Source organism: Maylandia zebra, linkage group LG14 (genome assembly GCF_041146795.1).
Source record: "Maylandia zebra isolate NMK-2024a linkage group LG14, Mzebra_GT3a, whole genome shotgun sequence".
NCBI classification, from domain to species: Eukaryota; Metazoa; Chordata; class Actinopteri; order Cichliformes; family Cichlidae; genus Maylandia; species Maylandia zebra.
In genome coordinates, this window is record NC_135180.1 from 18,215,903 (window position 1) to 18,465,267 (window position 249,365).

Genomic DNA, 249,365 nt, shown 5'->3' on the forward strand with positions numbered 1-249,365 from the left:
AACAATATATGCATTTTTTTTGACCAGAGTAAACACAAAAACTTGGTCTTCTCCCTTTTTTTCACTCTCTCAGCATAAATCTATGTGTCACAGTGAGGAGGCTCTGTGGAATGTGTTGTATATGCTTTATAGAGCAGCGTTTCCTGGAATTAATTGGCAACGTTTTTAGAGGAGCATAACGCAGGTGCAGAGGAATTTTGGCTGAACTGGTAAAAATTTGTCAGAATAAATTGACGGAATTACAAGTGGAGTAAAACAAACTATGTGAGCAAATGGTGCGCAATAATTCATGCAGGATTTAGAAAGAGCTCAAATCCACTGGCTTTACATGACCGTTAAAGCTCTGAAATATCAACCACCGTTTTTTGGGGATAAATTATAATGAAGTTTCATAACAGCATAGCAAGGCATGTCAGCTCCCTGCCAGACACTTCCTTAGTTTCATATGTTAATGTCATGTGTTTTAAATATCAGTCATAAAGCTTTCTTTCCCCAAAAACTCCTTTCCTTCTCTTCTCTCCGTTTTCCTGTTTTTTTTCCTCGGGGTTTCCGACCCCTGACCCTCGTGAGGTCACTCATGGCAAATCATCAGATTGTTTTCCTGGCTGCTGTCAGCATCTCCCATGAATTTATTTTTTCCACTTCCCCCCCTTCAAGGTTTTAAAAAAAACAACTATATACATTTCAGGATGTGAAGTCTTTACTTTTGAAACTGTCAGTCGACAGTTGAGGATGAAAGGGTGAATCTGTACGCGTGTGTGCATGCAGTGTGTGTTGCTGCGTGTGCAAAAGTCCAGGGGGATTTTTGGCCGCAGATGTAAAAGTCATTTCTGGGCTATTTCTCTCTGGATTCTTTGTCTTTCCTCCATCGCTTTCAGACTTTATTCCCTTCCTACCAAGTTTGCTCTCATTTTGTTCTGTGTCAATTTGTCCCTGTTTGTCACTCATATTTCCATTAGCATCTCCACCTAACTTACTTTCTCTCTTTTCATAAATCCTCATTTAATTATTATTGGCTTACTTTCCCTTTTTCCCTTCGTTCTTTTAATGGCCGACTAACCCCCCCTCATCTCTGTTTTTTCTTCTTTTTCCCCCTCCTCTACTCTACTCTCCCTCTCCAAGGCCTAGTATAAGTGTATATATCTGGCAGAGTGTTTTATTGCACTGTCAGGGGGCTGGGGAGGACTAATTTCACCCATAAAAGCAGCTCGGAACAAGAAAAAAGGGGCGGCAAACGGGGATTGGGGGCAAATTTATTGGAACAGTTTGTTTTTTTAAACTGTGAACAGCTATTATTTTCCTTCTCCTCTTTCCCTTTTCTTTCCATCCTGGCAGCGGAGCGTAGTTTTCGCTCTCGCTCGCTCTCGCTTCTGCGCACACAATGAAACACTGAGACATGCTTGTGAACTAATACTGTACAATCAAAAGGTGTCTGGGAACACGAAGAAATACAAAGATTTGATTATACATTAAGATAACCACACACACACATGCACAGACTCTTTGGTGTGGTTTGGGGATGATGTGTTTGTTTGTCTTACTGAGTGCTACCGCTACCACAGACCACAGTGTATTTTGTGAGGGCAAGCCATTTTGTCTCACTGCAATTTGGCAGACAGCCTGCAATTGTCAGCTCAATGCACACAGATGTGTGTGAATATGTGTGTTTATGTGTGTATTCCCTTAGTCTGGTTCCCATAACTTAGCCCAGCCATAAGTTAAGCTTCCAAAGGAAACCCACACCCACTGAACCAGCTAAAGAACTAAAGAAAGCCATTATTAGTTGCGACAATACATCATATATGCAATATCTTGATATATATGGAAGTTAAAGGGGAACTACTATGCACGTTTCCAGCTCTATATTTTTCCACTGGACTGGCTCTCCATGGCTCACAGTTTAAAAAATGTCACACTTATCTTACACTTGGCCTTGGGGCAGCTCGTAAGTTCAACCAATGTCTGAAACAGTTTGAGCTCCATTTCCTCCATGGCACGCCTCCCTGAAAGCCCACATTGTTCTGATTGACTTATAATATTCTGTAAACATAGCCTGCATTACCTCATTACATGTTTGTGTGAAACAATGGGGGAAATGTGCTAAAATGACAACTTAATTAAGAAACTTTCAGTGTTTGGATTAACCAAAGGTAGCACGATGGGTAAAAAGTTCCTGCCGTCACTAAATAACTGCACAGTATCTCCCCGCAATGCAGATCAGCTGCACAATCCTGCACTGGGTGGGTTTTGGGGGGAAAATTTGATTTAGATGCTTGAAGATTTTGTCATCATGATTCATGTTCGATCTCCTTAGTTAAGATGTTAAACTATAACATTACACAGCCTCAGCCCACTGGCCAAGAGTCATGACTTTTCTGGCCTCAGGAGGACTCAAACAAAACATCTGTTGTCTTTGTGCTGAAACAGTAAATTCTGTCATTTTTGTTATTGGTTGTTATGTTGACTTGTGTTTTTCAGCTTGTAGATGTGGATAAAAGTATTTGGCCACAGCTCTTAATCTTTAAATTCAGGTCTTTCCAGTCCCATTGCTATAGGTGAATAACATCAAGCAACCATCCATGCTGTGTGCCTTTACAAACATTTGTCAAAGGAGTCGTTAAGAAGAGCTCACTGAATTCAAGCATGGTACTGTAATAAGACGCCATCATTCCAACGAATCAGTTTGAGAAATTTCTTCCCTTCCAGATATTCCACCATCAAGTGTAAGGGGTGTTATTGCAAAGTGGAAGTGTTTAGAAACCACAGCAGCTCAGCCATGAAGTGTCAAACCACATTAAGTTACATAGCAGCGTTGCCAAGTGCCGAGGCACAAAGTGTGTGAATAGTCACCATCGCTGTGCTGACTCAGTAATTGCAGGGTTAAAAACCTCCTCTGGCATTAACATCTGCACAAAAACTGTTCACCGGGAACTTCTTGGTTTGAACTTTCATGAATGAGCAGCTCCTGTAAGTATAATGGACAGGAGTACATCCTGGTACATTTGTCCATAAAATAGGGGAAATAATTACTTGAGCCACTGCTGAAGAAACAAACAGTCTCTAATTTTTTAAGGCAGTTTCATTATAATAGTGAAATCTCCAGATCTCAGATGGTTATGTGTGTAAAGCACACCTGCCCACAGAATCAGTGTCTTTTATCCAACCTCTCCATGGGAAAGACCAAAGAGCTGTTAAGGGATGGCAAGGACAAGGTTGTAGACCTGCACCTGGTGTGAGACTGGTCATGTGAAAGGTTGCAGATGATTCCCAAACTAATCATGTGGATTGTTAAAGAACTGAAGGCCATTAGGACCACAGTCCCCATGCACACCATTGATAACACACTACACTATACTGAACAGAAATCTTGCGAGGGTCCCCTTGCTCAATAATGAACATCTACAGGCCTGTCTCAAGTTTGCCAGTGAACATCTAAATGTTTCAGAGAAGGTTTGGGACAAAGTGCAATCATAAACAAACTCCCACCATCTTTGGAGGAAGAGAAATACTAAATATGACTAAAAGAACACCATCCTCGAAGCAAAGCGTGGAAGTGGAACCACTATCAGTACAAGATGACTTCACCACATTGAGGGCCCGATGGACGGGGCCATATACCATATAATCTTGGACGTGAGCCTCGTTCCCTCAGCCAGAACACTGAAGATGGATCATGAATGGGTTTTCCAGGAGAATGACCCAAAATACTGTATACTGCTGAGGTAACAGAGGGGTGCCTAAAGAAGAAGGACATTGAGGTCATGGAGTGGCCTAACCTGATCTCAGCACTATAGAAAATCTGTGGAGGGAGCTGAAACTGTGATTTACTGTTGGATATGGGAGATGAGTGGGCCAAAATCCCTCCTGAGATGTGTGCAAACCTGGTGGCCAGATACCAAGTCTAATAGTAATGCTTTGCTTGAGGAACAAATACTCATTTCATTCACTTTCATGCAAAAAAAATATTACTTTTATGTTTTTTGTGAGTTACAGTTGGTCAAAGAGCCAGAGAGTTTCACTTGCCTCAACCAAGCGACAACCTCCAGCGCCAGAAAAAAAAAAGCTGACTTGTAAGTGCCAAAGTTTAAATTTCCTGTACTGAACCTGGCTCCAAAAGTGCGTCAGTCCCTGCAGACTATAACTTTGAAGTGCCCAACTTTACAACATTGAAAAAACATGTCTACATCATGGAACAAAAATTTGTTTGGTCCTGTTTGAATCCCCACCCCTATAAAAACTCTCCTAGGCATGCAGGGGGAGATCTTCAAGACTTATTTTTTATAACTCATCAACTTTCATACTGGACTTAGGGAGCACTGATTGACAGGCGTTCTATCTGCAAGGCTTCATCTCTGCTAATTGGATCCACTGAATTGGATTTGAATGCATTTGAATGGAACTGCCTGAGAAATATTACAGCCTTCTGTGTGGTGCTCTGTGCAATGAGCCTGTACAGTGCAATGCTGACATGTCCTGAGATCACATAGCTTATAGATAACTGATAACTCACAACGCGAGTCCAAAACGAATGGATGACGTCACTGTTTCTGTGTCCATGTTTTATATCGTCTATGGAATCGAGCAGACATCCTTTACCATGTTTTATAGTTTTGCCATTACCTAATTAAAGGGCATTGCCAAAGCAGCTCTTGTTGACTGCTATAAAATGATGAAGTGCTTTAAAAATGTTTATTGTTGTGAACATTTAAGTATTCTGTAAGAATCTCATAGTTTATTGTTCTGTAGTAAAAAGAATTTGCTTAAAAAAATTGAGAAATGGGTTTCAGTATATTAGTTATTGGATCAGATATGAAAATAATACCACCCAACCATTATATGACTTTCTGAGGGTGTTTATATTTACCTGGAGGCCTGTTTGGAAGAAACACAGCTCTGTGTACCTTGTAGTATTGGTAACAATAAAATTGCATGCTGAAGTGATTAGTGAGCAAGAGAAAGAAAGCTGTACTGCTTCTCTGCATGTGCCCACTTATGCTGCCACCCAGAAGCATGAGTGCTGTTCTCAATATGCGTGTGTGAGCGTGTGTTTGGGTGGGTAGGAGTTTGGTTCAGTATAAATTGAATTCCTTGTTTCTAACTATATAAACAAGCACATGCAGTTACATTTGCAGTATTTTGTCCTTGGTTTTCCTGATTAGCTAACAGCTAAGTTACAAGGGACTTTATAATGCTGTGGTTTTCAGGCTCGTGTATTACTGAGTGTATAATGCTGGACCAAAGAAATGCAGTGCCTGAATGTGTCTGTGCGTGTTAATGAAGGCAGATTCCTGTTTGAAAGTGTGTAGATTGGGGCTTCATTTGCTATATGTACCATGTTTGTATGTTAATGGTGTCCAGCTTTAAATGCACTTTTTTTTTATCTCATTCAGTTCAGGTATGTAAACAGATTCATGCTTGACCCTGATCACGGTGTCTTTGTTTTCCCTCAATGCCAGTTTTACAGTTTCATCATGATTCATCCATCCATCCATACATCCATATATACATATATACATTTGTCTGTCCATCCTTTTTCTGCCACACCAAATTGTTCCTGTAGGACATGTCCAAAACACCTCACCTGGTTCATGTCAAAGTAGAAGAAAGAAGATCATCAAGATTTTAGAACAATTTTTATTTTCCTCCCCACTTTCTTTATGTGAAAGTCTTTAGGGAAAAGGTCCTTTTTCTACTTGTGGAAACCCCCACAAAGCACAATGACACACTTTTGTACTGTGTGTATAATTCTTTGAAATATGAAGAATCAAGCTTAATTTTATCCTACAGCAAATTACCTCAAAGCCCGTGCTAAGCCTGCAGTCTACGGACCCACTCATTTTGTATTTCTGAATGTGTGTGTGTGTGTGTGTGTGTGTGTGTGTGTGTGTGTGTTTGGGAATGGGAGTGAAAGAGGATATCTTTTGCTGAATAGAGGTTTCAGGAAATGCCGCTATAGGAGCCCGATGTAGCTGGACTGTATAACTTGGTGTTCTCACACACACACCTACGGACACACACACACACACACACACAGTTTGACAGGCCGGTGTTTTATGGTCACCAGTTGGCTCAACTTAACTTTCCTTTACATGTGCCACTTGTGAACGTGTGTGTGTGCAACGTTTCCCTCTAACACAGGTCCGTGCACAAGTTGTGAGTGTGTGTGCGTGGGTGTGTGCACATGTGTGGCTATGAGGTCATTAGAAGCAATTAGCTGTGGCACTGCAGGGCTAGTTAGGAGGTTGCTGATGGATTGGAAACATCCACAAAGCAAACTCACACTTCTTCAGTTACATCCTCTCTTCTCCGCTCTCCTCTCTCACACAGTCCACACAACAATCACTTGCTGTGCTCTCAGACAAGTTTGTGTGCGTGTGTATGCCTCAGTTCAGGTAAAACTGTGTGTATAGCTGTTGATGTGTGTGTGTGTTTTTGTGTAGCTGTAAGTGGATTTGATTTCAAAGGTATGTCTTAGGCCCATTTGAATCATTAAGTATGATTAGTGGAGAGGGAAGGAGGCCTCCTACTTGCTCTTTACCCACAGAGAGAAAATGTACTACACTGTACTACCAGGTGTGCTTGTGCCAAAAAAATGAAAACAACTCTCTCTCTTTCTCTTTCTCCCTCTCGCTCTCCTGTTTTATGTCTAATGTTTTCCTCTTTCTTACCTCACTTTGTTTTTCATTTTCTCTCCACTTATTTGAAATATGTCAGCTAAAGCTGGTACACTTGATATTTTCGTATGCACACTTCAACCTTTTTTCCATCTACAGTCTACTTAAATTTCTATAAAGTGGTATGTGTGTATAACACACAGATTTGATTAAGGGTCATAAAGGCTACTAACCAAGGCTTACAAGGTTAATCCCCAGGCTCTGAGCGCTAAGAGCTCCAATCACATGAGTAATTTATACTTGCAGAAATATGGACACATTATATGCCCAAACCACTGCATTAGGACCAGTTATATACATAGAAAGAGTTAGTTTTAAGGTAAGGTAGAAAGTTAGCCTTTTGCATATTAACGATTCTTTAAAATCATTAGTCTACTGCCAAGTTCAACTTATTTGATGTCGTACAGTCTGGTTGGCAGAGGAAGAGGAAGTGGAAGAATAACATATGCGTTTACAGTGTCATCTGATACGCTGAAGTGAAAAGGGGTATCTACATCTGGATTCTTCTTATTTTCCCCAGCAATCTTCAGCTGTCTCCAGAATATTTTGGTATTTTCTCTGTGCGATCGACAATCTGAAGCTTACCTATAAGCTTCTGTGATGGAAGGGAGACATCCAGGATGGATGATTTATTTGTTGAAGTTATAAGGACTTTCTGCTCTCAATCCACATCAGTACACTGCTGTAAATAAACAGGCTGGGAACCTGTCCAGCTTGCTCTCCTTTTTCTTGTTTTGATGGAGGTTAGTGTCAGGCTTTCTTCTCTGTCTCTTTTTATTTTTGGTGTAAGTGTCACACACTTCTGGGGGATTTGGTAGGAGCCTCTCAAAGCTGCATGTCAGACAATATTGAGAACCCGCTACACCCCTTTCAAAACTTCAACTCGAATGCTCATCTGCCCGTTTGCTGTGATTGGCCAGCTGTTTGGTGATGACAGAAGATCCTGGCTGTGCCTTTCTGCAGATTACACAAGGGACAACACACACATGTGTGAACTTTGCCGTGCACTGTACACCCACATAGACTAACCACAGCATCCCGTCCTAAGGGGAAAAAAAGAAAAACACGATGATAATAAAGTAAACATGACTGCTGTTCTGCTGTGTAGGTACATTTACATTTATGCACACAGGTGCTTCTGTATAATGGCTTGTTGCCACAAATGATACAGCAGTAACTCATTGCTTTTAGGCATGTGGACGTGGTCAAGACCAACAGTTAAAGTTCAAACTGAGCATCAGAATGAGGAAGAAAGGTGATTTGAGTAACTTTGAATGGGACATGGTCGTTAATACCAGACGAGCTGGTCTGAGTATTTCAGAAATGCTGACCTACTGGGATTTTCTTGCTCAACAGTCTCTAGGGTTTACAGAGAATGGCCCAAAAAGAGAAAATTTCCAGTGAACAGCAGTTTTCTAGGCCAGAGGTCAGAGGAGTATGGCCAGACTCTTTTGAGCTGATAGAAAGTCAACAGTAACACAAATAACCATTTGGTACAACTGACCTATGCAGACTTACTTAGACTTAGATCCTCCCGCGCCGATCGGCGCATCGGGCGACAAGAGAACGCCATCGAACTCGGTCTATCGCGGCAGACCGAGTTTGATAGCGTCCTCTTGTCGCCCGATGTGCCGATCGGCGCGGGAGGATATTTCTCTCTTGTCGTTTCTGTAGCGGTAAAAAAATTTTATGGGGTCGGGTTGCTAGCCCAACGCCCGACCCTCCTCCTCTCTCATCCTGTCTTGGGACCAGCCATGGCGGAGTTATGCAGAAGAGAATCTTTACATGAAGCAGATGGACAACAGCGGCAGAAGATCACACAAGGTGACACTTCTGTTAGCTAAGGTTGGGAAACTGAGGCTGTAGTTCACTCAGGTTTATCAAAACTGGACAATGGAAGATTGAAATATGCTGCCTGGTCTGATGAGTCTTAACTTTTGCTGTGACATTTGGATGGCAGAAATAGCAAATGATAAATGAATGAATATAGTTGGACCTTATCTCACCTCCAAACAGGGTTTTGTAGAGCCCCACAGGTGTTTGCCTATATATATATATATATATATATATATATATATATATATTTCTCCTAACTGACCGTCAGCCTGGCAAAGCAGTTCATTTCACATTCAAAATGCACTACAACTACCAAAACACTTCATTCAGGTCTCAAATAAACACATTCCTCCAGAACACTAGCAAAGGTTGACAGCCGACAAACACACTTTGTCACCCACAAAACAATGACCTAAAAAACACTAACAACATGTAGCATTACACAGTGTTTTCCTGTGTAAAACAAGGACACATCTCTGTTTATAATTTCAATATATGTTACTGGAATGAATCAGACATCATGTATTTATGTTTATGTATTTTTATTTTTTTGCACTAAGTAATCCCAAAATACAAGAATTTGTATACACACCATCCACTGATACACATACAATAGTAATGCTAATCTACTCGGTCTCCTCCATTTGGCCACAGGTTCTCATCCACATCACATCTTATGTCATCTTGGGTAATACACCTAGGAAAGAATCTTCTGGCTGCCAGAATTGAAGGAGTTGAAAAATTGAAGGAGTAACAATTGTGTAGATGTTCATCCACAATGAGAATCAGCTGTGGCTGGTTAAACTGCATTTTTAGATTTGAAATATGTTTCAATAAAATATTGCTGTTGGATTTTGCTGTCTTTTCAAGTTTTGCATTGTGTTATTGTTTTGACCATGAGTTTAACAGTTTTGAAAACAGTATGTAAGCACATGCAAAATGTCCTGTCCGTACAAAGCTTTTTGGCAGTTGTTGTGTCTGAGTGAGAAGATGATTCATGAAATTTGAGAGATGTAGTCATTGAATGCATTTTGAGCCAAGACAATGATAACTGGTCCTCAGTTTAGCCCACATAGACTTCTGTTGTGCTCACTGTGTGAGGAGTTTTGCAAACGTGACCTAAGTATTGAGAAATGTGTCCTAGCGTCTGTAAAAAACTGTAAGCTTAGTATGATTTTTTTCTTTGTTGCTCCCAGGTCACTGTTACCTTCATTCCCTCAGCTATTGGATCACTTAACACCACTTAGACAAATCCTTATGTGGTTGTACATTTTTAGACATTTCACCTTGTTATTCTATTTCTTATTTCACTTTTAATGTATTTATTTATTTATTACCTCATTGTTGTTGACATGTAACAGTTTTTGATTAGTGGTTGTGTGAGTTTGACTGTGAGATTAGGATGTGTGGGTAAGCTGTGAACAAATTCCCATTTTAGGGGGATTTGTAAAGTTAATCTCAATCTGTTTTATGTCTATTGTCACTGTTGTTGTCTTTCTACATTTCTCCCCTTGGAAAATAAAATATTTACTGTTCAAAATGTATTTAAGTAAGTTTCCTGTTGGCTGTTACATGCATTTGGTGCCTTTTCCCCACCCTTTTAACAATTAGCATCATTACACCTAATATACTCCATTCTTTATAATCATCTTCCCACTTTTGTGCTACAGTCCGCTCCACTTCTGCTCTTGCCTGTTCTCCTCGGCTGCGTGTTGTTTCAGTGCCTGGAATTTGTTTTAGGTAAAAAGCCATCGCTTCTCAGCACCACACCACACACCACAAGTAATAGTTGTTTTAAGATGTAATCTGGGGGCACTTAGGCTTGTGTATTTCTGCAGCGAGAATGTTCATGCATGTATGTTTTTTCTGCTGTGGAAGTGTGTGTGTGTTTATGTGTCAACAGCCACAGAACTGTATTCTCAAATTAGTCTGTGGTTTGTCAAAGCTTCAGAAAACAGCTTTTTTTTTCAGGCAGCTGAAAGATGTGTGTTTGTGTGTGTCACTGTGTGTGTACGTGTGTGTGGTGTGCGCCTCTCTGTTGGCTCTATGTGTAAGCCTGATCTGAGCTCGTGTAAAACTGTGAATGCTGAGAAATCAGGCAAGCGCTGAGGTCATATTGTGCTTTTGGCCAATTTCTCCTATCAGTAACAAACCCACACTCACACACACACCTACACACACACGCACACACACACACACACACACACACACACACACACACACACACACACACACACACACACACACACACACACACGCAGACTCCTTTACCTGAGCTCTCTCTTTGTTTCTCTACCTTTTTGCTTTACCTTTGATCTTCAGACATTTTAGTTTTAAATCTAATCCTTACTCTTTGCATAAATGCACCATTATCAGTAGTTTACAGTAAACCCAATCCCACTGCTGTGGCCAGTTTACAGTCGTCTCTTTTTACTCCCTCCTTTTCTTTCTTCTCAGATGACTTTTTAAAAAATACAAAAAATATTACACAAATAACAAGTCCTAATTTGCTTATTTTATGCCTCTTTTTAGAGACGGTGTGTGGCTTTTTATTGTGGTGTGTGGGTGATTTTGTCTTGCAACTTTGTTTGTTTACTCACAAAAAGAAAGAAGGAGGAGGAAAAGGTGGAGGAGGGAATGGAAAAACTTCAGTTTTATTGCATGTTAACAAACAGATCTGCGTAGTTTACGACTCTTTAATGAAGGAGCGGTGCTGCTGCTCCTGCTGTGTCTCCTCAAGTGACTGTTTTCAGGAGAAGATGAGGGTTTGAGAGAATATAAAAAATAAATAAATAAAAGACCCGGAGCTGTGATTGCAGCGGTGGATGAAGCATGGATATGAAACGAAAGAATTGTGAACGTGTGTGTGTTTATATGTGTGAACATGTGTTTCAGCAGTATCTAATAGCTGCTTCATCTGGTCTTCATTTGGTAATAAATGTTTGGCTGCTTCTGTACTGCTTGCACATGTGTGTTTGTGTGAGAGTGTTTGTCACAGAGAAACCATAAGAAATGTCTGTATTGGATTCTGATGTGTCAGATGTGTCACCAGGTATGAAGATTTGTCTACTTCCCACATTGCTGTCTGGCTTTTTCTTTCGTTATGTGATCGTAAATAAAGCTAGTTAGAATGAGAAGCTTTTTATTTACTCTGTACAGTTGCTTCCCCCAACTGGAACTCTAAAATCCCCCATCAATGAGCAAAGCATGCCAAATGTTTTGTTGCAGGATGCGAGCAAAGACACGATTCTTTATTTACTTCTGCCAGCTGAGAAGCTGACGAACCAGTGGATTAGTTATACCAGCATCAGTGCATCAGTATACTGGCTCAACATTCAGATTTTAAAATTACAGGAGTTTTTCCACCCTAGAGCATCAAATACTGTCACAAAGTTATAAATGAGGTGGGGGGGGGGGGGGGTTTCACATCAGTGCCTTTATGCATAAGCTATGGCAATATTGGACATCAATAACCAGTGGTGCTGTTTTATAGTGTCAAACATATGCATAAGGAAGTTGGAAGGACACCAGTGGTTTGTTTTGTGGGGCTTTCTGTTTTGAAAAAGTTGCTTCAAGACACTAAAGCAGCTTGTTATGTGATACCGAAGAATGTAACAGCACTGAATAACCCAGGTAAATATTTAAATGGTGCCTGCTTATATTCATTTTCCTTTTTAGATTCTTATAAAGAAGTATTCTAAAATTATGTCACTGAATATTTTGAGGTCTCTCAGAGGTTTGAGCATGGGTATAAACTGTGCAATCTCCTCTACACAGATGCCCACCAGCACAGATGCTTGCAGAGCACAGGACTGGTTCTCAGGCTCTGCAGTAATTTGGGGTCAGAGTTTGGGCCTCTTGTCAATCAGCAGGTCATTAGAGCTCTTTAATGACCCCCTCCTTCGTCTTCTCTTCCTCCTCCTTCTACTGCTCCATTTACTGCTCTCCCTTCGTCTCTGTCCCTCCTACCCCTTCATCCCTGTCCCCTAACTGCACTATATTCTAATGCTTCTTGTTTATTTCTTCTCTTTCCTATATCCTCTTGTGCCATGTTTGATTTACCTCACTCTTGATTCTCTGTCTCTTTTTAGAAATCCAGCAGGTTATTTTCTAACGCTTTACCTTTGCCACTCTGTTTCATTCACTACTTCTTTTCCTCCTCTTCTTATTTTGATATCTCCTCCAGGGGCAAGTGAACTGGCTGACATGGTGCAGGCCTGCACTATTTCACGTCTTGGGGTCGATTCCTTGCATTCCCTCAGATAACAAAACAGTCCGAGTCTGTTTTTCTTCTTTTTTATTTGTCATTCCCTGATTTGTCTTCCTCGCTCATTCCCTTCTCCCTGCTCACTTTTTGAACCCACTCTGTTGTCTTTCTTTACATTCCTGCATGCCTCACTCTTATGTCTCTATGACAGTGAATAATTCGGCAGCATCTATCTATTAACTGTGTGTCAGCCTAAGGGCGCTTTATCATTTGTCAAATGACATCACCCAGCAACTGACACTCAAAAAAACAAACAAAAAAAAATGTGCACAAACAAAAACTGTGTTTGGCTTTTTGTGGGGTTTTTTTTTTTAATTAATTGATTTTGGATGGAGGCTGAGGACTGTAGTGCCTGGAAAATGTGTTCTTTAGACTGTTTTTGATCTGTGTATTTGATCTTTGTCTGGCTTTCCATCTTTAAAATGCTACATTTGTTTTAGGTTTTTTTAAACTATCTTTTCCAACTTCCACCTGAAAGTATCAAACCATTAAGAATGGTATTCATTGTAACTGATTGTGCAGTTCATTGGTTGCATTCAGAAGATCTCACCCACTCAAGACAAGGGTTGTGATTCTACCAAATACGCCATAGTTTGTTTCAGAAGCATCCCAGAGGCAGCTTCCTGCTCCAAATCCCTAAAACTAGGTTTATATTTTATGGAAGTCAAGCTGCTCAGAGCAGATGAGGAGGGCAGGTAATACGGTCAATTATCCCAGGAAAACACCACGTACGCAACAAGAGCGCCACTTCTGCACCTGGTAAGAAACCGAGCAAACGAAGAAACACAACTGCATTTGAGTCTCGGCGTCATGGACATGCACTGGGAGTATTACCAGGGATATCCTCATCTCAAGTGTTTCCTGACTAGCCCTGACAGTGTATGGCTATAGTTTACTTGATGTACCTACAGTCTTTTCCTAACCCTAACCGCACTGTATTTTCTGCAAATATTATAGAGCTCTGAACGTAAAAAAAAAATCTTTGACCATAATCTGGGGTTTTTCCACAACCATCTATTATCAACACTCGTATCGGATGTCAGGGCTTGCTGGAAAAGTATGATAATGATCTCTCAAATCTGATTTGCAATCAGATTTTACACCGATCTCTTCCTCCATGAAGTGTAGCTTTAGTTTACCCCAAATGAGCTCCACTAGTTGAAAGATTTTTATTAAAGGCAGAATCAGAGCTGTTGGAGAAGTTGACGGGATCCTCAAAGAAGCCAGGAGAAACGCCTGCTTGAAAACTGCACTTTTTAGCTCAATTTCAACAACTAACCCAATCCAAGTTTCTCACCTTCAGTACTGAGTGAGGCGGTCTAGACGTTACAAAATGCTAAAACATATTTAGCATTTTGTACTTTGAAGGAGACATCCAATTATCTCTGTAACAATGGGAACATTTATTTTTTAAAAATGAGCACAATTAGAAAAGGGTCAAAGGGACCAGCTTGAGTGTGTGCTGAACAAGCTGTTTGTATTCTAAGAGCCCCGCCTCCTATCTCGACAACATGTGGAAGTAATATCAGCACAAATGTGTTTCTCATTAAAGCAGCATCAGCAGCGCGTATGAACATGGTCAGGATACACAGACAAATTAGCCCATTTCCCCCAACATGCACATGCATGCCTAAACACACACACAGCACACACACAACAGCACATGCACCCATGCATTGACACCTAAACACATGCAAGCACATACACTTTTTTATGAGCACATGCCTGCCTAATAAGCACTCAGCAAAAAAGCAACATAATGACTTTAGCTGTGTGTTGCTTAGTGTTCTGTGTTTCCTTGTAGAAGACAAACTAATTAAGCCAGGCTGCTGAAAAAGTGTAGGAATGTGCTTACAGTTTTTTACAGACGCTAGGACACATTTCTCAATACTTAGGTCACGTTTGCAAAACTCCTCACACAGTGAGCACAACAGAAGTCTATGTGGGCTAAACTGAGGACCAGTTATCATTGTTTTGGCACAAAATGCATTCAATGACTACATCTCTCAAATTTCATGAATCATCTTCTCACTCAGACACAACAACTGCCAAAAATCTTTGTACGTACAGGACACTTTGCATGTGCTTACATACTGTTGTCAAAACTGTTAAACTCATGGTCAAAACAATAACACAATGCAAAACTTGAAAAGACAGCAAAATCCAACAGCAATATTTTAGTGAAACATATTTCAAATCTAAAAATGCAGTTTAACCAGCCACAGCTGATTCTCATTGTAGATGAACATCTACACAGGTGTTACTCCTTCAATTTTCCAACTCCTTCAATTCTGGCAGCCAGAAGATTCTTTCCTAGGTGTATTGCCCTAGATGACATAAGATGTGATGTGGATGACAACCTGTGGCCAAATGGAGGAGACCGAGTAGATTAGCATTACTATTGTATGTGTATCAGTGGATGGTGTGTATACAAATTCTTGTATTTTGGGATTACTTAGTGCAAAAAAATAAAAATACATAAACAAATATTAACGAACTCTGCATGATGTCTGATTCATTCCAGTAACATATATTGAAATTATAAACAGAGATGTGTCCTTGGTTTACACAAGAAAACACTGTGTAATGCTACATGTTGTTAGTGTTTTTTAGGTCATTGTTTTGTGGGTGACAAAGTGTGTTTGTCGGCTGTCAACCTTTGCTAGTGTTCTGGAAGAATGAGTTTATTTGAGACCTGAATAAAGTGTTTTGGTAGTTGTAGTGCATTTTGAATGTGAAATGAACTGCTTTGCCAAGCTGACGGTCAGTTAGGAGGATTGTGTGAAGTGTTTTGCAAAAGTGACCTAAGTATTGAGACATGTGTCCTAGCGTCTGTAAAAAACTGTAATTATGTGCTGTTTGTCTACGTGTGTCTGTCAGTGGGGTCATGTAGAACCAGGCATAGCAAGCTTGGTATAAGAAAGATTATGAAAATCAGACTGTTTCAGCTCCACTTATTTCCCCATTGGGTGTGTGGATGAATCTACAGTATGTGTGTGTTGCATTTAAACGGAAGGGATTGGCTTCCTGTGTTCTGATTGGACAAAGTCTGAGGAAAGCCCCCTCTGGTCTCAGTCTCATTCACTGTTGTCACACTTTTCCTCCATAAAAGTGGCTATAAATATTACATGATTTATACTTGTACGTGGACAGAAAGTGCAGTGTGTGTGTGTGCGTGTGTGTGTGTGTGTGTGTGTGTGGGTGAGCGAGAGAGAGAGAGAGGGTGTGTTTAGATTCATAACTTTTATTACCTGTTCTTAAAACCTGGAATCTCAGTATAGTAACATTTTATGGTTTTCACATAAAATATGTATATGTTGATACATTTGGTGAAATAATCAGACATATACCATATATGTGTTTATCTATAATTGAACTTGGCTCACTCACTCACTCACTCACTCACTGTGGGCCCTGTCAGAGTCATTGTTGATCCTGGTCCTGCTCTGGGTGAGGGATGTTTGGATATCCTCTGAATAATAGCGAGAGACGAAAGCTTGGGCGGACACTGTAAGTATGTCTGGCGTGGTATTTTTTTGGAAGTACATTTGTACTCTTGCTGAGATGAAATCTTGGCCAGAGCTGCGAAAACAGAAAGACAAAAAAGATTAATGACTGACTAAATGTCCATTTTAGGTAGTGAGACTTTTGAAATCTTAGAGGGGGAAAAAGAAAATAGGCAGACCTGCAAATTGATTCATTTTTTCATATTGTCTTTCCTGGGAGACATTCAAGAAGAATGGAATGAATTCTCATTTTTATACCCAAATTTGATCCGACACATTGAACATAAAACCACTAAAAACTCATTTTTCTTTTTAGGAATGCCTGAAAATTTCAGCATTTTTTGTAGAATAGTATGGAGTGTGTACGGATAGCAAAAAAGCTTGCACATACTGGTGGATTATCAGGGCAACATAAAAAAAATGATTTTGGTAATTTCAAAAAATGCTAAATCAGGGTGTAAAACTTTACATTTATAGGTGGTTTTATGAATTTGTTAAGCTCAATTGTTCCATAAAGCATATGTGAATGTCAGAGGATTGGATGTTCGGTGTCAGATATGTGTGGGGGAAAAAAGAGGTTTCTGAAAGTATTTCACAATCACAGCATCCTAAGAATGAAAGTAAGGCTACAAATCACATAGAAATACCGACTGGAACAGTGTGATCAAAAGGCTTAAGGAGCCTGCCTGTAAAGATCAACAACAGAGACAACCTTTCCCGTTAGAGGTCATCTTCTAGGGTACGTCCAGATCGGCCTTAGCACTGCTGCAAAAATATATTACCACTTGGAAGATTCATTAAGAGCACTCCCACTTAGCCTCTCCAATGGACTCCTTCCTCGAAGGGAAGACCGTGAATTTTGTTTATTCAGACAGCACTGCAGAACTCTTACACTGAAATTTGTATACATATGAATGTATACAGGATCAAAAAAACCGAGACAAACAAGAAAACTCTGCAGTAATTTTGAAAGTTATCTGAGTGCTCACTATAATGCCATTGTAGTTGCTCAGTGAAGCTTGGGGAGGAAACCGGTTGAACCTGCTGCAGACGGACTCTGAGAAAGATGAGAGTGTGAAAGAAAAGTGAATATAGAGAGAAAGTTTAAAATGGCCAAATGTTACCCAGCTAGGTGCCTTTTCATAGCATCTAGTAATAGCTAGAAATAGTTTGAAAGTGACCGCCATGCCAACGTTATGATGTTCTTGTTAAACTCAACACAGCAAATGGGACCAACTAAGCTAACCCCAAACCCTCGGCCCCTCAACACTCAGGGTATAAAATGATGACATCACGATGAGCTGTATGGTGGCTTTCCAACATGCTAAGTTTGGCGTGCAACAAACGAGAGAGAATTTAAACATACAGAAACATTTGCAGCTTTAAATACTAGTCTATGTATTTGATGCTCTATTCACAGCCATGTAGTGACCAAATTAGCCCTATTTTTTTCAAAAAACAAAAAAACAGCTGCATTTAATTCTTTCAATCTGATATTTCTCTCTTTGGCTGTCTTCATTCTACATTGTGTACGATTCAATTTTTTTTGCTGTGGTGTTTCTGCCGTGTACTGATGAAGTAAAACTTTTTCGCTGGTGTATAAATCCTGAGGCTGTTGTTTGCTGCACTTTTTTTTCTCCATGTTTAATTACCTGTGGACCAGCATGAAAAAATGAGGTGTTCAGGGCTTAACAGAAGCTTAAATTAGAAGAAAATACAAAATGTCACAGCCATCTTTCATCCAATTATTTTGTACTTACTGGGGCAATAAAATTATTTCAGGTTTGTTCACAAGTCAAGATGTTGATACTAAGCCAGGGAAAACAGTTGTGCAATACCTGCTGTGGCTCTCACTTTTTCCAAGTCTGATCGAAGGATCCCGCTGATGTCATTCGGGCTTGGAGGCAGTTTAATAGAAAACCTATGCTGCAAATGGGAGTTGTGGAGTTCATGTCAACAAGAAGACAGCACTGGTTCCATTATCCAAAATACAAATATGATTCATTTCTTTGATCGGTACATGCAACTACAAGAGAGGATACTGACCTAGCATTATTTCACTGGAGCTTCTTATAGTGTCTGCTTATGAAAGAAACCGTCAAGTACAATCAAATGCAAAGTCCTCCATTGCAGCACCATCCTCTGCAGATGTGTTTTGCAGATATTGTCTACAAGGTTGACCTTTACTCTGGAAAACCTCCCAGTTTTCCTTCTCAGAGTTGACTTTACAAATCAAAAAAAGTAGAATTAATCATTTGACCAGTGACGGGAAATGCATGTGAGCAGTTTGACAAAACACAAATGCACACATGCAAATACACACGTGCACACACTTAGCAGGGGCTTTATGGTTGGAGCAGGGGCGCTGGCTTATATATTCAGTCTGCCTGTTTTCCTAATCTTTGATAGTCCCCTGACGCAGGTCTAAGCCTCGTCACTGTATTGGTTCAAAAGGGGTATTAATCACATTTGGGAAACGTGCCCAAATCCTCTTTCCTTCCTCTTCTATTGTTTTGGTCTCCTTCTTTATCTGTTGCTTGTCTTCCTCTTCTGGATTTTGTCTTCTCTTGTCTGAAACGCTTCACTATCAGCCTCTACTGCCTCGTCCAGTTTTTCCGTATCCCAGGCCTTCATGTTTGTAAGCGTGTGTTTGCGTGTAATGTGTGAGCACACATAAGTCTACGCCCCCTCCCCTTCGGGCAGTGTCTTGTACTAAATACAATGCTAAACTCGCAACAATGACACCCTGCTTCTCTTATAGCCTTCTTATAGCAGGTGGACGGGTGTGTGTGAACAGAAACCGGAGACTGAATTGTATACCTTATGGTCACATTTGTAGAAGCAGAAGTAGAACAAGATCGACAAGCTCATGAAAAAACAAACTGAAGGAAGTGGCTGATGGATATGACAGAGCTCAATAATTGTAAATGAGTACACCAAAATAGAGGAGGGGAGGTGGGTTTTATAGCCCCATCTGTCTAACTGAGTTAATGATCAAACAGATACTGGAGCTGAGTCTCACTTTAAGTCTCCCCCTCTGTCTAACGAGACAGGGGCACTCAGCCCAGACTAATGCAGCTTTTCTTCTTCCTCTTCCTCAGTCTGTTGCTTAATTAGTGGCCAAAGAGAGAGAGAGTGGGGGTGGACTGAATGAAGAAAGAATAGAGAAAGAGATTAAGAGAGCGATAACCTAACTTGTCACGGCTCCACCATTTCTTTGGCCCTGTCCATCAATTCTCACATCTTGTTTTCCTGTACACGACCACAACTTTCACTCTCTTCCTCTGCAGGAACCAGAAGTTTAGGTGGGAAAAAACAATGAGATAGTTTCTTGTAACCAGGAAAAAGTCTGCTTTCACACACAGCACCATGAATAGGGCTTGGCCAATACACAGTTTTAAAGTAAAATAGACATACATGAATACGTTTGCTCTGACAATGGCATTTCTTATTTACGTATGCACTCATTCAAATCATGTGTGACGTTGTGTCAATTACAGATGAGCCTTCTCTTTTGTTAAAAGAAGGATGCTGTTAAATGCCTCAGACTGCTGGTATAGTTCAGGCTGTACACAACTCCACTCGCCCATCAGCTCCGAGTGACAAAAACCTTGTCTTGCTTACTGCAAAGGAAGCAGATATGATTAGCCATTTCAGTTAAATAGCAGGGGAACTATGGAATTATTGGACATTCAAATCACTTGTTTTCAACCGTTTCCCCATTGTGTTCAGCAGGACGTAGCGATAGCAAAACAGCTGGAAGCACTGACGGTGAAAACCTGTGGGGATGTGATTGTTTCCCACAAAGAAACAAGCGGGAATCATTAGGAAATTGATGAGCAGAATCGATAATCCCTTTGATATCAATAAAAAATCAATTCCCTTTTCTGCTCGAGAGGACTTGGAGAGCTTGGCTTGATGATAATTGGGCTAAAATTACTCCACAGCAAGTCATCTGAGTCGGGTCGATTATGTTGTGAGTGGTGGAGCAGGAGGATAAAATGCGAGTCAGCTTTGACTTGGATGTACCTGGGGTAGGGTTTGAGGATGTGGGATTGCAACAATCTAGGTGGAGAATTGTCTGGATTTGGGTGCAGTCTGGGCATTTTAAGAAATCACAGTGGTGACTCCATGGTAGTTCTAACTGAAAGGCAATCCTGGCTTAGGTTGAAAAACACTTTTGTTATAGAAATATCTGCTGTAAAATGACAAAAATTGTCTTTTTTGTTCATTGAGGGGAATTATCTTAAAGGCACTGATTTCGCTAGTGCAGTTGGGTCCAGTAAGTGTTTAAAAAGAAGAAAAAAGTGATCTTTTCTATGGTGAGAGCCAATAGAAATGGATAAAAGAGTAAATCATTTTGGGTAAACTATGATCTCATGATCCAGTCTGCTCCATTCACCCCTTCTCCATCCTTCATCCTCCGATCTCTTTCTCCCCCTACTTTTCCGCTCTGCAGGATATCAATTGGTCAGACCACCTGTTGCTGTTGGCGACGGGGCCCTGACAGGAGAATGTGATTGGACGGCGAGGTCGTTAACCTCTGTGGTGAACCCTGGCAGGAGGGGGTGACGAGGACACACACTGCCATAATAAACACAAACACGTATACGCAGACGATCCCACTGACATGCACAAATACCCCCACACACCAAAATTATACACACCCCAAGGAAACCCAAACAAACACACACACATTTAAAAGCACTTTCCCCTCTCCCTCCCCCGTTCATCCTCCTCCCTTCCTCTGAAGGAGTATTTAGTAAAACAGCGATTGGCTCTATTGAGGACCAGTCTCTTTTCTCCTCTTCTCTTTGTCCTCAGCTGATTGGCAATTTGTCTGGAGATGAATCAGTTTGCTGGTTTCACAGGAGAGGCTGAATGGAATAAATTCCTAAAAGGCAAAGAATTAGAGAGCTAGTTAAGAGAGAGGGGGTAGGACAGAAAGGAGAGGGGAGTTGGGGAATGAGAGAGACATCGAGTGAACTAGAGGAAAAGTGAAAAGGGTGAATGAGAGTGCTGATTTAAATGGTGTATATAGCACTCCAAAGAATTAGAGCAGAGACAGAGTGCTTCGGGCAATTAAAACGGCTCGCTGCACCTCTGGTCCTGTTGTCATGGGTGGAGGGTCCTTTGTAAACCTCAGTGCTCAAACTATGGCTCCAAGGTCTCTGAAAACAAATGATTTTATCTAAACTCTTGAACGACTGTTGGTGGGACTTTTTTTCTTAACTGTAACATTATGTCAAAGCTAGATGGCTTAAACAGAAAGTTACAGTATTGTGCAAAAATCTTGAGTTACTCCTCATTTATACGATGCTAGGAAACTAGGAAAAAGGTGGGTGAGAAAAAGATCTATTGAAACGAGTGCAAATGTACATGGAAATACAGTATAAAGCAGCTTCTGTACAATTCTAATGAATTCAAAGTCACTATTTCACTTTTATTTTTTTGGCACAGTCCTTGAACTCTTTTAGAAAAGCTTTCTAATTATTTCTCTCAGCAGTCGTCAGGAATAGTTATTCAGGTTTCCTGAAGGACACTCAAAGCTTTTCTTTGGATGCTGGCTGCCTTTCGTTCAGTGTTCTGTCAAGATGATCCCACACTGCTTCAATAATGTTGAAGGCCGGGCTCTGGGGAGGCCAGTCCTTGACTGATACTGTTCCACTGTGTGTTTTTCTATTCAGGTATACTTTTACTTACTTGCCAGCCTGTTTGGGATCATTGTCATGCAAAAACAATGAAGCTGCTGCCAGTCAGGTGCTTTTCAGATGGGATTGCATGGTGGATAATTATCTGACAGTACTTTTCTTCAGTCATATTTACATCAATTTTAACAAGATCCCCGATACCACTTTGCGAAGAAGCATTTTAAAATAGTTTCTTCTCCTGATTTAGTTGCCTTTTTATGTTTAAATGATTCATAGATCAGTGTTAAGTTGCAAACAAACAAAACAAAAATATTCCTTTGAAAATGGTGAGGACAGGACTAAACTGAAAATAAGAAAATGTCTCATAGACCATCAGAAAGCCGGAAGAACTATTGTTCAAGACCACTATAAAAATTACAAAGTCTCCTTAGAAGCAAAACATGAAGAAACAAGGAACTGCACAGGAAGAGTACATTCTGGAAATGTTAAAATTACCAGTACCTTTCCACCACCAAAGGATTTCTGAGGCATTTTGAAGCTGAAAAGCATCAGAGACAGCAAGTAAGAGAAAAAAAAACAAAAACTAATGGCGTATTAGTTAGTGACAATGCTGGATGTGTAAATATAAAACTTCTAACTCTGTTATCACATAACTGATGAAATGAGAAACATGTGCAGTGTAATTTAACATCTAAACAACCTTTCCAGTTGTCCAGTAAATGAATCATCAGCAGATGTCTCATAACTGTGTCTTCATCTTATGTGGAGCCATGGAGCCATGGAGAGGTGGGACACATCCAGGCAGCTATGGTCGTTTTCTTCGTAAAAAAAATGTAACTGGAAAGTAACGTGTAGCCAGCATGTGATTGTAGCTGGAAACAAACCACATGTCAACATGTCAACATCACAAAAGAAAATCCACAATTACACAAGTTATGTTTTTAATTTATAGCCATATTGCAAGGTTCAAATAAAACTTCACAAATGCTTGACTGTCACAATAAGCTACCGACAAATAGTCACACTCATACTCCCATGCACACAGACACAGACACACAAACACTTCCGTTGGGATGTCCCCTATTCTGTTATTTTGGCACAGTTGACAATATAAACCTTCCTAACAGACAAAGGCTCTTCCTGAAAGGCTGTATATGATATCCTCTATCTCTGTTTTACTCACATGCACTCTCACACACACACACACACACACACACACACACACACACACACACACACACACAACAGCATAAATGGACGGAGGCATAGATTTCCGCTGGGATGTCGTCTTCTTCTTTGTTTTGCGACAGTTGACACTGCCAAACTTCCCAAGAGACAGTTGCTTTAAGGCTGGACATTACATCATGACACACAAACACGTACAGCAACATTATACTGTACTCATGCACCCACACGACCATGGGTGTTTGAACAGAGTGTGATGTTCAAACTCTCTGTCACTTTGTTTTAATACTGCACAAATGACGTGATACATTTCCTGAAACCTTTCATATTTTCTCATAAGTGTAAACAGAAAACACGACGTGAAACTGGCCCAACCAGTCTCTTGAAATTTGTTTTATTCATGGACGTGGTTTTCAGATCATACAAACATACAGATGAAATTAAAAAATAAATATTTCTGAGGCTTTCTGACACTCAGCCATGTCTTAAAGAAAAGATTTGCTGTTTATAATTTTTAAAAAGCATTTTAAAATTTAAAAAATACCCAAAAATCTGTTGCAGTCACAAACATCCATCCATCCATTCGCTACCGCTTATCCTTTTCAGGGTCGCGGGAGCCAATCCCAGCTGTCATAGGGCGAGAGGCGGGGTACACCCTGGACAGGTCGCCAGTCTAACACACAAGGACAGACAACCATTCATACTCACATTCACTCACAGATTCACACCTAGTGGCAATTTGGATTATCCAATTAACCTATCCCCACAAACTGCATGTCTTTGGATGGTGGGAGGAAGCCGGAGTACCCGGAGGGAACCCACGCAGACACGGGGAGAACATGCAAACTCCACACAGAAAGACCCCGGCCTGATGGTGGAATTGAACTCAGGACCTTCTTGCTGTGTGGCAACAGTGCTAACCACCGTGCCACCATGCTGCCCCCAGTCACAAACATATTTCAGGCATTTTTCACTATAAAGATAGAATGTGATACAGTAAAAATACAGTACTGCAAAGACACAATGTATATCACAACTGATTCTGCATCACCTCTTGTTGCTACACAGGATCTGACCCCATGTTTGATCCTCCCTTTAAAGAGTAACATTATACAATTTACTTTTGGTAGAGCATAGATGTTAGCCTTTATTTTATCTGAGCCTTCTCATTGTGGGGGCCACAGATAAGTAACAGATGTACTCTGTTTTACTCTAGTTTCTACTGATGTTGATGGCATTCAAGAAATTTTAGATCATTTCTCATCTGCTGCAACTCTGTTTGTGAATGTCTCAAAAACAAACTTGCACCCAACCCTGAGAAGAACCATCCACCTGACATACTGCTCACTGGGGCAGTGCAGTCACCTACACCAACTCATCAAACATTGAAGGTGAGAGGAGAATCCTTTCAGCAGCAAAAAGCTTTAGTACATTACATAAATGACTCATGACATCAGAATGGAAAGAAAAATCAAAGTGTATAGCGTGTTTGTTCTTCCACTGTCAACCAGTAAGCTAGCCAGAACTCAACTCAGACACCTGCAGCATGTACAGCAAATAAAGCGGGAAAAGAAAATGCCACATGTTGAAGTGCTTAAATGAGCCGGGACAGTCAGTGTGTTATCCCTTAACACAGCTTCTCAGCTGCGATGGACTGGCTATGTCAGGCCTGTTCTCTACAGAGAGTTCAGCCATGGACAAAGGAAACCAGAGTAACAGAAACTCCACCTTAAAGATTTCCATCATGTGAAGAATTCTGCGATAAATGACGACACCTGTGAGGAGGATGCCTTAGACTGAAATAAATGGTCAATTCAGGCAACCGAAGAAAAGCCACATACAGAGAATGTCAAAGCACTTCCTACCAGCAAAATCAGCACATAGACGCAACCGCTGTGGAAGATACTATTGATCTGTGGGTCTTGTGGACCACAAAAGTTCCTGCCAAAAAATTATATCTCCACACTGTCATCATCGAAAGTGGACTGCTGACGTGGTTGATTAGGAGACTGTGAATGAGTGTGTGCATTTTTCCAGTGAGATACCAAGAAAACAACTCAATCACTGCAGAAAAAAGATAAATGGACTGATACTTACATGCTTTTCTGCTATGACGGACCACTCAGAGCAATTTTCACTACGAGTGTGTTTCACACACGTAGGTTTTTGTAAGCACCTTGTCTAACATTGACACACACTCTCACGGATTCAGGGTTTAGTATCGTGCCAAAGGACACTTTGACATGCAGCCTAGAGGAGCCAGGAATCAAACCTCCAACTGTCCGATTGTTAAGCAACCCACTCTACCCCCTGAGCCACAGCTGCTTCAAAAAAAAGCAAAGCACTCACTCATCAAATCTTTATGTATGTATGTATGTAACCCCCCATGTGGAGAGATATGTGCATGTTTTAACATTCACACAGAGGATCATCTCAAACCGACAGGTACAGTTCTGTCTCTTTTTGGCAACTCACACAACACCTACTGTCTAACTTTTAGGACACCTGAGAGTTAAGTGTTGAAACTCTAACTACACGTTTCTCCATTGTGGAATTTGATGTTTTTTTTCTGGGGCTCTTTTCTTTGTCTGTGTCTACATAGGAGTGGTAGTAATTGCACAGGTACATTTTTCAGATGTCTGCCAGTAGACCACCTCATTGGGGCTGTCAGCACATACAAGGCATGAAAACATACAGCAAGAATGAGTAAGGATGAGGGAGGAAGGAGAGGACAACAAAATTAGATGGGTACAGTGGCAGGAGAGCAGTACAAAAGGAAAAAGGTCAAGGAAAATACGGAGAAAGATGGAGAGGTGAGATGGACAAGCGACAGACAGCATGGAAGCATAAAAAAGAAGAAAGGGGGAAGAAGAGAGAGAGAAAGGAGAAAGGAAAGACGAGAGAAATAGACAGGGTGATTTAATGGAAACACACTGCTGTCATCAAGGCTAAAGCCCAAGAGATATTATACACATCCCTCATTATATATGGATTAAGCAAAGACAGACACATGGACACACACACACACAGTACCCACACATATAACGCTTATAGCTGCACACAAAAATGTGCTCAAAAAGTCAAGCACACACATGGAAATGTTCTCATGGTCAAATTGTGATAGCCTGTCCCGATTTTGTTAACCTCTACCCTCTCTGCCTCTGAGGCATGTTTCCTAAAATGTTCCCTGGTCAACTGAGCCTATGGAGTTACCCTCCTGTATGGAAAAAAAATCAGCACTTGGAAATCTCATCATTGCTTATCTGTGTTTGTTCAAGACCCTTTAAGGGCCTAGGCTAAGTGATGGTCTTATTATTTTAATTTTGCCTCATGCAGAAAGAAGCACTTCGTAGAGCTTTCAGATTCAAACATGCAAAGTCGTGACTCATTGGTTGCCGAGTACATGAAACCGAAGAATGCATGTACAGACAGTCAAAACAAAGTCAGGCAGACAAATAGTCTGGCAAGCACCCAGCATCCCAAAGAACCAGAGAGCCGACAGCCGACAAAATCCCCGCAGTGAGCTATTCATACTAGACATGCATAACAGTATAGGCTAGGAAGTGTGTCACGTAACTTATTTTTCATTTGAGTATCTTCTTTGGTCTGAAGTTGGGTTTTTGGTGCTGGTTGTTGGACACTGGAACGTTATTTGTAAAAATGGGATCAGTTACTCATTAAAAATCCAGGTCCAAAAAAACAAAAAAACAATGCAGAAGCGCTTTGGTTCTTTGATTCTCCTCAAAGAACATAGATGGTGATAGTTGTGATTGCAAAAAGACTTCCAGTCCTACAACTTGACCTCTGTAAACACTTTCCTGCTAAACTTATGAGCTCAGTAGTTTAAATCAGGGTATATTGAATTAGATTTACAAGATTTTGTAAATCTTGGTCATATTGTGGTTTAAAATGGAGGATTATTCCTGATATGCTCATTGGACAATGACGTATGAGTGACAAGTCTTTAGCCAATAAGCAAGTGGTTTCACAGCCAACCCTCCTTAGTCACATCTGGTTTTGTCGAAACCAAAATAGTGACGGTGAAAAATGCTCAAATCTTTCATGGAAGCTCTGTCCATCTTTTATGGACATCATGTACAGTATATAGACTTGCAGGCAGGCTGATCTTACTATTTCAAAGTGTGGGCTGAGTTGGACTCCTGTGCTGCCGTGCCAGGGTAACACTGGTAGTCTGCCCAGTCCAAACTAAAAATTAGTTATCCACATAACCCCATGATGAGTGAGCTCTGGAGATCTTTATAGATGGATTTTGTTACCTTTTGGCAGAACAAGTTTAGCTGTCCTGTTGTCAGCCTTTCAGCTGCTAAGCAAACTGCACTGGCTGTGGTTTTATATTTGTCTTAAAGAAAGGTGAATAGTTTAAATCTAGGGCCTAAGAAAACATTGATTCATGTTTTTATTGCAGTATTTAAGATTTGTGGACATTATATCCCAAAACAGGGTCCAAAAATCGGTCCTAATTTTGAGGAACATCGCCCGTGCCAAAAATATAGGATTGTGTAACTGAAGTAAAGAACTATTTTCAGCAACAAGAAAAACATCACAGGTCTGTTTTTCAGTAAAAACATGACAACACAGAAATAACTGAGTCTGCCTGAATCCACAGAAAAAGTTCTTCAAGATGTTTGGACCACCTGTCTGCCAAGTTCCTTGAAAACGGTGATCAAGTGGAGAAGAAATAGGGGGGGGGGGGAAAGGAACATTTATAGTCAAATCAGGTTTAGATTTTTGAGTTTGCAGCTCTCTAAATCAGGGGTGTCAAACATAAGGCCCTGGGGCCAGAATTGGCCCGGCAACGACGCCACTTTGGCCCACTGGACAGCTTTGGGAAATATGAAGAATTGCATAAATTTCTGATCTTTTTGCTGTATTTTTATAATTTTTACAGCTTGTCCTGCTGATAAATAAAGATAAAGACCTCCTCCATAGTCATTTAAATACACCAATGTAGTTAAGAAACAGATAAACAGTTAAATGACAGAAAAGTTCCTGTTTTTCATTGCCTGGTATCAGTGTTGGGTAAGTTACTTTAAAATAGTAACTTAGTTACATTACTAGTTACTTCTCTCAAAAGTAACTCAGTTACTTCAAGTTACTCGTTACTTTCAAAGTAACTAGTTACTAGAGAAAGTAACTTTGGTTTTACTCAGAATTCTCTTGTTAATGTGTTTCTTCCATAACTTTGCCAGTCTTCTAGCTTGCTTACTTGCCACAGTGCACTGTGCCACCTACCAACAGAAAGGAAAAGATAATGTGCATATTTCCACGAGAGGAATCCCACGCCTGGACCGTCATTGACTGCTGCCATGATTCTAGCCTACGTCACAGCGTCATGTGCGTCTTTTACATCCAACACAAAAACTGCAGTCGTGGTGCTTTCGATTGTACTCAGAACTCGGAAATTCTGCCTTCTGAATAGGAAGATGTAGGTAACACCAGACTGCAGATGAGCTGCATACAGGGCTGGACTGGGACAGAAAATCGTCCTGGGCATTTTGACTAGAGACCGGCCCACCATTATAGGAAAAATCATAAAGCCTTTGAATGAAAACAAACACTGTTGTGACAGTGATGTGCACTGTTCTGATGGTATATATGCATCAATCTATCAATCGTTTGTTGTAAGATTCAGATAATTATTTAATAAAAGCGAGACATTTTAAATGAGAATAAGAAAGAAAAGTATTTCTTTGTGCCCCCCTTCCCCTGTTAATGCCCTACCTGGCCCCCCTGGCAACACTTTGCTAGACCCGCCCCTGCACAGTTACCAGCTGTCAGCTACTTAGAAAAGGATCCTGGTGTTATTTGTCTCTCAGAAACAGTTCATAACTTCAACTCATCCATGTCACCTAAAAGGTAAACCTGTTTCTCCAGCACCTGTTCAGCTCTGATGACTCAGTAAGGACATCTCCTGGTTTCATCTTCATGTTTCCCTCTCACCAGATAACCAAACCATATCATGACCAGCAGCTTTTTTACAGCTGTGGCTCCAGCAAACATCAGCTGATACTAGAAATTAATATTAAATTCTAACAACAGCTGATCAAGCTTAAACGTGCTGCTGTTGTTTAGCGCGACATCCGCTGGTTTCCTCTTTCTGGCGCAAAGTGGGCGATAAACAAACAAGAGAGACGATCAGCTGATCATTGATCAGTTTCATGATTGAAGTAGAAACAGGAGAGAGAGAGAATGAGAGAAGAAGAGGCAGCTGTGCAGCAAAGACACAGAATAACTCCAGCTTTGTGTCTTTTTCATTGTAGCTGAAGTCCGGGACAAACTGTGTTTCTTTTCACCTCAATAAGAAACGCGTAATATTTTCTCTGAATACCAGGCGGGACGGTTGGCAACTCTAATAACTTATGAACAAAATAAGGTTCAACATCATTAACTTCATAGCACCACCCAGCTGTATAGAAACTCCGTCATGCTAGCTAGCACGCAGTACGGAAAAAGTCAGAATAACGAAAATAAACTCCACCTAAACTTGGTTCATATCTGACCCAGAGAGACTGCAGGTCAGAACTTCTTACCTGAAGTTCAGTTCACACTTGGACCGGCGGCCGCCTCGGGTCTCTTTTCCTTCTACGTCCCCTTTCCTTCATCCACCTGCTGGCCTCCACCACTTGCTAATGTTACTGAATCTGTGGAAGCTCCGCGATGCCACCACACGAAGTAACGAGTAACGACCCTATCTAAATCCCAGTAACGACTAACGCGTTCCTGGTTTTGGCATAATAACTAGTTACCGTGCTCGTTACCACAATAATAACGTAGTTACTGTAACGCGTTACTTAATAACGCGTTAGTCCCAACACTGCCTGGTATGGACATTTTAGTTGAAAAAAAGACAATTTTCATCAACCAACAATAACTTTGTTTTATAAATGAACGACGGTCGGGGCAGTGATGTACCAGAGGTTTTTACTGTAATTTAAAACATTTAACACGTATGCTGTTGAACTTGAACTTCTCTATCTTATGTTAAGATATCTCAGGAATTAAATGTGTAGTTACACGTTTTTTAAGTGGAGTTTCACTTATCCGACACAATTAAGATTCAATGTAAAGTCCCTGCTCTAAATGAACAAATATATAAATATAACCCAGATTATTATGCTTTCTTTTTTAAATCCAGTCTTACTTTTAATGCCTGTACATGCACTGATGTTCCTGACAGTGTGGTGGCAAGAAGTTGGCATCTTACCAACTCAGGTTTAGTGGCACAAAAAGTGAAGCAGTGCTGCAAATAACTGATATTATGTTTAAAAAGTGTTTTGAATTCAAATGTTTCAGAGAAGGAACATGGTATGCAAGCACAGCTCGCTTTTGGCTTAATCTTTATAACTAATAAGAGCCAAAAAGTAAATGTGGGTATAACTCAGCAATTTAAAACTTTAAATGGTCATTAAATGCTGGATGGGTGCAGATGCTAGGTGCAAACAAAGAAACATTTTAAAAGTAAATTGTATATGTGTGGATGTGTCCTGAGTGTTTCCTCTCTCCTCTCATGTTTGCCCTTTGTCGTGTTTCCACCGTGTCTTTGCTGTGTGGGGAGCAGTCAGATCAGATCATCTCTTTCACTGGCTCTTCTCCTGTTTCTCACATTATCATCCATTATCCATCTCTCCTCCGCTCTTTTCATTCCCTTTGTCATGTGTGCCCGACTCCCCCTTTCTGTCTCAGAGAAACTCTCTCAGATTCTGCAGCGCAACAGCATCTCCCATGTGCACAGTTGCTCCATCTCCTTTTTGCATCCACCTTTTTACTGCCTTGCTTTGTTTCTTCCTCCCGCTCACACAGACACACTTAGACGTATGATATCCCTCTCTCTGCCTCTTGCTCCTCTGTAGGAAACAATGCACAGGAATGGGCGTGCAGAGTGTGGAGGGGGGGTAAAGTTGCTTTTCAGAGATGTCAGGGACATCCTGTTACGCACACACACACACACACACACACACACACACACACACACACACACACACACACACACACACACACACACAAAGAGGATGTCGGCCGGACAATGGATAGGTCTCAGGAGTCTTAGTGTGGAACGGAGGCCTTACCATACTTTCCACCCCTTATTCCCTGCTCTGTGTTTAAAGATCTTTTTCCACCATATTCCATCTTAAAGCATACATATTCTCTATGTCTTCAACGCCATATTTAAATGACTTTTACATCCCTTACTGTCTGTCTACCATCAATAAAAGTAACAAAGAAGCAGATTTCTGCTACATGCTCATATGTGAGGGTGTGTGTTTGAATACAGGGCAGGTGTACGAGTGTGTGAATGAGTCTTTGTGCAAGCCAGGTAGGCAAGTAAAGCTGAGACAGAGTCAGAAGTGCAGCCATGGGGTGAAGAGTTCAGACAGAGAGTAAGTAAAAAAGCAAAGGGACAGAAAAAAGAGGAAAAATACAAAAACAGTAGAAATGTTTCTGAAAGGTTCGAATGAACGTGTTTGTCAGACCATGTGAAAGACATCGGTCTGGACTTTCATAACATTCAGAAGTGGAACGAGAGGATGTTTACTCAAGACGTGAAAATCAAAACAACTGCTGCTGCTGCTCAGTGTCTTTTTGTACATTTTTTAAATGAAACTGCTGTTATTGAATTTGCTCTTCCACTAATTACAAAGAATCCTCACCGAGTTTCTGACTGACTTTGCTGCAGATGAAATTCAATCACATGAAAATTTACTGACTGATTGTAAATCAGGGAAAAGTGAATCTGTACATCAATACATAACTTCACATGTCTGTGTGAAGTTGCGTATTGAAACGTTCCTTTCAGTGACTGACTGTCTCACTATAGTTTAATGAAACACTGTATTTGTTCTCACCCCCAACCAGTCGTTGGAGATGAGCCTGGTGCTGTTTAACACAGGGTCTTTACCTTACAATATAAAGCACCTTGAGTTGTGATTTGTAAATAACATTTAATTGAATTGAATGTAACTTTTTGTTCCTTGATATTAACACTATATGCAGAATAGAACATTTTTATTAGCAACAAGAGACATGCCTATTTTTACCGGTTGATCTTGGTTGTAATTTTCAGTGTTTGTTATATTTGGAAAAAACAAACATTTTCCTTCAATACCCCACAAAAATGTTCTTTTAATATGGCTCAAGAATGCACATTAAATATCATGTGGGCATTACTGGTTGGGGAAAGTGTGGGAAATTTCAGGGACATTTTTCCTATTTTTTCTTCCCTAAAATGTATTTTTACTCTCACAGCGCTCCACAGATGCGGTTCTTTTTTTTTTCACCACGTTTCCCATTTTTGTCTTTATGTTTTCCCGGGGCACTGAGATAATGGTGGAAACTTAGTGTGAGAGTCATCTAAGCACATGCTACCAAAACACATGATTATTAGGTTTTGTTGGCTTTTTTTTTTTTTTTTCAGATCTAACGCTATGCGTGACAGTATGAGCCACGGATGAATGGAGCAGAGAGATGGGTGAGGAGAATGCAGAGAAAGAGTGTGGAAGAGCAAAAGAGAGCTCGAGAAGGAGCTGTGCCCAGTGCTATTGTCCTGTCTGTCAGTCGCTGGAGGGAAAGAACAAAGAAAACTGGTCGGCTGTGGCGTATCACATGTCTGCCTCACTCTTTCTGACTCTTTGCTCTGTTATTCACTCGCACTCTCAGTATTCACTCCAGGAGATGTGTGACTTCACTGCATTTGTCCTGTCTTCCAACCTCCCCTCCACAATTCTTCTTCTTTTAGCCTAATCATCTCTCCTGCTGTCTCACTTTGTTTACCCCCTCCGAGATATAAACGTTCTCCTCAGAGGCAGGTGGGGTCAGAGCAGGTGGAAGGCAGGACTATAGGTAGGCACAGGAAGAAAAGAATGAGGAATGGTGGGGGGAGGAGACCCCGGACTACAGCACAGGAAAGGAGGTCGCTGCAAGGCCAGTACATCCCACACCTGTCCCTTGGTGCCAGGGAGGGGCAAATAGGAAGATTGGGGAGATGGAGAGGGACACACCTGTCCCATGAGGAGCTCACCTTTTGGAGAAATGACTGAAAGAGCTGAAAAGAGAAGAAAGGGAAAATGTAGAAAAACACACTCGTCCCCTGACTTTTGATGGGGGATGAGAAAAGCTGTGTGTATGCTATTTGCAACAAAGGAGATAAAAAAACAGAAGAGCATAGATGCTGGACAACAAAATTAGTCACTGGTAGCTCTTCACACACATTTTATTTCTCTGCCTTGGTCCACAGACCATCCTGATGATTCTCCCTGTTGTTTACTTCTACCATCTGGTTCCAAGATGGCATCTATATTCATTGGCCACCCAGCACCGTAACATGGAAAAAGTTAAATAATGAAATGTTTAACCAAATGGATCTATTGTTATGGTAACAAATCGGTGCTTGGAGAGACATGTGCTGGACTACTGCTAATTTCCATGACATAACAAACATTCTGTCTCAGCTTTCGGAAGTATAATGGCAAACTGGCCTCTTCTCTTCTCTTCTCACACTAAAATAAATCTTTGTGGGAGATTTTTTCCCCTGTAAAGTTGAGGGAACATTTGTAGCTTCCAGAAACAGTCCAATAAAAACAGACCTCTGCCTCACTTTCTGTCATCTCTTGCTCCCTTGCTCATTTTCACTCTCTCTCTCTTTCTATTTTCTTTCAGCCCCATATTTCTATCGCAACTTGTCATCCCTTCAAAAAAAAAAAGATCATACCATTCCAGCCTCTCTTATTATGTTGAAACAGGATCACGCTGCTCCAATGTCAAGAAGTTGTACGACTGCTAGTGTGTTCTCATGCCTGGTGTTTATTCACCAAATAAAGATACCTCATAAAGGGAGTTACAAATACAATGAAAATGAAAAAGAATGTGGGACCTTGGCCCACACATTTCCAGTGGCCTTAAAGCTTGATTTGTAGTGCTAGGTTAAATCTACACTGCTGCCATGCCAGAACCATAAACCTTAAACTGCAGTCTACGTCAGCGCCTGATGTGCACCTTTCCAGAAAAGTAACTGTGCATTACACCAATGCAGCCTACAACAAGTGTAACAAGTCCACCTTGTTAGCTATATGCTTTGTAAGCATGTGATCGCAGACAAATGCAGTTAATATGAGAAATATATAACCATCCCCTCAATGATGGTTTGAAAAACATTAAACTGGTTTTCCCTGTGCAGCCCTAAATCACATGCTGGCACCCAGTCATCATGTAGTAACTCCTGTTACAGGCTCTGTTGTCAAGGCAACATGAACGTGAACAACAGCATATTTACAAATAAGTGTCCTTACTATTATTCCTGACTATTCATACTTCTATCATGCTGCTTGATGCTTCACTTGCCCTGTTTGAGGCCATGTGAAGACAAGTCCTCAGCTTCACTGCTTTTTATTGGATATTTTATTACCTGGCAAAGGAACAAGAGCTGAACATTAGCCACTTAGATAACACTGCTGTATTTGCGGTGATGTTATCATCAGTTTGCACCTGCCCTATAAGTACTGTGGAAAAGATAAAGAATAAAAGGTGGTGGTACACAGTTTTGTTGTAGTCATCGACTGCTCAGATGCCCACATTTAAACTCAAAATGCCACAGATGTGATGATAACACAAACATGGCATCACTTAAGAAGCACAGGCTGGTTTAATGTGAGCTGTTTGAGGATTACTACTTTCCTATCTGGTCTTTCTTTGAGGATCACAGCATTTCTTTGTCATGTTAATCCAGTAATTCCCTGCACTCGCTTACTGGGGCTAGATCAGAGGGTACAGCTGGGGACACCTACCTCCGAGTTGATTACTTAGGCCTCTTGTTCAGCTGACATTACACGTGTTTGATGACAAAGGGACCCACATCCCAGAGAGGCTTTAACTGGTTCATGTGTACCTCCCCAGTCATCTCTCACTTTTTCCCTTCATCGTGTCGCGTGCGATTGATAATCAGGCTTCTTCACTCAATGGTTAGAGTCATTCTTCTGAAAACCTGTTAAGATTTCGAAGAATCTTCCTCAGGGACACAAGACAAACAAAAGTGCTAATATGTCACAATGTGTTACATAATGTTTTCTAAATGTGTTTTCATATTGAACTTCTGATGCTTTCTATCAGTGGAAATTAAGATTGATATTCACATTAAGCTTCAGAGGGGAAACCCGTCTAACCTAATTATGTGAGTTTATTATGTCATGCATGACTCCACTTTAATATACAGCATGAGTGTCGAAAATCACTGGCAAACTAGTCATAGCACAATGTACCTTACCTTTTTCTTATTGACCTGCTCATTCCCTCTATCTTTTGTACAGATTACTTAGCTCTGATGAGCGTACACTGCTCTGCTTTAAAAACAAACTGATCTATCAAATAGTTGACTGATCCCAAAGAGGATGAGAGAAGTGAATTTGTTCAAGGAAAAAGAAACTTTTTTTTCATCATCATCATCTCTTTTTTTCTGTTCCTTGTCTTCTCCACACCTTCCTCTTTTCTTTTTCTTTAACCGCTTGTCAGTGAGGCATTTTCTCAGTTTCTTTAGCGTTTCTGTTGAACCGAACTCTTCCTTGTAAGGCCTCACTGGTTGTCTGCCACTTTATTTCAGGGGAATCGGTTTGTTTTCTCATGAGTGAGTGGAAAAAAAGGCAGATCTGGTTACAAACTACTTCAAAAAGCCCCACACACAGTACATGGAACGTAGGACATTTGAGTTTTTGTTCACTTTTCAAAACATGGGATGATTATCACATGCTTAATCCACATGGTTTGGGGGGGGGGGGGGGGGGGGGGGGGGGTTGAGCTCCTGGACAGATATCATGTCATTGTTATTCACAGAGAATCCAGAAGTGTGCTCACTTTGTAATCACTCCTAAACCACTATATGTTACCAAATCTCTATTAAATCTATATGTGGGTTAAGCTACAATATTATTTTCATAACAAATCGGCTGTAACATTATGATTTCTTATTTTGAGACTTTAGGATCTCCTAGCAGATTTTAGCTCTAATGCAGAATACTAAAACTACCCTATTAGGTTACCAACGCTAGTTTCCATTGTTACTGCCCGTATACTCCCTCATACCACAGCTAAGTAGTGCCAGGCCTGTGGTAAACCCCGAGGAGAGAACAGATTTACAGAGAGAGGTTGGGTAAGGATATTGATTACAGTATATCTTTTTATTTTACCCAAATCAGGAACAAAGACGACAACGGTTTGTTGTTTTTGACACTGCAGGTTTTTCTTTTGGTATGTCTATTACTTTTAAGTGTCATACTTTTAAACATAAGGGAAAGCAAGTTATGCATAAATAAATATACATGGTTTTATGCTGGCTGATAACATCGCCCCACTGACTCTTTGTTGACAGGAAGCATTCTAGCTTTAACCTTTCACTCCTGCCACTGACCAGATATAATCTTTTGACCCCTCGCACTTTCTTCTTCCTCTTTCCATTTGTTCTGCCACAAAATAGACAATGTGAAAGAAAATTTCCCAGCTGGTGAGAGAAGAATGTATTTGTGTTTTGTTTTTTCTTCTAAAACATTAAATTTATACCATATTCCTCATCAGTTAATAATTATTTCTCTCTATCTAGACAGACTGATAGCTGCTTTACACACATGTCTGGTAATGGTGTCAACTGCCATAAAACATAAAACAGAGCTTTGTTTAAACAGTGTGTGCCCTTCATGTGTGAGTATAGTTTGTTGTTTGCATACACTCATAACTGGAAGCAAGAAGCTTGGATGATTTGTGGGTAGTCAGTTATTTGTGAGTTTCTTGGTGTGTGTTGTCAAAAACTCTGACAGCACTTAATAGGGGGTTTAAGAGGGATTTGGGTCAGAGACGAGGAGATGCTAAAATCAGGTGTAACAGCGCAGCATGTGGAAAAGACTCACTTAGAATTTAAGTCACATAATAATTTATTTGGTAAGCTCCAGCAGATTTTTCTTTGTGTACAGACTGTTATCAGTTGACTTGTGCTGCTACTCAAATATTCACTGCTCTTAAAAAGAAGGAATGAGCTGATGTTACACAAAATATATGGATGATTTCTAATCTTTAGAGAGTATAAAGCTAGTGTAAAAGGTAAAATGGGTGAAATAACCTTATCATTATAAATACTTTAAAAAAAATGTATGTCTGCTACTCTTAATGTAATCTATCAACAGCACCCTACATGCAACCAGTCTATTATAGTGCATCACTGTAAACTTTACCACAAGACTGCAAACTAACCAGATGAGCCTGCACTGATCTGCCTGGTATTTTCATGCAATGTACTAAATACAAGACATTTCCAAAAACACAATTTAAATAAATGTAAATATATGTGTGTTTACGATGATGTGCAGGGATGATGTTTGACTCCTATTTTGACATCTTAATTTATATGACGGACTGTTCAGAACTCCAAGGCGCTCTCTTTTCAAATATTATTCAAAATGCCTTGATGGTCATGTTTGACCTCGAAAACTCCGATGCATTTCGATGTACAAGTTTTCATCCAGGAGTTAAACACAGTTTCTGAAAACTCTAGATGTTTTCTAGTGGTGTTCCAATAATAACAATCCTCTAGCTAACAGTGGAATATACCACCAGTGGTGCCCACCAAAGGAGGAAACTTTGAAACCTTGACAGGTGAAGGAGTCCAAAGGCATTTTGAATCATATTCAAAATGAGAGCGCTTTGGAGTTCTTTGATTATTAAATCTATATCCATCCAAAGAGCACCTGAAACCAAAACAATTTAAATCCAAGAAGTGCTTCGTCTCTGTTGAGACTGTTCTGCTAGCTTCTGTCTAGTAACTCGGCCCCCACATCCACACACCATCTGCATGGAAACCTTTTCCTCCCAGACAATGGACATAACGTTAGTGCAGATAGGATTGTGGGGAGAGCTTGATTGCTTGACCTATCATGAGATGATGGCCCTTCCATATATCTGACTGACTATTAACACTGTTTTGGCCTGCCTAAAGTTGGTATGGATGTTTGCTACCCACCAGTACCCACCCAGGATTTTAGAGTTAGGGTGTTTTCAAGTGTTTTCAAGCTGTGTTTAACTTAATCAGTGTCACTGATGCCTGATCTGTACAGTTTGTGGAAGAGCAGCCATATAACTAAATATGACTTACTGTCAGTGGAAACAAAAATATAGTAATCCTGGATAAAAATAATATTTTGGAAATATAATTTTAGAAGAAAAATGTTTCCAACCAGTCTGCAGCACAGAGAACCAAATCATTCTTATATACAAAACAACATTCATCTAAGTTTATCAGAGAAATATGATGGAAAATATGGATGTTTCTGCTCTCCCTTCCTTTCTCTCAGTGGATAAAAGCTAAGACTTAGATAGTTAATACAGAAGAGTCCAGGGTCAGTCTGTCTTTATCTAATTCATCCTCTATGTGTGTGAGTTTGTGTGCATGCCCAAATGAGAAACACTTTATCACAGAGTCGAAATAGCTCACTGTGTGCGAGCACACGGGGTGTATTAGTGTTCCAATTATTTCTGCTGGGAGTGATTAGGCTTCGAGTCTACAGGAATCCAGGGGTCATATAGGTTACCACTCCATACTCCCCTATCCCACGCACAAATACGCACGCACACACACACGCTTATACAAACATTCCTTTCCCCATAACTCAAAGTTTTACCTTTCAAACTGCATTTTCAAATAGTCACTGCAACTCTCAAGATCTAAGAAAAACAAAAGCACGAGGATTAGAGTGGCTACTGTTTCCCTAGCAGCTAATCCTCAGCCCACACTGTGGCAACATTCGGGGGAGGTGGTCTGTTGAGGGGTCAGTGGGCAGGTCAGCAGGTCATGGTCCTGTTTGAGGTGAAGCTATGGGAGAGGATGATTGAAGCACTGACATGAAGGGACTTAAATATACAGCAAAGGGAGAGTGGGGGTGGGTGGGGGCTCTTTTTTTTCTTAACAGAAGAAAAAAGCGTGGGGTAACCCTTACAATTTAATGTTCCTCACTGTACCTCCTGGAGAGAAGACAAACTACTTACTTTGAGATAAGTTAGGTGGAGACAGGGCATGGGGGGGGGGGGGGGGGGGGGGGGGTAAAGAAAGACACAAAGACAGATTCAAATGGATGAGAGGAGTGAGAAGGATGTGACGGTGGATAAGGACAAATAAAAGAAGAACAGAATGGCTGACCTTTCGATTACACTGTGGTGCTTTTAAAAAGATCAGAGTGACCAAAACCTGAGATTACAACTTTAACTGCCACTCTGGCCCTGCTTACGTGCCAGCACCTTTTGATTCATAGATTTCTTCTATCTTCTTTCTTGTGTTTCTTTCTCCTTATGCACTCAAACTGACTTGCTTTCAGGTACCTGTGTGTTCACGTGAAGGAGGACAGGTTGTGCAGCAGCTGACTGAGATGACAGCATGCTCTGCATTTATGTGTGGTGAAGATACAGTGGGGAAAAATGATTTGATCTCCTGTTGAATTTGTAAGTTTGCTCACTTACAAAGAAATGACTCTAGTTTTTATAGTAGTTTCATTTTAATGGAGAGAGAGAGAGATGTATCGACCAAGAATTAAAAAAAAAAAAACACTACACATAAAAGTTATGAATTAATTTGCATGTTAGTGAATGAAATAAGCATTTGATCCTAAAGCAAGAAAAACCTTTGTTGCCAAGCACAGCCATAAGACATTTCTTGTAGATGTCACAAGGTTCTCATACACCTCAGGAGGGATTTTGGCCCACTCCTCTTTACCGAAACTCTTTAAATCCTTTAGTTTCTTGGCTTGCAGCTTTAGCTCCTTCCACAAAGTTTTCATAACATTGTGTTTTGGTGACTGGCTAAGCCACTCCATGACTTCATTGTGTGACTTTTCTTTGTATTTTGTATTTTGGGCCGTTGTCATGCTGGAAGACCCATCCACGTCCCATCTTCAGTGTTCTGGCTGAACGAAGTTCGCGTCCAAGATTTTATGGCACACGACCCCCATAATTGGACTTTGTGGTGAAGTCATCCAGTACCCTTAGTAGAAAAACAGTCTCGAAGCATAATGTTTCCACTTCCTTGCTTGACTGTGAGGACGGGATCTTTGGGTCACACTCTGACCCACAGCACTTTCTCCCAAACATTCTCTGAATCATTTAGATGTTTACTGACAAACTTAAGGCGGGTCTGTACATGTGCATGACAAAGTACAACTGCAACAAAAACGTACATTTAATACAGCAGGGTTAAGACCTCTATCAACTTAAAGTTATGTTATTGGTTTGTTTCTTTATAATTTCAAGTATCGATGGTGTTGTGGTAAGAATTAGTACTGTTCGGCTAAGTGAAATGGAGAAAAAAACGGTATATATACACATGCACTAAAGCCTGGGAGCCTCTTAAAAGTAGCGGTGTGATGAGACAGCGATTGAAAATCCAGGTTCTTATGACTACACAATTGTCCTTGGAACATTGCTGAGTGCACACATATATTCATGTCTGTGGAAGCCAAAAACAAGTAAAGTCATGGTTGCCTTGACTGATGTCATGGTTGCAGTGGGAGTGGTGCCTGCTGACTTTAAAAGAGTTTTGTCCTCTAATCTCTGGGCTATCTGGAGCAATTCAGGGCAACGAATGTTAAAAAAAATATTACCTTAGCTTCCATAGAGACGAGTTAAAAATAAAATCAGTGTTGGCTAAGAAGCGAGGCAAAAAATCATCATTCTTGTTCTGTGTTCAAACACAATGTGTCAAGTTATAAATTATAGCCTCCACTTTGAAAAGATCGTCTACTCACGTATCTCATGTCTGTTTGCTTCCACCAGGTGTTGATGATGTACAGCTGTTTTTTTTTTAAAGGCATGAGACAACAATGACTTGTTCGCTGCCTGTTTACTTTAAAGTACACTGCAGGGGTGTTTTAAAAACATGTAAAAACAAAAAATCAGGCTTTTAGTAACAGAAAATGGCCATTAACTAAGCTTTGCTGTATATATATATACACATACTTGATTTTTAAAGCTGAGAAACGTTGCCATACCAAATGTTTAGCATCTTGTATTTCTATGCAACCTTTGGATGAGTTTCCAGCATGAAGTCATAATGATCTGGCCGTGGAGTGAGAGCATTTAAGGGTAGAAGTGTGAACACGTCTCGCCACACACCAGTGGTTAGATTCAAAGACACGGGGTTATAAAATTACAACCTCGTCTGTTTAGCGCATGCAACAACTGTTGCCAGGAAGAACACACACTTAAACTCACACACACGCTCACACAATAAAAACAGTGCAGTTTGATATGTGGTACTAGGTCAGTCCAATCCAAGTTGTATAGTTAGGTCCATGAGTATTTATATAATGATACTACACCACAACAGTAGGTTTTAAATCAGGAATCAAAATGTGATTAAAGTATCAACTGTAAGCTTTAATTGAAGGGAGTTAACAAAAACTTTGCACTAACTTTTTAGGAATTACAGCCATTTTTTTATACCTATATAAAAGAAAAAGGATCAAATTCAACCAATAAACAAATTAGCTGTATAATATTTAAACCCTTATTTAAAGACATGTTCATATAAATGCTTAATGCTTCGCATAGATCATTTTCATAGAAATTCATTACCTCTTGGTAATTTTCACATTTTCTTGCTTGAATCATATTTTTGATATATCTTTGTCCCTCCATCACTCTACTGCCATTTTTTTGTTTCTGAGTAATATTTGTCTCTTCAAAGTAAGAAAAAAGTTTGATATCATGTTTGAATCCAGAATCACATGCAAAACCAAAATGGAATTTGGTTATTTATTTAAAAAGTGTCTCTTTTTTTTAAAACATGATTGCTTTTCCTCTGCCTCCAAAATAAAATCAAATATTCCAAGTATGACAGACAGACTTTTTTTTAAAAATTATGTCTTAACAAAATGCAAGTATTGTCAAGAAAGACTGGAGGAATCTTGTCTGGCCATGGATTCAGCTAAGTGACAGCAGAAGTAAGATGAGGTTGTTTTGGGTGTTGTAATCCAACTTTTGGCTGAGGCCCAGTGCTCACCTAACCAAAGTGCCTGGGAGGTGTGAAAGATCAGATGCTTTTATTGGCTAATATTTCACTTAGATACAGGAAAATGTAAGTAATGACTAATACCTTTATACATAAACAAATTTATATAAAAACAAGCTTAAAATGTTCACACGAAGCACACTATTCAAGCCTGGGTGAGAGTGAGTAGATAAAGGAGATGGAGGAGAAAAGACAGGAGCCTCCCACACATTACCTGGAGGCATATTCCCCCTCCTCCCTTTAATTCATTCTGTCATCCACCCTCTCTCCCTGCCTTGTGGCTTTGAGTAGTTGTCACTTTGCCTGTCACATTAGAAAGACAAGAGGGAGGATAAGTAATATAATACATGAAAGCTAATACTGGTGTAGGTCATAGCAGTTTATCAAGTGTCTGTCATCCTGAACGGCAGCTGCTAAAGAAAAAATCCTGTGATTAAAGCTCTTCATGGTGTTGAAGGGAAAATCCTTCACATTAGAGAAATATGCATGCTATTGCTCCCCATCCCTGTATATACTGTTACTTAAATATAAAACAGCTTACCTCACTCCAGTCTCACTGTCAGATATTTCAAAATTTCACAGGAGATGCATCACAAAATGTTATAATATGTATATTACTGGAATAGCAATCAAAGATAATTCCAGTTTACAAAGTAGGTAAGATGTGGTGTCAAAGTCTGCTATTTTTTAAAATTAATTAATTGTGGTAACTAATCATGGATGTGGTGTCATTGCTAAATCTAGGGACATTTGATGCTAAAATAACACAGGCTGACTATACCCAGCACTTTAGCAAAACATGAAACCCCTTTTTAATACCCAGCAATGCTACTGCACAGCAAAACAGTGTCTGCAAACAACTACCATAAGTTAAAGGAAAGTGCTAATTAGCTTTGCTTAGCAACAAGCAGCACCGATCAGTCAAACTCAGCCTAAAAGTAACAACTCTCCACCAGCCTAGAGCTCTAATGAGAAATCGTGCTTTGGGTCATTTTAATTTTGATGTATAGTGTAATTGTAAAGTTTGAGCTAGATTAAACGTGCTGTTGGTGTTTCAGCTGTTTTGCTTCAAATAAATAATAAAAAGTGATTAATCGAACCCGACTGCATATAGTTCATCACTAGAAATCTTTGAAGTGAACTGCACAGACTGGTTTCATTCAGCAAAGCGATTTGATATTTTGATATTTTGTTGTAGACTGCTCACACTTATCTGCAATAATGCTTCAATTTCAAATCATTGTTCTTAAGTTGATCCAGGACGTTTATATGTAATCTGTTACAACAGTAAGTACTTTATCATTCATTTTCATTTCCTCTTACATTTTTAGTTTTATGATCTTTTCTGTTGCTGTAGGATTCCCGGACCTAAGCAAATAGCTCAGGGATTATTCACATTCATCCTGCTGTGACCCGATAGTTTCTATATTTAACAGTGTTGAAAGAAACTTAAGATTAAAAACAAAAACTTATCAAAAGAAGTAGACTGCGAGCTCTTACAGCTAATAACACAAATGTGGTTTATAAATGGGGCCGATGACTGTGTGTGCAGGATAAAAGCAAAAAGAAAAAAGAGAAAGTGAGGGGAGTGAATAAAGAAAGAAACTGGTAGAGGTAGAGAAAGATGAGAGCAGTGGCAAGTCATCTGTGGTTCCCATGGTCCAGAGAATGAGCTGCTTGTGCTCACATGGTTGAATGTGTGTGTGCCATTAGAGTCCCCCCAGAGCGCTGAGACCAAAGGGGTCTCACTGTGACACCTATTATCCCCCGAAACATGACACACCACCAGGGAGGGAGACAAAAACAGAAAAGGCGCTTGAGCCCACATTTCACTTGTGTTATAGCGACTGCTTGCTTGAGCGCGTGTATGCAACTAAACACGCGTGTGCGTTTAAATGTTTCTGCATTTAGCAGCATCTGCTCCGTGTGTTAATGCGCACACATGCTGGCAGAAACTGTGACTGCACACAGACTGAGTTTATGTCTGTGTATGAACTCCCCGTGTGTATATTTCTGTGGTAGATGGTGAAATGCAGCAGATCACTGAACTGTGCCAGGTGTTTGCCTTGGCCACACTTCTAAGGCCCTGACACACATTTTACATAGTCCACGGGGGGAATGTTGTAAGGCTTTGGGGGGCTGTTGGTTTTGTATGCAGAATGAGCACAGTTTAAAGGAAAGGAATGAATTATTTTCCCTTTCCACTAATTTAACTCACATGATTATACTTAGGTCATGGAACTATTGTAAATGTCTTGATGCATTCTCAATGATCCAGGAAAGTAAATCTCCAAAAGTTGATTCTGTTCATCTGGACATCCAGATGACTTCTTCAGTCTCAGCTGACTGCAGGTTTCCCCAAATCTTATAAATAGTATATTTGCATAATGACTGAAACCAGCCCACTGAGGAACAATGGGCTGGGAGGTCAGTCCCTTAATCTCCCACAAAACGCTACGTCCAGATGAACAGAATCAACTTTTGAAGAACTATTGTAAATGTCTTTTCCTTTCACTTTCAATTAGATTTGGTAATCCTCTTGCATTTAGTTTAAGGTGGATTTTTTTCCATGAGAAGCCTCTGAACAGGACATATTGCACAATGAGACGAGGATAGGAGCAGCAGACACAATGTGAAAATGCTAAAAACAAAAACAACAACAACAAAAAAAAAGAGGCAACTCCTAGAATGGCCACTTGGAACAAGCAAGATATTCATGGTAAAATTCCCAAATTCAGGCTAAAAACATATTTAGAACCAAGTACAACACAATTTGGGTTTTTTTTTTTTTTTTATCTAATGTCCCCCTTTTCATAGCTGTACTCATATGTTTATATATTATCAAAGTTAAAAGTTACAGTTTGGTAGCTGCTTGATAGCTAGTAGCCTGTTTGCTAGTCCTGATGCTTTTTTTGCTATTGGTTGTGCTGTTGTCTGTACAACAAGCCATGTTATTTGTCAGATAATAGCTAGCTGACATTGCTAACATGAATTATTATAGCACCACTGATATAGTACTAATGCTATTATGTACATAGCAGGAATTGTTATTTGTCAGATAACAGTTGTCTAACATTGCTAATGTTAGCTGATGACCTAGCTGTTTCTCCAAACGTGAACAAGTCAAGACTGAAGCACTAATAATGTAAAAATTCATTTCTCAGAGCCCATAAAAGTTATACTTGGCAAATGCATTACTAACCACAAAAATCTGCATACAGCTAAATTATGGCGTGCTATTAACCATGTATGTAATGTTTGCATATGAAAGAACTTATTATTAGACTTAATTAAGTCTATTCAAGCCATGTTTGTGCTTACTTGTGCTCACACCAGTGGGCCTGTCATTAGCTTTGATTGTGTATGTGTTATTTTATGATAGTACTGCAATTTCTGTCTGCAGTGCAAATGAAGTGCAACAAATTGCTTTTTATGGTCACATTATGTTCATTAGCAAAATATCTTACCAAGAAACAGTTTGTCAGTAACTAATAAAAAAATAATAGAGCTTTCTTTGAACAACTTTTACTGCAAAAAATTGCTTCTAAATAAATAGTCACCATAAAAATTGACCCCAAGCTGGCAGAAAATAAGAAAGCATAATACTAATGTTTGACTGAATTGGCCCTTTCACATACATTGTGTAAAATATAGACCATTTTACTTATAACCACATACATGATATCATTAAACCACTACCTGTAGCTGACTTGTCTTCTTCGTGATGCGCAGAGAATCCAGAAAGAAGTAATCAGAGAACACTGCATCCATCACCCAGTTTGTCCAGTTTTGTTATGCTTACTTAACACAAGCAGAATAACGCATTTACAGGACAATATTTATTATACTTATGATCACAAGCAAATTATTGTCTTAGTTCAATTCTCAATACAGAACATGTTAAAGAACAAAATGTGAATTTGCTGTGAATGCATCTGTCTGTCTGCAAACTGCTCTCACTCAATCAGGAAGTGAATGACCAAACTTGGCGCACAGGTACATCTTAGGCCTCTGAAGGTTTTATCTGTGTCACATATGATTTCATCGTGTTACCCAGCAAACCCCTACCAACAAATGGCATTTTGTTAGCAGTTCAACACCTTATAAAAGCATCATTTCGCCTTAATTTAACAACATTAAAATCTAACATTATCTATATAAAATATTATGATGTCATCACATTGCCCAGCATAGCCCGGAGACCAAAGTGACATTTATGAAGCAGAGCAGGACATGGGCATGGATATGTACTATAAATGCTTGAATGTAGATATAGATGAATGTAATGTGGATTAAAAGGAAGATTGGTTTAAGGCGATGCTGAGTATGGAGCAGTGTTTCTTTCATAGCATTTTGGGATGCATATGCAATAACTGTTCCCACCTCCACACTCCAGCCACAAGGCTCTGAAGTTGAAAACACACCCCGTGTTGCTTAAAGGCTTGTGTGTGTGTTTGGGTGGGGTACGGTGGTTGTACAGTAGATATAAGTGGAGGCTGATTGGAGGGGGTCGACTTCAGACATTTTAAACCCTGGCTCCTCTCTTTCTATGGGCCCTATCAGGTTTCCAAAAAAGGCTGCCAGCAACAAAGCAATAGAGAGCCAGAAAAGAGATGGTTCACAAGTCAGAGGGGTGTAGAGTGGTTGCAGGGGTCAGCATAAAGGGGGGTAAAGTAGGTCTGGAGGGAGAGAGAAGAGGAGAAGGGGGGGAGAAAACAAGCAGAAATGGGGCGCAGTAGGAGGCGGGAACATATTTGAAAAAAGTGAGGATGTGTAAAATCCTAACAGCGCATAAAGTTAAACTAGAATAAGGAATCGACAAATGAAAGGTAGAAATAGGTTGAAGAAGGCAGAGAGCTAAAAAAAGAAAAGAAGAAAGGTTAGAAATAAAAGAAATTGTGTCCCTTTTTTGAAAGTCAAAGTGCTGCCTGTTCATCCATTTCTTTCCCCCTCTTATTTTTCCTCTGAAGCCATCAAAATAATGGATTGTCACGCTAAATAGCCGGATACAAGAGGGCACAGGGGTTGCCTGAATGGGGGAGAGTTGGGAAGGAGGGGTAATTGTAGGAGGCCAAGAGAGGAGGGTAGTCTGGATAGACAGGGGGCGGACAGACTGATGCATTGGGAATGCTTCAAAGTCAATTTATTCGCTATTAAGGAGCGCAGCCAAAAACAACATGAAAGACGATAATCATTCTGATTCTGAGATTAGGTTTTCATCAGTTTTGCTTTCCAGCTTTGGTTTTGTGGAAAAAAATGTATCAGGCTATTTTATTTCCTTTTTTTCTGATCGACGATTATGAATTTTTGATAAAGTATTTTTCTCGAGTTTGGCTCAGACATTTGTCATGCAGCACTCTCACTACATTAGAGGCACAAGGTTTTTACAAAACACAGAGACAGTCTTTGGTTTCTATCAGAATTCTACACTTTGTTCTTATGGATACAGCTTGAATAATTTTTCAATATTTTAATCTAAAAATGTGTTTTGACTGTTGCAGATAGTCAGCAGACTTTCTTGGAGCGAATCATTTTTAAAGGATTTATAAACGTTCTGGGTAAGATAGGCTTTGAATGCACAAGATAAAATTTAGTCCATCTGTAGCAACTGAATGTCTGCATATACGAGACAAACCCTCTACCCCACCTTCTTTATTATCTATTATGCGTACATTTCCATTGATTTTCTGCAGGGTGTCCTTATCTATTGTAACACTGCCTGTTATTTGACATTTTGGCTATTTGGGAACTTCTGTTAGCCAAAAATAAATCCCCCGTCCACAAAAAGATCACGTGGTCATAAGAAATTGGTCTCTATTGTCTTCCAGATGTTTCCAAATGCTATCCAGAAACCAAAGACAATATGGTGCTACAAAAAGATATATTTTTCCAGAATAATATTCTGGTGTCAGTTGTGCATTTTTTTTTTCTATATTTTAATTTTATTTATTTATTTAATTATTGGTTCTGCTTTTGCTAGACTTTGTATGGAGTTCTATTCTTTTCACCTTTGATATTACTTGCTTGTGTTTTTTTCCTTCTTTTAAAATCATGAATCACAGGGGTTCTTTGATTTATATTTGATGTATCTCAATATTGCAAAAATCAAGACATCTCAGTTCTGTTTAGTCTCCCCAATACAGTATGGCGTGCATGAGTGTTTTGACATACAGGTTTAGCTGTATAAAGCATAAAGGGAACATGAAAAAGATTGTTTATAAAAATGGTGACATACTGTAAAAGGCTTTAGGTGAGATCGTGTCAATAACACAAAAGATCTAAAGGGGCTATTAAAGTGTGAGATAAGAGAAAAAGTGTTTATTTTGCATCTGGATGGTTTCTGGAGGTTCCTGAAAGTCAATTTGCATTAAATCCATATACGGTGCTGCACCAAAAATTTCATTTTGATTGCTTCAACCGCTAGCAGGTTGCCTCAGTCACCCATAGTTTGCACAGAAGATAGCAACTCGGCTAAAAACAATAGAAGCTAATGGAGACCTTTAAAGTAAAATTTGCACCAACGTTTTCTGTTTCCAATTTACTTTTCACTTTTTAAGTTTTGCTCCAACAGAGTGAAATGGTAAGAGTTTGCAGATAAATTGGGATCTTTCATGCAAACAAAGGGGTGCCTGCAGCAACCTGCTTGTAATCAAAGCAATCACAAGAGTTTTAGTGTAGCACCCTCTTTCCAACTGATTTCACCCAGTGCCAGTGAGCAACCAGTCAAAGTTGGGATCGGGAAACACTCATTTTCCGTCACGACTGGTGGTTTCCAGATGGTCAATAAGTGCTCTTTAGGTCTGTGTCCCGTAGGCTTTAGTTGATTAACTTTTGTTGTTTCGGTTGGTTGTTGGTCAACACAGGAAGGGACGACATTCACGCAGTCAGTCAAAGGCTTTAAGACAGTACTTACATATGTCAGTCATGAGGTTGATGTTCTCCATGTGTCTGTGTGGGTTTCCTCTGGCATATGTAGAGCATGAACATGGATATTAGGTGGGATGCAAAATGAGAATAGTGCTTAAATATTCAGACGAAAGTCCTTTGTGAATTTATTTGAGAAAAAGGCTGACTGTGTCTTACAGTGTAGTGTCTTTTGAGTGGCCAGTATGAATAGAACACCTCTATATAAATGCCAGGCCATTCCATTCTGTAAAAACAGTATATTTAAATTCATATCATAAACATGCAATGACTGATTGAGTAATCAACTTGGAATAACAAATACTCAACTAGGAAAAACTTTGGATTTGCACAGCCCAGCTACTTTATCAGAGCCCTTTGGCACACTCATCTGAGCGTAATGTCTGCCTACAAATTCATCTTACTCCCAGGGTTCTTTTTTTACATTGTGTTCTTCACATTTTATTTTTTCAGCTTGTGAACACTCAATCAACAGAATAAAAGAGCCAACAACAGAATTTCAACTTGTCAGCATCCTAGCCAGAACGTTAATGGTACCATAATGCTGCAAATAAAAAAATGCTGTGTCCTTCCTAAAAAAAAAATAATTGTGGTTTTCTGCTCTTTCATGCAAATACAGCATTTTATTCTATACCTTTAATAACTTACTAACTTGCATGGATGCATCAGGGGGAATTTAGGGTTCAGACACATCCTTGGGCAAGACCAGGGTGCATCGACATGAGCGAGATCGAATCTGCGTAGATGACCCGTTCTCCCTCGTGAGCCATCCTAAATACATGTACTGAGAGCTGAGAACACTTTGGGCTATTCAGTTTCTACCTTTACTTTTGGAGACTTGTTAATGTTCACAGATGTGGGTGGAAAATTCTCACAGGAACAGTTTAAAGAAAAAAAATTGATTTAAAGGAGACACAAATTACCAACGTTCCCCGCTCTCTCGTTATAAATTCTCTCACAATCTTCCTCCTCATCCTCAGGGCTCCTGATTTCCCCTGGTCTGTTTGCATATAACATGCTTTTGATTTACACCCAGTCCCCTGTGAATGTGAGTGCGGGCCTGTGTGCTCGATGTTTGTTTTTCCTCCGGCCTCGCAGTGAATGCTTGCATGTTTGGGTGCATTTATCTCTATGAATGTACATTTCTCAGCTATTCTCTGGGTTGTGAAACAGGAAGGTGAGCCTGACCACGTCCCATGGTGACGTGCTTTAACAATGTGTATTCTGCTTCCAGAAATTTGTCTCATTGGAGCAGTTGGGAGAGTTGGCCGAACATGCAGTGCATCCTCCCCCGATGCTCTGTTCTGCTATGAGAAAGATGAGATGCTGCAATACCTTTATAATGGATTGATGGTGCCTGCGGGTCTTTCAGTGATTTGAACTACAACCAAACATGGTCTCTGTGCAGACTTTCAAATGAAGATACTCCTTTTTTTTCTGGGCATTTATTCAAACGAGCATTGATTTTTCTATGTAAGGCTATGAAGCAGACCGAAGTCCTCATCAAGCAAAGGTTAGCTCTGACAAAGACCATGTGTGGTTAAAACTCAGCGCTGAAGAATCCACAGAAGAAGTATTAATCTACAGAGAATCTAGGGAGAGCGATCTTTCCCTTTGCCCCAAAACTCTTATCAAGTTTAACACCTGGTGACTTGTTGGTTCACAAAATTTATTGTTGTTTTTCACAGATTTGGATCCCGCTGAGCTTCATCTTTTTAGGGCACGCACACTTACACGAAAAAGCGGGATTTTTACGATCACACTTCAAAAGCGTTTTAGTATTTTCAGCTGTCTTCTTGTGTTTGATATCAAAAACATGGTCCACTCAGACTTAAGAATGGCTGAGAGTGATGCTTTTGCTTATTTATTATATTTGTGTTCATTTTTATGTCTCGAGGCAAGAGTTTGAGTATTATTCAAACAAGAGAATTGGCTTGCCCTTCTCGGAAGTCTTTATAGAGCTTGTTCTGAACCAAAAATTGATAGTAAACCATAGTTTTAAAAAAAACTTATAAGCATTCGCTTTAATGTTGCACGTTTACTGTTCCTTGCAGCAGGAAGGAACGGCTGAGTAAAAAGACTAGAGCTGAGAGTTAGATTTTACTGTGCTACTCTGCAACATTAAAAGTGTTTTGTACTTAACTGCAAATGTTGGCGACTTTATTCGCTATGTCAAGTACAATCGTGACATGGAGAATTGAGAGAGAGAGAAAAAAGAAAGGATCGGGGCTGAACTTTGCAAGCACTAAATATAACAAGAGCATGGGGGTTTTAAAGAAGCTGCCTCCAGCCATGCATGCTTCCTCTTCCTCTGCTCTCTCACTCTCTTGAAGATATCATCAGACCACCAAGACTAAACCTATCAGAGCATCTAGTAAATGTGTAAATCCAATAAAGGAGATAAAAAAAAATAACATTTTTACAAGTATGTCCTAAAACTGAGAGAAAAGAGTTCCTCCTGGTGGCTATTTTAGGACAAGCACAGATATAGTGCAGGTGTGTGTGTTAAGAAGGATAAGCACCAGACTGTTTATAGACCAAGCTGTTTAAATTAGGTTCTGGTCTTTTATGGATGAAATCTTCAGGAAACATGTGACTATTTAAAACACTAGCTGTGCCAATCTGACAAACTCTCATGCTGCATAGCATGGCTTAAATGTTGTATAACTAATAGCAAAAAATGTATGTAATTGTCAAGTATATTTAGGTACATAATTCTGTGCTTTTGTGTGAGAAAGCGCAATTTTTACTACCACAAAAAGTGGCAAAAAGACACTTTGATGAGCAATGTTTGGACTTAATTATGCCATGACAATGTCTCCAATTGCACCAATATATGTCTATATGTGTTTATTCAATGTGAAAAACCAAACAAGAAATAGGACTTATTTTCTGAAGATTAGAGCAAGTTGTTTTTGTTACAAGGACACTTGTATGGTGGGATTCTCAGAGTCATCTCCCCCAGACGATGTCCTTGCCTTACAAGGTTTCCCGCATCCACAATTCCATAAACCACATAAAGATCCGAGTATCTCTTTCTACAATCACTGCACCTTCTTGTAAAACTTGTTCTCAAAGTAAAGAAACACCACACTCCATTAAAAACGTCTGATGAGGAAGATTAAAACAACGAATCTGCAGATAAATATTTTATACTATTTACGTCCTCTACTATATGTTATTAGCTCAAATCTAACCAATTCAAACTCCTCATGTTCATTGTTCATAAAAGAAATCCATACATGCACAAATTAGAGCTCAAAGTTCTTTTTGAGCTTGAGAAACCACAATCACCCCTCTCAACACTCACATGAGTGCACACAGACTTCCCCCTTGGGTATTTGCATACATGTGCATGAGCCTTTTCACACGATAAATGCAAGCAGTGGCAAACAAAAGTATGGGTGCAAATGCATTAGGGCAGTCATGCAAACAAAGGCTTGTGCACTGCAAACAAGTGCACATTCCCTGTCAGTCTGTTAGACGAACGTTCTCCCTTGGCCTCCCCCTTGGACATAAGTACACACACAGCAAGGGAGTGTTTGTGCAAACTCTGTCCTCTCTGGTCTATTTCTGAGGCGATGAGAAAATGATCAAAGCTATGTGACCAGACTCCAGGAATGACCTTCTAACTGTCTCAGGTGTCAATTATTGCACACATACTGCACGCACACCTTCGTTCACTAAGACAAACGTACGTGCAAGACAGATGCAAGCTCATGCACAGGGCTTCAATCTGATAAACTCTTCTAACATATGGAAACAAAATTCTCTGGTGGGTGCGTTTTTTTTTTTTTTTTTTCCACATTAGTGTCTGTACACCATGTCCCTCCTCAAATCCCTCAACATGTCTGGGATGTAGAGATAAATTTAAGATGAGGTTGCTGCAGGGACCCTTTGGTGTCAAGTATCCCCTGCTTGCAGAGCATTTTTCTTCGCATCTTTCTTCACTTTCAGTTGCTAATTATGTCCCCTTTAGCCCATGTAACACAAAAGCATACTTTTTTAAAACGGTAAAAGACAGCTTTCTCCCTCCTTAACTTATCACTAAGCAGTAAAAGTTAATTGCATAGTAGCTATAGAACACTGCCATCAACTGTGTTGCCTTCATATAGATTCTTGCTCCCAGAAGAGATGAAACTTCACCCAGCAACAGAAAGGGGAAAACACTTGCTGTGAAAAGAGGGTGAAGGGGGGTATGACTGAAGAAAATATGTTGTTGGCAGAGCACAGCTTAGTCAATATTATGCAGCAACAGCTACTGCCATGGTGCCATGATGAAGTGATGGCATACATCCATGCACTTCACACGCACAAAAACACACACCAAACAGCAATCATCTATGTAAAACTATAACCGACATATTAGGATTTCCCTATAAGTAAATTCGGCTCATCTACTAGCTTCTGGTCAACTGATTTGATAAAAAAAATACTAGCTCTATTTTTTTGTTTTTGTTTTTGTTTGAGGGTTGTTTTTTTGGGGGGGGGGGGGGGTTAGATTTTTCATAATTAAAGACTGGTTAAAAAGTTGAGTATGGAATGCGGTACATTTCTTACCCTCATTGGCTGCCATCTTGGCTATGTAGCTAGTTCATCATTTCAACTTGATAAGGTACCAAGAACAAAACAATAACACACATTTTTCAGGTTGTGCTAGTTTTCGTTTTACTCATATTAATAAAGGCAAGAACAAGCCAATACTCAATACACAGCTTATGGCTGCGCAGTTGTTGTATGCACTACAGAGCAATCCACAACACACATTACTAATACTTCTGGTAGTCTTTGATGTTCAGCTTTTGCAGAAACATGAAGCTGCCAAGTATCTGCAGCCAACTGGGCATCCCACCAGCCATTCCTTGATACTAGTTGCTCACTGGTCTCTCACACTATCTCCCCTCATAGAGTCTTCCCACAAGAGTGATCACCTGTCTGAGTGTTTCAGGCCGCAAACCAGTGTCTACTCCACACCTACCCTAGACAGATAGATGGCTACATAGATAGATAGGTAATATAGTCTTCTCTCTATATGTTTGCATGCATGAGTGTGCGAATGTAAAGGTCAAATCTTAAGCAGTACTATAAATATTCAAAGGAGATGTGACTCTAGTCAATGTCTGCTCAAATTTCGCTTATGCACACACACACACACACTCACACACTCACACACGCTCATACATATACACACACATGCACACTGCTTTAGATATTGGGTTATTGCCTAGTTAAAAAAGCCCTCGCCAAGAGCTCCATTGGTGGATCATCATTACAGAGGGGTGTTAATAGTTCTATTGAGCTAGAAGCCAACTATTTCTCACAATACTTCACGTTCTTTCAAATCTCTGATGATAACTAATGGCTCAACCAAACCAGGCCCACACATTTGCACCAGCAATGCTTTTATCCTCCGACTAAGAAATATCTTCATTAATGCACACTCAAATAGCCCGTACTGGATTCCAGCAGTTTCAGAAACCTGCCACTAGAATTTTCAAAATGCAGAATGAGATTCTTTACTCACAAATATGGACAAAAAAAATATGGACATTCTCATTTAATGAAACACTAAAAAAAAGTTTTTCAGTTTACGAATTTGGCTTAAAAGTGACAGATTGTTGTCCGGGTCACAATTTTCCTCATCTATTTCTCTATCTCCTCCTTGCTTTCTCCTTTTATGTTAGTGTTATTTTCCCTCTCTCAGGCACCAGCCCATGGGTCACAAAGCACAGAGGTGATAAATGCTTCCAGGTCACCTCTCCTGTCTCTGGAGGTCAGAGAGAGAGGGTTTCTGCAGTGACAGCAACATGATCAGTCAGCCTCAGCACCAGAGCTGAACCTCCTGACCTGCTTGGTCCCTCACTGCGACCGCTCCAACAGCCTCGTTATGTTTCTTCTCTGAGCACCATCTACAAAACATATCTAACTTAGGGTTCTCGATGTGGAGCCCATTTCCCTCAGTGGCTCTCAGTAAGGTTGTGTGCAGGCAGCACTGAATGAAAAAGAAACTGCCGTATATTTCCTGTAGCTAGTGTAAAGAAATACAACAGTTGTATCACTATTTATTAAAAAACAATAAACTCCTACAGAAATTACACCGAAATCACAATCATTTGACATTTCCAGTTCCCCAAAACATTTCTATGTGGTTTCAAATGTGAATAAAAACAGACTGATCTGTTGATGATGCAAATCTCATAGACCCATATTTTATTCAGAACAGAAACACAGAAAACATATCTATTGTTCACATGAGAAAATGTATCATTTTAAGAAGTAATCCCTTTGAGTTGGATGGAACAACAAGCATCAGAAACATTGGAACAAGGCCATGTTTTTCACTGTGTAGCAATAGTCTGTAAAGATCTGGGAAATGAGGAGACCAGCTGATGGACTTTTGACAGAGGACTGTTGTCCCACTCCTGTCTGACTTAGGATTCTAGCAGCTCAACAGTCCTGGATCTACTTATCTCATGTTTGCTTCGTGATGCGCCAGATGTTTTTAGTTGGTGGTTTCAGTTTCGTGTGGCTTGTTGAAATATGCAAGGCCTTCCCTTAAAAGGATGTTGTGTGGATGTCAGTATATGTTGCTCTTAAACCTGTATATACCTTTCAGCATTGATGGTGCCTTTCCAGATATGCCAGCTGCTAATTCCATAGGCACTAATGCACCACTGTACCATCAGAGGTGCAGGCGTTTGGACTGTTAACAAACTGGATGGTGCCTCCTCCCTTTAGTTTCCATGTGTTCCAAAAAGAATTTCAGATTTCATTCATCTGACCACAGAACAGTTTTCTACCTTGCCTTAGTCCATTTGAAATTAGCAGAGACGTGGACTGACAGCCTAACCTCAAGAAATGAACAGATTGCCGAACCTCTACCCATGTTGAAAACCTGCCTCTCTAAGATGCTCTTTTTATACCCAATCACGTTAATGACTTGTTGACCATTAACCCGATCAGTTGTGAGATGTTCCTCCAGCTGTTTCTTTTTAGTACCGCTTACCTTTCCAGCCTTGTGTTACTCCAGTTCCAACTATTTTTGTTGAGGTTTGTTATTGGCATCAAATTCAAAATGAGCTCATATTTTTATGAATGTGAAGTGTCATTTTAAACCTTTGAAATGTTTTCCATCTTCTATTGGAACTGGGGTTTAAATTGGCAAGTAAAAATATAAACTAAAAGTAACACTTGTAAACATAAGACAGAAGACCTAAACAGACCACAGACTGAGTGACTAACTAGTAGGTCCTTTATAGGCATGATGGGAAATGAGAGCCATTGGTACAGCCTACAGCCTCAAATGTATGTCGGCTTGTTTATTTAAAAAGCCGACACCAAAAAAAGTGCAAGGCTAGAATGAAACAGCTGGTCTTTTAGTAAAGGGACAGACATTAAGTCACCGACTTATTAGTGTTTTGTGACAGTTTATTTACATCAGCAATATCTGCAAACATACAAACATTTTCTTGTCCAATCAGAATACTCGATTTCTGGTATTACTTGACAATACCTACAAATTGCTGTAGTATTTTGGGCACATTTATGAGCACATTACGATTACTGATACTCCAATGCAATTCTAAAGTACATTTTAAAAGTACAGTTTTGAGCTGAGTTAAGCTGTCTACATTATTCTACGTTGTTTGCCTTGTGTAAAATTATGATATTATTTTATGCCATGTTAGACCCCGAAATAAAGATTGTGAATTATTATGTAGTTTAAGTTGGCATTATTCTCCTGAATTAGAAGAAGGTGATAATTATTGCAGTATTTAAACTGATTTGCATTGCATTAGACTGCTGATTTATTGTGAATGAATGATATTGTTTATGATGCATTATACTGTTGAGTTATAAGGAATACTGTTCGCAGAAAGTCATCGCCTTATTTGTCTGATTAGAAGAGAACAGAACATGCTGGAGTTTTCTGCCCCATCTCAGCACGAGCAGATAAACAGGGAGCCAAGGTCGTAGCTTAGGCGCCGTGTGAGAGAAAGAATGTGAATGTTTAGGCTTTTATGATAAGATGGGAGAACCAGAGGCTATAAGAGTTTGAGCAATGCTCCACCACTTTGAGATTTGAGGCTGTCTGCATCAGTGTCCATCTCCCGCGTGTGTGATCATTAAATCATCGTTTGACTCAACCCGACCGGACCAGTGTTGTTATTGTGGTTTTTCTCTTGTCTCCATCCCCAATATTTTGAACCTTAACATTTTGGGGGCTCGTCCTGTGGTATTGGGGTGGAATTTAAAAGTTTGGACGGTCCGAGGTTGTCGAACGGACAGGCACGAGCCAGTGGTCTGATTTGAGTGGACAAAAGCCGGCTTATCTAAAGGTAAGGCACTACCTGTTGAATTATTTCCAAAATGTGCCAAATTGGATATGACTAAATTAAAGTCTACTCACTGAAATTACTGGTAGAGTGTCTGTTTTGATTTTGATGAGAATCACCGTGTGTTATGCAGTTAAAGTTGCTTAAGAGTATTTAATGAAGTTGAAGAAATATGAAACTGTTCCAGAAGTAACAGAGAATGTTGGGTTTGAGTCCCTGGATAGTGAGCTGAAGGCTCAGGTAGTTTAGTAGGGAAATTAGGACAGAAACTGTTCCAGAAGTAACAGAGACTGGTTAACAGTTTTACAAATTAGGTCAGAAACTGTTCCAGAAGTAACAGAGACTGTTTAATTGGTCGTAAAAAAGTTATCTTTCTTCGGTTGGACCCGTTATGGTAAAATTTCTCAAAATCGGTTAGGTGAAAATTATTATAGGACGGCACCAGAAGTTGCTAAGAAGCACATAGCCCGGGGGTTACGCCCCCTCCTAGTCGTGGACGCGCGGCTTTGACCTGTCGGCGAACAGGGTTAGTTCAGTTTGGCTTATCTGTGGGGTACAGGGCATCCTGAAATAAGCTAGGAGTTACCGAGTCTCCTCACCGTTTTAAACGGTGTCATGTGCTTGTTTGGATACTGTTAAATTGAGTTAGGGATTTTAGAAATTAGGTCAGAAACTGTTCCAGAAGTAACAGATACTGTTTAATTGATTACAAAAAAGTTAACTTTCTTCGGTTGGACCCGTTATGGTTAAATTTGTCGAAATTGTTTAGGTTCTTTAGAAATCAGGCCATAGGCTGTTCTGGAGGAAACAGATACTGGTTAATTGATTACTCGTTATTTTAAATTTGTCGAAATTTCTTAGGTGCTCAATCTGTTAGGCCTGTCAGTGATTGTAAATACAAGACGTCTTTTGTAATATAAAATAATAGAGTTTTGCCTGAGCTTGGTGTGAGACTGTGTGTGACGTGCAGCTGCGGCGCTGAGGGCTATTTTTAGACTGTGTGTGAACATGCAAATGAGCTGTGAACTACACAGAGGACTTTTGCTTCCTGTTTAGTGTGTTTTGTGGGATTTGCAAATAATGATACAAGCTTGTAATAAAAACGCTGATTTTGTTGATTATAATATTATAAATAAGGATTTGAATGACTACGCTGAATGTTTGATGTTCGGCTGGATTTTAATATAGAAGAGATAAATTGTGTTTGAGTAAGACCGGCACTTCAGTCGGCAGAGTGTGATTGTGATGAAAATGATATTAAATAAATCTCTTAGTGTGTTGATACAGGTGGCTACGGGCCTGGACCACCCGGCCCCATGAGCAAACAAAAAGTTAAGTTAACCCACCTACAAACGCACATACACGCAATGAAGAAACAGCTTACACCCATGAACATGTGAAGATTTTCCAGCAAGTTTAAAGCAGTGAAGCTTAACATACACCCGCCGTTACACAATAAAGTTTATCCACTACTAACGAATAAACTCTCTGGGTTGCAGGACAACATCTTAACTTCAAAAAAAAAAAAAAAACACTGGTCTGACAAACCAGTGAAGATATGACAAATTTAGTGGTTAGAAAAGTCAAATTGTGACAAGTTTTCTGCCGATTGATAAATATAGGTGATTACTGAATGAAAGAAAATTCCATTTTGAACTTTAAATACAATCTTAAGAATTTTAAAATGTACCTGTGTCGTCCTGTCAGCTTGGTGGGTTATGAGAGGATTATATGGAGAGAAGAAAAAAAAAAAGGGGGGAGTGAAGGCTGACACAGGGCCTGGCCCCGGTGTTTCTCCCCTCTCTGACTGATATAGCCAATACAACATCATTAGTTTTGTTTTGTTTTGTTTTTGTTTTGTTTTTTTTTTTTGTTTTTTTCTCTTTATGTTTGATTACAGGTAGGGAAGCCGAGGCTGACCTGGACGCCTGCTCTCCCCTCCACCATCGTTGCTCACTCCTCCACCATCTTTGAAGTGACCCTGACCAAATGCTACAGCAGCTGGACCTATAACAACAGCTTGAAAATGTCAACAGTGCTGCAGGAAAACGATATCAGGCTGCGGAGATGGAGAGTGTTAAATCCAAGGCCCGTTTCACTACACGGGGAGATTTCCGTCAGTCTCTCTTCTTAAATGAGAAGATTGAGAAAGGTCCGGCTCCCACCAATGACTTTGACCACCTGCTATAGAGGAACTATCGAGAGCATACTGAGCAGCTGTATCACTGTCTGGTTCGGGAACAGCAACATGCCGGACAGACGAGCTCTACAGAGGGTTATGCGAGCAGCTGAGCGCACCATCCGCTCCGAACACCTTGACCTGCACTCAATCCACAGCAGGCAGTGCCTGATCGGACACACCCCTCTCACACACTCTTCACATTCTTGCCATATGGAAAAAGACAGCTTCAGCGGACAGAGCTGTGACGACACGCCCATTAAGCCCGGAGGAAAAGTGAGGCCGAGCAAAACAATGCTGACCTTAACAACTCTGCATTAAAACTGTGCAGGACAGTGACGGACCAACACTGATGATCGGGCAGCAAAACAGGGCGTGCCACAGACAAAGGAAAACTGAGGACAGGAGGCACCTCAGAATGGAGAAAAACACCAGGAGAAAATAAGCTGAAGGCACAGGGGTCGGGGCTCAGACAGGAGCTGACCTCTGGGAAGAGCCGAACAGCAGAACCACAGAAGGTCCAAGGGAAACATCAATGGACTTTAATCTGATTTCTACGGAAAAGACTCTGAGGTTTCTGCCCTCAATAAGACCTCGAGGCATTAGAGCAGAAACTGAGCATGGCCCAGGAGGAGCTAGCTGAAAATCGAACCCATCAGGCTTGGAGTCCAAGACACCGGACTTGAAATCAGGCCGGAGCATCCTGGAGCTAGATGAGCAGTGTGATTTGTCCGGTCTGCTATGGAGCAAACGTTAGGGGGATGGCTTCCTGTCGCCTCTGCCATCCTCCGATCGCTCAGCGTCCTGGGCTGCCCAGCTCCGGACTGAACGCTTGGGCCGAGACACCCAAACAACCATGGACTCCATTCCCCTGGAATGGGACCACGACTACGACCTGAGCCGTGGGCTTGAAAGTGCAAGCAGGGATCCCAGAGAGCCTTGAGGCCTGTGTTAAACTAACAGAACAAAGATTGAGGTCTTCCACTGGGGAGGTGGAAGCTGCAGACTCTCCTATACACCTTCTGGATGTCAGCCGTTCCACCTGCAAACAAACGGACAGCAGTCGCACTTCTGCAAGCAACAAACGGACATCCAGACAATTGAGCTGCGTATCAAAACCCTGAAGGAAGACCGAAGCAAAAGGGTCAAGTTAAGGAGGAGCGAAATAAGGAGAAGATGCTGGACACTGGAGAAAAGGACTGCCTCAATTGGGGCCAGAACCAGTATGGACAGAACTCTGAGCAGCAGTACCAATGGATGCAAACAGACTGAAAAGGAGGAGGGCAGGACCCAGGGCACGCTTCAGGCCGTGGTTTACCCAGAACACTACAACAGGAAAGTGATGAACACAAACACCCACACAAACACACACATCTACATGCACCGACTCAGAGTGAAAAGAAACATACATATGAACATATGCACTCGTTGATTGAGGGAGAAATGACACACACACACACACAAATTAAAATGTTGATTCAATGAACTGAGAAGTGATCCACACACACACACGCTGATGCAGTGAAGAATGCTTTACTAACAAATGCTGCACACAAACATCCAAATACGGAGTTGGTTACAACAGCAAGAACTGATTGATTATTTATTGCTTAAATGTATTTCATGCCACGCAGAGGGCATTTGTGTAGATTTAGAGGACATGGTCTGAAGCACTTTGATAATGAAAACAATGTCGGTGCGTGATGTCTGTTTATGGCTCAAAGCCTCCACTGAATTGTTTACTGTGCTTCACACAGTCTAACAAGGAGCACTGATACAGAGCGAAAATGATGAATGAATGGTGTGAGTTTTATTTCGAAGAGATTATGAAAAGGTTGTGTTGATTCAACTTAGTTGTTTACGTTTTTGCCAAAGTAAAGAGTTGGTGTGTAACTAGTGTCCACTATTGAGTCAAGTAAATCCAACATGTTTTGTTGGTGCAAAAAGGAGTTTTGGTTGATCTTTGGGTTTTGTTTGATACTAGGTTGATTCTATCAGTGAGGTTTGGATTGTTTTCTTTCTCTGAGAGAGAAAAGGATGGTTTTATGCTTGGGCATGTTTGTAATGGGCCCCAGTATCTGTTATTATATGAGTGTTTAATTGGTTACGTCTGTGTTTGCTTTCGTTACAGTGCACTGAGATAAGAACATCTGAGAGGTGTGATCCACCGGTGGTGATATTTTGGTATTTTGTGAGCTCCTGATTTAACAAATTGGCTCCTTAATCCAGGCCTGAGAGAGTGAATTTTAAAGTGCTATAAAATATTCTTACTGAAAACAGTCGCGAAGTATTTTTCTCCATGATTATAATGGGCTGAGGAGAAATTCACTTGTATGGGACACTGGTCGAATGAAAAGTCCTGATCCTAAAAGGATTGCAGCGAGTCAATCCAGTCCAAGAAAAAGCAATAAATAAGGAATTGTTTCCTTTAAAATGATGACGTCATCTTGCTGGTGAAGGAGCCTCGAATAGGTTGCGCGTGAGACTCCATTATCAGCAATATCTGGTATGAATGTGTGTGGATGTATGCATGTGACTGGACTGTTATGGACTGACGACTAAAAGCTTTAACTGACTTGGTACTGAGACAAAGACGGTACCGACTTTAGGATTAGTAAATGTCCACAGACAGTTCACCCAGCCTGTAAAAGAAGGGTGGATGTTTTGTCTTGCTTTGTTTTGTTTTTGCAAGAGCAGAAGGTTGACAGAGACTGAGGGGGGAGGCTGTAGCTTCACAGCAGTGTGAACTGCGGATTTAACCCTTGGGTTGCCAAGTTGGAGTTACTGATGCTTACATAAAAAATTGTGTTTTAGTAGCTGTGTTTCGATTAGGGTACCATTATAAAATGGTTGGGAATGTTAAATGCTAAAATGAAGAAAAGGTTTGAATTCACTTATGACTGAACATGTTATTAGTATTAATCATAGTGGGTCACTGTAAAGAGTCAAGTAACTTTTATAGAGGAAAGAAAAAAAAAAAAAAAGAAAAAACCCTCTACCGAGGCCTATAAATAACAGGGAATGATAGACTTGCCACACGCAAAATAGAGATAATGTAATGATAAATACTGGTCCCCGCCTTTTGGGTGACATCTTGAAATAGTCAGCAATTTAAAAGTAAGATAGAACCGACAGGGGTGGTGCTGCACAAGAACGAGAGTAAGATAAAGTAAAATATTGTGTTTAGCTTTGAGAAGTTTAAATTAAAATGTACCATTACACTCAGAGGATCAATATGAAGTTTGATATATGCTAATTTTGAGTGAAGTACATGACTGGTGACTGTTCTGTCCTGAGCTTTTGTTTTTACAGCACCCGCTTGACCACACCAACAGTTTTTCGCCACCGAAAAGGAGTACTTGTAGAGAATAGAGAATGGGGAGGAAAATCACCAAAACTGGGAAAGGTAAGCCCCAAAGGGGGTGATAACACCATAACTTTCACTTATGGTCAAATTCTTAAAATTTGACCCCGAACTTGAAAAATTCTTCAAATATTTAGAGACAAAGTAGGTTGAAATAAAATATAAGGTTATAAACCACAAAAGGATGAAGCAAATGAATTGATAAGATGGTGAATCGATACGCAGTAAGCTGTCGATCACGTTGATTATGTTTATTCTAGTGAGCAGAGCAGGATTATTATTACTAAAGAATACAAATGAAATAGCAAAAACTAGAAGTGGAAAAACATTTGTGCTAACGGAAATAAAATCAAAATAAGAAAAAAGGAAAATTGACTAAAATTGTAATGAGTGTTTACAAAACTAATTAAAATCAATTGGATTTATAGCAAAATGTGTGTAGCACCATTGTTGTGTGTATGCCCTACGATAGTCAAGTCATTTAAACTTTACATAGTGCACAAGGGGAGTTCATTGATCACTACTGTGAAACTAATAAGATTTAGGAGCTATGTAAGAAACTTACAGGTTCCACTGAAATTTTATAAGCAGGATATTAAAACTTATTTATATAACAATATCAAAAATGTAGATCAGGGACCAACTTAGAAGTCACTGACACTTGACTAGCTGTAAACCATTGGTTTAGGAATAAGTGATTGCACTGGGCTTTCTATTACACAAAAGTCAACTCATTTATGATATCTGAGGAAGTATTGTGATTTAATTTGGAGACACAAAGGAACATTTGGCACTTCCCACATCTCACATATGTTTACTGTTGCACCCAACCATTCCACAACTGAAATGCCTGTGACTCCTAATTATTTCAGGCAAACGGAGCGAACCATATTCTGTTATAATCCCATCTGATTGGGGCTTTTATTCTTGACGTTTGGAGAGAGCTCTTCATTACTAGTACTAGTCAGGTTTTGTTCACATGTTTGTTCCAGGTCTCTCAGTCAAGAGGAGTTTGAACTCCAAATATGGTGAAGTCTTTTCGCACATTGAGATCACTAATAACTCTTAGCAAAAATGTGATCTTGTAGAAACAATCAGGTGACATGGAGTCAGTTATAAGTGCGACTCTCAGTTTTACTTTATTGGAAAATATTTTTGCATTTTATCCATATTTGTTTTTAACAAAAATCAAAATTCCACATTCTCCTGCATATCAGTTTTGAACCAGATAGGACGACAGATTGTGGCCCTGTGTTTTCCTCCATTACACCTGCCACTGCATTTCGATAATCTTTGTGTTGTTCCTCCTGGGGTGTCACTCTCCCCTATCTGGCTCACATGACTCTTACCTTTTGAAAAATTATGTTTGAATCTCGCTATTCGGTCAAGAATTCTCTATGCCCTTGTTAAAGAGTTGTCTACTAGGAAAAAGTGAAATGAATATAAGTATAAAGTCCCGACGTGCACTACAGTATAAATTAATAGGTTAGGCATGTTCTCCGTGAAATTAAATAAGCTTAAAATAAATAAATAAAAATAATAAAATAAAACTCTGAGTTTAACAAAATGTTTCAAATGAAAATATCAGGTCTATCTCTCTGGCTTTCATAAAATGTAAAAAGGGTGGGAAAAAACAATTGGTAAGACCACCACCCCACACATGTGATATTATTTAAAGGTACGGTTGTCCTCTTTAAGAAACATCAGGACTTAGAAGAGTGGTAAGTAGAGTATGAGAGCTACAAGTGAACACTAAATGTACACTATGGTGTGTTAAAATAAATTAGAGGGCCGTCAGGGGGTTATGAGGGACATTTATAAAGCAAAAATCCCACAAATCTTGAAATGCACTTGAAAAGCTCACACACGAAGGTTAGCTTAGCTGACCTTGAAGAGCTCATCAGGGGGAGCATACTCCCCCTCCTTGAAGAGCTCCCCCATTCAACCCACATCACCGGAAAACAGCTAACACCAGATAAGGCAGCGTGGTGCAGCCCGAGACAACAGGATTGGAACATCTAAATAATTGTGCGAGCACCTTCAAAAGGTTTGTCGATTGACCAAAATTATGAACACGCAGTGCAGCAGGAGTTAATAGTCTTAATACCCAGGGATAAGCAGGGGAGCATGGCTGATGTGTTGAAACTGGAATTTTGTGACACTTAGTTTTGGCAAAATACAACTAAAATTATAACTGGCACTAATCAACATTAACCTGAAACTGAGGATTTTCGGACAATATAAATTAGACTAAACTAGCAAAGACTTGGTAAACATTGATTACACCTGGTACAAACATCAGGACTGATGACTATTGTAAATCTGGAGTCGAAACTAAAATAAAAAATAAGAACTAATGAAAATAGTAAAACGATTTGAACCCTGGTGTGGAGTTTTGCAACTCTGACCAGGAAGCAATATAAAATGGATTGTTGGAACAGTTGGCGTTAAAGTCTCTTTCGGCACTCCAGTCTACGATGGCATTGAACATCTTTAGCCGTTGAACATCTTTAGGGCGGAAAAGGGTTGGTGTGACCAACGGGTGGTTTGGCTTGTTGTAAGTATATTTTGAGATCAGGTGGCTCTGGATAGACCAGTTACCAGGTCTTGGAAAGAGGACAGACTCATTAAATGAGAAGAAGGAAGTTCCTGGGATTGAAGATCCTCTGGGTGAGTGGTTGATTGAAAACATTCATAAAATAAAAGCTATCTGTTGTTATTGATTGGTAATAGATTGATAATTGGCCACATTTACGGCTGTGTTGACTTGTTGTGGACGTAGTCTGCCTCATGTTTGAGCACTCTGACTAAACAGGTTGAAAATAGACACATTAGATGAGAAGAGTATGCAGCGCCACCCTGTCAGACCCCAGTGACGATGGAGCTCAGTGATGAATCAGGTGAGCTGCATTTATGGCTGTATCATGGCAGAGTTTCCCCTGCTGTGGTCAGTGAAGAAAAATCAGGAGAATGTCAAATTTAAGAGAGCCATCTATAAACGTTTATGTGTCAGGTTGAATGGGACAAAAGGGGGTGTTTTACTGTTGTTTTAATATCAGCATTTTATTGTTGTATGAGACTTATGCAACGAGCATTTATAGAAGCTTTTGACCGTATTCTAACATTTGTGTCCCCGTGATTGTTATAACCTCTGATTAGTCTTTTATTTACAGGTGTTAGGATATTGATTTAATTTTTCTTTGCAGGGGTAATCATGATAATTTATATACATATGGCAGTTTGTTGCTCATTATAGAGTTGCGCTCAAGTTAATAAGGGTCAAAAGCTACAGTCAGGCGAGGTCTGACTGATCTATGGTGTGGAGTGACTTCGAGCATGGAGGGCTACACGCGCTTACATAACACTAAGATCATGTTATTCTTTGTGATTTTTATTCAATTATGTCTTTTGCTAGGTATAAGTAGTGGCAGTTAATTAGACGATATTCATTAAAATATTAAAAATACTTGAGTCAGAACATTGCACGCAGATCAACTTAATATTCTGGGTAACGTGGTGCCTGCCTCACCTTTTCTTTTAATGTTCTAGTTCTGTTGATTTGACACATTGGAATGTGTCAAAAAAGGGGGGGGGGGAAGTTGGGTTTCAACATCAAACAAGGATTGTTTGAACATTTTTATAACTTGATTTGTGTCTTTAATAACTTAGGAATGGTAAAGCTTAAGCTAATGGTGGCCCGAGAAGTTTACGGTCTTTTGTAGAGAATCAGTGAGAAGCATAAATCATTATTTATTTATCATTATTTCCATCCACTAGAAGGTCAGTAGATAATAACATTAGATTATTAGGGCTAGGAAGGGGGTGTTTTGGTTTTCTGTCTCTTACAGAGAAAGGAACAGACACCAGACGAGGCCACAGAGATACGAGGGTCCTTCGCAGCAGAGACAGATACAGTGACTGCCGAGACACCAACTGGGTCCAAGGGTCATGGCGTTTGGGCTCCAGCTAGTCACTTCAAAAGGATGAATCCCATAAATACAGCAATAACCATGAAGGGGTTGACGGAAATCCGGAAACACCAGACCAACGAGGTTCGAGAGGCTCTTGGGCAAAAGGGGGACGCCTTCCTGTTCTTTTCTGGAGGATACACGGGAGACACAGGACCCGAGGATACACAGATCGTTGTTTGAAATAGGGGCAGAATAATCCCCTGATCTGTGTCACGACTGAAGGGTTGTCTAACCCCTGAGGTTGAAGTAAGAAGAACAGAGGATCACGCAACTGGACGACACTGGTAGCTGCAGCAATAAAATAAAGGTTAAGAGCTCTTCGGACAGAGGTTCTAGTCTACGTCTGAATGGTATAAGGGAACACCAAATAAAGCTGTGGGAGAACAGGGGAGTGTCATCTGGACCTGCTATCCTTGTAGTAATAGTTTGTCTTGCACCTGACTTGCGCAAACACAGAGGTCATCTTACATATGGTTTGCCCGTCAGGGGGACAAAGGACCTCAGGAGTGAGAAGAGATGAACCCGGCCACACTGGGCTACAGGGTGTTTGTGAGCTCATTAGAATAATGAGCTCATCAGGGGGAATTGTAAAATTATGATATTATTTTATGCCATGTTAGACCCCGAAATAAAGATTGTGAATTATTATGTAGTTTAAGTTGGCATTATTCTCCTGAATTAGAAGAAGGTGATAATTATTGCAGTATTTAAACTGATTTGCATTGCATTAGACTGCTGATTTATTGTGAATGAATGATATTGTTTATGATGCATTATACTGTTGAGTTATAAGGAATACTGTTCGCAGAAAGTCATCGCCTTATTTGTCTGATTAGAAGAGAATAGAACATGCTGGAGTTTTCTGCCCCATCTCAGCACGAGCAGATAAACAGGGAGCCAAGGTCGTAGCTTAGGCGCCGTGTGAGAGAGGCTATAAGAGTTTGAGCAATGCTCCACCACTTTGAGATTTGAGGCTGTCTGCATCAGTGTCCATCTCCCACGTGTGTGATCATTAAATCATCGTTTGACTCAACCCGACCGGACCAGTGTTGTTATTGTGGTTTTTCTCTTGTCTCCATCCCCAATATTTTGAACCTTAACACTTGCTACACTGCACTCTCTGTGTATTTAGCAAACATTACCAATCCTCCTCAAGCTGATCAGCTCCCCTCTCCTGCTGTGAATTGATGCCTTTGTGCTCCAGCTCCCTCCACTAAAACTAATCTAGTTGACTTTCATAACTAGTATAATCTGATTATAGGTCCCACACAGAACAATGTGGCAGAGGTCACAAACCACTTGCTGAGAAATGCCACAGGCCTGTGTTCTGACTGAGAGCATTCTCCATTAAGCAGTAGATTACACGCTCTGCTGCGTCACTGGAAAAACACAAAAGTCTGCTTAGATTCTTTATGATGATCATAACTCCTCTCTTTGCCCTGACTCCTAATGTGTCTATAAAGACTTGTGCTTTATAAACAAAGGGAAAACTGGATAGTTTTGCTTTCCTTGTAGGCTAGCGTGTAGTACTATTAAGTGGTTTTTGTTCATTAAACAGAACAATGGAGAAGGGAATAAACTTTTTCCTATATACACCAAGACATTTTGTTTTCTAATTGTTGTCTATTCGGTGGTTAGTTTTACCATAAAATAGTAATTTCACTTCATGCTGAACTTAAGTACCTCATATTCTTTTTCAGTACTTCAGATTGACTAATGTTTATGTTTAAACCAACTCTGACATGTGGTGTGTTTCTCTTACAATCACCAGAGAGGAAGGTCCTCCCTGGTTTGTTTGGGTTAGGCAGCAGAGGAATGAGAGGAGGGAGGACAGAGATGGGGCGGAGTGGGAGGTGAGGGGATGATGACAGGGGAAAGGGGGTGTGAGTGAGCGGGGACAATGCTCTGAATTTTAAAAAGGGGAAAAGAAAAACATGGGTGAGAAAGGGAGTGGAGGCTTGGCGAAGAGAAAGGAGAAAGGGTTGGTAAAGGAAAGAGAAGAGAAAGGTGGTAGTAGGAGAGAATGGGACAAGTGGGAGGGGGTGAGATGGCAGAGGAAAGGATGTTTCTGGGAGGATGGGAGTAGAAGAGGAAAGACTGGAGAAAGGGAAGGGTTGAGTCTTTGCAAAGAGTGAATAAAAAATGAAGGAATGGAAGGAAAAAATTGGGAAAGTTAGTGGGGAGAAAATGGAAAACAGGAGGAGGAAGGCACGGACCTTGGGGTTACATTCCTGAAGTGCAACGAGCCTGGTGCTGCTCTGCTGCGCAATGTAAACACAGGGCAGAGACGTGGACTGACAGCCTGTCACAGTGACTCATGATGAGAGAAAGTGAGAGAAAATCTGCTTCTGGAGAAATGAGAACGATAATGGGAGCAATAAAATGTAAAAAATACTGCCTGCCACTAGTACTACCCCCCAGCCTCCTGGCAGTAGTATCTTTAGGTGGGACAAATTCAGTGAAAAAAGGAATAAAGCACCTGGTGCTGTAGCAGCAGAAGACCACACCAAATGCCACTCTTATCAACCGATAACAACAAACTGTGGCTCAGCAAAATTGGCCAACAGAAGATTGGTCAAAAATGTTGGCTGGTATGATGAGTCTCAATTTCTGCTGCAACCGTTGGATGGCAGAGTCTGAAACTGTTATAAACAAAATGAAAGCATGGATCCATCCTGCCGTGTACAAACAAAGTGCTGTAATGTTGTGAAGGATAATTTCTTGGCACACTTTGGGCCTGTTAGTACCAACTGAGAATCACTGCTGACCTTCTGTATATATGTGCGAACACAGCGTACCCATCTCCTGACGTCTGCTCCAGCAGGAGAAAATGCACTCACAAAGCTGAATCATCTCAAACTGGTTTCTTTAAGATGACAGTGAGATCACTCTACTCAAATGACTTCAATAGTCAATAGATCACAATCAAATAGAGCATCTTTCAGGCAGTGTGATGATAGATTCACATCATAGATAGCATCTGATAAAGCTACAGAAGCTGTGTGATGCTACCATGTCATAACAGACCAAAAATCTCAGAGGAATGTTTGGAGCACTTTGCTGAAACTTTGCCATCAAAAATTAAGGAATTCCTGAGGGCTCAAGGGGGTCCAATGTGGTACTAGCAAGGTGTAACTTATAAAATGGCCACTAAGTATATAGTACTGTGTAAAGGTTTTAGGCAGGTGAGAAAAAATGATGCAAACAAAGAATGCTTTTAAAACGGCAGTATTAATCATTTATTTTCATCAATCAACAAAATGAAGTGAATGAACCAAAGTGAAATCTAAATTAAATCAGTATTTGGTATGACCAGCATCCATTCTTCTAGGTACACTTGCACACAGTTTTTGAAGAAACTCGGCTGGTGGTTGTTTCAAGCATCTTGGAGAACTAACCACTGATCTTCTGTGGATGTAGGCTTCCTCACATCCTTCTGTCTCTTCATGTAATCCCAGACACACTCGATGATGTGGGGGGCACACGATCACTTCCATTACTTCCTGTTCTTCTTCATGCTGAAGATAGTTCTTAATGACTTTGGCTGTATGATTGGGGTTGTCGTCCTGCTGCAGAATAAATTTGGGGCCAATAAACAATCATTTATATTTCTGAAAGTGTTCTTTGTTTGCAGCGTTTTCTCCCTCCCGCACCTGCCTAAAACTTTTGCACAGCGCTGTAGGTACAAACTTGGTGTATATACAAAAAGACAGTTCAGTGTGACGTGTACACCATATTCACTTGCATCTCCTCTCTCAAAGACTTAATAGTGAGGGAATTACCCTATTTATGGCATGTCCAGTCTACTCTACAACACCTTTCTTGTACTGGGAAGGAAAGTGCAGACACTGATATAATTACACATTAAACACTGTTTCCTTCTTAGGCAGAAGGAAGTTAACTTTGTTTCACAGGCTATCTTAAGACAAGTGTGCTTGGGATCATGAGGTATTTCAGTAACATCCAAATGCACTTGTACACATAAACCTGAAAAAACAATCATATACGTGAGCAAGAGTCAGCTCAATTTTGTGGTGCTCGTACTACATCTAGTGGCAGTTTGACTACATTGCAGCTGAAGGTGAACTTGGAGGTTTAAAGCTGCGTGTGGTGTAGTGAAGTGCGAGTGTAACTCTTCCCACAACTTCAGTTAAATTACATAACTTTTATTGGTTGAAAAGGGACACAGACAGAATTTGAAACTCTAAAAACAAAAAGAAAAGATAAATTAGGCACCGAACAAGAGTGTTTCAAGCAAATTTAGGAAATGAAAACACCCTTTAGAGAATTTTTGGTAATTCCAGGGAATGGGGAATAACAGACAGGCTCCTCTTACCAAAAACTGTAAATAGCACAAACATTTTACCGATAAATATCTTCAAGGAAGTAAAAGTTAGACTGAAATAAATATTATGCTTAATAGCATACAAAAGGTTACATGTGATAACCTGAGAACAGTCACCTGAGAAAACGTCAGAATTGTGGAGAAGACCGCAATATCCCCCATTAGGGAACGTTTAACGGCCATTTAAATAAAATACAGAAAAAACACATTTCCCTTGTATTGAACATTGCACCTTACAAGGAAATCTGAAAATACTGGAACTTACTGCACAATACACAAAATTTGCTTAAAATTACAAGTTAATCTGCACAAAATGTTCTGAATTCCAGCTTTTCTTCATCCACATTTTTTCCAGTACATGTCAGTTATTATTTCTGACCCCAATGTAGTACTATTCTATTAAAAAATAAACAAAAACAAAAAAAATCAACACTAAGATGACTGAACTTTTCTTTTTTGTTTATTAAAATAAAAAAAAATATATAGTATTTACACTGTTGTTTAAAAATCTAGGGAAAAAAACATTAAAAATTGGCTACAGAAGAAATGTACAGGAGGGGATTTTAAAGTGCAGCAATGACAGTATTTTCTTTTTTTTAAATGACTCATAGTCCACAAGTGACCATTGTAGCGAGTGTGCCAGGTTCTTCCCGCAGTGGTTGGTGTAACAACAAAGTACACATATACATAGTATACAAATACAAACATACATATGTATAATTCTTCTAACTTCTTGTTTTTCGTCTATCGTCACACGGCGTCAGGAGGTATTTCTGTCACAGTTTTCCAGTATTCGACAACAACCTAACCGCACACCGCTGATAAAGTCTGTTTTTTTGCTTTTACATAGTGAAGTCAGCCATTCTCACTTTACTGACGCACTTTGCTTCACCAGTAAAAGAACAAGATATGATACTTCCTCAAACGCTAAAAGTCACAAGTGTTGAGTGTGAAATGTTAATAGCATGTAGTTCCTGGTGATGGGTCACTCACTCTTGGCGAGGCCTGGTGAGGTTATTCCTATTTTGCGTGGAACCAGCTGATCACAGTGTGTAATTGACACAGAGGAGACGATATCTGTCCCTCTAGATCCTTGAACGTGGGTTTAATGTTGTCCTTCACTGGTTCACCCCTCAAGCAGCTTCTTTTTCTCCATTTTTTTCACAAAGTGATATTTCCACCCTGGATTAAATAAAACACAGAAGGAAATAATTAGGCAGAAGGAAAAAACAAGGAAAGCGAAAGCACTATCTGTTCTAATCTACAAGCAGAAATCAAAGGTACAATTTTGATTTCTATGAAAAGTTACACAGATTACTGTGTAATCAAAGTATTATGACTACACTATTATAGACAATTAAACACTTACTTACGCCTCATTTGTATTTACTCTCTCTAGCCTCATACTGCCTCCTGAAAAACAACACAGAGCCTGCCATGAGTTTCTGCACATTTTGAGTTATTCATTCTCTTATTTTCATGTCCCTGCAGTTTTACACATGTGTGCAATTTCTGTGCTCACCTGTCCGTCTTCTCCAGCACAAAACACCTGCAATCATGACCACCACCACCACCAGTATACAAATGGCTGTCATAATTACTATATCAGAGCTGCGTTGATCCTGATGAGCACCTATCAATGAGAACAAATGTATCAGAATCAAGATTATTACAAAGAACCCCACATGACAAGTATTATGAAATACAGAAAAAAAGAGTTATTATATTTAATTACCCTGAAGAACTAAAACAAAAAAGTGAACTGAACTAAAAACAAGGCATGTCTGCCTTTTCTTTTCCATGCTGGGGAACTTAAAGGTCAACTTAAACTATTTCATGAAAATGAACTGCCGAATGTTTTAACTGAATCGTTTTCCTTAAATCTGAATTAAACTGAATTCATTTCACAGAACTAACATAAGTACAAACCCCACTGTATGATTAAACTGTATGATTCTTGATTCAGGAAAACGTTTATAGCACACTCTTAGCATATGCAGAAAAGACTCGTTAATCTTTCTTTTTACATTGGGCACAGCAGTAATACTACACTACTACTGCTGTCAGTGCTGATATTGTGATGTTATCAACCCAGCAACCACAATGTATTCACAGTGTCACAGCTTCACTATTTTAACATGAAGGTAAATTAAAAACCACCAAGCAACTGATCAGAAAAGAAAAGGGAACAATCATTATAATTTAATATGTCAAAACATGACATATAGTAAAACTGCAAAGCTCTAAAAAACCTGGAACTTCCCCCACGCACCCACTCTGTTGTTGTATTAATAAACATATAGTAGGCTCAAACAAATTTTACATTTCCATAATACCTCAGTTTAAGAATAAATACAGCACGTAATTTTTATCACGTCAGTCTCAGCAGTAATTTGAGTTTGATTCTGCAGGAAATGCTTTGCTATTCAGTCACTTTCATTCGTCTTGCTGAAAAATGTAATCTAGTAGCCTCACATAAGTTTTAAAAATCTCAAAAATCACAAAAACTCAACCTAAACTGTTCTGTGTCAGCCACACAAATGCTGACAGAATAAGAGGATGTTGCTATGAAATAAAACAATAAAGGGGATATATGCCAAGAGATTTCCACTGGCTTTCAAACTTCCCAAAACTTGTCCAGTAGCTAATTGTGGGAACTACTTTGATAAAGAAATAATTGTCTTTTCTAAGATGAACAGGCTACTCACAGACTGAGAACTCATCCGAAGTGACGTCACCCACGGAGCAGCTGAACTTTATCTCCCCGTTCGAGCAGTTATAACTCACAGCGGTGGTAATGTTATACAGAAATGTACTTGGATTTGGGGAAGAGACAGACTTCACATGTTGCCATATCTGCCTGATGGTCTCATTAGTGCTGGTAACTATAGCCTGAACTATCATGCTGGATTCTGGGTATCCATTATTTGATGTACACGTTGTCTGGCAATTCTGGGTTTCCTCGCTGCAGACTGGAGGACTGAATAAAGGCCTGCTGTACTTTGCTAGAAGAAAGACACAAGGAAAGTGATATCAGCCTGGTGTTTCCAACATGTACAAAGGGACTGGCGTATATATGAATATAAACAAAGAAAACAGCTGTTTTCTTTGTTTATATTTATATTACATGCACATACTTTACACTATTGTAACGCTTCATCTTAAAGGTCTATTCACACTGACAGTCATATAAAAATGAACTTCATGAGATGAATTGAAGACATAAATACCTGTGACACTGAGGGTTATTGAGTCTTCATTAATATGCTGCTCGTCTTTGTACCGAATGTGACATTTGTATTCCCCACTGTGTGAGACCTTTAGGTTATCCATGAACACAGATGAAGTGTTGCGATCAAACTTTGTGTTGTTCCACGTTGCTGGTACTTTTTTAGATTCATAATAACCATTAACAAAGACGTTGTCTCTTTGGAGGTAAAGTAAGTCAATGTTCTTTACTGATTTACCAGAGCAGTGAAAAGTCACATTTCCACCGACCTCCCCTTTGAGAATAGCAGCACCTCCTGTTAAAAAAAAACAAAAAACACAAAAACAAAAAAGGAACAGGGATGAAGTTTTAGGGCATATATCTTTTATTAAAGAAAATATCTAAAGGGAGAAATGAATGCAAACAGTTTCTATTTTAGGGCAGACATGTGTTTCCATGCGGTTTTGTTTAAGCTCCTGCAGAGTTCCGCTGCATGACGCGGTAGGCTAATTTCACTTCTTCATAAGCCCCTTTGTCTTTCCTTTTTGTGCAGAATACACGGAGAGAACTTTTTTGTTTTTCCTGTTTTGAAGTGTGAGTGTTTTTGACTGATTATCTACCAACTCGTAAGAAAACATCTCTGGCTTTAGCTTCCAGATATTCAGATTTTTCTACTAATTGAATTTTCCAGCAGTTCTGGGCTGGACTGGTAGCTGGAAACTGAACAGGGGGCATTAAAGGGACTAAGACAGGAAAGCTATAATATTCTGAAGGAAGACATAGAAAATAGTTTGGAAAATGGGGTTCCTTGCTTTCTTGGTGAGAGTCAGATGAGAAGAAATAGTCAACACTCGTGTTTATACACTAAATTTGAAGCTAAACCCAAAAACCCATTAGCTTAGCTTGTGTTAGCATAGGGTGCTGCTGTAATGGCTGGTCCAGTCATGTGGATGGCAGCTTCCTATTCATTACAAAGATGTGCGAATAGCATTGATCTACATATTCACCTTTTACAAAGAAAGGAAATCTCCTAAAAAGTTTAACTTCTTCATAAGACCACTCCATCAAACTAAGAAAAAATTAAAGTTATGTAAATCTGAGTTGGGGGAGCACACGTTTTGCTTTCTTTCCTTAGCTAGTGATGTGCAACCAAGCATAATACTGTCATATCACACATTCTTATTCATGTAATAAACAACTGGTTTCTATGTTTAACCACAATGAACGAGTGCTGCTGGCAGAACTGCTCACCTGTGACAGTGAAGGGCCAAGTCAGTGTCAGAACAAGAGATAGCAGCAGATCAAGGGAAAACCTTTGAGTTCTAGGAACACAGAAAATGGTGAATCATTAAAGTGGCACGTGGAGATAAAGAATCACACACACTTTTTTTTGCATCAGTGCCTAAAGATGGCTGAGATAGCTGACAGTAACAACAACCAGGAAATAACTGAGACAGTTCAGTAAACAACATCTGTGGCCAAGCAATGATCGTAAAACACAGATAATGAACTTGGGCCAGATTTGCTCTCTTCTGTCACCAACTTCTTGAAGCTAAAATGATCACTTCTCTTTTCAGTTCAAGTAACAACACAAGCGCACACATGAGATCAGTGGGAAGGCTACAAACTCATGTCTGGATCCATAAGCTTTCGCATTAACCTTACGCTGATGCCCATAACTAGCTAATATAAATAATTAATAATATAATATTTAAGTAACAGGAGATATATAGGAGGAAACTGCTTTTAAAATTAGAACACCAGAAAATTACATTCCAAAATTTACTTCCTAGTAATCCTTTTGGGCCTTACTTACTGTAAGTCTTACAAGTCCAGTCACAACAGTGGCACATGGATATGTATCAGAGCAACAGTTAATAACAGGAACATGTGACTGGGTGTTAAAATATCAAAAGTGCCCTAACCACACGCTGCCTTGTGCTGAAATCATGATAGGAATGAATAGAAAATCGGAGCATTACTTACAGGAAATGATACCGGCTCCAGGTGGACGCCTGTTAGAAAGACAAACTGGTTAATCACTGAAATGAAATGTAGTGTGAGATGCCATCAAGTGGCACATGTACACCTGAACACTCAAAAATAACTTGCATGCAGTGATTTCTCACCATTTACATTTGTCAGGAGAATGATAGTTTTGTCTTAAAATATCATTAATGCTACACAAGGGCGATATCAAACACCCAGTCCCGAAACCCACCCAATCCTACCCTTTCAGTGAACTAGAATCTTATTTGAAACATTTGACTGGCTCTTTACAGTCATGTTTTGGGGGAAAACAGGCTGTCTCATCCTGAAAGAACACGCCCAAATGGTTTTCAGTATACAAGAAGCAAAAGGAAAGTCCCAGTCAGTATAAGAGAGGGCTTGTTCTAAAAGGGTGTATTCCTGTACCTGCTAGGAGAAAACAACATTCTAGTTTTCTTTTACTACGCATTTGGTATCATAGGAACCAAATGCTAACCACATAAGCACATAGCTTATTACATATCCTCCCCTGTCTTATATAAATTTGGAAAAATAAAAAATGAAATATAATAAACAAATAGATCAGTTTGTTTCGTCCAACAAGAAGCACAGACTTTATTTGTTTTTGATGAACTAGTTTCACTTGAAATTGTTTCTAAAACTATTCATGAGGAAGTGATCTTTTTTTTATGTGACTTTGCTGGCAGTGATCAGAAATCTCAGGAAATTCCCACTTGGAAAATCAAATCGGGATTGTTTCAGTTGTAGGATATGGTGTAGTAGGATAAAGCACAAAAAAAAAAAAAATCACATATGCTTCTCTCCACATTGTCAGTAAATATCTAAAGTGAAGGTGTTTTAAAGAGGCTGACCAGTGGAAACACCCCTACCCTTCACGAGTGGCCATTTAGCAGCAGTGACTGTCATAAGTTGAAACAAAAACAGAGGGAAATCCCAAAGGTCAAGTAACTGCATGGTGTATTTGGTTTCAGGAATACTGATACAAAATGAACTGTGGAAGTGATACTAATGCAGATGGATTTCTTTTTTTTAAATCAAGGACTCAAATTAAGTGACAATTTTATCCAACTCTGATGTGGCCATTGGGGGAGGGTGGTTACATTTCCCTAATGAGACATGTGAGAGTAAGCTGTGAATAGCATTTTGTTTGATATAATGTTACATAAAATAATTTACAGATCTTTGATGTTAAAACAACAGGGCACACCTCCAAACTCTAATGCAAATTACAGTACTTACAAGTATATTTAAAAATAGAATTTCTGATTCTGTGTTGCAAATCAATCTGTGAATGTATTTTGTTTTCCTTTTTTCATTATTGTATTTGCAACTTCTGCTTTATCACTACACTGCTGTGCAAACTGAACAGCATTAATCAGCAAGGCTTTGCAGTACATGGGAATTCCCCTGACGTAATGATTGGAGAGAACACTCATTCTGCTGAGCTATTCTCATACACACATACTCTCCTCTAAACCCCTTTTGTCTTACAAATTAAAAACCTCACACCTGGTTCACACAATCAGCTGAATTCATCCAAATGGAGTTTCACGACTCATCTTCTTTTTAGATTTTTTAATCTAAATGATACTAAACAACAAGCCAGACTGTAAAGGATTCTGTGGAGTGCCTCTGTTTGTCTTCTAATGCTGACACTTTCTGCATTTGACCTTTGTTTTTCCCAGAGACAGCCAAAACACAAAAGTTACTTTCTCTTTCCTTTCTCATTCTCTTAATTATTTGGGTTCATGCATGGTGGACACACTGTTTCATACTAAAGTCGTTTTCCTAGAAAGGCTGTACAGTCACACAGACATTCAGTCGTGCTGAAAAAATATCTACATATAACAATTTAAGATAAGATAAGATAAGATAACTCTTTATTGTCATTGCACAGTCATACATAGTACAGTAGTACAATGAATTGGATTTCGATATATGTATATGAATGTCTATCTGTTTATCTGTGTTAAACGCTCAGGATTTTTTTCTCTGCTTTCTCTTTGAGAGCACATCTATACTAGTCGTTACCATTACCGTCACAATTTATACTCCAGAGCTTAAACACATTTCCTGAGAAGCATTCATCCCTCTATACAGCCATCCATTTTCTTCCGGTTATCAGCTGGTTACAAAGAGTTGTATTAGCAGTATATTTTTTCTGTCCTTGATGCAGTTTCCACTTTACCATGCCATTTTTGTTCTTTTCCATCCATCCAGCTATCCACCTATCTTTCACTTTTCCGGGGGACAGGTCGCGGGGGCAGCAGCCCTAAGAGGACGCCGAGACCTCCCTCTTTCCCCAGCCACCTCCTCCAGTTTATCCGGGGGAACACCGGGGCGTTCCCAGGCCAGCCGAGAGTTTCTGTCCTGGGTCTACCCTTGAGCCCCTCTCGGACGGCTGAACTCCTCACCGTATCTCTAAGGGAGAAGCCACCCTCCTTTCGAAGAAAGCCTATTTTTGCCATTGTATCCGTGATCTCAGTATTAGTTTCAGTTGAACACTTAAAGTTTTAACTTGTATAAGGATTCAGCTCAAGCTACAACCGAACTGTTAATTTGTTCACTGCTCCTGAGGCAAGCTAGAATAAAGCAATGTAAACACCGAGACCCTGACACACATGCCTGCACACTCCGCTTCTCTGTCACTTTCACATAGCCTCGATTGTTTACACAGCAGCTTACATTATTGAGTGACTCACATTATTATTATCATCTAGCATAAGCATGAACGATGATGGTAGCCCGAATCAATTCAAACACTGTTTAAGTATGTGACATTATCAAACTTCAAATGACGCAAACACTCACCATCATGCCGCCCTGCTCTCTGTGTTAAAATGAATCGCTAAATCCTTCAACTAGTCTGGTATGCTGAGGGGGCGGGGGGAGGAGGAGCCACATCTCAGTTCCTTTTTCATATGCTAGTAACAACTGATAGCAGTTGTTACTAGCATAAAGGCTAAAGGCATGATCACTGACTGTTTTGAAAATGTAGTTAACGATAACTAGAAAATCTAAATCAAATCGTTGCCTCTTTCACTTGGCAAAATCAACAAGCCTTATAAAGAATTACACAGCTGTGAAGATTTTGATTGTTTGTGTGTGGGTGTGTGTGTGTCTGTGCGTGCCTGCTTTTTTATGTGGTAATACAATCAGCCTAAAACACTTCCGTATGCATCAATTTCTGGCTCATCTGAACATGTGACAGAAATTCTTCTGAAGAAATCCCAAATAGTTCTCCTGGTAACAGACTGTATAAATGAGAAATAAAGAAACTAAAGAGCAAAGTTAACCTTAGTTTATTAGCCCTTTTAAGGTATTGTTCTGGCATCGACTTTATCTGCTCCACTACATGCCAGGAACTAGAGATGGCACGATACCACTTTTTTATGTCCGATACCGATACCGATATCATAAATTTGGATATCTGCCGATACCGATATGAATCCGATATAGTGTTTTTTAATCAACAAAACTGTTTTTTAAAATATCTTGCTGCATTTTGCAAGTCTGCAAGTTCATACTCAAGTTTAAAACAACAACTACACTAAAGCTATTCTGTTATACCTGTATACAAAAAAATATTTCATAGTTCAGCAATACTGATCAATCTAATAAACTTAGACCTACACCATCCTCCCTATTCTGGTATTTTAAAGAGTACTTAGCGTAAATATTAAGCAACCTAACTAATAGGGTTCCAACTCCCAGCAACAACAAAAATAAATAAATAAAAAATAGGGAACCACCCCTCACGCGCCACCTCATGATGCTTAATCGACGTAATCAACCTTAATTTGATGCAGTGTGAAAAAAAATGCACAGAAATCAATTATTTTTCAAGAAATATTAAATAGATTCAACATCTTTCTTCAACAAAATTGCAGACTGCACAGATGGTACCTTCCCAAAGGAAAAAGCACTATAGCTTACTAGGGTATATATATTAGACTTAATAGTCACTATATACAGTAATTGACTTCTATTCATTTTACATCAAATTAAAACTTTGTGTGTCAGATAATTATTTATTAAAAGCTAGACATTTTAAATGAGAATAAGAAAGAAAAGTATGTCTTTGTGCCCCCTTTTCCCTGTTAATGCCCTATCGGCCCCCCTGGCTAAACTTTGCTAGATCCGCCCCTGCACAGTTACCAGCGTCAGCTACGTAGAAAAAGATCCTCGAGTAGAAAGAAATATTAAATAAATTCTAACAACAGCTTATCAAGCTTAAACGTGCTGCTGTTGTTCAGCCGCTGGTTTCCTCTTTCTGGTGCAAAGTGGGCCAAAAACAAAGATGGACTCACGACAGAAAAGCCGATCAGCTGATCATTTAAGCAGTTTCACGATTGAAGTAGCAGCCGGAGAGCGAGAGGCAGTCGCTCGTTAAGCTTAACGCAGGAATGCTTTACAAACATTCAGAGATGGACTTACACACTTGCTTTACTTCTCTCGGGGATAACTTTGTCGGAGATGAAAAGCCGGGTTGCTAGCAAAGCTCCAAATGCTATCCAGACCACAGGTCCCCACAGCCGCTCTATCACGTGATGCATACTGCTCCGACATGCTAACGTTCTGAGGTGAGTTACGGCGTGTTGCAAGTTTTGTGAGGTGCTTTCGTGATATTTAATGGATCGGATTACATTTTTTATTTTTCTCCGATATCCGATCCAGTCATTTAGGTCAGTATCGGACCGATACGTAATATCGGATCGGTCCATCTCTACCAGGAACATCAGTGCGCTTCAGTCACATTTCACCAAATGTAGGAAAAGGATATTTTCTTTCAGGTTGCACAGTAACACAGACATAAGCAAGCACCCCAGTTTTATTGTTGTAACACAATAAAAAAAATCACATTTTTAAAAAAGGCTTTAGATGAAACACCATGCGATATTCATTATTCATTATGATTTTCATTTTGAATCTTAGCTAACATGTGTAACTTTGTTTGACAGACTACAGTGAATGTTTCATTGTGCCACCTATGTGACTATGTACTTGGAAACCTATGTACTTGACGTTCGCTAAAACTGGTTAACGCACACAAACACAAAGACTGTGGCTTTCTGTGTGGCCAAGTTATGGACTTTCTCTGTGGCTTTTGACGTTTTATTACAGGCAGTGACCTGTGAGTGTACAGTACACGCCCACCTCTGATTTTTCATATCATCTCTTTGACTAACCACAAAGTGTTTCACATTGACATTATGTTTTTTGAATTCTTGCCAACTTTTCTAGAACTTCTTTTGTTTTTCTTGTTAAATAATTACAATGTGTCTGATGACACAATTATTAGTTGATTATTTCCCCATATATGACATTTCCAGGTGGACAATTTTCTCATTTCTAGTGTATTAGAAAGGTTATTGTTTAATTTAACATGTAAATGATAAAGATTTACACACAAAGCATTTCCCTTCAAGTGACCTTTAGCTCAATAAAAATTTTGTTCATACGAAATTATTTGGGATGTTTCTTGTAAAAGTTCTGTTTTCCTTTGCATTGACCTTTTCAAAACACGTTGGTTAGAGTGGCCTCGGTTAAAAGGGGGAGTGTCTAGCTGCGAGGAATAGGGGGAATACCCAAGATGGGCCGGCAATTTCTCACGAGGCCATGAGGTCACTGACACACCCATTTAGAGAAAAGAATTCTCCACAGCACCTGGCAAATATACTCGGATTTAATAACGAAACAATGTGGAAAAGATTTATCAGATAATGTGGGAATTTTTTAATGTATCCAGGGAAAATTTAAGAAACTGCAGTATTGTTTGTAAATGACTCATCCTTATGCTTTTCATTTAACATTTAGATGACAAACCTTTAATGAAAAGGAATATTATTTAATGCACATAAAATACAAAATACATTTTTCTTACAACTTTCATATCAAGATCTTCTACATACTACCTTGAAACTTTGTCTTACTTGCTTGGTGAAAAAGAAACGTGCTGGCAATGAGCACTATGTGGGAGGAAAGGCTCTAAGATTTGAAACAAGACATTAAACAAATCAGCTCGTACCATGTGTGAAACTCCCCTCACACCAAGCAAAGGCTGAATATCTCTGTTAAAATAATTTTACAGGCGTCCCTGCATAAAGCTGCATGTTTATGGCAACAGTATAAGCCATTTAAATGTGCTTATACTGCCTAAAAAAATGATGACCACGATTTACACATTTCTACCAGTCCAAGTCAGATCATCTAATTCCATCTCACCCCATTTCTAGCATCCTCGTCTGTCACACCAACCTCCATCACTAAATCCATTAATCTTTTATGTGGCATTCTTTTTTTCTTCTCCTGCCTGGCAGCTCAATATTCAGCATCCTTTATCCAATATATCGACTTTCCCTCCTCTGCACCTGTCCAAACCATCTCAGCCTTGCCTCTCTAACCAGACCGCTCAGCCCGAGCTGTCCCACTGATATACTCATTTCTAATCCTGTACATTCAGTTCATTCACAATGAAAATGAAAAACAATTTCAATTCTGCCACCTTCAGCTCTGCCTCTTGTCTTTTTGTAAGTGCCACCTCTCCGAACCAAACGTCACAGCAGGTCTCACTGCCCTCTTGTAAACCTTCTCTTTCACTCTTGCTGCTATCCTTCTGTCACAAATCACCCCTGACACTCATCTCCAGCCACACCCTGTCTGCACTCACTTTTTCACCCGTCTTGTGCACTGGATGGCTGACCCCAGGTATTTAAACTCATCTACTTTTGCTATTTTGATCCACCTTTCCACCTGTCTCTCTCTCATTCACATACATGTAATCAGCCTTGCTTCTACTGACTTTCATTTGTCTTCTCTCCAGCACATGCCTCCCCCTCTCCAGATTCTCTTCCACCTGCTCCCTATTCTCACTACGTATAACGATGTCATCTGCAAACATCATAGTTCACAAAGACCCCTGCTTGATCTCATCTGACCTCATACACTACTAATCAAATGTTTGGACACACCTTCTCATTTAATGTTTTTTTCTTTATTTTTACTACTTTCTACATTGTAGATGCATACTGATGATATCAGATAATGAAGATAATATATGAAGCAAGATATATGGAATTATGCAGCAAAGAAAAAAAAGATAACTCTAAAAATGTCTTATATGTTAGATTCTTGACAGTAACCACCCTTTGCTTTGTTGACGATACTGCAAACCCTTGCCCTTCTCTCAATGAGCTTCATGATGTAGTCATCTAAAATGGTTTTCACTTCACAGGTGGGCCTTGTCAGGGTTCATTTGTGGAATTTCTTGCCTTCTTAATGGGCTTGGGACCATCATTTGTGTTGTGCAGAAGTGATCTAATGAGTCCAAATTTGAGATCTTTGGTTCCATCCACCATGTCTTTGTGCAACGCAGAAAAGATGAACAGATGATCTCTATATGCATGGTTCCCACCATGAAGCATGGAGGAGCAGGTGTGGGGGTTCTTTGCTGGTAGCACTGTTGGAGATTTATTCAAAATTGAGGAACACTGAACCAGCATGGCTAACACAGCATCCTGCAGTAACATGCCATCCCATCCGCTTTGTGTTCAGTTGGACCATCATTTATTTTTCAACAGGACAATGACCCCAAACACACCAGGCTGTGTAAGGGCTATTTGACCAAGAAGGAGAGTGATGGAGTGCTGCGCCAGATAGTCTGACCTCCACATTCACCTGACCTAAACCTGATCGAGATGGTTTGGGATGAGATGGACCACAGAGTGAAGGCAAAAGGGTCAACAAGTGCTCAGCATCTCTGGGAACTCCCTCAAAACTGTTGGAAAACCATTTCAGGTGACTACCTCATGAAGCTCATCGAGAGAATGCCAGTACTCAAAGCTGTAATCAAAGCAAAGGGTGGCGGTTTTGAAGAATCTAAAATATAAAACATGTTTTGAGTTATTTCACACTTTTTTGGTTTACTACAAAATTCAGTATTCATTCATTCATAGTTTTGATGCCTTTAGTGAGAATCTATAATGTAAATAGCCATGAAAATAAAGAAAAAACATTAAATTAGAAGGTGTGTCCAAACTTTTGACTGGTAGTGTATGTCAACCTGTCCATCATTACTACAAACAAGAAAGGGCTCAGAGCTGCCCTTGATGTAGTCCCATCCCCACTTTAAACCAATGTGTCACTTATATTGTGGCACTCACCACTATCTCTCTGTCCTCATATATGTCCTGTACCACACTCACATATTTCTTTGTCATTCTTGACATCCTCATATAGTATCACAGTTCCTCTCTTGCCACCCTGATTCATCAGTCCCACTTTAGGGTCTTTGCACGTGCTGTATTAGTAACTGAGTGATTGAAGACTGAACACAAAATTGACTTGAACTCGTATAACGGAAAAGATTGCTTTAGACAGTGATTTGAGAAATGTGTGACCACAGATTTGATTGTCAGTGTTACTAGCTTCTCAGCATTAAAGATAAGTTTGCAATTTTGTAACATACTTACTTTCATATATAACAATATCTTCATTCATGATGTAAATGCGCAACGCGATATGAGCACAGTGTGTGCCAAATGAATCAACGCAGAGTCAGTGAAAGAAACGAAACTACTTACAGAAGGGAATCCCTATTTGTGAAGTGGTTTTTGCCATGTTTACAAGTATGAGTTCCTTATCCAAGACCGAAAATGGTCAGTCTAGGATGAGTAATTTATGTCTGGCAGGGAATCTTTGTCTTAAAGAAGAAGCTAACCACATTAGATAAAACAATACTGATTCAGTTAACACAGCTTACTTACATTGTTCTTAAATTAAATTGTGTGAAAATGAAAGCACACAGCAAACGTGGAGGGGGGGGCAGCATACACCTAACGTCTACAATGTCCCACTTTCTTTACTAAATAAGATAAACAAACGCGTCATTATTGTTTTGAATCCTTTGCAACATTATTCTTACACAGAAGCATGCTTATTTAAGGTTTCTTACCTCAGCAACTCACACTGGCTCACAGTAGGCTACCTGACCATTTCCTAATGCTAATATAAAACCTACACTTTTTCTGCCCTCGCGGTTTCGCTCAGTTCGCTTCACGGATTGATAAGATCTTTTAGTTTGAAAATCTAAATCTGCTTGCGTAGCTTCCGGAATGTCGCCGTTGAAACAGTAGCCGAATCGCAAGTATATACTACTCTACTATTAAAGTAACAAGGCAATAAATACTATTGCATTCTAACATTTCTATGTGGTAAAACAAAGCAAAACAAACATTTAATTTAATGTGGCCGCATACGTAAATGCCGCATAAAAACTACGTAGGAATAGCTGTGTCACGTGAAACAAAATCTCGTCGTTGTTACCTGGCAACGACACTAGCATTGACGAACTCCCTTACAAACTGAGAGGGGCAATTTTGCTAAAACTTCAAACCATGGATTAAGCATTCAGAAGCTTTCGGAGTTTGGTTTCTTTTCGAGACATAACGGTATGAAACCAGATATTCTGTAGCTTGACTGTGCGCCGAAAGTGAGCCAGCGAACTGATGCACTGCACTTTAATCTACACAGGCAAGGCTAGTGTTAGCTATTAGCTGATGGTTTACTCTGCCCGTGGCCATTCCTTTGCCACAACCTGGTACTGCTGCTTTCCAGGCATAAGTCTGATTTTAAACAAAACGAAAAAAGCTAGTGGTTTGATGTGCTAACGATGTTTCAGCGCAAAAACAGCTACTAATTTAGCAGGGATGTCAGCACTGGGTCAGTTCAGCGACTCTAAATACTACCCAATAACCTCTAGCTGGACACTGAACCAGTGAATGTAAAAGGTTTCGTGGGTTTACCAACGGTAGGCTGTTCAAATAGAAATTTAGTTTGATAGTATTTGATATTAAGGCATATTTCTTGCTGGATAAAACAGCAAAAAGGCGAGATTATCCTGAATAACCATGTATATCAAAGCCGCTCGTTATGGTTACTTTTAATTATTGTTATTTTTTTATTTAGTCTCAAGATCTATGCTTGATAAGCAATACAATTGTGTTTACTCTTTAAAGACGCATTCCTTTACAATTATTTATCCCTACATTTGGATGTCTTTGCTTTCTTGCTGCCAGTATTTTAGTTCCAGCAGAAAGATGCCACATGGTTCAGATGATGTCCGCAAGAAGTTTATTCTGACCACAACTGGAAACTTCTATGGATTAAAGCCATCATCATCACTGACTGACAGCCCAGAGCTCAATAACTTCTTAGATGATGGAAATGAATTTGTCTTATCTGTCAGCAGACATGACAATGACCTTCGCTTATCAAATAAGGTAAGTTTTCTTTAAAAAAAAAAAAGTTATTAAAAGGGTCACATTACACATCGATAGTTGTTGAACTGATGCAGTGTTTAAATCTATAACATCTTTCAATCTAATCCATATTTAAAAATGAATTATCAATAAATATATTAATGCAATTAATATTTATATCTCTAAATATCAACTTAACAAAGAAATTGATTTGGGTTTGTTTTTTTTTATACATGATTCACTTTCTCCAACTTATCTGGGTGTTCATCAAAGAGGCAGCAGAAGTAGAGATGTTAGACATCCCTCTCTAGATGGTTTGATTAGTCTGCCTGTCAGTGTCCTGCTCCACTCTCCCCTCACTTGTGAACAACATCCGATATACTTGAACTTCTCCACTTGAGGCAGAAACTAATTTCCAACCTAGGGTGGGCACCTTTTTCTGGCTCTGAACTGTGGTCTCTCACACAGAGGTGCTAATTGGAGGGGTAAATAACAAAATGTTATTTGACGTTCTGTACAGTTACCTTCCATGTGTTGACTTGACGGTTTAGTGCCTTTTTAATAAAAAACAACAACAACTCCATCCTTTGACACAGATTGAAGCTGTGGGGGAGACTAGAGAGAATGTGCTGGTGTTCTTCAAGCTGCGTCCCACAGTGATCACAGAAGATAACCTTCATCACAGCCTTCTGGTTTCATCCATGCTGGAGTCTCCCATTAACACCCTCTATCAGGCTGTCAGACAGGTTTTCGCACCTGTACTGCTAAAGGTGAGTCTGTCCCTGTGCATTGAGAGGTTCCAGATATGTTACATGAAAAATCATTATCTGTAGTTAGACTAAGAAAGAAAGTTTTTTTTTTTCTTTTTGTTTTTTTTTTTACTTTCCTTTTGTTCTCTCAAGGATGAGCGTTGGCGTTCTGCATTTGACCCTAAACTGGCTGGCCTCCTGAGTGAGCTGGAGCTGGGTCTGGGTTCAGTAGTTCGCCAGTCTGGGACACAACCTTCTGCCAAGAAGGGTTGCACAGAGGAAGATGTCTTGGGTATGCGCACATATTGTTTGCAGAGTATATTTTAGCAGAAAGGGTGTTAATGAATGGTTATGGTAGTTTTTTAAATTGTTGGATTTTGGAGCGATGTAATCATATGCATAATGAGTGGTAAAACGTCTTGCGAGTATGTGTATATCATTTTGTATATCACTGATTACGTTATGACTTTTAGACATTGTACATCATATTTCTTACACTCTGCAGGCATCCTGACTCCCAGCGATGAGTTCCAGTACTGGGCAGATCTCTCAGAGTCTGCAGAGAAGAGTAGTTTGAGAGAAAGATCTCAACATTTCACTGAGCACTTCAAACCAATACAAAAGGTATGAATGCATGTATCAAGACTTACTCATTTAAAAAATGAATACAAATAAAAATGAATACATTTATATGATGCTAAATATAGTTTTTGTACAAAGGGGGGAAGGTAATTAAACTATGAGATGAGAACTGTATTCTGTTACTGTACTAAGCAATAATTCTATAAATAAGCTGGTAAAGCAATGTTATTTACAATATGACAAATTTAGACATTTAAAATCTTTAAAGCTTAGCACTATATACGGTAAGTGCTGTTTTCAACAGTAATTTGTTACTATTACATAGCTGTTAACACACCGGGAGGAAACTAAAAATGATCACTGATCTCTTTGTGTTGCCACCAGGAATACGATGGTCTCGATAGCCTGTCTATGTCTGATGTTATGGATCTGGTGGAACAGAGCAGGGACGCTCTGGATGACATTTGGAGGCAGACTGATTACGACCCTTACCCAGAGACACGCATGGTCCGCCTCATGGATGTCATCGGTAGGACTCTCAGACACACACAAACCAAAAAGGGGAAATGAGAGAAAATATTTGCCAATGACAGTACTTACTTACTCCTTATATTACAAAGTAATAATTGGCCATATTTTGGGAACTGAAACAAATGTCCTTTTTTGTACTTGCTACGCACTGCAATTACGTACTTTATGCTAAAAATAAAATGCTTACATGCTTTAGATTGCAGTGACGTACTATCGAGGTCTCTGGGTTTTGGATAATATGTTGCCAAATATACCTGTTATGTGCCTGTGAAATCTTTTTTAAATTGTTGGGTTTTTTTTAATATGCATATGCATGTAGCAACTGTATTCTTAATCTTCTTTTTGCATTTCTTTATATCTACCTGTACAAGGCGGGGCCCTGGGGAGATTTGTCCAGAGGAAGCTGAGTGGTCTTAAAATCTTTGAGGAACCATTTGTATTAGTGAGAGAGAACCTGAGAACGGGTTTTGCCATCTGTGAACAGTGGGTTGTAGCCTGTGAGCATTTAACTGGACAGGTATGGGAAGCTTCAGAAAATGAGAAAAAATAACAGTGCATTTGGAAAATAATTACAGGGCTTCACTTGTTCTACATTTTGTCACGTTACACATTTTTAATAAATCAGCTAAAATTTCACAGAAACCTTTTTCACTTTGTCATTATGGGGTGTTGTCTGTGAAATCTTCTGGTGAAAACTGAACTTAATCAAGTTTAAAATAATGATGTAACGTGACAAAAAATGGAACAAGTGAAGCGCTGTGAATACTCTCCAAATGTACTGTATGGTGTAAGAAATATATTTTCTTCAAGCTGGAAATAGTGTGTAAAATTTGACAGATACTGTTTCTTCATTTTGTGAATTAAAAGCCAGATGAAGATGATTTGTGTTCAGTCCCGGAAACCTGTTAAATTATTTTTGTTATTTTTTCCTCAGGTGTGGAAGAGACATGCCCCCCACCCCTGGAAGGGAAACAAACACTCCCCGGAAACCCTGCAGTGCCTCGCAAACAGATTGAATGAAGTAAACTGTGGCTCTGTTCCAGAACACTTCTTGTTTACTTTAACGAGAACAGGCAGAATTTTTGTTTTGTTTTGCTTGTTCTTGCACAACCTCTTTGTTGTTTGCTTTGAATACAGCGATTAAATGAAACTTACAGACACACTTTTAATAATCAGTTTCCTTCTTGCTACTTTTTTAGACGTCACATTTAGGTGGAATTTTCCCTCGCATGTTTTCTACTGAAGAACAGAACACAAAAAAGTGTAATATAAGACCAGTAAAAGAGATTGGCCCTTAAAATAAATAGATAAATAGAAAAAAATTGTTTTGGAGCTCTTGTTAAAATACATTCAGGCCTAAGTTTTGTCATTTCATAAGTTGTCAGTCTCTTATAAAGAAGACCTGTTATTAAATAGAGTATTTGATTATTTTTGTTTTTAATTTCAGAAAGGTTTTATTAATTGAAACACATGTAGCCACTATTTCCTCTTCTTTTTTTCTGACAACTATATTTTATCTGCCCTGTTTTCCATGGATGGAACATGGATGTTTGTTACTCTACACTAAGAAGTCACAAGTCATATTGTTGACTCTTGTGAGAATGGATATTGGACACTGATGTGCACACTGTACACTTTTCTGTTTATGTTTTCCAGGTTGTGACTCTACGTGTGGTTCATGAGAAGCTGCTGTGTTTGCTACCAGGAGCGAAGCAACAGGCTCTGACTGTAGAGCGTGTTTTCGAACCATTCTCTGGGCTCAACCCTCTGCATTACAACCCTTATACAGAGGTTCGATATAAAGAACTTCACGTGTCTGTGTATCTTGTTTCTGTCATCTATATGCAACTGTTGTGGATTGTGGTAGACCGAGTGGTAGCAGTTCAAGTGAATCATTGGTATTTATCACTTCTGAAGAATCACAGTTTAAACCACATTTACCACTGAATAGGCTCTGTGTGGCAGAGACGTGCTACCAGATGGCTGGGAAAGTACAGCTGAACTGGTGATAGAAACCAAATTCCAGGAAGATATTTGGTGTGTTCAGAACCAAAGAAGGAAGATAAAGACACTAGGTGGTGGAATGAGGAAGCACAGGAAAGTATTCAAAGAAAGAGGTTGTCCAACAAAAGTCAAGTCAAGTGGCTTTATTGTCATTCCAGCCATGTGCAGTGGTACAATACACAGTGAAACGAGACAACGTTCCTCCAAGACCCTGGTGCTACATATGACATATAACAGACAATCAACAGAGGATTACATAAAGTGCAATGTGCATAAATTGAAAAAACAAAACAAAAAAACAAACAAAGACAGTCCAACACCCAACAGAACAGGATGATACAGACACAAAACAGTGCAGACACAACAGTGCAATAGAAATGTGCAAAAGATTAAGTATTGTGCAAAAAGTCACTTGGTTCATGAAGGTGTGCGTGTGTGTATGAGATTCTGCAGATAAGTGATTGGTAGTGATGTGTATGAAGGTATGTGTGTGTGTCAGTCCAGTCACTGAGTGTTCAGGAGTCTGACGACCTGGCGGAAGAAACGGTTTCGCAGTCTGGCAGTGAGGGCCTGAATGCTACGGTACCTGTTGCCAAAAGGCAGCAGGGTGAAAAGTGTATGTGACGGGTGTGTGGGGTCCTCCACAATGCCGGTGGCGTTGCAGATGCAGCGGTTACGATAAGTGTCTGTGATGGAGGGAAGAGAGGCTCCAATGATCTTTTCAGCTGTTCTCACTATCCGTTGTAGGGTAGTGCGATCCAATTTTGTGCAGTTATCATACTAGACAGTGATGCAGCTGCTCAGGACGCTCTCAATAGTCCCTCTGTAGAAGGTGGTGAGAATGGATGGTGGGAGATGGGCTTTTCTCAGCTTCCACAGGAAGTAGAGATCCTAGAAAAATTGGGATTGTCAAGAAGAAGAAGAATAGTAGACAGATAAATGAAAAAGCTTATAGTGAATTGTATGTAAGGCTGGGTGCTAAGGAAGATTAGATTGGCTTGAAAGGATGTGCAGCAGGTTAGGATGGTTAAAGATGGAGCTGTGAATGTATTTAAAAGTGACAGGAGTGTGTTAAGAAGATGAAAAGAGTACTTTGAGAAGCTGATCAATGAAGGAAATTACAGTGACAGGAATAGATAGAGAAGGAATGATCATCATCAGTGATCATGAAGTGCAGAGGATTAATAATAGCAATCAGTGCTTACTCTGATTTTTTTGTGCTTTTATAGCCTCTTTGGAGAGCAGCAGTGGCTCAGTTTGAGCGTCTAATGGCTCCATCAGAGCAGGAGGTTGCTGGCAGACTGAAGAGCTATATAGCTGATGTACAGGACAACCCACAACAGGTAGTGAAACATCACACTTCAGCTCAGATTGTGAAATATTGTGTGGGTGTGTGCTGATGAGTTAACTTACTGGATTTGCCTGAGTGTGTATTTATTTCCCAGCTATTACAGGTATTTCTGAAACATAAGGAGCTTATAAGACGTCCCACCATCCGCAAAGAACTGCAGTCAGAGAGAGAGACCCTACTGGCGAGATTACTAGACGACAACAAGGGTACATAGTACACACACACACATACATACATACATACATACATATTTTTCTCAGTTTTTGACTTTACAGTGATTTGTCTAAACACTGGAGGATAATACAAACACCTTGAATAAATCCTGTTTATGCATGCTGTATATTTATGTGACAGTGAATGCTGAATTAATGTTGTTTTAACAATGTTATTGTCCATAACAGCTGATTTTATTGTGTAAGGCTGGGAGAAAGAAATTTAGAAATGATTTTGTTTGAATAGAGCAATAAAATTCTATAGATGTTAGAGTGAATGTCCTGAGAGCAGTATGGTGAGTGTCTAGGAATGCTGGTATTAGTTCAGTGTTATATGTTAAATAATATGTCTAATATGTCTTCTCTCTTTTGGGAAACTAGGTGGTAATAAATTGTCACTTCTGATTTCTGACCCCCCCTCTTCTTCTCTTTTGGTTTTCTCAGGTCTGAAAACTGACTTTGAGACACGCTGCCATGGAAGTCCTGGTGACAAGTCTGGCCCTCTTATTGGCCGAAACCTCCCTGAGGTGGTCAACAAAATAGTTTGGGTGCGGCAGCTCCTACACAAGGTGACTGGTTCATTTACAGCTGCCAGAATGGCGATGTAGAGTATGGCACCAACATGTGAGCACACCTCTCCTAACCCTACCTTACTGGCCAAATAGCACCAAACCCAGGCTTCTCCACAGCAACCCAGACTGTCAGTGGCAGCTCATAGATTTACCTGACATTAAAAAAAACTCTCAGTCAACTTTATTGTTATGACACGACATTAATGTCAAAAATTATTGCTACTGGAACTTTTATGGCCCTACACTGTAAATGCCAACAAAATGTAAGATTTACATGAGGTACTGTGTTTAAGCTGGTGATGTACCACTTACTTTTGCTTTAATGATGAACAATTTCTTGTTCATTTACTTTTCTGCATTCATAGTTCAATCAAAATTTTCAACCTCGCTGGATGAAATGCTGCCTCCACTGTTTTTTTTACAGATTACTGTAGACACTTACTGCTATATCTACCTCCTGGCCTCCTCCTTACATACTGATGACAATGAAAAGCAATGTGAAGCAGCATTTTCAAATTTGGATTAATTGCTCCATAAGACCTGCCACTGATTTTCAGTCTAATTTTGTGTAATGAGGCATATTTCGGCTGTTTCTTCCTGTTCCCCTTTTGACAGCCACCCTTTCACTGAAACCGTTTCTGATGAGCCTTCAGAAGTCATTTGGGTCATTTGATAGTCCAGATGCATATCTCAGTTCCTGTGTCAGCTCTTTGCTGGATTTTTTCGTATTTGTTAAAGACAAGGCTTTCAGATACTGTTGATGTGCTGTAGATAATTTTAGGCCTCAACTTCTTGAATTTCCTAAAATATTCAAGTCCTCAAATTGCCCAGTTTCCTCAAAATGCCCAAAGATAGCAAATAAAGTTTTCTCCCATATGTAGACACAATGCTGGCTTATATATTTAGTTAGGTGCCTTTTTTTATGCTGGAATAAGTCATAGGTCAGTGTTAGGAGCTTAAAAACATAAAAAAAACCTTTGAAAATGGTCAGGTACAAGGAGTGGACTGAAAATGAGTGAAAAAGCAGCTAATCTTTAAAGAAAAACTTTGGAAAAACTTCAGAAAGTCTGAAGAACAATTGCTCAAGACCACTTTAAAACATTTTGAGACAGTCTCATTCTTGAAAGCAAGATATAAATAAATGTAGAGTGCTCAAGACTTTTGTACAGTGCTATAAAACAACTGTTACATTTGCAGTTTTTTTTTGTTTCTAATATGTCAAATACAAAATAATTTCTGTGACAGTCAAAAGAAAATGTATTTTATTTTCATGTCTTTCATTCTTACAATAGGTGGAAGACTCTGTCCGCCTAGCTGAGGCTCTGCTTTCAGATCTCTCTGGGTTCAAAGGGTTCCTGCATTTCTGTGATGACCTGCTGGAGATTCTGAGGGCCTATGAACAAGAGCAGTTTGAGGACTGGTCAAGAGATATACTTTCTGAGCTGACTGACCCAAAGTCAGGGATCAGGTCTGTAATATTTTGACCTTAGGTTACAAAATCCTAGAAATGAAAGTGTAAAGAAGAACTTCAGTTGAAGCATCACAGAAGAGTATGTTGGTCATTAATATACAAGTTTGAAAGAGGCATGCAATTCTACAATGTTATTAAATCCTTTTGCAATTGTATGCTGTTTTTTTGTATTTTTTATTTAATCATTTAAAATACCCAGAGTGGAACGAATATTGGCTTGAATGGATGTTACATTTTGCACTTCTCTATTCTCACACCCTGTATAGTCTTCAGGCCAGTAACCGTGTGATGGAGCTGGACCATGATGATGGCAGACTCAAGATTCAGTACTCAGACAGACTAGTCAGTCTGCTCAGGGAGGTCAGGCAGCTCTCTGCCCTGGGCTTTTCCATCCCAGCCAAGATACAACTGGCTGCTAATACTGCAGATAAATTCTACAGACAAGCCATTGTCCTAAAACAGGTGAGAGCGGAAGCTAAGACATGCAATATTTTTTCTTTCCTAATTTATTTATATACATTCAGTTGCCACTTCAGTTGTTACGTGCAGGAAGTCCTGAGTTACATCCTGGGTTTGCCCATTGCCCAAAAAAGGTGCTCTGTTGGATTGAGATCTGGTAATCGTGGAGGCCATTTGAGTACAGTTTATAAAGTGCCTAATCACAACAGCAGTTGCCTCAAGGCACTTTATGTTGTAAGGTAAAAAACCCCCACAACAATCAGGTCAGGTGACCCCAAATGAGCAAGCACTTTGGTGACAGTGGGAAGGAAGAATTCCCTTTTAATAGGAAAAAACCTCCGGCAGAACCGGCTATGGCATTTAAATGATGATCAGTATTTAATATGGAGCCTAAGTGTGGCAAGAACATATCCTTCAGACCATCACACCACTACACCAGCACCACCGGCCTGAACCACTGATATAAAGCAGGATAGAGCCATGTTTTCATGTTGTTTACACCAAATACTGACTCTGTCATCTGGATGTTGTAGCAGAAATTGAGATTCATCAGACCAGGGAATGCTTTTTCTAATCTTCTATTGTCCAGTCTTGTTGAACCCATGAGAATTTTAGTTTCAGTTTCCTGCTACTACCTGACAGGAATGGCATGCAGAATGCTCTTCTGTTAGTAAAGCCCAATATAGCAATAAGGTTTGGTGTGATTTGTGTTCAGAGATACTCTTCTGCATACCTTGGTGGTAACAAATAGTTATTTGAGTTCCTGTTGCCTTCCTGAATTAGTCTGACAAGGTCTTTTTAGTTTGCTTGCTGGTGTTTTCTCTCTTTTAGACCAGTCTCTGTAAACCCTAGAGATGGTTGTGAAGGAAAATCCCAGCAGATCAGCAGTTTCTGAAACGCTCAGATTCAGACTTAGACTAAATTCATTGAGTTGGTGCCATGTGATTGGCTGATTAGATATTTTTGTTAAAGAGCAGTTGAGCATGTATTCCTAACATAGTAGCCAGGGTATATCTGTGGATATCTTTATGAATATCTATTGCTTTTTTTATGCTCGTACTGTTACATATTACCGTTTTCATAGGTTGCTCATTTCTACAACACCATTGACCAGCAGATGATTCCCTCTCAGAGACCTATGATGTTAAATCTTGCCCTGGCCTTTGAGCATGTCATTAAGGTACAGCACACATTTGAAAGTATTGTTTTATAATACTAATTGTACTCATTCTCTTTTCTATGTGTAATGTTATAAGAGTCAAAGTTGATGAGTTGCCAGTACCTTATATATATATATATATATATATATATATATGGTGAACTTTGTTCACCTTGAAAATTTGCCTGCCATCAATTTTGTGTCTTGACGTGGAGATAATCGGTCTGCTTGTCTTTGTAAGAATCCTCGTTCTCAGTCAAAGAAAACAGGAAGTAAGCTGCAGATCACCTGGGACAACCCCAAAGAGTTAGAAGTCTACATTGGCAAGCTGCAGGCTGCTGCTGAAAAACTCTCCACCGAAAACAGGAAGTTACGAAAATGGCACACTGACTTCATTGAGAAGGTGCTAGCAGAGACACAGTATTTAAATTTTTGGCCTTTAGTACAGTTCTTTGCAACAACACTTCCCCACTCAAATTGGAATAAGCAGCAAAAGTCTTACTATTCTCTTTGTTCTTCTCCGTATCTGTGGGTACATTTTTTAGGTCGTGACACTGATGAATGTTGACCTACTGAGACATCAGCAGCGATGGAAGGATGGTCTTCAGGAGCTTCGTGCTGGTTTTGCCACTCTGGAGGCTCAGGTATTGACTGGAGATGTCTTGGATGGAATGTGTCGCAGATGTTTTGCCTAATAGGATTTTTATTTTGTGCATAAAATATTTTTTTACAAATAGTTGCGTTGATTTGGCTATAATAGTAAATAAAAAAAATTAAAATACGGAAGTAAATATGTCTCCATGTTTTCAGCATGAAAACATTCTTATTTCAGGATAAATCATTCTGGATAAATAGTTAAAATATTTTTTGTATAGGAAATAAAAAGTGTGTGTGTGTGCGTTTGTGTCTGTAGGGCTTCAGGTCTGATGACATGCGGGCATGGCGTCAGCACTGGAACCATCAGCTGTACAAAGCTCTTGAACACCAGTATCAGACTGGGCTGGAAGCACTGAACAAGAACTTGCCAGAAATACACATTGATCTCACTTTCAAGTCAGTGCCCAAAATTTCACTTGTCCAGGTTTTGCTTTCTCTCTCTGCCCTCTAACTCTTGTCATCTTTTTTCCCTTCTCTGCATTTTCTCTGCATCTGCATTTTCAACTTCTCTTGTCAATAACAGCAACTACTGACTTTTCCCCACACCTCTCACTTCTCACCCTTGGTCATATCAACAGTTTTCTCTAACTCTCTATCACTTCCTCTTTCTTCTAAAAGGGTATCATCGATTAATGTGGATTTAAGAGTAAACCGTGGAATCGTTTTAATCCTGTTCTTGTTAACAGGCAGGGCCGCTTACAGTTCTCGCCACCATTTGAGGAGGTGCGTGCACGCTATTTTAGAGAAATGAAGCGTTTCATCTCGATCCCAAACCAGTTCCGAGGGGTCAGCACCCAGGGGGAGGAGCTCATCTTCAACATCATGATTGACAGGAATGCGTCTGGGTTCCTCACAATTTTCAGCAAGGCTGAGGACCTCTTTAGTCGCCTGGAAGCTATACAACACAAGTTCAAGGTGTTTTGACTTTTATAATTACTCTGAGAGTGATTTGTTATTAACTTTCCTTTTAGAGAGCCTCTGTATAGTGTTTTATGTACAAAAAAGAAAATTTGCATGTTGTGTAACTCTTTGACACCTGGACCGGATTTGAGGCTGGTCAAATTCGGACTCGAGATTTAATAACTTCCGATCAGTTATTTGGCTCAGCACTTAAATCTTTAGTATTATCATCATCATGGTTCTGACTTGATTTTAGTTTCTTTCAGTAGCGTACCATTTTATATATGTACGTATATTTAAAATAATGAAACACTTGTCACAAGTTTCTCACTGAAGCACTGCACTGAGGAATAACTGTATTGCTGTCTTTGAAAGAATGAAACCTGGATCAGTCATTGTTCTCTTTTTTTTTTTTTTTGTACTGAAGCGCTGTTGTTTCACTGCTGTGTTCCCCTGCATACTACCATGACAGAACAGTTTATTGTCTTTTCCCTTTAGTCTGCGATCATGCATGTATAAATTGCAGGGGGAAGCCCTCCGCCCGCACCAGACTTCTCTTTTATCTCATCTTCTCTTTACTTCTCTTTTTATTTAGTCATCTATGTCTTGATGGATGATATCGTTACTGTCACCTTTAACATAGACACCTTTAAAAATAGGAAATATGCACTGCACCCCGCCTCACTGTGATCCTGTGTGCGTGTGTGTGTGTGCGTGAGTGCAGGAGTGGGTGGTGTTGGGACAGACTGATTTAGAGAAGTTGATCGAGAAGCATTTGAGTTCTGTGCAGGACTGGGAAAGAAATTTCAAAGCCCTGAAAGCCAAGGGAAAAGAGTCAGAACGTTTACCCAGGTACACATCACGTATTAACTAATGTAATTAAACCTGGTGAAATGAAAATGATATTTATGCTTACACATAAGGACAGTAAACATTGCAAAAAGTGTATAGACTGTATTGTTATATACTGTTTATATAACTAGGTCATTCACAGATTGTTTTGATATCTTAAGTGATTTTGTTTGTTACAAGTTAATTGTTAATCGAGTCCTCTGAAGTGTTTTTCTCTGTAACAGCTTGGGAAGGTTTGTTTAATCATACCAGCAAAGATCACACATCAAATTCATAACTTTTAGAAAATGATGCACTCCAGAAAAGCCCAAGGCATTATGTTCTGTTCTCTACTAAGAATTTGTCTCACTGTCTGAGTCAGTGACCTGCTTTATCCATTTATAGTTTTACTTATTATATTTCTTTATTGGGTACAGTTTGTGCAGTTAAAAGTGAACTTACACCACAAATGTAACACTTAACAACTGCATTTCTGTCACTGGCCTCCGTTCTTTGTCAGTCAGGAGAAAGTGGACTGTATCACCGTCAACTGTGAGCCTGTAAAAGCCGCCATAGATGACCTGATTCAGAGGCTGTTTGACATGCTGCTCCTCTCACTTAGGAAATCTATACAAGGTAAACACAGACACCTTGATTTTCCTTGTTTTTTCCAGTATGTAATGTTTGTGGCAGAACGAAAACACTCTAGCCAAGCCCCCACTTTGTTTCTCTCTTTGCATCAATAAATGCTTTTATATAAAAGACATTAAGTGTATCTCACCAATGAAAAAACATTGTTTTATTTCTCTTTCTCAATTTTGTGTCTGTGTTTTGAAAATTTGTTTTCCATTTCTTCAGCTCTAAGATATCCCCTTTGCTCTCACTTTCCCTTTCCTTTTCTGTTTTCCTTTTTTGAAAGTATATTCTCTTCCTTCTTGCTTGCAGGCCACACACAAGCAATAGAAACTTTTGTGACAGAATCAATGGACGCCTTGTCCACTCGACCAGAGAGTATGGAGGAAATTGGTGCGGCTAGTGCCAAATATAACCAGATACTTGCCCGCAAACCTGAAGTAAGACACAAGCACTCCTAAACCCAGCTCGTTAGGGTTTTTTGTAAATTTCTTCCTTCCTTGTTTGTGGGTAATTTTAGAATTCAAGGTTAACTTTCATACACCTAGTAAAACATTTTGCTCCCTGTCAAAGAAATAAAAGCTTTGTCTTCCTTAATGCATTTTACAGTATGTCTCGTCATATTTCTGATTGATTTATAGCATTGGTCCTATAAGTCCACAAGGAACCGTCTAAAATTTAACCATGTCATTTGAAACAAACTGTGCTTCATGTCTATACACAGATTCTACCTCAGTTCCAATTTGCTGAGGAGAAGAACCGCTTGCTACGTGCGGTGGCTGGAGCTGGGCTGGACTCTCTCTCTTCACTCAGGGCCAAGTGGGACAAGCTGGAGCTTGTCATGGAGAGCCACCAGCTAATGGTCAAAGACCAGGTGACATATACTCATACAGACACACTTAGATCAGCTTATTGCTCCAACTGGTTTTTCAGATCCTATTTTCCTCAGAATGACTCCTTCTTTTTCATGCATGGTACTCTCTTAGGTGGAGGTGATGCGAAGTTATGCGGCCAGTCGTATCGATGTTTACAGGGCAGATCTGGAGCGGTTTAAGGCACGCTGGGACCAGCTAAAACCTAAAGATGAGATGCTTGAGACTGGTGATCATGCTGCCCTGCTTGTATGTCTTCAGACAATCAGGGACAAACAGCAAGAGTTTGAGGAGCTAGAGCTTGTGCGCACTAAGCTGCTGTACGTTTATTTTCATTCAGGTTTATTCACTAAGAGATTTAGAATGTTTAAAGTATTTGGGATTTTTATTTCCTTTATCGTGTGCCACATGAAAAACTTGTACAAGATCATTTTCAGTTATGACTCTGGTGTGAAGAGATCGCATTTAGTTCAATTACGGCCAAAAGTCTGACTCTCCTGTGCTCTCCTCAGTGAAGACTGTGCCTATTTCAATCTGGAGACTCCGTCTTTCTCTGTGGCCGAAGAGACAAAAAGAGACATGGAGGAATGCAGCCAAATGTGGGGTCTGTATGAGGAGTGGCACCAAGGGTTCTCAGAGAAGGCCCAGGAAGACTGGATATCATTCAGGTAGAGGGGGGTCATGTTTAGGGCTCATATCTAAACTTTTACGTAGAGTACTGATTATGTTTTTAATCAGTACTATGTGTTTAGTCATGTAATTGTGTGTGTTTTTTCTTTTAATTTACAGGAGTAAAACATATGTATTTGAGGAGTTTTTGTTTACTTGGCAAGAAAGACTAAGAAAACTAGAGCAACCCACTGTGATGTCTGTTAAACTACAAGGGGAAGTCGACAAATACAAGGTATATACTAGTACAGTTCAAGTAATAATATGTCGCTGCCTTCTTTTCGTATTCAATTCAAGTCTTCTTATCTGAAATATGTGTGTATGCTTTGGCTGAGTCAGATATCCAGAAAACTTATTCTGGTTCTTGTTGGAGTTTACTCAGAAAATGTCACAGCAATTAGCTGCTACATTTTCATATACAGTTTGTTTAAGTGGAAACATGACTTAAAAATGTACACAGTTCCATCCTTTCTCCTCGTTTCTCCTTTTTGAGGCAGGGTACACCCTGGACAGGTCGCCAGTCTGTTGCAGGACTAACACATAGACACAGACAACCATTCCCACTCACATTCACACCTATGGGCAGTTTAGAGTTTCCATTTAACCTATCCCCACTAACTGCATGTCTTTGGACTGTGGGAGAAAGCCAGAATACCCGGAGAGAACCCACGCAAATGAGGGGTGAACATGCAAACTCCACACAGAAAGCCCCGGCCTGATGGTGGAATTGAAATCAGGGAACAGTAAGTGCTGCCCTGTCGTACCACCATGCCACCCCCGAGCGGGAATCCCAGCAAAGGTGGGATGTTCCCTCGGGGGCTGTGACGTCTCATTTGAATCTACACGGCTGTGAGGGAAATCTTTAATCTGACTTTATAAGTGATCTAATTACAAATCTTGTTTTGTTTTCTTGTTTTTTGTTTTTGTTTCCTTTTCTTTTTCGTCTCAATATCTCTAGAACATGATTCCAGTGCTGAAGTATGTACGTGGGGACCACCTGTCTCAGGACCACTGGTTGGACATGTTCCGTTTACTAGGCCTCCCAAGAGGGATGACTTTAGAGAGACTTACCTTTAGTGATCTTCTTGCTGTGGCAAATACCATCATAGAGAAAGCAATGGAGCTCAAGGTCTGTACAAACACACTTTTGAAATTGTATATAAATGTCTTTTTTAGCGCCCTAATCTTTAGGGAATCAGAACTCAGTAATTTTCAGTAATGGCATGATAAAGATCGTAACTGATATCTATAAAGCTGCTTTGGCCTGCATTTGTATATTTGGATTGGCCCGAGTTTCGCCTTAATCATGTGTCGTGCAACATGTAGTATACATGGGGTAACGAGAAGCGATTAACACCTCACGACCAGCTCCCGATCAAGAAAATCGCAAGAAAATCAAACCTGTTTGAAATCCTGAGGGTATTAAAGCAACCTCTCACACGGTGCACGCACAAACACAGAAATGGAAGTGAAAAAGTCAGTACATCACGACTCGAAGCTGAGAAATGTTAGTCTTCCAGGTTTTTTAGAAAAAGTTGGCATGTTGGCAGATTTCAGTGATGTGTTGGAAATGTAATGAGGCAAACGGGCGGTCCAGACGCAAAACCCAATATGACTGATGCAGAGGCGTGTGTTTTTTGTGTGTGCATGTGGTGCACATTGATATAGGATCTGAACAGTCGTGCTCAGGCGGAGGTGACGATCAGAGAAGCGCTGAGGGAGCTGGATTTGTGGGGAGCTGCAGCTACCTTCACCCTCACTGAGTACACAGACAGCAGTGGGCGCACTCTCACCCTCATCAAGGACTGGAAGGATATTGTCAACCAGGTAGATGTGGAGCACACATAAAAAAAAGACATCAAGTCAGCTGTTGTGTACAAATATAAAATGCAGATTTGGTTCACAATGCCATACTGAATCTCTGAAGTTTGACTAGGAAAGTAAATTGAGTTTTTTTTTAATTGGTTAGAGTTGACCATAAATCATTTTATGAAAAATAGTCACATCTCCTGGATGGACCTTGCACCCCTCTCTGGTTGTCTGGTTCTCTTTTATGGCCCTCAAAAATCATGTTGTATATGGTGACCCAGAATTGAAAGCAGGTTGTCTGCTATTCAGAAGGTCCATGTTTCGATCCTCAGTTCCTGCAACGCTAAATTTAAGTGCCTTTAGGCAAGATCCTGAATCATCAGTACCATTTGATGCCTCCATCTAGGTTTGCAGGTGTTACATTAAAAATGCGAGTGTAAAAAGGTACTGTATAAATTGCAGTTCATTTATTGTGAACTAAACTAGGAGAAGGTTGAACACAGAGATCTAATGTAGTTAGATCAGGTGCAGTTAGCCTATAAGAAATTGCTGGGCAGCACAGTGCTTGAGATAGTTCAGAGAAATAAGCTAGAAATTAGCTACTTACTTATAGTAAAAAGAATACAAATCGAGATTAAAACCCCTGAAATGTATCCACTTGTTGAAATTCACTAAAGAAGCACTTGTTTGCTAAGATGGAAATGATGGCCAAATAGGAAACTTTAGACATTTTGAACATTCAAGTGGCTAATGAGATTTTTCTGTTTAATGACTCCAGAGGGACAAACAGGCAAATCTTGGCACTTGCATCCCTTTTTGAGAAACAGCTTCAGTTATCTGCTGCGCTCATTCATCCTCATCTTGCTTTACATTTGTCCTGCTGTAGTTAATCTTTTGCCTGTCTAGATTGGATTGTTTTAGATGTTCTATATTGTTGACTATTGAATCTGCGATGGCCTCTAGATATAATTGAGCTTCATTATATCCTTGGATAGGGTGGCACAAGATTGCTGCTTCTTTCCTCTAGTTTAATTTATCAGAGGAAATTGAATAAGAAAAAGAGCCACAAAGGGATTTGCTGCAATTATACACTTTTTTTGTACTAAAGTATTGCTTTTAGTGATTTAGGCTAACGTGGTTTAAGATACTTCGTGAACACAAATGTATCTGAACATGAGCCCTGAATATACCACATATGGACAAAAGTACAAGACTGCCTACACATACAGTACAGGAGCTTCTCAGCTATGGAAACCTCATCTCAGCAAACTCAGTTTTTGTGCTGATCTTAATGCCAGAGGCGGTCTGGTCGACTTACTGAGTCAACAGAGTGAGGGCGACTTTTACGAACTATGCACCTCAGCACTTGGCACTCTGACACTTTGTGGCTGAGTTTCAGTGGTTTCTGGAAACTTCCACTTTGTAGTAATGCCACTTATTGTGAAATATTTACAAGGGTAGAAATTTCACAAGCTGACTTGTTGCATCAGTGCCACACTTGAATCCAATGAACTCTTTAGAACAGGGGTCTCAAACCAAAATGGGCTGTGGGCCACTGCTGGCACTGTCATCTCATTGGAGGTCCACTTTAGTGTTCAAGTAATACAAAAACAAACAAACAAACAAACACAAAAACACCCACAAATATTTCCAGAAATATAGTGTTTTGCTAGTTTTCTTTAAATGTCAAATATTGTATAACAAGACAAATCTGCAAATGTGAACGTAATTTTTTTTCCTCACTCTTAACTGAGGCCTTTCAACTGCTACTACTTTGAACTATCAAATAAACAAATTGTTACTGTCTTTCTGATCAAACGCGTGGCAGCACTTCTACTCTAATTTTGTTTGTATTTAACAAAATAAAAATGCAGACGTAAGTGTACACATTAGTTTTTGACTTCTAGTGAAAATTGTTTTCTTTACAAATAACTCTCTCACTGAACCAACACAGCCAATCCCTCAACATGTTTGTACTCTCTGCTCATATTGTTTTCATATTAAATCATTTTTTGCTTTTTAAAGAACTTATTTCAATATTGCATTCAGCAACAAACAAATCATGCCTACAAAAAAAGTTCAATATGTAATTGCATTACATTTCTTCACGTCAAGTAGGAGTGACGTGGGCCACAAGTGGCCCCCGGGCCGAAAGTTTGAGACCCCTGCTTTAGAATGACCCATACATAAGGTTTGTAGAGGCTTACCAAGATAGAACCCATTGTGTCTGATTGTGAAACAGTGTTATTGTTTTTAAAAAATTTTTTTTTATATAATTAGTACTTGCTTCTTTAAATGTTGCTGTCCATATTTACATGCAAATGTTGTTTCAGTACATCAGTGAAATGTTATGTCAGGCAGTTCAAATAAAAGAGCATACTTGACTCAATTGTTAGGGAGACATAGTTGACACTAAATGCCTAAATGACATCTTATGTATTAGGTATTACGTTTTCACCATTTCTCTGTCTATCTAGGTGGGAGATAATCGCTGTCTGCTGCAGTCGCTAAAAGATTCCCCTTATTACCGCAGCTTCCAGGACAAGGTCAGGTCAAGGTCTTTAAATCTATGAATAAACTTTAAGTGCTTAATTTTTTTTATGTATGGAAAAAGTACTTTTCACATACCTTTCTCAGCTTGTATTGGTACATGCAGTTTTTAAAAAACAAATTTGGTTCATTTATATATTAACATTTAATCCCTGATGAAGAAACTGTGACAAAGGTTTGAGTATTTACTCCACGTATATCCAGGTCAGTCTGTGGGAAGTTCGTCTGTCCGACTTGGATGAGTATCTGCTCAGTCTGAATGCCATCCAGAGGCGCTGGGTTTATTTGGAGCCCATTTTTGGACGAGGAGCATTGCCCCGAGAGGAAGCTCGCTTCAAACGAGTTGATGAGGACTTCAGGTACAGTGTGTGCAGCTCTGTGTAATAACACAAATGAAGCGTTTGCCCATTTAGGCACAATGGTGGCTAACACTGATACTTCACAGCAAGAACGTTCCTGATTTGGACCTTTCCTTCTGGTGTTTGAATGTGCGCACTCACTACGAGTGCATGAGTTTTCTTTGGGTAGTCTAGCTTCCTCTGACAGTTGAAAGACCTCCATGTTTGCAATGTATAGAATAAAACACTATTTGACTGTGTGGTTAAATGTGGCTTGTAGTCTGACGCACTTTGAGTGTTCAGTAAGATTAGAAAACCACTATATACTACATGTGATAATATACCATAAACTACATGTGGCTTCTCTTTTGCTGACAAATAGAAACTGGCATAACTGAACATCTTCTCGCTCCGTGTCTTAGGTCTATAATGTCAGACATCCAGAGAGACAACAGAGTTGTTTCTCTGAGTTCGAGGGCTGGCATCAGAAACTCCCTCGTCACCATACTGGACCAACTACAGCGCTGCCAAAAGTCACTCAATGAGTTCCTGGAGGTGAATACGCACGTGTGAGAAGACATTTGCTTTCTTTCACATGGGTTTCAAATATCACCACTACCTAAATGTGGTTTTGTGTCTGCATCACAGGAGAAACGGTCTGCCTTCCCACGGTTCTATTTCATTGGGGATGATGATCTGTTAGAAATTCTTGGGCAGGCAACCAACCCTAGTGTCATCCAGTCACACCTAAAAAAACTCTTTGCAGGTCAGAGACATGTGTGTTCTTACATTCTGTTGTTGCTGATGATCGTTTGCATTTATCTGCTGTCGCTCTGTCTTCTGCCTGTTTTCCCCCTTTTGTTATATTTGTTCATATTGTTTGAATCATAACGGTTGTATTGGATAGTGAAGGTAGTCTGCATATATATTCCCTTTGCAGGCATCCACAGTGTTGTGTTTGATGAGCAATGCCAGCACATTGTCGCCATGTGTTCTTTGGAGGGAGAAATTGTGCCACTCAGAAATATTGTACACATTTACAGCCTTGTGGAGGTAAAGCTATGAATGTATATAAATGGATAAATAGTATTATCATTGTTGGAGGTCTAAGGAGGTACTTGTAGTATGTTTATCCTTTTTAAAAATGTATTCAAAGCAACACAAATGTGTATTCATTTTAAACGTTTTATATGCTTTTTCTTTGAACCTTCCTTTGTGGTTCTGCATAAACAGTTTTCCTTCGTTTCTAGGTGTGGTTAAGTGAGCTGTCTGTGGAAATGAAGGAGACCCTAAAGCACTTGCTGTATGAATGTGTGTCAGCAGCAAAGAAAGGGGAAGTGGACCCCTCTCGTTATCCATCACAGGTGCACACACTCATTTATACAACTGCTTTTTAAAAATATTCTTTAAAGCTTGTGATGTAAAAGAAAATACGTTTTTTTTCTCCCCAGCATTAAACAATGTTGCATTTTTTCGTGTAGATCCTGTGTCTGGCTGAGCAAATCCAATTTACTGAAGATGTGGAAAGAGCTATAAAAGAACAAAATTTGCATCAGTTGGAGTTGGAGCTTAACAGCAAATTAGAAGTCTATACCACAGTGGACACCAGCTCTGATAACACAGGTAGGGAACACATTTGTGTTTAAGCATCGGGGAAGATAAAGTATGTGTGCCCATTCAGACAGGTGTAACGTTTCCCTGGACGGCATGAAATTCTGCACACGTGATATGGATTTTATTTAACATATACGTTTAGCTTAGTGTGTGCATACAAGGATTAAAAAAACTTACAGTTAAAAGCAATTTATAACCAACATTAATGAATAAACATCAAATCTGTGATTATTACAACCAGCCAGTTTCTTTCTTCTTCTTCTTATTTCCACTCCTCCCTTTAGGGATGGCCATAACAAGTCATCTTACTCTCACTCTATCCGTAGTATCTTCTTCTGTCACACAAACCCTCTGCAGGCCCTCCTTTACTTCATGCCTGAACCTTTTATGTGGACTTCCTCTTTTCTTTTTGCCTGGTAGCTGTCTTCAACGTCCTTTGCCCAACATATCCACTACCTCTCTTTTGCTCATGTCCAAAACAGTCTCAGCCTTGCATCTCTGACTTCATCTCCTATCCCAGCTGACACAGGGCGAGAGGTTGGGTACATGCTGGACAGGTTGCCAGTCTGTCACAGGGCTAACACATAGAGACCGACAACCATTCACACTGTCATTCACATCTGAAGCATATTAAAGCCAATCACCAACTAACCTAACCCTACTAACATGCCTGTCTTTGGAGTGCTTGAGGAAGCCGTAGTATCTGGACAGAACCCACACAGACACGAGGAGAACAAGCAAACTCCACACAGAAAGGCCCTGGCCAGATCCAGGACCATCTTACTGTTCGGCTTTGAGGCAACAGTAATTACCATGTCACTGTGTTCACTAGTGTTTCTACAGTTTTTCTTCCTCTAATCCAAGTATTCAGCTAAACGTAGATGCTAGCTTTAACATTATATATAAAGTGATACAATATAACTGATATATAATAGCAGGGCTACTTGAGTGGAGTCCTATGACCCCTAGTGGCCATATTGGCAATTAGAATTGCCAATATTGACTGGTTACGATCTCTGACATAAGGGTAATGCACAGAAAGACAGAAGAAGTTGTGATAAACAGGAACTACACAATGTTTTTTCCCCAAGAGGTCTTAAAATATTCACGTCTTTGCCCCACACTTGATGTGTGATTTTTCTCTCTCTCTCTGTGGTTATTTCTACAGCAAATTTCACAACCCTTATTTTAGTTTTTGACCTTTCTGTGAGAGTCCAGATAAACAATTGCTACTTAATATGTGTACTTAATCTACATCAGATACTGATCCAAATCTCAGGCTTGGTTGAATCTGTTGGGATTATGAGATGAGTGGGAAATTAATTCCAAATGAGTGTATCACTCATAGTCTCCTAGGAAGCTGCAAAGGGGCAGTAGTACGCTTTAAATCTGTAGGCAACATATCTGACAGGCGAATTTAATGACCCGGGGATGAATATATGGCTGCATAAAGCATAACAGCCGACTTTTGCCTCAGAACTCAAATCTGCTTTACTTTTAGATTTAAACAAGTTACTCATTCATGAGATGAAAGCGCCAACAGTACCGACATTTCACAGGACATTGGCGTTCTGGGAAATGGTCAAATTCCAAATCTCTTCTGTCATTTTCTTCATGCTTAACTTCAGCGTGTGGGCTAAATTTGTAGTTGTAGAATACCTTTTATTTTAGTACAGCACTGGATTATATTATATGGAAATATTATATTCTTACATGCACACCTTTTCCATTTATGCCTGTAGCAGTTATTTCCATGATAATACATTATTAAATTACTGGCTTCTGTGTAAAAAAACAAAATATATGGCAATGTTTCTTAGAGATTTCATTAGATAGGACTGACACGCCTAGGTGGTGATGTACTGTAATATTGCAAGTGCTGTTTCTTTTAGCTGTTAAAGAAAAAAAAGGCGGCTTTGGAGTACGTAATTCACTTCTTGTGTCAGGATGGTGCCGGGGGAAGTTTTCATTTTGTTTTCTACTGAAAATGACAAGCTGTATCAAATTGGGGGCTTTTGATAGCTGAAAAGGTTATTATGACTAAACCAGTGTAAAGGCTGCAAAGGCTCATTTTGGACTATTTTGAGTGGTCGTGTCGCTTATTAGTTTTAACTTAACTAATAATGTCTTACTTTTGCTCGTTTATGATTCATTTTGAGAGGAAATGATGGATGCAGGACACCGTTGTGAAAAGGGGTTAAAAAGGGTAAAATCCCTATGTGATGTGCTTTCTTTTAACACCAGTTTGTCTCAAGTGGTTATAAAGTGCTGGGACTGATTAAAGCAGCAAAAGTAATGGCAAGAAAGACAATCTAATTACCCAGTCTGCCTAAAATGTCCATAAATGGTAAATGGCCTGTATTTGTATAGCGCTTTTCTAGTCCCTAAGGACCCCAAAGTGCTTTACACAACCAGTCATCCACCCATTCACACACACATTCACACACTGGTGATGGCAAGCTACATTGTAGCCACAGCCACCCTGGGGCGTGCTGACAGAGGCGAGGCTGCCGGACACTGGCGCCACCGGGCCCTCTGACCACCACCAGTAGGCAACGGGTGAAGTGTCTTGCCCAAGGACACAGCAACTGAGACTGTCCAAGCCGGGGCTCGAACCGGAAACCTTCCGATTACAAGGTGAACTCCCAACTCTTCAGCCACGATCGCCTCATAAACTCCACAGGAAGTGAGGAGCCATTTGTTGGTGAGGCAAGACAGGATACATTTGGCAGGATACATTTGGCATACATTTGCTGAAGTAATTTGTATGCATCTCTAGCTAGGCTGACACTATTGATGCATACATGTCAACAAGACTATAAAAGATGCCTAAAAGGTGGCTTGAAGTGGTAAAAAGGAGTGTAGCCATAATTGATTTTGGGGGGTTGCTAGGCAAAAAAAATACACATATAAACAGACCCAGAAGCACCAGTGCTCTCTCTGGGCCTTTGTTCGGACTGAGGGAAAGCAGAAAATATTCCTGTGGTCTGACAGGTCAAATTTTAAAACTCTTAGAAATCCTCCAGGCTAAACAGAAAGGCCATCACTCACTTGTTGTAAGCACACAGTACAAAAGCCAGCATCCTCGATGGTATCAATGCGCATTAGTGCACAGGGCACGGGCAACTTGCCCATACTGAGAGGCCCTTTTAATACTGAATGACATGTATGTGGTTTCTTTGGCCTTTAAAAGAACATTTACTGCTTTCCAGCAATGTCTTTTTGGGGAGAAGGCCTTGCTTATTTCTGTTATATAAGCTCAAATGCTATTTTTTAATACAAATTACAATCCCCTGAAGTCAAGAACTGACACCTGTTTGGAATGATCACCGCTTTACCAAAAGAAAGAGAGAGAAATCCCATATCAAGCAAGAATGTAAAATTCAGGGTTACAGCTGCTGGTCTAATCAGTTCCATAAAACTTGAACAGTGATGAACTAAAGAGGTAATGCAGCACTGTTTTTAATGTTTAAATGTGTTGCCTGAGTCATACTGAAAAAAATCATATTGTTCATTTCAGAATTTCTCAGTTCTACACTGTGGTTTATTCAAATTCAATACACTATTGTAACAAATATTAACTATTTCCTGGCCTGGTTAAATCCAGCACCCTGCATTTACAGATACAATGCTCTTTTATGTCAGAAATGTGTTATTTGTGTACTTTTACAGGTTCTGACACCCTGAAATTTATGCATGTCTCCTTGTACAGAGTCTAGTGTCCTGCAATTGAAGCTGAAGGCCTTGATCCTGGATATTATCCACAACATCAGTGTGGTGAAGCAACTTAACCAGGCAGGAGTTACCACTACTGACGCCTGGGCCTGGAAGAAGCAGCTTCGGTTCTATATGGGGCCGGACCAATGCTGCCACATACATATGGTGGATGCACAATTCAGCTATACCTATGAATACCAGGTGTGATATAGTGCAAACGTGTTGTATATGCATTCCTCTTTTCAATTACACAAATGGAACAAACCAAAACATTCAGTGATGTTTCCTGCACTCCAATTAATCTTTACTTGACATTTTGTTTTTCTAATTAAGAATATTAAACCACAGGAAATTAAATCTGCTTTCTTAGCATTCATTTTACAGCACATTGACTTGCAAGGGAGGAAAGCAGCAGACATTTTCAACAGCAAGTTGTGCCATCTGTATTAGTCTATTTTTACAGATGATAAATGACTGACATCATGTCTAATTTTATAACCATAACAAAAATTATTATATTCATGTGTAACAACCAAAAAAAGGAAACCAAATATCTAAATCTAGCCGAGGGTTTAATATTCAGGTGAAGCCCTATAACATTTTGTTCATTCTGTAGCTACTTTCAGTATGACCCAGGTAAGGTAGTATTAGGAGAACATGCATTTTCTTAATCCCAGTTTATATCAGTAATAATTACACTATAGGCAGGAGTTTGGGGGCTGGATCAGCTTTATCACAAGCTATTGTTAAACAGTTTTTGCAGTGTGGCAGGCTGCAGTATCCCGCTTATGGGAGCTGTTGTGTAGGTGTTAATCAATGTATTTGAACCTATTTTTTTTTACCTTTGGGGGGCACTGTTTATGCAGGGATAAGGAGCACGTGTAATACAGTGCCTTCTTGCATTTCCACTCTACAGTTTTTTACAACCACATCCAGACTCCCGTTTACTTTTCTTTTCTTTGCCCGTCCATCATTCATTTGTCACGTCTATCCTTTTCCATTCATTTCCTTTATTTTTTTGACAAGTTTGTTTCAGTCTCCATCGTGTCCCTTCACCCATATCTCTGATGCTGTCTGGCCACCATCACTTTCCTTTGCTGTCTTTATTCCTAATTTTAATCTTTAATCTTATCTCTTACTGCCTCCCAGGGGAATGTGGCTAAGCTGGTGCACACTCCACTGACTGATAAATGCTACCTGACTCTGACCCAGGCAATGAAGATGGGGCTCGGGGGGAATCCTTATGGGCCAGCCGGCACAGGCAAGACTGAGTCCGTCAAAGCCTTAGGAGGGCTGTTTGGACGTCAAGTGCTGGTGTTCAACTGTGACGAGGTGTATAGATGCTTCTGTGAAAAGCAAAAAATATATACAAAGCGAAAGCTACAACTAAAGACGTGGATACAATATATCCATGAATCACATATGTGCAGTAGTAGACACACACATACACTAACCTTTTGATTAGTCCACACACATGCACAAACAAAGTAGGATTGCAAATTGAGTACAAATGACAACGACTGCTTTTTTTTTGGTCTGTTTTCCAGGGTATCGATGTGAAGTCAATGGGACGGATCTTTGTGGGGTTGGTGAAGTGTGGAGCATGGGGCTGCTTTGACGAGTTTAACCGTTTAGAGGAAGCAGTACTGTCTGCAGTTTCCATGCAGATTCAGGCCATTCAAGACTCTCTCAAACACCATAAGAACACATCCGATCTGCTAGGGAAGGAGGTCAGAAAATAAACAAATGCAGACAAAAACAATAATGCTGAACACCAGGTCATTCTGATTTCTCAAGCCCACCTCAGTAATTTATGACACTTTCTCATGATATACAATTATTTTTTCTATTTTTTTTAACTGTCTTTCAGTCAAATCAGTCCCACAGTAAATTATTTATGTTTTCATATATGGCGTAAAAACTGGATTTGTCATAATTCAAGAAGGAACTGCTTAAACTTTACTAATGCCAGTTTTAAAAAATCATACCGGTAATATTGAGAAGAACATGTTCTTCCTTTCTTCATCCTCTAGGTGGAATTGGACCCTAATTCTGGAGTCTTTATCACATTAAATCCGGCAGGAAAAGGCTATGGAGGCAGACAGAAACTTCCAGACAACCTAAAGCAACTGTTCAGGCCTGTGGCCATGAGCAGGCCAGACAATGAGCTCATTGCTGAAGTCATCCTCTACTCCGAGGGCTTCAAAAATGGAGAAATACTGGGATGCAAACTGGTAGCAATCTTCAACCTGGCAAGGTAGAATTAAGTCATTTTTGGTTTGGATTAGGGTCAAATTGACATGCAATGTGCTTCACCTGTGTAGTTTGATGTCTGTGTTGTGTGTGATTTTTGTGTTTCACGTGTTATTATTAGACGGACTTTCCGTTTTAGCATTAATAGTATGCAGTTGCTTGATTTTTGTGGATAAATTACCCTTTCTGCTTCCCACCACTGACTGTTACAGACAATGCTACCGCCAACTGCGAGTGTGTGATGTGTAAAAATGTGCCTTTATTTCTTTCTCCAGAGAGTTGTTGACTCCTCAGCAACACTATGACTGGGGTTTGCGAGCTCTAAAGACAGTGCTGAAGGCCTGCGGCGGTCTCCTGCAGCAACACAGAAGGAATCGCAACAAAGAAAAGAGTAAGACCCCCTCTGGGTGTTTTTCCTTTTTTTAAATATAGATTATTTCTGTGAGGCATTTTTATTTTTTCTTCTCCAATATTGTGTCAAGAAAGTTTTGAGGGGGTGCCAGTATAGCTCACTGGGTTGAGCAGGCAACTCATATGCCACAAGGTTATTCCAGAGACCACGGTTTGATTTTGTACCGGGCCAATTGCTACATCCCTTCCCCCTGCTCTCCCCAACCTTTCTTGTCCACCTTCAGCCTGTCACATCATTACAATGGCTAAAAAGGCCAAAAATGTATTTTAAAAGAAAGTTAGGAGGAAATGGGTTCATTTTTGACTCAAAATCAAACTCTTTGCCAAGTACAAAGGGTCAAAACTTTAACAATGCAAAGTACTAGGATTTTTATAAAATACACTGTGTTTTATTCGGGTTTATAATTACACAACATTAATGGCAGACTTTCATTATATTCAAGCAGCACCTGATGACTTGATTAATGATTTATTTCTGTCTGAAGCAGAGGTTGTGCTAATTTGTGAAATCATTTGGTGGGGTGAGAATGAAATCTATACTTAAGAGGGAGCTGCACATAATCTGATAAATTGTCTTAAGCCACTTTAGTCAACACTGATTGAGACTACAAGTCTGAAAGTTATGGGCTGCATATTTGTTTAGCCAATTTACACATTCTTTATTCTAGTCCTACAGAGGAGTTACAGTGATGTATTGTACTTAACAAAAATAGGCATAATTAGAAAGAACATCCCTCTGGGTAGAGTTTTGAAAGTCTACTGTTGTATTCAAGACATTTCTCATCTGGAGGCTGAATTTAAACAAACAGACACACTTTTTTAGGTGTTCTTGGCTGTTGCTGTTTCTCCAGCTAACGAACTTTTTGCTATGGGCTCCTCTCACTTCCCCTGTGGGCAGCTGCTGCACAGATGCTTCAAAGCTGCCCTGGCTAATGATGACCTTGAGAGCTAAACAAAAGGCCTTAAGTTACCTCGATGCCTCATACTGGGACCACTGGTCTGTTGTTGGCAGAGGGAAACATTATGATGTGTGGTTTTCACACTCCTGACAAGATTTCCAATGAGAAATTAAAGTCAACATTTCATCCCCTGGTGTGTCACTCAGCTGGATCCAAGGGATTAGCAGTGACTTGGGGGTAATTGTGATTGGGTAAAGTTGGGCCATTTAATTAACATAAAAAGCAGCTATGTGTAAAACTTCTGCTCCTTGATGGTGAACACATATAGTATGGGATATCATCGCCTCTGTCAGTGCGCCCCAGGGTGGCTGTGGCTACAATGTAGCTTGCATATCACCAGTGTGTGAATGTGTGTGTGAATGGGTGGATGACTGGATATGTAAAGCGCTTTGGGGTCCTTAGGGACTAGTAAAGCACTATATAAATACAGGCCATTTACCAGGCCAGGCCATCATATCCCCTCATGGTATATGTCAAGAACAGAGTGCAGGTCCTCAGATTATTATTATTATTATTATTATTTTTTAATATCAGTTGTTCACCCTAACTCTGGGGTACACCCAGAACCTATAGGAGAAATTATATTTTCCGTATGGGAATACTTTGGGGTACAAGATCCCTCAGGAGTAACTGAGGGATCTCAAAGTGTCGAGTCTCACTGAGTGAGAGGATGTCTGGTTAGCCTGCTGCCACTGTAACATGACTTCATATAAGCAAAAGAGGATGGATAGATGTTAAAAAATATATAGTTCAATCCATTGTGTTTATTGGAGACCGGACTCTTGTCCTGGTGAAGGATCATTCAACACATCATAAATAAATATATCTCAAAGGCAAAGTAAGCGTAACTGTGCTGTCATGTAACATTGACTTGCAAGGGAGGAAAGCAGCAGACATTTTCAACAGCAAGTTGTGCCATCTGTATTAGTCTATTTTTACAGATGATAAATGACTGACATCATGTCTAATTTTATAACCATAACAAAAATTATTATATTCATGTGTAACAACCAAAAAAAGGAAACCAAATATCTAAATCTAGCCGAGGGTTTAATATTCAGGTGAAGCCCTATAACATTTTGTTCATTCTGTAGCTACTTTCAGTATGACCCAGGTAAGGTAGTATTAGGAGAACATGCATTTTCTTAATCCCAGTTTATATCAGTAATAATTACACTATAGGCAGGAGTTTGGGGGCTGGATCAGCTTTATCACAAGCTATTGTTAAACAGTTTTTGCAGTGTGGCAGGCTGCAGTATCCCGCTTATGGGAGCTGTTGTGTAGGTGTTAATCAATGTATTTGAACCTATTTTTTTTTACCTTTGGGGGGCACTGTTTAGCATCGGAAGATAAGGTTACAGTTAAAAATTTGACTGGTCTGGAGATGCTTATCCTTTGCTCAACAGAGATACAATAAAAGTGCTTGGCTTATCTGTGCCTCTTTGTGTGGATATCTATTGAATGCAGCCGGATAAACACCACGAGTATACTTAAACAGAAAGCTTCAGTGTCCAGCTCTTTTTCTGTGCACATGCTGCGCTTGCCCTCTAAATATTCTAGTACGGACATGCCATGAATTGACATTTAGCTCAAGCACTTTCCCTAAAAACTTTTCTTCCCTCGGGTTTTTCACTTGTCTGTACTTTTGTCCTTCTGCATTCTCTCGTCCTCAAAACACTTTGCCAGAGCGTTGTTGTTTACCTCTTCAGCATTTCTTCCTCAGTTCCTGCTCCCTCCTCTAACCTCTTGTTAGCGCTCTCTTTCTCTGATACCTGGCTGTCGATGTTGCTCTCGTCCCGCTCGTTCGCAATCGGTGCCCTCTTTTTCTCACCCCAAAGGTCCCCTTCATGCCTCTTGTTTTCAATAACCTCCCACACTTCTACCTTGGTTTTACTCACCCTTTCCCAGATTCTATCATTCTTTCCTTTAAATCTTTCTCTTCCTCCAGCACCCACCTTTTATCTGTCCAACACACAAACACACACACACAGATTCACAGACACATTGTGTGAACCTCTTGTCTGTCGATGAGTCCCTGAGGTTTTTCCTTGTGTTTGTCTCTGTATGTAGTCTGGCCAAGTGCGCTTCTCTGCAGAAAGACAAGAGATCAAAAGTATTGACAGTGTCTTAAATCGTGACAAGTTTTGGTAATTAGCACATTTTTCACTGGGGACATTTGCAAGAGCAAACCAATACTAAACTTTCCTCCCCTTGTTTTTATATCATTTTCTATTTTTTTTTCTTTTCATTCAGCATATTGCCTTTTTCATAGTTTATAGCTGTTTTATAGTGTTAACCATACTCTTATTCAAGTATTTTTTATGCTTATCCCTGTTTTGGATTGAAATTAAATTTATATTAATTTCTTTTCTTTCTCTAACTCATTTTCTCTCTCTGTCCATCTACTTGCAGTTGAAGAGAGTAGTATGGTAGTGCAGGCCTTAAGACTGAACACAATGTCCAAGCTGACCTTTGCCGATTGCTCTCGGTTTGATGCTCTGGTGAGAGATGTCTTCTCTGGGGTTGATTTCACTGACGTGGAGGACCAGATACTAACACATGCACTGGAACAAGTTTATAAGGAGGCACAGCTTGAACTTATACCCAGCCAGGTGTGTATATGAAGAATTCTAATAAACACTATGTGAACTGACGTTGTTTGTTAGAAAGATGGTATAAGAAAATCAGAGATAGTTAAATGGAGTAATTGTTGTCATTTATAGCTAAAGAAGGCATTGGAGCTAAATGAACAGCTAAGACAACGTATGGGCGTAGTTGTTGTCGGGCCAAGCGGAGCAGGCAAGTCCACACTGTGGAGGATGCTCAGGGAGGCTCTCGGCAAGACAGGAAAAGTGGTGAGTAGAGGGAGAACCTCCCCTCTTGAATTTAATGCTGTAACTGGAAAAAGTGATGTAATACAAGTCCTCTAAAATTACATTATGCACTGTCTGAGTTCCAGTGTTATTTAGCATATAAAAGAATCTAAAAAGCGACATTTTCAAAATTAAAGAAATTCTGCCTTGAGTTCTTGCCAATTCACTTTTTTTGTTTGGTAGGTGAAGCAGTACACAATGAATCCTAAGGCCATGCCCAGACAACAGTTGTTGGGACATATAGACATGGACACCAGAGAGTGGTCTGATGGCGTCCTCACCCACAGTGCCAGGAACGTGGTCAAAGAATCTCAGGGTAATAAGAGAGGGACACTGCTGGTTTGTGATTAACCAGACGTTTGACATTATTGCCCACTGAAACTGGAAAAGTGTTTGGCCATCACCAGAATCATCCAATTTCAAAGTGCTTTAATTCTGCAATGTTAAGCACTTGTGAACAAGTTTTGTATGTAAAACTTTTGAAATCAGATGATTCTTTCAGACACACCCCGTATCGTGATTAATATCCTGAATGCATGCGTTGTAAACATATGCATGTATATTTGTGTTTTCTAGAGGTGAACTCTTGGATCGTATGTGATGGCGACATTGATCCTGAGTGGATTGAGAGTCTGAATTCTGTCCTTGATGATAATCGACTGTTAACCATGCCCAGTGGCGAACGCATCCAGTTTGGACCTAATGTTAACTTCCTGTTTGAGACTCATGACCTCAGCTGTGCCTCACCAGCTACCATATCCCGCATGGGCATGATCTTTCTCAGGTCAGTCAGCCTATGCAGAAAGAGTTTTAAGCATTTATTTCTACCAAATTCCACCTTTTCAGTACTTGTCTCACTGGCATTTTACTTCCTCATATCTAAAGTGATGAGGACATTGATGTGGGTGCCTTGGTGAAGTCGTGGTTAAAGGGTCAGCCAGAAGAGTGTCACAATAATCTTGAAAACTGGCTGGGCGATTACTTCCAAAGATCTCTGGACTGGGTCCTCAAGCAGGTCAGCGTCCCACTGCTACACAGTGCATGAAAAGCAGTCACATCTTTTCATTGTTCTAAATATTAAACACATCTTTTGTTTGGAACCTGACACAGTGGTGTCATCAGTGCGTATGCACTGAGCAACTTAGAACCTTGATCAGTTAACTTCATTTATAATTACCAGTATTTATTATGATATATTTAATTGGTAACATTATGAAAGTGCAATCAAGTAACTGAAATGACTTGTGACCTTTCAGCTCAATGAACAGATCCATTTATTATTTCCTTCTAATTTACATAATCCTTACAGACTGGATTTTTCTTTTGCTCAACCGGTTTATTTGAAAATCGTAAAAGATCTTTGATCCTTACATCTGTATGCTGTTCTTTCTCTCTCCTCATCAGAATGACTTTGTGGTGGAAACTAGTTTAGTGGGCACAGTGTTCAATTGCCTGTCTCACCTCAATGCTGTGAAGGAGAGGGGCCAGTTCATCGTTGGTCTACTGAGAGGTATGGGAGGAAACCTCAACCTCAAAACACGACAGGAGTTTGCCAAAGAGGTGAGGACCTCATTTTGTTCTCGTTTGGTATCAATAGAGGTTGAATTCAAGAACAGTTTTATGTTTGGATTTAAATTGTATTCATGTCTTAATTATAACTGCTGAAAATTATAAGGATGGATAACTTGCTAATGTTTGTCTTTATGTCTTTTCACTCCTGTAGTTGCTGAGCTGGGCCAGGGAAAGCCCACCAGACCCCAGAAAACCATTGGATACTTACTATAACACTGACAGTGGTCATCTAGCAAGTTACATGTTCCAGCGTCCTGAGGGTCTCACGCTGGAGCAGTTCTCTCATACACACATGCTACCTGTGATTGAGACTCCAGGCATGCAGAGAGGTCTGCAGGGTTTCTCTCCTTGGCTCACCACACAGCACAGGCAGCCCTTCATGGTCGTAGGGCCAGAGGGTTGTGGAAAGGGGTAATTACTTCTGGATCCATATACAAAAACACATTAAAAACCATTTAGCCCTTCACAAAGCCATGATTGCTGAACAACTGTTACATTACCTTCCATTATCCTGACTTAAGATCAAATGGCATTCTGCGGAAGCAATTCACAAAGGGTTTTTTTTTATTCTATCCTCATGTTAGCCTTTAGTACAAAAATCACTGGTGAGGTCAGAGTGTGCAGTGTGGTTTGTGAGACAGAGGCACTCAAATAGGAATACTCAGAATGACACAATCACATAATCAACAGTGAAATCAAAGCTGCTTTTATTCAAGACTTGAACTTTCTTGTAAAGGCACTGAAAGCTCAGAATAAAGATCAAATCTTTGGGTGTGTGTGTGCGTGCTGTTTGTGCTTGGGATTGTGTACGTGTACACATCAAGTTCTGAACTGCCCCACAAGTAATTGTGTCCCTCCCCTGGGTATAAAAGAGCAAGGGTCCCTCAGTTTGCCTTTTACACTCCACTTTTGTATCTCTCAGTCTTTTCTTTTCTCATCCTCATGCCCTGCCTCACTTTGTCTGAAACGTTACGGTGCCAGTAAGGCACGGGATTTGTCAACTTAGTCTTCTGATAAAAGTACAGATTTTCTGATAATGACTGTGCATGCCCATGAACACGTCATATTTACTTTCTTTAATTTGCCTTTGAGTCAAAGGTAAACAATTTTCTTGACGTCCCAAAAATTTATTTTTTTGATTAATGTGGCAGTAACACAGATTTCATCCTCTTATCCTTTCTTGCTGTCCTTAGATCAGCTTAAAAATGGGTGAAGCTGAACTGTTTAAAACATTTAAGCATATGGATGAACTGTTGCCATCCTCTGCGCTCATGTCTCACCTCACGTACTTTGAGTTCTTGTGTGTTTCCTGACCTTATTCTGTTCGTCCTGTTCAGCATGCTCCTGCGCTACGCCTTCTCTCGGCTGCGTTCCACCCAAGTTGCTGTGGTTCACTGCAGCGCCCAGACATCATCACGCCACGTCCTACAGAAACTGAGCCAGACGTGCCTGTTGCTCAGCTCTAACACTGGTCGAGTTTTCAGACCCAAGGACTGCGAGAACTTGGTCCTTTATTTAAAAGACATCAACCTACCCAAACCGGACAAGTGGGGGACCAGCAACCTCACTGCCTTCCTCCAGCAGGTAAAAAGACAGATAAATTAAAAAGTCAGTCAATGGCTGGATGTGTTGGAAACAGTTTTGATACAAGTGCCCACTCTCAGAAACTTAGACTGTTTCATGTCCACCACCAAGCATCACAATATATATTAACCTTTCTTTCAGGTGTTGACCTATAAGGGGTTCTATGATGAAAATCTGGAGTGGGTCAGTCTTGAGAACATACAAGTGGTGGCTTCCATGTCCACAGGAGGTGCTGTTGGGACACATTCACTCACAACCCGCTTCTCTTCTATAGTACGCATCTGCACAATAGAGTAAGTACAAAACAAGCAACATATAAGTAAATACCAGTAAAACAGCACTTTGTCATTGTTCCCATCTCTCTCTGTTTCTCTGCTTGGGCTCCTTCAAACTTGACAGTGATTCATTCTTGTTATCCTACTGTTTACTTTACCTGACTTTAGTTATCCAGACAGGGAGCAGCTGCAGACTATCTACTCAGCTTACCTGCAGCCAGTTCTCCAGCACAGCCTGGGCAGCCAGGCAGCCTGGGCCAGCACAGGGAAAACACACCAGCTGGCTGGGTCTCTTGTGCAGCTCTATGAACAGGTATTGCATTTCACAGGGTGTTCATTCAAGTTTATAACCAGGTTTGTAAAAACACAGTTTTCCTGAGATGCAAAGAGCATAAAAAAGGCACAAAGAAATCTGAGTAATTCCAGATTAAAACAGTCTCTATGTGATGCAAAATCACACTGTCCAAGTCCTTGTATTTTCACAGATATCCATTTTTAACTAATGGGTGTTAGCCAAGTTCTCTCCAGTCTTTTCAAAAGCACATTAGGTTTTCACATAATTCGTGCCGGTTTTATTACAGGTACAGGCATTACATTGTAGAGACTTGTGCATAAGATAACTTGACACTCAGAAATGTGTCCAGATGAATGCTGAGATTTTGCTTTCATGATGTTAGAAAATATCAGTTAAAGAAATCTGTTGTGTTGTTATTCGCCTTCACAGTAGCTTCTTACTGTTTTATTGCAGCCACAAATGTCAGATATTCTCAGCAATTGTGACATTTTCAAGTTATTATGCATTTGTGTACGCACTTAGGGGGGAATGTTTGTTCTGTTGCTATTTTGATATTGCTCTTCACGCCATTGGATTATTAGGATTATAAATGCAGCGTAGTGATAAATGTGGAGATTCAGGTGCTTATTTTTAATCGTGTCATCTTTTTGCATATCTAGTTTGCGGTAGATAGAAATGTGTAATGAAAAGAGGTTTTATCTGTATCTATAGATATTTACTCACAGCCACTTTATTAAGTCAAAGTCAAAGTTTGTTTATATAGCACAATTAAAAGACTAGTGTACATCAAAGTGCTTCACAATAAAACGGCAATGCGGGCAGAACAAAGAACCTTATTAGGAACACAGTTTTATCAAGTGATTGTGATGTTCAAGAAACCAGTTTGAGATGATTTGAGCTTTGTGGCATGGTGCTTTATCCTGCTGGAAGCAGCCATCAGAAGACACATACATTGTGGTAATAAAGCATGTGTACAAGGTCAACAAAGAAAATATCCCCCACATCGTTACACCACTACCATTAATAGAAAAAAACGATGGATCTGTTCTATGTTCAAAATCAATTAAGTCATTTTTCTCCCTGTTCTGATGCTCGGTTTGAAGTTCAGTATATGCCTAAATGCATCAATTTGCTGCCATGTGGTTTTTTGTGTTAACAATCAGTTAATTAAGTTGATTAATAAACTGTCTGCTGAGTGTATAATAATATAATATAATAACCCCTTTCTGTATTTTCTTCTTTCCTGTTAGGTAAAAGCCAAGTTCACAGTGGATGACCACAGCCATTATGTGTTTACACCTTGTATTCTCACAGAATGGGTTCTCAGCCTGCTGCGGTATGACCTCACTGCAGGTAACTAAAATCAAACCAAAAATAGATCGATATAAATATGTATGTGTTTTAGAAAACAGAGTAAGATTTATGAGGTTAAAATTTTTCAAATAACACGGCCCAGCCTTCTCTAAGTTAAAAACTTAGGGGACTATTTTGAGGCACTAGTCACTACACATACAAAAGCAGAAGGTTGAATTTAATGACCCACTACTAATTTCTTAGTTTATTCATATTGCTGAGTAACATTAATAATTCCATTTTAATGCCAGAATAATACAAAAAAATACAGCCCCACAGAGTTAGTTACTCGTCTGTGTTCTTTCAGCTCAGAGCCACCGTTTCTGTCTCTCACCTTTTTCCTTCTTTCTGTCGGCCTCTCTCTGATTCCTCTCTTCTCTTTCCCCAGTCCCTTTCTGCCACTCGTCTGTCTCTCACTCTTTCATCATCCTCTCCCTTTGCTGTCCTTTCATCTCTCCTTCTGTCACTCTTTCTCTCCTTCTGCAATGTGTTCCTGCTGTGATAGTGAGTCCAATCATTTATTTTAATTAAACACGTCAGCAGAGAAACTTCCCTTTTCCTGTCCTCATCAGTTTTTACTTTCTTTTTTTCTTTCTGAATTCTCTGCCCGGTTTGCTGCTTACCTTCTTTTTGGTATGTAAAAAAAAAATCCTTATTCTTTATATTTCTTCTGTGGCTGCGGTGAATTTGAGCTTGAATAAAGTCCTTTAGGCAGTGTTATCTGTGCTTCCTAGTTTTATTTGATGTGTTTTAGAGGTGATGGGTTGATACTGAGACTGGATACTGTCACAGATGCTGACATATCACTTTTACAATTTCACTAAAACATCAGTGTAAAAATGCCAAAAAAATAACATATCTTTGAGGCCATTTAAGAACATCTGTTGCCGTTATGTAGAGTATCCACAAGAGAGCACTGACAAGTTTTAGATGGATGCAGCTCGTGGAGCCCATTCTGTATATACTCAGAAATTTACAAATTATAAATTAGAATTGCTTTTTGTTTGTTTTTGTGGTCATTGCTTTTTTTATTAAACAACCAATATTGTTAATTATTCATATTAACAAATATCAATATCAGTGTTTGCCTTAAAACTCCAAAATAAGCGAGGATTTATTTGCCTTACTGCTGGTGGCGGAATCATTATAAAGTGGATTTTGGAAATCAAAAGTCATGGGAATAAAAAAAAATGCAGGAAAAATTTACATTTATTTTTTTTTCCTGTAATGGTTTTTAGAATTTAAATTGCTAGGAAAACCCCAGAGACAGAACTGTGTCTGTGTTTGTCATGTTTCAGTATTTTCAGGCACCGTTGAAACCAGTGTTCCATAGTATCACAAATCTGGCTTGTCCCTCCAGTTTTCAGCAAGTAGCACTCTGCTGTTTCGTGGGGAAATTTATTACATATGTGTGATCCAGGGAGGTGATTTTGTCATACTGAGCATTGTCAAAAACAGCCCTTTGACTCATATTAAATCCTGAGTAATAGTGTGATTATTATGAAACTAAATGCCAGGTTTAGGCAGACTAAAATTTGGATTGTATATTTAACGTATACATTTAGCTAACACCTGGTATGAGATCACCTAAATATTTAAATTATCGGGGAAGGGGGGGGGGGGGGGTCTAACAAAATGAATAAATCTTAATTTTGTGTAAATGTGTAAAGGTCTTTTTTTAACTATATTCTGTTAAGTCTTAATTCATATATGTGTGTGTGTGTGTGTGTGTGTGTGTGTGTGTGTGTGTGTGTGTGTGTGTGTGTGTGTGTGTGTGTGTGTGTGTGTATCTCACTTGTTCCCTTTAGCTCAATCTAATGTGACAGACAGCGTGTTGGAGGTGGTAGCATACGAGGCCAGGAGGCTCTTCAGAGACCGACTAGTTTCCTCCAAAGACCTTCACACCTTTGATAACATCCTCTCCTCCATCATACGAGGGGACTGGAGCTCTGATGCTCTAGATAACATGACTGGTATGGGATGGCTGTGCTCTTACTTCTAAGTCATAAGCCAAATATTAGGTCTGACCATGAAAGACTATTACTGAACGAGGCTTTTAAGCAGTTAATGTCAATATTACTGGCTGGGCATGTCTGAATGAAAGCAGTATATGATTAGAGCCCTTTTTGACAGCTCTGCATATATATTTACACGTGGCAATATCTCTGTTAATGGTCTGTTTTGAATACTAAACTAGTAATGATTTTAATTATTGATTTTTTTTCCATTTGCTTTGCTTGCTTTCAGTGTGTCAACAGAGCCAACTCTGTGCCTAGTAGTATGTCTTATTCACTGATTGATAAAGTTCTGAGATTTCTTCTGGATAATACCAGAAGGTCATCTAGTGTTGTCCATGTTGTACACAAGCTTTACTTTGGACGCTGTGATATCAAAAAGATTAGAGTAAAAGATAAACCCCGACACTTCTGTTCCCTGAAGGAGAGGAACAAGGTACAGTACAACACATAAGTATGGGATATCACCCCCTTGCGTGTCCTGGCTGAAGAAACCTTTGTTCACGCCTTTAAAGCAGATGACGTGTGATGACATGCGCAAGGCCCTAGTAGATGAGGCCCTAGCGCTCTGAATTGTCGCTATCACACTAGGTGGCAAACCCTTAGCAATCAAGGCAAGGCAAGGCAAGGCAAGTTTATTTGTATAGCACAATTCAACAACAAGGTGATTCAAAGTGCTTTACAGAGACATTAGAAACAAGAACAAATAAAAAGCATGATTTAAAATTGATTAAAACAAGCAAATAAACTAACTAACTAATTAACAAACAAACAAACAAACAACAGTATATAAAATCAAAACAGATAAAATCAGAACAGTAGATAAAATCAGTAGTTAAATGTAAGTTTTGAAATTTAAGCTTAAAGTGTGGATTTGGTGCTTTATTCAAATGCAGCTGAGAACAGGTGAGTCTTCAACCTGGATTTAAATAAACTGAGTGTTTCAGCTGATCTGAGGCTTTCTGGGAGTTTGTTCCAGATATAAGGAGCATAAAAGCTGAATGCAGCTTCTCCGTGTCTGGTTCTGACTCTGGGAACTGATAAAAGACCGGATCCAGATGACCTGAGGGATCTGGATGGTTCATACTGGGTCAGGAGGTCATTGATGTATTTTGGTCCTAAACCATTCAGAGCTTTATAGGCCAGCATCAGAACTTTAAAGTCTATCCTCTGACGGACAGGCAGCCAGTGTAAAGACCTCAGAGCTGGACTGATGTGGTCCACTTTTTTGGTCTTAGTGAGGACTCGAGCAGCAGAGTTCTGAATGAGCTGTAGTTGTCTGACTGATTTTTTAGGTAGACCTGTAAAGATGCTGTTACAGTAATCAAGCCTACTAAAGATGAATGCATGGACTAGTTTTTCCAGGTCCTGTTGAGACATCAGATCTTTTATCCTTGATATATTCTTGAGGTGATAGTAAGCTGACTTTGTTATTGTCTTAATGTGTTTTTCTAAGTTTAGGTCTGCATCCATCACTACACCCAAATTTCTCGCCTGGTTTGTGGTTTTTAGATGTATAGATTGAAGTTCTCTGGTGACCTGTAATCGTTTTTCTTTGGCGCCAAAGACTATTACCTCAGTTTTGTTTTTGTTTAGCTGGAGAAAATTGTGGCACAACCAGTCATTGATTTCCTCAATGCATTTACCAAGAGCCTGTACAGGGCCTCGGTCTCCTGGTGACATTGTGATATATATTTGTGTGTCATCTGCATAGCTGTGATAGTTTATTTTGTTGTTGTTTATAATCTGTGCCAGTGGGAGCATGTAGATGTTAAACAGAAGGGGTCCCAAGATGGAACCTTGGGGAACTCCACATGTGATACTTGTCTGCTCAGATGTGAAGTTACCTATTGATACAAAGTATTTCCTGTTTTCTACGTATGTTTTGAACCAGTTTAGTACAGTTCCTGAAAGACCTGTCCAGTTCTCCAGTCGTTTGAGTAATATGTTGTGGTCAACTGTATCAAATGCTGCACTGAGATCCAGTAAAACTAGGACTGACATTTTTCCACTGTCTGTATTCAGACATATGTCATTAAACACTTTGGTCAGAGCGGTTTCAGTGCTGTGGTTCTGTCTAAAACCTGACTGGAAGGCATCGTAGCAATTATTCTGTTTTAAGAAGTAACTGAGCTGTTGAGAAACTGCTTTTTCAATGATCTTACTTAAAAACGGGAGATTTGAGATCAGCCTGTAGTTGTTCATTTGTGTCTTGTCAAGATTGTCCTTTTTCAGTATAGGTTTGATTACAGCAGTTTTTAGTGATTCTGGAAACACACCTGATAATAAAGAAAAGTTGACGATCTGTAACAGGTCTGACTCTAAAGTCTTTGAGACCTTTTTGAAAAAACTTGTTGGCAGGACATCTAAACAGCAGGAGGAGGAGTTCAGTTGACCTAAGATGTCCTCCAGGTCTTTGCTGTTAATAGGTTGAAACTGTTTCATGGTGTTTAAACAGTTTTTTGGTGGACACAGTACATATCCTGGATCTGCTGTTGATGTACCAATTGCTTGTCTAATTTTTTGGATTTTTTCAGTGAAGAATTTGGCAAAGTCATTGCAGGCCATGGTCGAATGAAGTTCAGCTGCCACTGACACAGGGGGGTTTGTTAGCCTGTCAACTGTAGAAAATAAGACCCGAGCATTATGGCTGTTTTTAGTGATGATGTCAGAGAAGTAGGACCTCCTTGCATTCCTCAGTTGTAAATTATAATTGTGAAGTTTCTCTTTATAAATGTCATAATGAACCTGGAGGTTTGTTTTTCTCCATCTGCGCTCAGCTTTCCTACACTCTCTTTTTTCATTTTTCACCAGTGTGGAGTTTCTCCATGGAGACTTTTTCCTTCCAGAGATAACCTTCACCTTAATGGGAGCAATAGTGTCCATTACATTTAACATGTTAGCATTGAAGCTATTGACGAGCTCATTGACTGACCCTCTGGACAGGTCAGGTGTTAATGGGAAGACCTGGTTAAAGATCTCACTACTGTGTTCAGTTATACACCGTTTTGTGATCACTGTTGTTGATATATTTGTGTGGGCTGAGATTTTACTTTCAAAGAAAACACAGTAATGATCAGACAGGCCCACATCAGACACAGTAACCTTTGAAATGCTCAGGCCTTTGGAGATCAGTAGGTCAAGAGTGTGTCCTCTATTATGTGTGGCCTCTGTTACATGCTGAGTCAGCCCAAAGTTGCCCAGAGTGTTACTCAGGTCTTTAGTCCCTTTGTCCTGAGGGTTGTCCACATGAATGTTAAAATCCCCAGCAATAATTACACAGTCAAAATCAACACAGATCACAGACAGCAGTTCACTGAGGTCATTAAAAAAGTCTGTGCAGTATTTGGGAGGCCTGTAAACATTAAGAAACACAACTTTGGATGGGGCCTTCAGCTGTAAAGCCACATATTCAAAAGACTGAAAACTTCCAGGAGATAGCTGCTTACATTGAAATGATTCATTAAATAAGACAGCAACCCCTCCTCCTCTCCTGCTCGCCCTGACCTCACTGATAAAACTGTAGTTAGGAGGGGTCGTCTCGATGAGAACAGCTCCACTGTTACTTTGGTCCAACCAAGTTTCAGTTAAAAACATAAAATCAAGGCTGTGCTCAGTGATTAAATCATTAATTAAAAATGTTTTCCCAGCTAGAGATCTAATGTTTAATAAAGCCAACTTAAGTGTTTTAGAGGTATTACTTGTCCCCTCGTGTTTGGGAGCAGTCTGTGGCACACAAGGTATGTTTACTATGTTTAAAGATCTTTTAGAGTGCAGCTCTCTGTGTTTTGACCAGGCCACATGTCTCCTGTCACCTAAAAGTACAGAAATTTTAAAACCTTCTAGTAAACAGGGTCCCAGCTTCTCCTGGGAAAAGTCATCACTGCCATAATCCTCACAGCCCGGACCCTTCACACATCACGCATCAGACTGCGGAGACAGGGCATGAAGAGGAACTAAGGGGGGCGAGGCTGGGCAATGTGACTTCGATTGCTCTGTTGAGGGTGGGGCTCGATGGCGAACCTTTGGCCGCTCTGGTGGGGGGTTTATGGGGGACAAAAAGGGATTGGGACGGGGGGTAGATCTGAGCCCAGCATTGACCCGCTCCATCATCTCCTCAGTGAATTTCAGGTGTGGGGAGGAGGGAGAAAGGGAGGGGGAGGAGGGTGATGGCCTGTCAGGGGTTTGGGGGACTGGGGAAGGTCGTGGTCCCTTGTCCTGGTCGTTGGTGTTGTTGAGAGAGTTGGAGGCAAATAGGGACCCCTCTTCTTGCCTTAGATGTCTCTCCTTTCTGAGGCTCTTCCTCAGATGCCATGGATGTCTCTCCTTTCTGAGGCTCTTCCCGGGTGGGGGCAAATGGAGCTCCTCCTCAAGGTTTCTGCTGGGCTTTGTCTGTTCTTGGAGTACTGTTTGTTCCTCTTTATGAGATAACTCCTCGTTTATCTCAGCCTTGGCACCAAGCACGGATGGATGACGTATGGAATAACACAAGTTGGAGGTGAACAGTTTCACCCCTGACTTGTTAAAATTAAATCCATTTGCTTTGAACAGATGCCTGCGTTCCCAAAAAATATTAAAGTTGTCGATAAAATGCACTGAGTGGTCAGCACATGCTGATATAAGCCATTTATTCAGTGTAAACAACCTGCTGAATCTCTCGTCTCCTCCTCTGACCGGCGGTACAGGTCCACTGATGAATACAGCTGCATTCAGAGAGTTTACAGTATTTAATAATCCAGTAAAGTCCCGTTTCAGAACCTCCGACTGTTGTTTGGACACATCGTTTGACCCTGTATGCAGAACAATGTTTGTCACAGTTGGATATTCATCTGCAATTTGAAGAATTCTCTCCTTCAGGTTGTTGACCATATCGTTAGGAAAGCAGAGGACTTTAGTGTTCTTACCGCACATCCTTTGTACATCCTTTACGGCAGAGTCACCCACAATCAGAGTTTCAGGCCTAGCCTTTAGCTTTCCCTGTGGCCTTTCACTTTTCAACAGATTTTCAGACCTTATTTCGCTGCTTTTAGATGGATGGTTGTCCGATATAGATCCAGGGTCCTTTGATAGTGGAGCAAATCTGTTCTGCAGTTTCACATTCAGTTGTTTTGGAGGTTTGTTGTTAACCTTCCTATTCACGGTTGTCCAGTCCTGTTTCCTCCCGTATACAGGGGTAGAAGAGCTTCTCTGTCTCGTAGGAAGTGAAGGCCAGTCGGTTTCAGAGATTTCAGCTCGCTGTGCCCTGCCTGTGATACGTCCTCCCCCTTCCAGGAGACATGATTTATGTCTTGGTTTTGCACCAAGACAGTCTAAGGGGGGATTATCACTTGAGGATTTATAATAATGCACAGAGTCTACTTTCTTGGTCATGTTATCTGTGCTCCTTAGCTGTGTACTAGCTTGCTCATCGCCATTGTTTTGAATCAAAGGCAAGGTTGTTTCATTTCCACACAGTCCATTTACCTCCACGTTTACTTCTAAGCGATGAATTTTTGTCTCCAGTACTGCAATCTTCTGCAGGAGGCTGTGGTAGTCATCTGTGGAGAGGGAAGGCATCTTGTTGCTAGTTAGCCTAGCGGTTAGCACCTTTCCAGGCTATTGAGGCTGCTCGGTGCCCAGACGCTGTAATCAGGCTTCAGCTGTGTCTAGGCCACAGACACACGGAGCGCTGAGGACAAGGTAACCATAAAATGTTGCTGTTTCTGTTAAGAACACTCTAGTCCTAATGATCTACAAGTGTCCAGAAGTTATCGCAGGTAAGCTCACACGGAAAAAAGGGAAAAAATCAGCATAAAAATCAATAAAAATCAATATAAGAAGCAAAGCATTCAAGAGCAAAGAGATGAAGCGTCCACACTCACAAAGGGGAGGAGCCTTTGTGAGTCAAGTTTAACCTCTCAGCAGGTAAGCATGAAGGCGCCACAGATCTGGGCGCGGATGAAACACTTCTCCTCCCGCCTGAGAGAGGAGATCCCTGCGGAGAGGAAGCTGCCAAGGACTCGCTGCTAGCAGGCTGATTATCTCTGCATACCACGACCTTGTGGGCCACCAAGGGGCCACTAGAAGCAGAGAGAGAGACTGCCGACGCACTCTCTTTAGAACTGGAGATATCATTTCCACTGGGGGAAATGCATACAGGAGCACATCTGGCCATTGGTGCGCTAGTGCGTCCATGCCCAAGGGTGCATCGTGGTCGATTATGGAGAAGAACAGGGGGCAGTGAGTATTTACCCTGGAGGTAAAAAGATCTATTTGTGCCTTGCCAAATAGATCCCAAATCTGAGCCACCATTAAAGGGTGTAACCTCCATTCTATCACCAGAGAGAATGGAGGACCCCCCCCATGGAGAGAAGGTCTGGCCCCAGGTTCAGGTGGCCCTTAGAGACACAGCTCTAAGTGGTTGATGTGCAGCTCGTGCTGGGCTGCGGACCAGATCCCTCTCACTGATGCACCCTCACACAGCTCTCCACACCCTCTTAGGGAAGCATCTGAGGACACCATTTTGCAAAACAACACCCTCCCAATCCAAGAGCCCTGATGCAGCAGCCCGGGCTCCCTCCAAGGACGGAGAGCTAGCATGCAAGATGCGGTTACCGTCAGCCTGCTCCGGAGGTGACGCAATGCAAACAGGCGGTGAGAGAGAGTCCAGTGTTGAAACGCTCTCATCTTTAACTGTCCAAGTGGCACTATGGCGATCATAGATGACATCATGCCCAACAAATGTAATATCGTCTGGAAACGCAGTCTGCGTCCCAGCTGAAACTGAGCGAGGCAGCGATTAAACCAGCCACTCTGTTCTCAGACAAACGTGCTGGAAAGTGAGCATATTTCCAAACCGAGGAAAGAAATCAGCTGACTCGGGGTTAGCGAGCTCTTTTGAAAGTTCACAGAGAACCCCAGAGTCTGAATGTGTGACAGAACCAGCGACAGCTGTGTCTCCGCCTGCTCTCTGGAGCAAGCTATGAGAGCCCAGTCGCCTAGGTAGGCTAAGATGCGGATGCCTCTCTCTCTGAGGGGCGGTAGCGTTGCCTCGGCACATTTCGTAAAGGTGCGAAGAGCGAGCGACAGCCCGAACGGCAGCACTAGGTATTCGTAGGCTATGCCCTCGAATGCAAACCTCAGAAACTGCCTGTGTTTCGGGTGTATAACCACATGAAAATAAGCATCTGTTAGATCGATTGTTGCAAACCAATCTCCCGGGCCGACTGCATTCAAGAATTGTCTGAGTGTTAGCATCTTGAACCTGTACGTCCGTAGATATGTGTTCAAGACTCGCAGGTCAAGGATGGGACGAAGCCCTCCACCTTTTTTTGGAACAACAAAATAACGGCTGTACCAGATTTTGTCTGTCTCCGAAGTGGGGACCACTCGTATTGCTCTTTTCTGCAATAGCGCGTTTATTTCGTCTCTGAGTATCATGGCCGCCTCTGTGTCGACAGTCGTGTTTACGAGTCTCCGGAAACGAGACAGTTTGACCCGGAACCGGTAACCCATGGCAAAGGTTCGCAGCACCCACAGAGAGGGGGCGCAAGCGCGCCACTGAGGGAAGTGAGCAGCCAGCCGGCTGACCTGCAGCACTGACGGCGGGGCGTTGTTGCCCCTCAGTGTGTCTGCAGGGGACTGCACCACCTGCCTGACCTGGCTCATTCTGCCTGCAGGCTGAGCATTTGTGATTGTTTGAGAATAAACAACACTCTTTATTGACTGTAACATGGAAACATGTACATTCACACATTTTGTTGGATGCACCTTTTCTGGGGCACAACAATGAAAAACAGCAGGAACACTTGATGTGGTCACCTGAACATTTAACACACCTGAACAGGGAGTTACAACCTGAGGCATTTTGTGTGCAGGGGGTTTGTGCTTGGGAGAGTCAGAGTGTTAGGACATCGACTGGATAATCCTCGTCTTCAGACTCAGAAAGGAGAGGGTCATGCCGTGCGACAGCCAAGCGTCCCAGCACTTTTTCCACAAACATCACCCATCTTTCCAGGGTCAAGCGCCCGAGCTGGCGACAAAACGCACAGGCTTTGGGCTCCGTCAACGCTCTCCTAGTGTGGACGACCCCCAGGCAGACAGGGTAGGCATCGTGCTGTTTGCTGTCGTGCAAAGAGAAACCGCATCCCTCAGGAGGGACCATGCACATGTCATCACACGTCATCTGCCCTGAAGGTGTGAATAAAGGTTTCTTCAGCCAGGACACGCGAGGGCGTGATATCCATATCCATATCCATACTTATGTGTTGTACCGAGTGAATCGACTGAAAGGGAACAAAAATTTCTTGTGCACAAGTTGCTTATAAAGGCACAAACTACATTCGAGAATACAATTTGATGTCTGTTTGTTTGTCAACAACATTGTGCAACAATTACCCACCCTCATTTTAGGAAATCTGGTGAAGATGTGAATCATGGGCAAAGTAAAAACCCATCAAAGCTGATTGCAGATCTGGATCACTTTCTTTGAACTGACAAAATGGGCCATTTAGCCCTGATGGTGGATGCACTCTCTGCACTTCTGTGTTTCATACACAGTTGATTGCTAGTACAACACTGTCTATGCTGCACTTTTATTTTTTCTTAGACAACCTCCATGTAATTTAACATGTCCACTAATAGTCTGTTATTTTGTCTGTTTGCAGATGGTTTCTATGTGACATGGGGAGCGTCTGAGGGGGCTGTGATCACTCCTGGCCAGTCTCTGCCTCCTCATGGCAAACAACTGGGACGCCTGGACTCTACTGATTTAAAACAAGTTATACAGAAGGTACGCAGTAAGAGACTGTTGTTAGACTTGTTGGATTAACTGTGGACAGAAAGATGTGTCTACACAGTGTTACAGCAACTATAGGGATTTTCTCTTTATTCTTCTTAGCTAAAACACTGATATGGTCCTTATGTGCAAATGCGCTAATACAATAAATCATCAGTATATCAATAGCATTTTAGACAGGATAATCTGCACTAGTGTCATATTTTGCTAAAAAAGCTTAAACTTTTTACCTAATTTAAAGTAAAAGAAATGGTACTGCCACTTTGCTTTAGTAAATTTATAAACTTCTGTTTTTGTGCTTCTTTTTTCATCGTCATGTCTAACTCTGTGTTTGCATTTCTTTGTCTTTGTTTTCTTATTTTCACTTCACTGTGTTTGCTGCTGTGTACCTCCTTCACCTGTGTGTCTGTTCCTCGTTTTCCTCTAGGGAGTCGTGCTGTACAGTCGAGATAACAGGGAGCTGGATCTTCTCCTGTTCTGGGAAGTGTGCGACTTTGTGTCCAGGGTAGATCGGGTCCTAAGCAGACCTGGTGGGTCTCTGCTTTTGGCAGGGCGCAGCGGAGTGGGTCGGCACACAGCCACGTGCCTAGTGTCACACATGCACGGATACACGTTGTTTACTCCAAAAATCTCCCGTGGTTACACCCTGAAGCATTTCAACAGTGATCTCAAGACGGTAAGTGGATTTCCTTTATTAGATTTTATCTCTTTATCTGGTTCACATTATACTTTAATAAATTGCATTTGCAAAATGCTCTTAGAGATAATCACACGTTACACACTAATCCTGCAGGCTATACGGTTCCTATTCTGAAGAACTCCCTGTTGAGCATTTGTGTGTTTTTTTTTCAGATTGAGTGACACCTATAATTACCATTAAAAGTGAATAGTTACTGATAAAAGAATTTTCTGTCGTTTTAGTTGATTTTTATGCATTAAATCAGTACCCATTATCATATGTTGACAGATGTCTCACTTTGCGGAGGTTTAAGCATAGACTATGTAATCTCAGCTGATGGCACTATATAATATATTTGTGTGGATACTGTGTGATTAGGTGATGCAGCTGGCAGGTCTGGAGGGCCAACAGGTGGTTTTACTATTAGAGGACTATCAGTTTGTCCACCCAGCTTTCTTAGAGATGGTGAACAGCCTGCTGTCATCAGGTATGTGTTGTGTTTATTTATGCTTTTGCCTTATTTTTTTATTTATAGAAACGTGAGTTATTGGGACTCAAGAAATTGTAGCTTCATTTAAGAGTTAATGTTTAAACTGCGATTGTCACACTGCAAATCTTAAACAGTATTTGCAATATATAGCTGGACTATGGTTTTAGATGGGTTTATGTTCTGATAGAAGAAATTATTTTGACCTTTGGGTTTAGTCAGACCAGAATTTTCTTCCTGCTCACAGACTTCATGCTAGGCTAACCATCCAACCATCCCCCACTCCAGCTTCACTCTGAGCAGACAGATCTGAGTGGTTATTGGGTGATATTGTTCATCTTGCGTACAAAGTCTTGTCAAATGACTTTCAGCTCTAATTCAAGGGGTTTACCAAAAGTATTTCATTTACTGTTCAGGAATCATTTTCAGAGTCTCAAAAGTAACTGGGCAAACTACCAAAACTTTAAATATGAGCATTGTTTTTAATGTTCAGTTTCATCTGAAAAAGTGTGCCTTGTTGGGTTGAGATCAGGTAATCATTGAACATGTTCAATGATTACCTGACACACATTTCTTTCTTCTTCTTGCAAGAAGAAGAAAGAAATGTGTGTCTCCTAAAATTATAAACTATATATGAGATGTGCATTTGAATATGGATCATACACTCAAGAATTTTCTCTGTTGTAGTTAAGTTGTAGTTCTAATGTATCCTGGGGACATTTTTCAGGTGAAGTTCCAGGTCTATATACCCCTGAGGAACTGGAGCCACTCCTCTCGTCACTGAAAGATGGTGCTTCCCAGGATGGATTCACCGGACCTCTCTACAACTATTTCTCTCACAGTCAGTATTGTGGTTTTATTGACAGCATGGTCCCTCTGTCTTTCTGTTGTTCATTGTTCCTTCATTAGGGCCTCTTCTCACTGTAAACCTCTATTATATGTGACATTTAGTTACAGAGATTGTTTTTTCTGTTTTTCTCCTTGATTATATCCGACTGTGTTCTTCTGCTTCATTGCTGCGCACTGTTGTTGGTACTGTATAAATGCTGCAATGTCACAGAGGTTGCTGCTTGTGAATCAAATCAATAACCATTATTGGCAAAGTAAAACCACTAAAGAGCTTACTCCTCACCTTTTCTCTCCAACTCTGCCAGATACAAGATGCTATTATGAATATGAATATTCTTTATTGTCATTGTCACAAGTACAATGAAATTGAAAGATGTCTCCGGTCAGTGCAACATCACGAAAGATAAATACTTAAAAACTATAATATATATTGGTATTATTAGTGATAATACCAATGCCTGTCATTGTCCCACACCGTGTCCACCTTTCATCAAAGTTTCCCGATGAATTCCCTTCACCACTGTCTCACATCCCACTCAGGAATCCAGCAGAACCTCCACATTGTTCTGATCATGGACTCCTCCAACCCTAACTTCACCATCAACTGTGAGAGCAACCCAGCTTTTTACCGCAAGTGCTCTGTCCAGTGGATGGAAGGATGGTCTGAAAGCAGCATGAAAAAGGTTAATATCAGAACAGCAAGATCAAAATGGGCATTAAATCATCAGCTGTTAATAAAGCTCACGCTAAGTGTTGCTTATGAGATTAGCAATGCACATTCCTTCCAACCTTTAAAGACAGACCTGTGTAATTCTGCTCTACTAATGTCTGTTGACCTAATACAGCAGCCCTAATAATGAATTGGTTTTCTCTCATTGTTGGAATTTTAAAATTGAAAACTTTTTTTTTTTTACTTTACAGGTTATTTTTAAAAATCAAGGTGTTGCGGTCATATTTGTGCACACACCAGTTCTTTTATAGTCACATTTGCAAATCTGGTAAACCTAAACGTGTTGCTTGTCAGATACCTGAGCTGTTGTTGGCAAAAACTGAGCAGGGAGGGGAGGAGACCGAAAGAGAAAAGGGCAGCAAGAGGAAAAGCTCAGGTAAGCACATGAACATTAAGTCACAGTTCATGAATGATTGATGATCTCTGGACTTAAAATGTTGTCAGATAGCTGATAAATGCCAATGCAGAATTGTATACACGCGAAGCTATCACCTTCACAATGTGAGTGACTTTGAAATAGGAGTGATGACAAAGTGCATTTGAGCCATTTTATAGTTGTTCATGCTGTTGGCATGATTAATCACATTGAAAAACGAAAAAATTAGAACTGGTCAATGTTGTTTAAACAAATAAATAGATAATCAGTCTCGTATTTATTTTCTATTTATCTACAGTGTAATAGTACTCACAGACTGCACAACACTTTGTTGAATCACCTTTGGCAGCAATCAAGTCTTTTTGAGTATGATGCTATAAGCTGGCGCATCTATTTTTGGGCAGTTTTTCCCGTTCTTTGTTGTAAAACCTCTCAAGCTCCATCAGGTGGATAGGGAGGGTGTGTCGATGCATAGCCAGTTTCAGATCTCTCCAGAGATGTTCAGTCGGGTTTCGGTGTCTGATTCCCTTCAGACATGAGACTCTGCATTCAGGCCAAAGAGTTCAATCTTTGTTTTGTCAGACCAGAGAGTTTTGTTTCTATGGTCTGAGAGTCTTTCAGGCAAACTCCAGGTGGGCTATCCTCTTACTGAGGAGGGGCTTCCATCTGAACTGTCTACCATAAAGGCTTTTATTGTTATTATTGTTATTATTATTATTGTTATTATTATTATTTATTTGTTTGTTTATTTTATTTTACTCATATTTCCATTTAGTCACTACCATGTGATAAATTAAGATGAATTATCTTATTTTATTAATAGTAGTAGTATCATAAGCTTATAATACTTAGACATATTTAATGGCTCTATATTTTTAGTGTAATCAGAATGACTTTATATCAACTTTTTCTCTTTGTGCATCTTTTTTTTCACCTGTGACTCTCAGGAGGGTCTGGGCAGGGGGATCTGTGCCGATTGTTCTTGATGGTCCATGAGTCATGCCGCGAACACGGTGCAACACCGAGCAAGTACATGGCCTTTCTGCATGTTTACACCGCATTATACAGTCGGAAGCAAAAGCAGCTTACTACAAGACAGCAGCATCTGCAGGTAAAATTGCAAATCTACCCTGTGATACAGAATTATAAGTAGTATGAGTTTTACTACTTCCGTAAGAAGCAACTTATTTTTGGAACAACTGATGAGAATTGTTTATCCTAGACTTGAAAATCGATAGATCTACACATAAAATAGCTCTTGATTTGACTTTTAGTGACGATAAGGGTTTTAAAAGAGCCTTGCGGTGAAAACGACACACAGCAAATAAAAGACATGGATTAGAGAAGTTATTTGGTTTTTGGAACTGTATCCAGCCCTGATAGATGAGCTTGTGCCCAGCATTCATCCTGTGTAGTATTTTATTTAAAGTTTTACTGCAGTTTTACACACTGATATGAGAAAGTACAATTACAAAGCAACCGTAAATGTTGTTGGTAAACATTGCACACACAAATTCCATTGAATCTTTAAGAGGAAACAAGTTTGACATTACTTGTAAAGTAATACATGTTATGTCTACAGGCAGGCGTTTCTAAGCTGAATGAAGCTAAAACATTGGTTGATGAACTAAAGAGGCGGGCTGCAGAGCAGAGCGAACTGCTGAGGACTAAACAACAGGAGGCAGATTCTGCCCTGCAGGAAATCACAACCTCCATGCAGGTGTGTATGTCTGTGCTGCTGGTGCATTGTCCGCTAGTGACTGTGTATTGGGATGGGTGGATGTGGGTATACGTGTGTGGCTCAGGACAGTAGTCCTGCAGGGTTTCATGTCTTTTCTAACTTATATCTATTCTATGTCTATCTATCCAACTTCTCTCCTCTCTTCTCTTCTCTGGCTTTCTTTTTCATCTGCATTGCATTATACAAAAAACTTTCTGCCTTTCCCATGGCAATATCCTCCCTGCTGTGAAGACACTATTTATTTAGTTTGTGTACGTATGTGTATTTGTTTGTTTTGTGACTTTCCTTTCATTCTCATCTCCTGATACCCCCATTTCCATTTCCTCCTGCTGGGTCTGTCTCGAGGATGGATGGTTGGATAGATGTGTGGAGGGGGAAAAGGAGATGAACCTTGTTCATTAGTTATGATATCCTTCTATCTTTCACTCTGTGGGGATTGGGTTTGTTGAGTTAGAGGGCGGGAGGAAGAAAGGAGATGAGAAACAAAAATAAGAAAGAAAAAGAAATAACTGTCAGAGGAGTCAGTTTTGCAGAGTGATAATTAAGAACTAGACTCATCCCTTTGGTCTGTAGTAGCTATGTCGCCTGTGGGGATGGAGACAGCAGGGAGAGAAGCGAGGAACACTGGAACAACGATGGGAAGAGTGTAAACAAAATAGATGGAAGACTGACTGAGGCTTGGCAAAGATGGAAATATTAAGAGAGCCGTTAAGGAAGAATGAAAATAAGGTTTGGAGCAGAAAAGGGGAATATATGTGGCATATAGCAAGACCTGGAGCCTTGACTATGGAAGAATTATAGGGATGGGAAAAAAAGCCAATGTTGGGATTAGCTTTAGATGAAAATGTGATGTGATAAAACTTTCAAGTTTGAAGAGGTCAGAGAGAGGACCTGTTGGAAAATGATGCGGCCAAACATTTGTCCTCACTGCTTTTTCATCATCAGTGTCACAATATTCCTAAAAAAATCCTATAAATGTAAAATACAATACAGATGATTATATAGAAATCATATATTCAGCTGCTTACTTTCAATCCTGATTAAGCCTTTTTCCCCTAACTTCAGTACATGCTAAAAGCCTGTTTTTTAATCTAGTGTACTGAACATTTTCCTTATTTTTTGGATTTTCCAGAATGCCAGTGACCAGAAGGCAGAGATGGAAAAATTGAAAGGGAAAATGGCTCAAGAAGTGTCCAAAATTGAAGAGAGAAAAGCCAAAATCGACGACGAGCTGAAAGAAGTACAGGTAAGTGGTTTGTTGCCTGTTTTTGTGAGCATGCCCATTTCTGTAAGTTACGAGAAAACATCCCCCCTTTTCAAGGCTTGCAATCCCCATTGTGCTTATCCTTCACGTACTTGTGCATCTCTCGCTGCCTTTTCCCCTGCTGCCCTCTAGCCTTTGGTAGATGAAGCAAAGCGTGCAGTTGGAAACATCAAGCCTGAAGCGCTGTCTGAGATCCGCTCCCTCCGCATGCCTCCCGATGTCATCAGAGACATCCTGGAGGGGGTACTGAGGCTGATGGGCATCTTTGACACCTCCTGGGTCAGCATGAAGAGGTGAGAGAAAAGAGATAGGAAGAACGTGTAAAGGGATGGATAGGAAGATGAAGAGTTACCCTGTTGGGAGTAATTAAATTGATGAGGATCTTCGACACCTCTCGGGTTAGCAAAAAGAGGCATTAGGAGGTGATGAGGTGTTAGAGAATGGGTGGGAAACGAGGAAGAAAAGGGAAGGATAAACAAAGCCTTTCTGCACTGCTAATGAGCGAGTGTAGGTTGTGTGCGTATATTTGGGCGGGGTGGTGCTGGGGGTGGGGGGGCAACTGTTCATGCTTAATTAAGGAAAAAAAGGCTCATATTTTAGGCTTGAATTAACATTAAACTATCTGCTTTATGGGTTAATTTGATCTCTTTCTGATGATTTCATCTGTGTTTGGCTTTAATGTTGAACTCACACATGAAAACTCCTCTCTTCTCTAGCTTTCTAGCTAAACGTGGTGTGAGGGAGGACATAGCTACATTTGAAGCCAGGAACATCACTCCTGAGATTCGCCAGAGTGTGGAAGAGCTACTCAACAGGAACAGGGCTTCTTTCGACCCTAAGGTCTGCCTACCATAATAGCAGAATCAGAATTAGATGTACTGTTGGAGGTTGTTATTACAGCTTGATTGTTTTTTTGTTGTTGTTGTTGTTGGTTTGTTAGTGTGTTTGTCTTCTAAAGAAGTTATTATGGCTGTTTCACTGATTTGTAATGCTACTGTTGTTTCATTCAGAATGCAAAGCGTGCAAGTGCAGCAGCTGCTCCTCTGGCTGCCTGGGTCAAAGCCAATGTCCAATACTCCCGCGTCCTAGAGAGGATAGAGCCACTGGAAAGAGAACAGGCTGGACTTTTGGAGTAGGAAAACACACAAACACAACTCTATAAAAGACCGAAAATGCTTTCAACCTGTAAAACAAGAAAGTTGAAGTTCTTGATTAAAAAAATTAAAAAGTTGCTAAGTTTTGTGAAGTAATTTTGATCTAGATTGTATTATTTTAAACAAACTTGTGATCACTGACTTCATCTAATTCTACTCAACTCTAACTCACGCTCAGTTTCTCGATGCTACACATGCAATAAATGATACATAAAGTAAGTCAATAAATCAATGCGTGTGTTGTATGTGTCCAGAAACCTGAGGAAGACTGAGAGTAGGAAGAATAAACTAGAAGACCAGCTCAGCACTGTTGGAGCCAAAGTCAATGAGTTGAAAGAGAAGTATGCATCCTTCCTTCACCAATTAATCCTTCTATACTGTGTAGTTTGGGTTTTGCTTCTGGTTTTTGCGTGCTGTTGTCTTAAATTGAGATTAGGGTTGTAGTTTCTTTTAATCTTGAACTGTTGATTTGTTGATGCGATGATGAGCCACCTAAAAATGAACAACAACAGCAACAAACATGGGCAGACATTTACCAGCATCAGTGTTTACGACATCAGAGCACAACAAAGGGTCGAACTTCACACTTTACATTAGTGTCACTGAGCTCCCTGCGCTCTGTCCTCTTTAGTCTTCAGTTTTCCTCCTCCTCATCCATGTTCAATCATACAATACAATCATCTTATAACTGAAAGATGTCCTACTTTCACTACACTCATTTTCTATATGACTCTACCTGCTGTAAATGTCATAGAGGAAGCCTCACCTGTTATATTTACAGTGCATCTTATCGTCTTGGGTAAATATTACAATACATCTGCTTTCGGTTGGCTTTTCTTTCTCCTTACTTTCTCTGCAGGTTTCAGTGTCACACTGCAGAGGCAGCTAAGTTGGAGGCCGATGTGTCAAAAGCTCAGGACACGATCACTGCTGCCCAGCAGCTTATATCACAACTGGACGGAGAACACACACGCTGGAATGCACAGGTAGTTTGATGTATGGCTGTGATGATATATGTATTGGTGGGGGAGGTTATACACATTTACTCAAAAAGAGGCTCATTTGCCATGTAAGAGCAACAGGAGCCGTGAGTGTCTAAGAGCTCGTGGGTGTGTGTGTGTGTATGACAGGGGGGATGGATCCCGCTGTCTTGGGTCCCTTCTGGCTGTTTTTACTCCTCTCCACAGCATCTGTCTGCACCTTAATTAAAACACTCAATCTCTTCCTGACACGCTCGCTCGTACACACACCCTCAGTCCCACCGTCTCCCTCAAGGACTACACCAGAGAGCCAGTTTGCTCTCCACTCACGTATTACCATATACTTTCACGTGTACACACATACACTCACTTCAACGCTGTACAGTAGCTGTAGGTCACTATACATCAATACTTCTAAGCTGTTTTAGTGTTTCTCAGGAAGGGAAAACCAATGAGTCAGGTGTACACAGCTACAGTGTAAGTGAAACAGATGCAAGTTTTTAAGTAGGATGTATTAATGCAGTAGACTAGAGATCTCAAGGTCATGAAAACTTGCAACCTCAGATGTGGATATAAGTGGGGAAAAGGGTTAGCAATTAAGCCTGATGTTTAAGTATTTTACAGAGATGTGCGGGTGCGCCCGTGTTCCCCTGACATGCTATTAAAATACCTCAAAGGAATCCTGATGAACCTGGAAGTCTTTACAGCTGTGTCAGTAAAATCGGTGCAGAACAGCAAGTGTGTTCCAGGTCCTGCACTTGTGGGTTAGCATTTTTTCGTCTAGTTAAACACTTTATGTGGTCATTTGGTATTTATAACTGTGTTTAGTATTAAAGAGTCATTAGGAAGAAAACCAAACAAAAACCAAACATGTTTTGCACTGGGCCATATTAGCAACATATGAGCAATGTACCAACTTCAGTTCTCTCCTTGCTCCACCTTCTTTTCTCACATCCACGCCTTTTCTCCCGATACTGCCCGTCACTCTAATGTGATTAGTTTTTATACTTTGTTCACCTACCTGTATTTTGTCCTAGATGTCCGAGATAAAGAATGAGTTGGATACGCTCCCTGTTAGAGCCTTGCTTGCGGCAGCCTTCATCACCTACCTGTCTGCAGCTTCGGAAGACCGTAGACGACAGTGTCTGGACTCGTGGATGGCTCACTCTGGACTACAGAGTAAATATATCACTAGTTCTTTTACCACACTAGCAACAGCATATGGCAAGTCCTGTCCCAAGCAGCCTACTCAGACACCGCTGCCCACACACAACATAACGGACTCTACTGTTACAACATGGAACATACAGACGTTACAGCTCCAGGGTCTTCTCGAAGAGCTTGTTTGCCATTTAACTAAATAAATGGTAATTTTAATTTTAATTTATAATGATGTTATGTTTTAATCCCAGGCTCAGAAAGCATCACAGTACTTGATAATCCTGTTTTGTGACTTTGTGTTTTTTAATGATATGATACTACATCAATAATCAATACCCCAGTAACTGATCTCCTCTTACGTTAATATAAATGCATTGAAATTGTACATGAAAAGCACTAATTATTATCTCAGTGATATTTAAACTGAGGTATGGTGACAATAAATACAAATAAAGACACAAGCCTTTTTGTTGCTTGTTTCAGAGTTTGACTTGCGATCATTCCTGTGCTCGGAGAGTGAACAGTTGATCTGGAAGAGTCAAGGGCTGCCATCAGATGATCTCTCAATGGAGAATGCACTGGTTATACTGCAGGTTAGACTAATATTTCAAATCTGCATCTACAACGTGACACAGGGATTTACTAAATATAAACACTAATTTCAGTCTCTTTTTGCCTACTTTATATAAGGATGTTATTAATACTATTTATGCATTGGCTTGCTTATTTCACATCACTGTATAAAATATTTAAAAAGACATTAAAGTACAATACAAACCCAGCATTAACATGATAAAACAAGTCTAGCTGTACCGAAAGTTGTGTCCTTATTGCCATACGTCTGTGCTCCATTTGGTTGTATCGTGTTTGTGTGTTGTTTTTATCATCGCCACCACCAGATCAATGCACTCAAGTTGAAGGTAAGAAGTCCATCATTCATCCTCGTAGCTGTTTCCTACATAGCTAGTTTATTTATTTAGTGTTTCTTTGTCTCTCTGTTTCTCTTTTGCTTTTGTGTTTGCCTTGAAACTAGTGAGAAAGAGATGTGCTGTCACTTTATTAGGTACACCTAGAGAGTACCAGGTTGGACACCTTTTGCCTTCAGAACTGTCTTAATTCTTCGTGGCATAGATCTCGCACATCCCAGACGTGCACTATTGGACTGGGATGGTGACTGTGGAGTCCATTTCAGTCATGTGAACTCATTGTTATGTTCAAGAAACATAACAATGAGACAGTTTGAGATTATTTGACTTTTCTGACATGGCACATTGAGTTCATGCCATGTGGTTAGAAATTTGCATTAAGGAGCAGATGGACAGGTGTACCCAATAAAGTGTCTAGGGAGTATATGTACGCATACACTCTCGCAAAAATGACATAGATCATATAAAATTTTGGGGGTTCTTGGAGACATCAAATGGTCCGCTCTCTCGCTGAATGTGCCGTAACTACTTGTGGGCAAATTGTCAGTGGTTCCATGTACAAGACTTGTAGATGATTTGCCTCAGAACTGATTTGTCAGGCTCATGAGCATTCACAACCATTTTTTTCCTAAAGGCATTAGAGATCTTTTTATATTGCTGCACACTTCAGCTGGTACAAGAACAGTGGACCCTATCCGGATAGAGATTTCAAAAACACTGGTTTCAGCTTTCACTGTATAAACAAACTGTAATCATTGGTGTGTATGTGAGAGGGAGTAAGAAAGACGGCGAGAGAAAGACTCCTGTGCCTGATATAGGAAGGTGGTAAGTATGATAGCACTGTGACGGGGCTAAACCATATGCATACACACATGCAGTGCACATCATTTTCTAGGTGAGTTGTGTGCTTTATAAGTAAAACTATCCTAAAACAACGTCAGCTGAAATGTCCTGCTTTCTCCTCATTTCTGACTCAGAGTGTTGCGTGTCCATTCCTGATCGACCCATCATCCCGAGCTACAGAGTGGCTATGTACACATCTCAAACAGCACAGATTAGAGGTTATCAACCAGCAGGTAACAACACACAATCAGTAACGTGTCGTGGAATGGAGGGTCATTAATCTGTTAGATTTTGCAAAATCCTGTGCACACACTGGTGATGTGCTTTGTTTAATTCAGTTAACCCTCATTCTAACCCGTTCTTTCTTCTTTTTCTAAGTTTTCCGTTAGACATTCTTGACTGATCAGTTTCTTCTTGTCTAATGAATCCAAGTTTCTCTTCTTTACTAGAATATCTTAATCATTTAGAAGCAAGCCTTAACCATACTTTGATCGGTCCAGGTAATGATTTTAGCAAAAAGTTATGATGATTACATTAAGTAACACTGGTGTCCATTACTTATCACTTAACTGTTACATATTAATTACTGCATTAGTGTCATCAGGTACACTGAAAACACTCATTTAATTATTTATTTTTTGTATATGTATTTAAATTGGTTGGTTTTTGCTTAATAACTTGTTAAAACTCTCTAGATGCTCTAGATGTAAATGCTTTGTTTAGAAAGAAAATATAAGATTTATTCATCTTCCAACTGTATTTTTTTTTCTTTTTTTTCTTTTTTAATCGTAATCGTACTACAACTATAATTACTCTTCCATCCACCAGATACACGAGAGAACTGTGTTACCATCCACCTCTAGAATTTAATGTAATCTCTTAGTACTGGGTGTCTGTGTGGCTTCTCTCTATAGGATAATAACTTCATGACATCCCTAGAGCTGGCAGTCAGATTTGGAAAAACCCTTATCATCCAAGAGATGGATGGAGTTGAACCTGTGCTCTATCCGCTGCTGAGGAGAGACCTAATAGCACAGGGTACTCACACATTCTCACAAGCACAAACACCAATTTCATACAAAGTTGGGCTGAAGAACTCTTTTGGGCATAATTCAGAGGCTTAAGCAACCTCAGGTTGCTGACTACTCACCTCTATCCAGGGGCTACTTTTCTGCAGCGTAGTGAAATCCCATTCTGAGGGATATTGCCTCAAAGTTTAATTAACCAATCCTGACTAGTGCATTGGGCCATCACAGTACTTCTTCTCACTCTCAAAAGCCTTACTCTGTAAAATATTAAGTAAATCAAATGGTTAAACATTGACTATTCATGTTTTATTTTATATTCAGACAAGACCTTTCCACAATACAGTCACAGTAAAGGGAAAGTTAAAAGAACTCAGCCAAAATGCAGAAGCACCCCTCATTTCTCTATAATTTACTTCAAAGTTGCCAGACTTCTAATATGTTTTAATTGGTCTTCAGTGTTTTAGTTTTGGACATGTTTTTTTTCCACTCATTTTCAGGCCTTCTATCTTACCATTGTTTTTTGTTTGTTCGGTTGCTTAACACTGTCCTGTGAATTGTTTACAGATGACTTGATACAGAACCAATTAGAAGCCTGATGCAAAAACACATCATTTGTTTACATTTCTTTATAAAATGTCTATGTCTGCCTTTATGAAATTAATCTATGAAAAATGGAAAAGATAAAATAGTTTTACAGGCATAAAAAATAATATTTTTCTGCTAAAAAAGGTGATTATTGAAGAGCTATTTGCTGAAAACATGGCATATATCAATATGGTGTAGACTTTGTCCTTAAACAATTTGAGGAAACTACAAAGCTGGTCACAAAAGATGAAGTGGCAGGCTTTAAAAAAACAGCCTACAGCAGATGAGCAGTATCATAAAGTCATGTCATCAAGAAATAGAAAAAAGTATCCGGCAAAGACCTGACACAGGACCTCAGAGATGCATCTGGCCCTTCAGTCAATTCATCTACTGTTCACTGAAGCATCAGCAGAAATGGTCCCATTGGAACGGTGGCAATTAAGAAGCCATTCTCAAGGAAGGCAAAAGGGGAGAAAAGGCTGAGCTATGCTGAATTACTCAAGAGCTGGACAGAAATCAGTGGTAACAGCTCTATAAAACACGGTGGAGGCTCTGTCATGGTTTGGGGCTGAATTTCAGCCAGTGGTGTTGTGGATCTTATCAAAGCGGATGGATTTACAAACATAGAAAAGTACCGTCAGATCTTGATCCCCCTCAATTCCTGTGGAAGCAGTTGTAGTTTGTTTAAATTTGTATGTTGCCAGCTGTAAAACCTGCTAAGGATCAGATTGTTTTTACTATGTCCCCATACATAAAACCTTAGAATTTAAATAGTGTGTACTTAATTTTTTACCAAACTGTAGATAATGATTGAAAGCCAATAGATTCAAATTAGTGTCTCAAGCCTTACATTTTGATAGTGAGTCTTGATGTCAGTGATATTAATAACTTATTAATAACTTGCTCCTGACTTACTTTTTTTTTCAACAAACGCCTGTGAAACTTTGTACCATGTCCATTATTTTGAGTGTTAGTTATATTTGAAAGAATTAATGAGCATACTGTGGGCGAGCATTACAAATGAAAAAGAAAAGTGTGAACGAAGGAGACGGTGGATAAATAACAATAAGTGAAAAAAGAAAACAGGTTTGCTGCATTATCACACTGTGGTACATAAGAAGTAATTGCTTTCCGTGTGTCACTTCTCATTATTTGTACAATCACAGAAATGGACCTTTCAGGTAAAGTGTGGTAGTTTCTCAGTAGGAGCTCACTTATTGATTTTCCTTGAATTACCTAGTCTTTGTTCCTTGCCTTTTTGGAAAGGCAAGAGAAACAGCAAAGAGAAAGAGCACATTAGACTTTTCAGTTTTGAGGGTTTTTTCTGTATGCATGAGAATAAGATGCTGTAGAACCCTGGTGTTGTCTCATTTAGTGTCCATAGGTTTATGCAAATCTCACACATGAGAAACATGCATTCACTAGACATAAATATCTCTTATTTTACACAAGGACTAGCCTGTATGTACATAATATGATATTAAAATCCATCCATCCACCCATTTTCTTCAGTTTAAGCCTAATGAATTCTATGTAGTAAAAATATCACCAATTAATAGTCTCAAAATCTCAAAATGGTAGTTATTTATCCACTTAATTTTCTCAAATACTTTGCAGCTGTTGGATATTAAAATTGTCCATAGAAAAAAAACATGCAGTGCAGTCCTTTGGTCATTCCATTTTATGGATGAATACTCTTTGAAATTGTCTTACAAAATTGGACAAAAAAAAGCCCCCAAATACAGCGTGTATTCATAGACGACTGGTTTTTGAAGCGTCTTCTATAGCCAGTAATACTTTAGTTTCTCCTTTTAGTTAGTTGCATTCCAATCACATATATAAAAAACAGAGGTTGAAAACATACCTGTAAAAATGATGTGTGATTCATAAGGCTCTGAATCATCCAGGGAGAGGCGGTTCGCTATTTGAAGCAGAATTGGAAAGAGCGGGGGCAGAGACAGTATGTGAAAGGGCAAGTTATCCACTTAAAAGTAGTGTTGAACAAGAAAGAAAAAAGTGCTGAGACAAAAAAATTGACAGTTCTGCACTGCGGACATCTAGACGACAGAAGGGGAAGAAAGTAGAGGGAGAAAAGTAAAAGGACGGAAGGTAGGATAAAGTTAAAAGTTGATGTGAAACAAGGTACCTTGTTAAGAGACACATTTGCACATGTGCAGGTCCTAGATATGTGGTCCAGATAGGAGACAAGGTTATTGATTACAATGAGGACTTCCGTCTCTTCCTGGCAACACGGAATCCCAGTCCCTTCATCCCTCCTGATGCCGTCTCAGTGGTTACTGAGGTCAACTTCACAACAACTAGGGCAGGCTTGCGGGGACAGGTAACCCATTCAACCAGCACACAAATACAAATGCATATAAAATGTACAATGCCAGTAATTTAAAATGTACCTATTGAGCATAATCATGTCCAATAATAACTTTAAAGTTAATAACACAAATACATGGGATATATACTTGATGTGGCCATACAGTGTGCCCACTGGCTCTTTATTTGTGTGTCTGTATGTTAGTTGCTAGCCTTGACCATCCAGCAAGAAAAGCCAGAGCTGGAGACTGAGAAAACAAGGCTACTACAACAAGAGGAAGACAAGAAGATACAGCTGGCTCAGCTGGAAGAATCATTATTGGAGGTACTCATGCTAACCTATACTGTGAGGGAAATATAGACAAGGATTCTACAGGGTGGGCCATTTATATGGATACACCGTAATAACATGGGAATGGTTGGTGATATTAAAGTCCTGTTTGCGGCATATTAGTATATGTGAGGGGGCAAACTCCTCAAGATGGGTGGTGACCATGGTGGCCATTTAGAAGTCGGCCATCTTGGATACAACTTTTGTTTTTTCAATAGGAAGAGGGCCATGTGACACATCAAACTTATTGGTAATGTTGTGGTGGACCACTAGAGGGCTCCACTCACACCCAGTGTTGAGGAAGTGTGTTGCTGTGTTTTGTGGCACGATGTGTTCAGTTGATGTTGGAGAGGAATAAAGAAGGAGTGAGAACTGAGAGCTCTGTGTTGTCCATACTTACCTCCACATTGGTGACCCCTGACTCGAGCATGCTACGGGCCGAAGATAACACAGACTCCGCTTTGGATGCATCAGCGGCCGCCGGTCCTCCGCCTCCGGTTGCAGCTGTGGCGCTGAAACTGCCACTAGCTCTGTACCTATTTTAGGTGCTGATTTTCTGTGTGCTCATGGACTGCTTGTCGATGTTGCTAACAGACGTTTAATTGATGCTCTCTCGTTTTCTTCGCTACCCTGTTTTACTCGGGCCGCCGAGCCCCTGATTTGGGCTAATGTAGTGACCTCCGGGGATGCTTTTCAGCGTTTGCTTTTAGAGTTTCCATAGCTGTCTGTCCCTAATTTCTCTAGCACAGTAACGAAACACGGGGTGGAGCATTATATTCCCACGGTCCCACGGTGTTCGCATGTGCGCGCCGCTTCGACCCTGCGACACTGTCCATCACTCGGGAAGAGTTTGTAGCCATGGAGCGCCTTGGCATTGTACAGCGTTCAAACAGTGTATTGGCCTCTCCGCTTCACATGGTGAACCCAAATCGGATGGTCGGTGGCGGCCATGCGGAGATTTCCGCCGTTTAAATAATGCCACGGAGAATGACCGTTACCCCATTCCCCACATTCAGGATTTTTCGGCCAATCTCGCCGGAACCTCGATTTTTTTCTAAAATTGACTTGGTGCGGGGGTATCACCAGGTTCCCGTGCGCGCCGAAGACGTTCCTAAAACCGCTGTCATTACCCCCTTCGGCTTGTTCGAGTTTTTGCGCATGCCGTTTGGCCTGAAAGGTGCCGCCCACTTTCAGCGGCTGATGGACTCCGTTTTGCGCGGGCTGCCGTTCGTTTTTATTTACCTGGATGATATTGGTGGCCAGCTGCTCAGCGAGCCAGCACGAGTCCCATCTGCGCCAGGTTTTCCAGCGTTTGGCAGCGCACGGCCTGATCATCAACCCTTCCAAGTGCCAGTTTGGGTTGCCTGTTCTGGATTTCCTCGGGCACCGCATTTCCGTTGAAGGTGTGGTTCCATTGCCCGACAGAGTCCGGGCCATTTCGGCTTTTCCGCGTCCCACATCGGTTAAAGCGTTGCAGGAGTTCTTGGAGATGATAAATTTTTACAACCGCTTTCTTCCCAGAGCTGCCCACCTGCTCTATGCTGCCTTAAAAGGTAAAACAGACAAAGATCCCGTTGACTGGCTGCCGAACGCGTCCAGGTGTTTTCCGCAGCCAAGTCTGCGCTGGCTGACGCCGCCCTTCTGGCCCACGCCGCCCTGCTGGCCCACCCATTTCCGTCGGCGGAGATCGCGTTGACCACCGACGCGTCTGACGTGGCAGTGGGTGCCGTGTTGGAACAGCGGGTTTCAGGTCTCTGGCAACCGCTCGCCTTTTTCAGTCGTACGCTCCGGGATGCCGAACACAAGTACAGTGTTTTCGACAGGAAGTTGCTGGCCCTGCACCTCGCGACACGACATTTTCGTTTTTTCCTCAAGGGTCGCAACTTTACTGCATACGTCTACCACAAACCTTTGACGTTTGCCATGTCCAAGGTCTTTGACCCATGGAGCGCACGCCAGCAGCGGCAGTTGGCGGCCATTTCAGAGTTTACCACAGACATTCAGCATGTGGCTGGTAAGTCCAATCACGTCGCTGACTGTCTCTCACGCGTGTTGGTTTCTCCGGTGTATGTCGGCGTGGACTACGCTGCCATGAGCAACATGCTGACCCGGACGTCCTTGCCCTTCAGTCAACAAAAACTGGCCACGTGCTGGAGGACACCCCTGTGTGGGACGGCGGTCCGCACCTGCTTTGCGACGTTTCCTTTTTTTTTTTTTTTTTTTTTTTTTTGTCTGTCCCATTTGGTTCTTTAGCCATCATAATTGTTGTCTGAAGACCAACAAGGATACCCAATGGATTTATTTTGCCAAATGGATCATCGTGGCATTGCCGTATTGGTCCATTTGATGGACCTTTGTTTTTATTATTTATTTTATTTTATTTTCAGTTGTTACAGATGGGACAGACATGAGTGAGGGATAGGAAAGGGAGAAAGAAAGAGGAAGGAAAAGAAAAACAGAAGGGGAGAGGGACAGTGAGAAAGGGGGGAGAAAAAAAATCTCCTGGATCACCTGTTGAGAGAAAAAGAATAGAAAACAAGCAAAAAAACCCCAAAGCAACATACTAAACACAACACCATCGCATTAATCTAGCTAAGTGTAAACAGCAGTAAATACTAAATATTCAATGTTGCTGTGCAGCACGCAGGACAGACAGCGCACAATGTGCTTTGAAGTAGCAGCCAAGAAAGGTGTAATTTAAGTCTACAAACAGTGAACACCCGTGTGCACACCTGTGTGGATCAGCGTGCTTGTATTCAAATGGTTTCCACATGTAATGGTCTGCAAAAGGATGTAGAGAGCCATAGCCCCGTCCCCCAGGGCATGAAGCAGGCATGGAGGAGATCCAGGCCCCAGACATCCAGAGGCCCAAAAAACCCCCCCAAAAAAAAAACATCCAGAGGCCCCAGAGTGCGAGAGCCCAAGGAGGACCACTGGAGGGGCATCCGTGCCACCCTCATGGGAAGGGCTGAGGATCCCCAGACGAGGCGTCACCCAGTAGCCACCGAGCAGAAGCTAGAGGGGGCTGCATTGGTGTGTCCACCGGCTCTGCCAGCAGCCAGCTGTGCCAGAGTGAACCGAGCCGCAGGCCCAGAGGCTGGAGGCCCGAGGGCCCCCCGCACCCCGGAGGAGGCCTGACCGAGCAACAGCCGCCAGGCCCCGCCAGGTAGCCACCGGGAGTGAGCTGGTACATACCTGAGCGCCCAGCCCCGGACACCAAGAACCACCAATGCACCGACCCCTGAGGGCATCAGTCACCGGCAGGGAGTGTGGTGAGGGGAGATAGGCCTTGGAGGGCCTGGGAGTTCCCAGAGAGGTGGAGTCTAAGACCCAACCTCACATATAGACACAGACAAACAGGCACACACAGACACAAACATGCATTCCCACCCTCATGCACACATATACAAACACTCAGCACTCACCCAACGTAAGGATTGACATAAATGGACATGTACACACAATCACACTCCCCAAACATACTCTATACCCTGGGTCCAGGTACCCTCGCCCCCAGAGGGGGAAACAGAACCCAGACCCAAGAGATGTTACCCTTCCCCCCGGGGTGGAGGCAAGCAGACCGTCCCAGGCTCCGCAGCAGCAGGGAGGCCAATCGGACAGCCAACATCTCCTCCCAGCCCCCCCGCCCCGATGGCTAGCAGAGAACGGGGGTGTGTGAAGCTTTGCGACGTTTCCACCGGCCACCCCCGACCAGTGGTTCCCCTTTCATGGCGTCGTCGTGTTTTTGACTCGGTGCATGCCCTCTCTCATCCTGGTGTCCGGGCCTCGGTCAAGCTGGTCAGCGCCAGGTTTGTTTGGCCGGACCTTCGCAAAACGGTGAAAGAATGGGCGGCGGCTTGTATCCCATGCCAACGCTCGAAAATCCACCGGCACACGCAGGCACCCCTTGAACCTTTCCGTGTCCCCGATAGGCATTTCGATCACGTTCATGTGGACCTGGTTGGTCCTTTGCCGCAGTCCCAGGGTTTCACGCACCTTTTGACTGTGGTGGACCGCACGACCAGGTGGCCGGAGGCGGTACCCCTGGCGTCCACGACAGCGGTGACGGTGGCCAGAGCATTTTTGCCCCCGTGTTTCGATACCTCTGTGTTGCCTTCAGATGACCCCAAAGATAAAAGTCTAAGGGGGTCAGATCAGGAGACCTTGGGGGTCATTCAACTGGCCCACGACGACCAATCGACTTTCCAGGAAACTGTTCATCTAGGAATGCTCGGACCTGGCACCCATAATGTGGTGGTGCACCATCTTGCTGGAAAAACTCAGGGAACGTACCAGCTTCAGTGCACAAAGAGGGAAACACATCATCATGTAGAAATTTCAAATATCCAGTGGCCTTGAGGTTTCCATTGATGAAGAATAGACCCACTGTCGTTGTACCCCATGTACCACACCAAACCATCACTTTTGTTGTTCCAACAGTCTTGGAGGGATCCATCCAATGTGGGTTAGTGTCAGACCAATAGCGGTGGTTTTGTTTGTTAACTTCACCATTCACATTCAAGTTTGCCTCATCACTGAACAAAATCTTCTGCGTGAACTGAGGTTCCTGTTCCAATTTTTGTTTTGCCCATTTTGCAAATTCTGTGCGTCGATCTGGGTCATCCTCGTTGAGATGCTGCAGTAGCTGGAGTTTGTAAGGGTGCCATTTGTGAGTAGCTAATATCTGCCGAAGGTTCGACTAATTTCACTCTCCAGTGACATGCGACGAGTGCCACGCTGTGGGCTCTTGCTTTGATCCCCTCCTCATGTGTTAACCCCTTCGACATGTCAATCGCTGTGAACAAAGAAAAACTTGTCAATAACTCATGAAAGAATAAAGTTACGTTGAAACCAAGCACACCATTGTTTTTCTTGTGACATTACCAATAAGTTTGATGTGTCACATGGCCCTCTTCCTATTGAAAAAACAAAAGCTGTATCCAAGATGGCCGACTTATAAATGGCCACCATGGTCACCACCCATCTTGAGGATTTTTCCCCCTCACATGAACTAATGTGCCACAAACAGGACTTTAATATCACCAACCATTCCCATGTTATTACGGTGTATCCATATAAATGGTCCACCCTGTACATAATGGAGTACAAAGCTATAGGTTGTTGAGTTCATAGTATTTGGATGTTGGCAAAAACATCCTCCTAGCTGTTCTGATATTTATAATTTATTTTAGTTTGGCCATTGAATATTTCCTAAAAAAAGAAGTAATATTTGAAAAAAAAAATCACCCGAATAGAAGATAAAAGTCTACATTCAAATCATGTGTTGATTGCTTCGCACCAAATCTGCTTTGGTGGTGTGCAGAAGCAAATTCAGAATTATGTCAGAGCCCAAATACCTGCGGACCTGAATGTGGAGATGATGATTTCATGTTGGTGAAACCTCATTTTCTTCCAGTGTGAATGCTCAGTTTTCTCTGCACTGCAGATCTTGTTTTTGCTCCCACCCACTGATGAGGACTAAGCCTGAGGAGGGTATGGTAGACAAAATAGAACGGTGTGTACAGACTGAGCAGGAGGAGTTGCTGCTGTCGCGATCAGTTTCCCTCCCCTGAACGCTGACGCATATGTCTGATGGAGCACTTCATCATAACCAGAAGCTGTTATTGCTGAGTACTGAAGTTTAGTTCAATGAATCTGTGAAAATTGACTGACCAAATGGAAAACTTTGGATACAATGTATCCACTGGAGGGGCTGCTTTCTGATGATTTAGCCTCTGTAACTAGTGATATCTTAATCATCAGTAACTGGGCCAGTTATTCTGTATTCTCGTCATTGCAGACAAATATGAACACAACAATTACTGACAACACAGCGTGTTCATTTTGTTCTCAACACAGATAATTTAAATAGCTACAGCCAAAGCCCATTCAAACCTTCTTCTGTCCAACTACTTGAACTGCATAAAGACTAAAAACAGAAAACAAACCTTCTATCATCATCATCATCATCATCATCATCCCATCATAGTTTAAAAAACTGAAAATATCCATTGAGGAGAATGGGCAGTCTGCTTTGAGTTGACATAAAAGCAACAGTAACTCAAATAACTACTAGGCTGAATGCTCATCGCTCTTCTTCAACATTGCTAATTTGGCAGCATTATACCTGCTGCTTGTGTTAGATTTGTGCCTCACTGCTACACCATTTATTGAAATTGGCACAGGTACTCTATCCTGCAGGCATGTTTGGTCCCTCTAAGCCAGGAGGATGGCCATGACAGATGTCCACTGTGTCTTGGCATTGAATATCTCAGGCAGGCTCTGACAGATGATGTTTGCATCAACTCCAGCTGTATGCCATTAACTGAGAGGACCACGAGGCTGGCCTGGTTTGACAATACTTTACTGAGGCTGACTTGCCTTTTTCAGGGGTGTCTGCATGTAGCTCCCCTTTACCTACTCAACACCACAAGCTTGCTCAAGGCCATGCTGCTACTGATAATATCTCGAGATGAAGCCCTCAGTCCCAATAAGCATTACTTGCGGCCACAGGTTAGAATCCCTGATAATCTCCTTACCACAAGTTATACTATAGCGACTTACATGGGGCATATTGGGAACTCTTCTTCCCATGTGGTTTCAGCTCTGTCCCAGACTCTCCACGCTGCTGTGGCTGATGTCTTGACAGTGGTACCACAAAGCTCAAATCACCTAATCCTGGTTTCTAGAACATGACAGTGTACTGAAATGGCCTCCACAGTCACCAGATCACATTACAAGAGAGCACGTTGATGTGGTGGAACAGGAGATTCAATGAGCAACCATCAAATCTACAGCAACTGTTTGATGCTGTCACGTCACATGGATCAAAATCTCAGATGAATGGTTTCAGCAGCTTGTTGAATCTGTCCCATGTGGTGTACCTAATAAAGTGGCTAGAGTGTGTTCATAAAGACTGCTGGTTTAAGAAGATGTAGCCATAAGAGGGGGTGAGCATTGTGTGGACATGTCATTTTACACATATTGTAATGACAGTATAGAGCAAAACATCAAATTCTTCCTGGCCAAGTGCTTCATTCCAATGAAGATTCCTTCATTTCTTTACTTTTCACACAACAGCTCAACAAAAGCTTCATGCATACAGTATACAGTCAGAGAAACGTGCACACATCAGCGATGGACATTGTGGAATTCACCCTAATGATCTTTTTTTTTTTTGTCTAAGGGAAATCTGTTCACACACACACACACACACACACACACACACACACACACACACATACCAAGATGTCAGTGCTTCAGTGGTACTAGACATATAATTATTCTTGAATTGTAGGAGCATATTTGACTTGACATTTCCATGCTCTGCTGCTTTCTCATCTATTGTATTTGAATTTATTTGAATACATTTTATCACTTGGTTTCAGAGAATAGATTCCACAGGATTTAGTGGAAGACTCTTGACACCCAATGAATGCTTAAATACAACAAAATAAATAAAAATCCCACATGATGCAAACAACTTGTCTTTTCCTTGCAACTTTTATCAGATCAAAGATTTTATCCAATTGAACTCTCTCTATGTAATTTAAATTCCTCCTTATTTCCTGCTGATCTTTTGCAACTTGTCCTTTTTTGGTTGTCAGACCTTGGCTACAGCTCAGGGGAATATTCTGGAGAACAGGGAGCTAATAGACAGCCTAAACCAGACCAAAGCAAGCAGCGCCCTAATCCAGGAGTCACTACTGGAATCACATAGGCTGCAGGCTTCCTTGGACCAGGTATTTCAACCACACACACACACACAACCCATGAAAATCCTATATACTAAATACATTTTTGGGGTTCAGTTTTAAAAGGAGTAACACTTTGGGAATCAACAGTATGAGTTATGTTGGCCTTCTACACGGATGTCATACCTTGATGTTTGTGAGGCAAACTCTGACTCTTCATAGTGCAAATGGCTGTAAGTGAAAATCGAAAAGACTGTAACTTCTAATCTTTGACAGATGACTCCTGAAAGCTTCGCTAGCTGAGATATGTTCTACTTTCCAATAAATGATTTGAGACCCTGTAAAACAGTTGCTAATTAATTATTAAAACAAGATATTTAGGTAGATGTAACATGCTGTCAATTTCACAGAATGTGTACCTAAACAAGTAAGCCAAATGTATATTAAATGTAATAAAATGAGCAATATAATGCTGCAGGCATCGGACTGCACATATGTAAAAGTGTAGGCACATTGTAAATGCATTATATACTCATCCTCTAGGGTGCAGTGTTATACCAGAACTGATTTTGCACTTTACTCTTTTTTCTTTTTTTTTTATGTGTGTGTGTATTTTATTATTTCTCCCCGGGTCCCATGCACCTCTTTTTTCTCTCACAGCTCCTTTCTCATTACAAGTCATTGAGTCCATCCTAATTTATCCCTCTATTCTTCCATTTTGATTGAAATAAACACCTGTAATTGCTTTTTCGCGCATGTTATGTTTTCTGCATGTCAGTGCAATTTTCTGTCTTCATCCATCCATCTGTTGTAACTCCACAACATATGTGGTCCTTCTTTCACTGTTTCCTTGTTTTGTCCCTTATTTCTTTTTGACATTGTTTTCTCTCTCTCTCTCTCTTTCTGTTTTTCTTTGCTTTTACTTTAGGAACGGGATGCCTACCTGCCTCTTGCAGAGAGTGCTAGCAAGATGTATTTTGTTATCACAGACCTGTCAAAGATCAACAACATGTACCGCTTCAGCCTCGCCTCTTTTCTGCGCCTCTTCCAAAGAGCTCTTCAGGCCAAGAAGGTAACTAAATACTTTTAGCTCTAACTTTAGCTAACTTTAGCTCTAACCCTTTATTGTTACTGCACAGTCATACTTTGTACAATAGTACAATGGAATTGGAGTACTGTCCCACACTGGCGGTAAAAGAAATACAAGCAGATCACCATACATAAATAATACATACATACAATACAACAAATAAAAAATATGTATACAGAAATGTATACAATGCAGCAAGAAATTCCTCACAGCTCTTACAGTACTCACTCATGTTTTAAGACACTTTTAATAATTGTGTTTAATAAACTCTTGAGGTGAAATCAGCATCAACAAAACATCTCCTTGTGACTAAACAAAAATTAGTTCAACGGATTAAAAAAAGGTTAATACCCACACTTCCAAATAGTCTCACAATCAGGGCGTGAAATTAAACTGTTTAAAATAACAGTTGACTGTTTTCAGTGTGTGTTCATGTGTTTTCAGTCGTGGCATTGTGTATTATTGGATATATGGACAATCCGTGGCTTTTTATTAATATACCAGCTAATTGATGCTTAGGCAGTTTAGTGTAGTTGATGTTTCAGTGGAGATGGACCATGTGTGTATGGATGAAATAGTATAAGTTCAGCTTCAAAGAATAGCTTTGGACATTTTGGATAATGCATTTATTTAATTTCTGGCAAAGAGTTGAGTGAGAAAGTTGACACCTCCTCTTTTCTGTCAACTAAATATGAAACTATCACCAACAGCTCATCAGCTTAGCTTAACATAGAGACTGGAAACTGTCCTAGCCCGACTCTGTCCAGCAGTAAAAAAAAAAAAACCAACCCTCTAAACTGCTCGCTAATTAACAAGTTTTTTTTAACAGAGGGTCTCTGTGGTTGCCTGGCAACTGCTCATACACAATAGATATATATGCACACAGCTATTGGGCAGAGCTATGCACAATGCTAGCTCTGTTCAAGCGATAGCCTAAACCTCTAAATTAGCAAAGTGGCCTGGGAAGAAACGTAGAAGGAAATTTCATAAAAGCCTGTTCACTTTTTTCCAATATATAATAACAGTTCTGCTCAGTGCATTGTGTGCTCTGACCAGATAGTTCTGCTTCTTTCTTCAGTTGGCCTTTTACCTTTCGACTAGTCAGCCTCATACGTTGCCCAGGCGGTTGTTGGGCAAGTCTAATGACGTAACAACCACTAAGAGCAGAGCAACTCTTCGATTGTTCTGATCAGGCACGCACCCTCAAAGATGAAAAAAAAAAAAAAAAGCGTCGCATCATTACAGATCTTCTGGGAAAGGCTGGTTCTGTGACATAGAAATTCATTTACAAACTGTTATCGGGAAAGAGACTATACGGGAAGGTCTAATTTTCTTAATTTCCATCACAGCTCAATTTACATTGATGGTAAAAAAAAAAGTGGTACTTATGTAATGCATTTCTACTCAGTTGAGCACTCAAAGCACTTTCTTACTGCAAGTCTCATTGACCCAATCACACACACATTCATACAGCGCTTTTATCTACGCTTTGTAGTATTTACACACATCAGAGGGCAACTTGGGGTTCAGTAATTTGCCCAAAGGCACCAATCAGACTGGAGGACTCTGGGATCCATCCACTGTTCATCTGATAGGTAGACCCCCCAGTGTTTCATACATTTAAAAAAAAAACTGCTTTGCAAACTTATTCACAATAATATAAACTGCTGTTTTTGGCATGTCCAGAGTAAAGCAGTTTTGCTACTGCTTATTTTTTTTAATACATTTATTGCTCATCAGTACAAGCATGAGTGCAAGACAATATGTTTACACTGAAGCAGACTGCAAAAGATATATGGTGTCTGTAGTTATTTAAGAATATTTTGTCTAGCTCAGTTTAGTTTTGATAAATTCAGCTTAATTTACTTTGTTACATTTTTTGAAGGATCATTTTTGTGTTCTTCTGCAACCGAGTATTTCAGCCTGACCTGTACAGCTGGAGCACATCGTGCATGTATCACACTGCTGTTTCCCATCTGAGCCCTAAGCACTGTCTGATAACCAGAGTGCACACATGCATGTGCACACACATACACACCAACACACATAGAGTGGGTTGAGAGACTGAACACTAACTCTCCCAAATCCTGTGTGGGTTGTTAGAGCCAGTGCTGCCATCCAAGAATGTCACCAGGCAGCAGCTGGTCACTACTCTTACATGTTTCTACGTATGAGTGTGTATGTTGTCTTACAGTCAGCAGTATAGTCAGAATAGTGCACTGATTCATGGACTCTCTATCTTTGCATCCATTGGTTTGTGTGTTGAATAAGCAAGTTTAATTTGTCACAAAGTGCAGATGGCTTCTGAAATCTAACAAGAGAATTTTGCCCTCTCATGGCTGACAGACACACTTCTCTGTAGATTCACACAGTCACACTTTAACAAGCATACCCATGTGGAAAAGAAACAGGAAAGACTTGTGTTATATTTTAAAAAAATAGTTTTTTTTTTCAAATATAACTATATAACAGAAAAAAAAATGTCACACACACCTTGAGTGGAAGCAGGTTACGAAGCCTAGATTCACTTTTGCAAAGGTTTAAAACAGCAGAGATTTAGATAGGAGAGGCAGAAGGACACATACATGGAAAGAAAAACAGATGGGGCAGAGTCCATAAGATAAGATAAGATAAGATAAGATAACCTTTATTAGTCCCACACGTGGGAAATTTGTTTTGTCACAGCAGGAAGTGGACAGTGCAAAAGTTATGAGGCAAAAATTAGAATACAATAAGAATAAATACAGTACACAACTGTACAGAATAGAATAAAATAAAATACTATATACAGTAGAATAAAATAAAATAAATATACAATAAGATAAAAATAGAATACAAATACAAATACTATATACAACTGAGTAAAAATACAACGATGACAGAAAGGATTATTATTATAATAAGTCCATCTGGATTTTTTTTTTAAATTATTTATTTATTTGTACTATTTCCATTTGTTTCTTTTGTGTCTTTCTCTATATGTGTTATTATCATGGTGTAATTGCTGCACATGCACTCCAGAATAGCCTTGAGACAATTGGGTTCCTCTGATATGACAGAAAAAAAGAACACACTAAAATAAAAATGCTGTTTTCAATTATTCTACTTTTGGTAGTACATCTAGGACACAGTTATTTATTATAAAATACAGTTACAGACACTTTTCCTGCTTGGTATTAATAAAAACTTACTTTGTGACACGACATCATTTTGTAACATGAGTTTGTCCTCTTTAATGTCCAGTGTCTTCTTCTTCAGCTCATTTATGTCTGTGTGTTTGTTTGTTTTACATTTTAGGAAGAAGAGAATACTGATGCCAGGATTGCGGCATTAGGAGCCAACTTGAAGAATATGGTTTATGAGTATGTCTGTCGGTCTCTTTTCAAGGTAAAGCACATATTTATACAGAACTACAAAGCAAACGTTGTTCGGATAATTTATTTGGGTAATTTTGGTGATTTGTATGTTATCAGTGGGTAATATATAAAACAAATGGACATGGTCATGTGGGCTGTGGCATTTAAATGATGCTCTGTTGGTACTAAGGTGTTAAAATACTAAAATTAATTAATTAATATATTATGATGCCATTTGACCTCCTTTAGCTATTTAATGTTTTCATGGTTTTTACAAAATATGCTCAAAGAAGATGGATGGATAGATAGACAGCTAACAGGTGGTCATAGAATATTAAATATATATTGTGTGATGACTTGCTTAGTTTTTTTACTTACTGAAATCTAGTTAAATTCCACTGTAGAATGAATTGACTTTATGAACAGGTTATGAATGTGGGTTTGTATTCTAGTTCTATTATTCTGAATGTGAGAATTTAGATACATCTCTTGACTTGGACAAGGCACTAGTTTCACTTGTAGTAGCATATATGACATATAGTCAAGGTTTTACAGTCTACCCGGGGTCTTTACCTGCTATTATTCTAGTATATACTATACTAGTAAGAGACTTTTATGGTTTTAGACTCTTTCAGCTTCATTTCTTTCTGACTCAGAGCACACACTACAAAAACATGTATACACACAGATTGACACATGCACACAGAAATGTGGCACATTTTTGTGCTTTGTGTAATCAGTCATTTTACTCTTCAACTTTGTGTGTGCACAGCTGTACAGTATCCACTGCTGCAGCACTTCAGTAGACGGGCTTGAACTTTGCAGCTTGGGGTAAATCACTTAGACATGGATGAAGAGATGAAGCATAGAGAGGGTTGGACAGAGGTCATGGCTGTTTAGATGTCTGGTCTAAACCTGAAAAATTAACTTTGCTACACGTCAAGCTGGGTCATCATCTGGTTGGTAAAAGTACAGAATATAGTAGGTGACAAGCAGAGATGTGTTAGGAAGGTTTTTGAAGATGTGGACTATGTAAAAATGCTTCATTTTCTTTTTTGATTTATTTAGGTTATTTACAGGTGGGGCGTGTGGATGTGTTGTGTCTAACAAAACACTTGCATCTGATACAAAACAAAGTGAAACTCAGTCACAATAGTCCTGTAATTACCAGGAAGCTCTCAGGAAAGTAAACCTGTGATATCCTGCCATATCTTGGTGGGGACATGTAATTGATATAATGCTTTCCCTAGCCGCTTCCCCTAATCCTTGGCCCTTAACCATAACCTAATTGCTTTTTGTCCCTATAAGAGCTGTTGGTCCCGATAAAAATAGTAACATTCCAATTTTTGGTCCCCACAAAGATATGTAAACATGGTACACAGATGCACGCACACACACACACACATACCAGGCTCTGGTTACCTAGGTAACATTCTAATTTATTTACAACCTGTCAAATATCAACTAAGATTATCCTTCATGCTGCTCTCTTACTGGTAGTCGCTTCAATCTCTCACCTCAAAGTTAAGAAAAGTTTACTTTGTGTTGCTCAGTGCTGTCCATAGGTCACAATGCATTTCTATTGTCTCTGGTTGCCACTGCCAGCCACTTCCTGTGTGGATGCCCCTTTGGGAGCGACAAATGAATAAATAACAACTACTTGGTCCTGACAAAACAAAGCGCTGTATAATATAATTTCTTCACTATAACGCTGGTTTTGTTGCCAGTGGTGCTTAGTTTATGGGGCGATCGTGGCTCAAGAATTGGGAGTTCGTCTTGTAATCGAAAGGTTGCCGGTTCGAGCCCCGGCTCGGACAGTCTTGGTCGTTGTGTCCTTGGGCACTTCACCTGTTGCCTACTGGTGGTGCTCTTCCTTTGTCCAACCCTCAGAGGGCCCGGTGGCGCCAGTGTCCGGCAGCCTTGCCTCTGTCAGTGCGCCCCAGGGTGGCTGTGGCTGCAATGTACCTTGCCATCACCAGTGTGTGTGAATGGGTGGATGACTGGATGTGTAAAGCGCTTTGGGGTCCTTGGACTAATAAAGTGCTATACAAATACAGGCCATTTACCATTTAGTTTAAAATGCACCCAAATTAATTTATAAATAGATTCTGGAGCCCTGTGTGCACCTCCTCTTTTGCTACCATGCGTTAGATAATCATCCAATAAATACACCCAAATGATGAATAGCTGTTCTCTGACAGACTACAATCTTTGCATCTGATAGCAGTGACATCAGCTTCTATGAATAACCCGGCTGAATTGATTAACACATTTAACCTCTTTTTGCCCACTTTATAGAGCATTGAGACTTATTACGGACAAGCATGCTAATTCTAATGTGGTTGCCCTTGCCAGCTGTTAAGTGCATGAAATTAGATTAACATAAATATGTGTGGCGGTCACAGAAGCAATATGGGTGTATTCCACTGTGAATGTTATTAGGTGCATTGTGTGTTTGTTTATTGAGTACTGTGGTACTGTTACATGCAAATGATGAGAATTCAGTAGAATCAATAGATTTATATAATGCCAGTTATGGGCCATTTATACCACCACAGACGTAAGATGTGAGCTATATTAGAAAGTCGTGACTCATTGAAGTCTTACATTAAGCATGTTCGAAATGAAAGAACTTCTTGAGAGTTACTGGTGCAACTAAGTTACTATAATTACTTTATTTCAAACTGGTTTATTTTTTTTAATTTTACATGTATTTTTACTATTTGCCTTTATGTACGTACAGAATATATTTCAGTGTTATTTTTTCACTTTTATCATAGAGGGCTTTAAACTTGTTAAAAATTGTCCTATTTTACTTTAAAAGAAGGTGATTGTGCATCCTTCATCTAGTGTGTACTACAGTGGCATGAAAAAGCATTCGCCCCCTTCCTGATTTCATATTTAAAATTTAAATATTAGACAAAAATAACACAAGGGGGAACTTGAAACTTGAAACCTGAAAAATAACAATTTGTACTTTGAAGGCTCATTTCGTCGGTTTTGAAGCATTTGGCTGAATCTGAGCAGAAAGTATAGCCCTGTACATGTCAGAACTCAACTTTTATCACTAGTGATAAATAACCCCTTTTTTTCCCACCCTTTCTCTCTCTCTCTTTCTCTCCTTTTCTATCACTTCCTTTCATTACATCTGTGGCAGGCTGACCAGTTGATGTTTGCTATACACTTTGTGAAAGGCATGTACCCCGAACTCTTCCTCGAGAACGTGAGTCATTTTGTTTGTTCATTTTTAGGATTTTATTACCTATTCCAATGACAATCGATTGCTATGCTTTTTAGCTTTCAATGTGTTAATCTGAACTCTTCTGCTTGTTGTAGGAATGGGATGTCTTTACTGGGTCCATCGTAGGAGAAATGTTTAAGAAAGAGGTAAGAATTCAACTTTTTCTTGTAACAACAAGAAGACCACATATTTTTCTGTCTCTCTAACGTCTCCCCTGTCTTGGTAGGAGTTCCCTTCTTGGATTGATCAGGAGAGGCACGGAGCAGTGGCCATTTTAAAAGTAAATGCACTGATATTGAAAATAGCAAACAAAGCATACATGCTCAGCTCGGATAGAAATGGATTTTCTTTTAAAAGTTCCATGTTAACATCATCTACCGTCTGCCGCAATATGCAGCACAGACATAACAGTAGAATATTGCCTCCTGACATGAAAAATGCATTTTTAAAGGTGTTTAAATAGATTGCCAGTGAACCAGTCCTTACCAAGCTAAAGATTGGATCTATTCATCTTACATCTCTCACCCTTTTAACTTTTGCCCCCTCTCTTTTGCAGGCTACGTTCCCGGCTCTCTACCAGACCCTCTGTTTAAGTGACTCAGACCTTTGGCTGTCCTTCTTGCAGAGCTCGCACTGTGAACAAGAAATCCCATCTTCCATTGCCAAGAAGATTACTCCCTTCCAACAGGTCAGCTTTCAATCAACTTCTTTAGCTGTGAGCCACAGAATCATTGAACACCCGCATTTGTTGGTTCAAGATGAACCTTTCAGCATAGGTCACTCCTGTTTCTGCTTAGAAACTGATTGCTGTTACAACAACAGACAGCCTGCTATTTTAAACATTTTTATTTACCCTCCAGATATAATTTGTATCTACTTCTTCTTATTTTGATAGTTATTATCATAATTACTTAAAAGGATAATATGTACAAATACATAATATTATGGTACAGAAGTTATGTATATGTATATTAACTTGGCTATAGATGTAATTGTTTGTGTAATCGATTTTTGCTTTTGCATACATACAGTACATTTAAGATCTAGGTTACATAAACCTAGGACCCCAGAAAAATGTGTATTAGGTTGGCAGGTTTTTATTGAAGGTTGCTGACTGTCAACAAATGTCACAAAGTGATTGCTACACCAAAAGCTGCCTTGTGAATGCTTTGGTCACTAGCAGATTGCCGAGCTCTCCCATAGTTTGCATGAAAAATGCTGACTTGTCTGTAAACACTTGCCAAATGCCAGTTGATCACCAGAAAACTAAAAAAGGCCAGTGGGAACTTCAAAGTAAAAGGTGTGATTCACTGCTAAAACCAACATGTTTTAACAGATACAGCTATTACTGTGAAAGCAAATAGTTTCCATTTCAAGCTTGCGACACACTTTTCACAATTTAACTGTTACTTGAATATAGTTGCTGAGCACTTGCAGACAAGTTGCGATCTTGCATGCAAACTACAGGCAACTTCCAGCACCAATCACAGGGAAATGTTCAGTGCAGCACCTTTATACCTTTTTATGACCAATTTCCCTTTGCAACTACCCAAAACCTCAGACAACCGCTCACCAACCAGTTGGGGAATACAAATTACTCCTTGCAACCAGTGGCTGCCAGCAGGTTGCCAACCCTCTCTGGGCCTGTGTGACTGTAGCCAAAGTGATTGGGCAGCTTCAGATGAGGACCTCGCCCTCAGACCATCACAGACTACAGGACCACCAAACCCTCCCCCGCATCCTCTGATGTCTCCTTCCTCAACGAGCTCAACAACTTTTATGCTCGTTTTGAGCGAGGGAACCCCACAACCACAACCAAAGCAGACATGACGCCAGACCACCAACCTATGACTCTCTCCCCCACCGATGTAGGAGCGGTGCTGAGCAGGATCAATGTCCACAAGGCTGCAGGCCCTGATGGCATCCCCGGGCGTGTTCTCAGAGCGTGTTCTGGGGAGCTTGCAGGAGTGCTCACAGACATATTCAATCTGTCCTTGGCCCACGCTGTGGTACCGGCCTGCTTCAAATCCACCTCCATCATCCCGATACCCAAAAACTCCAACCCATCTTGCCTCAATGATTACCGCCCAGTAGCACTCACCCCCATCATCACTAAGTGCTTAGAGCGACTGGTCCTAGCACACTTCAAATCCTGTCTCCCCCCCACCCTGGACCCCCACCAATTCGCATACCGCCGGAACAGGAGCACAGAGGATGCAGTCTCCATCGCAATGCACTCTGTCCTCTCACACCTGGACAACAACAACACCTACGCCAGAATGCTGTTTATAGACTTCAGTTCAGCATTCAATACAATCCACCCCTCACAACTCATCAGGAAACTGACAGACCTGGGTATCAGTTCCCTCATCTGCAAATGGTTACTGGACTTCCTGACCAACCGCCCCCAACATGTCCGGCTGGATAACCGCTGCTCATCTACCATCACAATGAACACCGTTGTACCACAAGGCTGTGTGATGAGCCCTTTCCTCTACTCCCTCTTCACCCACGACTGCAGACCTGCTGATGGTTCCAACACCATCATTAAGTTTGCAGATGACACCACGGTGATTGGCCTCATCAGTGACAACGATGAGGCCGCCTACAGGGAGGAGGTGGATCGTCTGGCTGAGTGGTGCGACAGAAACAACCTGCTGCTTAACACCGAGAAGACCAAGGAGCTCATCGTGGACTACAGGAGGAATGCTGACCCACATCCACCCATCCACATTAAGGGGACGGCTGTGGAGCGTGTGAGCAGCTTCAAGTTCCTGGGAGTCCACATCTCCGAGGATCTCACCTGGACGACCAACTGCTCCAAGCTGGTCAAGAAGGCTCACCAGCGCCTCTTCTTCTTGAGGACTCTGAGGAAGAACCACCTGTCCTCAGACATCCTGGTGAACTTCTATCGCTGCACCATCGAGAGCATCCTGACCAACTGTATAACAGTCTGTTACGGGAACTGCTCTGCCTCGGACCGGAAGGCGTTGCAGAGGGTCGTGAAAACTGCCCAGCGCATCGCCGGAGCACCACTTCCTGCCATAAAAGACATCTACAGGAAGCGGTGTCTGAAAAGGGCTGGGAAAATCATCAAAGACCCCAGTCACCCATCACATGGACTCTTCACCCTCCTGCCCTCTGGGAGGCGCCACAGGAGCCTCCGGACTAAGACCACCAGGTACCGGAACAGCTTCTTCCCCACAGCTGTCAGACTCCTGAACTCTGCCTCCTGACATCTGACCCACGTTAAACTCATGGACTGAACATACACACACCCACAATGGACAACTGTACCCTCAAACACAATAATAACATGGACTGAACCACCACTCACAACCACTAGCACTTTATATAGCCTCTGTAGAAACTATCTACACCCTCACTTATCTTAACTGCACTACTGTATAGCTCTGTGTAAATAATCATTCTGTACATTCGATAATTTTTAATCCTACAACTGTTTACAACTTGCATAGTTCCCATTTCTGTATAGCTGTATATCCCAGATTCTGTAAAGTTATTTATTTCATATTCTGTATAGTTTTTCATATTTATATCCTGTTCATATCCTGTACATAGCTTGTACTCACTACAGCCTGTACATACTTATAGTTATAGAATATTCACAACATACTTCATACCGTGTACATTATAACATACCATAATAGACCCATTTCTGTAATATACTCACATATCTATATTATTGCTAATATATATTGTAATATATCTATATCACTAAAGCACTTCTGGATGGATGCAAACTGCATTTCGTTGCCCTGTACCTGTGCATGTGCAATGACAATAAAGTTGAATTCTATTCTATTCTATTCTATTCTAATTTCTTTTAGTATAATAAAAAAATTCTTCAATCTTTCTTTGTTTAATCCATGGTCAAATAGAAAGAAAAAAAAACACCATTCCCCACCTGGTTCCAGATTGAATAAAAAAAATTACCCATTCTCAAGACAAAGAAAGACACTGGAAGCCACTTATCTGTAAAGTCAAATACATGCATTACATGCAGGTGACATACTCGTTTGCATATATATTTCATTCTAAAATATATTAAAAAGAAGATCTCAAACCCTCACCCTGTGAGTCAGACTGTGGATCTATGAATAATTTAGGGAATTACTTTTTAATACCTGACTCTTTGGAATATGTCGCATACTGCTTTGACATAAGGTTTTTGTTTTATTGGTTTGTGGGGATTTTTTTGTTTTTTTCCAGCTGTTATTGGTTCAGGCTGTCAGACCAGACCGGCTGCAGAGTGCCATGACTTGTTTTGCATCTCAAACCCTAGGTAAGTGTTTCAGATTACTACTGTGTGTTCTTTTCATATTTGCTGTGCACCTGAATATACATAAAAAATAGGTTCCCAGTTAAAAACAACAAATTCACAGTGTCTTTCATCTTTAGTGATGCTTACAAGATTTCTTTTTTGCCCTAATTAGTCAGACCAAGATCATTAAAATAAATACACCAACACTCTTTATTCTCTTCTTATGCAAAATATAATGCAGATGTTGAAAGTAAACAAACCAAAATGTGACTGAAATGATAAACTGAAGCACATTGAAATTTATTGTGATTGCTGTGAATAATGAGATATAAACATATGAAGATGTCCTCTTTTATTCCTTTCAGTAAAGTATTTTTCTGCTTTCACTCCACTATATAGAAAGGTGCTTTGTTTTTCAAGTGCACCTTCTGCTTTCACACTCTACTCAAACAAAATATTCTCAGACAAGGCTTTTATTCAGGACTTCTAAGCCGTATTTTCCCACTTGCCATCAATGGTGTGATTTTTATAGTTTTTCACAATAGTCCTTCGCATCCTCTCTTTATTTGTCTTTCATCATTGCAAGAATGTCACTGTCCTTAAGTAAATGCCACACACACACGCACACATGCACACAAATCTCTGTCTGTGCTCTTTTTTCATCTCTCTCTCTCCTACTGACACAGACGCATCCAAAATATCTTTGTAACTCTTGTTTTGCGTCATGTTTTCTAACACGAGGATAGCCAATACCTTAGTTTCAGACCAAAGCGTCAGCCAAAACAACCAAAACTATACTTGAATTCTCTGTTTGACCTGTGAAACCACACAGTGGAAATATTGCACTTAAGCAGTGTGATCTCTGGGTACAGCTTTGCTCGCTCTTTGAGGAATTCACTAGATTGTTGAATTTAAGGTCAGAGTTATGCACTGTCCTTGTGCTTATCTGTCAAAGTTTCCATCGATGACCCCCATGTCAAGTCTGAAGCACTCGTCCCTGTAGTTTGCTTTCTTAACCAAATATCTATCATAACAGAATGTCTGCTTGGTTGTGCAAACATTTCCAAGTCACCTTTGCACCGGTGCATTAAACTATCAAGGAATGGATGTGGACCCCTGTGGGTTTTCCATTTTCTGGCATTGTTGTTAATTGCAGATAAAAATTTTACACTGACAATAAAATCATTTGAATTCATTTCATTTTGTTGTCAGTTCCATATGATCAGAATGCAGTGAATGTCAAACATTTCCAAAATAATTTCCTAACTGAAATGTATACTCATTTGCCACTTTGTTAGGTACACCTATTAAGCTCTAATCAGTCAATCATATGGCAGCAATTTGCATTTAGGCAAATTGCTGTATGATCACGACGACCTGCTGAAGTTTAAACTGGTCATCAAAATTGTGAGATCCAGGCCTTGAAGGTAGAGGTCAGACTTGAATGGCAAGACTGCTACAAGCTAAAGGAAACCAACAGTAATTCAGATGACCACTTGCTGCAACCAGGTTATGCAGTAGAACATCACTGAATGCATAACACATCAGTCCTTGATGCAGATGGACTAGAATAACAGAAGACCACACTGCGTACCACTCCTGTCAGCTAAGACCTGCAAACTGAGGCTGCAATTTTCACAGGATCCCTTAAATTGGACAGAAGAAGATTGGAAAACCCTGCTGGTCTGAGTAGATTTGATTTCTGCTGCGTTATTCGGATGTAGGACCAGTAATCAATATGAAAGCATGGATGCATCCTGCCTTAAATCGGCAAGCTGGTGGTGTAATGGTGTGGGAAATATTTTCATGGAAAACTTTGGGCCTCTTACTAATTGACTAATTGAGTATTGTTGCTGACCACAGCCATCCCTTTATGACCACATTGTTCCCATCTTCTGATGGTTTCTTTCAACAGCTCAAATAATCTCAAACTGCTTTCTTTGAAATGTAGTGGAACGGCAGATTCTCATCATGGATGAGCAGCTGGCAAATCTGCAGCAACTATGTGACCAAATTCTCAAAAGAATGTTGTTAAATCTTTGCCATTAATAATTAAGGCAGTTCTGAAGGCAATACTTGCAAAGTGTACCTAATAAAGGGTCCGGTGTGTGTATGTATTTTCCATCTCTCTGTCTTAGTGGTGTTATTTTCTGTTGTGGACTGAGCTTATTTCTCAAACACAAGTATCACATCTGTGTATCTATTTTTATACATAGGTAGACTTTTAAAAAAAATCACTATACAGAGTTCATCTGCACAATCCTTACACGCGCAGTAACCCACTGATAACAGTGTACTGCGTGTACAATGGATGAGGTGGATAATAGTGCATGTATATTTGAAAGAGCTTGAGCGACAGACAGATGAAAAAGAAACAGAAGAGAAGAAGATTTTGTGTCTATGTGTATGTGTTTTTGGCAGTAAATCAGTATGCTAATGAGGCATGGTCTGTAATCCTCTTACAGCTAATCTCACTCAATCCCTCCAGTCCAGGCCTGGGCACTGCTCTCACACACCCAGGCATGCCTGAGTGAATACAACAGACACACACACATAGAGACTCGGTGCTTGCTCATACAACTTCTCAAAACACACAAAACCTCTTTCACAAAAATAGTGACTTTGACAGAAAGATAATGAAATTTTTATAGAAAGACTTGAATGCTCATAATGCCAAGGATTGTATGTGAGCACCGTTCTTTCACAGTCGCTCAGTGTTTCCTCAACAGCACTGTTTGAACCACAGAGAGACCAGTACTGTCCTTTTCCAGGCTCATCTTAGCCCTGTTTTTTGATAGCATGTTGTAAAGGCCAAGGTGAACTTTGCTATTCAGACGGAGGATGCTGGTCTGCAGCATGAATACTGATTACCTGCGCACGTCAAAGGTAGTTGTGTATGTAATTGTGCAGGCCCACGTTCTGCCAATTCTCCCTTACTTTGCAGAGACACATCACAAGCCATGTGGTCGGAGAACTGTTTTTCTTAGTGTTGCCATAGCGATGCGGCAAAAGGTCACTCGGTGATGTTCTCCACTAAGACCTTGTGTATGTGCATGCATGTGTACTTCAGTGCAGCAGATTGCATTTGGCAGCAGACACCAAAAGAATGTTCAGGATGGGGCAGCTGCGCCAACCAGAGAAGACAGCACTGTGCGTGTGTGTGTCTGTTTGTGTGCGCACGCTCGTATCTGAAAGCAATATCTGCTGATACTTGCACAAAAAACATCACAGAGGAATTTCTAACACAGCCACTCGTGCTCGGCGTGCCTGGATCATTGCATGTGTGTCACTATTAACCCATATCTGATATGTGATTCAATATATTACAGCGGGATTAGAGTTTAAGTATTCTCAATAAGGGGTTGCACACCACACGCACACACACACACACTGATATAGTAAGAGCTTGGCTTCTCAACACCAGGGGGCTGAAAAGGTGTTCTTCTCTGTGTGGTGAATTGTGCTGCATACCTAGTACTCAATATGCATAGCACATCACCCTCCTAAACTTTCTCTCTCTGTCTTTCATAGTGTCTTCCTCTTATTCCCCATCTCCCTTTCTCCATTACCTCCTTCTTTCCACTTTCCCTCATCCTTCCCTTTTTTCTTTTTTACCCCAGACCTCTCTTCACATCACCACCCCTTTAGGTGCTGTCTTCCCCTCCTTCTCTCTGTCTCCCTGTCTATCTCATCTATGTCTCCTTCTAACCCATCTGCCCTCACCAAATACCGCTTTGCTGCTATGTACTAGCATTTCCCTCTATTTCTTCTTTCCTGCTGTGTTCAGCCCTTGCTCTATACATTGCTAGTATCCTCCCTGCACAATATATCCACTTACTCTGACTCTGAGTACCGTATCAAATTTGAACGTAATGTTGACACACATTTTACAGATCCTTTTTCTGACTCTTTTTGTCATCTTCCTACTCCCCTTTTCCTCCTCTGTGCAGCTATGAAAGAGCTCTCACCCCCTCCTCTGAATCTGCGGCGTCTCTACACCGAGACAATGGAATGGGAGCCAGTGTTGATCATCATCTCTCCAGGGGCAGACCCTTCCCAGGAGCTCGCAGAACTAGCAGCCGAAACTGTTGGCAGGGACAATTATCATGAGGTAGCGAATAACAGTATAAAATGGTAGAAGTCGCAGCAGATTATCAAGTGCAGGTGGATTTTTTCTTATCATAACAGCAAGATCACAACTATAGAATCTAGCCCATTCAATTTAGTCTAGCCTGGAATCTAGTAATATACTACACACCTTAAAGGGGAAAACAGAAGGTGCTACAAAATGTCCTGTTGCTAAATAGTTGTTGACATATGTTTATTTGGCATATAAGTCTGAGAAAAGATGCTCTTACACAGCTGAAGTAATACAATGTGGTTATTATCACAATTTAAAAGCTGAAACTCAGTGATAATCTCACTTGAATCAGATATGTGCCTAACTTGTGAGTTATTACAGTGTAGTAATCAAGTTTCATACCAATTTCTCTGTTTCTCTCTCACCCCTCCATCTCTCCCCCCACTTCTCCTGCTCTCCCTCTCTGTGTAGATCTCCATGGGTCAGGGGCAGGCTGATGTAGCCTTAGCTACACTCAGAGAATGCTCCCGAAATGGAGACTGGCTTTGCCTGAAAAACCTTCACCTTGTCACCGCATGGCTTCCCCTCCTGGAAAAAGTGAGTACTCTGTCTCAGTGAGTTTTTGTCTGTGTTAGTGCCAGAGGATCAGCCGTTAGCTTTTATCTGTGTTCATGCGTCTGAGTGAGGTTTTTTTTTTTGTATTTTGAACTATTTTTTGGGTTAATAATGGTTGAACAATAGAACCTGAAAAGGGGTCAGTTAGTTAGTCTGAATAGATTATTTATTCATGGATATGAACTTGTGTCAGTCAACAGCTGGACTTTATTAACTAGCTCTGCATTAATGTAAAATGATATTACATTACATCAACGTGTGTGTGTGTGTGTGTGTGTGTGTGTGTGTGTGTGTGTGTGTGTGTGTGTGTGTGTGTGTGTGTGAGGGGGGTGGCGGGGGGGTTCACTCCAGCTTGTAAGTGTTTATCTGTAATGTTACAAAACTGCTACATACAAAAACAAAGCCAAGAACACATTCTGCTCGTTGCCTAAATTTCCATATCTAAAATTACCTTCTGTCCTTTGTCTACACATACACATTTTGTATTCTGCTATTCTGCCTGCCCACAATAGACTCTTTGGTGTTGTTTATGCCGCTGTGTTTCTACATTTGTCTCTCTGGACATTTACGTGTGTGTGTCTATGTGTATATGTGTTTGGATCTTGCTTTAAGTATGTGTGGATTATCATGTTGTGATGTCTTGTATATTTTAATTTCAGGGAAGATGGGCTTTTATCTTACAATAAATAGGATTCTTTTGTGTCTTGCAAATTTTTGGTTGTTTCTTTATTTTATTTTTTCCCGGGGTTCAGTTTCATTTTTTTGTTGCTGTAGCAGGCCACATCTGTCAGATGCCAAAAAAAAAAGCGATAATGGGAAGCAAAGCCCAAAGCAGACAGTTTCAAAGTTTAGCTGGTTTATTGACTCAAGGAGAGAAGATGTCATCGTGCAGAGATCCAAAAGACTGAGCAGGTTAGTCACTGGGAGAGGAGTAATTTGTAAGTCTGGGAATGATTGGTTTTAGTTATAGGAGGTTGGGCAGGCAGGCAGGTGAGTTGAGACATAGACTTCTTCAGTGAAGTTGAACAGACCTGCTCGATGGAAACAGGCGAGTTGCACTGAGTGGGGAGCCACTCTTTGGCCACTGGGGAAGTACTGAAAAGCAGGAAAACAAGAATATTACACTAGAAAATCTGCGAGAATGCTGGAGAGCCATAAAAAAGCCCGATTACCACTCTGAAGAGGCACACAACCTGGTGTCCTTAAGTAGTGGTTGTTGATAACAGTGTCGAGCAACAGGTGATCAAACCGAAGAGTGGGAATCTGAGTCTCCTCCTGCCTAACCCAACGGGGACAGTGCAGGATGATAACGGTACCATATCGAGAGGAACCACTTCATGCTGTGATTACCCCCCGTGTCTGTGTTTGTTTGTGCATAGCCCTCACCTGTATATGTGTGCCTGTGTGCGTGCCTTGGAGATAGCCAAGAGATCCCACGTGTCAGCTCTGCGCCCCCCTCCCTGAGTGTGACTTAAACCATGGCTTATTACAGCTCTCCTCTACTTCTTCTCCTAATATTTCACTTTGGATTTATCTGCTTGTTTTTCTATTTGTTTCCAACTCTATACCCCAGCCATCTTCTCACCAGGTTTTCACACCCCTCCCTAAATTTTACAAGTATAACTCTTTCTTTCCGTCTCTCCCTTTCTCTCGCTGTTTCATTGTTTCCCTCTTTGCGCAGCTACCGATGTAGTTGGGGCCTCAGCACTCGAGCTTGAAATGAAAAGCTGACGCAATGTGAGGAACGAGGGAGGCAAGGAGCGTAGGAAAGAATGGAGAAACTGAGGATGAAAATAGAAAAAAAAACAGGGAAAATGAACTGAACCGCAACATTCTAACAAGAGAGGGGGTGTGTTTTAGTATACGCTTCAGTTTCTGTAGCTTCGTCCTTTTGCTTACCGTTTCTCCCGCTCTATGTTTTCCAGCTTCTTTTTCTTGCCCATCTGTCTCTCTGGTGTTTCCTTTCTTCACTAAAGCAGTTGGCCATTTAAAGAGATGGAAATAGAGGTGGAGAGACTGCAGAGAAGAGTGGTCAGTGTTCATAATCTGAGTTGGCAGGGCAGATGTCCTCTCATTGCTGTCTACTCATATTCTTCCACTTGTGCTATTTTCTGTCTCATTTTTTACATCAGTCACTCCATCTGTCTACTTATGGATCCTTCCCTCACTCTTGCAATAAATTTGCTTCTGTCTGTATTATTCCAGTATGAGGAAACAATGGCAAAATTTGATCCACACTTTTTATGATAAATCAGATACCGCCAGTGATGTGTTTCAGAATATCTGCTGTGATGTAATTAGTAACTGATCGAAATATGATATCTGTGTCTTTACAAGGATAATTCTTATCACTGGTGTGCTGATTCAGAGCCTATTTAGTTTATCTATTTGTGCATGAGTGGTTTGGCTTTCACACTCTGGACAGTGTGGATATATTCCAACAAAGAGAGATTTTGATTTGTGAATACTAAAATAGATTTATGCTCTCCACACATCTACACATTTTCTTTTCCTCGTTGTTTTCTTCTTGGTCGTACACCATCCTGCAACGCTATAATCTGTTGCAGTGGAATTCTGATTGACGACGCTTCAGACAGACATATGCGTAGACACACTTACGCAATACACACCCACATACAATGGGGGACATCAAGTATTTCTTCAAGGGACATCAGTTCTTGTGGTCTTTGATTTTTTTGGGGATCATGTGAGCTGTCATGAGGATGACTTGAGCTCTAAATGATGCAGAAACACATTGATTACAGTTTGACTGTATGTGTGTGTGTGTCTGTGCTTGTATGAGATCAGATGACACAAGACCCTAAGGTGCCAGCAGGCTATTTTTAACCATGAGTCTTTGAGAAAAATAGAAAGAGATGGGGAAGGAATGTAAAGGGGAGACGTGAAAGAAAGAAAGCTAGAAATTGAGAGAGTAATGGAGTCAGGAGAAAAAAAGATGCTGAAAGAAGAAAAAGAAAAGTGAATGTGAAGTGAATGGGTTTGTCATTGTGGAGAATTTATCACAGTGCAATGATTCTAAAAGAGAAACAATTACATAAAAAGACAGACGGAAAACATGAAAGGATGAAATGTATTTACTTGAAGTATACTGCTCAAAAGTCTAGTTTAATTAGTATAATTTCCCTACATGCAGCACCTTGCAAAAGTCTTGAGGCACCTCTCATTTCTTTATATTTTGCTAGGAAAATAAGTGCAGTGATTTCTTGAAATTTGCAAACATACAATATAAAAGGTCAGTATTTGGTATGACCACCTTTATTCTGTAACACAACCTGAACTATTTTAGGCAGGCTTTCTTGTAATTTCTTTAAGTAGTCTTCAGGAATAGTTCTCCAGGCTTCTTGAAGGACATTCAAAGCTCTTCTTTGGATGTTGGCTGCCTGTTGTTCCGCTCTGTCAAGATCATTCCATACTGCTTCAATAATCTTAAATTCTGAACTCTTGGGAGGCCAATCCGTGTGTGATAATGTACCAGTGTGTGTTTTTCTATCCAGCTACGATGCATCTCCAAGCTCCTGGGTCAGATCTTTGCTTATTTTTTTTCAGATTTCTTAAGGACATAACTTTCAGATCCTATCTGTGTGCTGTAGATGTAGATCTTTTAGGCCAACCATCACTTCTCTGGTCCTCTACTCCTCTCTTTTTATTTATTTATTAATCTTGGCACACCATACCAAACTGTTTAATGACACACAGCACACCAGGCTGGTATATGCCAAGTTTTCAGCTAATAGCTCTTTTGGAATCATAGTGTTTATACAAAAATACAATTTTTATGCCTGTCAAACTGTGTTTTAGGCACTTTTCAAATATTCAGCCAAAGAAATTGAAAGTAATGAGTTTTTTCAACAACATTTTGTGCCTAAAGATACAATTTAACATTGGTTCTGTGCTAAGTTATTTTTTGCATAGACACAACACTGGCGCATTTCTTGAGTTTGGTGCCGTTTTTAGACTCTTGCACTCGTTTCATCATGTCAACCACTGAGTAAGGTTTATAGTTTGAAATATTTAAGATTTGCACAGATATGTGGGTTGGGAAGCAGTGGTGCTGGATGCATGTCATAAAACTCAGATTTCAGCATTGATTTATTGGTATATATATTAATCTATTTAATGTGCACACTCTTTTTCCTCTATAGGAGCTAAATGTGCTACGGCCCAAAGCAGGCTTCCGTCTTTGGCTGACAGCAGAAGTTCACCCCAGATTTCCCCCCATTCTGCTGCAGTCCAGCCTTAAGATCACTTATGAGGTATACACACACGCACACAAATACACATCCAATACCATAAGTTTGGTGTTTTAACCCACTGCACAAATTAGAGCTGTTCCAACACATTTTTGCAGGCATTCTGTACACATGCTTACATATCCTTATACTTATTACCACTTTTTATACAGTATCTCAAATCATCCTTGGAAACAGAATTTATCTATCTGTATCTCCCCTACTCCATATAATACGCCAGGAGATACAGAAGCCTGCAGTTTGTGTGTTAGTGACGCTGCTTTAGTGCTCTGTGTGTTTCTGATTCGAGTTGTGCTCATGGGGTTAGCTGCTTCAGCAGCCAAGCATGCTGCATGAACTTCCTGTCTGTTTCCCTATTTTCATCTTTTCTTTTTCTTCACAAACACTTGGAAAAATCTGTTAGTTTACATGTGTTTATACACATTATAACACAGTCTGGCTTACTGCAATACAAAATGTCTCGGCTCCAGGATAAGTGTTAACATTAATATCTGAAGCTATAAACTGATATATGTATGTAATATTTATTTAAATGGGTTAACTGGTTGATTTGTGCTACACCTAAACAAATATATCTAATCTACTGATTTGGCAACTTATCCAGTACATTGATCAACTTTGGCAAATTCTGTGTACGCCTTACTGGCAGTGTGCATTGTGAAACCCCCCAGATGGTGTACAAGATCTTCAGCTAAGCTGTTTATGTTTGAACAAAGTCGATGTATACTGATTGGTTTTAACTCAAATGGGCCATATTGTTGGCAGAGGAATGAAATGTTCAGAGAACTGTTTAGAGGAACAATATGTGTTGGATCATGTGGCAGATGCTTCAGCTAAATTATACCAAAACATTTATATAATTTATATTCAGTAGTTATGTGCACATGTAGTAGTTCTGTGTATAGTCTAATCTGTTCTTGCAAGAGTACCAAAGTACTCTGTGTCAAGAAGCTTCTGTTCCAGTCCTTCCTGTGGTTAATTATATGTTCAACACTGTCGAACTAAAGAATTATTTTTATATTTAATTTAGCTCTTCCTTTTTTTAATAAGTCAGTTGATGGGCTACAAATAACTTACCTTACAGTTAATAAGTGCAGAAAGGATTTTCAGCCTTCCTGCTATGATTTTTTTTCAGTGTCTCGCAGTTGTCATACTTTGCCAGATTTTTGCTACGGTCATAAGTATTTTGTGTATGAATGCATTTGTTCAAAATATTTATGTGTTTGGAGCTTAGGATGTTTTTTTATGTTTGCAATTTTAGCTTTGAATTTACATGTGAATAATGTGCAGGATTAACACCTTTCACACTTTCACTTTTCCTCCTCCAACATCTTTCTTTCACAATTCCAGGATCCTCCTGGATTAAAGAAGAATTTGCTGAGGACATATGAGTCCTGGACTCCAGAGCAGATCAGTAAAGGTTGTCTCTCGTCTCTGAAATTGATACGTCAGAGTAGAATATACATCTCTGAACTCATCATGTGTCAGCCTTTTGAGATAGCTGACAAGTAGACCTGATGCTTATATTATAAATAATCTGTCTTGTAAAATGACAGTTCACTTTCTTTGATTATAATATAAGTACGTGTTCTTGCACTAGTATAATCACTGTTTGTGATATCACTGCCTATTAGCTTTAGCAGCTTGTCATGTGAACCAGAATCACAGCTTCTGTGTTGTGACGTCGTGACTGATTGTGTGCAGGAGGTATTCTGGCCAGAGCCCAGTCTCTTTTCTGTCTGGGTTGGTTCCATGCCGTCTGTCAAGAGAGACGAAACTACATCCCACAGGTAAAATACTTAACATAATCATAGTTCTTAGTGCTTAATCGTCATGTGAGTGAGTACTCCAACCTTGTCATTGTTACTACGCACACAGCACTTTTTCAAATTCCAAATCATTTGAAAATGATTTGTCCCTCTGATGAGAGAGGGTGTCTAACCCATTTAATCAAGGCGTACAAAATGATTAAACAACTTTAAAGAGGCTCTTCTGTTCAGAACTGAATGAGAACTGAAACATCTAAACAAACTTGAAGAAGTTGAGTTACCTTCTTTTTTTCAAGCTTTTAAGGACTACCATTACCTGGATGACTGAGAACCTACTCAGACACTGGACAATTAAAAATATTTGTTGTGAATAGTCAACATGGTTCTAAACTATATAAAATATAATTAACCTGATAGATGGGCCTGTAGCCGGATTAACGATTGATAAAGGATGTCACATTAGAGGGGTGGTGAAAGGTTGCTGCTATGAGTTTCTAAAATTTAGGATGACCAAAATTCATTCCCAGACCTATCAGTATCTGGAAAATACCGTTTTCAAATAGTGGTTTAAGATTAAGCCCAGTATTCAAGGAAGGCATGAAATGATGGTTAATTTAAGACAGACTTCAAACAACAAGAAATACGAAATATGTTAATATAATTAATACCTATTAAAGCAATAATAAAAAACATGAACAGATCAATTACAAATTATAAAAGAGAAAAAAGAAATGCAACATAGCAATAAAAATAATCTTTGAACACATTTTTATGTAGAAATGTTTTTCAAGAAGGGATTTAAAGCAAGTCACTGACTCTGCAAGCTTTATCTCTGCAGGCAGGTGGTTCCAAAGATGAAGGGTCACCTTTAGATTAAATCCTTGACTTTGGGACAGCCAGAAGGTACCCACCTGAGGGTCCAAGGCTCCAAACCAGCTTATATTGAATCAGCATCATTGCTGTGTAGTTCTTGGGCACAATAAATCAGTAAAATCTTGAAATCAATTGTAAAACATACAGAGATGCCATCTGTGGGACAAGGATTTTACATTAGATTCCAAAATGCATGTTCAGTGGGTTTGTAGTATTGAAGAGTATACAGTGGGAGAAATAACTACCTGATTCCCTGCTGAATATGTAGGTTTGAACATGAATGAACATTTAAAAATTGTAAACCTGAAATTAATGTGAAATAAAAACCTACAAAAAAAAAGAAATAAACAGAAAAAAGCATGACAGCTCTGTTAGGCAAACACACAAACTGAGTCTCTCTGTGTGTGTGGGTGTGTGCATGGCTGTGTGCATGTACCCATGCATGTGTAAATGTTTACATCCAGCCAATATAAGCCTTTGTAGTAACCCAGTCTGCTGGCCAACACACTGAGTTTGGTCAATAAACCCCACACTGGTGAGGCACCTGATGCTTGTCATGCATACTGCTTATAGAGCAATGTGTGTGCTATTTCTAATATAAAAGACAGTGAAGTATGGAATACTTTTGATGTTGGTGGCCAGTCGAAAGGAAATTAAATTGTCTCAACTCTGTCTTGACTCATGGCACATAGTGGAAGTAGAGCTTTTTTAGTCCATGCGAGTTCAGAATGTGTAACGTATATAAAAGCATTTAAGCAGTATTGAAGTAGGAACACGTGCTGGATTTGAGTCCTTTGAGGTGCTCTTGGAAATGGTCATCCAGGCTCCCAAAAGAAATCCAGATAAAGGCTGGAAAGCACAAATGCCCAAACTTGAGATTTTTAGGTTAAAAATGACCATGGCATGAGAATAAAGGCATCTGATATGTTATTTAAAAGCAAGTGCTTAGAGGTATTTATCAGTATTTTATTGTTTAATTTCTGTAATCACCATTTCTATAGATAAAATCTGGCTGTTTATTTTCTCAGTTTCGGGCATTGATGTATTGAGGTCATTCCATATCACTTCATCAAATCCCTCCAAATGACGATCTCTGATTTGACTGGAAACATCTTAAGGAATGATACACTTATTAATGATAATTATACAAAATTTCAGAGCCTCAGGCCAAAAATAGGAAAATGAGAGAGAATGCCATGCCAAATTTTGGATGTAATATTAATAGAAACTTGCATTTTGTAAAAACATTCTGGGAATGTCACACTGAAGATGGATGGAAGAATGTTTTATCTCACAACCAAGCTTTAATATCTGTTAAATAATTTACCTGATGTTGACTGTGTTTTTTTAATGTTATGCACCTTGTCTATGAGAAGCTGTAAGTAAAAAAAAAAAATCTGCCCACCCAGCCTACCCACAACAATCAGGTTTCCACAGGCCTTCAAATCTGCTGTCAGAGACTGGATATGGAAATATTCTGTAGACTTAAAGCATCCATCTTTATATGTTAACCTGAGACACTCCTGAGAGTCCATATTCATACAATCACGTACCCTAAAATATTTGAAGGACCTAGCTCAAGGAGTTTTTTTAGATATTAGAATTTTAAAATGCCAAAATCCCAAAACAGCTTTAAAACGTGTGTAAAAACACCAATAACAATTTTTTAATCAACAACTCCAAAAATGTATTTAATTCTTGTTTTTATATTTCATGTATTAAATCAGAGTTGAAGGTTTAAAATGTCTGCATGAATGCAGAAATAACCCATAAAAATAGCTTTCGTAAAGTGACAGTCTGACATTCACTGCTACCTCACACAGCTTCAGGTGTGCGGGGGAGAGAAAGTAAGCATGTTCTTGCTCTTTTCTTAATGCAGCATTGTGACTTTTGTACCCTTTTGACGTGTACAGCTGAGTACAACATTATAAAAGAAAAAACCGAAGGTGTGTATTATTATGCTTGTTCCTTTCAAATCCTAACGAAACGAGATTCACTGGAAATCAGTCTTGGCTGATTCTTACCTTTCCTTGTTTCCTCGTGTGTCCTTATGAACCAATCAACTAAAAAAAAAAAAGCTTCTTAACTTTAGAAGTGCTGGTTTGTTTGACATTAAGCAATCTGAGTACATTCTAATGAAATATAAAGATAAAAAGAGACTTCAACAAATTTAAGATGTCATTTATGTGTCAGTATATGGTACTTGATGCATTTCTCAAATTTAGGACCAATCATAGAATACCTCGTCTGCCAGCATTCCCCTTTATTTAAAATCCATTTTCCTTTCCGGCCCCCGATATTTGTTTTAGCCTGTCTGCAGTTTTCTTGTCTCTCTTTTGCTGTTTTTATCTCTCTCATTCTCTTTCTTGCTCAGTCACTGAATCTCTGGTAAGTGTTTTCATTTGAGATGGTAATGTTGTTTCTCATCCAAGAACATGATCACCTAATTACTGAAACAGTCGCAGCGCCTCTTGTCCACTCCACCATCACTCATTTTCTTCTTGCTTCATCTACTGTTCTTCTTCCCCATCTCATTTATTCTCTTGTTTTCATCCTCTTTACATGCCACTGCAAAAAATATTTCTTTTAAAAAGACAAAGGCAGTAGAATTAAAATGAAGCAAAGCGGACAGGCTTCTATTTCCAAGGTTGTGTATATTCCTAATGAAAGGGAATCTGTAAAGTTGCGTCTGTGTGTGTGTGTGTGTGTGTGTGTGTATGAATGATTAACATTTGGCCAAAGGACAACAAGCTGACTGGTTAGCTATGTCTGGTAAATTACTGATTTTATAGCACACCATCTGAAGTGCTTACAGTCAGTAAGCACAAATATAACCCATACATTAAATTAAACAGTGGCTCAATAAGCAGCATTTTCTTAATACAAAAGCCTACAAACTTGTGAATGTTGACACTTATACTGTAAGCGAATTTATTAGGCCCTGCGAAACGTGTCCCACAAAAGTCTTTGAACGCACATTCAGGCACACAATTGCTGGACAAACAACATACACTTAATCACTGAAAGATGCCCACACAGTTTTCCTCCACCTCTCACCTCATCCACCTACAGTGGGCAGTTTACAACAGGTGATTAAGTGAAGTGATGTAATCAAATTAAAAAAATAAAAATGTTTTTTCGTTTGTTTTTGTTTTTACAGAAATGGTCAGTGCTGTGAAAATGTGTGTTTTATCGACTTATTAAACTTTGTACTTTCAGTTCCATCTGGATTTTAAATTTCGATGGAGTTTTGGATCTAAATAAAGTCCAGAGGTTTTTTGTCACTTTTCATTTGTCATTTCTGTACTGACTTGTACGCTTATCTCTGATTTATCTGCAGGGCTGGACAAAGTTCTATGAGTTTTCCTTGTCAGACCTTCGTGCTGGCTTTGAGATTATCGACAGGCTTTTTGAAGGTAGGACACTGATGAAATGTGTAAATTCAGCAGAAAGCTCTGCATTTTTGTCTGCACATGATAATCTCTTGTTTCTTTGATTGCCTTTTATGACAGTGTTTCTTTGACGACCAATTATGAAAGAGCATACCCTGGGCAATTCAGCATTCGCATCTCTGTGTTATTTACCTTCTGTGTGGACCCTGCTTTTTATTTGTGTATTTATATGTCTCGATATCTCTAAGGTGGTAAACAATTTCAGTGGGAGTTTGTCCATGGTCTGTTGGAGAATGCTATCTATGGGGGACGTATTGACAACCCGTCTGACCTCCGCATCTTGCGCTCCTACCTTGAGCAGTTCTTTTCCGCACGTCTCCTTTCATCCTCCCACTCTGCTGGACAGAGAAAAAGCAGAGGAGGATTCTTTCCACCTCAGATAAGCCTCCCAAACTCTTGTGCCATATTGGTAGGTTTTTGGGAACACTCATCATGTAACACCTAGTTGTACATATACTTTTTATTAAGATATATACGTGCATTAGAAATATATGCATCTTTAAGCTTAAGGTGAAAGTTTATATAGTTTGTTTACATCTTCATGAGCCCACGTCCAGTGACAAAGAAGCAAAAACGGTTGATTAGATTCACTAGCTGGGGTTTGTGTTTAACTTCTGTCTGGTGTTAGCTTCATTTTCGCTTGGTTTACAAAGTAGCCACTACAAATAAATGTCAGCAATAACTCTCAAGTAAGTGGTTATGTGGTTCTGTTTTTCTGCTGCTCTGCTTTCTGTTTATATTTTCTTTTCCAGAAGTTAGTTCATTCCACAGAATCACTGAGAGGTCATTTGTTTAAAAAAACAATCAATATAGAAATCTATCATTTGAATTGACAGTCTATTGCTAGAATTTAGCATTTAGCAGTGAGTGATGAGGGAGATCAGTTTAGTAATTTAGGCTTTTAAAGCCCTATTCAAGGCAAATATTTGTTGTTAAAAAACCTGCATCAAACTGTTACAAACAACACACCCTAATGAGCTCAGTATTGCATTATTAATCCCATACACCCACACAGAAATCTAACAAGCATGCCACAAGATTTTACTTTTCAATTTGATATCGTTGCTTAGAAATGGAAAAATGTATTTTGTCTTAAAGCCATGATATAAATTGGCAGAATGCTTTCATTTTCTCTCTCTTTATATGGGTGTGTCAATGTGTGACCTGTATGGGTCTGCGTGTCTTCCCAGGACTACCGCAGAGTAATAGAGAATCTCCCAGAGGATGACAGGCCAGCATTCTTTGGTCTGCCTGCCAACATAGCGAGATCCTCCCAGAGAATCGTCAGCTCCCAGGTGCACCCACACACAGCAGTCTGCCTATTCACACAAGCACATGTGCTCATATCGCCTGCAGCTCACATCAGTCTTGCATGTATACAGATGAAAAATGAAAAGAAAATCAACTCGAATTGTCTTAGCGAGGTGTTGGGTCAACATGTGTCACTAGAGCAGCTTCAGTGCGCCTTGGCACTGATCCCATAAGTCAGTGGAACTCCACTGGAGGGATGGAGCAGCAATCCTGGCAGTGCTGGCGTAGACTCCACATGATAAGCCATGTTATCTCAGCGTGATTTGACAGTGTTCCAAAGAGCTCCTTGTGATGTCAGGAATACTTGGCTTTTTCCACTTTTTCAAGTGCCGCCATAGATGTACAGTTGAGGTCAGGTGACTGTCAAAAAGTCACAATCATTGAAGTCAGTCCTCCTCTTTGATCTTCAAGCAGAAGGTGCAAAGCTTTGAGGTTAGGGTCTTTATTCTGCTGCAGCATATATCCTTCTCCACAGAGAAGCTGAGCAGAAGGTGTAACACAGTTTGGAAAAATAGAGTTCAGGGCAGTCTGGTTAAAGATACCCCTTCTCTTACTGCTAACTGTTGGGCGTTTGTTTCATGTCTGTTTTCCAATCATCCAATGACAAATACCGCCTTTGCCCACTGGCTAGGGTTTTTAGTTGATTTAAATATTTTATCACCATGAATCATATGATTGCCCGTTCGCCCTGGTGAATTATAGCAGATGTTTTAATCTATTCTACATGTATTTTAACAGAATTTTACCAGTATTCGGGTGGACAAATATGCTCGCTTTATTCACATGTATGTTTATTATTATTGCAACATTCCAAAACAATGACAACGAATGAGAATATTCTCCAGAAAAGACTCAAAAGTACCGCATGCTCATAAAAAATGCCCAGTACACTTAAGCACATACCGTACTCTCATGTAATGTAACTACCTGCAAGCTGTAAGTACTCATTTAGCTATGGTTGTTGAAAGTTTGTGGGGATAGGTTAATTGGATAATCCAAATTGCCACTAGGTTTGAATGTGCGAGTGAATGTGAGTGCAAATGGTTGTCTGTCCCTATGTGTTGGCCCTGCGACAGACTGGCGAACTGTCCAGGGTGTACCCCGCCTCTCGCCCTATGACAGCTGGGATAGGCTCCAGCACCCCCCGCGACCCTGAAAAGGATAAGCGGAAGCGAATGGATGGATGGATGTTGAAAGTTTGTTGCATGTAGAATTACGTAGATGTCTCATTTAAAACTTATCAAGCATAGTCTGCTTTTGGCCTAGGAGACGAGGGATCTGGGTATTTGAGACTCAATGTACTACAGCGCTAACTTTCACATTGACAGTAAATACAAAAACTTTTGTTCTCGTCAAGGCAACAAGTCATTGACAATTAAAAATGTTTAATATTTGGTTAATAGTTAGTTTGTAAACACTATCAGGATGTCATTAGAAGTTGCAGCTGACATTTATAAAACTGTTTATACATTCATTACACAGTATTTATTAAACATTAAAATAAATGAACCCTGGATATTATAAAGTTGAAACTTGTATTTATGATACTATATAATTCAGTTTAAAGAATGTATGCGTTTGTTGGTGGTATGGCAGTGATAAAATCAACTGTGAACCATCTGTTTAGTTTTGATACCATATTAATATGACTTATAATTAATAAAATATTTTTCTTACATAAACTAATTGCATAAATAATAACATTGATAATATTTTTTTCCTAATTTTGTAAACCATAATTTCATTCATTTCAATATCATGTCTCATGCAAATCTCAAAATAACATTTTTCACAATATGATGATTTTTGCATGTAGTTATCATTTTAAGGAACATTTGATAACATCAGAAAGTTGACGTTTATCATCCGAACAAGTGTATGGCAATATTTTATATATTTTGCATCAGATAAGATTGATGTGTATCTGTGTTAGCTCTTGCGTTGAGCTATATAAGCAAACTCTGCAAAAGCTGCACTCAATCTGTTTTGTTCATTTACGACAATAAACCGAAGCAACTTGAGGGTTTCTAATAACATTTCAGCCGTAAATACATTTACCACTACTTCACAGATATTGAGTCTGACAGTTTGTATAGATGATTGTAGCTGATTAAAATGGATGTTGGTGTTTTTCAGCCTATGGAGCTTTGAGCAAAATCTGCATAGTAAGTTGAATCTGCCAAGTACTTTCTTCCTTTATAGAGGATGGAAAACCCTGGTGTGTATGTGTGAATGTGTTTAATGGTTTATGGTCACTGCAGATTCTGATGTAATACAGTGTAACACAGTCTCACATAAACACACAATATGTTTTATTTCAGTGTGTGTGTGTGTTAGTGTGAGTTTGAGGGAGATGAAAATCTTAAAAGACAGAAGCAGGATATAGACTGAAGGTTGCATGGCTGCATTGTTCACTGACTGTGAACATATCATTTGAATTTTGCAATATTCACATCTAATAATACAAACTATATAGTCTATGTAATATATGAATCTGTGTGTAGTGTTTGGATAGAACCTGTCTTTGGTGTTTACTTTACACATTCAGGTAATTATTTTTTTCAGGCTGAGACTTATTGATTTTTATTCTTTTACAGATTTTCTGTGAAGCAGAAAAATATGTTTTGATTTGATTCTGCCACTTGTGATATTGTGCAAATGTCGAAATGGTAGAAAGGTTGACCTATAATACATGTGAAGGAAGCTGCATAAGAGCCAGTTGTCTTTGAGGAACTGGCCTTTGGCCAGATGCTACAAAATCTATAAGAGGAAGCAAAATCCAAGATCTTTTTAACCCTAAAGGAAAGATGAAATAGTATAAATGTGACACACACACCACAATTAAACCTTGCTTGTTGCATGCACTAGAGAAAGAGTTTTTTTTTTTTACAATAGCATGTTTGTTATCATTGTCGTTTGTGCAGAAAAGAACATGTATATGTTTTTCCATTGTTTTCCATTCAAGCCTGGTATCGTTGTTAAGAATTCATTTTTGAAAATAAAGATGCTTTAGTGTAAATTGGATGAGTAACCAAAACATGAGCACATATAAGGGTTCATTTATTTTAAAGAACCAAATCATTGTTTTCGTAAGAAACATGCTGATAGAACCAAAGCAAGAATGAAATGAAAATGGAATACGTGACATTGCGATGACATTACAATGAGCTCGTTTTGCTGCGTTTTTCTGTTTGTACAAGGTATGATCTTTTTAAAATCTTGCTCATCCTACATTCAAGATCATGTTCTGGGACATATCCAGAGAGCTTTCAGCTATTTTTAGATTGCTACTGCCACTTCCTGCTTTATGCCCTCTGTGATTTTACCACTGACATCAAACTTAGAGCTAGCATCATCTTCTTGTTAAAACTGACCCAAATTTCATGTGAAGGATCGTCACTGACTGTGACCAAGCGGTTTTCTGTTGAAGATTTTGCAGTTTCCAAGCTCAAAGGCAGCATTCAGTTGACCCCCAGGATGAGACTGTCAGTGTAAAGATCTACTGTATCGTCCTGAGGAGTCTGAAGGAGAACATTCAGATGATCTTATCTTGTGCCCCTTAGAGTCCACTGAAAATACTGAAGATTTTAGGTCAGTGTCTGAGATGATGACCTTCAATGTGAGATTGGCCACATTTACATCAGGTAGAGTCTCAGTCACACAGGTCCGGAGATGGTCAACATTGCATTAGGGACAAATGTCTATTCCCTGACCAGTTGGCGACTGGTTGCTGGCTGTCACTAGGAGAGATTTGCTGCACCAAAGTTCTCCTCATAATTGCTTTGACCGATAGCGTAATTCTGTGGTCGCTGGTGGTTTGCATTGAAGATCTCTACTGATACAGATACTGATTTCTCAGAAGATTTTTACACTTTGCATATCTTGTGATTTTAAATGATTCCACACTGTCGGAGTTTACAAGCAAAAGATCCATTCATTCCAGGAGATGACCCAAATCCTTCTGGACTCGGATGAGTAAGGACATCCAGCATTTAAAAGAAAAAAAACAACAACTGTCAAATCAAACATGTGGAACTTCCCACTGTGGCGAAACCTTGTGAATAAGTGAACAGCTGAAAGTAGCTGCTGCTCCTTTTTTTGTGTCTTCTGATTGTAATTATCCTCAGTTCAACCACACGCAACCTTTACAGATTGTAAGGACAATCCCCATGTGGGTTTTAATACAATTAAATTCACTCATAGCGTGGTCTCCTGATCACTGGAACCACCAACCTAGTTTAATTCATACGACTCCCACAAGACCACTTATGTGAGTCTGTTACTGTGTCTCTTTCTCTACCCATCTCCCCCATATGTCATTGTCTCCCATCCTGGTGTCATTTGTCACTGTCACTTTCATCTTCTCTCTTTTTCTCTCTCTTTTCCCCAAAATGTGTCCCTTCTTTACTCTCACTGTATTTGAGTTCTGCTGTTAACCACATACACTAAAGAGGTCCTGGGGAAAAGTCTGCAGATTTTGTGGAAACCATTAAATATAAATGTCTAATCTTACCAATTACCTGACACGGGTTTGAAATGTCTTTACAAAAGGCTTGAGGTATGATTTCCTGCATTCATAGTTTTTATGCACAATGTCAAAGATAAGCACTTTGGATAAAACTAGCATGTGAAAATGTATCATTGTGCCATTACAACTACAATAACAGAAAAAAAAGACATTAAATGCAGAGAGATTTATTTCTCCAAATCTTGCATATACACATAGAAGCTCTCTCGTATACTGCTTCTGTTCATTTCTGATTATATATTTAGATATAATGACATCTGTGCCTTCTGTGGCATCTGTGATTTTCACTCTGTTATGCTCAATTTATCAATCAGCTTGACTTATTAACAACTCTAAACTAGAATACTGTTATACTGAAATAATGTGAAAAACTGAGTAAATTGACTGCATGAAGTTGTGTAATGTCCAGTAACTTTTTATCCCCAGACAATTATGGCAGAAATTTCAGCTTATTAAAATCTTGGTTATCTTAATATATTTAAATTACTATTTGAATCACCTTATATTTGATATCAACCTCCTTCATATTGCTGTCAATTCAATTTTAGATTAGGATTTTTTTAATCCTACCTTCATCTCCCTCTTTGATGTACTCGAACAGACATGTGTGCAAATGCACATATATACCGTTTTCCTCCTGAGCAGAGAAGATAAAACAAATGTTAGTAAAGAGTTCTCCTGGACCAAATGAAAGTCATTTATCAGACAAGCTGCTTTACTTGTAACGCAGACATAAGTGGAAACTTGCACTATCACAAAACACACACACAGACACACTGAGTCTAGATAAAAAGTACTGTCCAAGATTCTAATCCTGAAGCTAAGCTTGGCTGATTAGGTATGTAAGGAGGCGTGTTTATGGTTCTCTTTTCTTCTTCTTTTTTTCAACATTACAGGGCCTGAAACAGTGTTTTGGGTTTTACATATGGGAGTCAAAATTCATGTGCCTACTTCAAATTATATGGGTGGTGTTTTAAAAAAATAGGCCGTTTATTCTTACAGGAGCACATGCAGCATACCACTGACTCTTTGTGTTTTAATTGTTTACAGGTAATTTCTCAACTGCGCATCCTGAGTCGCTCAGTCGCAACAGGTTCAAAGTTTGACAGGGAGCTCTGGTCAAATGGACTGTCACCTATCCTGAACTTATGGAAGAAACTCAACCAGGTTAGCTGTCTTTACCATTTCATATTGACTTTTTATTGACCCATTACTTTTTGTTGCCCTTTTCCTGCAAACCAAATTGGAAAGCTGCATCTGTAGCTTTTAAAGGACTTCATTTGCCTTGATTTAGTTAACTTTAAAAAGTCAAACCGTACTAATACTGCAGCATTTCTACTGTCACTGCACATCAACAACAACTAGTTATAATATCAGAAATGGGTGGAGGTCCAAAGTGCATGACTCTGAGGCAAATTAAATAAAAAAAGGAAAACTATTGAATGATCAAAAATTGGAGAAACACACAGTCCAGTTGGCAACAAAAAAGAACAATACGTAGATATACAGGAAGTAAATGGAGAAGGGGAGAGGCAAGGCTATATGCACAGACAGGGCAGACTGTTCACATTTGAATACAATCAAAACAGGTCAACATGAGGGTCACAGCAGAGGGAAAGACCCAAAAGCAGGAAGTAAAGCCACGGTGAGACAACTAACCTTCCAAGTAAAACAGCATTACCACAAAGACAATTAAAATAACTGAAGCATGAAGACTAACATTAAACATGAAGACAGGGGACAGGGAATACAGAAGGCAGGGGGGTAATGGAAAAACTAGGAACACAAAGGGACTTAACAAAACCAACAGACAACAAGGGTCGTGACACCTAATTAAAAGTTGTGGGAAGTAATCGGATATTACTAGTGCTGTCAAAGGCTGTCACACACAGTGGCTTGCTTGGCCAAGAAGTACTGCTGTGTGCAGTTGCTTGGAGACTGGCACGTTTTCAAATTAAAAGGACATCTGCCTCCACCTTTAACAATTTAGTCACCGTGTATCAGTCTCCTCTCTCTGCCTCTCATGCTGTCAAGCACACATGCTTACTGTCTCCTCTCTCATTTACACTTATGTCTCCTCTCTTTCTGTCTCTCTTCTTGCTCTTTCAGTCTCTTGTAGATGGAGTTGTTTTGTACTTACTGAAAGGAAAATGGTTAACTGTGTTAATTGTTGCCATTATGTCACCAGCAAGCTTTCCATAGATCACAATCAACCTCTGGCTGCTTTCAATTAACTATCCCTTTGTCATCAACCAACCTTGTTGTTTGACCCTCAGTGGATCTGAACTTCCCAGTGTGCCATTTAAATGCACGTACTTGCACGTGTGCATTGGTTGTGTGTGCAAACCTTTATGGTTTGTGGAAAATATGTGAGAGGTGTGTGTGTGTGGAAATGTACAGACACATTTATTTTTGGCAAATCATTATGTAGTCTGGAAAGACATGGGCAGAGCATGATACAGCAGAGACTGTTTATTTGGCTTTTTAGTTACATTTTTAAATGGAAACAATAGCTTAGCTCTAGTCAATCTGAATCCCGTCCAACCAGCTTTTTTCTTCATTGTCTGTCTTCATCCCTTGGTCCTGCTATCCTTCTCTTCCTCTCTTTTTTTGCCTCTTTCTCTAACTGAGTTGTTGCAAAGAAAGCGAAATAGAATCCAGGTATAGAGTGTGATGGTTCTAATAGATTACAACAAAATCCAAGCTTTTCTATTTTTTATTTGTATATTTTTTGTAACCTATTTGTATACTGTATGGTATACTTTGTATACAGAACACAAAGTGTTTATCTAATGTAAACAAGTGCTCAACCTCCACCCCTGTGTTTGCACTGTGTGGAGCAAGAAAATAAATTCTGTTTAGTAATATGATGTTACTGTAGGAATTTAGTATATGCATATATACAATGATCCATATGGAAATCCATAGATAATATTTTACCATTGTACTGTATAAGGGGGGAAAGATAGCATGCTAATGTAGCAGGAGTTCCTAAAGTGAACATACATCTTACTCTGAGTATTATGTAGACAATACATGTTGCAAATGAAATGAGAAATCAACATTAAGTTCCATACACTGAACTAGAACACATTAAAAGCCCCTCAGAAAGTCTTATGAACTCTACTGGGTGGAACCATCCCCTCATTCTGTTTCGATGATTGTGGTACAGAGCACTGTCATTTCACGTCAGTGCAATTTATATACAGTTAACTACAGATGAGAGCATTGTAATCTTGAAAGAGAGCACTCGTCAGAAAGAAATATTTTTTTCATAGGATGAAGGTGATCACGTTGAACAACTTCACATTGATGTACAGTGATCATTTCTGTATTGGAACAAGTAGACTCAAATAGCTATAGCTCTCTCATAGTTTCTCTCATGTCTCTCATCTATCAGGGCTCTACACTAATCCACCAGAAGGTGGACCCACCTACAGAGAGTCAGAAATCACCAGTCCTTTCATTCATTTCTCTGGAACAGTTCAATGCCATCCGCTTGGTCCAGGTGGGTAAAAACATTAGAAATGATAGCTACATTCAAAATGGGCTACCACATAATTACAGTATCCGAATACTTTTTTTCTTTTTTTTTGGGGGGGGGGGGTTAGGTAGTGGTACCCACCGTGTTTAATTCAACATGGAGTAAAAGACTGAGACTTGTATGTAAATAAAGCTTGCTTTGTTTCTTCTGAAAAAACTGATTAAGATTAAAAGCCATGGAGATGCATAAGCTAATTTCCCTTCATTGATTGTTTAAGTATGTTACTTATCTCATGGAATAGTTTTATTCATTTCTAGACACTCACAGTTATCTGTTTGTTGGGGGGGTTAAATGAACCAAGGCAATCAGTGGAAGCAGGCTTGATCACTACCTGCATCCAATAGCCATTTGCCTCATTATGAAACATACAGTTGTGGTCAGGATCATGTGAATGAATGTCATGGTATTTTGGGGCTTGAGTGTACAGCATATATCTTTAATGAGTTTGATGACTTTAATGATTGTATTTTTTTGCACAGTATGTACTGTATGTAAACTGTAAGTGTCATCACAGAGTATACACCAGTCTCTGGCCGCACTGAGCAAGGTCATCCGAGGGACTCAACTGTTAACTCCAGAAGTCCAGAAACTGGCCACTGCCCTACTAAATCAAGAGGTAAGACAGGCAAAAGACAGAGAAACTCAACCCTAACACTCTATGTGCTATTTTATGCTTTTGAGTACATGTGTTATCTAGAGTTTTTTTAATGTTTCTCATGATGATTTATTAAATGGGGCTTAGTGCAATAAATGTGGAATACAATTGAAAATAAAATGGAAGGCCTTACCCTGATAGTATTACAAATGCACACAGAGTCCCAAATGCTGTATGCAATGCATCTTTTAACTCACATTTATCTTAAATCTTTCTACAATGCTGCTGAAGGTTTCTAACTCTTACCATAAAATACACAGTTAGCTCTGTCTTCAGTGACAGTGACAATGTAAAGTAAAGCTTTCTTTTTACCATATTGTTTTAGAGGGGGACTGCAATTCTTTTTATTCTGTGGTGAAATGAAGGCCACAGGGACAGGCCCATACACAGTATACAGAGCTGACATGTAGACATGTAGCAAACACAATATGTATCCTTGTATGTCCTCAGGCTGAGTTGGGGACAAAGGGGATATTATGAGGTAGAAAAGAAGAGACACATCCAACCTTTCACTCCTTCTGTGTGTAATCTCCAGAGAGAAGCCTTGGGCATAATTCCTGTTTCGCTGCTTGCCTTCTCTCTCTTTTTGTATTAATCAGCAGGTTTTTTTAGTCGTATCTCCGTTGCCCTCTCGACCAGCTCCAGTCTTTATCTGTCACATTTTCCAATCTTTGATTTCCTTACATTTTCTCTATCTTGCTAGCTTTTTCTTTTAATATGCAGTTATGGTAAAAGTAAAGTGCACCCTCTGTCTATTCTAAGGTTTTTATATTATCAGGACATAATAAAAAATCATGTGGTTCTTACCAGGCAAATTAGGAAAATGCAACTTCAGATAAACAACAGCAATACAACAATACAAAGGATTTGACTGTCAACTCAATGACTTCAATATGCACAGGTCCTGTGGCTTCAGAACAAGCCAAAATTATCGCCCTTCTGTCACCATTCTTGACAGTTAGTGTTTGTGCCGATATACTGTGTATGATTTTCTCCAAACAAAATTATGGCCAAACATCTCGACTTTGGTCTCATTTATTCAAAGAACAACAGATAATATTCTGAAACCTATAGAATCTATGATCCAACCCTTTTGCAGTTTCTCTGAGCATTGCACGGTGTGATTTTTGGGGGAAGTTGCTGAGATGTTCACTGATGGGAAGATTGGCAGCAATTTTGAATGTTTTCCACTTGTGAATAATCTTTATCAATAAATAGACTTTAAAATCTTTTGAATTGCCTTATAACTCTTCCTAGATTGATGGGCAACAACAAAAGCTTCTTTTAACATGCTCCAGACCAGCAAACTGCCACAACCTTTGCTTTTATAGAGGTGTTCGTTAGGGATGGGTATCGTTTAGGTTTTATCCGATACCGGTGCCAAACCGGTACTTTTGAAACGGTGCCGGTGCTCAAACAGTGCTCAAACCGGTGCTTAAAGAATGGAGAACACAAAATTGGTCCAAAAACCTCTCATGTTCAGCTGTTTTTTGTAAAAAGATAACAATGTTAGCCTTTTCTGCAGCTATGGGGCATATACAGTATCACTCTTGGCTGGAAGCAGTGCTTAAACAATGGAAAAAACACAAACTTTGTTCAAAACCTCTCATGTTTAACTGTTTTCCACTTTTTCTTTGGTCATTTTAGCCTTTTTGGCCAGGGTGAAGGGAGTATCTGCCATCAAACAAGAAGACAGCCGCATGTAGCTATGATGATGTTTGCTAGTTCACCTTACATGCATTAATTTAATAACATGGTTAGCCTACTCAACGTAAATTACACACGAACAACATTAAGCTACTCACGCAGAGAAGAACGGGTGCTGCTGCCATCATCATCGTCCGTCATCATTTCTGCTACACTGGCAGGGCTAGGGGCCAGGACTCTCCTCTTCGTGTTTTTGGGGGATGTTGCATAACAGGCAACCCACCCGCAGTAGATGTGCTCGGTGTGAGGTCTCGCAGCAAGCTATCATACGGTGCATTTCTGGGCTTTTAAAAAAAACGCTATGTGTCGCCAGGTGTTTCATCGGATTTGAGGTGTTACCTCCTTTGACAGTATCACAGTATCAGCTTAAAGCACTTGTTGCAGGCTGCTGAGTTTGCATATTTTGCTGTGAAGTACAACCAGACTTTTGACCGCTTCGCCTTGGACATTTTTAATCTGTAGCTCTGCTCTAAAAGAACGTACGTACCTGGGCCCGCCTACTATCCTCGGAAACGTAAAATGATTGGCTAGAAGTGTATCACAGCTCAGGAAAAAAAAGCACCGAAATAAAGCACCGAAATGTGCGCTGCTTTTCGGTCTGGTTACTACCGTTTATGTCAGAACTGGTGCCATCATGGCACCGGACACCGGTACCCATCCCTAGTGTTCGTACTTGCTGATGACCACTATGCATTGGTTTATTACCACCTTGCTGGTACTGACCCTCTTAATTGCTATTGAAACAAGAAGGGTCTACTTCGTTTTCCACACGTCTTCTACATTTTGGGTAGTTTGTTTGTTTTAATAAATGTCACTGTGTAATGTGTAATGCTTTGTAGTTCATCTCAGGTTATGTGTACCTTATAAGACCTACTAAAGACTGGACTTTTTATCATGTTCTGATATTTAAAATCTATTCCGAATTTCAAAATAATAAAATATGTTAGTGGTTTAAAAATATATGTAATTACAATTAAGTCAGTTATCAATGGGAACTGTACAAATGTATAAAATAAAACAAAGCCATTTGTTTTATAATTTATAATTATATCTCTAATATACATCTAATTTATATCTCAATTATAATTCGGTATCACAGAAAACCCCAAAACACTGTCCATCAGCTTTTAGCACACTATGGTCTAAATAAAAACTTTTTTTTTAAAGTCTGATTTCCACTTTTAAGTGTTTAACCTTTAACATTATTTACATTGTTTTCCTAAAAGATCATACCTTGTCGTCCATTTTAACTGACCTATGTAACTCCTCAGTGCTGTATATGAAACAGATGCAATCACAGTTTTTACACAAGTTTTATAAGAGTTCTGTTCAGCCTATTCTGAGCCTTTTCCTTTATGGCCTGTCTAAAGATTTAATTTCTGTAATATGCATAATCAAGATACTGTGTTTTACCTTTTTGTTAAAGACAGAAATGCATTTTGTTAGCTGTATAGATCAGGAGAATTTTTTCAGTGTCATAACTTTTTATCATAGCTTTTTTTCTTTTTTTATATTAAAAAAAGATCATTAATTTTGACCCACAATATTGTTTGAAGCTCTCTGATGTGAAGCTTCTCCCAGAGAGGGAGCATTGCTTGACAATTAAATCAGAGTTTTGCCAAAAAAGATATTGCCTAGAGTATAAAAAGGTTGTTGAACCATAGAAAAAGCAGCAGCAGCTGTTATGTTTCCTGCTGCACATTTTGCAGAAACACAAAATTCTCGGCATACATCGAATTTACTGGCAGCTAAATTTTTTAACAAACACCTGATGACTTCTGTGACCCTAGCTGGCAGTATTTTTACATCACTGACAAGAAGCCCCTGAGTGAATTGGCCTAAATGCGATTCTCCCTGCAATGCTACAGTACGTGACTATAATATTTGGTTCTAACATTATTTTAAACCTCAGTATTTTAAAGAAACTTTATCACTGTCCAAGCAGTAAGTAATTACGTATGTACAGCTTCAGTTATTTATGACTATATAAAGCCAAGGTTTCCAGGGGGGCAAACTAAACAGACAATGATATTCTTCCCTCACACCAAAAGTTCAAGGCAGTTGGCTGTCCTCCATGTGCCTGACTGAGGAGTTTTTCTGTCTCACTGTGGCCAGGTTTGGTGCTGAGAAAATCACTGTTTTGGGGGGGGGGGGGGGGGGTGTTTGTTTGTTTTTCTTTTCTTTTTGTTAAAGTTCTTATGTTGCGACTGGGCACTACTACTACTACAAATGTCACTGAAAATTGAACCAAACAGAAGCATTTTTACACAAGCAGAAAATTAAAATATGAGATCAGATATAGCACTGGTAAAATAAAAGCGGGTGCTTCTTAAGGTAAGGCCTTGAATTTGTATTACACATTCAATTTTTTAAATATTACTGGAAAAAATCCTAATTACATACAACAGATACACAGTTAAGTGAGCATTTAGTGTCTTTTATAACAAAACAGAATATGAATTAGATTGGAGTCTTTACAGGAAATACTGTTGCATACAATGAGCAGATCACATGGATTAATGCCATTTTGCATTTGGGCTTCTATTATAACCGACTGTTACTAATTAACCCCATTTAAATCAGAGAAGGTTAGAATGAGCTGATGATGCGATTTATGCATTTGAAAAATGCTCCATTTATGGTTGTGATAATGTAAAAGTGTAGCAGACACAGTTCTGAGGGGATCAGCTCTGCTGCCCTTTCTCTCAGCTGTGCAGTAAAAAAATAATTACATGATTGGAAAGAACCCAAACTACCTACTTTCTGATGGGGGGCTTGGGTTGTATGAGAGTCATAAGCAGTGCTGCAAGACAGAAAAAGTGTTACCCCTACCTTCATTTGGTAGAAAGAGCATGATTATCAGGACATGGTGACCGATGAGGAAATGGCTTTTTGATTAAAGGTGAAGTAATCTCTGGTATCAGTTAGATTTTCAGTACCACTTGTAGTAATTCGCAGGCCAATACTAATAATCATCATAGTAGCTTGGGTTTGTAACCAAAAAGTAGTTATTCAACATATTATCAACACATACAGTGGGGCAAAAAAGTATTTAGTCAGCCACCGATTGTGCAAGTTCCCCCACTTAAAATGATGACAGAGGTCAGTAATTTGCACCAGAGGTACACTTCAACTGTGAGAGACAGAATGTGAAAAAAATATCCATGAATCCACATGGTAGGATTTGTAAAGAATTTATTCGTAAATCAGGGTGGAAAATAAGTATTTGGTCAATAACAAAAATACAACTCAATACTTTGTAACATAACCTTTGTTGGCAATAACAGAGGTCAAACGTTTACTATAGGTCTTTACCAGGTTTGCACACACAGTAGCTGGTATTTTGGCCCATTCCTCCATGCAGATCTTCTCGAGAGCAGTGATGTTTTGGGGCTGTCGCCGAGCAACACGGACTTTCAACTCCCGCCACAGATTTTCTATGGGGTTGAGGTCTGGAGACTGGCTAGGCCACTCCAGGACTTTCAAATGCTTCTTACAACAACTCCTTTGTTGCCCGGGCGGTGTGTTTTGGATCATTGTCATGTTGGAAGACCCAGCCTCGTTTCATCTTCAAAGTTCTCACTGATGGAAGGAGGTTTTGGCTCAAAATCTCACGATACATGGCCCCATTCATTCTGTCCTTAACACGGATCAGTCGTCCTGTCCCCTTGGCAGAAAAACAGCCCCATAGCATGATGTTTCCACCCCCATGCTTCACAGTAGGTATGGTGTTCTTGGGATGCAACTCAGTATTCTTCTTCCTCCAAACACGACGAGTTGAGTTTATACCAAAAAGTTCTACTTTGGTTTCATCTGACCACATGACATTCTCCCAATCCTCTGCTGCATCATCCATGTGCTCTCTGGCAAACTTCAGACGGGCCTGGACATGCACTGGCTTCAGCAGCGGAACACGTCTGGCACTGCGGGATTTGATTCCCTGCCGTTGTAGTGTGTTACTGATGGTGACCTTTGTTACTTTGGTCCCAGCTCTCTGCAGGTCATTCACCAGGTCCCCCCGTGTGGTTCTGGGATCTTTGCTCACCGTTCTCATGATCATTTTGACCCCACGGGATGAGATCTTGCGTGGAGCCCCAGATCGAGGGAGATTATCAGTGGTCTTGTATGTCTTCCATTTTCTGATGATTGCTCCCACAGTTGATTTTTTTCACACCAAGCTGCTTGCCTATTGTAGATTCACTCTTCCCAGTCTGGTGCAGGTCTACAATACTTTTCCTGGTGTCCTTCGAAAGCTCTTTGGTCTTGGCCATGGCGGAGTTTGGAGTCTGACTGTTTGAGGCTGTGGACAGGTGTCTTTTATACAGATGATGAGTTCAAACAGGTGCCATTCATACAGGTAACGAGTGGGGGACAGAAAAGCTTCTTACAGAAGACGTTACAGGTCTGTGAGAGCCAGAGATTTTCCTTGTTTGAGGTGACCAAATACTTATTTTCCACCCTGATTTACGAATAAATTCTTTACAAATCCTACCATGTGAATTCATGGATTTTTTTTTCACATTCTGTCTCTCACAGTTGAAGTGTACCTCTGGTGCAAATTACTGACCTCTGTCATCATTTTAAGTGGGGGAACTTGCACAATCGGTGGCTGACTAAATACTTTTTTGCCCCACTGTACATCGATCAGGCATGACATTAAGACCACTTACAGCTGACGTGATTAAGACAGATTTTCTCTTCATTATGGCACCTGTTAGTGGGCGGGATATATCAGTCGGGGTGCTTATGCTGACCCATATCCACTGCTGAAAGCCCCAGCAATGGCACATAAGTATCAGAACTAGACCATGGAGAAACGGAAGAAGTTGGCCTGGTCTGATGCATATCATGTGCATGACCCGGGTGTGTGTTCACTGCTCGCTTGGGGAGGAGGCACCAGGATGCAGAAAAAAGGAAAGCCAGCAGAGGCAGTTTGCTGCTTTGGGCAATGTTCTGGTAGGAAATCTTGGCTCCTGCCACCTACCTAAGCATTGTTGCAGACCTTGTACACACTTTCATTAACATATCAGGTAATCCCTGATGGCTGTGGCCTCTTTCAGCAGGATAATGTGGCATGCCACAAAGCAAAAATGGATCAGGAATGGTTTGAAGAGCACAACAACAACAAGTATGAGGTGCAGACTTGGCCTCTGAATTCCCCAGATTTCAATCAATTGAGCATCCAGGATTCAATTGAGTAAAAGGGGTGCCAATACAATATTAGGTAGGTGGTTATGATGTTATGTCTGATCGGTGTATATTGATTGCACTCCTGTATACATTTGGTTTGTGTCTCTGTTTTCTGCCACCCTTATCTTGTTAAAAAATAATAATTAAAACAGCATTTTACACTTATTTGTACCCCACAAATGGCAGTGACTTAACTTAAACCAGCACGTTTTTCCTCCTAAGACACTTCAGTGCAACACACACACATACATACACACACCCATCCCCGCAGCAGGAGAGTGAGTGAGTGAATGGTTGACTTGCAGCTGAGAGACATGCAAAGTCTCTTTTATTTCCATTATGGCTTTCATGCCTAAATACCACCAAATTCTCAATTCTCAGCCTCCTGCTGTGCATGTTTGTGCATGTGTGTGTGAGTCAAATCTTTGATCTCTGTTTAACGGTAACATACACGGCCTAACGTGTTCAGGAGTTAACATTCTTCTCTTGAGAAAGCTTTCCTTTCCCAACCCTGCAAACATTTTACATTTGTCTGTGACTTCCAAATTAAGACATTACAGATATTGCTGCACAGACAAGACTGTCTGTGGATCTGCAACAGTTACTTACATCAGGAGACAGACAGACAGTACTGTTTATGAACACAAGAGTATTTTTCACTTGTAAAGTTTAAGTTAGCATTGTAACAAGTCACAAATATATTCAGTATTTTTACAATATATAAAATAGTGCCTGAGATTTATCTCAGTATCACCCAGCTGTAACTGTTTTTGCATGTCATGACAGAAATTGAGGATGTCACCAGTGACATCACAGAAACTTAAATATAGATTGCATTTTAGCTGGACCACAGTGAGGATGTAGCTGGGCGCAGCGTGCCCTTCAGTGACTTACACATATTGTTAAATTTGTATTTTGAATCGTGTCAAGGCAACTCGACAGGGGCTGATGTTGCTGCAGTCCTCCTGCAGATTAACTGTGGCTTGGCTGCCAGCATGGTTAGGAGAAGGACATAGAGGCAGGTTCACATAGTGGCAGAGTAAACCTGCAGAGTACCCCTGTTTTGTTTTTGTTTGTTTTGTTTTTTAAAAAACATGGTTTACATCACTCTTTTGCTTATACTCATTTTTGTGATTTTTGCTTTTATTATTGCTTGCATTGACCTTTATTCTCTGTGCTTGTTTCCTCTTGTCTCAGTGTCCTTTAACATGGCAGAATAAATGGGAGGGACCAGAGGAGCCAATGCAGTACCTCAGAGCAGTCGTAACACGGGCCCTCGCCATACAGGTAACACGTGATGGATGGTATAGCAAAAAGACATAATCTGCTGTCTTTCTTTAGGAACCTGCTTTTCACCACAGTCACAAAAAGAATATTTATAAAAAGCAGACAAACATCTATTAACATGCTATGCAATACATGACAAATATAGTGCATTCTTCGTGCGTGGGTTCTCTCCAGATACTCTGGTTTCCTCCCACAGTCCAAAGACATGGAGTTAGTATAATTGAAAACCCTAAATTGCCCCGTGTGAATGTGAGTGCGAATAGTTGTGTGTGTCTATATGTTAACCCTGTGACAGACTGACGACCTGTACTAGATGTACCCTGCCTCTCGCTCTAAGACAGCTGGAATAGCCTCCAGCACCCCCACAACCCTGAAAAGGATAAAAGGAAGAGAATGGATGGATGGAAAAGTGCAAATGTTTTGAGGCTTAATGCTACAATGGGAAATGGGTGCCGAAATATATGGAAAATCAGTACATAAGGCAAAAAAAAAGAGTTGGCACAAAGCTCAGTATTTGTTATGGCCACCTTTATTCTGTAACACAGCCTGAACACCTTTAGGCAGGCTTTCTTGTAATTTCTTTAAGTAGTCTTCTGGAATAGGTCTCCAGGCTTCTTGAAGGATATTCAAAGCTCTTCTTTGGATGTTGGCTTCCTTTTGTTCTCTTCTCTATAAAGATGATTCCACACTGCTTCAATAATGTTCAAGTCGGTATTCTGGGAATGCCAGTCCATCACTGATAGTGTTCTACTGTGTGTTTCTACTCTCCAGGTATGTTTTTACTACACTGGCAGTGTGTTTGGGATCATTATCATGCTTGAAAATTTAAACTGTTGCCAATCAGACGCTTTCCAGATAGTATTGCATGGTGGTTCATTATCTGATAGTACTTTGCAGTGTTGATAATTACATAAAATTTTGGCAAGATCCCAAACCCCACTGGCTGAAATACAGCCACATGTCAGAGCTTCAATCATGTATTATAAATGGCTATATACACTCACTGTTGTCCAAATTTCTAATTTGGATCCATTACTCCAAAAGACCTATTGGCACTGATTTTCAGTCCAGTAATTTAGCATACCTAAGCATTTTCTCCCTGTTTCCCTTCCTCAAGAATGGCTCCTTGATAGCTACCCTTCCACAGAGAGCAATTCTGATGAGGCTTCAGTAGATGGATCAACTGAAGGGTCAGATGAAATAGAGGACTGTGACAGTCCTGTACTCTACTTACCCAGTTCGCTCAGGCTTTTTAACGAAACTCTATACACCGTTCCGAGATATGGCACGTTTTTGGCTAATTGTTCTTTTGGAATCACCTTGTTCGTGCAAATATATGTGTTGTCTTTTCCACTTTTGTAAATAATGTGTTGGTTCTTTGCACAGGTTTATCTCTTAATGTTAGGTGTCATTTTCTACACATGAATGAATAATAGGTCAGTATTTAAGTGGCTTGACAACCAAAAAGTAACATTTCCCTGAAAATGGTCAGGCACAAGGACTGGAGTGAAACTGAGCGTAAAAGCAGCCAATGCCCAAAGAAAAACACTGAAAGACCTTCAAAAAAATGTGAAGAACTATTGCTTGAGATCACTTTGAAAAATGAAAAGAAATTGTGGCTCCATAGAAGCAAAAGAAAAAGGCTTTGCACCTTAGTGTGTAACAGTTGTTATCATTTAGTTTTAATTATTTCTTCACGGGCTGAAATTCACAAGAGCCCACTACTATAAGAGCACCTTTGTCCTCAACAACACATGGTATTTTCTGATGGCCTGAGTTAAAAATTTAGATGGCCTTGAGAATCCTCTGTAGTGCTGCTCTCAACGGAAGGAGACTTAAGAAGTATAAGAGTTTTCTAATCAGCCTTTGAGGGATCCATTTAAATTCATCATGCATTTATCCTACCCAGAGCTTTGTCATTCAGCAGTGATGAATATTAACAGATTTCTTTTCTAAAAATTTTAATTCCAAAGGATTTAAAGAGAACCTCGCATTTCAGAGATCATAAAATATGAAGTGGAATTCCACTTTTTATAAACGGATCTCAAAACAACAAGAGGCCTTTAAGCTGAATTTGCGGTACTTTACGTTATGACATACAGGGTGGTCTAGGCAATGTGTTTATTAAAACGCTGCCAGAAAATTTCTTGTTGTTTTCAATAGGGGTACATAAATAAAAGGGGATTATTCTATAAAAGCAGGAGGTTCTGGGAAGTGTCAGCCTTAGGTTGGTGCCAGGAAATAAGGGTTCTGGCGGAAATTCCTCTCTATCTCCGCTCAACTGTGTCTGACTGTACTTCAATATGTTCTGGCAGACTAGAATGCACACATACACCCTCACGTTCAGAAATTATTTCTGTGTGGATGCATTTCATTATCTGCGTGGGCGAGCCTCCCTGCCTCTGTCTGTCTGCTGGCCTGCCTGTCTACCCATCTGTTTGCGTGTATGTCTGCCTGATACTCGATTTTTGTTTTTTCTCTTTTTTTTGCCCTGTCTTCTAGCCTCCCTGTCTACCTACACTCCATCTGTCTTAGTATGTGTCTGTCTAGAGGCTGCGCTGTCCTTAACTGTCTGTTTCTGCCCATCAGCACTGAGTGATATCTCTGTTTGCAGCATGTCTGTATTCTATTAGCTAATCAGCGCAATAAAGGCGGACTCTTCCAGAGCTGCAGCTGTGTGGAGCTGCTGAAGAATAAAAAGCCAACAGCACAGCAGTGCACCCAGACGAACAGGACGACCTTGACAGCACTCAAATGCTTGCACACATACAGTATATACGCACAAATAGCATGAGCAACATCAGCACAACTCGGTTCGCTTTATTATTAATGCACCCAAATCTTTCTTGGTGCATGCCTCGCTTTGATTATGTGTGCCCACATGCGCCCGGTTGCAAGTGTGTACTTGTGTGTATGTGAAGCTAGGATTTATGCACATTTCTTCTTGACATAAAGCTCATCTCAGTTTATCTCTAAAGCCAGTGCAGACTGATTCTGTGGTAAAAGTGAATCTATTAATAAAAGAGATTGGATCTCTATTGGACAGATAAAATGTTTGCTCATTCTGCCTCCATTTGTCAGCATTTTTCTTCAGTTGACATTAAATCTTAGAGCTGAAGCCAATCGGGCTTAAATAATCTTTTGTATTTATAAAGTTTAAAAGCACAGTGAAATCAGTTGTGCTCTGCAACATTTACCAGTAATAAAGTATTTTTGCTTGCCACACAATTTAATAATTTTTTTTATCCCTTTTTGTTGTGACACAATAGATGGCCGACATCTAATCAAAGCAGATGTTGCTGAATATAGCAGACTGCATCAACATATTGGACGGGGCTAACAAAGCTCCAAGTCCATCTGTGCAGAGTTACACAAAGAATTATGTTTAACATCACTGTTTGTCTGGGTTAAGCATTTATTTTATTTTACTGTTTTTGCACAAAACCCAAGAATCTGGGAGTGTTTCCAGGATTATTTTTAAAGTTGGGGTGGCAAATCTTAATACTTGATTATAAATACAGTTAAGAAATTGCTGTAGAAAATATTCTGCATGGTTTTTGGTCTCATGCGCAGACCTTGTACAGATATACTTTGGGAAAAGCAGCACTGCACCTTGTTTTGTATTTAATTACTCTCTTACAAAGTGCTGAAACACATACTCATTACTTAAAAGAGAAGGATAGAAATAGAAATGGCATTACATAGAAATACCTTAATCAAGTACATTAAAACTGTACCTCAGAATAGTGCTTCAGTAAATGTACACCACTAACCCTGTCCACGCGCTCATAAAATGGCGTTGGGCTTTGCGAGGTTTGTGGGCGTGCGTCTGTATGTGTATTATGTTCCCATTAGTGCATAATTGGTGTTCCAGTTTTATCAGCTTGTTGATGCGGTGATAAAAAGGTGAGGCATTAAATGGTCTATTAGCCACATTAGGCTGTGCATTTTATTCTCTCCTTTGTAACCCTTTGGCTTCACTTTACAAATACACAATAACTGAGACAAAAATTACTCTGTCCAATTTAGGAACCATTCCACTGAAAGATACATGCTGGGTCCATGTGTTTTTGGACTGTGACATTATTTATTATTTTAGCTGTTCACCAAAATGTGGTCAAGTTACAGTTACATGATGAATATGAGTTTGAATCTCAACCTTTCACCTTTTATTTAAAGGTTTGAATGAAAATATTAGCTGAAATGTTTTTCTGAACAGTTTGGTGTTTTTAGAGGTTCAATATGTAATTGGACAAATCAACATATTAATAAATACTTTGTAAAAATCCTTTTCTTTAAATGATCCCCTGAAGTGTGGCACTCGTGGCCCTCCCCAAATAATGGTTTTCCTGCTGTGTGTGTGTATGTTTTTGGCCATTACTGCTGCTCCATTCAGTTGTTGTTGATCGACTCAGACCAGGTGATTAACTCTGCAGAATATTCCGCTAATTTACTTCTCAAAACCTGATGGATTGCAACTATTTGCCCCCTTCCTGATTTCTTCATTTTCTTTCGTTTTTTTTAATTTTTTTCATATTTGTCACATTCACCTGTTTCAGATCATCACAACAAGCTTTAATTTTAGAGAAAGATGACCCAAACAAATATAAAATGCAGTTTTTAAATGAACAAAGTCCTACGCTGTGTTTATGGAAAAGTCTAATATGTTCTTTCTGTTTTGAGGCTGGTGACTGGTTTGCATCTTGTAATGAATATGCTTCTCTTTATGGTAGACCTGGATAATGATATGTCCCCTCCTGGAGACTGTCCTTCCACTCGGCTGAATGTTCTAAAGGGTTTTTTTCATAGGAAAGGACCCTGTGGTCATCTGGCACTGTTATCTTCAGTGGATGTCTAAACCTTTTTATGTTGCGGTGCTCACCGGTGTGTCCCAAATGCACTCAATTCTTGATCTGACCACTCCTAAAGTCCCTGCTACCTCTCTGTTGGATTTGTTTAGTGTATGTAGCCTGAGGACGGCCTGTTCCTCCTGCAGTGAGTGCTCCTTTGACAGCATATTTTGGATTAACCCAAACAGCTTCCACTCTTCAGCTTATATCCGGACCTCTGACCTACCTAATTTATGAAAAAATGTAGCCCACACTTGGCCATAAAACAGCTTTATAATTATGTATCCAATTACATCTGAGCCTCTGTTTATAAAGACACCTACTGTGGTTCATGCACTTTTTGTTTGTGTTTGGTTTTTTGTTCAACCCCTCCAATTAAAGCTGTGCTACACTTTAAGCCCATAGTCATTATTTAACTGAAACTAGAATAAGCTCTGGTACACACACAAAAAACCCCCCAAAAGCACATGGATCTAACTGTATGTTTTATTTTATGAGAAGCACAAGCATGTAACGTAAACACGTTTTTTAGAATTCAAATCTGTGTCGTATTTCCATGTGACATAAAACTGTGTGACGCCTTTGTGTAACAGATTTTATGCCTGCATTATGTGTTAGCTTTGAGTCTTTATTTGTAATTTGCAAAGTATTTGGCTCATTAATCTTTGCGTCTACACGTCTCTCTGTTTCTGTTTCTCTGTCTTTCTTTTCATACAGAGTTGGGTGGAACATGCAAATAGACAGGCACTCCTGTCAGACATCCTAGATCTATCTGAGCTATTTCACCCTGATACCTTTCTTAATGCTTTGAGACAGGAAACTGCCAGGTAACACACACACACACACACACACACACACACACACACACACACACACACACACACACACACACACACACACACTGGACACCTTCATAGGGGATTGAATAAGTGTATATATCAATGTTAAAAATACATATATTCATTTTGCTTTTTTTAAGGACCATGTCCTGTTCTATGGATAGTTTGGTGTTTGTTTCGTCATGGAGGAGTCCAATTGCACAAGCAAAACTACAAGTAAAGGTAAAGCCAGTCATCTACTGCTCATGCATGCAAACATCAGATCCTCACCTCCATCTACAGAAGAATACAATTGCTATAACCAAGGTACACTGGCTGAGTGATAATTATTGGAGGAGAAGACAGCAAGAATAGATACAGATGCAGGTAAGGAGGCAGGAGTTACAAGACTGAAGAAAAAGGAGAGACTGGGGGTAAAAGAAAAGCAAAGAATTAGCCATTGTGCCAGAACTCAACTCTTTAAGAAGGGTACGTTACCCAGAATTATGCCTGATTTTGGGACATGGGGATCACTCAGCTAACCCAAACTGCACTTTTGGAAATGTGCAAAGATCCCCCTGGTGTGAATAAAGCCTTTATTAGGGACAAGGCCGCTGCTGACAGCAGCCAGCTCAGGTCTCTGGTGCGTTTTGGATATATTGTGTAATTCTAATCCTTTCTGACCAAACAGAACTGTGCAGCACTCCTCTCAGTCATCAGTTATTCATTTTATGCTCTGATTTAAGGGTGATATGACTGTCTTTAATATAATACTTTGAGACAATACTTCTATTACTCTCATGCCAATAAAAATTGGCACAGTTTGACATGCGCTTAGTTAAAATACACAAAGAGAGAAGGAAAGGGTGTTGGTGCTGACAAAGAGGCTGCAGCTGCAGGGAGGGAAGGGGAAAACACTCAGACGTCTGACAGAGAAAGTGAAAGGATATAATTGTTGTGAAGCAATGAGCTCTCTCTCACACACACACACACAAACACACACACACACACACACACAATATGTAAAAACATTTTCTGGATTTGTGTCTTGCTCTCACTCTCTGGGTTTTTCTTTCCCAGATTATGGTGATATAGTACTTGTATGTGTGTGTCTGATTTGACGCCAGAGTTCCCTTTATTGTCTGTCCTACTGTGGAAAATCCCTGAGTCACTAGACTGACTTCACTTGATGTCTCTTTCATGTAGTATGTAGCATGCTAGTTAATCTGGGAAGGGCTCCCACCAGTGTTCAGCGTTTAAGTCACAGAGTAGCTGTTTTCCCGTTGTTCCATTTTCGCGTGTCTGTTTCTCTTGTTCATCTTATCATTTGCATTTTCTTTGTAGATTGGAGGTCTCCAGTTGGAGGGTTGCAGTTTTGATGGTGTCCATCTTTGTGAGAACCAGCATGATTCTCCCAGCGTGTCAGCTGTCCCTACGTGCTACATGGCCTGGGTTCCACAGGTATGCATGTGTTCTTAAAAGAGAGAACCACACTGTGCAGCACCTGACAGTAATCATCTTAAATGTTTTGTTCAAGATTTCCAAAGCCCACAGCAACGTCGTCTTTCAAAACCCAAACATGTACAGTTTAAGCTAATAAATTGTATAAAACAGAATTCTTTTTGTTTACATTTTAGGGTTTTGGCAGCAATTGTTTGCAATTTTATTTGAAAAGTGACACAAATGACTAGATCATTTTTTAAACAGTTGCCAGGTGCTCTCATGTCAGTTGACTACTCTGTTAATGAAGTACTTGTTCTTTGACCTTGGATGTTGCGTTATGGTGGAAATATGAATTTTTATCAAAATTACACAAAGTCTGGAGGACGCTCTGGGGATTTGTGCAGATGTGAGTTTTTTGCTGTTTAGGCTTCAGTCACACAGGTAGAGCCCAGCCAAATATCTGACTGATATGGCTGATATTTGCTAACATGTAACAGCTGATAAATACTAATTTAAAAAGTAATGAAGAGACGAGAGGATCGTCTTTCAACTGCGTTAGAACATTTTTCAGTGTTGATGTTGCATAGTTTGTCCAACAGAGGGCGCTATACAGCTTCAGTGTTGACATTGAGACATGTTTATTTTTAACTTGGATTGTTAATTATTTTAGTAACAATTCATAAATAACATATGAAATAAATAACATTTGTCTGTTTGCCATATTTGTAAAAGACCGAATATTAGTATTGGTCTTAAAAATCTTCTGTCAGTCCCTAAAAAGAATTAGTGGTCATCGTCGGCCTCTCTGGCTTTTTATTAGCACTATTCATGTGCAACATGTCTTTATGGTCAGTTTTTAAAACCCTTCCACGTAACTACAGCCCACAGACTCTTGGTTTGCCGGACACCAAATATATGAGTGCTCCAGAAAAGAATCGCTCTGACTAAAATTTCAGTGTGGACGTCAAGCTTAGGTTTAAGAATTGTTCATAGCGAGTCATCCAAACCATGCAGCAGCATATTAATGTCTAAACTCATGTTGTAGATGGATCGTCTCAGGTCTTCTCTTGCTGAAGTTGGGTCAGTTTTTGGCGTCTTCTTCTTACCATGTGATTGCATTTGTCTCTGCCTATCGGGGACCCGCACATGAACGTTTATTGAGGGGAAAAAAGTTAATCCTCATCCTCCTTCTTTGCTGGGCTAAGAAATGGCTAATGATGTCAGACTTAAGAGGTTGACTGGGCTCTACAGGCTGGTCTTGAGACCTTTCGACTGGTTGGCGAGTAGTTGCTGTGAGATTGGTTGCAAAGAGGCTACACTGAAATGCGATTGCTTTGATCTCTCTTTGCGACTGATTTAACCTAGAGGCAGCCAGCAAGTTCCAGCAACCACTCGCCAACTGGTCTAGGAATTCACATTTTCCCTAGTGACCAGAGTTTGCCAGGTCTTCACTGACCAATGACTGAAGTTTTATATGTTTTATCTAATCAGTTACATTGCAGTGGCAGAAAGTTGTCATTTATTTGTTATCACGTTTGTGAGATATGTCAATTTTTAATCATTTAGCATGAAACTCTGTGACTATACAGTATTTGTGCATACTTACGCTCATACACTAAATTTCTACTTCATCCTAGAACTCTGTTGCTGCCTGCACTGCAGCAGAGGAGAGTATCTGTCTGCCTCTCTATACCAGCTCTGAGAGGGTGAAGGTGGTCACGCACATCTCTCTGCCCTGTGGAGCGAACCCCAACCAGTGGATACAGTGTGGAGCTGCTCTTTTTCTCAAACAGCAGTAAGAGGACGGGATCTGGTTGTGGCGAGAGTCACAGAGAGAAAAAGGATTTTCTGTGCTCAGTATCTGACCAGGGCAACAAATAAACCAGATGGATTGTTAGCACTCTGATATGTCAGGGTAATTTTTCAGTGACGCGCATTAGCTCATAGACCAAACCTTTTAAAACACATTTGCTTTATATCATATCATTTGTATAACAGAGTACAAGGGAAAGGACCAGAGTGAAGGAAAACAGGACCAAAGAATAACTGATGCTTTCTCGGGTTGTGCTACGACACTAAAACTGAATAAAAAGCTAAAAGACAAACAGCGGTGATACTGTTAATAAACTATACATGCATTATTATTTGGATCCCAAGAAACACTACTACACTAAAACTGTCAGTAAGTCTTGCTACTTCCAGTCTCACAAGAAAATTGTGTTTATTACATATTAAAAAATGTTTTTTGCATAGGCATTGTATTCCCTGCTGTACTTTTGGACGTATTTATTCAAAATAAAGGTAAAATAAAAACCATCTTTCCTGCCTTCAATAGAATAACATTGCTAAAGTACTAAAAGAGATGTGTGTGTTTGTGCGTGGTGTTTCAGAATGGCGCTGACCCTCCGTCACATACTATTAGTAGTCAGAACTGTTTGACAGTGAACTGTACAGATCTCAGTTCACTGTGTTCTGCCTCTCCCACAGCTCTGCTGAAAGGGGCTTTACAGACATGATGCACTTCAGTGTCAGTTCTCTTTCTGTAACGCAAATACACACACATGCACAAGTTAGTCCCTAACCTCTGTGTGATTGGTTCTGAGTTGAGGTTGAACGGAGTCAGTGAAGCTGTGATGGATGGCCGCTGAGCTGCAAGTGTGGGCGTGCGATTTGGAAGGTGTGTATGGGCGCTTGTGTATGAATCCAATCATAAGCATCAAGCTTGATTGATGGCTTAATTAAGATTCCCCCCTCCCCCACTCACTTTTTCAATTTTTCTCATGCCTTTGCGCAAATGTCTGTTAATGTCAGTGTATGAAAGTGTGATCACATCTGTGTGTGTGTGTGAGGAGACGGAGAGGAGAGTTGAAATTAGGGAGGAGCGGGTATTGTGTGTGCACTGCAGTGTGACAAAATGGGAGTGAAATGGAACAGCAGGTTTAAAAAAGAGAGAGGATTGGATTTCAGCGAAACATGGCCCTCTGGGTCAGAGAGGGAGAGCGAGCGAGCGAGAGACAGACAGAAGGATGGAGGCAGAGGAGGAGAGAGGGAGGTGATGATGCAGGGACGGGAAAGAGCGAGAAAAGGGCCGTAAAACTTGGGCGAGAAAATTGAAGAGAAACAGGAAAATGAGTGTGGCTAAGGTGACAGGGTTTGGGAGGACAGGTTAAAGGGAAAGATGGATGGAGGGAGTGAGGACAAGTAGTGAGTGAGTTATGGGGAATCAACAGGGGAGGGAGAAAGTGAAACACAGGGAGCTTATAGAAAGGTTTATACCTGCTACGGTACTGGAAACACTGCCAGTTTGTCCTGTATTTCCTTAACAGCATAAAGATCTTTAATGTTTTCATTAGATTGCACTGTAACAAGTCAAAATGGGAATCTAAAGGCTGATTATTTTCTCTCTGCTCAAAAATGAGACGTTGAAATTGGATTCAAAACAGTGAGCGCTGTTTCACAACTCTTCCTCGCGTTTTGATGACTTCTAATCCTGTAGGCAGCGGTGGAAAATTAACATCAGCATTGCAGCAGAGGGGGGAGAAAAAAAAGGCTTTTGCCAAGGGCTTGTTTCCAAGGTAATGTGTTTACAGAGTTTTGTCTTTATCTCAAATTAGCATTCCAGGTTTGAGAAACTATTGTGATAAAACTCCTGCTGCGACGGTGTTCAGCAGCTGCCTTTGCAGGTTGTTTGTTTGGAGTTCTGATCACAAACCCACACGACATGAGTAATCCGGTGAAACGTCAGAGCAATGATGTAAACGCGGCACGCTGCAGATTCCTGCGATAGACAGATTTCTGATTTACCTCAGCAAAGCATTGTAATCCGCCACGTTTAGTGCGCGCATAGCATTCAAAAAACTCCCACTTTTCAATAATAATAAAAAAATCTTGGCCTTTTCTTTGCCTTTGTCTTGACCCGCCCTCCATTCTTCCCGAGCTTCCTCCATGACGTCCACAAGTGTTTGGGGATTTTCTGTGTTGTTTAAGCAACAATACAATAATGCTTATGTAAACCGTGCATATGTGAGACATAAACATTTTGTTTTCTGTCTGATAATGTCTCTAACACTTGTGGGGGGCTTTTTCGTCCAAATAAACATGAGGAAATAAACAGGAATGAACAGGACCTTGTCATTTGTTTTCCTATACTGTAAAATATACAATCAGGCCTCCTCAGATTGGAGTCAGGTTTGGTCTACGTTTAGTCTTCCTTTCACGGCGTGTCGAATGGTATTTTAACTTTTGGCATTCAGCATGCTAACCAGGCCAACATGTGTTGGCTCGCCATAAAACAAGGCTGATAAAATATCTGCTTCCCAGATTTTAAAATGTTAGAGACACTCCCTTATTGGGCACTTGCCATATTTTAATAAGCAGTACAGGACTGGAACCTTCATGGGCTTCACAATTTGATTCAGAAGTCTCACTGCGCTGTTTTCCCAGTAAACGACAACAGAAACGCTTCAGTGTGTCCAAACTCAACAGAGAGTTTTCTTCAGGGGTGGGAAGTGAGAGGAAGAAGCCAACACAGTCAAGCCGGATGGAAACATGCAGAAAATACACTGCAGGAGAGCAAAATGGAGGAGGTGTAGAGAGAGATGCGAACACTACTGGCAAGGAGGCAAGAGAGGAAAAGTGGGATCTACCTGGCAGTGAGCAAGTTCGATTGACCCAAAGGCAACAGCAGCTGAAAAATATTGTACCAAGACATGTTTGCTTAATGCACGCTCTGCAGCTGTACATATAGTGTCTGTTTATCTTTAAGCGATATTAAAGTTCCTGGTGATATGAAAAGACCACTTAATACTGTCATATTTAATGCTTTGTACTATTTTATCATAGTGTCAGATCCACTGGTTTCAGACTGGGTCTGCCACACCCCTCATCACAAATACTGCCAGTTGTTACCTGTTAATTGTCCGTTATCTGTTCAATTTCAGTGTTAGTGACTGAGGAGCCAAAGATAGTGGTTTTTGATTGATTATGGAGGATATTGAGTTTTTGTTATTAAATAGTGTGTCAGGTTGTATTTTATTATTTTGGCCCTGGAGAGCTCGACACTTCCTTTTTTATCCCTCAGCATAAACATGCCGACTGGGGTGTTGTCACCATGCCGGCGGGCGGGCAGACGGGGTGGACAGTCAAGTTTGTGGAAGTGGTAACTCGAGAACAAGGCGATTAGGATTTTGAAATTGATACCATGGATTCATCTGCTAAACATCTTGGACCAGTTAGAATCTCAGTGACCTCGACCTCAAGGTGAAGGTCAAAGGTCAAGTTTTCTTGAGCATCTGTTGGGTGTTCAGAACTGCCCTTCTGCAGACCTCTAAAAGTTATCAAACCTATCTGACATTAACTGGCCAAGAAACAGCTTGTTGATCCATTGTCCCATTCATTTTGAACTTCTAAAAAAGGGGGACTGTAGATTCAAATGTCTGTAATTCTTCAACAATTCATGCAAAAAAAAAAAACCCCAAAAAACCCAGAGCAAACAAACTTCTAAAACCCTTTGAATTAAAGCGGAAAGTCTGCACTTTAGTCTGCCCCATATTGATTGTTTGATTTACAATCCACTATGGTGGTGTTACAGAGGCTAAACTACAAAGGTTATGTCTTTGTCCCACACATTATGAGGAGCACTACTTACCTCATGCTAGCTTCCTCTCGTAATGGGCCTTTCCTTGCCACAGCGCTGCCATCCAAGATGAGAGTACAAGATATAATGAGACAATGTATTAGTGGTCAGCTGCTGCTTTAGCCAAGATGATCATTTCATTCCTCTCCTAATAACAACATAGGATCCCCAGAGCCCATTAAAATAATTGCAAGGGACCCACTGCGAAAAGGTTTAAGGCCTAAGTGATCTTAAATATATCTTATATATCCTATATATATATATGTGTAAAAGAAGCTCTGGCCTCGTGCCTTGAGAACAAATACAGTGTAATCATAGGAGGGAAAAAAAGTTCAGTATTGTAGCTAATGTAATTTCCTTTGATAATGTGTAGAGCCATTTGATTTCTGGAGCGACTGCACAGAACATGAAACAAACGTTTTCAAAGAGACATTTTCCTTTTTACATTTGTTTTTTATGTGCATAAAATAGTAATGAAAATTGTTCACTGTTCAGTTTTCTATATACATTTTGAGTGGTGACCGCAGGCTGATGGTTTTCATGATTACATGCTGATGAAGGGCACGAGATGCAGTTTTAACTACTGCCAGATATCCCTGTCCCTGTCTGAAGTCCTTTAAAATCAGTCTGTTGGCCTGTGCACGATATTACATTTAAAATATCTATAGAAAAACATGTTTTCCTCTCATGTGAGTGTCACATATGTAAAACTGTGCCTGTGTACAAACCTCTGGGAACCAGTATGAGACAGCCTAGTACAGAAAAGTTGACGGCAGCAGTTTTTTACAGTGAAAGCCTTCAGGATGTGACATGAAGCGATCTTGTTTGTTCATTGCAAAGAGTGCAGTCTCTCTTCAGTTGCCTCACAACACGTATTTTGTGTTGTGCTCCAAATGATTTCATCCTTTTTGTTTTGTTCCTGTGCAAACGTGTGAGTGAGAATGTGGGAGTATGCATATGTTCTCCTCAGTATACTGTACGATGGTTTGTGAGTTCAAGTGTGTGCATGCGTGTGTGTGTTCTAGTGTGTCCTTTCCCTGGAGAGATATCCTGCCTCCAGCATAGTCAGAGGGGCTGACAGATGACCACAAGGTCACTCATCTCCTCAATCTGTGACCCTCTCAGGAGGCACAAACACCCATAAGAGGGATTTCATTCCCCTTTTTTTCCTCTTTTTGCTTTGAATCGCTTCTATTCCTCGCTCCTCTCCTCTTCTGCTGCCTTCAGTCTCAACTTTACTTTGTTCTCTTGTCATTTGCACTTATCTTTTCCTCCTTCACACCTCTTATTCTCCCCTCTGCGGTATCACCTTTTCCCTTTTTTTTGCCTCACCTTCTGAGTTTTTTTTCTTTACAATTTCTAATTTTGCACTCCCTTCTTACGTTGTTGCCCCTTTCTCACTCGAATTAATGACCTCTGTGCAAACTATTGAGATTATTGTATTAACTAGGTTCCTTTGAAGACCTCATGCAATCTCTGATACAATATTTGAGACCTACTGTGTGGTTGAACTGGCTCAGATCAAAAGATTTCTTTTTTTTTAGGTCATGTTTTGTATGAGACTTTGTTACCTGTGCCAGGGAGATGGGGTTAAAATTTAGTGTTGTAAACTAGCTTGAAAAAATGAGATATTTTAAAGTAAAGTATGTGAGTATGAGTTTGTGTAACTGTAAATCATAAATGAACTGCTGTCCTCTGATGTTTTATGTGAGATCTTGCCAAAACTAAAAGCCAGCTCATGCAAAAATACTGACAGCTGTGGACTTGAACTCAGACCAGTCAGGTTTCTAATTTTTATACATATGAAGTGCACATATATGCATGTATGCTAGAAAAAATAACATGAGGAAAAATTGCTTTCTCAGTTGTACAGTTTGTGCATTGCAGACAATCCACATGATCAAAGGTTTTGAGCTACATGCACAAGTCCACAGAGGGGACGGGAAACAAGAAGCGACCTGCAATCACTCTGTGGTTCGTATTAATAATGTGAGCAGCATAGATTATTGATTAACTGATCAGGAAGAAAATCATCATTTTGAGTCTGCTCTGTCATAAAATGTACATAGAAAATACTCAATACTTGTGAAAAAATAAAAAGAATGACATGAAAAACATTTACTCTGCTCTCGGCTTCAGTGTAAACAATGTGATGTCTCACACTGACTGCAGTTTGGACCCATGAACGATTTCTGCCCTCTGTTAATACTGGGGAAATTTCAGACGCCCACCGCTTTGGTTCGTTTTACTCTCTGTGAATAACTCAAGGGATTTAAACTTAAATGATTTGATTTGGGGAAGTATCGCTGTGTGATCAGTAAGCAGCACTGTGGACTGCATCCTGATTTCTAGGCAGCACAGAAAACTTTCAGAAACTCTGGCAGTGGTAGCTCAGCCCTCACCCAACCTCACCCCAAGGTGTCTATGGCACATTTTAACTCTGATGCACTCTGATGCATCCATTCACTCAATTTTTCCCTACTAATTCAATTGAGGGTCACCAATTAAGGGGCTGGAGCCTATCCCAGAGGTCCTGGGGCGTGGGGTGGGGTGTAGTCAGTCTGCAGCAGGGTCAGCACGGAGACAGCAGAGTTTTTTGAGCAGAGGTTGTTTCTTTTTCTAATGGAATTTGTTCTGAATCACAATTGTTTTTATGTTATTTAATGTTTTCTTATTTAGTTTTGCTCCATTTTGTGTACAATGCTTTTTGACCACTTTTTGTAAAAGGTACTTTAAAAATAAACCTTACTTTCTTACTTACCTAGCCACTGTGGTGAGAAGCCAGATTACACACAGGTGCAGGCAGAACATGCAAACTCCACACGGGAGGGTCCCAGGATTCAAACACAAAACCTTTTGGTTAGCAACACTGGTAACAACCACACCACTGTACAGTATATTACTGTGATCCAAACAATTTAAAATAAGGATACTTCGAGGGGCGTTCTGCTCCAGAAATAATTTTTTTTCTATGAGGTATTGGCTCTATTTGACAGTCCTTTAAAAGCTTAGCTTCTATATCAGACTTAGCTTACTTATATAGGTATAAGTCATAGCTTAGTTTGGTCTTATCTAAGGAAGCCTGCTAAGATAAATTACTTTACCTTACCCAGAAAATCCTTTATCAATTTTTTTTTTAAAGTATCTTGTGGTTTCCTTCGATCAGTGTTTTAAAATGTTGCCAGAGCCAGTTCCTCTTACAAAATAGAAAAAAGTCACATTCGTTTTCCAAATAGCTTTCAGAGCAAATGTCCAACTAGCTTCTGTTCTGACGGCTATTTGCACAGGAGCTTAAAAATATGGGTTGGAAGTTTTTGCACTTTGCCCAGCATCTGTCTAAAGTCAGCTACAGTGGGCTATGTAGTGGTCATTATGGCCAAAATTATTGTGGTTGTAAAGACATTTTTATGAAATGCATGTACTCAATAGATGACCCAGGCTGTTGCTAAGAGCACTTAGCACCAGGGTATTATTTTGTACCTATTCAAAACAACAAAAGTTAATGGACGCCAGCACGACTTCCTGCTATAAATTCTCTTTATGCGTTGTATAGAATTGATATGAATATAAATTCATGCTAATCACAAGCTGCATTTTCAGTGTAAATGTGTTTGATGTATATCACATGAAACAAACTCGCTGAGAACTTTCAGCTGAGGTGCTGTTGCCAGCATAATAGAGATGGAGTCCATTAGGGTATATAATGGTGTAATAACCTCTCAGAGGAGTGTGAAGTCACATCATCTAAATGTTTTTTTTTCCAGCAAACTGTTTCTCTGGACTTGGTTGTTCTTTTTCTAAGATCTGACACTGTTTAGAAATCCATTTGAAGGCGACGGAGACTTTCATCACAGATATTGAACTTTCGGGCAAACTATTTGCTGTGTTTTTCCCATCTATGATCGATCCCACCATCACAGGCCACACACACCATCTAAAAGCTGTTTTCTGCATTGATTTTACATACGGTCTTCAGTCAGAATCAATCAGAAATCATCTTGTGACCACAATTGGCATCTGTCCATACTGTACTGCATGTATCACTGGAACATTGAATAGCTTTTCTGTGCTCAAATTAATTGTAAGAAGCACACTGGCTCAGGGGTTAGTACTCTTGGCTTACAGCAAGATTGTCGTGCGTTTGAAACATTTCTGACGGAGCATATCCTTCACTTGCTTGCGTGGATTTTCTTTGGAAGCTCCGGTGCTGGGCACAATATCAAGAATTTGACATTTTGGTTAAATAAATGGTAAAAAAACACAATAAAGACATGTCAAACCTGAGAAGAGGTCACATAGAGTTCTATATTTGAGGCATGTGGATCACACTAGCCTAATCCTCTGCATCTCAGGTTGTGTAGCCAAACTGTATTGCAATACAGTCTGCAATAATTCTGCTAACCAGTTCAAACGAGTTTGTTCTTGCTGCATTATTGAAATGCAGAGCAAGTATGATCTTCCATCTTCGACCTACCCGGAGACCGTGCTGCATAATAAACAACAAAAAAAATGTGAGAGGTTAAAAGATGCAGGACAGAGAAGATGTAGTGTTTTAGTGGATCTGGTTGGGCCCCAGTGATCATGCACTCGCCATCTAATATTGAAGAATGTTCCATATTAGAAAGCTGACAGCAGTTAACTGACCAGCTGCACTAACCCCTCCCCTCCGCCGTTACAGCCAATGGACCAGCATAGATTAATGACCCTCCCCCACCACTCCTCAAACCCTCACCCAGTGACCAAACTGCTCCCATCTCCAATGAAGAATACCCTTGAGGAAGCTCGCAGGCACACATTCCAGTATGGATAGACACAAGCACGCACAGATCCACACACTCACCACTTAATTCAGCCTCCTCTACGGACAGCGGGCCGCTCAGTGGCCGTGTTTATGGCTTCTCCAAACCTGCAAATCACCGTGGTTACAGCTGGGCATATTTATGACCGCGGCCTGTCTACCAGCCCTTAGACAAACCGTGGATCACTGGAACAAGCGCACACGGTCACGAGTCTTACAGTGGAGACGATACACATGCTCAGACAGCATAAAAGGCCTTTGTTGTGTTCGCGTGTGACCAACCGTCACATGCAAAGAGATCCAATCTGCATGTGTCAGAGAAGCATTGCGGTATTACAGTTGATGAAATTCTTTGGATAATAGAATTTACACAAAAAAAGTGAGAAAAAAAGTGACTTAAAAGTTGAGAGCATGCAGTTATTTGAGTCTAATGAATCTGAGGTTTGTCATTGCTGGCTTGTGTAGCAGTAGAGGCTTTAAGGTGCAATATCAGACCCACTTCTTGCAGGATTTAGCAATTTATTTTGTTATTTCCACATCCAGAAACCATGATTTCTTTCTGTATTTTTTGTGGCAAACTGTGGAACTCAATAATTTTTTTCTTTTGTGATAAAAGTATCAGAAATTGCCAGCTCAAAGGGGATCTAACTTTGTAACAGAGCATGGCGCAGTGGGGGGAGTTTGCACCACCAAAGCGTTGTCATCACCTTTTTTTCCTCACCTGTGCCCATTTTGTTTCTTTGTTTGTTTGTTTTTCTATGACGCAAAATGACCTTGGCTGCTGTTATGTCAGAGAGGAGTCACAGTTGGGGAAGTTCTGTGTCAGTAACAATCAAGCAGTGAATGCCTGCTGTGGGCTGACATTGGCCAATTTGACTCATGAATTTCTGAAAGAAGAAGAGAAGTAAAAAAGCGCCTTTGTTCGGTGAACAGAATTATTGACATTATCATCTTGAACTGTCAGTACTCACCACAATACAGTCTGCTTTCCTTAGAAATATCTTTTCCCTGATATTCTTGAAGTTCTTCTTTTACATTTTAATAGCATCAAATGTCTTGTTTCTGCTCCAATTCTACTAGAACATGTTCCCTCACATTTATTTAAGGTGAGGTGTGATGATTTTGCACTTCCCACATTAGAGTAAACTCAGTTTCTTGCTCAGTAAAGGCTTGTTGTGCTGTTGACACATGTAAATCATGACTATTAGAGCTCAGCCTTCAGCTCAATCACAACTTAGCCCTACCAGTTAAAATAAAGCAACAACTTTGGCTCAAATTAACTTCTCTTAATCATGTATTGAACTTTCCTCTTTTAAAGTTGGCTTAAAACATCAGTTTTGATTGCAACTGTGTGCAACAAACTTGCAGTCTCGTTCCCTTTGAAATGGTTGCTTCAAAGAGGAGGACCGGTCTTTAACCTCTTGCAGTCAACTGATATCTTCAAAGTGCGTCAACACAGCGATAAAACGGCAATAAGACAGTCAGCATCCTGTAACTGTGGGGTAAACCCCCCAATGGTGAAATGTTCAAATACATGGAAAAACTGTTGTTGACATAACCGCTATGATACTTTGAGATTTTCACATTTTCATAGTTGGTGTAAATGTAGATACAGTTACATGTAAAGTGTTTCTGTGTGTTTGTTTCAATAGCTGGGTTTCATTTGACGTAGACGTGACGTCGACGTAAAGCGCGAAATTTGACTGGAGGGCGGAAGTGAAAAAGATCAGCGCAAAATCACAGACAGACAGTACGCAAAATGCCTTTGTCCTGTTGTGTTTACGGATGCTCCAGTAGGTCGACCCGAGAAACTGATAAACGGTATTTTAGGGTACCAAAAATAGCCCAACGAAGAGGAGAAAAATGGAAAATTCTAACCGAAAAACGTAGGAAAAAATGGATTTTAAATTTACGTTTACAGTCGGGAGGAGCAGAGTCTGCCAATGCCCGTGTCTGCAGCGACCACTTCGTCAGAGGTAATGTTATGTTTGCAAACGAACTTATTAGCATTATGTTGTCGTTAAATTCTCGTTTACTTAGTGCTTTTAAGTTAGTAGTCTAATATTGACTTGATTGGGACTATAGGCTGCCCAAGTGCTTTGGATGACGAAGAGTCGGAGGACTGGGCTCCGACGGTCAATCTCGGCTACGAACGAAAACCCAGATCGGAATCAGTTCTCAAACGAGATAAAAGAATGAAGCTTAAGGCAGAACAGCATCGATGTGCAGAGGCGATTTTGGATATGCAACAGACGGCTGAGAGCCCGGATTTGAGCCTAGTGACAGTGGAGAACCCCGAACTGCAGCTTCCAGCTGAGAATCCACAACCAGAAGACTTCAGTGTGAATGAGACATTCACTTATCCAGGTAAGATATTGTGCTGAGATGTAAAACAAACAAGAATCATGTCAAAGAGAAAAAGATGCCATTATCTGTAATGATTATGGTCCAAGTTACATATTACATGTTTGTGATTTTTTAATCACAGAGTAAATCCATACCATTTTATTCAGAAAAAAAGAAAAAGTGGCACTTATTACCGTCAGGCACACACCACAGGTTTTTGTACACTGCTGTGGTTCTTATATTGCCAGATTCCAGACAGTCTCCTTTCACAGATAAGTAAAGATATCCGTAATGTAAGGTTTCTGTGGTGAGAAACATATAAATATATTTTTTGTTTAGACGCAACATGTTTTTTTGTTGATTAAAAAAAATAATTACATTAAATTAACATAGTGAATTAAACACATTACACCAGATTCTAATAGCCCACTAAAAAACTCCTACAGTGAAAATGAGTAAAAATTGAGGTTGCCTCTATTATGCTGATTATGCTCCCCCACTGTTATATTGCAGGCTGTGCGGATGCTGGATGCCAGACAGAGCTGACGATGGATGACATCGAGAAGATGGAGGATGTTTTGAGACAGAACACAGCAGAGCTGGTTGATCTTCGGAGCAAGGCTCTGGACACACAGTTCAGCCAGGAGGCTTTTGAAAAAAATGAAGACAAGACAAAGTTCTACACAGGGCTCCCCAACTTCTTAGTTTTAATTCAGATTTTTGAACTGTGCGAGCCCTATATCACCTCGGGACCTATGTCTTTGTTGTCCAAATTTGAACAATTCATACTAGTTTTGCTGAGGCTGAGACTAAATCTGCCCCTGAAAGATTTAGCTTTCAGGTTCAATATTTCTCTGTCCACTGCTTCTAGAGTTTGGCATAAAGTAATTGACATACTTCATAAAAGGTTAGAGTTCCTAATTGAGTGGCCAGAGCGACATGTTCTTCAAGCTACGATGCCACTGAGTTTCAGACAGGCATTTGGATGTAAAGTGGCTGTGATTGTTGATTGCTTTGAAGTCTTTATTGAGAGACCATCTAATCTTCTTGCACAAGCTCAAACTTGGTCCAACTACAAGCACCATCACACTGTAAAATTTTTGATTGGTGTTGCCCCCCAAGGCTACGTCACTTACATATCTTCTGCCTGGGGAGGGAGAATTAGCGATAAGCAGATCACAATAGAGAGTGGCCTCCTAAAGAACTTGTTACCTGGAGATATTGTCCTTGCAGATCGTGGGTTCAATATTGGCGATAATGTGGGGTTTTACTGTGCTTCACTACAGACACCGGCATTCACTAAAGGGAGAAAACAGCTGTCAGCCTATGAAGTGGCAGAGACAAGGAAAATAGCCAATTTGCGTATCCATGTTGAGCGAGTCATAGGTTTAGTCAGGAGGAAATATCAAATTCTGCAGAGCAGGGCTATGCCAATAGAGAACATGTCCACAAAGCCAGGTGAGACACATGCATTGATCGACAAGATTGGGGTAATTTGTTGTGCCTTATCAAATCTCTCCGAGTCTGTTGTCCCACTGGAGTAAGGGGGGTGGGTGGTAATCAATCAGTTAAAAAAAATTAAATGTCTTGTCACTGTCACGGCTCACAGAAGGGGGTGGAGAGGAAGAGTAGTGTCCAGTATCTGCTGCTTGGCTCTGGTGATAAGTAGAACAGGGTAGAGTAATAGTAGTACCTAAGTCCTGACTCCTGATTAGTCTGTAAATGTTTTCAAATGAAATATTTTTCTCCAACTGTCATATTGTGCTGGCAGTTTGTACAGTATTATACTGTGAGATGGATTGCAATCTATTTTGTTTATTTGTTTAAAAGTCTAATCTTGTAAATAAACCACCAATGTATTATTATGCTGCCTCAATAGCATTTAATCATTGTGTAGTGTTACACAACACTTAAATGACACAATTAAATGTACAATAAAATTAAATGACAATCTGTGCTCTAATGCTACGTCAGAGCAAATACAATAGCCAGAACTCATAATGACTACCATCAGGTCATAACAATATTCAAAATGTCATTATGTTGTCGTCCTTTTATCACATTACACATGTATGTTTGTAACTTGCTGTCCCAGTATTTCTGGGAGTATACTGTTTCTAAAAAAACACTCAACTTTAGGAATCGCATCATCCCAAAACTCAAGGTCAGGCAAAATCCTTTCAACAAATATGTCATTGCGGTTCCACACAACAAAGTCACAGTACTCTGCATTTGCAATGTGAAGCTGTGCCTGAATTTGGTAATAGTAGTCATGAGTTGGGTCCAGTGTGACATTATCCCCGTCACTGATGAGGCAGAAGCCCTTCTCCCCAGCACGCATGCGCAGGTTGACCGCATCTCTCTGAGAGTGTGGGCACTAAAATCACAGTGATGAGAACAACAATCAAGATTTATCTGATGAAACAGTGAAGAAGCAAAGATGATGGGTGTGGTCTGTGTTATCATAATCTCTCATTGCCCAAAACAAATGTCTATTTGAGACAGACAATAAAGCCTCATCTTATCTTAATTGAACAATAGATTAGAAATTAGAAAAGGTATTTCCTGCATTTTTACTCAGTTCACTGATTCTTATGGAAAGATGTCACACCTATGGCCTTGACTACAACAGAGTCAATACCTTAAGCCCCAGCTTATAAAAGAGAAAAAACACTGGGGAACAAGTAACTGATGAGCAAAAAGGACTATGTTTCCCAGAGCGAGAAGTAGGATCTTCTCTGTTCTTGCAGAGGAATTGCAAACACTCAGTAATAATTGTGAATAGCCGGTTTAGACCCCTTCATATCGTCCACTGAACCAGGCTGAGGCTAAGCCTGATACAGTCTGTGGGGAGGGAAGTAATAACCCAAGGTACTTTGTGCAGCGATGGAAGGATGTGTAACCTTGATTTATCTGCGTGAGGGGGAATTGATGGTATTACACAACTGTCAGAGGACTCGACGTGGGAGCTATCCGAATGACCTGCGAGTCCAGCGATGGGGAGGATGCTAAGAGTATTCCTGTTGCTAAACGAGCTGTAAGCCCCATGATTTGTCTGAGTTACCAGGAACCAGCAGAGAAAAGCCTCCTGTGATTATTCACAGAGGGATGAGAGTATGCATCACCAAGGTTACAGCAGATGTAATCCCTGGTGCGCCTTCATCTTTGTAGTGTTTCACAGTTCGCTGTCCCAACCGCAAATGGCAACGAGAGAGAGAAGAAGACCTGTTAGACCTCAGAGTGAAAAAGAAATGACTGGTTGGGACATCGATACATTTAGAAGAGGGGCAGTATAATCCAGTGTTTACCCATGAACTGAGAACTGAGAGAGACAGAGAAGAGTGGGAAATAGTGAAACATAGTTCGGCTCTTGCTCTTGGACAGACCAACGTTGCTTTTTCATGGATGCAGAGTTTGGCTGTGTTTTTTCTTCACTGCCACTGTGGATTGTTGGACTCTTAGTAACTACAGTATAAAGGAGCATTGATTGCCTAGGGTGAGAAACCCTGTTATAGCACTGCAAGTGAGGAAGGATGGTGTGCTCGCTTACATGCAGTACATCATACTCAGGCCTGCAACGAGTTTATTTGTGTTCACTGGGTGTTTTACTTTTTCACACAAATGTAAATGTATTGGTAAAACTAGTAATAGCTTAACTGTGTTATCAGCGCTGAATATGTTTTTTGCAGGTTTTACCAATATGCAAGTACCATACCTGTGATTTTTAAAGCTTTTTTGGTTACCCTTTTTGCCAAGGGAAGTTTGTTTTTGTTTTGTTTAATTGATGGGAAAGTTGCATAAATTAATGCCTCAAACGAACACCAGAAACTCAATTTTTTGTGTTGCTTATGTTGGTTAAATAAATATGATCATTGTGCACAATTTGCTTTTTTTATTGCTCAGGCTAATAGGTAGATTTTTAGAAGGGGAAGGGGAAATAACATAAAACTTTGCAAATATTTTACTTTAATCTAGTTAATCTAAGCGTCTGTGGGTTTTTGTATGATAACAGTTTGCAGTGTTACAAACAGAAATGCACGTTAACTACGGTACTTGCATTTAGAGACCAGCCAGAACTTCATAGATCTGATACAGAAATTCAGAATTTCCTTCACAAATAGTGATGTAATTGCCACAGGATGGTAGTTTAACAGTGAAATCATGCAGGTGCTCTGTAACCTTTATATAGGAATATAACCAGAATATATCCATCTGATAAGGTACCTGTGGAATTGTCTTGCGACTGCAAAGTGGTTGTCAAGATTTCTGAGGTGGAAGTTTGCTCTCCTATTTTCACTTTACTGTGACTGAGCTATTAGACTTAAAGCAACATAGCACTGCACTTCAGGAAGCTCTACCCACTATATATCAAAATAAGATTGATAAATTTGCCTGTTACTTTGTAAACAAACACAGCAGGCTCTCTGTCCCTCTATCCCTTTTATTTTTCCAGGAACAAAAAAAAAAAAGGATTGCGTTTTATAACTAGATTGTAATATGTCAGGTGAGTTGCCCTTTAATTTATGAAGCGAGCTTGATCGAAAACCAGGTTAAAGTTAAAATAATAATGGTTATTAAATGAAATCCAGCTTTAAACAGGATTGGGGAATCCCAAATGCCCAAAATGCTTTAAAGGTTCACCCTCAAGTCATTCTCAGTCTCAGAAATCATACACATTCTTTTTCAAGACGTGTCCATTTTTTTTGATTGACTTAACAATGAATACAGTGAGGAAGGTGTCTGTCCATTGTCGTCAAACCCTTTTGTGAATTTTGCTTCTTTTCCACTGCCTGTCGTCAACCATTTCCTGACAAAATTCTAATTCCTGTGCATGCTAACATATATTATATATTTGTGTATATGAAACAATAATTATGTAGCTTTGTGTCAGACTGAGTCAGTAATGATGCTCATACCTGTTTTCTTGTGTGCATGTTCCACTGAATCTCAGTGTAAGACACTGCTATCTTTGACTTTCGTCTATATCATCAGGATTGCATCAGCAGAGTGTTACTGAGACTTGTCCCACAGTATCTCTTCCCAATCCTCTGTCTTGAGGAACACAAAATTGTTGCAGTTGTCCCCAAATGCCTCGAAAACTTTGATATTTTATTTGTGATTAAGATATATTTAAATCATTACCATAAATCCTTCTCGCCAGTTTGCTGAATGTTGTTGGGATGCTAATATTTGAACTTCAGATAACTCAGATCAGATCATGCAACAGAGTTTAGACAGCCAGCATTAAACTGTCTTTTCAGTTGTCTTTGCAATTCTGCTCAGTGCTGTAGCCAGGGAAAGATTAGCTCAGCATTCCTGTCACTAATATGCTTCATTAGTAAAAATAAACTCAGCCAAGCAGGCAGACAAGATGCAGTCTGACAAAACAGCTGAACCAGTGAAGAATGAGCCGAGAAATGTGAGTATAGACATGCAGTGAATTTAGGGTTGGATTATATTTTGGCATCTTTTGAATACATTTCAGCGATATCAAATACTGAGATGTGCAAGTATTTGTTAATAGCCTTCTTGTGGTAGGCTTTTAGTCCATCAGGCGTGGAGAAAGTAAAAAAGGTTAAATGTCAATGTCTTAGCACAGCTAAGCATTTCATTGTCACATTTCTTAGCATAAAATTGAAAATGGGAAAATATTACCGGTGCAGATAGAAGATGAAATAAGAGCATAACAAGATAAGATGAAAAGTAAGAATTAATATGATGGAAGACAAGGGCAAAACACTAAGGAGAAAGAATTTCAGGAGAGCAACATGGAGAGAGAGAAATTGATGGAAGCTGTGAGTCAGAAAAAAATAATATGCCTGAATAGGGCTCCTCTAATGGAGGAAAGAAATGGGAGAATGTTCACATCTGCCTAGAGTTAGACAAATATGGAGAAGATGGAAAGAAAAAGAGAGAGGGATAGGCTGAGGAAGATGACAACTTCTTTAAGGGAGGAGTGTGAAGTTGACTCATCGTCATCCAACACAATCTCACTCTTTCTGTTAGAAACAGATACACAGTCACAGCACACATCAAGTCTGAAAGAGTGTCAGACTGTATTGCCTTTAAAAGACTGTGCAGGGAGAGAAAATGGTGTTAATGGCTCTGAAATGCTTTTAACAGTCCTACGCACACAAGTCAGATTTCTGCCTTTCCCGTCTTGCTTTTTGCTATTACAATTCTCAGGACCTTGTCAGAAACTTAGGATGTTCCTGAGTGGTTCCACAAAGTGCTGGAAACGGCCTTTCAGCCTGTTTCTGAGTTTTGAAAAATAACTTGTGTGTCTGTGTATTGGACCTAGTAAATCCTGTAGCCATTGACAGTATCCACCTCTTCATTTCAGACAAGGTGTTTGAACTGAACTTGGTTGAGCTGAACTCAGGGTGAATGAACTTGCTTGAATTAGGCTACGCTGGCTTCTAGATCTGGATCAGCTAGATTTGCTGGAGCCACCAGTTTTGGGATCACTGCCCCCATGGTTCCAGTTACCATGGGGACCGCTGTTGCTTTCGGTCTCCATACCTTCCCTAGCTCCTCTTTCAGCCCTTGCTATTGCTTGACCTTGCATGCTCCTTCTTCACTTGTTGTAGCTAAGTCTTTCACTGCAGCCACCTTCCTCTGCTTGTCCACTGCTACTATGTCTATGACTATGTATGATTAGCCATCACCAGTTTATCTGTCTGTATCTGGAAGTCCCACAAGATCTCCGCTCAGTATTTATGCCCTGCCTGCTAGCATCTTGCACCCTGCTATTATGCATCAAGTGCCTCTGTGCTATACTGCAGTCCATCTTTGTTGAGTCACTGGTAGGATTTTGTTATATCAGCCACTTCTTCTATCTGCAGATTGCACATGTAGAATTGCATCATCAGTGTTGAAAGGTATAAACAGGCTTTAGAGCAACATATACTCCCATCTAGACAATGTCTTTTTTTCATGGAAAGCCTCGCATACTCTAACAAGACAATGGTATATATACTGCATCTATTACAACAGTATGACTTCATAGTAGACAGGTGGAGAACTAGCTTGTTTGCAGTCCAGCCCTTTCACCAAATAAAAACATTTATTTGATGAAATATTTACCAAATAAATGTTTATTTACTTTTCTGTTTTTCCTGTGACAACACTAGACTTTTACACAGCTGTTTACTTAGCAATCACACAGATAATATGGAAAACATTTATTATTATGAACATTTATTATTAATTATGGAAAAAAACATGATAAAAAGACAGGAGAAACACTTCAAACTATGAGCTGACCTTGGCGAAACAAGGTGACAAGAGTGCAAGAGAGCTCATATAGAGAGCTCATAGCTTGAGAGCTTAAGAAAGGAAAGCATATTACTCAGTGCTTTAAAGACAAAAGGAATCTTCTTGATTTCAAATTTGGTTTGAAAAGAAAGGCAACTGAGTCATGTAAAGATTACAGCTACGAGCTCTGTAAACAATGGTGGCTTTAAAAGAAAGAAAGTTGTTTTATTAGGACTTTATTCTGTATTCATAAAGCATCTCACAACAGTTGCAAACATGTCACTTTCACATGTTTTAACAAACAAACATAGTAACAAAGCAGAAACCATGTGAAATATAAAAACCCACCTACGTACCCTCTCAATCCACACTGTACCAGCATACACAACATGCAGTTAGCATATATACCGAAACCTTCTTGGTGGAAGGAATTCCGAGAGTGTCACAGCAAGTGGTTGACTGGATATAGGAGGCGGCTCAGGAGGTAGAGCGGAAGTTCAACGATTTGATCCCTGGCTATTCCAGCCTGTATGCTGAAGTATCCTCGGGCAGGTTACTGAAACCTGAGTTGCCTGTGATGGATCTATTGGAGTGTGAAATGTTAGGTAAAAAGTGCTTAGGCATAGGACACAACACTTGTGTGAGGGGGTGAATGATGCACATTGTAAGAAAAGTACTACTAGTGCCAAAATTGAGTAAAAAGCACAATATATGTATAAGTAAAAGTAAAAAGAGAGAAGGGTAATGTGCTTTTCTAAGTGACTATAGATCTTTTACCAAAATACAACTGTGTCCTTACCAGTAAATAATGCCACACTCCCCTGGGAGTATTGTGATCTGAGTAGGGGATTACCCCCTTTGAAAATCTACACTATATTGCCAAAAGTTTTTACTTATTCATCTAATTCATTGAATGCAGGTGTTCCAACCACTTTCATGGTCACAGGAAAGTAAAATTAAGCTACTAAGCATGCAAACTGCTTCTGCATATACATTTGAAAGAATGGGTCATTCTCATGAGTTCCATAGTGGTACCCTGACAGGATGCCACCTGTGCAATGAGCCCAGTCATAAATCTACCCTAAATATTCCACAGTCAGCTGGTAGTGGTATTGCAACAAAGTGGGAGCGATTGGAAATGACAGCAATTCAGCCACAAAGTGGTAGGTCAGGTAAAATCATAGAGGAGGATCAGTGAATGCTGATGTGTATAATGGGCAGTGGTTGAGAACTTTCTGCAGAGTCCATTGCTGCAGATCAATCTTCATGTGGCCTTCAGATTAACTCAGGAACAGTGCGTAGAGAACTTCATGGAATGGATTTCCATGTCCGAGCAGGTGCATGCAAGCCCCACATCACCAAGCACAATGCAAACTGCAGATGCAGTTGTGTAAGACACGCCACCACAGGACTCTAGAGCAGTGGAGACATGTTCTCTGGAGTGATGAATCACGCTTCTCTGTCTGGCAATCCAATGTGTAAAGTTTGGTGGAGGGGGGATTAGGGTGTGGGGTTGGTGTGTTTCAGATGTTGGGCTCAGGCTTTAAGTTCTGGTTAAAGAAACTTCATGCTTTTGGACATTTTTGGTCAACATACTACTGTCCGGTGTGAAAGTGTGGTTGACGGGCCTTATTTTGGTTTAGTATGCTGTACAACATCTAGGAGTAATACATTTCTCTTATTATGGCTTTAAAGGCAGATTTAATTAATGGCTAAGAACTGTATCTGTCCAGAAGCTGAAGTCTGTTCAAAGTTGCCTCATTAAAGTATAAATCTGTCATTTTTACAAGATTTCCCTCACACCGTGAATCTGTTGCTACGTCGTACATGTATGCATTAAACATCTGAATGATACGCTATGATGCGAATGAAGTCTTGCACATCACAGGTACAGCACAAAAACATCCTGTCTGCATGTTTTATCAAGTTCACCATAATCACAGTTTTCAATAAAATATGGAAGGGTGATGAATCTTGACAGCAAATTACCACAGGGGTAGATAAATCATACACCATGCCTTGTCATTTCTTAAAGCGCCGTTAAATTATATTGCCGATGTCAAGGTTTGATCAAACAACTTGGTTGTTAATACTAACCACCGCAACTGAGAATCAGCAGCTGGGCCTCGAGCTCGGTTTATCACACCACATGATTGACTCCCCGCACTGCAGAATGTGGTTGCAATTATCTTAGATAAACACATTTCACATTAGAAGCGCCAAGTCAAAAAAAGCCAAATAAACTTTTCCCGTCAAGCACATTGTATTACATTCGAATAAAAAAATGCGTGTCCCTGAGTCAGGATTCTGTACAGACATGAATAATGCTCTGCAAGTTTCCACCAACATCATCAAAAACAGGTCAGACACTCGCAGACACTCACCGTAAATTATGTAGCTGAAGGGCATTCAGGGCAGCCAGTCTGGACTTTATTTAGTGGAGTTGTGTGTGTCTCTCTGACTGCCTCTGTTTTTTAAATGTGTGTTGAGCTGAGTGCATTCATTTATCGTTATCTGCACACTGTATCTGTTGTGTGTGTGCCTGTGTGTGTGTTGTGGCTGCTGTAAGTTATGAGTTATGGCAGTCACGCTGAGGTGTCAGAGAGCAGACTTCCTTTCATAGGGCAGATAACCTGTCCGCGGGGGGGGGGGGGCTCGTGCATTCACACACAAACACACACGTAGATAAGCAAAATGCCATTACGGTATTCTGTAACATGCAGGCTGATTATCGCACTAAGAATAAATGCTCACATCCAGGTAATAACAGCAAACAGTGCAATAATAAACTGTAATAACAGTTATCATTACTGAAATGTAGGTAAAGCTGTCATCGAAATGACTGTGTTCTAACAATACAGATGATGGGAAACATCTTGTCTTACAATAATAAAAAGGGCATTTTTGGCTCCACCCCCACAGCTTTGTGCAATGCCCACACAGTTGGAGAATAGACTAGAGGAGGTTGTGGTCACCTAGCCCTCCAAATGGCTTTGCACAATTTGTTTGAGCTTTGAGGTCTGTCCTCTCCATCTTTTTTTTTTTTTGGGAGTTTCTTTGCACAAAAAGGATTTTGACAGCAATAAAAAGGAGGAAGTGATTGCATTTTGGAGATCTTGTCAAAAAGCCGATACTGGTGGGGAAGCATAAATTTGTTGTGCAGAGGGGAGTGTTGCTCAGAGGTGTTCAGTTTGTGCCGGTTGCTTAGGTGAAGTCGTGTCTGATTTGTTTGGCCTTGAAGACACTTCTGTTCTGGAGGAATGGTCTATTATGGGCAAGCTGTTCTGAAGATGCTTTTCAATTTTATCTTGTTAGGATCTGATGTAAAGAATTTCGTTTTTTAATTATGACAGCAACGCCAGTAAGTGTTTGCATATTTTGTACAATTGGGTATTTGCAGCATTGCACTTCTGATATAATGATAATGTGATGTTTTGTTGTTGTTTTTAAATACTTTTATTAACCAGAAAACTCTTGAGATTAAAAATGTGTTTTCCAGGAATGTCCTGGGCTGACAGGGGCAGCCTTAACCTAGTGTGGTTTTCAACGGCACACTCCACACCGAAGGGCCCTACTCGGGTTTCAAACCGAGAGTTCCTTGATGTGAGGCAAAAGTGCTAACAACCGAAACTCCTGGATTACTGCTTTCTTGTATTTTTTAATTTTTAATTTTTGTTGACTTCTGGGCCAACCTCAGCAGCTCATAAGGGTTATAGAGTATAATATGAGCAGCCTGAGCTTGTAGCAGCAGAAGTAATAGAGGGTTCAGAGTCATCTGACCCAGCCCTAACTACAAGCTCTATCAGAATGCTTTGAGTCTAATCTTAAAAGTAGAGAGGGTGTCCGTCTTCTGAATCCAAAGTGGGAGCTGGTTCCACAGGAGAGCTGAAAGCTGAAGGCTCTGCCTCCCAGAACTCAGAGTCAGAAGTGAGACTGCAGTCTGAGAGCGAAGTGCTCTGCTTCGATTATAGGACACTATGAAATCTTTAAGATATGATGGGGCCTAAGTGTCTAACTGTCAAGAATAAGGATTTAAAATCAAATCAATTGAAATGAATTAAAGAATGAATAAGAATTATTATTTGCTGTATATTGATGCTACATATATTGAACAACAGTCATATTGAATCAAGTCTCCTTAGGAGACATTTCACCTTCATCCTGAAACTCTACATAACCATTATTATAGAAAAACTCCACTGCATTCTTTCACAGCACCTGCTGAAATACCAAAGCCCAAAGTAAACAGGGTCTGTAGTGCGGTTAACTTTCCCATAACATGAGTGGCTGTGTGTTTATGCCCAAAGTCAGGGAAACAACCTTGGAATGTAAAGGGTTTTTAGAAGGTAGCCAAGGATAAAGTGAGATGCTTGTTGTGTTTACTTGTGCAAAGAGCACAGATGTCTCTGCAGCTGCAGTTTAGATGGAGTTTTTATTCACTGTTTATTTAGCTGCTTATAGAGTTTTATCAAATAAGTCTCAGGCTCATTCAAGCATCATGAGGTGTACAATGCTAGAACATAAGAGCCACTGAGTAAAAAGGCTTTTTGGTGCAGATCCTTTGTATTTAAGGTAAACTCAAGACTTCAGGACAGGACATTCTTCAAGACTTCTTCAATATTAAAATGCATTCCTAATATATGAGTTGTTGTCCTCCAAACAGCGATTTTCTTATGACAGATCTTCCATGTGATTTAGTAAAATCAAAGTTGAAATTTGGGGCAAACAGGAAGGTCCCCAACCTTTTTTGCACCATGGACCAGTTTATGCCCGACAATATTTTCACGGACTGGCCTTTAAGGTGTCGCGGAAAAATACAACAAAATAAGACTAGTACCGGTACTGAAAAAAAAGAAGAGTTATTCATAACACACATGAAAAGACCCAGGAAAACCGAGTTAACGATATAAACGATAACAAAATAACGCTGAAAACCGATAAAAACCCTGAAAACCATACATTTCACACCTGAGCCTCAACTCTCGTGGCCCGGTACCAAACGACTCACGGACCAGTACCAGTCCGTGGCCCGGGGGTTGGGGACCGCTGGTTTAAAGGACATCGATGTGATAATCTGAATGATCAGTGCTTCCCATCTGTCATTTCATGCCTCAGTCATTCACTAACATACACTGCTGCGTGTAGCTGATCAGAAATGCCTCCTTGTTAAATTTAATGACATCTTCTATCTTGATGTGATAAAGTTGTGCATATTTTAACTATAATCTATAATCAGATCATCAGTGAGTATAGACAGCACTCGAGCATTTGAAACTGAGCAATTGGGAATGTAATTGCAAACCTATGAAATTCGTTACACTGCACTGGGATTATTCAGTTTATTTTCCCTGAAAAGGAGAGACCTACCCTTGTAGGTAGGCAGGAAATGGCAGGAAATGTACTATTGGTCCACCATTGGTCCAATTTCTGTCAGTTGCTGGGTACATGTATGCAGGGTGTCCAGACAAATGACTGTGGTGATCTCTAGATTTGTTCTGTTGTTGTTTCTGGGCACATAGTAAAAGGAGTTTGCAAAGAAAAGCGTCTGGACTTCTTTAAGTTGCTTGAAGACGTTTCACCTCTCATCCGAGAAGCTTCTTCAGTTCTAAGGTCAAATGGTGGGGAGTCCCAGATTTAAACCCAGTGGGAGTATCCCCCCAAAGAGGGACAAAGGACCCCCTGATGATCCTCTAATCACATGAGCCAAGCTGTGAAAGCGGGTGTGGGACCTAATCAGCCAGGGTTTCGGGTGAGCTCAATGTGAAACCTGGCCCCACCTTGTCATGTGATTTCCTGAGGTTAGATGGCCCAGGATGTGAGTGGGGATTAAGGCGTCTGGGGAGGGAACTCAAAACTGGATTATAGATGGCAGACATCTATAATGTCTGCCATCTCCCCCCTCTTTGGGGGGAAACTCCCACTAGCTTTATATCTGGGACTCCCCACCATTTGACCTTAGAACTGAAGAAGCTTCTCGGATGAGAGGTGAAACGTCTTCAAGCAACTTAAAGAAGTCCAGACGCTTTTCTTTCCAAGCTCCTTTGACTACAATGACCTGGATGACTGAGAACCTTCAGACATATTTCTGGGCACATGTTACTACAGCTGTTGATCCCACAACAGGGCTCTAGAGTGCGACCAATTTGGTCGCATATGCGACCAAATTTTTCAGTGGTGCGACTAAAAAAATATATTTGGTTGCACCTGTGCGACCAACTGTTCGGGTAGCAAAAAAAAAAAAAAATCTGCAACCTTCCCTGTGGTCAACAACAGACACACATTATGCCCCTATCGTGGACTAAACCAATCAGAGATAGTAAGGGGCGGGACCTCTCTGATTGGCCGCGGTCCAGTTGAAAGTGCAGGTGGAAGTGGGAGGTGAGTAGCTTGAATAAAGCGATATCAATTCATTAAATCCTGAATGGACTTTTAAATATAACTGTGTTTGGCCAGAAACGCCAGATTCTCAGATTAAAGCTCACAAAACCATTTCAACAACAACCAAACAGCAAATGAGAGCAGGTACACGGACTCCACACAAAGACGTGTTGTTGGGTGCCATCTCCAACAACGATGAGGCGGCCTACATGGATGAAGTGAAGAATCTGGCATCGTGGTGCCAGGACAACCACCTCCAGCTGAACGTCAGCAAGACCAAGGAGCTCTCCAGAGAGTGATCCGTACAGCAGAACGCTGCTGCAGGATTGCTCTCCCCCCGCTTCAGGACACCTACACCAGGAGATGCCGGACTAGAGCAGCGCAGATACTGAAGGACCCGTCCCATCCTGGCAACAAACAGTTCCAACTTCTGCAATCTGGTAGAAGGTTCCGCATCTTCCGGGCAAGGACAGAGAGACTCAAGAGGAGCTTCTATCCCCAAGCCATCCGTGCCCTAAACACACACACCCGCCCTCTCACATCATCTATAATTGACTGAGACAGGACTCTTCCAGACACTAAACCAAGGCACAATGTACATTTCAATTCCTTTAATTTTAAATATGTTTATATTGTCTATCCTGTAAAATAGTCAGATATCTATTCATATTAATGTACAGAATTCACCTGCTTGCTGCTACTACTGCACATTCACCCAGTGTATATACTATATGTGTATATATATATATATATATATATATATATATATATATATATATATATATATATATATATAATGTTCTTCCTCTACACCCCCCCCCCCCCCAATTTTTGCACATGTCGAGGAGCGTGTCAGGCTACATTTCACTGTGTGTTATACTTGTATAACTATGCATGTGACAAATAATAAAGAACCTTGAACCTTGAACCTTGAACGTAAACACAGAACGGACCGACGCATCAGAATCAACTTTGTCTTTCTCGGGCGGCCCGTAGACGGACACGCTGTGATTACGTCTTTTTGCGCTGATTCTGAGCTGCAGGTTCTGTCTCTCTCCAACCAAAATCCACCGAGCCAGCAGCAAAAGAAGCAGCAAACTGCGCTTCACATTTGATCAATGTCGTCATGAATTTTGCTGTTTTGCTTCCACGACTATTAAAATCACACTTCATGCACAGCTAGCTCTCTCTCTCTCTCTCTCTCTCTCTCTCTCTCTTTACTTCAAGAACAGTTTCCCGTCTCCAATCTGTTTTCTGTATTATTCATTCGCTTATTACCCACCAGTCTACCGTTGTTTTCAGCGCTGTGGCTGCTGTCTTTTTCTTTTTCTTTTCTTTTTTTCACTTAAATGACCTCGGACAAGAAAGCCTATTTTTTCTGTTATTCAATACTGAAGAAATTTAAACTTTATATGCAGAACATTGTAGAATATTTTTAAGGTTATCTGCTATAAAAAGCCAGACCAGGAAAATCTCCTTCATGTTTTTCTGTGTTTTATTCTCAGTTACTTTCACACAAAGGCATCTGCTGTGATGTTTACAATTCTGAAGAAGTCAGTACTGATAAATGATCAGAATTATAATATTTCTGACTGTCTGAGGCTAAGTTGAATCGAATCGGGACTTTGAAAACTGGAATCGAATGGATTATAGAAATCAGTGATGATACCCAGCCCTAGTGAGCAGCCTAGGCATGACAGAAGTGGATGTAGCTGTAATAGGAAAAGAACTATTGCTAACTTTTCTGTTAAGTTAAGGCCTGATCCTTCTGAAATTCATAGCCAGTGCTCTGACACGGTGTCATCAATCTTTGAATGCTGAAAAAGCACAGTGTATCCAGAAAAACACATTATATTGTATAAATTATTATAAAATTTGTGTTCGCCTAACTTTTGTGCCGGTACGCCTAACTTTTTAAAGTTAGGCGTACGTTAGGTACGCCCATTAGGTACGCCCATGGCAAAAAGTTAGTCTAGAGCCCTGCACAAGTATCACCAGAAGAAATCCTCCTCCAAACATTATCAGGCTGAGTATGGATGTGTCATCTCATTTCATGGTGGTTGCTAAATTGCTAAATTGCCATAGCTGCTGGCTGGTAGCAGGTTGTCTACCAATCAAAAAGTTTGCGATTCGATACCCGACTACTCCAGTCTACATGTCCAAGTATTGGGCAGGACACTGAACCCTGAGTTGCCTCAGATCCATTCATCGGAGTGCTTACATGGCAGACAATTTGTTAAAGCATAGAAAAGGCGCTTGTGTGAATGTGTGTGAGTCGGTGAATGAGGCTTGAAAAAAGTGATTCGGGTGCTCAGTGTATAAATAGTGTATAAATATGTATCAGTCCATTTACTATTTCACATGGTTAATATTTAGGCACCTAAATTACTTTGCAGAATTAAGAAAAGATTGTAGTTTGGACTAAAAAACATTCATTTATCTGAACATGTATTAGAGAGCTCACCTTCAAAGTTAACCGGGTAATGACTCGCCAATGGACCTGTTACATATTTTCCTATCACAAAATCCAATACTAACCCGCTGGTCTACTGTTATTGCAGTGACACCAGCACACACATTCATCTCCCTGTTAAGGTGAATCCTCATCAATTTGGAGGTCTTCTCACTTCAGTTTATCTAATACCTTCAAAAATATCTGGTCCTTTATGCTTCCCATGCGTACCTGATTTTGCTATCTGTCCACTGTGTGTGTGTATGTGTGTGTGAGTGTGGGGGGTCCTGTGTCTCCCCAGGGTTTTGGCAACCTGCTCCTCCTGGTTCTCTAGCTCTAGCATCTGTCTCCAGTCAGCTAATCAGTCACATGCTGCATTTAAACCCTGGCTCTTTCTCACACTCGTTTCCAGATCATTCTGTCACTCGCATTGCTCAGGCTCCCTCGTGAATCTCTCCTTCTCGGTTTTGTGTATTGATTTTTTGTTTTTCGTCTGAATAACCTTGGCTCTCCTGTGCCCTAGACCTTTACTTTGTGCCAGCAAGCGTCTCAGCATCAAGTGCTCCGTTCTAGTTTGGCATGCCCACTCTGCTGTACTCACAATCCTTGGCCTCTCGATCCAGCCACCCTGAATTTAAGTCGGTCTGAATTATTGTCATAAATCTCTTAAGTTAATTCCAGTGTCCCGTCTTCCATCAGTGTCCTGGGAGTTCTGGTTCAAACGTAACACAACATTACCATTAGCGTCAGCTGTACTTTGTGTTTTTGTACACATTATACCTATTAAACATTAGCATATTAGCATTTTTCACTGACAGTGGTGCACTGAGCCAGAGCTGCTAATCTGCTAATGGCCCACAGCTGGTGTGACAGTAGGATCTCAGTCCTGCTCTAAGTCCTGTCTCTGATAAATCGCATTTTTCTTTTCCAGTTTTTGGTATTAAACAGATGAGGCGCAGTGCTTCTCACATTTACCTTACCTTTACTTTGATATGATAGGAGACATTGCTCTGTATCTTCTGGGTTTCTATTGTATGAATCTATCAACACAACCCTAGGGCTATCAAAACATTCTCAGAATACACTGTGTGCGATAGATACTCAAAGGTGAGCTAACATGTGTTTCCTGTTTTTTTGCACCTCTTTTTTTGCCTTTTTTTGTCTGACCTAATCTCCAGGATGGGTTTTCCAGTGCACACAAAAATCATTTCTAATTTGTAGAGAAGCCACATACCACACACACACTCACGATTGTGAGATCATCAAAGTGTTCTTTTTGAAGAGCTTTCCTTCTATTATACTTTTATTGTGGTAGTCTTCACAATGTTCCCTTTGTTTATCTGCAGAAGTGGACAAATGTGTGTGTTTTTTTTTGATCAAGGCCTTTTTATTGAACAAAGAATTGCTTCCAACAACAATTATGGCAATATTAACAAACAGTCGTGCCCCCCCCCCCCCCCCCCCCCCCCCCCATCCAGAACAGTGTAACTAAAACCCAGCCAGAGAGGAAAGAAGAGATAAAATAAAATAAAATTACAGATACAAAGTAAATAATAAAATAAATGAACAACGGCAAGGGAAACCCCCCCCAAAAAAACCCCAACAACAACAAAAAAACAAAAAAAAACAAAAAAAAAACCCCACTCACACGCACATTAAGCAATAGTATCCGGACTTAATCTTTCAAAGTAAGTAAGAAAAGGTCGCCATGTGTCATAAAACCTCCGAACCGAACCTTTTACAGTGTAGCGGATCTTTTCCAGCTGAGTATAGTACATGACACCCTTAACCCATTGCCCATATACAGGTGGAAGTGGCTCTTTCCATTTCAATAATATCATTCTATATATCAAAAGAGTGCAGAAGGCCAGAAGATCAGAGTGTGATTTGGAAAGACTGGCATCACAAGGTGTCACCCCAAAAATAGCTATAAACGGGCAGGGTGCAATTGGAACATCAAATATGTTGGACATGGTTTCAAATATGCTTTTCCAAAAGCTACCCAGTTTTGGACATGCCCAGAACATGTGAAATAGGGAAGCAGGCTCTCGTTTGCACCGGTCACATGTGGGGTCAAACCCATCCTTGATTTTGCTCAGTCTAGTTTTAGACCAATGGAGACGGTGAACAACTTTGAACTGAATCACCACATGTTTAAGGCAAATAGATGACGAAGAAATTCTATTGATTATCTTATGCCAAGTGTCATCTGCAATCCATTGGCCAAGATCACTTCCCCATCGTTCCCTAAGTGATTGCAATGTGGACAGCCTAAAATTACTTAACAGCTCATAAACATCACTTATAACCCGCTTAGCATTTGGTTTAAAATCAAAAATATCATCCAAAAGGGATGGAGGTGGACAGGACGGAAAGCAGTCAGTATTAGAAGCAACAAAATTCCTGAGTTGTAGATACCTGAAAAAGTGTGACTGAGGGATCTTGAACTTGTTCACCAGCTGTTCAAATGAGGAAAAGATATTGTCCGTGAAAAGAGCAGTCATTGACGTTATTCCAAGCTTTGTGCATATGTTAAATGCCTTGTCCATTAAGGATGGGGAGAACATGCAATGTCTATGCGGTGGTGCATTAAGAGAGAGTTCAGTCTGTTTAAAGTGCCGTCTGAGCTGATACCATAATTTCAGTGAGTGGACAACAAGAGGATTCGTGGTGAAGCTGGAGATCAGTCCCGCCAGAGGTAATCTGGCACACAGCAAAGACCTCAGGGAGGATTGACTCACCGACAGCCGCTCCAGTGTTACCCATGATGATGATAAATTATCATGGTCTTTTATCCAGTACAATAATGCTCTTATATTAGCTGCCCAGTAATAAAACAAAAAATTTGGGAGTGCTAAGCCTCCTGCGCCCCGCGGTCTTTGTAATACACTCTGATTCAGCCTAGGTGGTTTTTTGTTCCAAATGAAGGAGGAGATTTGACTATTTAGATTATTAAAAAATGACTTAGTTAAAAAAATTGGAAGACACTGAAAAAGATATAGAAATTTAGGAAATATAGTCATCTTAATGATATTTAATCTACCACCCAGCGAAAGAGGCAAGGACTCCCACTTTCCAAAATCCTCCTTTAGCTTAGACAATGACAAATGTGTGTTTGATTCTGTTTTATTTGATATTCTTTCCTCAAGAGAGAGATAAACAAGAGTATGATCAGGGAAAACATGAATATTTTCAGAGCTTGGCCAGAGTGTTGAATGGAAATATGAAAACAATGATAGGGAGGCGTAAAGTCTTTTTTGTGTCTAATGTGTTCAGATCTCACTTATAATTAGTAAGAAATATAAATTCTTACAAGGAATTTTATTTCTTAACTTTTTCCCTGTTGGCTACAAACAATTTTATGATTTTATTCTTTGATAGGTAAAAATATATGATCCTAAAACTGACCTTACATCAAATTTGCAAGTAGACTGATTCTGTATTTAAAATCTGTTTTTAGATTTATTCTTCAGTTTCTCTCAGACTGTTACTGGGAGATACCGCTGAGGCTGCAGCTGAAGGAATAAGCAATATAACTGCCTCTTAAACACTAATGGAATCAGATGCTCATTATAATCCATCAGTTTCTCCCGTGTCTTAATAATAGAGTTCTGATACTGAGAAGTTGGTTAACTTATACAGGTAGCATTTTTGCTAGCTTTCTTTCCTAGCCTCAAATAGGCCAAAAATATTATTAATATAGTAGTTTTCTCCAGTCTTACTGACTCACACGCTCATAGAGCACTTTTAACTACTGTACAGTGCTTTTCTTCTTATATTGCTGCTTTGTCTGGAGCAGCTGTGTTGATTTCAGTCTGTATTATGTGTTTTACTACTCCAACCATCCATCCATCCATCCATCCATCCATCTTCTTTCACTTGTCCGGGTCCAGGCCATGGGGACGTGCAGACCTCCTCTCCCCAGCCATCTCCTCCAACTTTGCTTTCATGATTAACTCTCTCGTACCAATGTACCTGGGATACATTTACCGGGGCCCCTCCCTGGAGCCGGCCCTTTGTGCATGGGCCCCAGCCCAAAATAACAACATAGGCCTGGCTACCTGTTGGCTTACACTTCCAGGAGTCGCTGTAAAGGCTGGGTGCAATGTATGTTGTGCAGCGGGGGGCCATGGTGGTCCAATCTCCTGTTATTGAGGCTAACTATTGGGACATGGAATATCACCTCTCTGGTGGGGAAGGAGACTGATATAGTTGATATATAGATGGGCTCACCTCAATGCACATTTTGGGCTCTGGAACCAGTCTCATGGAGAGGGGATGGACTCTGTGCCAGTCTGCAGATTCCCTCAGTGAGAGGTTGCAGGGAAGATGGGTATTCTTGCATCTCCTCGGCTTGCCACCTGAACTTTGGGGATTTTTCCTGTGGATGACAGGATTATTTCCCTGCACCATCAGGCCGGGGAATGAGTTCTGACTATTGTGTGCTTATGCAGCCTTCTTGGAGTCTAATAGCTTCATATTTTTCTAATATTATAATTTAATCTTTATTAGTGAAATCAGCAGCTCTGCCGAAAGTAATTATCCATGTTTGTGATTGGTCAGATGCTGCCAACACTACCTCTTTCATCTAAACCCGTAGAGGAAACCCTGAGCTAACTTTTGATGAGTCGATATGAGTTGATAAATAAGTTGAAATTAGTTGAGCATTGTGTATTATCCTGACTGAAGATGTTGGGGTAAGTGCATGCAGATATAAAGATGTTAAACTTATTTTATAGCACAGGCTCAGGACCAATGCATGTGCACTTGAAATGTACTTTGACTCTGCAAGTAGTTTTCATCTGTAGTTGCTTGATAGGCATCCAAAAGTAGTACACAAAGCACTGTTAACACAGGCATGTGGTATAAAAGAAAAAAGCAGTTCATTAACAAATTCACATCATGTATGTTTGTATTCTGTGTCCAGGCCAAGCCTTGTCATTCTCTGAAGAGAGCATAGATCAGCAGTTACCAGATACACAGTGTGGAGCTTCACATCGAGAGTTTCATGTTGCCTCGTGCAGATTGCTCCATCCCTTCAAAACAGGGGTCCTGATCAACCGCTGGCAGCCATACAGTGACCAGGACATGACTGGCAGTGTTCCTATCTGCAGTCACTGCCAACTCTGTTTGTTGCACGGGCCGAGCCAAATACATCGCTGCCAAGATTTGAACCTGGGTGAAAGCACGTTTATTTTAGCCTTATTTCCTCACAACATGAAGGATCAGGGTGCAAATCCCCCTGGCGATTTTTGCTCTCAACATCCTGTCCCCATTAAACAAAGCAAAGTCCGTGTTCACATATACAATTCAGAGTAATTATTTGAACAGTTAGCAAGTATGTGGGAGCACTTTACGTTGTGCAGAGAATTGCAGAATTCAACTTTACAGTTAGCCCTACATTTAAGATCATTGATTCACTAATAATTGAAATATTCAGTGTTTTGGCTAAATGTGAGTGTACAGAATACTCATATATACATCTTTTAAATAATCATTAATAATAATAATTGTGTTTTTTGTTTGGCTGCAATACATGCAAATCAATAACAGAACCATCAGCAGGTCTGGCAGATCACGTTGTTTGCTTTGGGATGAGATGCTTCGTCTTATCGCCACTTTCCGCGTGAGGCTTGTTATCTGAGTATAGAAATGACTTCTTTTAGAGTTTCTGGCTTTTCTGTTTTTGAAGCTTACAAGTTTGTAACTTATGATGAATTCAAGTGAAAATGTCCTAAAGAGCATGTGTAAAAGTTATTTTTTTTGTTGCATATAAGTAACATTCTTGTCATCCAGCCTTAATCCTTTCTACATGCCACTGCTAATGTAATGTACAGGGTAGGCCATTTATATGGATACACCGTAATAACATGGGAATGGTTGGTGATATTAAAGTCCTGTTTGTGGCACATTAGTATATGTGAGGGGGCAAACTCCTCAAGATGGGTGGTGACCATGGTGGCCATTTAGAAGTTGGCCATCTTGGATACAACTTTTGTTTTTTCAATAGGAAGAGGGCCATGTGACACATCAAACTTATTGGTAATTTCACAGGTCTTAAAGGGTTAAAATTTCGCCTGAAGATGCAGCTTAAAATAAGCACAAGGATAGGTGTGATAGTACATGTTCACGTCAGTGTGTTGTTGCCACTTCACAGCTTTCAAAAGAAGATAAACATGCTATAATTGGCAGGTGTTATCCCTGTACAGCAGTCTCTTACAACCATATATACACTCAGCTGTGGCTAATTGAACAAAAACTAATTGCAGGTTTTCTGCAGGTTTTCATGGAGGTACCAAAAACTGCAGTTCTTGGAGTGACCTCTTGAGGCTGGTGAGTAAAGCGAGTCAATCCCCATAGACTGCAGTGTTACAATGCCCACATTACAAGCATTAAAGACATGTAGTCTGTACAAAAAGGATTGCATTAACTAAGGCTATCAACTTTTTAATGACTCATCCATTCAGGTGCCGCTTAGACTTAAAGTTGCAACGACTCTGTGACTGGCAGCTGTCTGCTAAGTTTCATGTCTGTTATGAGCCAGTGAACAACCAGGTTTGTTGTGTGGGATTATGTGGCAAAAAATCAAAGCCCGCTGTGAGTTACAGGCCAAGAGGTCAGAGCACCAGTTTTGATAAGAGAAGTTATTAGCTTATTTAACATTCACTAGCAGGTATGTGCGACTGTGCATAAATGCTAATGAATCTATGGATGCAACTTCCTATCCTTGTAAATATGATCACTCTTAGCTCCTTAGAAAACAACAGGATGGTGGCCAAAATCAATTGGTAATATCATGCTGATGGTGTCCATCCTTTACATACAGTCCGATTTAAAATAAACTGTAAAGTTTGCAACGCGGTTGCAAAATTTGCTTCTGTTACAGAAATAGTTCACTGGCATGTTTTTGAAAGCATTTAAAGTTGACTCTGTGTTCTTTCTACATGCCACTGCTAATTAAACAGCAGTGGCATGTAGATAAGGAAAGGTTAGTTTAAAAGATTATTGGGATTTTCCAGAGGCACTGAGTCACACTTGACTCTTCTGATTTGCATAAAGACATAATGATTATGCAAATGAAGAGCTGTGCAATACATTCCATGCCAGAGCATATTGCATAGCTTGTTACAATGAGGAGACACATGGATATGATTGATCCTGTGAACATAATGGTGACTTGTGATTAGGGTAAGTTCCCAACTAAATGTATGAGAGTCAAAGTAATGTCCTCTCAAGCTCCAAAAACACAGCAGAGTGTGTGTGTGTGTGTGCACCGGATAATTCAGGTAATTGAATAGGCTGCGAGAATCAAGTGTGCCATGAGGTTCCTGCCAGAATGAACTCTTATAAGTAATACCTACACACACCTGTACACACACCTGTACACACACACACACACACACACACACACACACACACACACACACACACACACACACAGCAGTGAATCACTTTTATCAAATTTGAGTGTATCCTGCGCCTTGGGGCTTGTGTTATTTGTTTTTTCCTGTACCCTCCTCGCTCTCCTTTTTTCTCTGTAATTCCCTGTTCTCTTCCAATATCATGCAACTATAAACGTAATTTCTCAAACCTGACTTCTCGAGAACTGAAAAAAGAAAGTCTGATATTTGTTTTTTGTCTCCATTCTTTTAGAAGCCATGTGTGAAACTTTTAATGCATTCCACCGCCATAATGTCTAGAGAGCACCAAGCACCATAAAATGTCCCAATAAAGAAAAAAATCGGTGTCTTTTCACTAACTGCTGTAATATGGTATCACTCAGAAAACACAGTACTCTTTCTTCGCAGTATATCAGAAAGAGCTGCAGTTGCATCGCAAGCAGACACCTCCAGTTTCCCACCTTTTGAAGCAACACAGTGTACAGAAAGACACAGACCTGAATTCTTGCCTTGCACTTTAAGTAAATCATTTATTTAATGGGACAGTTTGGATGTGAGAATGTCATTTTTATTGGACTATTTTAAATGTGCAAGTGAAGACCCGCGAGCAGGACTGTCCTTTTTTCTCTCTATGTCTGCAGATTCCTCACATAAAGTCTCTCTCCATTATTCAAAGGAAATATCTAATATTCATACCTAAATGAAAGCTGTTCTATAATGTAGTGTGAAAGAGGGTAAAGATGGGGGCAAGGGACAAGGAGGAAGAGCTGCAGGTCGCGGGTGTTTGTATGTGTGTGCGTATAAGTAAAAAGGGTAATTAGAGGAATCAGTCAAAGGGAAGAAAAACTGTGCAATGTTTTCCAAAGTGGCCAAAGGACAATCCTCACCCACGTGTGGGCAACAAAGTAAAACAGCCACATGTTACTCTGTGAGTGATATAAGTGGCTGAAGACTAAATACTCATAAAGAAGCTGTTTTGTTATCTTGGAAGTTGTCTGGAGAAGAGGAGACAATTTCTTTTTCTTTTTTTTAAAGAAAGGACAGATTGACAGCGCTCCTCCCATTCGTCTCTGCTGCATGTCAGTTCACACTGTGTGCGATGTAGGGCAATGCTGTCTCACTACAGCGTGTCTCAGTTAAGGGTCATATTCTCACCATTCTTTGCTACACGCCTCAATGACTTCATCAGCTATCCTCCACCTCCTCATCATCTGCCCATGTGTCGCTTTTTCTCAAACGCTCACTTCTGTCTTAAGGCCTTTTTTTTCTGTCTTCATGAGTCTTCTCCTCTCCGTCAATTCCCATCAGTTTGCCCCCTCAAATCTTCCTGTCTGGCGCTGTCTGTCTTTGTCAAGTGTATTTCTCTTCTCACTGAAATCTGTTTGTCGCTTAATCAGTTCACCCAACTCTTTCCATCCCCGCTACTGTCCAGGCTAATTAAGCACAATTCAACCTCCTCCCTAGATTAAATCGTGCTTTCGACTCAACTTTAAGTTTTGACAGACAAAAACGCACTCAGTGTTGACAAGTTTAACAGCACTGCAGCTCGTATGAACACAAAAATGTTAAAAAGCAAGCTTTTAAAATGACCATGTGCTCTCTAATGCTAGCTTTGTCAGGGCAATAAACCAAAACAAGCTTAAAGACGCTCAACATTTCAGTAGTGCTGAAGGGCCACTATGAGCAATACTTTTACAATTTAATTTAGCCATTTGATTGACCTTTAAACTAGAAAAACATGGGTAATTGTAATATGACTAAACATTACACATTACACAAACACATGGAATGAATAACTTCAAGTCCTGTGAAATAAGGCGGGAGAGCAGCAGTTTAATCTGTAACATTGCCTCTGCTTTTGTCAGACTCCTCAGATCTTCCAGATTAAATCATCAAGGATTACCACCAGTCAGCTGAGAAGGAGATATATATATAAATCAGTTAGAGCACAAGCACGGGTAGGTATTATGATCGTAAGATACTAACTCTATTATTAATAAATCACAAAAAAATATTGAAAATTGACAGCCACCTTACCATTGCTTCCAGAAGTACACTTAAACACCATTAGAGAAAGGGAGATGACAAAAGGAATATAAAATATACAAGAAGTGGCAGGAGAGCAATATCATAACAGAGGTTTGAATGAAGGTCCTTGAATGTTTCCCTCCAGGTTTAATTTCCTGGTTTCTCAGTTAACCGCTGGGTTATGATTCCTCCTGATGCTGTGAGAAAGACAGAAATCATTACGCCACAAAGAGGGGAGACTGAGTCAATGCGAATAAGAAGGAAATAACAGAAAGACCGCGTGAAACACACCTCGATCTAAAGGAAAGTGCTAAACGAGTGTGAGCGAGTGGAGTAGAGACTGAGTGGAGGGTTAAGGCACAGATGAGGAAACAGAGAATCAGGTCAAGAATGAGAAAGCCTCACTACTGGGGCTGCACGACAGTCATTTAAATGTATGCATGTTTAAGAAAAAATGAAAATAGCCCGAGGGCAGCCTAATCTGTAAGACAAAGTGAGTTGACATTTTGTGTGTGTTTGCCCACAAGGAAAAGATAAGAAGCTGCTGACAGGCTCGAAAATAGCCGTGTAGGAATGATGGGCTCAAACAAACAACATGCCCCGTCTCTCTCTGACCTTCTCTCTCTCTCTTTTCTGATTGATCTGCCTTTCCCTACAGTCTCTCTCTGTTTACTTCACTTTTTTAAAGCTCAATCTTAATTCTGGTCACTCTTGTTTATCTCGCTCTATGTTTCATATTCAGTCTTTTCCGTGTCCATAGGGACTCAGAGCAGTGTACTTTGTTGGATTTTTTCTCTCTCTCTCTTTGGGTAATTCAAAAACTACTCAGGATGGATGGATGTATGGTGGATGGATGGACAAATGTCTGGCTGTTTGTACTGGGATGTGACTGTCGGGCTGTATAAGGGGAGACTGCTGTTTAACGATAAGAGCACAGGAAGGGTTGCCACAGCAACAACTGGGACAGGAAACAGCCTTAAGATATGTAAAAAAGACTCGGATAAAATGGGAAGGGTAGCAGTATTACGACTTGAAACAGCAAACTCTTTTCTACAGATGAATCCAGCAGACAGTGTGCATGTTTAGCCTTGTAGTGGCAGTGACAGTGCCATGGGTCACATTAGCTGGTAGCCCTTGTTACTGATGACCTAAGCATTCTACTTTGTTGCTGTGAGGTTGACCTGTATAATATCACACACAGTCGATTTGCTTTAATCTGCTCTGTGTGATTACCACGGCACCTAATAAGGGTCATAGCCCACTAATGTTACACTATAATACCAAAAGTAATCGCTCACCCATCAAAATCATTGAATTCAGGTGTTCCAGTCACTTTCATGTCCGCATGTGTATAAAATCGGGCACCTTGACATGCAGACTGCTTCTACAATCATTTGTGAAAGAATGGGTCGCTCTCTGGAGCTCAGTGAATTCCAGCGTGGTACAGTGATAGGACGCCACCTGTGCAAGTTCAGTTGTGAAATTAAATACTAAATATTCCACAGTAATCTGTTAGTGGAATAAGGAACAACAGGAACTTAACTACAAAGTGGTGGGCCATGTAAAATCTGACACCGTGTCTGACTGCATTGTGCCAACTGCAAAGTTCAGTTTGGGAATGGCCCCTTCCTGTTTCTACATGACTGTGCACCACTGCAGAAAGCAAGTTTGGTGTGGACGAATTGGCCGGACCAGAGACCTGACCTCAAACTTGAAGCGTGACCTGCGTTTGCAGAACGCACTTCAGTTTAACAGCAGCTGTTTAACGATCCTCAGCTGGGAGTGATGGTAGCAAAGAAATTAGTCATGAAGAGACTGCTAAGAGGTCAGGCAGCAAAAACAGTCTTGGAGGTTTTGGTCATAACATTTCCTTTTAACACATTAATCCTGCATGATGAAAGATTATGCTTACCTGGTGTGTTTACCATGATTCAGGTAGTAGCATAGAGAGGACGTCGGCGGTTCAATTCTCAAGCTTCTATAGTTCACATGACAAATGGTTTTTGGTTAAACTACCACTGTGATAGATGTTTAAAAATAATAACACTTAAAGCAATGTGTGAATGTGCCTTTTAATATAGAAGTTTGAGCAGCATTAGATTTGGTTTATATCCCCAACATCTTTTTAATATTTTCTGAAGTTCAAGTTGACTTCCTGGTTAGTTCTAACTAATACTTGTTATGATAGTAGCAAACTAAAGTAAACTAACATGTCCATAATGTAACTGTGAGCATATTATGTTGGAAAAACAACCACACAGACAACATTACAAAATAATTTGTGCCAGCGTTACGAGAAGTGTTGATGAAACTGATGCAGTTAAATTACAAAATGCATTGTTATGACAAAATATGCATCATTGTGAATTCAACGTAACATCTGTCCCTCAGCAACAGGAAATAAAGCTGCAATGAAGAGATTTTGTTTTTCTATTTTTATTTTTCCCCAGAGTGAATGACGAAGCGGGGAAAAAAATAAAAGCTCAGTCCGATTATCCAGCTGTCCAAATCTTTCCCAAGTTGCTGGACTGCAGCTGAATCACCAGCTCAGAGAAAAGTGGAGGCGTTCCTGAAAAGTGATTGTGGAAAACTAATAAACACTCGATTGGCTCAATTATTTAGCCCCTCCTGAACCTACTAGTGTTACATTGTTCTTAAAAATTGCATTTGCGGTTTCAGTGGTGACCTGTGCGACCTGTGTCCTGTGTGTAAGAAGGTATCTGACAGCTTCTTCTTATGTTTG

At 40.2% G+C, this 249,365-nt stretch overlaps 3 protein-coding genes across 9 annotated transcripts; 2 read left to right on the forward strand and 1 right to left on the reverse strand.

The window, feature by feature from the left end:
- Positions 1–71,088: 71,088 nt before the first annotated feature.
- On the reverse strand, positions 71,089–79,493 carry LOC101474078 (uncharacterized). 3 transcript variants are annotated; one of them, XM_004543877.6, is made up of 8 exons: positions 79,313–79,493; positions 76,478–76,506; positions 75,743–75,813; positions 74,514–74,807; positions 73,992–74,288; positions 72,806–72,916; positions 72,657–72,696; positions 71,089–72,465 (listed from the first exon to the last, which is right to left on the reverse strand). In XM_004543877.6, exons 1-8 carry the CDS (start codon positions 79,316–79,318, stop codon positions 72,417–72,419), a joined length of 897 nt encoding a protein of 298 aa, XP_004543934.1. In that variant the 5' UTR covers positions 79,319–79,493; the 3' UTR covers positions 71,089–72,416. The 3 variants fall into 3 exon arrangements, with proteins under 3 accessions (XP_004543934.1, XP_004543935.1, XP_004543933.1); XM_004543878.6 differs by lacking the exon at positions 79,313–79,493 and adding an exon at positions 78,690–79,254 and having other exon boundaries at positions 72,653–72,696; XM_004543876.6 differs by lacking the exon at positions 79,313–79,493 and adding an exon at positions 78,690–79,253.
- Positions 79,494–85,612: 6,119 nt separating this feature from the next.
- dync2h1 (dynein cytoplasmic 2 heavy chain 1) lies at positions 85,613–210,646 on the forward strand. Of its 5 annotated transcripts, none has more exons than XM_076892392.1 (97): positions 85,613–85,646; positions 86,578–86,781; positions 87,357–87,530; positions 87,663–87,801; positions 88,015–88,133; positions 88,476–88,620; positions 88,994–89,139; positions 89,557–89,643; positions 90,279–90,413; positions 91,856–91,969; positions 92,072–92,183; positions 92,634–92,758; positions 94,054–94,229; positions 94,499–94,694; positions 95,776–95,871; positions 96,092–96,253; positions 96,396–96,494; positions 96,764–96,903; positions 97,194–97,422; positions 98,132–98,259; positions 98,759–98,874; positions 99,184–99,311; positions 99,596–99,745; positions 99,858–100,063; positions 100,256–100,411; positions 100,533–100,647; positions 101,371–101,541; positions 102,081–102,239; positions 104,699–104,767; positions 104,976–105,130; positions 105,532–105,664; positions 105,758–105,875; positions 106,050–106,162; positions 106,360–106,473; positions 106,591–106,732; positions 110,436–110,641; positions 111,590–111,772; positions 111,988–112,170; positions 112,474–112,697; positions 112,969–113,084; positions 116,476–116,675; positions 116,787–116,918; positions 117,120–117,252; positions 117,513–117,720; positions 117,822–117,951; positions 118,341–118,496; positions 118,660–118,919; positions 119,846–120,092; positions 120,234–120,385; positions 120,536–120,680; positions 121,913–122,015; positions 123,824–123,988; positions 132,676–132,800; positions 133,234–133,482; positions 133,864–133,972; positions 134,700–134,813; positions 135,362–135,504; positions 135,846–135,927; positions 136,875–137,038; positions 137,510–137,647; positions 138,801–138,914; positions 139,065–139,225; positions 139,649–139,772; positions 139,943–140,064; positions 140,341–140,427; positions 140,946–141,072; positions 142,104–142,245; positions 142,711–142,820; positions 143,127–143,147; positions 144,131–144,229; positions 144,911–145,034; positions 147,787–147,950; positions 148,143–148,262; positions 155,876–156,010; positions 156,891–157,034; positions 160,350–160,439; positions 163,566–163,631; positions 163,745–163,795; positions 163,876–163,929; positions 164,206–164,337; positions 167,883–167,955; positions 171,885–172,045; positions 172,487–172,612; positions 176,794–176,904; positions 178,252–178,321; positions 178,606–178,691; positions 182,884–182,959; positions 183,184–183,404; positions 184,186–184,290; positions 189,885–190,001; positions 192,235–192,342; positions 192,893–192,994; positions 201,128–201,217; positions 206,785–206,894; positions 207,047–207,128; positions 208,230–208,346; positions 209,966–210,646. In XM_076892392.1, the coding sequence occupies exons 2-97, from the start codon at positions 86,599–86,601 to the stop codon at positions 210,125–210,127; spliced, it is 12,921 nt and encodes a 4,306-aa protein (XP_076748507.1). In that variant the 5' UTR covers positions 85,613–85,646; positions 86,578–86,598; the 3' UTR covers positions 210,128–210,646. The 5 variants fall into 5 exon arrangements, with proteins under 5 accessions (XP_076748507.1, XP_076748510.1, XP_076748506.1 ...); XM_076892391.1 differs by lacking the exon at positions 85,613–85,646 and adding an exon at positions 85,717–85,950; XM_076892393.1 differs by lacking the exon at positions 85,613–85,646 and adding an exon at positions 85,717–85,950 and having other exon boundaries at positions 123,842–123,988.
- Positions 210,647–220,520: 9,874 nt separating this feature from the next.
- On the forward strand, positions 220,521–222,972 carry LOC106674586 (uncharacterized). Its single transcript, XM_014407365.4, has 3 exons — positions 220,521–220,737; positions 220,847–221,128; positions 221,621–222,972. Exons 1-3 carry the CDS (start codon positions 220,521–220,523, stop codon positions 222,649–222,651), a joined length of 1,530 nt encoding a protein of 509 aa, XP_014262851.4. The 3' UTR covers positions 222,652–222,972.
- Positions 222,973–249,365: the final 26,393 nt, after the last annotated feature.

Coding starts and splice junctions, on each gene's coding strand:
- dync2h1 (XM_076892392.1), top strand. CDS start 86,599: ATGCCACATGGTTCAGATGATGTCCGCAAGAAGTTTATTCTGACCACA. Junction 101,542..102,080: donor AGAAAGCAATGGAGCTCAAG/GTCTGTACAAAC, acceptor ACATTGATATAG/GATCTGAACAGTCGTGCTCA. Junction 163,632..163,744: donor CCGAACTCTTCCTCGAGAAC/GTGAGTCATTTT, acceptor TGCTTGTTGTAG/GAATGGGATGTCTTTACTGG.
- LOC106674586 (XM_014407365.4), top strand. CDS start 220,521: ATGCCTTTGTCCTGTTGTGTTTACGGATGCTCCAGTAGGTCGACCCGA. Junction 220,738..220,846: donor CAGCGACCACTTCGTCAGAG/GTAATGTTATGT, acceptor TTGGGACTATAG/GCTGCCCAAGTGCTTTGGAT. Junction 221,129..221,620: donor TGAGACATTCACTTATCCAG/GTAAGATATTGT, acceptor GTTATATTGCAG/GCTGTGCGGATGCTGGATGC.
- LOC101474078 (XM_004543876.6), bottom strand. CDS start 78,713: ATGGAAAAGAACAAAAATGGCATG. Junction 75,814..76,477: donor TGGAGCCGGTATCATTTCCT/GTAAGTAATGCT, acceptor CTGTGTTCCTAG/AACTCAAAGGTTTTCCCTTG. Junction 72,466..72,656: donor AGAGTAAATACAAATGAGGC/GTAAGTAAGTGT, acceptor TATTTAATCCAG/GGTGGAAATATCACTTTGTG.